The following is a 263,150-nucleotide window of genomic DNA, read 5'->3' on the forward strand; positions in this document are numbered from 1 at the left end:
TGCTAAACTGTAATGAGGATGGCTGTCCAGTCCAGCCATCTAGGATTCTCCAAACAAGCTCAAAGCCAGGTATAGGAAGATTTAGAGACAAATGTGGAGCTACAAAACTCTGAAGCACCCAGAATGATAGCAAAACATTCAAACTGTATTTAAAGCTACTGACTTAAAAACAGGTGCTCCATCTTCTAGTTGAGACTTCATTTAATTGTGGGCTCAATGAGAACAAAGCAGGAGTCTTATCATGGTGGTAACACAACAGCTTATACAATTACAAAGAAGAGAGAGAGAGAGAAAACAACAAACCAAAACCCAGCGAAACCTAAATAAATCATAATAAAAGCATCCTCATCAATCAATAATAAATAATAAAACGCACTTCCGAAAAAAGGAAGCAAACCTAAGAGCACAGACCAATCTCCATTCGAGCAGAAAAGGTGCTGTGTGAAGTGGAACTAATTAAATGTGATGTGGAGAGGAATGGGGATTCCTTCAGTTTCTCAGCATATATACAGTGTGCGGAAAAACACAGGGACTGCATTAGACATCATAGCTGGGGAAGAATTCATTACTCGCCCATATGTTTCATGCATTAGTCATTTGTACTAACAGCTTACCTATAGGTGGCTTTGCCCTTATCAAAGCTAATTCTGCTTGAGAAGAGTGCTTTACCTCTTCAATTATGAACCATGGCATCCACTAAACATTTACACTGTAAACTATTGACTGACAGGTCTGGAGGGGGATGGGGCAGCATGCCAATATGGTTTCCAGAGCTGTGTTGGGGATGCGCTCAGGAGCATACCCCTTCAGCAAGATTGCTTCTCTTGCTTGCTGTACATGTCCTGTATGGAAATACACTATAGTGGCAATATGATTGCGTTTTTAAAAAATGACCACTGAACAATCGAGGTTGAGATCTATTAGAGGATTTCCACCTAATAGAGCCAGTAGGTCCGCAAAGATATAGACTAGCTGTAGATCCCTGTGGATTTCTCTTTGGCAACTCATTGCTAACCGTGTTGTCTGATGCACAGGTGTATAGCAGCTCACTGCTAAAACACATTGAGGAATAATGTCTAGTTCTGTCCTACACCAAATATTTTGTTTTTATTTAACAGGAAGTGATTTTGTCTTTTATGGTCACTCCAAGATTGAAAGCATCACAGGACTCTTGTCTATTCATACTTTTTGATACCTAATATTAGTTGTCTTCTTCATTTAAACAGCTGCTTTTTTTTGCATGATTTCTTTTTGTAATGTTGTTAAATGTTTATAATTGTCTGTTTGTTTGCTACCTACTGTATGTCACCCAGGACCTTAATAGAAAGAAGATGAAGTTGTGAAGTGAAACTCTACTCGTGCCTCAGTGATTGTGTCAGGTTGTGAAGTGGCACCCTGCTCGTGCCTCAGTGATCGTGCCAGGTTGTGAAGTGGCACCCTGCTTGTGCCTCAGTGATTGTGCCAGGTTGTGAAGTGGCACCCTGCTCGTGCCTCAGTGATCATGCCAGGTTGTGAAGTGGCACCCTGCTCGTGCCTCAGTGATCGTGCCAGGTTGTGAAGTGGCACCCTGCTCGTGCCTCAGTGATCATGCCAGGTTGTGAAGTGGCACCCTGCTCGTGCCTCAGTGATCGTGCCAGGTTGTGAAGTGGCACCCTGCTCGTGCCTCAGTGATCATGCCAGCTTGTGAAGTGGCACCCTGCTCACACCTCAGTGATCGTGCCAGGTTGTGAAGTGGCACCCTGCTCATGCCTCAGTGATCGTGCCAGGTTGTGAAGTGGCACCCTGCTTGTGCTTCAGTGATCATGCCAGGTTGTGAAGTGGCACCCTGCTCGTGCCTCAGTGATTGTGCCAGGTTGTGAAGTGGCACCCTGCTCGTGCCTCAGTGATCGTGCCAGGTTGTGAAGTGGCACCCTGCTCGTGCCTCAGCGATCGTGCCAGGTTGTGAAGTGGCACCCTGCTCGTGCCTCATGATCATGCCAGCTTGTGAGCTATCCTCTGCCCCTTGGGAGTTTTAAAGGAACCACATCAGGTTCTTTTTTGACACAAAGACTCCGGTTGCTCATTAAACCTCTCACTTGTCATCAAAGGCTAGGTTTGCTTTGAATAATGTTGTTACCATAGAAGGTAAATTACATGGATGTTTATTTTTAGAACCAGGTAAATAAGTAGAAGAAAAAGAGAGTGAAGGAGAAAACTAAATTCAAGGTATAATGTACTATTAGTCAGCAATCTACTGTTAGTGCACTCGGCAGTTATCGAGATTTACTACACATTTGCTCCAGTGGTCCCCCCCCCCCCCCCCCTTCCCCCAAAATAAATCTTTCATTAAGTAACTCAGTGTATTAATCTAAGAACTCCTGCATTAATGTTAGTTGCTGGTTATGTGGCATTATTTTTCTTTGGTTTGGTTTTTCACAGTAAATGCTCAGTAAATTGCCCATTGTCATATCAATAGACTAGAACCACTGCGAACTCCAGGATAGCTACAGTACTGCTGCCCTAGAGTTCCAAAAGGTTGGGTCCTGTTTGTAGAGTCACAGTAGAGTCTATATGCATTATACAGGCTAGCTGATTAAAGTTAGTGACTGTTATTATTCTACCTGTTTTGGACTCTGCTGATTTTATCTACCAGTTTGCTTCCAAGCAGTCTTTGCAAAAATTGGATGTAATATATCATTCATGCTGCCGTTTTATTTTAGAGTGTCCTTTTTTGGCACATCATTGCCAGATGTATAAAAAACTAGGATGGTTCTCATTGACAAATCGCAGGCTTTATCACTGGTATTGCTTCGTTTTTAAAGTTATTAAAAGGTATGGTTCCTGATTATCTTAATACTTTGGTCAAAAAATTTCAATACTGGTTATAGTTTGCAATCTCATGATTCTGGTAGTTTGGTAGTCCCAAGGATACGGACGCGATTAGGAGAATTGGCTTTTTCTTATCGACTCCCAAAAACCTGGAACACTTTTTCACCTGGTTTAAGAATGGAATTTGATAGCCTCTCATGTTTTGGTTATAAAGAGCGTATCAGGGATTTGCTGAAAACTCCATGCCATTGCTTTTCTTTTAGTCCACATTGAAAATAAATTAAAATAAATACCCGCTGTGTTACTGCTCCTTTGTTTATTTGTTGTTACTGTCTAAGGCTGGGCCACACAAATATTAATTGTGTTGTTTTATGTATGATTGTGTCTGTGTATGACAGGACCCCCTTGTAAATGAGGCCTCGGCCTCAATGGGTTAATTTCCTGTATAAATAAATAAATACATAAAATAAAAATAAAAATGATCCTAATGAGACTAGATATTCTTGTTATACCCTTTTGGACATCACAAGATTAGCTCACTGGCCTGCGTTTGAGTTGAACTCTTTCCTATAATAAATAATGCTCTAGCTCAAGGGCTGCTAGTCATCAGGAATGTGAGTGAGCTTTGTTCAACTCCTCGAGAGTAATCTACTGTGCAAGTCATGAGTTTGTACCCTAAACAGTATACAGAATAATATGATATAACATTAATCTAATGCACACGTTTCATATAAAATGATCTATGCACGAATCTCAATGTAGTGTATGATAGTGTGCATGTTACCTGTATGCAACATGTTTTGGTTTTCACATGTCTGCGGATGTGAGACAGCCAGGCTGAGGAAAGCGCCCATTGGCAGAGATTCTAGGAGAGCCTTGGGCTCTGTGAGCAGCAGGTATACGCAAAGTCACCCTGTGCAGAGAGGAGCTGGGGCTTAGATGTGTGCTTGTCCTTTAAGAGGAACCCAGCATTAGCATTCACAGAAACAGGTGACAACGCCTGTGTTTGTAAATCCTTGTGTATCTCTCTGGCACAGTGGGCACTCAGTCAATAGCATCGCCAAGGGGAGTCATGTTTTAATACATTTTTCTGTCAGCTTTCTACCTTCCAAAGCTTCAGCTGTTCTTGGAAGATTAGAAGTAGCGTTTAATGTTTTCAGTGTTTTCTGTCTTTTTTTTTTTTAACTCACTATGTATATGTCATATGCACACAGTTTGCTAAAGGAGATTTTAGAAAATAAAGAAAGTTCTTGGATACCCAGATTTCTTTTTCAGGTCCTAGTTCATTTCACCTTGCACAGCATTCCACAAAACATGTTGGCCTTTTTAATCAAGATCCTTGTATGTACAATAAATACAGGTCAGAGGTAAAACTATAAGTCAAGACTGTAGTAAACAGACACCACGGTATCTACATGTCTATAACTTAACAGGACACAGCAGCTTTTAAATCTTAAATAAATCTTAGATAATGTTATCTAGTAATAATTGTGAAGATTGTCGCCTAAGAATCTAGTGTTCCTCAAAGACCATTGGTTAAACACAGATTTAACCAATGGTCACAAAAGCAGAGATTGAGAGAACAGAGCGGTTGATAGTAATGGCTTCAGTTCCCCTAGCGATACATCAGTACAGTATTGCTGTATTGCAGATTATGTCAATTACTATCGTGGGCACAACAGTCCGGTTTTGCGGGCACAAATTTGCGGGCACAGCCTTGAGAACCACAGATCTAGACAGAGAAGAACCAAGCTAGGGGCTCGTTGACTGTTTGCTTACAGTAAGGGACTGACTGATCCAAGAGGCCTGCAGGCAGCAGCAGGGTTTCCAGCTCACCAGCACCACCTGGAATCTCTTCATGTATAAAAGATGGGATTGCATTATTGCTGTGGGATTTGCAGCTGCATTAAACTCCCATTCCCTCAACACAGTGCTTCCTGTAATGTTCAATGTCAATAAGTTTGTTCTCATTGGAAACAGTCAGAAATAAACACAGCCCTCTTTAATGAACGATTCGGTGGAAGATCTATTTTCATGCAGGTTATTTTCTGAGAAAAACAAGCAGGGGAATAAAACGGTCAAGTCTCACACGGCACGCCTCGTGTTTTATTAAAACGCATGGGAACAGATTACAAACCCCCTTGGTATCCTGGTGTGTGGAAAACACATCACAGGTTCAGCAAACTCACTGGTTATTTAGGTCAGATCATTGAGTGGTTCAGTTTCTATTCATCACTTCCATGTTCAGTGTTGTTTATCTTGATAGGGTTTTGTTTTTTGGAAGTACGTATTGGTTCAATATACTGTATATGCACTGTAATGAAGAAACAACTAGTGGTAACTGCTGGTGTTCGGGTTTGTATGTAATTAATAATGTTGTATTCAAAAAACGAATATAAATAATTCTTCATCAAACCACTACAGAAGGGACTTGTTTAATGTGCTTAAAACCCATAGCAGCTAGAATGCAACAAACTGGTCCTGCAATTGCAGAAGGGCGGATATTGTATTGTGCAGTTTAACTGTACTGTGCTGCAGTTATAATGATGGATAATTCATTTGTTTTGTCTTGTGAGATGACAGCACCTTCAACAGCCACAGAGAATCATACTTGGAATACATAATACATAGTTAAAACCCATGAAATCTTTTTAAAATATAATAATCTTGTAGAACTATCTGAAGATATTTCCATCCAGGGTTAAGGTTGTAAAATGTCTAACCCATTCAGACTAATAATAATAATAATAATAATAATAATAATAATAATAATAATAATAATAATAATAATAATAATAATAAAAAGACAACACCACAGTTTGTTCTGTTTTGTATACATGAATTATCTTCATGGATAAAGCTAGCTGGAAGCAGGTACTATATTTGGTCTGATTCCTTATGAGGAGATCAGGCAAGTTCCCAGGCCACTAACCCCAAAGGCTGTTAATACATTATTTTGGTCATGTCTTCTGTCCTTGTGAAAGCCAGTCATGCAAAGAATAACTCTTCACTCCTGGAAGGTGTGTGAAGGTAGAAAATAACACATCTTAGACCTGCCTTGCAAACAGCAGGAAGATAGGTAATACGAAATGGATTTTTAAAACAAAAGCAGTTTGTTAGGTGACACCTGTCAGGAAAGTTGTTTGTATTACTAAAGGGCTGGTTTTTTCTTGTATATCGCTGTATATACCATCTGGTCCAGTGCAGCAGGGTTATTATAATCATACAGAGATGAACACACTGTACTCATCCTTATTGCAGGTAATACAGTTTAATTCTAGGAACTATACTATACTGTACTCTAAATATTTGCATGTGCATTATCAAGCTGCACAAGATTATTTTGGCAATTCATTAACCATATTAGTTATTTAATATTACATTAAAATCAAAGCAAGTATATTGATCAGTTATTATTATTGGGAACTACAAGGGCTAACTAAAAAAGGAAAGTAGAGGAAAATATTGAAAAAGGAGAAAACTAAAAAGTATTTATTGTAAGGCAGTTTGAGTGGGATGTTTAGTAAACATGTTGTAATTTAAACTTTGGAGTAAAAAGCTTTGAAAATAGAATGTGTACTGTAGCATACTACTGTTGCTATGTTTTTTGCTGTAGTGCCAAGGATATACACCAGAGGGCTCTCTCTTCCCTTTTCTTTGGCCTCCTCTGCTTGTATGTGGTGATGTGACACACAGTAGAGCGAATTACCCGGATTAGCGGAATTAAGTGCTTCACAGTTTGCTATGCAAATCTTCTTTACCAGAGCACCGATTCCTAATCTTTGTGAAACTGTTTCTTGTGACGGCAGCAGAGGAAGAAGGAGAGCCGACATTAAACCGTCAGCCTTTCCATCTTCCTTTGTCAGCGTCTGGACAACAATAACAGGTCAACCAGGATCAATTTAAAGAGACACTCACACGGGTTTTTTTTTTCACAAGCGTTTTCATGAGAAAAAAAGCATATGCTGCTTTTAAGTCCTTATTCTGTTTTCATCTCTCAAAATGCTGTATATTGCAGTATTTCTAAAATAGTCATATATGTAGTATGAAGCATGCCATTGCAGTCCAATGCAATGTCAGGTTTTCTTGTTAATATTGTGCATCCAACATACTGCAGAAATAGTTCATGTTGAAAAAGTACTGAAAGCTATTTTAAATGATCTGGGAAGATAGGAAACAACAGAGCAAAGTCCAACACATCTTACATGTATTGTTGCAACTGATATGGACATGGTACTCTTTAATGTTTGTTTTTAATGTGACGTTGAATATACAAAGCAGCATATGGAATACGCTGCACACATGTGCTTGCGTGTTCACCCAACGGAAACCAGTATTTGTTTGATCCCTCCCCACCCCTCCACTCCCTCTCTGGAGGACAGATTCAGATTACACTTCAATACGTCTTTGAAAAACACTTTAACTGCTGGGTATCAGAGAGGCACATCACAAACACAGCCTCACTCTGAAAAGGACATGAATTTTACCTGGAAATGAATATTACTCCCAGGGAAATATTGTGCATTCACTAACTGTACATTTAAATACAGTAAGAACTACAATTGATCTGAGGACAACTGAATATCTTGGAGAAGGGTGCCTAGTGAAAGAAAGGGCCCACAGTGCATCTTAGCAAGGTTCTGAGTGCAGCGGTACAAGATGTAATCAGAATTACTGGCACAACCCTAAGTACATAATGCTTGTCTTAGACGACGTACATCTGTTGGCATTAACGTCCGGTATGGGATACTGTGTAATTACTGCCTGGGATAGCTGGGCAATCTGGGATTAAAGAGATGGACTGTAATGACCTGAACACATGTTTCAACTTTAAATCTCCTTTTCTGCCCTTGCAGAGCACCAGGTCTTTAAGAAACTCAAGCAGGCTTGATATATGTTGACCCATTCACTTTTTGGTCTACTTTGACACTAGATCACAGCAGATCACATTGAGCAGATGGTTTAGTGCAGAGCATGTCTAGGGTGCCTGTTCTTCCAGGTGCTGCACGTTGTTTTTGTAGAGTTCATGCAGGCTCCGCAGGGGGTCCAGCCACCTGCTGGGAAGGATTTCTGCCAGATCTAGAGTGTTTACTTGGTTTACTTCTGGATCACTGAGGGAATTACAGTAGCGCATTTGAATCTTTAAACCAAGGGAAGCGACTTATTACTTTTATTTGAACAGTTACCTTGTCGTCTTTTTGTTTCTTTCTTTGTGTGAATTGTCGATCCTCCTTGGTACCCTTTCCTACCAGAGTAAGAGAGTGAGGCTGTTTGGTCATGGAACTATACCTTTGCAACAGGAAGTAATAGAAAAAGGAAGTGTAAACTGTGTTTAGCTTCACCCTGGTGCTTGAAAAATCTGAAGATACCCACAACAAACTGGCAGGGATTTAACTATATCTCTGCCACATTCATCACAGACAATACTATCCATACATGGAGCAAGTGGTCCACTATCCTGTAGGGGATTCTTTATCTTCCATGCCACAGTGTTCCTCTTAAGTTTTCAAGGGCACGTCTACCATTTTGGGCACAAATGTATTTTTTGAAACAGCATCAAAAAAGGCAGGGATGTGGGATCCAACTTCTGCAATTTCTAAGCAAAGATCAGAAAGACAGTTACCGGCAGTTATCTTGTCAGGTGCTGGATTTCTAACAAGCCCCTTACCCTGTTCATACATTAACTCATACCTGTGATAGGTGAGCTACACTCCATACAAGCAGTGTTAAATGATTAGCTGTCCTTGTGACGGATTGCCCGGCATGCATATCTCAGCTGTGGGTACAAGCAGCCACAGAATAATGACAGAGCAGGCAGGGGAAATGCTATTGATTTTTCCTTTGTGACAATTCATCTCATGGGGAAGGTGGGATGATGAATTCTCCAACACATGTCATGACGCTTCAGTGCACAACGGCACTCCCACCTCGCTTCTGAAAATCAGCCTTGCGGAGTCTTTTCAGAAGCATGTTTTCTGGATTGGCTAGTTAGCATGGCACATGGTGATCTAAAGAGAATCAACCATGGAGAATTATACAGAGCACTCATAATAGGGTACAAGACAGGTAAACATTAGGACATTAACAGAGCTAAGGAGGGTTGAGGTTGGTTATTGGATACTGCAGGAAGTACTGAAGTTTGTGATCCTCAGGACTCCCTTTGTGTTGGAACACAGTATGTTGTTTGGGAGCACTGTGTTCTTTAAAACAAAAAAACTTGCAGTAGAGCTTACATATTTTGTCCTAAACACATTCCTGTTGCTCTGGCTAATTTGAATTATAATGGCACATGTTTCGTACTCAAAAGCCCATTCATCCCAGGAAACAATCATGACGTTGCATCTCAGTGGAGGATCCATCCTCTATAAATATCTTCCAATGTTGTAAGAATAAAGAGCCTTGAGATGCATGAGCTGGGATTGGCTACAGCCTTTCGAGCAGCAGAATCTACAAGTGTTTTCAAGCTGGAGTCTGGAGCCCCTACACCAAGCTTTCATCTTCACATGAAAGGAAGTGTTGAGAAAAGAGCTCTAAACAAAACAAGGCTGGAGCCCTACTGGGGATTCACCATTGAAGGTTCATCATGCACTGGAGTTATGCTGGTGCTCTTCCGATTGTAGAAGCTACTGGTTTAATCCAATTCATCGAGAGCTGAGGCCTGAATGCCGCAGGTATAACATCTATGTTCTTCACAGCACTAGAATAGTCGTTTTTATTATTATAGTATCATGGCTACAATTCTTTCCCTCTTAATTATATATATATATATATATATATATATATATATATATATATATATATATATATATATATATATATATATGGATATATATATATATATATATAGATATATATATATATATATATAGATATATAGATATTGCTCCATACTTTTATGATCCTGAAAATTTTAACAAAACTACATCATAATTTCAAATGGCTGCATGCGACTCAATTTTAACAGAAATTCTGCATGACAAATATTTCTCAGATGGATAAGCAACTAGGATGTTGTGTTTGAATAAGTACATGCAATTTTTTTTTAGAGATTACCTGGATTTTACTCATTCACAATGTGGTCAAACATCACTTGAAAGCAAAGCAAACGATATTTAAGTTGTCTAAGCTTTATATAAAAGCACGACCAGTTTGTAGACATTTCATTCTATACAACAATATTTAGATACAGTGAAAGTGCATGAAGTTGCTCAGATTCCAAACACAGCAGTTAAAAAGATTGCCATCCTCTGTGATGGGCAACATTGACAGGCAATGATGCGAGAAAATGCACCAGAGAGCCTTTACAAGCCATTTAATAATGCTCCACAAATGATCGCCTTGTGCACTCAGTCACATTATTTACCGCATGTACTGCTTGCTTTGCAGTAAACGGATCCTGGAATCATGTCCGATTGCTCCAGGCAAGGTCCGGTGGAACTCAACGGAGCTGCTAAGGAACTGCCTTCTGAACATGGGGGGAGTCTGTCAGTTTCATTGTTTTAGCTCTCCTAATCATTTCAGATGACAATGACCACATGCAGAAGTGTAAATAGTATTTGTTTCAGCCATCAGATGATGAGGCGTTTAAAAAGCAGGGTAATTTAAGTGGGTGCATTTCCTGGTCTCATAACTGTTTTGAGCTTTTTAAAGTAAGGTTCAGTTAGAAGTAGAGTTTGAGATAGGGTTAGGGTTATAGATATTGGATTAGGGTTAGGGTTATAGATATTGGATTAGGGTTAGGTATTCAATTAGGGTAAGAATAAATAAAACCCTAGCAGCGTTTCACCTGTTACAGCACCCTTAATACCTGTGTAATCGACCAGCAGAAGCAGTCAAGCCCACTCACCTCACACGCAGCCTCCCACTCAGCCACCCCCTGCTCCTCTAGTCACAGAGAGCAGCAAGCCGGTGGAACTGCAGCAGATGTTCCCTCCATGGCAGTGCTATCACTGCAGAGCAGCCACCCCAGCATCTGTATGCCCTGGAGGAGCAGGAACATGACACTCAGCATTACAAGCAAGGTGGTGTGTAACTCCAAACAGTGTCTCAGAGTCCCCTGGTGCCTTGGCCGGATATCTTTAAAGGAACATTTAGCAGCTGAACCTAAAGAGCAGCTTCGTATGGCTGTGAAATGTCTTTATTCACGTATTACTGCTGATTAGATTCACAACTCCTGCTGGCTTCTGAAAACTTCGAAGTATAAAGAGCCCATGTAAAGTTTCGAAGTATAAAGGGCCCATGTGGCCTCAATAGAGTTTTCAGAATCATGTGTAGCTTCCAAGTGTATCTGGTACCCTGCGACCGAGCCAGCTTCCTCTTCTACACCCAGGAACTGGGGAGCAGGTGTCAGTGAGCTCACTGAGTGTCTGGCCGGTTAGAACCACCTGCCAATGTGTCTCTCCCTTCAGAATCCCCCCTGCGCACAGCCACAACCCATTTAAGGTTATTGAGAAAAAATGATCATATCTGAAAAACAAAAATGCTGTTGCATGACATCACGTTCTTGCATGGCTGATTGATTTGACTTGGAATAAAGAAAATATCTCATGACTACATGAAATCTGGCACTTCCTGGAATTCCATTTTTCCCAGGAACTCTCCTGTTTTTTTTTTTGTTTTCTTATTTTCATCTCTCATGGTAAAGATGTACAGCAGACATTTTATTAATACTGTTCAGATACATTGCATTAATCATACAAGTGTCAGAGCTACAGACATTCCCGTCTTGTTAACATCCTCCATTCCTGGTGTGTTTGTTATTCTGGGGTTCTACTGAATTATTGTGGGGAAGAGAAACATATACAAATGCCTGAAAGCAATACAAACAGCAAAGAACACAATCAATGGGGAAACCAGTGCTAATGTTTTTAGTGCTAATAAGAAAGTGCTTTTTTAACATCACTTGTCACTCTTTTAATACTGTGTGTAAAGCGTTTGTTTGTAAGACATCGTCTGATATGCAGCCAGGCTGCTATACCTTGCCCCAAGCTCCTATCAAATCACGTCTATTAAAATTGAAAACACACAAAATACTGCCTCCCAAGGGCAGCACTATAATGAGGGTGAAGTGTACATGGTATTTAGCAAAGCAATGTTCATTTTTCTCTTCCTATTATTCCAAATCGAGCGTCTTCTGCATCACATCTGCATATTTTTCTACAGTGTTTGTAGCTGAATCATCTTCTCTCACATGTTTTCAAGCTGCTACATTGTGGTTCAAATAGCCTTCTATTATAAAACACAAATGATTGGTTTTCTAAGGCAGTCACTAGCTTGGAATTGAAAAACAAAACAGATTAGGAAAAAGAACAGTGTGTGTGTGTGTGTGTGTGTGTGTGTGTGTGTGTGTGTGTGTGTGTGTGTGTGTGTGCTGGGAAGGGGAATTCATACATTTTTATGACCACACAGTGAAGGTCAGTTATGTGTCATGGTTACTAAGCAACATAGCGACCTTGCACTAGATGGAGCTGCGTGCTGGAGTCCAATTCGAGATGATTATCACAGCCACGCTCGTACATTTGTTAGCCCGGCAAAACCCTTTGGACCAAAGCCTTTGGGTGTTACTTTGAGCCCAGTGTCAGGCTGCCTTTGCTGGGTGCACAGGGTAGTGGCTAGGGGAACTCCAGCTTTAATGTATGTAATGTAACCCATACATTGATCTTTACTGTTTCTGTTCCTGTATGAAAAACAACTGCAATTTAGTTGGTATGCTGTTTGAGATCTCGCTTGGTCACTGATTCGCTGATTATTTTAGGGTATCACATGAGCTTTAGTTCCAAAAAATACAATATATATATATATATATATATATACACACATGTATGTATATATATATATATATATATATATATATATATATATATATATATATATATATATATATATATATATATATTTTAATACTGTGTGTATTTATTTTAATACTGTATCTGTAAAATGTGAAATAATGTATAATGTGATATCTTGTAACAATTGTAAGTCGCCCTGGATAAGGGCGTCTGCTAAGAAATAAATAATAATAATAATAATAATAATTTATTTAGATAGACACTCGGAAACCACAATCCTCCATGCATGAAACTATGCTCTGTAGGTCCTGGGGAAAGTGGTGCTCCAGGTGTCCATGCTGTGCGTGTGCCGTGAAGGAAGGTGCTCAAGGTTCCATGCTGGCTCTGTGGCTGCAGCTCCTGGGTCGCTCGCTCCTCCTCTGGAACTCAAACAAAACAAAAAAAAACACAGCACTCCGGCGCATCAGTATCGTCACCGTAAAGGACCGTACTCACACAGCTGCTTCCCCTTTATACCACCAAACTCCTCCCTGCAATCAGCCTGTTGCCATGGTTTATCCAATCACTGCCTGACCCGTATCTGATCGCAATGGAGTTGTTTAGAGTACTTCCCCAAGATGTCCGACTTCCGGTTTCCACCTACCGTCGAGTCTGCCAGTCGAGGGGAACACATACAACCACACATACTGTGGTTCTGAGCTCAGTCAATTACTGACCTCTGCTCTGTGTGCTGTCTTAAATTCAGAATGGCACTCCTGTATTGACAGTCTGGAAGCCAAAACTGAAATTGGAAGCTTTGCTCTCCATATGGTATTCAGTCATACAACACACCACCTAATATATATATAACAGCCCCCCCAATGTGACATAACCAGCTTTAGAGAAGATGAGAGGTCACACATGGGGATATAACTTTGGTTTCTCTTGACATGACCTTCTATATTTGGTGTCATTTTTCTTCACATAGATATTTTTCTGTGGTGCAAGTCACAATCTGATTCGTTAATATGTGTGGCCAGCAGTGGTCAAAAGGTCATTATTCGGAACATTCCAGCAGCATTTAGATTATGATCTGCATACACAGAAGCTGTTCTATAGAAAAAAAAGAATGATATCTACACGACAAGAGTGAAAAGACACTGAAACAAATGCAGTTTCTGAAGGCCTCAGGTTCAAATGATGCCTTACTATTTATTCTGTACCGTATTCAATTACAAATGATAAATTCAGAAATAATAAAGCAGTTTTAAACAGGTTCCCTTGTGAAGACAAGAACCCTTGAGGAGGAGGCAGTTGAAACATTTAGAAGTTTGTGCTGCAGCTCCAGGGACACCCCGCACTTTATATACAGTAATGCACCTTAAAGGACCACAGGGGATGTTCTTGTGCAAACCATGTATTTTCAAAGGCGCAGTAATCTTTTTAATGGACTCTGAATAATGTAACAGCAGTAAAAGATCTAAACACAATAATGAGTTCAGTGCTGTTGGTGTAATTAGCCTGGCCACTGAAAATTGACTACAAGATCGTAGATCACATACTGGCTGCTGCTAATCACTGGAGATGGGGTGGAGTGGATTGCAGAAGTATAACCTTGTGGGTCAGGATACGGGTAGCTTGACACTGCTGCTGGTGTAGAGAACTGCTTGTTTTAGCGAGACAACTTCAAATAACAATTGAACTGTTCCTTCCTGAAACCAGTTTTTTCTACTGATCAAGAGGACTGAAGATCAACTGGCAACCTCCATTCCTGCTGTCAAGGCAATCACCTCTTTCCACTCAACTTAAGCAAATCAAATAACTCAACCTTGGAGCCGAAGACCCGGCCTGGGAAATATTTGCTACGGGGCCCCTGATCTGCAAGGATCTCTAAACACCATGAGGTGAACTACCCTCCCTGACCACCTTGTGGATACTTTCCAATCATTTCATAACACGTGTTTTCACGAGTCGATTACTGCAGACATATTTTCAATTTCCTGAGCGGCAGCTAACCTAATTGCTATGGAAACCTACCCAGGCCCCAACTTTAGATAGAAAGACATGACCGTTAGTGGAGTCGCTGACAGGGTCTCCAGTAGAAGACTGCAGGGTTTCCTGGCTGAGAGATATTTATTCACTGAAGAGGTGAAAACAAGCGGAAGCATTGGAATGAAGCATCCCTTCACTCTATAAGAACTGAAAGCATTGTCCTAAAGGGTTGCCGTGGAATACCATGGTAAGAGCATGGCACAGTGTAGTAAAGCAGAGTAAAATCAGTAATCTGTAAATCACAGATCAGGAAGATGAGGCATGGTAAATGGATGGTGTAACAATGGGGAAGGCACGCCACATGGTAACATTGCCTAGAAAATGAATCACCTTGTTGCAGAATCACCTCTAACCTGCGGTTGCTTTATCTGATTCTCTTTAATACTGATTTCTATGAGGGCAGCAGTGTGGAGTAGTGATTAGGGCTCTGGACTCCTGACCGGAGGGTCGTGGGTTCAATCCCCAGTGGGGGACACTGCTGCTGTACCCTTGAGCAAGGTACTTTACCTAGATTGCTCCAGTAAAAAAAACCAACTGTATAAATGGGTAATTGTATGTAAAAATAATGTGATATATTGTAACAATTGTAAGTCGCCCTGGATAAGGGCGTCAGCTAAGAAATAAATAATAATAATAATAATATGAAGTAATGACAGTGACTGTGGGGGATGTTCAACATTTCTTTTGTTTTATTGGTAATGGGGGCTAGTGGTAGCCATTAAAAGTCACATGGATAAAACCTTATCAACGTTTTAGGGGGTTTGCAGATAACCAAGGGAGATCAATTACAGCATGCCTGCACATACTGTGTGTTCCTGCAGGAGTATAGAGTATACAGTATAGGTATATTTATGAAGGGTTTGTTGTCAGAATAAATTATCCAGCTTTTAAAAAGTGCTGAGTTTCTAGAATCACAGTACCATATTAACTGTACCAATTATTTCCCCCACAAAATAATAATAAAAAAGAATGTGCCCAGGGTTCTGTACAACTGCCCACTGACACGTTGATTCCTCCTGGAGGTTATAAAGAGGTTTCCTGAACAGCACTCTTATTAAGACCTGCTTTTTTAATGGCCCTGTTAATAATGTAAAAGGCTATAAAAAACAAAACACAGTATTGAATCCTGTTTTGCTCCTGTAATTATGGTGTCCACTCTTGATTTAGAACTAGAAGGGCTGAATCAAACCCTCCACCCTCTCAACCTTTGCTGACTGGGATCAGTGGGGACAATGAGGTTGGGAACAAACCAGCTCACAAGGTTTAGAGGTCTGATTCAGGGCCAGATAATGAGGTTTGGTCTGATTCAAAGCCTGATAACCTTCAAAATCTTGTACGGATTGGTGTTTACTGCTGATGTTGCATATGTGTGCTATGATAATAGCATATTGTTTTCATAATGTAGCTTCAAAAGTTAACATTTGCATACTGTATGTGACACTAGTTACATAAATACAATTGCTTTTATCCATATACAAGTAAGTGGGCAATCCTAGGATAGAATAATCCATGTCCAGGGTAACAGAAATAAACAGCACAAGTATTGGCTTTATTGTAAAAAAAAAAAACAGAAAGTGGGTTGCAGTGGTGAGGCAAAATTCGATTTGGGTGTTTCAAACAACCACAGTGCACATTGCTGGAGCAACACGAATACAAAATCTATGATAATCTTGCAGTCTCTTGTGTAAGTGTGGTGGCGCAAAACTCTTATGTTCACTTATCGGCCCTGAAATCCACGTCTCTGTTGTTTAATGTAATGCCTTAACACTGAGACCATTGGCTTGTCATTCAGTCTAAACCCACGGTAACCCCAGCTCAAAGTGTGGGTAGCTGCTGAACTGGCCTGCTCTGCTGCAGCAGGTTGACAAGTGCATGAAACACCGCACTTGGTTATATTTGGAATCTGGCGGACTGCTTGCCTCTCTCACCGCTATTGTTTAGCACAACAAAAGGTATCATTTTACCAGACGTGTGTCTTTTCTGTTCTGAGCAAACAGGCCGCATAGCTAGATGAAATCTGAGTGGAACATGATCCCAGGCAGCAGAGCCGCTCATCATCACACGACTGAGCAGATAAGATATTATCTCCCAATGTGCAGGTATTCCATCGCCTAGTGCAGGAAAAAAAAAACAAAAAAACATGGATTTACTGACAGAGCAGCAATGCAAATCGAGGCCACCCAAATGGGTACAGTAAAACCTGTGTGGACAGTACAGAACCCTTAACACCTTCTCTTACCAGTCAGCTAACACTTGAATGTACTTTGTTTTAATGGAAGAGAATGAGTGAGGCACATTGAATAAACAGCCTCATGTCTTAGGCAGACACAAATGCTCAGCTCCTTTGGGGACTAAATTAAAATGAAAGGCCAAATCAAGGCTTGAAATCAAGCTGTCAAGCTAGATATGAAATGCTTCAGTTCAGCCACAAAGCGTATCCAGCTTTAATGACCATTGCAGCAGGACCCAACTCCCACTGAAAAAAAAAAAACATATCGCAATTCAGGGTCAGTATTAATAAAAAAGGTGTGAATCCTACCGGTGACAGACATCCCATAGAATATTACTTTAGTTTATTTATGACAGCTGTTTTAAAAGATTAAGATGAACACTTTACATAGTGTCTCTGATTACTGTGTATTTACATGGTAGTTACTTCGCAAACTACAATGATACTATGCATAGTTACAATGTACTTAATGTGCAAATCATTTTGCACGATATATGTAAGTAGACAATTGTATCAGAATAGGGCTTGGGTTAGGGTTAGGCTTAGGGTTATATTGTGCAAAAAAACAATTACACATCAGGTACATTGTAACGTTGTAATGATGTGTAAGTACGCATGTATTTGCTAAGTAACTACTCTGTAAATACACAGTAATTAGAGATACTTCATGTAAAGTGTTACCAGATTAAGATAGTAATGTGTGAAAACGGATCTCAGTGGCTCAGTCAGCATTAGGTGTATTTCTGCTCATGTCCTGAAATCTAGGGCACTGGTTTGTACGAGATTGTACGTGTTGGTCTTATTTTTTTGAACACTGATCCTCTTATCGTGCTCAGTTGGAGAGGCAACAACACAATTCCCATCCTGGGATCTGTTCAGACAGTGGCAGAAGCAAATACCTTTGTCATTTAAATGATTAAAAATATGACACTACTGCTACTGAGAGAAGTTCACTACAGAGACTCTCATACACTGTTGGGTTTCCATAACCTTGGTGTTAGACTCTCATACACTGTTGGGTTTCCATAACCTTGGTGTTAGACTCTCATACACTGTTGGGTTTCCATAACCTTGGTGTTAGACTCTCATACACTGTTGGGTTTCCATAACCTTGGTGTTAGACTCACATACACTGTTGGGTTTCCATAACCTTGGTGTTAGACTCACATACACTGTTGGGTTTCCATAACCTTGGTGTTAGACTCTCATACACTGTTGGGTTTCCATAACCTTGGTGTAATGCAAACGCAAAGCTTCCTCACTGTACAGCTGCAAGCAGCACCGCATCTCATAATGTGCTGCAGCCCTGTGTTCCAAACTGACATTTCTGAACCTTGAGACCGCTGGGTATCTTTTCATTGTGCTGCATTCCATTCATACAGCAGCAGGCTTGCAGTGGCCTTGGGAAATGGTGTCTGATCTGTTTACTAAAACTAACTTACACTGGCTCAGTAAAGCAGAAACCACAAGCGCCATTCAATATGTGTGTAGTGTATCTGTTTCTGTACAGAAATACAGAGATACTGCATCGAAAAAGAGAGGGGAGAGAGAAAGCCTTACACGTTTAAAGCCCTACATGCTAATACACTACACATAACCATAATAGCAATATTATTGATATTTGGGTTTGCCTTTGAGGGCAAAATTAAAAATGACAGCCATGATTGCAATATTTGGCATACAGAACTTAGTCTAGTTGACTCTTAAAGATCCCAATGACGACATGGATAAACAATACCCCCTTTTATTAATTGCTTCAATAGAACTGGAAGATGGATGCAACAGATCAGACAGAGAGAATTATAAAAAATCTCAAACCCCTCGACTATTAATTTCACCAACTGAGAACCTGCATAGTAAATACAGCTGCTGTTACCTACATAACACAATCATGCCCTAGTCATTCTGTTAAACCAGGCAATGGATCAAAACAACTGCAAGCAGCTGGCTAAATGACTATATCCTCTTCAATCATGGCTTTTCATTGCTAGACATTTGAAAACAGTTTGTGTGAACTCTATGGAGGTTTAGAAGCTGCCCTGCCAAAACATAGATAGGAAACATAATAACCTGGTACAATTATACACACAGTGACTGAACCACGCAGAGGTCTGAATAGCACGAGTTACAGCAGGTCATGTAGACACGGAAAAAGGAAATCAACACAGTTTAAAGGTAAAAAAAATGGACATTAGAGAAAGAGAGACAAAATAGGAGACAGATATTTTCTAGCATAATGGTGTTTATTCCAAAAAGATATCTGTTATTTGCTCTGCTACCAATTGATTTCTTACTTTCTCGCACCATTTTGGTAGCATCTACATACACAGTAATGGTAAGAATCTCTCCTAATCACTCATTATGGAGTGAATGTGGAGTTGGTTAAACCTGACTTACCTGGTCACTACAATCTATCACCTGACAGGCTGTGGATTCATCCCATTTTGACTTTATCCATTATGGATTTATTCAGAGGGGATTTTGGAGAGAAATATGAGCCATGCGAGTGTTTCAGATATTTAAAAAACATCTTTGGAAATTTTAGGACATTTCTCTGACAAAGAGTCATTTCCATACTCTGTGTCTGAATGCAGCAGACAGACCTCTTCATTTCGGAGCGTCGGGGAAAAATCCATCTCGGTGGCATATGCCCCATAAATAACTGTGGAGTCGTAAAGGTGACAACTGTCAGAAAGAAATTACGGTTCCCCTTTAATACTGGGCCTGGGCTAGTATTTTACACAGTGCTGAAAAGTGCAGCATAAGCGTATTGATCGGCTGTGTGCATAATTATTACTGAGATTTAGATTCTGCTGTTATTAGTGCGTTGTGATTACATCATAACCTTCAGCTTATAAACTGTGGAGTAAAACACTAAAAGCACTATGATTGATGAACAGAGTTATTGATTTGAAGCTGAACACCTTTTTAATTTTTACTGGGCAGCTTGATTTAACCCAATGAAACTCAACCAGACATCTTTCTTAAGGAAATGCTGCCAAAACAAGGTCATTTTTCATCATCAGGGCTGTATACAGCTGGATTTACAAAGGGCAGGGCATTAACGAACTGGATAATATTTATATATATTAAACCAATCGATCCCACAGGATGTGTTTTTCCTACTTTTTAAACCAGGAGAAGACCAGTACAATGTCCTCTAGAACGTTGTTTTTTGGGAGGGACTGTGGCTGGCTAGGGGCTGGGAAGGGGTCACTAAAGCTGTGGTACAGTAAGAGTGAGATAATGGATATGGTGGCCGCCGGAGTGCTATTTGCTTGAGACACCACGTAATGATGCGGTGGACCGCTCCTCAAGGTGAGAAAATATTTCAGCAGGCCTGTAACTGACAACTTTACCAGGTTTATGACTTCGGACACTTTTATTACGAGCTTATCTGCGAGCTCAGTGCGCTCCTGATATGGGTTATTAAGTTTCTTTTGATTAAATGTGCGCTGCCCCCCCCCCCAGTGATAAATCTTATCGGAAGCATTTAAGCCAACAGCCTTTTATTTTCCGATGGGTATCAAAATAAATACTTGAGTGCTTTAACTGGTAAATTATGTCTGAGTAGAAACATATTCCCATTCGTTAACTTCAAATAGGAAGCATTAACAAGGTCACAAAGGCAATGCCAACTTAACAAGAAAGCATAGACAAAGATTGGGAACGCATAGAGGAAAACATAGTGAAAAACATGGTAAAGTGGGAACACATAGAGGAAAACATAGTGAAAAACATGGTAAAGTGGGAACACATAGAGGAAAACATAGTGAAAAACATGGTAAAGTGGGAACACATAGAGGAAAACATAGTGAAAAACATGGTAAAGTGGGAACGCATAGAGGAAAACATAGTGAAAAACATGGTAAAGTGGGAACGCATAGAGGAAAACATAGTGAAAAACATGGTCAAGTGGGAACACATAGAGGAAAACATAGTGAAAAACATGGTCAAGTGGGAACACATAGAGGAAAACATAGTGAAAAACATGGTAAAGTGGGAACACATAGAGGAAAACATAGTGAAAAACATGGTAAAGACCAGAGACTGTGGACAGAAAGTTCACCACTAGTGTCACATTAGAATGGTATGTGTGTGGTAGAGGCCAGGTACAATCATATACACACAGAAATTTTAGAAAGTATGATACAACCCCAAAATGTATATGTGCAGTTCACCCTGTCTCTTATGGTATAGTAATGTATTGTTATGAACACTCTGAGTGGGCAAAAGGACCACAAAAAGACATAGTTATATATATATATATATATATATATATATATAACTATGTATTTTTGTGGTCCTTATATATATATATATATATATATATATATATATATAATAAGAACCTGATACATAATAATTGCTGGTAATAATTCCTTTACATATGTATTCTGTTGGTTGACAACTGTGCACGAGAGTGTTTTCTGAGCCAGTTCAGATGAGAAAAAGATGTTACCATTCCTAAATATAACTGAAATATAGTATGTTTGCTGCTCTGGCACAAAGAAACCCCTCAGTGGACTAAAGTTCATTTACAAAACCCTTGTTTGCTCCTTGTGTGAATGACATTGGGGGGGGGGGGGGGGGGGTTGGGGGGGGGACCGCAGTGGAAGCCCAGCTGTTCCTTCAGTGTACTTTGATGAAGGCCTACCAAGCACTATTAAATCATTGCAAAATTATTATTGTTTCATTTCATATTCAAAGTCATATTAAAAATGTTCAAACCCAGTCTTCAAAGGCTCTTCTTCTTCTTCTTCTTCTTCTTCTTCTTCTTCTTCTTCTTCTTCTTCTTCTTCTTCTTCTTCTTCTTCTTCTTCCTGGTAGCAGTAGCAGTAGTAGTAGTAGTATTTCAATACGTGTGATATTTTTTTTCTGTTGGCTCATATTTGGCCATATTTACAAATTAAGTGCAAAAATCTTGACAAGAAAAATAAAACAAAACAAAAAAACTTTAAAATATGTCTGTACATTCCTCAGATTTTCAATAAGAGTTTCCTAGGATTGCACAGGTGCAACATCTGAATAACAAATGTTCTTATTTTGTAATGATTTTTCGAGTCCTGAAGACATTAAAAGAAAAACAATGTCCACATAATGAATAGGGTAACACTTTACATTAAGCGTCCAGTGTTTCCATGAATTCAAGGGGGACCCCAAAGGAACATCAGCCAATGCATTGGAATTCAGAGGGATTTGTGGCCATTATTTTGGAAGTGTAACCAAATTAACATTGTGGTCATTTGCATGCGTTAATCAAGTGACGCCTGGAAAACTGTATCATCAAATGACATCGACTTTGCATATGATCTTGTAACAGAAGGAAACCAACGACACTATAGCCCTCGCTATGAAATCCAGTCCCCTTTGAGTTCTCATTTCTGAAACTGCATTTCTTTCACAGACAGCTCTCAGAGCCTTTGGCTATACATTGCAATTCAGGCCCTAAGGCTTCTGTCTGCCATGCATAAAAAAAAGAGAGAGAGAGAAAAGGCAAAAAAGCAATTTCTTTGATCTCAACGTCTCATACTTTCTCAAGCTTTCTGTCTCATTCCCTTATTAAACATATCTATACTGAATATTATATTGAAGATTAATTCATACACTGTAACATTAACTTTCTGTCTCGTTCCCTTATTAAACACGTCTATACTCAATATTATATTGAAGATTAATTCATACACTGTAACATTAACTGTGTTTTGTGTGTGTGTGTTGAGGGGGGGGGGGGGGTAGTTTTAAATGTGCCTCAATTATCAATGCTATTCACGCATTTGAAGGTCATGGACCTGGAGCCGTATACTCGTCAGTTAGATTATGGAACCACAAATGGCAGAATTGTCCTATTTCTACAATATACAGTAGTAACATTGTAAATGTTTTGATAGAATTATGAACTAAAACAATTAGAAACATAACGACATGATACTTTTAGGCACCACTTTTCCCAAAAGAGTCTTCAGCTTCAAAGGCAATTTTATTTATTCATGTATTTACTGAGAACATAAATAACTCAAAATCTTACCAACCTAATGGGTGTCAATTTCCAGTACATACTGAATCGTTCCAAACTCAACCCAGTGCAGAGCCAATTGCTACACTGTGTGCGCCAGCCCAGCTTCTTAACAACCCTACAACAGAGCCACGCTTGTTTGAACAAGCAGTTACAGTCCTAGTATTGCCTTACATGCTCCTCATATACTCCACTGGGGTCCGTCTCGTCCCAAAAATGTCCTCACTTGCGGGAACAACCCAGACATGCTACAATATGTGTATATATATATATATATATATATATATATATATATATATATATATATATATATATATATATATATATATATATATATATATATATATAGGCACCCTCTCCTTAAATGGGCTACTGAACCTCCTACAGTATTTGGGAGTAACTCTTTACTTTGCTGTATCATGTGTTGTCTGTACCACAGGAATGTATTATTAAATATAATCCTGATTGTTTTGATATTTTCATTAATGCATCATGGATTTACAAATTTTACTCAGGAGCCTACAGGAGAGAAATAGTTTCTCTTCTGAGCACGGTAGTGTTTCCAGATGGTTCTCCCTCTTACAGAAATGCTGGTGCTCTGATTAAAATGGATGTGGTATTGAGGGAACCCATAATGAGCATTGTTGCAGGAGGGAGCGTCATCTGGATACACTGAGATTCTCATCGTAGAATTTCTCTTTCTCCTGGTGAAAGCTCCTGAGTAAAAGCTGGCAAATGCATTCCCAGGATGATTTATGACCCATGAGTTGAGACTAAAAATATCAAAACAATTGGGACTGTGCTGCAAAAGATATTGCTGCGATATGGACAACACAGACCAAAGCAAAGATAAAGTAATGCGTTTCTTGTAAAGACTGCAGGGTGTTCTATGACACTTTAAAACATACACTAGGAGCTGATATTAAGCAGCTTACAGTATGTGTTGATAAAAAAAATGTCCTCAAATTCTGTCACAGAGTTGATATAGCTAAATAAATACACAACAGCTACTGCATGAAGGCCAAGTTGCGCATGTATACAAAGTTCAAAGCTTTGGTTATTTTCAGAAATGTGTTTATTTCCAATATATTACAAGGACAAAACACAGCTGAGATGCACTGGCTTGTTTATAGTAAGGTCCTGGGAAAAGCACAACACTTAGTGACACGTCCTGTTGGGACAATGTGAGAGATTAATATGAAACAGGAGCATTGAAATGCTAAATAAACCACTGGTACTTCAGTGCACCGTAGCACAGAAAACAGAGCGATTTCGGGTGCAAGAGGAAATGCAATACCCCTAAAAAAACATGTTTCCACTGCCAGCCCGACCCTAAAACAACGTGTTTCCACTGCAGCCCGACCCTAAAACAACGTGTTTCCACTGCAGCCCGACCCTAAAACAACGTGTTTCCACTGCAGCCTGACCCTAAAACAACATGTTTCCACTGCAGCCCGACCCTAAAACAACATATTTCCACTGCCAGCCCAACCCTAAAACAACGTGTTTCCACTCCCAGCCCAACCCTAAAATAACATATTTCCACTGCCAGCCCAACCCTAAAACAACGTGTTTCCACTGCAGCCCGACCCTAAAACAACGTGTTTCCACTGCAGCCCGACCCTAAAACAACGTGTTTCCACTGCAGCCCGACCCTAAAACAACGTGTTTCCACTGCAGCCTGACCCTAAAAAAGAGTGTTTCCACTGCAGCCCGACCCTAAAAAATACCTGTTTCCACTACCGGCCCGACCCTAAAAAAGGGTGTTTACACTGCCGGCTATATCTGCGTGGGTCACATCGGCCCTGGTCGGCTGCAACAGCTTTTTCTGGCTTGGTGTGCTATATTGTACCCGGTGTGGCAAGACCTGGCCACAAAGGAATGATGTCATCACCAGGGATCCTAGGAATAGTTTGCTGCGGAATAACATGTAAAAACACAGATTATCTACGCTGTCTGAGAGTTTTTTGTTTTAAACTTGGTGCGGGGCAAAAAACATGCAAGGCTTTTTTTGTTTGTTTGATAACCAAATCAATACAGTTATCATGTATAATCATCAACACAGGCAAATTTGCTTTAAATTTACATAAACATACTTGTTCAATAAAACTGCTTCTGGTGTACAGAGGTCAAGGTTGAACGAGGCGCGCTGTCACATTCATGTTGTAGCTGCAGTTCACGTCAGTATCCAGTGCATTGTATTGGTAATGTTTAAAGTAAAATGGTACCTTCCTTAGAATTTAAAAGTGTACCAATAAATACTTCCTGTGTTAACTGTTATTCAATAGTACTGTTTGTGTATCTTACAATGTGACGGAAGGACTTCATTTTAGCCTTTTATTTTAATTGCGGAATAACGCAGATTTTTATTTCGTTTTTTTATTGCTGAAAATGTTGATCCCTGGCCACGTAGCAGGGAGGCCTGTGCTGGATAAGAAGCCGTCAGGGATAAACAGCTGCACATCTCAAGCTTGTTTCACTACTGCAATGGCTGTCGCTTTCAATTGCAGCATCCATTGCTCTGGCAGTTTGTTTATTTCTGAACGTAGTACTGCTACGGGATTTTTAAAGCACAGCACAATACTATCCACCAGTGACCTTATGACGCAGGACATGATCTTCTGAGGTTGGCCACGTTTGGAAAAAGCACTGAAGCGTGTTTTTCTTGGCCAAGACCGTTCGTGGCCCACAGTGGAAATGAGGCATGAGTGTCACAAGGGTCAAACCTGAATGAGAATGTTGTTGAATTTTGTGTAACTTTTATTTAGATATTAAATGTAATAAATAACGTTGCAATTGACAACTATTTGCTTAAAAAATGTAGAAACCACGTTTTCTGAGTTAAACTGTTACGCAACACAGGAAGTGAGTTAGTACCAGTGAAAGCTGCAGTGAAAACATTGCTTGTTAATGGTTAAAGCACAGTGTCCTATCCTGTCAGTTTCATAGCACGGAAAGCATTGTCAAAACTTGGAAGATTGTACTGTACAAGTTGTGCATTCATATGATCAATATATTTGCTGAAGTGGCCAACTTGCTAATGTGAAATATAAATAAAAACATATAAAAGCCCAGCATTGCGTTGCATAGCGTTTGGTGTGAATAGGTCCATAATTTATATGTCTGTGATAATTTAATAAGGCCACTTTGGAAAAAATGTTATCAACCAAGAGCACCCTTGAACTGGACTCCTATAATAACTAAATACATCAAATAAAATACAATAAAATTAAATAAACAGCCTTAGCATGACAAGAACCAGCAGCAACCCAAGTATTAATATGAGCACAGTGTGCCCAACACCCCCTTAGGAGATCTCCTGTTGCTGGTCAGATGTGTTCCTGCACTCCTGAAGTAGAGCAGGTTTATCCACTGGCCATTCCTTCCCAGGGAATGGGGTATCATAATCTCTTAATACTCCCCAGTGCTGTTTCTGTCTGCATTGGTAGCACACCATGGCACGGCACACTGAAAGATGTATTGTGCGATAGCATTCTGTTGTAACCCACAGATTCTGCTTAAGCAAATTCTTTGTCTTTGTTGTATAACACAGCCTGTCAGAATCATGTAACGTATTCCATATGCTTTGTAACATGTTAATAATAAAGAAAATAACTCACTAATATTAGCTCGTTCCTGTCTTAACTCGTTTTCCCCCCTTGCTCCTTTCTACACAAATTAGGGATCTGGGATTTGGCATTTATTAATGTAAATATGTTTTTGTTTTTTTGTTTAATGGCTTGTATTTAATTGTTTTAGTGTGTGTTTATTGCTCTGCTGAAGAAGTGGCACTGTGCAACACATCTCAATTCAGTTTAGATTAAATTAGATAATGTGCCTAATACACATATTAATAAATTTCCTTAATCAAACGCAAACGTTTTATTGTACGGTTTTAGATTTCTGTAGGGCTGAGGTATCAGGGCATTTATTACCTGTGAGTATTTTACATCATTTAATAGGGTTGTTCTGTACTACATGTCCAGCAGATGGCACTGGTGTATATACTTACGCTATCTGTAACTCAACTGGAGCACAGGTACAAACCCAAACAAAAACAGATGCAGTCTGCACTGGCAAAACAGATTACAAATAAACTATGCACTTAGCTTAAGAGTAAAAAATAAATAAAAAAATAAAAAAAGAGAACAACTACAACAAGTACCCAACCCCACACACCCATACATAAAGGCTAATTGATACAGCCAGCCTGAATCGCATGGGAATCAATAGAAGCAGACAGGGTCCCATATTGTGTGGTATTCTTCTATTCAATAGAGGGAAGCATTAACCACCGTGATAACCCTTGAACTGTGAAAAGCAAAAGCACACAGAAAAACAGGAGACAACATTACTTCAAATCCTGTAATTTCCATAACCAGGCACGGCCAAAACATAGGCAGGTTAAGATACTGAACTGTGATTCCCCGTAGGCATTTCTATACACCCCCCTTCCCTGAAATACAAGAACAAAGAATAAAATCATCTGTTTTTGCCAGTGGGGAGGCCAAGCTAGGTTGCAGTTTTCATTAATAAGGCCTCGGCCGAGCCCACAGAAAAAAAACTCTGAAAATATAAGAGCCAGTGCTAAGAGCAACAGAATTCATGACATGGTTGCTAATAATACTATTCGGAATGCTGCTGGGAGGGCTAGAGCTGCACTCACAGCAAACAGAGAACTGTACAGATAATCCACCCAAGCAACAAGGTGCCGGACAACAGACAAAAGAAAAAAAATGGACTGGCATTACTGCTTTATTATTTCAAGAATATAATACAATCCACATTTAAATGGAAATGTGCATAGAAATGCCTCCCACAGTAAGACCAGATCAGAGGCGTCAGGCAATCAGAGATGACAGCCCTTGTATTCTAAGTGGCTGCGAAGGCCTGACGTGGATGCTAAGCTTACTAGACAGGGCATGCATTTTGGACAAGAAGCTCCAGTTAAACCCACCACACGGAGACATTGGTGGTGCCCTAGTTACACCTGGGGCTGAACAAAAGCAACATTGAGAAGTATTCAAATAAGGCTGATGAATCCTTTTTTTATATAATATGCCTGTTTATATTACATTGTGAGACTTAAATAACAAGTGATAAAATTAACAGGGAAGTGTCTGTTTGGTGACACATTAACATAATGGCTCCAGTGGAATATCATAAGATACATTTTAGAGTCCCATCTATCCAGAAATACTAGCCAAAAACTTGGGCTCTATAAACCATCATTGTGTGACTACATGAGTCCCTGCATTCCTTTGCAGGAAACATATTGTTGCAACATATTCTGCCATTTAAGGTCACAGCAAAACCTGAAGTGGATGAAATGCTATGCAATAGCATTCCTTTGAGTTTGACATGTATGCTAATTAATTAGAGCACTCCTCCATCTGACTTTGCTGGAATGGAATATGTGTGCTGGTTTTAATCTGCACTGCCCCAATTCAGTTCGCTGATTGAGGATATATATTGGGAGCCACCTGTCATGTTTTGATGAAACTATTCCTGGACATTTGTTTTGAGATCCTGTTCTACATGCTGTTGATAGACCTAATTTCAGTATACAGTATATAACATACTGATCTTTATATGACACAGCCGCCTACTGAAATAGGCTTCGGGGTTGCCTTCTGATTTACCTATCAGTTACTCAGTTTAGGCTCTGTGCTATGTATCGTAGTGTTCTATTGCTTGGTCTCGGAACACAATGAACGTTCTTTTGAAATGCTTTGCAGTGACGGGAGTGTATTTATATTGGGGATATGAGTAAGGAGGATGTCAGAGGAAATTGGTTATTTTTAATTAAACTGAAGCGCAGTAGTGCCGTCAATGGGGCTGCATGTGTTCCGATGCCGGCAATGAAGAGACAATAATTAAGAAATGTGGATGCGCCATTATTCATTCAGTTCAGTTTCATTTGAATTGATTGTGCTGCAGTGGTAAGCCTACATTATAGCTATTATATTGATAGATAGATAGATAGATAGATAGATAGATAGATAGATAGATAGATAGATAGATAGAAAAACAATGAAGCTAAAATAGCAGGTTTTGAGTTTAACACGTCAGTTTATTCTTCATTGGTTATTTCTAGTGATTGATTATCCTGTTGGTCCTGGTTTGCTGCTGAGACAGAGAGTGCTGCTGAGACAGAGAGATGCTGAGACAGAGAGTGCTGCTGAGACAGAGAATGCTGCTGAGACAGAGAGTGCTGCTGAGACAGAGAGCGCTGCTGAGACAGAGAGTGCTGCTGAGGCAGAGAGTTGCTGAGACAGAGAGTATTGCTGAGACAGAGAGTATTGCTGAGACAGAGAGTATTGCTGAGACAGAGAGTATTGCTGAGACAGAGAGTGCTGCTGAGACAGAGAGTATTGCTGAGACAGAGAGTATTGCTGAGACAGAGAGTGCTGCTGAGGCAGAGAGTGCTGCTGAGGCAGAGAGTGTTGCTGAGACAAAGTGCTGCTGAGACAGAGAGCACTGCTGAGACAGAGAGTTGCTGAGACAGAGAGTATTGCTGAGACAGAGAGTTGCTGAGACAGAGAGTATTGCTGAGACAGAGTGCTGCTGAGACAGAGAGTGTTGCTGAGACAGAGAGTTGCTGAGACAGAGAGTATTGCTGAGACAGAGAGTTGCTGAGACAGAGAGTATTGCTGAGACAGAGAGTGCTGCTGAGACAGAGAGTGCTGCTGAGACAAAGTGCTGCTGAGACAGAGAGTTGCTGAGACAGAGAGTTGCTGAGTCAGAGAGTGTCATTTGCCTGTCCAGTGTAGAGTCCCGGCTTAATAAACTGTGAGTTTGAGAACCTGCAAATGCAGTGTGAGCCTCATTCATTTCCACACAATGCTACTCAGTATATCTATAAATACTGTATTCTACAAAAATCTTTGAACATAAAAATAAGTAGAATAGTATTTTTTAAATCGTTCACTATTAGACATCCTTTTAAAATAATAATAATAATAATAATAATAATAATAATAATAATAATAATAATATAAAGGCTTAATAATATTACTTGAAGAAAGAAATCAAAAAGTGCAACAATCTCGGCCTCTGCATGTACAGTACTGTATGTCATTTATCAAGGTTTAGGCATGCATGCTACAAATATATCTTTACATGTTAAATATGAAATTAACAAGATCGCTACTGGTACCAGTTTGCCTGAAACACGTTAACGTGACCTTGAATCAAGGTCATCGGTTCCTAACATTACAGTGACTCCACAACGATGCCATAACACGGGTTGATGTAAGTGTAAACCAGTGATATGTCCCACAAGAAAGTGAATATACCATAAAGCTTTTTATTAATTCTTACAATCTATTTAGAATATAACAATACTGAAACCACACAAATGTATGGATAGATATAACACTCCTTTATCCAAAAATAATCTCTCACTATATACATATTTATGTTTTAAAAATGTGTACAAGAAGGCATCTTTCATACTGCTGGCTGTACGCGGTGTGTTGTCCTTGCGCAGTCCTCCGGCGATGATGGCAATGCGAACGCGCGGCACCTTTGCTGTGAGCAGTTGAGGTGGTTGCAGAAGCCGATGAGAGGGTTATTCTGTAATGCTCTGAGGCAGAGAGGGTTAGCGCAGGGATCAATGCGACTAAAACAGCAGTGGGAAAATGTGTTTGCTTGCTGCCTGCTGGACGGAGGGAAGTGAGGAAGAGGGTTTGCGTTCAGAGTCTGATTATTACTGCAGTTCGACTGGGCTGGGTTGTTATTGCTAGTCTATATAATCTTTTTTAATATCATCAATAACCTTCGTCTGTTATTTCCTTATGCTTATGCTTATTATTATTATTAATATAATTTATTGATCAGTGGAAATGGTTATTTTATTTTAATTTGTATTATTATTATTTGCAATCATCATCATTTGGAAATTCATTTCACCTGTGTGTGCGTGTCCGTGTGGACCTGCCTCTTTGAAAACCAGCTTCCTGAGTCAGCAACACACCTGTGCTTTCCGGCAAGCAAGCCTCCTCCTCTCGTCTCTAAAGCATCTCTGTGAAGCGGGCAGGAGAAAAAACACGAGAGAGGAAGAGGGGAGAGAGAGAGAGATCAGGAGCGGAGCGGAGTTAGATCACAGCTCTACAGAACAAGACAATCACAGACGCACATACACATTCTCCAAGCGCGCGCACAGTGAGAAGGGGAGACAGGCAGAAATACAGAGAGAGAGAGAGAGAGAGAGAGAGAGAGAGGGGAGAGCGCAACCAGCAAAAGCTGGACTAATCTCCCGTAGCTTGCAGCCCTGTACCCTTCCAACTGACAAATTGAAGAAGGAAAAAAAAGAACAAGGAGAAAGTGTGCAGTGGAAGAAAAGAAGCATAGCTGGGAGGATAGAAAGGCGCAGGGCATGTGGATATTGGCTATCATATTTTTGCAGAGCATCTTGAATGGTAAGTTTTTTTTATTGTTTTTTTTTTATTAAATAACTTTTTTTTTTTTTAATTGATGTTTGCTAGGGGGTTGCTTTGTAATTGTGATGCTGCGCTGTAAGCGCACACAGCGAGCCAGCGAGCGAGGATGGAATTGCCCTGTAATCATTAAACTAGCTTACCTATTCACATCTCAAGGCGTAACTGCATATAATGTAGGGACATACATACTGTATGCCGGGTAAACAGATAGCGTATAGCCCTATCAACCTTTTTTTTGCGGAGGGGATAATCGACAACCAAATTATTATTTAAAAAAAAAAAATGTTTAAATTAAATTAATTAAAAAAAAATGTTCCCTGTTATTTTATTTGACGTACAGTGAAAAAAAAGTGCTACGTGTTAATGAATTTAAAAGTACTGGAATATTTGGTTTCATATGATGTCACTGTAATGTTTATGCCAAGATATCTTAAAAAATGACGTGCAGCATTGGTTGCCGTTTGTTTTTTAGTGAGCAATTTGTTTTCCATGCGAACGTAATTATAAAGTTGAAACGAATATCTACTAGAATCTTGTAATGAAACACATTTTTTACAATTAGGCCCTACTGTTATAACACGTTTTTTAAAATAAAATAACTTAAACTTTGTTTTATTTTATTTGTTTCTGGACCAACGGCCAAAACATAACAATTGTTGTAACCTGTAAATTAAAAATAAAATTAGTCTCTTTCTAAATTGCTTTTTTAATATATATATATTGCTACAAAACGGCTTTTCCCGCAGGCAGCTGTAACAGTTGACATGTGTAATCTGGGTGCAGTTTATCTGAGACCAATTGTGCAAAAATAAATATTATGTCTAATCTCGTTATGCGAACCTCAAAATAGATCAACTGCCCTGAAAACACACACACACACACACACACACACACACACATATATATATATATATATATATATATATATATATATATATATATATATATATATATAATTACATACATTTTATTGGTAGATAACATATTCACAAGACACTCTTGTAGTAAGACAGTTTAGGTGGCCCCAACAGGTTTCCACTACTACAATGCAGAGTGAACTGTAATGTATATTAAGAGTGTTTCTATTATAGGAAAGTGCATTTCTAGAAGGGGGATTTGTACAAGGGTAGAGGGAGGAGGGAATGGTACTGGCTGAGGGAGAGAGAGAGGGCGAGAGAGAGGCTGTTTGGGAGATGTTCCTGGAAGATAGAAATAAATGAGCTGAGAGCAGGGTGAGAAATGAGTGCTGGACATGCAGTACATTCACATCTGGTTAGCTGCACACGGGGAGATTGGAAGGGAAAAAAAACGCATTTGACAGACAACTACAGCCCAAAGTGAATGAAGAGAGAAGGGCAATGTCTCTGCTTCACAGTGCAGAGGGAGGAAGAGAGAGAGAGAAATAGGGGGGGAGAGAGAGAGGAAGGAAGAGAGGGAGAGAGAGGGGCAGGGAAGGAGGGAGAGAGAGAGAAAGAGGGGAGAGAGAGAGAGAGAAAGAGAAGGGGGAGGGAGGGAGGGAGGAAGAGATAGAGAGAGAGAGGCCGGGAAGGAGGGAGAGAGAGATGCCTTTCTTAACACCTTGAGGGACATTCATCAATTCTCATTATTCTTAGGGGGGGGGGGGGGGGGGGATTTTGTTATTCACAGATTTGCATAGAAATGAAAAAAAATGCCCTTGTTTTATAAGCTAATTGGTTATTTAACTAACCTTTAGACTTGATTTGTGCCTTTTTGGTACTAATATAAATGCTCATATGGTAACACCCCAACCCCCCCCCCCCCCTTCTTAAAGCACCTACTGTATCAATTGTGCACAGGCATGCACGTCATTATCTAGCGAGGTTACGGTTTCACTGAATTATAAGCCAATCTATGATTCAATGTCATCCACAAGCATCTATTGAGGGATGAATTTATAGACGAAACTAAGGTCTGTATTTGACCCAGCAATTTAATTTGTGTTATGTTAGAATGCTCTGCGTGTTAAACTTAAATACATTATATACTTCCAAAAATACAAATCCCTATAGGCATACACTTCATAAATAAAAAGAAGTGTACCGTACAGCTTTTATTATTAGATTAAGCTTTGAATGCAAGACTATAATCAGAAATTACCGGTGAACGTATTTGTTTTTGTGTGCAGTTTTATTTTTTATACACTCCTGGTTAGATATGGAACTGTTCTGTGCTGAATGACTCAATTCCAGAACAATCGTTCTCTTAGGATCTTGTGCAGCACATGCTCCATAGTACCGTTTCTATGGATACCCACGTAATGAGCAGGAACTGCACAACATGCAGGTAACCCGGAAGTGATATGCGTATCAACCTGAAAATGCTTTCCGTATTTAAGTGATCTTAGAAATGCAAACTGTACTGCATGCTTCTTTACTGGAACAGTAACTAGAGCCAGCATACTGCAGTGGTGTGAAGATTTGAATTGAATTGAGCTGTTTGCCATCTTTTTTTTTTTATATAAAGTGTACCTATGCAGGCCCTAAGGTTGAGAAACATTAATGTACAGGAAATTCAGGTTTAATTTTATGCCCTGAAAGGTGATAGGTATGGTTTATTCCACTTACTTAGCTCATAGAAGTACCAAAGTACAACCGAATACAGGTAGTGGACTGTTGCCAGTTTGCAGGAAACGCATGTGTAGTACTGTCCACTTCTGACATATTGTGAGTGGGGTATCAGGTAATTAATTTGATGCCACTATTCACAAAGACACGTCATTGTCCGCGAGGGAATAATGGAGGTAATGGAAAATAGACATCAGTAAGCACATACACCTACTGGACACTTAACACATTACAGCTAATGATTAAATAAATCTCCCCGGTGATGGACAATGAGCAATGGAATGAAGGTAGTTGGGTTAGGTGGGTTTATTGCTACCATGGTCTTTTAGTTTGTGCAATGGTATGTACAGAACAGTTCATGGCTGCTGTACTTCAGATGCAAGGTTATCACATGCAAAACAGAATGACAAGGTAGTAAAATTCTGTCTAACCTGGTGCTTCCTGGCTGCACTCTCAGCCGCTTGATTAGATCATTTTAATGGTGTTGCTCTAGAGAAATCTCTGCCTGCCCAAGAAAGAGCAGATAATCCCTTCAAACCTTGAGGCCGCTCGCAGTTTTAGCTCCATTGTTTGGTAGAGAGCCATGCCTTGATGTGGCTCCATCTATATGTACTGTTAGGTGCTTATTCTCCTGACTTTTAGACCAGCTATGTATAGTTCATCCTCCTTGTATAGGAGAAGTTGTGCAGTCCTGTCAAGAGGAGGCAGAGAAGCCTGACTCCCTAGGACTCATGGGGTACCTGGCAGAGCTTGATAGGTATGTCTGATATACACTGAATATTACCACCTGGAATCAGAGCCTAAGCCACCAGTAAGTGTCTCAGTCTAGTTGCCACACACGCAATTCCTTCAGTGAAGTCCCCCTCAACTAGGTGTGCCGCCTCTGAGGCACAAAAAAACATCTGAATGGAAGGGCAGCTGTTAAAAGTTTAAACTTTAGAAATCCTCTATTCATCCAATAGGAGACATTGATAACATCACTACTATAGCATTGACAGCCAATATTGTGCGTCTACCGCAGTAATATTGGGTCTTGATTTATCTAGCTTGTGCTCAATGTACAGGACTGGCATTGCAGTGTTGCTGTAGTCATCTGCGGTGATGAGGAAGCCATTCAGGAAACTGCTGCTCAAATTCAGATGATCAGAATTAATTTGGGGTCTCCAAATGAAGCCAAATGACCCATTTTGTTTTCTACTTTTGGCCAGTGCAAAAGCAGCTTTTGTCAATGTATTATCTGTTTCCTATGTGGAGTACGTCATGGATTTATATCAAATTAAAAAGAGGGACAAGTTATCTGGAATGTAATGAAACTGTACTGTGAAACTGAACTCTTTCAAAATTTACCGTTAAACGAGGCCTGGTTTAGATGTGCCTGTGTGCTTTGTTAACATTGATTTTCTTATGGTTGAGCAGAATTTTCTTTAATGTTCGCATCCTTTCTTAAAAAAATAAATAACTTAAAAAGATTACATTGGCCATCGCTTGTTTTAGTGGTTTAGAGGTAGGCCGTAATTTCTGTCATTTTAGCAAAGATATTTTTTATATATATATATATATATCAGCTGGAAATACATTTCTTTCACCTGAGCCCAACAACATTTTTAAAATGATTGCCTTTTGACTGACACTCTTGTTTGGGTCACTTTTGGGACACGAGCAAAACTGGAGCCGTGTGAGATGCTGTACCTTCCCTTCCTACACAGCTGTCAGTTTGCATCATAGACTCAACTGTGCAGCTTCTGTCGTGGTTTGACTGGAATGATGTTCAGGGCGAGTTAGCGACAACAGAACCCAAAGATAGAAAACATATAGTAATAAACTATATCTAAATGTGCATGGAATTATATTAAGATCGTAGTATTATTATAATAGCATAAAATAATTAATTGTTTGAAATTAATAATAATAATAATAATAATAATAATAATAATAATAATAATAATAATAATAATAATACAGTTCTTGCCCTTTTACAACGCTATAGTGGGGAGCCATAGTTGCAAGACCATGCTATTTGTGTTCTGCCTTATAACAAGTATAAAAGGGCTACTGTAATGGCATTATGGAGTGCATTATAACGGGTGAGCGCTATAATAATAATAATAATAATAATAATAATAATAATAATAATTATTATAATGACCACTTAAACAGCAACATGGGCTATTTGGGGTACTTGAAGACCAAGGTTGAAAAACCACTGCCCTATAATGGTAGATGGAGAAGTGAAGAGTGAATACATTGAACAGCAGATTCCATTGCATTTCTAACAGTATATTTTAAAAGCATGCAGGGCTCTTTTTGCTTGATCTAAGCAGCAGTGGGTCTAAATACTGCCTCTGAGGTCATTCAGATTGGTTGACCAAGGTCATGAAAACCGTCTGCATTTACATTTAAATTCTGTTAGAATAGGGATAGCCACAATTCACATTGTTCACAGTTCATGAACTGTTTTAGCTAAATCACGTTGGGGTATCTGTGTGCAACAGATTGCGTAAATACTGCATGTAGCAGTAATTATTTGATCAAATTAAGATTGTAACAATATTGTATCTGGTTATTGACTGAATATATATTTTCTCAGCTAAAGAGGAGTTATTAACATTGGAGCAATAAAAATAGGACTAGGTTATTTAATAACATTTTAGTTTGAGGGTCAGTTATACATTGTTATACACAATCTATAAACATGTTGTATGTTGTAGTGCCTTATAGATTAGGATGGCACTACACATTGTATTATAAGAATGTTAATATATTTATATTTTGTAATTCTTATAGATAAAAAAATACAGAAAATAAATCATTATGTGTTGTTTTCTGTATTTGTTTAAAAAAAAAAGAGAATTGTAAATATTAAAAAGAACGCTCTGGAGTAGTTGCTCTTATCTTCTATGTATTACTGTGTGTTCCAGTTAGTTTTCACAGAGCAGCTTTATTTAATTTTTTTTTGTATTTTAAATAGTTTCACTGTGCCCAAATGGGGATGGACGCAAAGCTGGGAGACTGAGGAGTATTATTTGTTTTTTTTGGCTGCCAGCACACACACACTGTGCATCGCTGATTCCCACCAGACCAAGCCTATCAGCTGGCGTGTGGCTGACGAAGGGCCTGGCTTAGCGTCAGTCAGGCCTAAATTCTACGAGCTTGAGAAAACGTGTCTCTGTTGATAACGAGCCCACAGAATCGGGTTTAGCACTGTTTAACGTGGAGCTCTGACTACTTGGAAGAATAAGCTTGCTTTGTATTTGTTTATTTAATTTTTTTGGTTAATAAGAGTTGTGTAACATTTTCTCTTGATTTTGTGGGCTGACTTTAAATTTGCACTTTAGACATCTCCAGACGAGCTATTTGACAAAACAGCTTATCAAATAGCAAATATGACTTTGCTTCAGAAAATGACAACTATAGAGATGCTTGAGTGAATGTATTAGGAATGTGCAAATGACTGTTTTACATGGACATGTAAAATAATAAGTATAGTATAGTTCTGTTAAGGGATAAGTGAGATATTAATGTATTTTAAAAGCATTCATTATTATTGTTGCTTCTATATAAGTAAGGCGACTGGACCTGGAAAAAATTCACCCATCGCATGTCTTGTTAGTAATTATTTTAGTGTAAATTTCCTTACTCTTTCCTATATGTAATGGGCAGTGTTGTGTGATACGTTGCTGTGACGGATTCTTTCCCCTGTCGGTGAGATGAGGTTAAAAGCTTGGTTCATGCCCAGCCTCCGCCCTGTTACACAAAAGCCCCTTTCACCCTGGCATGCTCTACCCGGGTCGGAACCTACCCGGGTCAGGACCCGGTGTCATGCGGGTCGGCTACGCGATTTCACACTGCTTTTTGACCTGGGTGACAGATGCAAGTACACAATGTGCGTATCCAATGCCCTGGGAGCAGCTTGTTAAGGACGCTTCCATCCAAACTTCTCTGGATTGAACCGTTGGCCCAAATGTTGATTAGAGCAAATGATTCTTCATCCATGCTACAATCTGGCTCATGGTGTGTCTCAAGCAACAGAACGATGGCTAAACAGAACACACAGAAACGTTCCTTGCGGAAGTGAAACCTTCACGCAGGTGTGGCTGTTTGTTATTTTGTTGTCATGCATTTTGTGCCACTTGCCGGGTAGCCCTGATGCTGACACCAGCCCTAGGTATCGGTAACCGTGGGAATATCAATAATGTGTAAATGTTCTTTTGACACAACTTATATTACAGTACCAGTTAAAATAGTTAGAGCTGTAATTTATAACTGCTTGGATAACCTAATATCTGTATTTCACCAGGGGAAGCTCTAATCATATTTAAACAAAATGGTAATAAAAAACAGACTTGAGATAAGGTAGTTCCTCTTTTCCATGTCTCTATAAACGTATTGATATCTGAAAATGAAAAGGGGAACAAAAACTGACTTATGGTTTGATATTTCCCCTTAAATGTGTGAGTAATTAATTTTACAGACCTACAAATATAACCCTGACATATTTTTGTTAGCTTCTGTAAATAGCTACGGTACAGTACATAAAACTGACAACCCTTTCCTCTAAACAATACTGTTTACTGTCAAAATGAAATGTCCTATAATTCTTCTACTCCTCTGTTATCCCCCATTAGGGGTTCCTCTCCCTGACCACAAGGATATATAGCCAGGGCACCCGTGAACATGTCACATTGAAGTCACAGTTATATATTTAAAGACCCACTAATCCAATTGTGATGCAATGTGCTCAGTTACTGAGAATCTGGGAATACAAAGAGATGACCGCCTGTCTTCACATGCTTATGTATGACACACTTTATTTGACTGATATACTGGTATAGTTGGGCTTCACTATAGTTTATTGTACCAATGGCTGAATTTATATAAAAACAAAAATAGAAAACTGTAGGTTGGTATTTATCAGACTTGCACTTAAATTCACCAAGGGGTATTGTCTGTGCTTACTTGAGAATAGTGTTGCCCATTTGTTTCCCACACAGTCTATTTGTGGCATTCAATCAGTGCAGCTTTTGTAAGAGACAGTAAGTGATTAATTTTGCTGTCAATACATTTGTCCCTTAATCAAAGCACTGAATAACGCAGTGGCACAGTACTGGGCTAAACAACAAGATCACATATTAACAAAATGGATCCTTTCTTGCTGCATCCATGCAAAGCCAGATACACATCACTCTGTCCTGCTACATTCAGTGTTCCAAACTGCTATTTTATTATGTCTATGAAACATTGAGAACCACAAAGGTTTATTTATTCAATATGCAAATAAAAGCCAGAAAGAATTTGAATAATGGGAAAGAGTGACCGCGAGATGAACAAGGCTGACTTGAATTCCCCTTAAAAGTTTATTTTTAAATGAAGTGTAAGATTTAAGATCTACGCTTTAGTCCGAGAGAGAGAGAGAGAGAGAGAGAGAGAGATCCATAACAAATGACTGGTGTCCAATAATTTGGAGAGCAGTACTAGGAAACTGGGCTGCATTACTGATGAGCTCATTTAGAATTCGATGGGAAGTTCTAGAAGGGGGCAGCAGTGTGGAGTAGTGGTTAGGGCTCTGGACTCTTGACCGGACAATTGTATGTAAAAAATAATGTGTAAAAAAATAATGTAATTGTATGTAAAAATAATGTGATATCTTGTAACAATTGTAAGTCGCCCTGGATAAGGGCGTCTGCTAAGAAATAAAAAATAATAATAATAATAATAATAATAAGAAGGGCACGGGGAACTGGCTGGATCAGAATTCTATTGCTTGGAGGAAAATGCAGCATATTAGTAGAGGTTATTGGGAATGAAACGTGAGTGCAAGTGTGTATGTGTGGCATTGGGAAAGGGGGAGGGGAGGCGGATTACTAACGCACTCGCAGGCAGGCATTGCTTTCATCAGAAGCATTTAGTCATCTTGAAAACACCATAGCCTGTTCTAATCGTTGCAATGGGTTAACTTGGGATATGCCACACCCTTTAGGGTATAATGCAATAAGAATGCCTTTGCACAACCATGGCAAAGTGTTGTAAAGTATAGTAAAAGCATGCATAGGAAAGCCCAGATAGTTATGGTAAAGCATACTAAAAATAACAATGGTAAACCATGATAATCTACAGTAAATGTCTAGTATAGCTGTCGGTTTACCTTGGTAACCCTTAATAGGGACATGCCCCTAGGTGGTTTCATTATGTAACCAGTTCCCTGGTTTGATAGCCTAATTAGCCCATGGTAATTCATATTTGTGTTTTCTTCTCACCAGCGACCCCTGCCAAGTTGTTCTCTTCCTATGGTTTATAGCCAGGGGCCAGACTGTTTGATATTCCAGAGCATAAAAGCGAGGCTTTGTCTTGATGGAGAATTGCAGTAGCTGCACCTGAGCATCCTTATCCTGCTCGCTGCTTTCTCTTGAACTCAACTGTATGTGCTTTGCATGTGTGTGGATCTGTAGTGGATGCGTCACAAATACTAATGGCACTCCTTACAATACTAGGTAAGTAGTATTGGTAGTGATTCAATTATAATACAGTATGCTACATTTTAAGCCTACATGTATTGAATCTGGTAATAACAGTAGTAACGGTAATGACCATGATTATGTTTATGAGCACGAAGCTTCAGATGTCATTTTCATGTGTTTTTCCCTTTACTGTTTTATGATGTTTGCAATCATTATGAACGGTTCTCGGGTCTGTTGCTCCAACATTGAATCTTCCAGATCTCCCTTACTGGGCTTGGAGCTTGCTTTGAGCTTCTCTGAAGAGAACCTGCACTGAACAGCCATTTTCATTGTAGTCAGTCATATGACACTATGACCATTCTAACCCAGCCCCACCTATTTGACATATATACAAACCAAACCAAAAAACTGAGGTATGTCTCCATGAAAGAGTGTCCAGTTGTAAAATAAAACTATATTTTGTTAGAGCACACATGTGTTTTATATTACAGAACATCTGAAGGGGTCCCATGTTAAAGGATGCTCAGTTTGCATGCTTTACTTTCAGTTGGTAGTCTTGCATTTCTAGTGTCATAATAAGTACAATAGTCTCCACACCTTCCTGTCTTTAACCTATCAGCTGTATTCCCCAATGTCTGATGCTTTGCAGAGTGTGACATGCTTTAACCCTGAATCCTGAGCTCTGGTGAAATGACCTAGGAAGTGAAACAAAACAGACTACCTGAAAGTAAGCCATACAAATATTGAACTCTCCTTAACAGTGATATATATATATATATATATATATATATATATATATATATATATATATATAATATGCAATATGCAAATGCATGTTTGCTATATAGCATGTGCTTCTTTCAAAACTGGACATATAGTATTAGATCTACATAGATGCTATCCAATTCTTTGAGATGAAACGGCAAAAATCAGGCAAGTTGTTATTTTCCCCAGTACCTGACACTGAAAGGGATAAATGCCCTATTAAGTTTAATTTAACTTCACATGATTTTTTTTTTTTTACCCACCATTTGATGCATTGATGTAGAATTACTAGAAACTCCAGATTAATACTGAAAGTCGACCAGAGTCCCGTAAAATATGTAACTTTTTTTTTTTATTTTTGTAAATGTCTCATTAAAGTGTTGGTTGCCTGAGGTGCAGTATGTGTTGGTTCCCATCTGTAGCAGCCCTTCCCCTGAAGTGATTATGCTAATTGGTGTTTGATCAGATGATTAAATTATAATTCGATTAATCCTGAGTACTAAACGCTCTGAATACATTTACGTCTGATTGGCTGCCTTGCTTTAAAGCTGCAGAGTCCTCCGTCACAACCCTCTTGTACAGGAAATGGGATGACTGGTGATTGAAAGAGAAACATATGCAGTGGTAAAAAAAAATCCTGCAGAACCTACAGTGGGATCATTTTCACTCCATTGGGAAACTAAATAGGATAACGCTTCCATAGCGTGTCATAAAGAAGCATTTCATTAATATGCATTGAACCAATTTGAAAATGTTCTTGTGAATGGAAGTCATGTGGATTAAATGCACATTATTTATATTGGTTTATATAATGCTACACACCAGACTTTATATGTCTTTATTTTGTTTTACTGGAGCAGGAAACTACCAATTCTCAAAAGGCATACTCAACATGCATATGAAATATGAGCTCCAATGACAGTCTAATGACAGATACACACATGCATGGCATGTCTATTGACTGTTTATTAACACGGAACTAAACTTCAGCAAATGGTTCATTGCATATTTACATACAGTGCCTTGCGAAAGTATTCGGCCCCCTTGAACTTTGCGACCTTTTGCCACATTTCAGGCTTCAAACATAAAGATATGAAACTGTAATTTTTTGTGAAGAATCAACAACAAGTGGGACACAATCATGAAGTGGAACGAAATTTATTGGATATTTCAAACTTTTTTAACAAATAAAAAACTGAAAAATTGGGCGTGCAAAATTATTCAGCCCCCTTAAGTTAATACTTTGTAGCGCCACCTTTTGCTGCGATTACAGCTGTAAGTCGCTTGGGGTATGTCTCTATCAGTTTTGCACATCGAGAGACTGACATTTTTGCCCATTCCTCCTTGCAAAACAGCTCGAGCTCAGTGAGGTTGGATGGAGAGCATTTGTGAACAGCAGTTTTCAGTTCTTTCCACAGATTCTCGATTGGATTCAGGTCTGGACTTTGACTTGGCCATTCTAACACCTGGATATGTTTATTTGTGAACCATTCCATTGTAGATTTTGCTTTATGTTTTGGATCATTGTCTTGTTGGAAGACAAATCTCCGTCCCAGTCTCAGGTCTTTTGCAGACTCCATCAGGTTTTCTTCCAGAATGGTCCTGTATTTGGCTCCATCCATCTTCCCATCAATTTTAACCATCTTCCCTGTCCCTGCTGAAGAAAAGCAGGCCCAAACCATGATGCTGCCACCACCATGTTTGACAGTGGGGATGGTGTGTTCAGGGTGATGAGCTGTGTTGCTTTTACGCCAAACATAACGTTTTGCATTGTTGCCAAAAAGTTCGATTTTGGTTTCATCTGACCAGAGCACCTTCTTCCACATGTTTGGTGTGTCTCCCAGGTGGCTTGTGGCAAACTGTAAACGACACTTTTTATGGATATCTTTAAGAAATGGCTTTCTTCTTGCCACTCTTCCATAAAGGCCAGATTTGTGCAGTATACGACTGATTGTTGTCCTATGGACAGAGTCTCCCACCTCAGCTGTAGATCTCTGCAGTTCATCCAGAGTGATCATGGGCCTCTTGGCTGCATCTCTGATCAGTCTTCTCCTTGTATGAGCTGAAAGTTTAGAGGGACGGCCAGGTCTTGGTAGATTTGCAGTGGTCTGATACTCCTTCCATTTCAATATTATCGCTTACACAGTGCTCCTTGGGATGTTTAAAGCTTGGGAAATCTTTTTGTATCCAAATCCGGCTTTAAACTTCTCCACAACAGTATCTCAGACCTGCCTGGTGTGTTCCTTGTTCTTCATGATGCTCTCTGCGCTTTAAACGGACCTCTGAGACTATCACAGTGCAGGTGCATTTATACAGAGACTTGATTACACACAGGTGGATTCTATTTATCATCATTAGTCATTTAGGTCAACATCGGATCATTCAGAGATCCTCACTGAACTTCTGGAGAGAGTTTGCTGCACTGAAAGTAAAGGGGCTGAATAATTTTGCACGCCCAATTTTTCAGTTTTTTATTTGTTAAAAAAGTTTGAAATATCCAATAAATTTTGTTCCACTTCATGATTGTGTCCCACTTGTTGTTGATTCTTCACAAAAAATTACAGTTTCATATCTTTATGTTTGAAGCCTGAAATGTGGCAAAAGGTTGCAAAGTTCAAGGGGGCCAAATACTTTCGCAAGGCACTGTACTTATCTACAAAACTCAAAGCGTTACCCAAAACAGTTCCAGATTGGTATATTAAACATGATGAACTAGAGCTCCGCACAGAACACACTCTACATGCCTGTATAGATTTACACTCAGCACGGCACTGATTGAAGACAATACAAGCATCAGAGACACCAGCCGAAAGCTTATTAAAGCAAACCTACAAGCTGTTTGCACGAGGATTTTGCGAATCAAAAGGCACGCACTTCTTACTCTGAAGTCAAGAGTTTTTTTTGGCTAAATCTTTTTTTTCCCTGCATTTGCACTAAATCTATATTTCTGTTTCCAGCTATTATAAGTACATGACTCATAAGGTTGTGTTATCAACTGAGAAAATACATGTTGACCTAAATGATGAGCAAGCCTACACTACTTTCACTGAGGACAATACAAACTTGCATACAGTCATGACTCAATTGTAGGAGGGCCTCACATTTCACAAGGGGATCGACTTTCTTATTCCCAATGCAGGGCAATGGTTTTACTGGGAAGGATTTAGTGATTGTGGGGGGAAAAAAACAAAACAATGGATCATGAACTTCACGACACTGAAATGACTGAATACAACAGATGCAATTGCTGTATGGTAATGTATTAGGTAATGTAAACTTTACGCGGCAACTGTATATTTATGTATTTTACATTTCAGCAAATCCATTTTTAGAATATGAGAAATCATATTGTACTGCAGGTTTGAATGTAGGTGGTTCTAGTTGCAGGAATCTCACAGATATCCAATGCAGGCTGCTTTGTGCTGTTGAGTTGTATGCATATGCAGCTCGTTGGTTTGGTCCCCTTGCATATACACTGGAATGAAGAAAAGCCTTCTTTGTTTACACTATATAGAGTTTTTTTGTTGGCTGTATTCGAGAACCCCAAAGCATTCCAAAGCCTCCAATGCAATGCATCAGGAGGAATATCCGATGCTCATTTGAAATGCATTTCCAATATCGTAAAACAAAGTGCAAGGTTTGGTAAATAAGCCAAACACAGCTGTTGCTCACGCAGGGGTTCATTTTCCTTAGAGCCAATAAAAACGCTCAGTCAATTAAAGTGGCTCAGGGCACTGCAGGCATACAGTCTTGGTTAGTGAGAAGCTTACATTTTGTTTAAAATCATATTACTGAGTAATATCTCGTCATTATTACTTTTAGACATGTCATATCTCTGAAACGATTTTTAATAATGTCTGACAAGCGCATCGTTTTAAACCCTCACTTCCTGCTGTTATATTACACAGGATGGTGTATTCAAAGCAGACCTGTACTGAACTAAACAGTTTACAGTGTGTGTCATTTTATTTTGCATTATTATTTTTTAAAACCCTATTTGTCCTGCTAACGAGCTGTAAAAGATTCAAACCTAAACGCGCTGACCAGCCAGTTTAAGGAAACTGAAATGATCCATATTAGGATTCATAACCTGTCGGATTCCAATTACTTTTTAGCAGCTTCCAGCGTTTGGTTTGTAATTATGTTGATTCAAACCGTGACGAAACATAGTACTCCACTCTCTCTCATTTCTAAAAAATTGTATATTTTCTAAGCAACATTCCCCAAGTGTTTTTTTCTCCCCGTGCTTCACGTTATATCGTGCAAAGGATATATATTTTTAGCTTGTACAATTTTACAGATGAACTGCCTTATCAGTTTCTTGCTGTAAAATAGAAAATGCATTTGATTTCAGAGATCTGTTTTTAAATTTGTTACTAAAAGAGGAAGGTAACACGGTGGATTGCTCATGTTAACCTCTTCCCTTGTCTTTAGTTATTTCTCAATTATAGCTGGTGGCAGTGGCAGGAATTCAAATAACTGATATGCATGGAATGGGATTGATGTGGTTTTGTGATCATTATTAACACAACTACCACGACAACGACTGCAAACACAAACAATATAAAACAATAGCATAAAAATATAAAAATGCAGTTCTTTCTCTTTATCACATTTCACATTTTTGGGGCTTTTAAAAGGTTTGCATCATCATAACCCAGGGGACAGAGAAAGTAGTGTACGAATAGACAGTTGCCAAAATCTCAAGATCTACCTTTTTAAAAAAAAAATTTCATAGTACACTTTGGGTAAATGCATAGTTTATAATTAACCATGATTTCGCTGCGTTTTACTACAATTTGCTGTGCTTTTGCTATGGTAAACATTTATAATGTCTAGTGCTTTTAATACAACTTATTGTAAATTTCTCAGTGTAGTTTGCCTGAGATCTGGGAGGATAGTTTGCCATGCAAGTACAGAACCCGTTAATGAGGTAATAGAAAGTGAGAATCTAGGTTTAGTCCTGTATTTGCTGATACTGATATATAGCAGTGTGTGTGTGTGTGTGTGTGTGTGTGTATATATATATATATATATATAGATATAGATATATATATATATATATATATATATATATATATATTTAATCTTATAACAACAAGAACATGAGGATGTGCATCTGACATGGCCATTATATGTAGGCCTATAATCAAAGTAACTTAGGAAATTCATCTGAAAATTATGCTGAAGCAGATCCTGACAAAAGAGAAAACACAAGATTAAGGTTAATGCGACTAGTATGAAAACAAGTAACAGTAAATACTAAATTACACAGATTTCAAAGATTACAGTTAAGGGTACGTAGGTGTATGGTGTTTTCTTTAATTGGCTTGTTTTTAATCACATACGCTTTTACAGCAGGTAATACAGGCAGATGTAAGTTACAGCAAACACTCAAAGCACACACACAGACACATACACACACACACACACATTTAAACATGGACCCGTATCTGCACTCTGGGAGAATGATGGAATACAACAGAATTGTAGGCATCACTTGCTGGGTCACCCTGGCCTATGCGACGTTCTACACACATCGCCTTTGCCAGTAGTACTACGGTCAGGTCTTCTGCAGGGTTTTGATTTTTGTGGGAGCGAGCAATATGCTGCAATTGCTGGCAGGGGAGAGTGTAGCGTGCACGGGGGTAGGCAGCAGCAGCGCTGGTAGGTGACGTAAGCACACACGAAGACATAAGCCCGATTATACTCTCCTTGCAAAGGAGCCGGCTACAGTGGAATCGCCGCTATGCTTTAGTGCAGGAGGTCCCGGGTTCGCGCCCGCCATCCACCTGTGTGTGGATTGCCTCGCCCTGTGTGGTGCGCCTGCCTGCATTAACCCGAGATTGCTACAATATATGAATGTGTGTACCGGTATAATAACGTGTTTATTTTTACAATATTGAGTCGCATCTTCATTCTTGCATTTGTACCATGCAAAGAGACCGGATCTCCTTTCCCTGGTCGTGGTAAATATTGATGAAAGCAAATTGCAAAACACTACTTTTTGAAAAGTGCTCTGCAACGTCGGTGCAAGGTTTAGCCGCAGGCAGCACGCACAGAAATGCTTCCTCAGACGGGGTTCTCAAACCACCCAGAGGCGCCCTGGGGAGTGACCACGGATTTCTGACAAGGGTTATCATTGCAGTCCCATCCAGGGCAGCAGCAGCTAAGCTCTCCGCGGTGAGTGACAGCGGTGGCAATGGACCGTGGTCATGTGACTCGCCATGCTGAATATAATATCAAAAATATTCTATTACAACCTTCACATGCAATACGTCTTTGGTAGTATTTTTACTCCTGTGAATTGTTTTTTTCATTCGGTTTAATTTCTTGAGATGTATTTGTGTAAAGTCAAGACAGTCTCTGAAGAGCTATGCATTATCACAAACTCTGTGTTAGGCGGTATTGATCACACAGTTTACTTCATTTAAACGCCTCGGTAATTCTGAAAGCATTCCTTACAGGTGGTTGTTGTGTGCGGACATTTGACAGGTTTTCTTGTGTTTGATTGACTAAGTGCTCATTTGGACTGAAGGACAGCAATTGTATTCAATAAAGCCGTGCAACTGGAATCGAAAGTCTTGGCAAAGAATGTGGCACCACTCTTGTAAACGGGTGACAGTATTGGGTTATTAATTAAGTAAAAATATATTTAAAAATAATATTTGTCAAAACCCAGACACAGACTCCTTTCCACTTAACTCTCTGGTTCAGCACTGGCACTGTCAAACAAGTAGATTCTGTATATACCAAGGTCAGAGCATCAAAAAAAAAATTGAAATTTCCACAAAAAAAAAAAATTGTTAGATTTTTTAATTACTTAATTGAACAGCCCATTGAATGCATGCCATTTATGATTGCGAAAGGTTAAAATTGAGAATTGATAGCTCTTCAATTCAATATAAACGGTTGCATTCCGATGAGCGCTGGACACCGGAATGCAGGAGGCTTGTCTGGAAAAGAATCAGTGTCAGGAGGTTGAAATGATTCCAGCTTAACAGTTTGCAGGCTCACCTGTGCCTTGAAATCCTGATTGTCCAATCAGCCGTAATCCAATAGATATCTATATACATCTTTTGAAAAATTCAGTACTTTTTGGTCATGATGTTGATGGGGGCTTCAGAGCACTGTTCTTTGATTTGCAGGTCAGGATCTCTTTTTAAAGTGCTTTAGCACAATATGGTTAATGCACACTGTAGAGCTGTGTGCAGAACCAAAGGACACGTTTATCAAGGTTTTTTTTTTTTTTGTGAAATGAAAATAAAAATGAAAAAAGTAGAATAACCCTCCCCATAACTATAATTAAGCTTTGTGGGTTTTTTTTGTAAAATTAAGGACCATTGTGGTGTACTGTGTACACAATATTACTTGAGTGTATTTTGGGAATTGTTCCCTGTTGTCGTGACTTTAAAACATTAAAAAATGCTTGGTCTTTGAATGGTTAAAAGGGCATTTAGATGCAAAATGTGTTTCAGAACAGCCATCTTTACCTTGCTTTCCTCGCCTAATCTCGTATACGTGGCCTGTCTGTGGAGTCTTGAATTATTAAATGAATGCCTGCGTGAAAGGCTTCACGTTGAGGGCCTGCTGTATTTACATGGTAATGGAGTACAGCCCTCAGTTCTGAGTGTCTTAGTTTCACATGGATATTAATGAGATTCTTCACTTGCGAAATCTTCCTTGGACACCTGGGGCCATATTCTTCAAAGTCTCCTGAAGAAAAAACGTAATAAAGTTCTTAAGAAGAAATTTAGGGCCATATTTTCAAAGCAACTGAGAAACAAACTAGGTGAGCGTGCTTGGGAGACATGGTGTTCTATATCCCAGCTGATTGGTTCTGACTTTGTCATATTAACAGGTGCTTTTCTCCATCCAAAACACAGGAGTTCATTAGAGACTGGAGTAAACAAGTGGAAAATATAAATCTTAAGATCATGAGAAACTATGGTGAGAGAACTGGTGGGGAACCAAAGCAACCACTCTGTGTTGTTGATTGTGGTGAACTCTTGTCATATAATTGGATGATGCCGTCACATTTTCAGTGATTAAACCTGCTGTAATGGGGCAGGTCTTGGTTTTACAACAGCCTTTTAAGATTGCACATAGTCAGTGGTACACCTGGTGGTCCCTGCTGGAAACACTGGTACTTGAGATGAAAAGGTTGAAAACCACGGTTCTAAAATGTCTTCTTAAGAACATTTAAAGAATACGACTCCTGGATAGCAACAGTACAGATCCCTGTTGTAAATCATATACCAAGAGATAGGATAGTGACTCTGATATACATTCAGACACAAATTACTGCAGCCTGATGCTAAGCAGTGTGTAACGTTCAGCAATTCAAACTTTGGTTGCCTGATATGAATCTGCCCATCTGTTGAACTGAGTAGATACAAGATCCCACTAGGACTGAAATGTTGCCTCTGGGCCAGGCTTTCGGGTTATTCATTTCAGTGACACTTTAGAGTAAGTGGCTCTTCAAGCTGTTTAAGGAAGCAGCTTTAACATGTTATGAGCTCATGCGTGCCTGCTGATTTCCACGGCAGTTCACATGAAATCGTATCTCAAGTCCCTAATTCACATGAAGAGGCACTTGCTGTGAAGTTCCACCGTCATTTCTAACACAAACAAATGAATGAATAATCACTTTATGAGGCATTAAAAAGGAACGCGTTACGGAAGAAACCCTTCGTGTTTCTTTGCGACTCTGAGTAGATGAGTTGAAAGTGACGAGTACTAGATGACAGGTCTGTTGTTTAGAGTGGAGTTATTTTTCCTTTGCTACTAGAGCAGTTTGCAGATTGGAGTATAGTTATCTTTCCTAGACTTGAATATACAGCTCTGCAATGTTAAATGACATCACTTCCCTTTTATGTCTGGTAAAAAGATTGTAAGTACATAACTAACTAACTAACTTAACTAAACAGTGATATTTAAAAGGGAGTCCGTCTTCATATGCTTCTTCACAGAGAGCAATGTTACCACCCAGCACACGGAAGTTGGTTTTAGGATATTTTCGTTCCTCCAGATTACACAATGCCAGACTGTGCCTTCTGTTAAACTGACCTCTCAATAGTACCATGTGGTGGCATGTGCCTGAAATGTGTGTTCCGCGGCAGGGAGTGGGAGAACATTACAGTCAGTAGCGAAGGGAATTAGGATGTACGAGAGAGGAATAAAACAGAAAGTGACGCAAAAAGTGTGCCATCCATTACTGACTGCTGATAAGGACAGCTTTAAAATCAAACAGCCCGGAGTCTCCTGGCTTTGCTGACAGAAAAAAAAGCCTGATTAATTATAGATTCGCCAAATACATTATTGAACAGTATCACTTATTTCTTCTTTCTGGTTTAACTCATGAAAAATTATTTCAATTAGAAATTTTCACTCGGGCCATTGAGCAAATGGGAGCGCGGTGAGGGTGCTCGAGTTTTGCCACCTTGCCCGTTTGAAGGTGGGGTTCACATTTAAAACTGGAAATCAGGATAAACATGTAAAACAGAAGCACAGGCTGTACAGATAAGCTGGTTAATATGAAGAAGCATTCTCAAAACGTTTGCTAAAACATTCAGGGAAACTCAGTGCTACAAATAAGAGTAGATTCAATCAAAGTATATAGCAACGCTTTGTAAAATACATGAATAATATTTACACTGCCTGGCCTGTTTTATTAGGGCCTGTCTACCCGATTGGTTTTGGCATGTTTGACATGTAGGTGTGTTCTTCTGATATATCCTGGGTCTCTTGATTACTCTGTAAGGCCAGCGTGGCTGTTGATCTAAGCATTGTTGTGGATCAAGTCCACAGAACAGTGCTGTTCTTGAACCTTGATACCGATGGCTGCTTTCAGGATGATAATGCACCGTTCCTCCAGAATTGTGCACTAATGCTTTGAGGAGCCTGACAGAGACAGGCATCTCCCATAGCCATTGATGTCCATTGAGCATGGTTGGGATGAACTTGACGTATTCATCATCATTATCCTCTGCCTGCCTGTGCACAAATTCCATGAAATATTAATATCTGCATAGATTAACACCTTGAGACACCTTCCAGCACCTTGTGGAGTCTATGCCATGTGTCAAGGCTGTGATCAGAGAAAACAGTGGCCCAATCTGATATTATCTATATCTATAATTAAAGTCTGGCTAAGAAGCTAATTCTATTGGTATTCAATATGGGTTTTCAAATCATTCTTCAAGATTCAAAACACACAGATAGTGTTTTTGATGTTTTGCCTACCGTACTGGCAGTAGGCCTGTATAACCTGAACTTCTGTGCCCACTCTCAGAAGTCTTTATTATAATTGAATAGAGCTTCTGATGAATTATGTTCACAAAGTCTGTGGGAGATGCGCAGAGGCACACCCACACAGGCACGCATTATCACTGTCTCCAAGAATGAACGAATCTGGAGGATAACCAAGTGCTGCATGTTGGCATACAATACAAACAGAATTTCTACTGCCTCTAATCACTTCACCTTTATGTTTTACCCTTGAAGAGATTTTCAGTGCTGCTGTAAAAGGGGCGGTGAAAATAACATTTCTGAACCGCCTTTCGTGAAGCTCCTAAAGTTCTGCACAAGCTGTAGCCAAGACTTGATATCCTGATTGGTATTGGGCTAAATATATTGAAAGAGAACAACATTTCGAGCTAATTCAATGATAGTGTAGGTGGTAGAGTTGAGATGCGACACACAATAAATTAGCCTAAACATCCACATGGTGATTAAAGCAGTGCAGCGTACAGGTGTTTAAACTTCACACACACTGAGCTTTGGGCATAGCCGTTTTCAAAGCAGTCATTTCCCAAAACATTGCACAAATAAGCAAGGTTTTTGAATTTTTTTAAGTGTTCAAATTGAGCACCAAGTTTGAATGGACTGAAGCCATTAAGAACATCCATCCATTATCCGTAACCGCTTAATCCTATAGGGGGTTGCGGTGAGCCAGAGCCTAACCCGGCAGACATAGGGGCGCAAGGCAGGACTACAGCCTGGACGGGACGCCAGTCCATCACAGGACAACTAAGGGACAATTTAGAGAGGCCAATCCACCTAGCCAGCATGTCTTTGGATTGTAGGAGGAAACCGGAGTGCTTGGAGAAAACCCACGCGAACACAGGGAGAACATGCAAAGAGAGACCCCTGAGGCTGGAATTGAACCCAGGACCCAGGACCTGTAAGGCAGCAGCACTAACCACCGTGCCACCAAGGCTTGCTTCCAAACTATGTGCTTGTTTTGTTATTTAGAAACTATTGTGTAGCATGGAACGTTTTCATTGGTGTCTTGAACGCTACCCGCTCAGTTACAGAACACCCTGCAAAGTTTACAAGAAACATGTCCTGTGTTGTCCATAGCAGAGCGTTATATTTCTAAACAGAGGTCATAAATCAACTGGGCAGTACATTTCTCAACATTGACTTACGAAAGATAGTCAGTTATCTATGTGTAATGCCCGCTGATATTACTAATAAATAGGTTGAACTATCCTAGTGTACCTTACCTACCATCCTAGCTAGACCAATAGTAAAACATGATTGGTTTACTAATGGCCTACTACCACTATCACAAGTACAACCATTTGTTTTTGCTAAAAAGAAATACAATAATTAAAAGGATAGGCCAACATCGATCAAACATCTCGTTAGGTGCTTACAGTGAAGGTGGTCAAGTGACACAAGGCTTATTTTTGAGCTGTAAACATCGCAGCAAACTTGCTCCCTGCACTGCTTCACAATGCGTAATGCAGATACCAGCGCTGCTGTGTGGCTGCAGTAACACGCAGACTATTCTGAGGTTATTACAGAGACAGTCGTTTCCTAATTATAGCTGCGGCAGCTACTCTGTAAAATAACTAAAACGCGCTTGGCTATTTTTTGCTCACAATATCACTGGAGGTTATATTGTGTCCTGTTCGCTTCTGAAATGCCGCTCCACCTGAAATGAATTATTTTGCTTGGGATCGCCTCCAAGAGCCCTAAGGCATCATAATGTATATTGCATCTTCCCCAGCTCTGGAGTAGAGGTAGAGGGCAGTGGGAAGCCTCTGTAACCTTTCCTCAATGTCGCATTGGGCCTGAGGTTCCACGGCAGGGCAAGAAATTTGAAGCTGTACGAGGATTCAGAAGCCAGGGTTAGAAAATATTTCCCATCTTTGATGCAGCTGGTGTCTTTTTCGTTGAAGACATTTCAAAGAAATCATGCAGCTCTGGGCAGTGTGTTCAATCATTTACCGGAAGCAAACTAAACCGGCTGCCAGGTTCCTAAATGCAGTGTAACAGGTAGTGTGTCAATAAGGCAAATGTTTAAACGTATTTATTTAAGTGATAAAAATATGAATATTTACCCTATTCTTTCAGTATTGGTTATTTTCACAGGGAACTACATTTTCAACGGCAATGGGTGCATTTCACGGAAATCGTGAAATCAGTGTTAACAGTGAAAAAAGTACAACCTTAGTAATCATCTATTTTTCCCCCATTGCACAGCAAAACCTTTTGGAATTGTTTCAGAAATGACCACAACAATAATTATGTATTTATTTCAAAACAAGCAAACTACTGGCATTGTGCTTTCGTAGAGTTTCCGATGATTTCTGTGTGCAGTTACAGAAAGAAAGAGAGAGGGAGACAGTAACAAAGCTTTTCTTTTCTCAATTAGTAAACATCACAGCTTCAATTTGAGACCAGGATTTGCACGGCTTGCTTATCTCCATGCAAATGAAAAGTAACAGCGACTTCCTGTTATAATCGCCATACTGTAGCTATTAGTAAAAAATGCAGTAAAGAGTATCCAGTTTAATTTATCCAACTGCGCTTACATTGCAACTGTAATTTTGAGTTTGCTGGATAAAATCATTCATACTGCAGGTGGAGGTAGGTGAAGGCAGCAAGGCGCAGCAGAAAGTAAGGAGAAAAGCTAAAAGCTTATCCCTCACTTCTCCTGGGGGATATTTTTCATAGTGTGCCTCATTGCATTGTTGTTAGCCATGTCGTTGAGTGCTTCTTTTTTTTCCATTTTTGATAACATTTTAAATATAGATGCTTTTATATTTTCATTGGCAAGGGTATTGTCATGCGTTCTAGTTTTATTGTCTTAAGATATCGACTACCCTAAAAGCGTGCTAAATATTTAATGACTTTGTGAAAAGCCTTCAGAAATATGGGCTGATAACGGCCACGTAAGTCTGTTAAGTCTTCTACAGGCTCATAGCAGAAGGCATTCTCTTACCACAAACTGTCAGGTATTTAGAGTAAAGGGAGACATCTTTGTCATCTTGCTAATTTATTGGCAAGCACATGATAATTTGAAGGTTTTCTGAGCTTGGTAGATTAAAATGAATACCACATGTCCCAGGAGGGCTTGGTTTTGATTCAAGTTATTGATTTAAACTCCAGCAATGGTTTTAAGGTTTTTGCCACAACAATGGTGTCTGTGGTGTTGTGCGGATAGAGTTGCTTCTGGGGAAGAATCAGAACATTTTATGACTTTTTTCTTTTAAGTGGTATACAAAAATATTTCAGGAGGGTCATGATTAGAGGCCATCCAAATCTGCGGGAAAATATGCAATAAACTGTGGAAAGTGTGCAGAGTGTTTGGCAGAGCTTCTTATGTGTTTAGGATTTGTATTAATCATGACTTATAAAAATGTAAATCAAGCAAACAGAATCATATCAAACAATTTATGGGTTAAGTGCTTCCAATTTAATACACACCAGGCAGAAGGATTTCTACATCATCAGATGGAAGGAAACGCAGATGGAGCACATTAGTTTACAGGTAAAGAAGCTATGTCTTAGTTGGTCCTGGCGAGAGTCCAATATCAGCATGAAGTTTTAACAACTACTCTCATGTAACGGAAATGATGAAGCATTTTTTTTAGTAAAATCTTTAGAAAGTTAAGACTTCATATTGGGCCACATTCTCAAAGCCTGAACTCCAGTCTTTAATGAACTCCTACTTTTTGAAGGAGACAAAACCATCTGTTAATTTAACAAAACTAGAACCGAACAACAAAGTTAAATATTTCAGGTCTCTTTAGCAGTCTGTTTATGATCATTTTATGATGACGATGTAGCTGCAGAATATGATGCATCAGTGGAAGACTGCGGAATGCACGGGAGGCTGCGGAATCCACGGGACCCTGCGAATTCCAAGATTTCCGAGGGATTCCATTATCCACAGATTTGGACTGCTTCTAGTCATGACATAAACACACTTCTAAATCTAGGGTCATCTTCAGCAAAACCAGTTTGTTCTGTACATTTAGTTTTTGCAGTTTTTTTGTCATGCCATTTACAGTGAGCAAACTATTCTGTATTAATTGAGCTTTTGAATTTTAAGTGGCCATTCAAAGTGGAAACAAGTACTTGGACAGAATTTTTCTGCAGCCTACATAATCATATTGGGATAAATCACTCCAGCTGTCACTTTGTCATGATGTAATTAGATATTGACATGGACTGGTATTTTGGTACTTGTGCCCACCAGTAATAACTCATGGCAATTGATCTCCATCTGCTCCATGCAGTTCTGTGTTTTGTTTTGTTTTTAATTAAGCTATTTTTCGGGTCATCGGGGGTAAAGGTGAGACCATTTCCCCATCTTTCAATCACACCTGCGCTTAGCAGCATTCAATGGCAATGAAACTGACAAATACATGATGGGCATATCTTACTTGCCATATACATTTTAGAAGCTCTTTTATTTATTTATTTTTTATTAAGGCTATATTTTTAATATTTTTTATTACGGCTTTGCCGTACCTGCTTTACAGTACCTCTGCTTTACTACACTTTTACTATGGGGACACTTTTTTATAGGGGTTGATTTGTACTTCATTTTTTAGAGGAATTAACCGGTTTTTGGAAACATATTTTGGTATAGGTCCTGTGGAACATATGTTTTGCTGAAAAATAAAATTACACATTTTGCACTGTTCGGCACATTGAATCAGCTTGATTGCTCTCAGACCAGCATAGCCCTTGGATTGTGTTGCAGGAATATATTTTTTTGGTCTGAGGCTGTGCCTTTTTTGTTAAGATATGTAGTTACAGGACAGTTGAACTGCAGTCTTAACTATACATTACTATTGTAGAAATGCACTGCACTTTCCCTCATGTGTGGCTGCAGTCCTGCATGCTGATAACCGCTTGTGACAGGATAGCCGCAGAGGGAAGACTTGGAGTCAGGAAAATGCAGTGAAACAAAATACTACTTGACCAAAACACAAAATAAAAAGGCACAAGGGCCAAACAAAAGGTACAAACACAAAACACCAGAGCAAATAAATCCAATTAAACAAGTACCTATATATATATACACTTTTACAGGTAACACTTACTCTCTGTGCCGTGCCGTGCCATGCCAAGCCAAAGGATTCCTTCTGGCTTTTATAGTCTGTGGCTGGAACCCAATTAATCTTCTGGGGTATTCATTTGTTAATATTCATGTGTTAGAATGTTGCTTACAGTTGCAACAAATGCATTTGTGTTTTGAGGTGCAGACTTTTTTTTTTTTTTTATAGAAACGTTTTATACTAACTTTTGTACTTGATAACATTAATTTAGAAGTCTAATTGATGCCTATGAATTATGATTAATACGTTTTTGTGACCTAATTTTAAGCTATTAATATGTTTTAAATTTTAACCAAATCATTATTAATCACATTGATTCATCTTGTTACATAACTGATTTATTAAACTATGGGGGTGTTGGAACTAGTGGTGCAGCAAGCATTTAGCTGCTGGTTATGTGTGTGAGATATTGAACCCCACAGTGTGTACATAGTTCAAAACCAGCCAGACAGATACAAGGAGTAGAAGTTTGATAATTGAAAAGGACCCATATCTTCTTACTGCAGTTTTACCGCAGAAAACGCACACCGGCTACAATTAGACACAGTGTAGGCTGACGTTATGGAGCTGGAAGATTTGTGTTTATTTAGTTACATATGAACCAATATGTTTTAATATGAATGTGCATTTAAAATGTTATTTCTGTTATTGATAAGCAGTTACTTAGCAGGGTATACAATAACAGCCATGTTCAGAAACAGCCTGCCCTTGAGTGCTGGTGATCTCCTAAGTGTGCTAAGTTAATGGTTTTTCATATGGAGAAAGCACACTTGAGGGCATTAACACCCCAGTGCTGTTTCTGAAAACACCCTCACCACACACTCTACACTCTACCTAAATAACACAATCAGCTCTCTTTGAAACCATGCGATTGCCATTCCCTTCATTCATAATTACCTTTCCAAAAAGTGATTATCAGGAATTATTTAGGGAGTGTGATATTGTATAGCTATAGATAATATATAAGGAAAACCTGGAATGGCTCAAACTGCTACACAATGGGGAGCTACACTTTGTATTACTGTGTCAGAGATACAGTGCAATCAGATGCCACTATATAGGTTTGAAGTCTATTTAAATGGTATTATTAATGGAATTTTAAAATGGTCTGTTATTGTATAGTCTACATACAGATTAAAGACACGCAGCTAACTGCTATCTTTACCGAGTGCACACCTTGAGCACACCTGTAAAGGCTGATTAGGGCTGCTCTGACACTTAACAGCTGGCCATGCACTTGTAGAATAATAAAAGTCATGCTTGATGAAAAATATTTACAAGATGCTTAGATATAGATGGGGATATCTACCAGAGTCCCAAAGCTAATAAGGGACTGCAGAGCATGGGCCTAACTGCACATCCGAGATGCCATGTGCGGGTGTACAGTATGTGGCATCCCTTTCTCTTAACGATACACACAGTATAGTTCTCTAGCATGCATCGGATCCTCCCCTGAGTAGCTCTTCCTTCTGAGGACTAAGAGGTACAGTGAGAGGCCAGGATCTCCTTAAAGCACATTATCGATTTTAAAGCTGGACAAACACTGGGCACGCACTTAGGAATGATAGCTTCCAGTTCTCCTGAGCATGCCTGCCTGCCTGCCTGCCTTACCAGGCTTGCCACATTTCACCGCAAATGAAACATTCTGGTTCTCACTCAGCACCGCTTAATTGCTACTTATTAAATATAATGAAGTACTTAGCCAGTCGTGGTTTCCCATTTAAGGTTTAATTAGAGGTTTTTTTTTTTCATTTTCGGGAACGTTTGAGTCTGCGTGTGTGTGTGCGTGCGTGCGTGTGTGTGTGTGTGCTTGTGTGTGCGCTTGTGTGTAAGTAAAAGCTGGTGGAGCTAGGAGAGAGGGTGGAAACTGCTGCGATTTGAAACCTTGTTAGAAATTTATGAAGTGCTAAAATGTTTTATCCCCAGGGGCGGGTTTGCCAGCTGTCACTGGTAAGCCATTTGCTGCCTGCCTGCGAGTCGGAGACAGCCTGAGATAGCAGGGGTAGGCAGTGGGCCACAGTCAACAACAAGGAAATGTACATCGTTTGGAAATTAAGCACTTGGCAATTAGTATGAACTGGAGTGAAACTAATGAATCCCCCCCCCCCCTCCTCCTCCTTTCTCCCAAACACACTCGCACACATACAGACACACAAACACAAGCACACACACACACAGACGCAACCAACCACACACAAGCACACACACTCAGACACACACAAGCACACATACACACACAAACCATACAAGCAGCCAATACATGTTTTCTAACAGAATTCCTGCGTGTTTGTTGTGTGAAATCTCAGCCAGATTTGAATGTAATGTAATTAAAGCTGAATGACTCTTGTTCAGTAGTTTTCTTGCGACAAGCACAGTGCTTCAGTAACCAATCTCGTATACCTAGCACTGGACTCACAGCTGTTTCCACGTGTGCAATGTGCCCGTCAGTGTAGAAATATAACACTGACGCCCTATTGGTTTTGTTTATTGGAGGTTTGATGAAGGTATAAGCAACATGGCTCTAGAGAATGAATTTTAAAAAATCGAGCCACCCTGTATATTAAACAGCATATATTAAAGACAGAATAAACCTCTTAATATTTTGCACTGAGAATATAACAACAAACCTAATGTAACATCAACTTTTTTTGGTCACAAATTGCATCTTTAATTACTGTGTATTTACACATAATTACAATGTTATTATGCATAGTTACAATTTACTTAATGTGTATACCTGTTTGCATGATATAACCCTAACACCAACCCTAACCCTTTTCTGATACAATTGTGTATTTACATGTATTGTGCAAAAAGATTTACACATTAAGTACCTTGTAACTATGGATAATAGCATTGTAATTATGTTTAAGTACACATTATTTATTAAGCAACTACTATATAAATACACAGTAATCAGAGACACACTGTGAAGTGTTACCCTTTTTTCTTTTATTCTGAACAGCCATGCTTGTAGATTAAACAGTGAACCAAGTAGGCTGTCTGTAGTGGATACATTTAGTTCTGATGAAATATAAGGGGTTGACAGCACTGCATAGCACAGCTCCCTGTCTGTCTGCAGGCTGTGAATCGCATGAGCCAGTTCACCACTGCTGGTTACCCCTAAATGCTCTGCTAGCGTGCCTCTGCGCTAACAAGGTGAGCACTCCCATGTAAAATATCACAAAGGCTTCCGAGTGCGCCGGCAGCAATTAGTCTCTCCTCGTTCGAGCACAGCTCTGCGGATCCGAGGACGCAGTCCTAGTATTTCACAGCGAGAGGAGGATTGCAGCGATGAGCAATTAAAACGGTTCTAGGCTATAAAGTGTAGAATACCCATTTGATTTTGATGCGTGTTGTTGTAACAAGGCTATTTTTATTGCCAGTAAGATCCGATATATTTGAAATTTGATGCTACCAGGTTCTAATGCCATACCTAGTGTTTACCTCACTATTCATGAAGTACTGGAGGCGTCATGATTCACCAGCACACATTTGCCATCAGCCTACTGGTTTCCATCTTCATCTACCTCTGTGGAATTAGTGACTGCCCGCTATATAAACATGGTTATGGGAGTGTGCTATCAGCTACATATTCCCTGTTCTGTATAAGGATTCATGTACATATTATTATACTGAAACCTACTGTAAATGTTTTGGAAGTGATCATTTCTCCAGTTCGAACTGGACACGTTCTGGGGTTAAAAATGGCCGTTTTTTTTTCTTTCATAATCTTTTGCAGTTATTATTTTGGAGTTATACTGTGTGTGTTTATACTTCTACAAGGAAAGCGTCCCAATAAAGTAATTCATGATGACTCTGCTGAATGGTGTGCTGCTTGTGCAGGAAGCTGTATTCCTGTATTGCTTTGTCATTGTGTCCCTGCCATGTTTCCAGTTACTGTGTTTCCTCAGCTGTTATCAGGAACCCTCACATACTTCTGGTTCCGACCCTTTAACTTCATACAGCCCGCAAAAAAATAAAAATCCATTGAATCTTATCCAATCTGTATTACCAGCACTCCGTACAAAACTAGAACCAAACAACAACATAATATACAGTATGTCAAGGTCTCTTTCAAGTTGTTTATTTCTCATTTTAACATTGTTGAAGGAGTTCTCTCCTTTTAAAATTTACTGCATTAAAAAACACAACAGCAAAAGCTTTGGGGGGAAAAAAAGGTCCAGAACAGAAAACATAACAGAAAAATGATGAATTAATTGGATTAAAAGTAAATGGGCCTAATAACATCATACACAAGAGAGTGAACTGTGTCCATAGCACTTACATTGTCGTTCAGTATCGAGGTCAGTAACCCTTAGATCATGTAACAGCACTCTGCACCACAGGGACTATCTGTCTAATGCATGATTTTCACATCAAATTGCTCAAAATATGCGATTTATGACTTGCCCTAAATCCAGTAACCTACCCTTAGATGAACTCCTGCGTTTTAACTATCAACAGCCTACAAATTATTAAGCCAGCCTTACATGAATTTAAATTGAGTTCTGAGTCATAAATGCTGTGTATTAAATAAACCTGCTCATGAATGTGTTGATTTCAAAACAAACACAGTAGAACCTGTTATTGCTTAATTTGAGTAACATCCACGTTATTTTTAGTAGTATTATTTCCAGCTGCATGTGCACGGACCCCACATTGGTTTTAAACCACAGGACCACTTGCGAAATCTTTAACAGTCCCGGTAACCTTCCCTGATTGTCAGGACTACATTTCCAGTTCCGATCTCATTACTACAGCTGTCACTGTTTAATCTGGGCACTCTAGTAGCGTTACAACTCCTTATACATTACCATATTACCTTTTCCTATCTATGTATCTATTTTGTAATGCATAAGTTTCGGCAGGGCAACTTCTCGAACTCTGTAGACTGTAACCACGTCTGGTTTTTCTCTTGGCGCTTTGTCAGACAATCTGTAAAGGGAGCCTCGCCTGAGCTGCTGCACCTAACCAACTAACGAACCCTATGAAAGGTTAATCCAGGCTTGCTAGAACAGAGAAAGCTTCATCCTTTACCACCCCACCCACATCACCCTCTTTCAGCCTGAGGACTAAGGGAGATTTAACTGGGTCATTAGGCAAGTACCAGCCTTAGGTGGCACCAAAAGTGTCATTTTTCCCCTCCCTCAAGATGTTACAGGGTTGTAAATGTGAGACATTGGTCTGTTAGTACAACAGGAGGAGCCACTGGCCGCCTCCTTTGTCAAGTAGTGGTATTGAGTATGTAGTGAGTGTGGTTACTGCGGACGCTGGTCTGCAGCGTTGGAACACTTATGGAAGATCCCTAGGGTAGCTGCTTTAGTCAGGTTTTATTGATGTCAATTATCCATGGATAAAGTTTATTGCCATTTTATAGCCATGGAAAAAAATAGGAGACATGGCTGTGTTAAGTGCTTATCATGGTGATGGGATGGCTACGCAGTGCAGACAGCTTAGGTAGTACTGCGCCATTTGCATGGTGGCGTCAAATGCTAACAGTTGATGACGTAACACTGTCAATTCTTGATACAGTAATGTGCACATTTATTAGAACAACGCCTTTCTTCTGCAGTTGTGATTTGTTACTGATTGTGTAATTTAACTGATGTCTTTAATAGGCCACATCTTCAATTAAAAGAGAATAGGAAAAGAGCCACAAATGGTAAAATGCATGAGACTTTTTTTTTTCCTAATTAAAGCACAACGTGGTCTTATATTTTCAAATACGAGTGCCTATTGTTTCTATATCACTGATTGCTGACCGAATTGAAATTCTCACACCCTGAGGTTTTCATGCAGGTAGGTATATAACAAATATAAATGACAAATCTTGAGGTGTTCTAATACTGTATGTACAGTATAAAAACATTATATATATATATATATATATATATATATAATACGGAAAACAATCAGATATTCTCATCAAAATATTTGAATTTCCGGTTTGATTTGAATGGAGTGTGGAACGTATGTTTAATTTGATGTTGTGTCGAAGGACATTTTATATTAGAATGTGTTTACTGTGCACTTGATTTGTGGACATTGTTATCACCATGGTGAATCTGAGATAGGAAATTGCTTTTAAAGCAGTCGGGCACATCTGCTCTTCAAGGGGATGACTTAAAGAGGTTAAAATGAACTGCCCTTGGGCCAGGTTTTCTAATGGCCCTTTCTCATGCGGTGGTCCCAGAACACAGAAGCACTGTGTCTCGGAGTGTTAGTCTCCTGCGCTGCGAATGGGAGCCTCAGCATGGAGGAAAACAATGTAAAGTAATACTGAATTATTACCAAGCGGGATGCGACAGTGTGATGAGACTTTGATAAAAGTGCCTGAGTGTGCTTGTTAAAAGGAAACGTCGTTATTGTGTGTTTATTGAGCTGCTATATATGGGAATTACACAGATGATGTTGTTTTTGTCTTGCAGTTTTCAGTGAAGATCTACGTTCCAGCTTATATTTTGTCAATGCATCTTTGCAAGAGGTAGTCTTCGCCAGCACCACAGGGGCGCTGGTGCCCTGTCCCGCGGCAGGGGTCCCCCCGGTGACGCTTCACTGGTACCTAGCAACGGGCGAGGAGATCTACGATGTTCCTGGGATCCGCCACGTCCACCCCAATGGCACTCTCCAAATCTTCCCCTTCCCTCCTTCAAGCTTTAGTAACTTAATCCACGACAACACATACTATTGCACAGCTGACAATCCTTCAGGGAAAATTAGAAGCCAGGATGTTCATATTAAGGCCGGTGAGTTTCTGTTTCGATTTATTTTTTGGTCCTGTACCTTTAATAAAAGTTACCAAAGTAAAAGTGTAGCAAAGAGTAATAATGCACAGTGAAAGCATGGTAAAGCATAGGCAAGTATAGTGAAGCACAGAGAGGTATGACAAAGCATATTACAAAACAAACCATGGTAAACTAACCGTTATAAAAGTTCCCCACAGTAAAAGCATAGCAAAGTGTAACACAGCATAGTGAAAGCATGGTAAAGCATAGGTAAGCATAATAAAGTGTAGAGAGGTATGGTAAAGCATATTAAAAACATGGTAAGCTTTGGTAAATGCATAGTTGAACCATGGAAAAACTACAAATTTAATGTAAAGTGTTACTGCATCAAATTTACATTTTATTGACTGCAATGAATGTTATCTGATTTAACGCTGTTTAATAATAATAATAATATAGTGTAATAAAGATAATATCAGTGTGCACAGCTGGTCTGGAACAGGGCTGTCTTTATGTGGAGACGCATTTCAGCTGAGCAGTTCTGCCACTTCCTTTACGAGCGATTAGATTCTCTTTTAATTGACCGAAGTGTCCTGAGAGGGGGAGCAGCAGCAGCAGCAGGCATGAAAATCAGATTACAAATGTCATACATTATAAGACACGAAACATCTTGGAGGGTGCAGTAAATACATAAACATCAAAACAAGCCCATGCAGAATGACACACTTAATTGGTGCTGGAGTAAAAGGTTACCATCTATCTCTTCATCTGCTTCTTATTGGGAAGATACTTCTGCACCATGCACTCGGCAAACTGTGATGGGAATTCGCCATTTACAATTTAGCAAGGTTCGCAAGGGCCAGGTTGGTCCCAACACAGCTGTATTCACATCAGGATGAGGCATGTGGAAACACCAGCTTGGACCTTCACTATTTTAACAGTGATAAAGGTGTGCAGTCAATGAAAATGAAGCGTGGATTATCTGAACCCAAATCAGTTTGCATGCTTTGGATCTCCTTTGCAGTATGGAAACACTGACAAGTCCTGAGGACAGTGTAGTGTAATTGTGTAAGTCAGTACCCCCTTGTCTCACCATTGGAGATGGACTGCATACTGCTAACACGAAGGTGTCCTAGACTACATGAATCCACCAATCTGAAATAGTGGCTGTGGGCAAGAGACAAATAAAACTGCGTGGCACAGAATCTCTGCTGGATATTTTAGTGTTGACAAGTCCCCGGAACAAAAAGACAAACAAACAAAAGGCAAATCTAGGACATAAACACTGATACAGAGCTACACTCTGTGGTTATTGATTTTTTGACCCCAGGATGATGGATCACTTAAGCTAGTGGGAAGGAGGGCTGCCCGCTTGTATGCATCAAAATGAACTGGTTTTAAATCTTTACCTTGCAGATTCAATAAACGAAATAAGAATCTAGGGATTAGGCTTGCTTTATATAAGATTAGGGATACTTTAGGGTTATTATATATTGGTTATCATTAGGAGTATGGTGTAAGTCACTTCTTGATCTACTGTATATATGTATTTTCAGTAATCTGTATTGGTCAAATAACTTTTTACAAACCAAGCAGATAAATCCACCTGCTTTAGTATTTTTAGCCTTTCTGCTATTGACAGCTCCTTTTTTCATAAAAAAACTCTATTGATTTCAATAAACAGTATCAGCTTTTATTGATCTACTGTAAGCCATGAAGAACAAGAAATTAGTAAAAACAAAACAAAAAAAATAAAATAATAATAATAATAATTGAAATTGGGGTAATTAAAATACAGGACAAATAAAATAAACATTTATTGAAAAATAAAATTTGCAAGGTAACGAATACATATCTCTGATGTATTGCCCTTTGTGTCAGCACTATGTAAATGGATGTATTACATCAGTAGGTTTGCTGATTAAGTTAGAGCTCATAAAAAGACGAGGCATTGACAGCTATGGAAACAGAGCCCCTGTTGTTTAGTGTCAGCCCATATACAGCTCCCAAGCCAAATGGCTCAGAGGTTCATTCTTTGCAGAAGTCTTTGTATTGAAAGGCTGTGGTTTCAAACCATGGCTGGGTTCAACGTAGCTTCTATTTTAAAGGTGTCCTTTGGGGCGTGCTGGTTATTTGTCCTAAAGGATAAATACAGATATGACAAACAAAGACTGCTGGTTTATGATTAAATTCAGTTTAAGAATAAGGTATTGGTTGCTGTAAGCCTGAGGATCTACAGTATGTGAGTGCTTGGAACGTTCCTGTACAATATAGATCACTGGTGCATTGCATATTGTTAACATTGATAACCACCAGATATAGCACACTTGAAAATGACATGGGTGTCCAATGAGAGCCTAGAATTGTTCTGTGTTTACATCATGTGTGTATTCTTGTGTAATACATTAAATTCCATTTAAAATAATTTACAAAGCTGGCTCACTCCCTATTTCCTGCTCAATCAAACCACTGTCTGCTAATAATAATTGACATGCTCAGCAGCAAGTCACTAAGATCCAACCCCCCCCCCCCCCACACACACACACATATGCTTTCACATCCTGATGGAATGAACCTCTGGAACTACAAGCAGAGATATGACTTAAATTATTTCATTAGCTTGTTATTGCTGATGTCTGGTTTCACAATCCTCGATCAGCAATAATCTCGGACCATAATAAAGGTCACATTAGGGAGTAGAAGATCGGTGCTGTATAGGGGTTTGTGAAATGAGTCTCATGATGGAGTCTCGCAAACCCTTTGGTTTTGTCACTGGGTTTTGTATCTGGGTTGTTTCTCTTGTTTTCCAGTTTTACGGGAGCCCTATACGGTCCGAGTGGAGGACCAGAAAGCCATGAGAGGCAATGTAGCGGTCTTCAAGTGCATTATCCCAGCCTCTGTGGAGGCCTACATCACTGTTGTGTCATGGGAGAAAGACACAGTTTCACTTGTCTCAGGTAGGACATGCTCTCTCTTCATTTTCCTGCTGGCTGAAGGTTGATGGAATCTGTCTCTTGCTCTGGACTGAGCTTTCCTGGTCGCCAAATGTAGAAAACCTGAAATGGAATTTAGAAAGTCAGACGAAACTAGGTTCAAGGCTGATTCACTGCTGAGTTTTGCAATGTAATTATTACGTTTATATTAAACCACACTGGGTGTCATTGTACACCAGGGGAACATGTTGGTTAACAGGGAGTTATTGGTTGTTAATTCCCAGACACCTGGGCTGTCAGATTGCCTTGAACATATATTTGTACATACACTTGCGATTTGTGCGGGAATAGTAAGCAAGCCCAGCAATTAACGATCAAAATATAGATGATATAAAGTCCCTTTTAATAGTGATTTGTAAGGATGGGTTTAAACTTGTAGGAACCAAAACAAAACGTAACGGTCCTGAGGAAATTAGCCAGGGATGTCCCTATCAGGGAGTCAACGACTTGTCTTGGGCAGTCTTTCCAGGCTCCTTCTGATGTACTGTCGGCTATGGACAGACCTATCGCTGTCCGAATCAATCGCCTCCCAACTGTTGACAATAGCGAGGCTCGCTCTGGTCAGCAGTGTGCAGCGAATGCAATGCACGCCAGTTCAGTCGTGTCTCTTCGGTGCACTATAGTGACCCAGGTGCTCCCCTGTTGAAGTGATTGTGTGCGTGGTTGATCATTTACATCAGTTAAATGGAATACTCTCCTCTCTAATACGTATTCCCCAGGGGGGAGTTCCATCTTACAGTGCACTGAACAAGCTAGCTAAACAGATAGATACATGTAGTATGGGTGGATGGAGCTCAAATGCTGATAGATTGTATCTGTTTATATCACATCTAGCTACGCGTAGCTGTATACTGTGTATTCCTATCTCTATGTATCTGTCTGGGATTGATTTGGCAATGTTAGAATCAAAATGCTGTTTGTGTTCTGTTTTGTCCACAAGCAGAATGCACAAATATGGGAAATATAGCCTCAAAACACTCTTGGTGGTTACTCAAAGTGCTGTTTTTTTTTCAGAATGAAAAAATGCAAACCAGTAAAGTCATCAAACCAGAAACAACTCATGCATTTAATAGAAGTAGTCTTCATTTGCCCATGAATTGTAATTGGTGGATGCATTCTTTTTTTTCAGAAGTTTCTTGTTTATCAGTCTCATGGTTTTCAATCCTCATGGTTTCTTACGGGGCTTCCCTTATCTTTTGTCACCATTAAAATGAAGCAGAAATATTATCACACAAGCATGGCACTCTGATTGGATGGGTCTGAGTGAGATAAACTTGCACATTCTCAGTGGTTATAAGCAAGGAGGTAGAACATGCTAACTAATCCTATCACCCTTGAGAAACACACGTCTTCATACACACCAGGGCGCTGACTATCCTAAAATCATAATCACATTTTCTCCACAAACTGAAACTCTAGTGATTTTTATTCAGCTTTCCATCCACAAACTGTACAGTATTGCATACATTTTTCATAGTATGCTTTCATTAGACGTACCCATTGGCAGAATTGTATTTGCCACCTGTATAACAACAGTATATCCTGGAAATGCCCAAGTTGTAACCCTTTCCTCAGTGATTTTTGTTTAACAGGCTCTGAGACATTAAACTTGAAACCAATCAATATATATCAAGATCTCTGATTGGGTGCCATACTGGGGTTGTCATGGAAACCTTTGATCTGCTGACAGAAGGATAGGGTACTACTGCATGTATGTCACACTGATGGGAAAAATAATCCTCATCTCATCCCCTTTCTCTTCCTTTTGTGAAGCACAACATAGTCTGTAGTGTTTTCTTTACTGGATGACAAAACCATGTTATAAATACGGACCATAGTGTCAGAAAAAAGCATGTCTATCTCTTTGATTTATGTATGTATATGTTTTGCACATAAGCCAAAACCTGAGCAACTTTAATTGTTATGGAGCCATTACCATATATGACTCATGAGTTTGTTACCTGAACAAGGAGCACACTAGATTTTCATTTGGATTTGCCCAACATTTTGAATGTGTTGAATTTCCATAAGAGAATGACCTTTTCTGTATGTAGCAGTAGCTTTTTATTTCTAGTATTTGCAAGTGCTCGATACTGTTGTTTTTAAATTATTTATGGTTAATGATGGGGCACTTGGTCCCAAAAGGCACAGGATAAAACTTAATCTTACTACTTCCATCAATTATTAATCTGTATAGCACATATATCACCATAAGCACACTTTCTAACCCCAGTAATCTTAACTGTGACCCACTTTGTGCCAAGTGAAGCAGTAGTAAAGAGCCTTCACTCTGAACCAGAAAGCTTGCTGTGTCCACCAAACCCAATTCAACGCAATACAAATACAAGTGGCTTGCGAAAAAGCAAGTCTGCAGTTTGAAGAGATGTGCAAATATTTACTGTATTTAAAACAACTGGTCCTTCCTTAAACAGTGATTAGAGGGAGGCTTTAAAGGTCATGTCTGTCATGAGTATTTATTTATCTATCTATTACATTTGGATGTCTATAAGAAAATACAAGGCTTGAAAAGTTGCCATTTTATATATGAATTGCTGTTTGTGTTCATGCTGCTAACCAACATTACTGCAAAACATTTCCTCCTATAGTTCTCAGTAGCCCCTTCCATTAAATATCATCAGAATGCTTGCCATACAGTAACTCACAATTCATAGCAGTGGCACTATTGTACAGCTACTGGGATGTCATGTATTTGAAATAAATTATTAAAAAATACATTTTTTATTGTTTAGCATGTTTCAGACATGTTTTCTGAAAGATCAATTGACTGGATAAAAGGCTATTTTAAACTGTTTGTTTTTATCAGATGTGGTACGCCTACAGACATTGTTTTTTTTTTTGGTATTTTTATTTATTTGTTTTAACCTGAAGCTCCTAAATCTTGATCCAGAGCAGCAGGCCTTTTAAAAGGAAGAAGAAGAAGAAGAAAAAAAAAACTCATTTTTTTGTATTGCTCCTGCCATGAAAGTGTGTATTGGGGATCAATTCCCTCATAATATGACTAAGAACTCAAAAGAGAATATTGATCAACCCCGGGCTCTCCTATTCCCAGTGCTAATGAATAGGATACAAAGAAATAACACTCTTATTGAGCTGTTTTTTTTCACCAACAGTCGATAGGGCTGGATTTTGGTGCAGTCACGCAACACAGGGTCACGTGCATTGGCATTTTCTCATCTGGAGCAGGGGGGTTCAGATAGGTTACTGTGGCTTAGCACCCTTCTTATTCCAGGCACAACCAAGGGGCACTGGGCTGGAGGAAAAGTCAAGAATAGCTTCTTTACATTTCCTGTCAGGCGTTGGCTGCTGCTTTCTTCAACGCAGCGAGCATGCAGGGATTATACGGAGGCTCAGTGTATGTGAATATGAACAGTAATCTTAGATGGAAAACAGAGAAACAGAAAATCCCCAGTGGTAATTGAATTTTCTGTGTTCGCACCATTTTTTTTCTTCAGTGTGACAAGCAATGTGTTTCTTAAAGTTCAGAATCCCTAGTGAAGGTTTAGTGTGTGTGTGTGTGTGTGTGTGTGTGTGTGTGGGCAGGTATTACTATCAATGTGCAAACTAAATTTGAGAAAATGTCCCCACAGATAGTAATTCCAGAAAAAACGACGTTGTGGGGACGTCCCTACGTTGTAAAAAAATAATAGAAGTGCCTAAATATTTAGTTTGTTGTCGACTTTCACCCTGTGAGGAGTTTTGTCTGACGAGTTAGAAATAGTGGGAGTCAATGAGAAGTCCCCACAAATATAGGCATGCAAACGTGTGTGTGTGTGTGCATAACCGACTTTGAGCCCTTTTATTTCAATCCTGTTTTGCTGGTCTTTTTTGTACGTGTCATGTGTTGCCCAGAGTTCATGATTAAGTGAAGACAACGAGTAGACCAGTGTGCTCTAAAATCAGAAGCTTCAATCAAAAAGATGAGTACACCTTAGAAGAAACTATGTCAATTAGGCAAACTACTGCCTTAGCACTGATCACTAGACCAAAAGGTTGTCTGGTTACTTAAGGGTTGATTTGATCAGCCCCACCAGATTAAGCCATGGTTGGATTGTTTTACAGCATTCAGGAATCTTCTTGGATTGCATTAACCACCTATCCATGAGTATCCTGGAATTACTCCTAAAATCAGTGGTTGATGCCAGCCAGGTGGATCCCCATGCACTGTAAAACTCTTATCTCGGCAAGATATAGGTTGATCAAATCAACCCCTTAGGTAAGTTTTACCTTAATTAAATCATCATTTCCCTTTAAAAATGAGCACGTCAGCTCAGATGGCTTCTTTATGAGCAACCATTCTCAGATTTTTGTATAGTTTTAACTTGCGTGAAATACAGGCATCATTTGTTGACATTTACAAACATTTGCCAACTCATTTAGCGCTGTGTATTCAGTTTCAAGCTAAACCTTGCAGCACATTGCTGTGCGAGGAAGTTCTCCTGTAACACAGTCGTTTAATTGTCCACATCTAACAACTGCCTGTCATAAAGTATACAAGTGGTTTGCCCTTTCATTTAAAATCCAGAGGCTGTTTTAATACTTTGTATGCTACAGTATGTAATATTCCTGCATATGTGTACAAGGTAAAAAAAAAAATCTCGCAGGAGACTAAACATAAAATACTCCATTGCATCTGTAGTTTTGATTTGTTGTGCATATGAAATCAAAACACTGTAATTAAAAAGCTTGCCAAAATAGGCAAATTAGTGATTGTCTAATTGAATTGATGACTTTAATAGGCAACACATGCAGTTAATTTAAAATAGGAACACGTAGCCACACATGGTAAAATGCATCTTTTTAGAAGTTGTTGAAGACGGCTAATTAAAACACAAAGTAGTCTAACATTTTCACAAAGGAGAGACTATTGTTTCTATATCACTGATTACTGACCGAAAATTAATTCTCACACCCTGTGGTTTTCATGCAGGTAGGTATAGAAAGGATATAAATGACAAATCTTAAGGTATTATAATAAATGTGAACAGCATTCCCAAGAATGGCATCTACCCTCTTCCATGGCGACCAAGCTTCCCGGCATTTAAGGAAGATGGCTTATGTAAAGTTCCTTTATGTGGAAAATGAGTTAGACAAGAGAGAGAAAGAGATAGAGAGAGAGAGAAAAAAAAAACCTGTTACTGCTGAGGAACAAAAAACTAGTTGTGGTCCTCTGGTGCAGGGAGATAGTGCTTTCTGATTAGAACAAACGCAGAGGCCATCTTTCAAAACCGAAGATTAAGCTGGTGCCGGTGGAAGTGTAGCTTTTCAGAAGCATTAAAGACAAATACTTAAAGTAAAGGAATACAAAAAAAAAATTGGAATGTCTGAATGTTTATTTATTTATTTTTGGATAGGTACCCAAATTGAGCTGCCTGGTGATGTAGAAAAAAGATATATACTATATTGAGGAGGCACATAAAGAGCAGGATGTTACAGAACAAGCATGTGATGTTCTACAGGCTCAAGAGCAGGCTTTTTTTATTTGCTACGTTTCTAATTATCAGAGAGTTTGTCAGTGTAGCAGCTGAAGATTATATTTTTTGTCCATGCAGCCATCTGAAATGTCTCTGTATCAGATAGTTGGTATCATAAATAGACTGCAGGTAAAAAATATTGATATTTAAAAAATTGCATGAATAGACCCCCCCCCCTCTCTCCTCTCTCTCTCTCTCTCTCTCTCTCTCTCTCTCTCTCTCTCTCTCTCTCTCTCTCTCTCTCTCTCTCTCTCTCTCTCTCTCTCTCTCTCTCTCTCTCTCTCTCTCTCTCTCTCTCTCTCTCTCTCTCTCTCTCTCTCTCTCTCTCTCTCTCTCTCTCTCTCTATATATATATATATATATATATATATATTATATATATATATAAATATATATATAAATAAATAAATAAATATTCCATGTATCTTGTATTGTGAGACTCTGGTCCCCTTCACCAAAGCGGTCCATCCTAAATATCTGATATGATATGTGAGCAAACGTTTAAGGGTTTAAGAAGACCTGCAAGACAGCACAGCTGGTTGGAAGCTGATAAGGAGCTTTATTTTGTACCTAGTTTGCCTGAAATTCCCATTCTTAGATGCTACCTGGCCTTTCTCAGCAGCACAAAGCATGCGTAGCACCCGCTTTGAATCTGGACAGGAAACTGGAAAAACTGTCTTCTAGTGCTTTCAGTCCTGTTGAGTGTTTTCTGACGTTTTCTATCTAGTGAGGACAGAAGACCTCAATTGTTACCCAAAACTGTATCTAAAAAGACTGTTGAGGCTGATTTAATAACTGGGGTTGAAACACGGTACAATTTCACCTCCCTTTCTGAAAACATCGATGTGAGACACTGCCTATTATTACACCATTTGGCCATTGCAGTGATTCTGAGTGGGGCTCCGCATGCTTGATTAACAGACTATATATTGGACTTTTTTCCTATTTTCTTTTTATTCTTACGAGACAGAAAGTGGGTGAGGCAATGTGTTTATCCCGTGCTGCACACAGGCAGATGCTCAGCCCAGCCACTGCGGTTCGTTCTGTTATTGTGCTCTCACTGTACTGTAGTGCTGCCTGGACCCTGTGAAGTGCTCACCGCATACCGCCGAGATTGCGCTCCCCCCTCCCCTTCACTGCAGAGAGGGGTCTTGCACTGAAGAGCAGCTAAAGCAGGACAGCGGGTTTGAACAAAACAAAAAGTAGGAAAATCAATAACTCCATGCATTAATCATGCAGCTGCCACATAGAATAATGGGAAGATGAAATGAAAGATGCAAGCGTACATTTTCAATTTTTTTTTTTTTTTTTTTTAACACACTTTATATCTGCTGCATGTGTTTTGAGATTTGACATTTAGGAAGAGGGCAGTTTTGCAGGAATTTGTTATGTGAAAAGGGAATGTGTACCTTATGTGGCTGTTATAGGGTTAGGTTGTTGTAGCGTGAAAAAGTAGTATTAATATTAATATTGATGTATGTATATGTTAATACTGTAGATGCAAGGTATTCCAGGCAGTTATGCTGGAAAATACAACCTTTATGCATTGTGCAAGATACTAAGGATAAACAAATTGGACAAATTAGTAATTCTGTGTAGTATATTAGCCTATTTCTGTGTACTATTTCATAGAGGTATGGACATAGCCTTCATAATAATCTTCATAATAATAATGATCATCATAATCATAAATTAATATTATTTTTAAGAACAAAAAGAAAAATAATGGATTTAATGTACCTGCTGTTGTGTAAAAACCTCATGGCCCCTGGCTGAACATCCCAGGTGAGCTGTGAGCCTCATCTTTGATTAAGCAGCGCTGCAGAATGCAATGAGGTGTGAACTCTGACCTCAAAGTGATGACACCTGGCTGTGCAAATGATTGCCTGACAGTGGAGGCAGCTTTCCCTGGATAGTGCCGGATCCAATCAATAGATGAATAATTACCCAGCCTGCTTGCAAAGTGCACGCTGTCTTTTGAGAGAAAAGGGGGAGGCTTCTTGGCGTTGGTGTGTTTGCTTGTATTCCTGTATCAGTCATTGCCATGACAGACCTTTTAATAATGGAAAGGATGACACAACGGTCCAGCAGTCTGAGGAATGGAACAGGTTATTTATTGAATAATAAACACAGAGTGCTCCATTGCATATTCCAATGTACCAGCACTGTGAATAGCAGGACTTCCCAGGATTTAGGGATTACGCTGGTGTGCTGGAGAAGGGCCAGGTCACTAATGGACCAAATCCAAGAGAACAGATTAGCAATAAGCACAGTGTGAGCTAATTATGAGTGGCTCACCCATTGCCATACATTTTCCAGAGTTCTCTATATAGGGTTTAATGCACTTTTATATCAATATACCGTATTCCTTCCAATTTAAGACGCCCTCGGCAGTCAGTCACGTTGCTGTTTGTGAACTCGGATAGTCGCCTCTTTCATTGGTGATTTTTAATACATGCATCACTATACTGTACTTGAATTTAAGAAGCAGTCTATTTTTGAGGTTGAACATGGTTAAAAAAGCACGTTTTAAATTTGAAGGAATACGGTATAGGGCTTAATGCACAACTGCAGAAAACCGACTGCATGCAGCCATGCATGTGTTGGTCCATTCCAATGTGTACATACACACTATCAACATTGTTAAAGCTAAAGAACCTACAGCAGTTAATGTCCTGCTGTTGCTCTTGGAGCGATGTTAGTCTTTTATGGAACACAAGTGTCTGCATATGTGTAATTGCTTTGAGAGGACCCCTTTCCAACTGCAAAACGTTATTTTATCACCCATTCTATAATTATTCTACATCATGTTTAAACAAATGTGTCTTACAGCTGTTTCTTGTACCTAATTGGTCAATATGAGGTCCTTAATCTCTGGTAAAGGACTTTTTTATTTTTTTTATCAGTGTTTGTCCATTGACTTATTCCTTTTCTAACATCTTATACCTTTTAAAATCTAACCTAATTCACTTGAATGACTGATTTCTCATGTGGTATAGCCTCTTTTATTTTACATTTTTTACCTTGGCAGTTTCTTTTGATAAGTTGGATAAAAGAAAAAGTTTTCTGTTATAGGGGGTGTGGGTGTACATTCAAAAGATGCTGCGTGGACTATGTTTGTAGTTTCATATGCTTTCACACGTCACCTCATCACTAGCCAGTTGTGTGCAGTATATACTGTAGGTGCAGGGTCAGCAACAAGACCTTGTGCCTTGTGTATCATTAAGCTTACTGTCCATTGCTAAACCTTTCTTGATCTACTGTTCCTATCCCAAGCCTATTGACTGTGTTGTGTGATAGTGAAGCCTGTGTGTAAGAGAATATGACATTATAGCACTAACACACTTTTAAATGTATTTGTGATGATTGGAGTATTTACATGCTACACATCGAGGAACCGTTTTTATTTGATGAGTAGGTCTCATAATTCAGGATATGCTGATCTGAGGAAGAGGATTAATAAACTAAGGAAGAGTCAGTTGCTCCATGATTTGGAGTTCAAAGGTAAGTTGCTTTTACTGCTACAGCAGACTAAACCAAATGTTTGCTTTGGTTCCTGTGCTTTCGTTTTTTGAAAACTGATCAGGCCCATCTTTAGTTTGTTTTTTCTGATAATAAAGTCACTGTAAAAGTAGAATAGCCAGTTCTACCTCTTTCAGTTAGTCTGTGTTTGCCTCGTATTCATCATTGGTGTTCTTTGCTTGGAAGTGTAGCTGTTGGAAATGCTAAGGGGTCTGGGGGGAATACTTCACAACCAAATTAGGTTCTGTTTCCTGCGGATTGCAGAATTTCTCTGAATTTAGACACACTTAGAGAAGGGGTTGGCATGCTGGCTCAGTGTGTTACTGCCTGTTGTTTGAGGGGAGGGAGCTGACCAGCTTGCACTCCCATAGATGCTGGAGATCTACTCCCTGGTGAAGGCGTTGATAACGTGGGGTTTGTCTTCTTGAAGGGGTAATGGAAAGCTTTTACTGTGTTTCCAAATGTTGGGGTATCATTATAGGCCAACGATCATGATTCTAACATTTTTTTTCATTAATAACAATCAATCTGGATGTGTGGTTTTTTTTTTTTTTTTTTTTTGGTGCTGTGTTCTCATTTATCTTCATCTTTTTCAAAACAATGTATGGCAAATTGGTGGATGGCCAAAGAAAAGCATTTCTCGTTAAGCAGTGTGCAAAATGATATAAACCCAGCGAGCTACTGTGTGCTTCAGGTTCCTCTCATTTTTAGTAATTTGTGACCTTTTGGGAATTTCCCATCAGCAGAGCTTCATTTATATCCTTCTCACGTGTTCTTTTGCCCTTTGTGTAATTTACTGCTTTAGGTGCAGAGCTGTGCCTCCTAACCCTTTACTTGTAAATAGCTGCAGAAGGGCACGCATCAATCTCTTAGATGATTTAGCCAGAACAGGAACCGCTTCATCAGATAACAAACATGAAGAGGGTTTCTCTTAAAGCTGTAAAAGCCTCAAGCTACATTACACAAAACGGAGGAGATGCTTCTGTCATTATACAGGAGGGGGAGGGGGGGGGGACGACAAGACGTGATGTCATGACAAGACGTGATGTCATGACATCAGATGGAACACCCATGCATTTTGTTCTTTCCAGAGGGAAGCTAGAATGTTTCCAGAGTTTGTGGACGATGGGTAGGCATATACATCATATGTATGATCAATTTGTTTTAATAATCTTCGATGCATACATTTTAATGTCATCCGCTTTCTATTGACTATTATCATAACATTTTATCCTTTACTTTGGAGGCATTCAGTTACACTTTCTTGAGGTATGGTATGCAACAGTTTAAATTATGGTCCTGTTGAATTTGCTAATTCAGGTAATAAAGCACTAGTTTTTGATGTAATCTACACTTTTGGCTATTTTTTCTGCATGAATCTGTTTACTTTTCTACATTTGTACTAAGAGCCCACCAGTTTTTATTAGCCTCAGCCCCAGCAGCAGCATTAGCAGGGCCAACCTTGAGTTCCGTTACCTTGCTGATAACCTTCAAAGACCTCCTTCTGTCTCCGTGCAAAAGTGCACTGTCACAGAGCTCTGAGGTGTGTGTGAATTGAGGGAAGGTTAGGGGAGCAGAGGGGGACTGTGTCATTAATAACAAAAAGCAAGCAGCTGTTGAAAAAAGCGAGAGTGGCAAGGAGGCCCCACTCCTGGGACTTGAGTGCCAGAAGGTGCATCCAAGCGCAGGCACCAACTTTCCTGCACTTTACAGTTTGTGGCAGGCTTACAAGGTGCTATTTTGAGTGGCGCATACTTTGTTTTTTTTAAATACGAGAAACTCAGGTTACAAAACAATTGCGTGTAGTTAAATATGGTTGTGTCTTTTCCCAATGTAAGAGCTTAAACCGAAACACAGGCCGATTTTTAAATGTAAATTAAATTGAAATGTAGTCAATTGCCACATAATTCATTAATAATAAGGGCTCACATGGTTTTATTAACTTATGTCCCTTTCATCCTGAGCTAATTTGCTTAAATTAGCTCAGGCATTGCATAGAAGGCATTGTATAGTAAGCCTTGCATAGAAGACAAAAGTGAATGGTAAATAATGTACATGATTCATTTTAAGTCATAGTAATTTGCCCATCCATCCATCTGCAGCCAGCTAACCATGATTGCAATACAAGTTTGTTACAATTACTCAAAGTGCTATAAGCATGGGGAGCCTTGAACTGTCTTTTACTGAACTACCAGAGCTTGAATAGAAGCTGCTTTGACATCAATATGTCTGCATAGATGTTGGTAAGAGAAGATCATTGTCACTGTACTAGTTTGCTTAATTCATACAAATATGCATTTTGCCAGCTTATGTTGCCAGCTTATCAACCAAAGTACACTGCTTCCTCACCAGTGTGTCATTGTAAAGGACGTTTACAGAATCACACGGGTCTTCCCTTCAGGTTTATGCGCAGATTAGTATTACTAGCACAGTCCGCTGTGGTTGTCGTTATTTGATTAGTTGCTGATTTGTTGCCTCGTTCAATGGATTGATCCTCGATTTTTAATCAAGTAATCAGAGTAATGGCCCTGGTCTAATGATAAGAACTTCTCTGCAGATAGGATGTGTTCACAGAGTCTGATGCAGCGGGTTAAACAAGAGGCAGAGTCACCCTGGTCACAGTCCCTGCCGCTAAAGCTCCATCCTCAAAGCCCTTGCACAAAAACCTCTCTCGTCTAAAGAGGAGGGTGTGCCAGTCACACACTTGATTTACTCCGCGGTAGTAACACAGGGAAGCAGGAGCTGACTGGCCCTCGTTTGCCCTCTTAATGCTGCCATAGGAATGCCATTTACTGATCCTGTACTAATCCTGTCATCTCTGCTCCATTCATGCACGTAGAGCAGTACATGAAGTCCACCCCAAGTTTCATAGACTAATGAACCACTGCCCACTCAAGTGCTACAAACCTGTAAAGTGCATCTAATAAAAGTGATTATTATTACTTATTACACTTCTGATAATGCAGGTCCATGATTCAAGCAAACTATCTTGAGATCACTAAGCAACTTAATGTGGTGTGCAGGATAGGATTCGGTAAATGGGGCAAAACCAGAAGGGGCTTGGCCAATCAGAAGTGGATGTTGCCACATCGAACGTGAGAAGATCCAAGTTCTGTTAAAACGTGTTCCCTACCAATAGCAAATTGTAACTGACACAATTACTTTATTATTATTATTTATTATTATTTATTTCTTAGCAGACGCCCTTATCCAGGGCGACTTACAATTGTTACAAGATATCACATTATTTTTTACATACAATTACCCATTTATACAGTTGGGTTTTTACTGGAGCAATCTAGGTAAAGTACCTTTCTCAAGGGTACAGCAGCAGTGTCCCCCACCTGGGATTGAACCCACAACCCTCCGGTCAAGAGTCCAGAGCCCTAACCACTACTCCTTCATGATCCTCACCCACTTTTAATGTTAACCTTCCCACTTCCTGTTGTCTCCACTCATTTCCTGTTCAGTAGTGTTGGTTCCCATCATCCACCACATCCCTATAACATAGTTTCTGCAAGCAGTATCTTCATGTTACTATACATTGTTTGGCCTCCATAAGATGTGTCTTAATAGCTGGCATTATGACAATCAAGTTTAAAAAAACAAAATCCAACAACTTTGATTTATGCAAATAGCACAAGTTGTTTTGCAAGTTTATTTCTTTATTTTTTTCAGCACCCTTGCCGGAGGAGTGAAGCCTGATCCCTCTCATCCGCTGTAGAATTCTGTATGACGGATTCGTTTTAGCTTCCACAGGCTTGTCATTGCCATCATTTAGAAAGGCATCTATATGACCCTTGTATGACTGGGGGAGATCGCAGATGGTGTAATCACTGAGGCCATAACAACTTTTTCTTCTGTTGCTTTTCAGACTTAATTTTCAATCTGACTGCACAATTTGCATCCATTTTCCTGTTGCAACACTATAAGTTCACTTCCTGTGTTACCCTTAACACGACTGCAGCTGAGCTTGGCTATTGTGTTCCGTACTGCGCATATGCAGAGTGTGCAAGTCAGGAGGGGTTCTTTTCCCTGAAGGACGTGAATAGGGTGAACACTGCTGGGTACAATCTTGAGTCATGTGAGGAAGCACACAAACACACACACATATACTGGGATCACTACTACTGCACAGGACTTAGAAACCCTTGTTAAATACGTAGATGAAATGATCAGCTACTCAAAAAAATTGTTTATTTCTCATTTCTTTTCACATTTCGTTTTCTGGCTTGCTTATCAAATGTTAAAGGAGCATGACCCTATTTTTTTGTTGCAGATACTGCAGAAATTTCAAATAATATTGTAGGTTACATTTGCTGTTGCTTCCCGGATCATAATCACTTCCACACAGTAGTTCAAACTAACTCATCTTGTTACTCCCAAAGGTAAAACAAACAATAAAAAAAGACAAGAAAAGTCCGAAAAGATTTTCAACAGAAGAAAAGGGGACCGGAGTCATGACTAGGTTGCTTATGTCAATAGGAGCAAGCACTGGTGATTACTCCTTTAACTTACTGTACATAAAGACAGGACCATATATCAAATAATCAACTGAAAGTATAAGAGTAATAGATGCAAAGTAGCCTATAGAGGTTAGCTAGGTTTTATATGATAAACAATAAAAGAAAACGATGTCAATGATACATAACAAGCTGACAGGTAGAATCACTTTAATGTAAGTACCTGGATATGCTTAATCATGGATAAACATGAGCGCTGCTATATTCAAGAGGATCTGGTTACAGAATGAGACACAATACTCTACAGTACAAGGAAGTAGGCAATTCAGTACAGCCAGAGCAGTCTGCTGCTGGGTTGTTGTGCATTATCAAACTACAAAGGGCAACCCAAAATAAATAACATGCAAACTGACATATTGAATTAGACTTGTAATGAATGAGAAATATGATTCCTTTTTTTTGGGGGGGGGTGGAGGGGGGGTTGGCAAATGGCATTTCCACATCTGCCATTCCCTGTTTATTGAGATGATAGGATTATTTATAGGGTTGCTTGTGGGCTGTGAAAATGTATGGTGTATTGGAACAGGGCATTCCAGAGGTGGATGGTTGCTTTGGTTGCGATGGTTGCTTTGAGGATTTTTTTTGTATTTCCAGACTGCTGGTTTGCAATCAGTGATGGATGTAATAATGAATTATGGTAAACTATGGTAAATGCACAGTATAACAGGTTAACAGGTCAGACCCGCAAACTGAAATTAAAACTCACAGACCCGCAAAATAAAACTTCTATGTAAGACCACTGTTTGGATGATGTTAAAAGCTGAAGTTATCAACATACTGTATGATTGTATGTACACTCCATTCATTGATAGGTTCTTAATTCACGTTGCAAATGATAGCATTTGAACCAATGTTTTCAGTTTCTTTTATTGATTTGAAATGTAATTGTAATAATCTAGGTCAGATTAATCATTCCCCACCCCCCTCATCCGCATCAGATAGTCTGGACCAGCATTCCAGTTGATGAAACTTCAGTCCTATTTATAACCATTGCAAACTTTTATAAGAGGAGCCGGGGACTCAAACAGCAGAAGCCCAGTTCCACCACTGAGGCCCACAACTAAAACTGGGAGCAGGTATCTGTGCTGCTGTTCTGAGCAGTGTTGGGAATTATTCTACCTAGATTTGGCAGGCAGCCAGGCAATATATATATTTTATTTTAGCGAGGAACACAGTAATGCATTTTAGTTTGCCCATGTCAAGTTGAGGACTTGAAGTACTAATGCGCTCACAGCTTGTTCGACATTGCTGCTGCTAATGGAGTCAGTGACAATAGCTTCTCTCTCTGTCTCTTTCTTTCTCTTGCTCTCTCTCTCTCTCTTTCTCTTTCTCTCTTTCTTTCTTTCTCTCTCTCGCTCTCTCTCTCCCTGTCTCTTTCTCTCTATACACCTGGGCCTGAGTTATTTAGTGAAAATGGAAAGAGGTCTGTGTAAATGGAAAATCAAGGATGACCTTTTTGTCCAGATACATAATGTAGACACTGAATGTAGATGTGTCAGGTGGCTGTGTATGATTCACTGGCGTTATGGATTCCGACTCTTTTCTGTGTGGTTAAGGAGCTTGTTTGGGTTTATGTGGTTGCCAGTTTGCATGCTGTTGTATAGAAATCATGATGTAAATTAAAGAAAGGAAGGAAAACAACTTTAAGTCTATTGGAGGAAAACACAATTAGGCGCAAGATGAAGTGAGTAATGTCTAATTTGCAAATGTATTGAATTATCTGGTTGGTTTAGAAGCACACTCCAATGGGGGAAAACAACACAACGGTCTATTGCAGGCAACACACATCTGAAAGGAAATCACTTGTGACAAATAGACATCGTGTTGTGGGGAGATAATACGATTTTAAAGTAGAAGTGAAGTAATTGATAACGCATCATCTTCCTTTTAGATGATACCAAAATATCAACACGCTTTATCAAGACTCATTTTGTTCCCGGAGCAAACACTAGATAAACACTGCAGAAGAAAAAGGCTTGCTAGCTGCCATAAAGCTCAAATAAATGTGGGCCATACTGTGGAAGAGATTGTGCACTTGTCTTTTAAAATGGAGATGTAATAGCACATATTTCATTGAAGGAGATTGAGGGGGCTGGTGCGCTGTCCCATTCAACGTTACTTTTCCTCCATTAAACCCTGTTATTGATTACTTTGACGTCACCAGGTGGCAATCCATAAGCGCGACCTTTGACTGCCTTTTAAATCAACCTGCAATTATGACTTCTGTGTGGGAGGATAAGCAGCCAATAAAAACAACTCCTGAAGGCGCTGCTGTGCCGTTATCAACTGTAACCAGCTGCTGTCCTTTCCGAGTGGGGGTCCGCTGCCGCAGTCGTGATGCTTTCAGCAGGCAGACCTGGATTTGTGTTTTGGGCACACTTTCATAAGAAGGGCTTGCCGTGGAACACTGGTGGGATTGGATTAGTGTTCCTGAGCCTTGTGAAATGAGTTGGAATAGCGCAGTGACTGCACAACACTTGCACAGCGTTTGCACACCTTCTGTCCAGTGTAGGCGTGTGCTGATGCTCACACTCGTAATTGCCTTTAAGAAGTATTTATCGGCAGGTATTAAATAAATCCATTCGTTCATGTGTCAATTTAAATGGTCAGGTGTGTTTCACAATGCGCTATCGTATTAAGACTCCTGTTTTGATTTTTTGTTGTTTTTGCTTTTTGAAGAGTTGAACTCCAGTTTGTTTTGCTTTCTTTTTTCATGACAAATAAACATATATATGTTTTTATTTTATTGGTAAAACATTCTTAACAGATTATCTCTTAGACAAACTACAAGACACTTTAAAGTGAGCATGAGCAGAGGAAAAACCCAGAGAGGAGGGAAAAAGAAGGCAAGAAGCTATAGTTAAGAGGGTTTATTTCCAAGTCAAAGATTGAGACGGAATGGCTATCTGGATGGGATTTGTGAAAGGGATCTTAGTGCTATTCAGGGTAAAACTTGGTATGTCAAAAGGGTGGAGGTGGTGGACAATAGTGCGTAACTGCAGACCCGGAGGCAGTCATCTCAGCCCTTCTGAGCAGCACCATTTGTCTCAGAACACCACCGTACCAATTAGCTGATGTGTTATAGAAGCCAGTCTCTCAAAATGGTAGAAATAATTTATTCCTTTTTAACAATGAAAGCAAGCCTGGTGAATGTGTATAAACAAAATATTATTTTTAATGCTTAAACGGAGGAATTTGTATTTTTAAATTTGTTTTCACTTATAAAGATTGCAGCGTGGTTAGTTTTTATACAAGTGTTAATTATTTTAAATGATCCATACCGCTGTTTGTGGAACTGTTTCTAAATGTTAATATGTATTACATACCGGTACATTTCCAAGTAATATTGTTTTTATTGTTATTTGAAAGTGAGAAGTGTTATATTATCCCCATACAATACATGTATTCTGACACCAAATCTGGCTCATTTGTGACAGTCCAGTCTACAGCAATGTCATTGTGACAGTCCAGTCTACAGCAATGTCATCTTATGTGGTATAGGTTAAAGATCAGGGATTCTTGCATTGCTTCATATGACCAAGAATCTAAACATCAAAATAAATGCAGCTTGTTTGTTGACAGTGATGGAGAGATAATTGGTAAGTAAGCATGTGTGTGTGTGTCAGCTTAACCTACAGCTATACAGATATTGCCTTGATGAGGTTAGCTTTTCTAACCAGGCAGGGTTCATTTCAATATATTTACAACAGTGACAAAAATAAGTAAAATGAAAAGCAAACATTTTTTTTTTTTACAACTGGCTGTTGAAAAAAAAAAAAAAATTGATTTTCCTGTTGCTTTTCAACCTTACCTTGCGTTGCCATGGATACCTGGCCAGGTTCCACAGACCTCCTAGGACCAGTGTAATTGTTATCAGTTTCTCAAAGCAGAATTCTACATTTGCAACAAGCTGCTAAGCGACTCACCTTCAAATTCAGCCATTCAGAAGCCTCTATTTGAGCTGGTTTAAAGCTCCATTTTTTGCTTTGTATGCCAGTACGGATTGCCAGTACGGATTGATGGGCCAGGAGCAGGGACTGACTGCAAAACACAAAGAGGTATCACGATTAGGGTGCAAAATGACAGAGGATCAGATTGGCACAGTTACACAGAGATGTACATGTGTAACAGGGCGGAGACGAGACGCCAACCTGGCGACCACACCCACTGCAAGCCAGAGCCTTAACCGCTATGCAAAAGTATCTTCTGCATGTGTGCTTATAGAGCGTGTAACCTTGTTCCATCTACAGTGTTTACAGTGCATTGCATATACTTAAGAAGGGCTAGATATATAATAGAGGATGCACAGCTTTGAAATACAGTAAATAGATATGGGAAATGAGGCAGTTCTTTCATAATTAGGCAAACAAACATGGCATTTAAAGTAGAGACTCTAGTCCCAATGTGGACTAAAACATGTGGGGAAACAGAAAAAACAGCTTCACAAATCAAGCGTCCAATCAGAAGTGGTAGACTCAGTTCAAAGGGTACTTGGGCCATCTGAAAAGCAAAGCGAACCTTGAAAGCAATATGGATAGCAGCTAATGCTAATGCTTAGGTAAATCAAATAAACATGCTTTACCCACGACGCCTACCATGACAATGCTGGGCAAGCATGCAGCGGCTCAATCCGCCCACATGAGACACACAGCGCTGGCCAATATTGGTATGCTACCGCATACCCACAATCCCAGCCCTAATCTTTAGTTAAAGTTGGCAGCACAGAAACCATTAATGGAGAAGTGGATTGTTTAAACTAAGATTGAAAGGTTTATGTTCAGAAACTAATAACTGGAGAAGCACTGTGCACTTACAATTCCTAGAGGAATAATTAGGTAAAATCGTTGGAAGTTGGCAAGTCAAGAGCAGGCTTAGTCAGCAATATGCTGGCATATTAAGTATTTCCCTATCAAGCCTGCTTGATAATAGTGTAAGCGCTGGTGCCCTGCAATTTGATAGTATGGTATTTGTTTACATTAATAAATCAAAGGCAAACATCACTACCCTATTGGGAATAAATGGTGGCCATATGGATTTGATCTGTTTTCATTTTTTTTTTTTTTTTTTTAATTGAGTTGTCTACTTGTAGCACTCTTCAATCCACACCATTTTTGCACCTGGGTCTGCTTTAACAGCTGAACAGCTGTGTAAATCACATTAATCAAATAACGCTGAAATTCGAGAAATCCTTAGAAATACATTAACATTGATTTAGTTGCACATGCATTGCATGACATTTCTGGTTCTAGGTTTGTGTTTAATGGAGATGCATGTTATTCTTTTTTATAAATAAGAAGAAATACCTTTTTTTCTCTTCAGACGGTGCAGGCCACGATCGTTTTAAATAACCCAAGTCAGTTTCCCTCGGGCAGTCTTAGCTTGGCTGATCATCGGGCGTTATAGAGCAGCAGTACGGTTGCTGTGTCTCCCCTACGTCCCTCTGCCGTCAGCCCTTTGAGCAGATGTCATAGCTTGCTTGGTCAAAGCTTGACATTTTGTAACCATCTCCATTACCTGCTGGGTCCTGTCGAGACCACTGTGGTTTTGGATCCTGTGTGTTTTGAGGTCATGCTTTTGTTTACAGTGACCCGTTTTTTCCCCACTGTTTATCTGTATGTTGTCTTGCTCACTTTCATTGGGCCGTGGCTTGTAAGCATTATTGTGCAGTGGACAAACAATACATGGCTTGGATGTATGCCAGTCTAGGGCATCATACCAAGCTAATCACTGGTGGTAGACAGCCTTCGTGATCTGGGGGAGAATCAAAGACTATTAAAGGACCTGTGGCCATTTCATGGTGTTAAGCATTCCATCTTTTTTCTTCTTCTCTTTCAAATATCTTTTTACCCACATATTTTATACTAATAACTATCGACTGACAGCAGCACTGCTTCCATTTCAGTCTGGTGTTTCTTAAATCAGGCAAGGTATTGTGGCTATTTAAATTAGCCAGGTGCTTTTTGTGCCCAAGCTTGGGTCAAGGCAGGACAGTTATTTTAATTGAAGCTGGCTTTTTTTTTTTTTTTTTTTTTTTTAAATATAAATTGAACATTGAAATATTTAAAACAGGGGGTGAACAATTGTATATGTTTCTGAGGGGGTAATTATGTCTAATTTAACCACAACAAAACAAAAACCAAAAAAAATAAATAAACAGTAAAACTGAAATAAACAGAGTGACAGTTTGCCAATAAGGAGCTCAGATTGTTCCATCTGTCTAGCAGCGAGTAAAATGTGCGTAATTACCGCTCATTTTTCTCCTAATTGCTGAGTTATTAGCTTAAAGCTCTCCCACACAACTGTCGATCGGTACTGGCATGCCAGCTTTAATCACAGCCTGTGCTTTAGCAGAGGTGGAGCGGGCAAATAGACACATTTTGGATGAGGCCTAATTGAAGCTTTGCGTGTTTTAACTCATTGCCTGGGAGAGAAAAAAATTAACATACCAACATATGAACAGCATGCTTTACACAAAGCTATTTGCCCTTTTTGTTCCACGTTCTCGCATTGTAAATACACCACCTCTATCTGTTCTGTGTTCAATACGGTATATGTATTGTTTGGAATATGAGTATAAAACAGGCATGCAGTCTCAATGCTTAGCATCATTTTTTTTATATAAAGAAAATAATAAACTGTCAATCTAACATAACTTATAATAAACAGCTTGGGCTTGATTTTTAAAGAATGTGCATTGAAGCCCAGCTCTGTTAATATCAAGCCCTCTGTGTATAGTTTACTAGTGCATGGGTACCTCTGCTGCATCCTGTCACCCGCAGGTGCTAATACATCATTAGTCATTATTCCTTGCACTCATCAAGGCTTGCACTCCTAGTAGCTGATTGATCCCAGAACACTGTAGTCTCTTAAAGGATCCCAATGACTCAGCAGAGATTCATGCAATCAGGAGTCTGTGTGTGCAAGGGTACAAGGATCCAATGACTCAGCAGAGATTCATGCAATCAGGAGTCTGTGTGTGCAGGGGTACAAGGATCCAATGACTCAGCAGAGATTCATGCAATCAGGAGTCTGTGTGTGCAGGGGTACAAGGATCCCAATGACTCAGCAGAGATTCATGCAATCAGGAGTCTGTGTGTGCAGGGGTACAAGGATCCCAATGACTCAGCAGAGATTCATGCAATCAGGAGTCTGTGTGTGCAGGGGTACAAGGATCCCAATGACTCAGCAGAGATTCATGCAATCAAGAGTCCGTGTGGGGAAGCCCTGTGTACTTCACCAAATCAAAGGGTCAAACGTGTAGTAAAAGAGGTTTCTGGATGCTTACTTTTGAAGTGAGTGCAAATAAGCAATTATCCTGGTGGTGGGCCCCCTACAGTACGAAAGAGCAGTTGTGTCCTTGGGGCAGCTGAGATGGTCACACCTGGCTGGCTATGATAGGAGCCATCGAAGCACACACATTATTGTGAACTGCACTTTACAGTGAAATTCTACCTTTATATAAAAGCTGTACTTCTGCTATCATTGTTCCTCAAGGCCCGAAGAAATATGAATGAATAAGAAATCCGGTCTTTACTTTTGATACACAGAGCCTGTACATTTACAGAAATACTGTATGAGTTGTAATGCAGTGTACTGTAGTGCTGACGCAGGTTACCCTCGCCATCTTCACACAGCCATTCAGACTGCAGTTAGCATTCAAAGCAAAGCACAATCCCGTGAGCTGCTTTTCTGTCCAACCCCCAATTTTACCTGCAGAACTGGGGAATTCAGTATTTTAGTTTATTATTTTAATTATTTTACAGACAGAAAATAACTGTCCTTGTTGATCCTGCATTTGTACTGTGCATGCAAGTATACTGTACTTTACCTGAACCTCTGTACACAAATCTGTTGTTTATGCCTGCCACTGCTGCTTATGCATGGAACTGCCTAGCATTGATGACACTGCATTGGTCTACTCTTGACTGTTTTTGTGTCTTTTTAAACCCCAGAAGCCTGGTTTCGGCCTGCGCGGCTGCTTTAAGAAGTGATGCTCAAAGACAAGAACAGAATGCTAAACAGAATGCTTGTTTCATTCTCTGAAGGTTTGTCATTTCTTTGAAAAGCAGTTCAAGGGTATTGCACATGCGATACAACAGTAACTATAGGTAGCCCGACCTAATGGAAAGCACTGTGAATAGTAATGAACCCCCCCAGTGCTAACTGGACTTGGGTAATAGAGTAAAAAGAAGTGATTGCTGGTCGAAAGCTCTTTCTGTATTATTTTTTTCCCCCACTTCTATTTGAATTCATTTTCACACTACAGTGCCAGGCATTACAGTTTTTCTGACCACTGGAATGCACCACACTGAGTCAAGGCTTTGTCTTTACAATAATTGTACTGTACTGTGCTTAGCAATATCTTTTAGATATCAATTAGAAAGCTACTGGTGTATTGATATATCATGTGAAAAAAAGATGTCCTTTGATGTGCTGAAATATGCAAGAAAAAAAAAATTCCATGAAGAACATAAAAAAAAAATACTATTGAAACAACAAGTAGAACTGGAATGTTTAAGCATCCATTGTACATGCCTGGCAGATACAGAGAGGGGTGCAGAAGCAGCAGTTCTTGTGAAGTGGTAAAATTATATTTGCTTGTGGAAGCTGCTTGCATAATCCTTTAGTTACACTTGCCAGCTGTGAGTGAAGATATGGCACCATGGGACTTTGCATAAATATAATGAAAGAAATGAAACTGATAAGCATACGTATGCAGTGTCCTTTGCATAATCCATGCTAATCCATAATCTGGATTCCTAAAAGAAAAGAAAAAATCCTATTCAAATATTTTAAGGAAGGGGGAAAAAAAATCATACATGAAGGAGCATGTGTTGGTAGATCGTCTTGCTTTTAAAATCCCAGCCTCCATTTTGATTGGCTTTGGGATTCTGCCAGTGACGAAGATGGAAGCTGCTGTGATGCACTGTACTGTGTTTTAGTTCAGTTTAATGTATCAGCCATAAACAAAAAAGCTTTCTGTTTGTTCTGTCCACTGGGCTCCCTGTAGTCAGAACATGGATTGTTTGCAAAACAACACCACAAACTCCCAAATTGTGCTTGGTTCCAGAATGCACCACAATTAAAATGGCCGTTACATCCTCCTTAGCGCTTTTCTTAACCTATGTAGTAATGTACTGTTCTACCCTTTGATGCAGTTTGGTGTCGTGACTAGCCAGAAGACCATGGATCCAAATACAGCTTGACCTTGATGATATTCAACTGCTTTAACTCATCCAAGACTAGCAGTACTTTAGGTTCACTGTGAAAAGTGTTTTCAGTACATGCTTGGTTACCTTGCAGCTACAGTGCCTTCAGTCCCACAGCATGCTGAAGAATGTAATGCTACAGCAGGACACTGACAGAATGCACTGCAGGTTTTCCTGACTATGAAAGATAAGAAATAAATGGCACTATGCAATACCGCCAAGCATACTAAACAGCAAGGTCAAGAAATACGAGCAAGCAAGGAATCAATGGCAATTAGTTAAAGATTCAAGAATGAAAGAAACAGTGATAATACAAGAGTGTGCCAGAAACAATAAACCTAAGTATGACAGTTATTGAATATTTAAACCAGACACAGGCTTTGCCCAGAGGAGCGCAGTTCACGAAGAGCTAACAGGTATTGTTGTTTGACCTAACGACCAAGGTTACACGATTGTAATATTGTTTGAAAACAAAATGCCGTCGGTACTATAAATAGTGGTGTTTGGTTTGATTGGGCATGTTAAAGTTCAAACTATAGCTAAATAAGGGCAGATTTGTAATGACAATTTGGGCCTAGACTAAATAGTACACATGCAAAATATGTATCATAAAAAATATGTTCAATGTCATTAATGTATGTGTGCAGTTTAAATTTAGCAGTTGTTTTAGCTAGGGCTAGCACAAATGTACAGGTCCTGTTATGTAAATGGGTGTCTGTTTAATAAGCTGTTAGCTGTTTAGGTGGGAGGGATTGTGATGCAACACCTTCCTGCCATGGCTACATCCATCAGATCCCTGCAGCAGTCCCCAATAGTCAAAAGCTTGTTCTACCAGAGAAGCGCATCAACATGAAAAATTGCAATAGAGATTGGAGCCGGACCTAGTGTATTATACAGAAAACAATGCGACATTTTGAACATTTAACACAGGAACATTTACAATCCCTGTCTAGATAGTATACGTTGCCATATACAGAGGCAGGTAAATTGCTGCAAAGGTTGAGTAGCCTGGTTACAAATCTGCCCATGCTATAGTGATCAGTCTACACATCCTGCAACAATGGCAGCACTGCAATTATCAGTAGCAAGGTTACTGGAGTTCATCCTGCACTCACTGCAGCTGTGGAGGGCCGAGCGGGCCCAGGGATCAGGGACACTCCTTCCTGTTAGTTCCTCTTGGAAATCTGATTGCTTCTCAAACGTGCTCTGGCGTTTGCTGCTGCCACCAAGCAATGCAAAATATGAACTTACCAGCCGTAACTCACATTCAGCTTCCGAACGAAAAATGGAAGCAATTAAAGAGACCACAACAATGGAAGTAGTATAGTATACTATAATACAGACTATGTACATATCTGCACAATATTAATTTCCGGACAATAATACAGAATGCAGATTTCTTTTTTTTTTTTTACTACTATGAATTTGTAGACATTTTAATGTGTTGAATTGCACCCTCTTCTATTTAGATGTCTAAAATTGGGCCACTTGCATTGTTCTAGGTTATGACAATCCACACATGTCTCTTTCGCAATCAGCCCCCCCCCCCCCCCCCCCCCCCCCCGATGCTTGCAGCATCTCTATACCCCAAATGAACCGCTGATCTGTGGCACTGCTATGATCAGTTTTCATCAGTGACGTTAACTCTTTGACTGACGCAGTCGTTGCACGTCACTTTGTTGTTGCTACAATGTTGTTTTGCATCCCTCGTTTGAAAAGCCCCCTGTGTTTCCCATGGTTCTCCGTGAACTGTTGTGTTAACTCGATTAGACGGCCAAGGGACCCTTCCTGCCGTCTGGGAGCAATCACCTTTGTGAATCACTCTGAGTTACAGCCCGAGTCTGCTGTGTTTGGCCATGGCAATCATGCCCACTCATCGCTCATATTGACTCCCTGCAACAGGGCACTCATTTATCGCCTGAAACCACAAACTGTCATCTGTGATGAACAGCCAGCAATGTGGCAGCTAGGGCCCCATTATCAGAAACTCCAGTCGCTTCTGTTCTATGGGGAGCTCTGGTGCAAATACACATTGTACAGTACCACTTCTGCCATCAGATCCACAGACCTGATCGCATCTCAATCTCAGGCAATGCAAACGTGAAGTCATTTAATACACCGGCACCAAAGTGCAAATTCACATCAGCACTCACCTTTTACATGAAGAGAAACCATAACTTTTAGAACATTTGCTCTGTACACAGCCCTTCCTGAAGGAGTTTGGCTATTAATACAGACACCATCCTTTCAGGGTTATTATCAATTATAAAAACCCAATCCGTGATAGTGGTGTCATGGAACTGTTGGAGATGAGGGAAAAAAAACCCTATCTACTGTAAATGGTTTAGTCCAAGAGTACTTACCTCTCTCTCATACCCAACATAGTCTCACCCATTATGTTTTCTTACAATTCTGTTCATTGTATTTTTATTTTTAATTGTGTTTTTCTTTTTCCAGGGCTTTTGAAATCAGTCTGAATTGCGGCTCTTAAAGACTTCAATTTAATAGTGTACCAGTTTACAGCAGATCACTCCCTGCTGCAGAGGGAGTCTATCTGCTCAAATGAAACACCAGCTCTTGATGTGTTACAAACCCTGCATAGAAACAGGAGCTGTGCAAGGGTGCATTATTGCCTTTTCCCTATATCTGCCTTGCTAAGCAAACATTTGAGATCAAATGTAATCTTTTATCTGATCTAATAAAGATGAGTAAAACGGTACATTCAGGATTCAGGATACTTACATTACAATATAATGGGTAAACAATGGATGCTCCTGCCTACTTCCTTTTTTATCTTCTGAAAATGGGAAGGCCACTGCTGGACTGTACCCATGAGTTCCTATTGCTGAAAAGCTTGCCTGTGCACATATAAACTGCTATTACTTAAGAAAACAAAATAATACATGCAGCGTTCTCCCATTAGAGTAAGCTGCACGTATTGTCAGCAGTGTAGTCAGGCTAGAATTCATAAAACAAGCAAGGGCAATTATGAGAAATAATCTACCTCTTAACTATAGGCACATTTGATCTCTAATATGTGGCCTACATCACTAAGTGGATTATTGTACCATGGAATTTCTTTCTGTTATGGGGGCCTGAATTTGCAATGTACACCTACAGACATAGCATAATACTAAAGCACACACAAAGAAAGCAAGGCATGGCTGAGTATCGACAGGTGAGGCTTTACACATTACAGCTGTTGCCTACCGGTACATTATACATCAGTTGTAATAGATTAAAATTAATCAGGACTCCAGTGTGAATCCCTAGTTTTGACTATGAAGTAGCCCCCCACCAATTACCGGTATTCCTCAATAGATTTAGCAGTGAAACCATGCTAATTCCTTGATCCGAAGACAAGGAGTTGTGCTGTGTCTTTAAATCTGACTAACATCGATAAAGGAGGGGTGAGAATTATAGGAAACACCCAGGCTGTATTCAAGGCCTTCTTTGTTACCGTTTCACAAATTCTGTTTAACAATAGTGTTCTCTAGCGAGGGAACAGACCACTGTAAAATATTAATGACAAGGAAATTAGATATTTTTTTTTATTGATTTACTTGTTTCTTGTTACACCTTAAATAATGTAGTTCACCTTTAGTAAACTAGCTATCTGTGGTAGTTGACAAAGGATTAGCCTTCTAATCTGGAATTCGCTAATCCAGTGTTAGATTTTCCTAGTGCAGTGTAACTGTGATTAAAATGTTATCCTGGATTGTTTGATGCCAGTTTAGCCATAAACCAGGATTATTTTATTCCTGGTTGCTCCGTCCTTAAACGGCAACAACCAGTATATTTCTAGGACCCGTTATAGAGATTAAATAATTTTAAAGTATTGCTGATTGCCTTTGATTCTAATGGGATTGTTTTTTTTTTTTTTTTTTTAACAATAGGCACCTGATTCCAGAGTTGGGTTTCTCAGCCAAGCTACTGCTTTTTGTTTCACAGTTTGCTCTTGTTTTAAAACAGATTTCCTCGTGTGTTCGTGAATAATGCAGTTTGTGTACGGCCATCTGAGGAACAAAGGAAACAAAAGTGGGAGTTTGTGCTTCAGCCCTCATTCTTAAAAAGTAAACCGTGCCTTATCTTAGTCTAAGTCGTGTGCTTGTAATGGTGCTCCCATTGTCAGACTCCAGGCCCCAACAAACATTGACAGGTGATCAGCTGCCGAGTGCAAATAGCTTTAATGGTCGTAATAATAGCTGTAGTCTCTACTTGTTTGCTCAGTGTTTAATGGTGTATGCCCTTGGCAGATGGACTCCCAGAGATACACCTCTGGAAAATATACTGTGGGGAGGCAGCTCTGTGGCTTTGGAACAATGCAGTCAAAGAATATATGGAGGCAGGCCAGCTGAACTCTTGCTGTACCCTGTGCCTTGACTGCGCACTGCCAGCGATCCTGGACGAGCAAGCTGGATGGCACAGATTAGTTAACTGTGACACGGGGTCATGTCCAAATGGGCAACTTCAGACTTTTGTTTTATCGCCATTCAGTTTAATTTAGTTGACTCGAATGGCAACAGAGCAAGCCCGTCAGTAAAACGAGACTGTGGTTAGTTCAATGGCGGTATGGATGAGATGGAAAGGGGGTGGGTAATTTGGAACAAAAGTGTTTCTTTCTATTACTGTATGGTAAAAAAAACAAGATACGAGCCATCTTTGCCATGGTAATAAATAACTTTGCTGCCATAGATACACTCATAACTGTACACAATTTACAAAGCCAGACTAAACTGTTTCAGAATGAGCAGTATATTTAAAGAGTTTGACCTTTTTCAGTCAGACAGTAAAATCCAGGGCTACATCACAGACTGTTTACTGTCTTCAGCATAACAGATGCAGGTACAGGTACCAGTATTGCTTTTCATGTAGGATAAACACACAACGTGATGGCTCTGCAGTGTTAGTATTGACAGTAAAAAAAAAAAAAAAAAAAAAAAAAAAAAAAGACTCGGTAATACCTCACCCAACTTGTGGTCTTGTCATTTAATTTTTGAGGTTTGTGTTAAGAGCTCTGCAGAAAGTTACTTGGTTACCAACTCCTTTGTGCACTGTAGGTTTGCAGTGTGAGCATTTGGGAGTCAACCAAGATTACTACTAACCAAACAGCAAAGGGTAGCATCTAAGTTGTGGTTTGGGTCTCCTGTGTTTGATTTGCATGTGTGGTGGGTTACCTGGATGTAAATTGCAAGTACAGAATAGAAGTACAGTGCACTTAAAGGACCATATCTTACCTAAATATGACAGGCAGATCAATCAGTTAAAACTGCTATCTTGCTAGCGTATACAACTGACTCCTCTGGGCAGCCACATGTCTAATCATGTTAAAGATTTCAGCAGAACATGAAGAGAAGAATCTGTTTTTATTGCTGAAGTATGAGTCCCACCTCGTTGCCAAACAAACAATAGACAATATTTATATAACCATTCAAGTACGACTTAGAAAATACAGGGAATAAGGAGAGTGTGCTTACACATGGTTAGAATAGTTTTGTGCTTTTAATACCGTACTATGAATCCCTTAATCGTACAGACACCAGAATAGTCCCTTTTATCCTTTCTGAAAAGCTCTTGTACTGAATGCTGTTGTGTTTTTATTTTTATCATGGGCGCCCTTTAATGGGAGCAATTAGTGCCCACCAGGAGAGCTGACCGCCTCAGGCTTTGACGACCCTTTTTTGGGCCACAGCTTGTCAGGGCTCATCAGATTTAACCCTCAGAAGGCTGCTGACATGTCATTGTGTTATAAGAATTCTGGGAGCGTACAAGAATATTTGTCCTGGAGGGGTCTCATTTTTCCCGGGCATGTTTCCATGGAAACTAGGTCAGAGTTGATTCAGGACTGCAGATAGATGCACTGTCCTTTTCAAGTTATGTTATTGGACCACTAAAACTGTCTGTTTTGTAACAGGTTCTCATCTATAACGACAATGGCACTGGAATCCCAGTTGTCCCTTTAAAACCAGTATAACCCCAAGATCATGCACACAAACCACTGTAGTGTTCAGAAGGGACATAACAAAGTCTGTTAGGCCATTAACCATGGATAAAAATTTACTTGAAACTACGTTTAAAAAAAGGCTGTACAGAAACCTGTTTTTCAGATTTAAAAATATACCACTGTACTGTAAGGAAATACTAAACTGGTCCTCTGTTTTCTTTGTAGGACATGGTCGTGATATATATTTTTAGGTGAAGTAATATAGTGAATTTCCTTTGATGTTATTTGTGCCCTTGCTGCAGCCAAACAGTTAACCTCCCCTGAAGGAGGTGAGTAAACAATAGACTTCTTTTTCGGGGGATATATGGCACACCTGCTTTGTGTTTTTATAAGCCAGCTGTCTTTGGTTGCAAAAGAATTCCTAATAGAAAACATTATAGTGGCTAAGGGTCCTGAGAAAAACAACGTGAATCTATTAATTGTCTTTGTTGTTGTTGTTAAGTAATTAATTACATTAAAATACTTGTATTAATACAATTTTTTATGCCTGTTTTTATAATATACCTTGGATAGCTGCAGAAGAGAGAGCCTGCTGTCCAATATTCACATCCTCAGAAAGAGGAATGGGAGAAGTGCATAACGAAATGAATCGGGTAAACAGATTATTCATCTAAGCAGTTTGCAGCTAAGTGGAGTGTACTTTCTAGAATAACAAGGGAAGGTTATCTAACACACCTTTCTCCTCTTTTTGTTTGAATATAAACAGTGGAATACCAAGATGTCTGAAGGCAGTATTGTTTAGTTTATCTTGAATCTATTTATAAGCCCATGATGTCTTTGTTTTTTTGTTATGTATATAGAGAATGATTTGTAGTGTACAGTACGTGGCAATATTTACTGCTGTTGAGCATTAATAAGCCCTGTTGTGTGTATGTATATAGGACATGTGTGTACAAGTGGCTCTATTGTGAGCCTGTTTATGCAGAGTTAAAATACTAAAGCATCTCGTTTTAATACCTCACAGTAGCACATGGGCTGTTACAGTCATGTACTGTATTAGCTTGCTGAGGAAGATTTCTCTAAACCCCTATCATTTGTTCTTGCAAATCTGAGGAGGCCTCGTGAATGTATTTCATGAAAACCCATGCTGGTCATGCTCGGTGGGGGCCTGGAGGGGGTGCTCTCAATCCCCTCTGCGGGCAGCTGTGGCCCCTGTCTGCAGAGCAGGTCAGAAATCGATTCCCAGGATTTAATCCAAAGCCGCGGAATGACAGCTATCCAAAGTAATTACCCCAGGCCTCATCCAGACAGAATTTACTAGCATGTGGTAATCCTCCTAGCATATGGAGCTGGAAGGAATTAGTACAGAGGAGCAAAATAAATAAATGAAACTGCCCGGGAGCTTTGGAACGAATACTAGGCCTGCGCTGCCTGTCTGCTGGGCTTTTAGCTGCTTCCTCCGCTTTCCTGCGTCATATTTTAAGCAAAGGAACGATTTTCAAGAAAACCTGTGTCCCAACAGATTCTTTCAGCTGAGCTGAGAACAGAGTGACAAGTAGCTGTAATTACTCTTTGTGGGTCCGTCATCCACCTGGGTATCTGTCCACCTATGCAATTCTGTCTGTCTGTCTGTTTGTTTTCCCTGCTTACCCTTGTGTCCCTGTCTGACTGGCAATTGCACTAAGCTACTTGTCTTAAGTTATCAAGTATCAGTAATTAAGAAGAAACTGCTTAATATGTTGTGTGCCCCATCAAGTGCCTATTGGATGTATTGGTTTCATTGATCGGATTGGGACTGGAGGTCACATGATACAAACGTAGTGCACCATAAACCATTGGTAGAATGCCACCAAAGGAGAAAGGAGTATTAAAAACTCGAAAGAATCTCCTATCCAACCTGAGACAATTTGGAGAATGTTGCGTAATTATACATGTGTTAGCATTGCTTGTGAAGTGACCAGAGATTTATGGAAGCATTACAATTCAGTGAGAGTGAGAAGCAGTGTCCGTGGTCACATGCAGCATTATAGCCAATGTGAATGGGGTGCTTGCTGTAGATCACTATTCACAAACCCTTATAAAGAATGTGTTTTAAAGTCTGCTTTGGTGGCACTAACAGTATCCAAACAGAATTTAAAGGAAAGCTTACCAGTTTTTTTGTTTGTTTTGTTTTACCTCTTATTAGCATTAGTTGAAGCTTCCTGGTACTGGAAATGTCTCCTCACTAATGATAATGCTAGTTGGAAATTAAAATGATGAATGCTCAATACAGTTGACGTCAAAGTTGTAAGTGAGCACATTTGTGAGAGAATATTTCTGTATCCCCCCAGTTTGGTTGGTTTGTTTTCAATGAGTTAAAGCTCTCGCAGGTGGGCAGTATTGCCTTATTAAGGGCATTGCAATCTCACAGCTACATCACAGAAGTAGTGATTGGTCAAGGCAGTCGTGCCAGTCTGTGTGTAACACAAACTTCATTCTAGCCTGACCTTGCCTTTCTATTAGTTTGAGTCTATTGAAATAAAAAACAGTGGTGCGTTTGTTTGTGCTCTTCGTAGGGCTCAGCTGGTATAATGGGAAGGTTAGCAAACCGCTGTTGATAGCTAAGTATGGTCAGAATCTGTAACGGCAGTGTATCACACAACACTGCCCGACACACGAGCACAGTGTTCCTGCACTGCGTGCCACAGTGTCAGCTGAGACAATCCTGCCCTGTTCTAAGCCACTTTGTAGGATATTTGCGATCATTCTGAGTTGTTCAGAGTTCTGTTGCACTGATATTGAGATCTTGTTTTTCTCTGTCCTACTATCACTGTTTACATCAATGTCACACTCCTTCTGCAGTAGCCTGGTAGGCTAAATCAGCAGCTAATTAGTGTCAGTTGAGGTCCTCTATTGTGTAATGACAAAAGCAAAGGGCTTTGTCTAGAAATACTGACATCATTTGTTTTTTTTTAGGCATTTTAATGAAATTATAGCATCCAGTTTTATTGCGGTCTGCATAAGAAATAAGAAAAAGTATGCTATATTTACTCTTGCATGCAAAATATACTGGGTTAGTTAAACTAACTTTAACTTGTGCACTAACTAGAGGTCAAGGTCTGTTATTCTTATTAGAGAGTGAGTAGCACCCTGCAGTATCAATCCTCCTGCCCCCTCCAAGACCCCCAAGAAGCCTCCCTATTACTTAATGAGGTTTCTATTTATTCTTGCTTCTAATTCCTTTGAGCAAGTTTTGCAGCAAAGCAGCTTTTTTCCAGCCCATTGTGGTGTTTGCCAGGGGAGGACGGGGGTCAGCCGATTGTCAGTCACTGATGATGGCTTTAGCCGGCGCTGACCTGCGCAACAATGGGAAGTCTGTGGGGGTTCGGAGCCTGTGCGCCACTGATAACGACGTTAGGCTGGCAGGGAGAAAGGCGTGATTAGTGAGCGGCAGTCCCCCTCGTCGCTGTAGCTAAGCTCGGAGGCTGAGCAGCGACACACTGCCCCCTCCCTTTCAGAACAGCACTTGCATTTTTCTGTTTGGCTAGCTTTCCAGAGCGAGGGCCTGATCACGTTACCTGTTGACTCGTGGAAATGAAAATGATTGTCTCAGGCTAACGAGGCTCCCTAGTCTGTGCTGCAGGCCTGGGTGACAGAGACTTGATGCTGTAGTTCTTTACAATGTGGTCCGGCGCTCTATTATAAACAAGTGAAGGGTTACTGGATTAAGCCTGCCCACCTTGGGGTGTTATAACCAGTATATTCAAGTTTGAATCAGATATGTGCGATAATGTTTGTAAAGAACATGGTGTGTCATTATAAGGATCAAACTACGAGAGAAAAAATTTAATGTTAATACTGTATCACAACGAATTGACAAAGTGACTTTGAACCACAGAACATATTTTCCCTGATTTCAGGTTGTAATGAACAATCAACCGGTTGAAGAAAGAGCTCATGCAGCCTTGAATGTGTTCTGTTACATAAAAAAAAAAACATGTTATTCAAAGATAATTGTGTTTCCACATTAGTAGGTAATATTTCTTGATTTGTGTGTGTGTGTGTGTGTGTGTGTGTTCTACGTTTCTTCAGGATAAAGGTCTCCACACACCAGACACGATGCGATTTGTTCTGCGATAAAATGGTACTTTTGCTGCAACACTACCTTTCACACTAGTGGCGAGAGGCGTGCGCGATGTGATAGGTGACTCGCCTGGAAAAAGTCACATGTACGATAGCTTAATAGCTTATTTCAGTATAGGTAAACGAATCATACACACCAGCTATATCCAGTTCCTTGGAAATGGCCTGCAGATGTTCTCCCTCATTGCCGTGGCTTTATAATTTTTGTGTCCTTCGTTGTACAGCTCTGGGTATTTTGATACTGTAAGAATTATTTTCTTCCGCCATTGTAGCTGTTCCTCATTGGTCAGTTCCCTAGCTGCCACGCGACACCAGTGCTATTTCTCGCTTCTTCAGTGTCGCTCGCCGCATTGCAGGCAGTGTGAACGGCTTGTATGAAACATACATGTTTTATTTATTTTTTTGTCGTGGTGCGTTGTGAGGTACGACACATTCGCTTGTCACATCGTGTCCTGTGTATAGAGGCCTTAACACCACGCAAAAAGAATAATCTTGGTAATGTATTATTTTTTTTTTTAACATATATATTGACATATATCTTGTAGCATTCTTTTGTCTACAGGGTTTTGACAAGTCGAAGAATATTGAGGTTTGGTAGGATGGGTTGAAAACACCTGTCTGACTAACAGCCATATGGACACTTCAAGCACTACAATGTGATAGGCTGTTGTGATGGCCTTGGTGATCAGATAAAATGCGCTGTGCAGAGACCCTGAGCTCCTCTTCTGTAGCTCCCTCTTATGGGAGCTTTTGGCATTGAACCTCCAGAGAATTGTTGCAGACAATTAAAATAATAAAAACACAACCCCACCACCCACCCAATAAAATTTTTTAGCATATCCAAGGTCTCAAAACCTGGTTGACAGGATTTCTGTGTGCTTTTTGAAGGAGTTTTAGAACAGCTATGGAACTGTCTATCACGTGGCGAAGCATCTTAACCACAATGCAAAAGAGCCAGGCTCGTCTGCATTCATGGTTTCAGAGCTTTTAACATTATCTTACCGACAGGGGACAGGACAGAATCTGTAATGGCTGTGTATCACACAACACTGCTGCCACACATGTCTCACCAAGCTACAATTGAAGGGGGTAGCTATCCTGTCCACTGTGTCTTAGTGTGTTGCACAACGTTTGAAGTTTCTATTGTGTGCTGATGTTGCCCCTGTAATGGGCAGTGTTGGTTGTGTACTGGCGTTACAGATTCGGCAGCGAATAAGGAGATTTCTCCAGGAGTATAGGTTTGTATTTTTTCCAGTTAGTTAATTTCCTGAGAAGAAAGAGATATTTATTTCATATTCCTGTCCCTGTCAGTATTCTAATATCCAAGGCAAATATTTCGAAACGAATAATTTAGGCCTGGCAAAAACAAAACCCTCCTTATGCGTCACACATTTTGGCAGGGTCTAAATGTAATGACTGAATTTAGAGTTCGTAATCTATGACTGGTATTAATGAGACAAAGTGTATTTCATGTCAGGCAAACCCATTGTGTTTCCTGGATGAAGTGTTGTATTTACTAACATTTCTAGCATTTTTGTGTTATATTTTGTGTATTTACTTATAATAAAAATAGAGGATGCATTTAATGCCACTCCTCTGCTACCATATTGGACCTATACTGGTTATGCTTTGTGTTTTTGTACAGGCTCTTCCTAATAGAGGCCCAGTATTGGGTTTGAAGCTCATGCATTAGGCATTCTACTGGTCCACAGTAGCTCTGACATGCTGCAAGTGGAATTGGGTTATCATCTTGTCACAGCGGCAGCAGAGAAAGTGATTTCTGCTGCAATCAAGTCTGTAAAAGCTTAGATTAAACACAGCCGGTCGAAGCTTAAGTATTCGGGTCCTGTTCATCAGAATACAGTTACTTGGTGGAGCAACAATCTCAATATTGTCGCATTGCCGTTTACATTAACTATGAAGCTTTGCATTACTCAGGGCTGGCCTTAGTCTGTGTGGGGCCCTAGGCGAGTGTGAAGAGTCTGAATCGGATTCATTTGCTTCCTGAAGCAGGTTTTTATTTGCCGGTTTGTCTCGATACGGCAGCAGAGCTCCTTGTTGCCGCTTGACTTGAATTTCTTTATATTTTTTATTTTCCTTTTACAATGGGCCGACATAATACTCGCGAGGCTGTTTCGACTCTGAAGATGTCATACAATTTGTGACGCGCGCGAGGCCCCTCTAGGTGTGGGGCCCTAGGCCGCCGCCTTGCCCTAAGGCTGGCCCAGGCATTACTGTAACTTTTCATCCCATCCATCATGGAGCTCATTGACATCTAGGAGCTGTAAGGCATTGTGTTGTGAAAGGCTATCTAGCCTAAAGAATCCATTAGATCAAACACTGACAGAATTTAAAAATGCTACCTTTGATCAGCTCTGAAAATGTACCAACTAGATCGTATTTAAAACAGTCTTTCTATATAGAGTTCACTTATTTGCACAATATTTACTGCCAGTTACCTGTCGGAGATTGAGAGCTGATTTAGAAAACAATGGAGTATAGTGCAGTATAATCAATATTATCTAATCACAGTGACATGACTTCCTATTCGCACTTCCTCAATAATGCAGGATCAGCATGTACTGAAAACATGCTTGCGAATGATGATCACATGGTTTCCGCGGCTGTTAATCACACATTATTTAGGTAGTGTGAGTAAAGCACTGGTTAACACTGAGACTGGGCTTGACAGATTCCTCAGACTGGGTTGATACAAGTCTGCTGCTGATGGAAACAAACCAGCTTGATTTTCAAAGTGTTTTTCAGCTCCTTGGTATTCAGTGGTCATCACTGATGTATAATAATAAGCCGTTTTGTATTGGTACTGTATGAGGTACATTGGGACCTGTACTGTATGCACATAGTACAGTATACAGTATGTACAGTACAGTGTGTATCCCAGTCCTAGAATTACTGTACATGGACTGATTCCCATGACTGGTAAGAGGTTTTGTCTCTAAATCCTCAGCTGATCTTCATAAAGTTTGTTGTCTTACAATTAAGTACAGATGGCTTGTTGCTGTAATGCCGATAAACAGCCGCGCTTTGTCCCTGCCTCAATTTCCGCCTGTAATCCACGTCTCTAGCAGTTAACCTGCTGGAAACCTGTTGGGGTTTGTATTTGCCTCCTTCTCTCCGTTATTAAAAGCTCCTTAAATTCATTTGAATATGCAGCTAGAACATAAGCAATGCATTACTATATCTGATAAGATATGAGATTATGATTGTAATCTTGTTTGAGATGTTAAGCGCCCCTGAAGAGGCTTATTGAAATCTCTGCCATCATTTCAAGCAGATATCTGTCTCTGTATCTATCTACTGTATACACCTATATCTCTAGAATAAGAACTCTGGACCGGTAGTTCCTCTATCCAGGTCTATCTCTATTTTCCCTGGTGCTTCTTAACCCTACACAGAACCTTGTAAGTTCTGTGCATCACCCAGCAGGTAGACTGAGACCTCCTGAACAAATGTCACCCAGGGGTCATTCCATGGAAAATCAACACCCTTTTTTTCCATGACCTCCTCTGATTTTGCTTCAAGCCTGGTGGTGTAGGCAAGCCGGCAGGCAGCGGAACGTCGTTCTAGTACTGTTGTCAATAGGCAGCATGTAGTGCCGTCGAGCTGGAGCTCACACAATAGGCATGCTAAGTCACATGACTTGCATGTCCCGCACAACTGTCTGATTCAGCCAGTAGTCCTCTTGATGCAATGCAAAGAGCATTAGGAACTAAGAAGGCTAAAAATGCTGATGAAGACATCACGACTGTGGACACAAACACAAACGAAGCTCTTCCATGTGGAATCCTCTCAGCTATGCCAAAACTTGCCACACAGACACGTAAAGTCAAGCATTCTGACAAGACAGAGAAAGAGTTTGTAGAAATACCTGTAGAAATTCAATGAAATGTTTGACCTATTATATGTGTTACTAGGTCAGTATACAAATAAAAAGTGAATATGTATAATAGTTCTTGTTTAAGAAATTCAGTATTTTAGTGCTGTTCTGGTACCTTCAGATTTAGGATTACGCCACTGTTCAAGCCGACATATACTGTAGATGGATACCACAGAGAAGCATACAATGTGGAAGCATACAGAATATCACTGTCTTAAGTGAGATACTACTTGAATGTAGCTTAATCAAAATGAGTTGAAGTAAATCACTTCTGATGAGCTATATCTCGAGAATGGGTCGTGCTTTGACTATGAAGAGTTGTCCATCTACTGTATATGGCTGCCTTGGAGATCATGTATAGAACTATGTTGATTTGACATGGCATGAACCCCAGGTTACCAGGTTTGAACCAAATCCGATATTTCATTCACCACTTAACCCATAGCCCCTAACCCAGTGGTGAGCCAGACTGTTGCTAAGTATAGTTTTTCTGCAGTCGTATTTACATTCCAGAGGGATCAAGTTTGGTAGTAATATAAAATCAGCTATGCACTGAGAACAAACATAGAGTTGGCCGAATATTAATCACTATGTTATCCCCCCACCCCCCTCAGTAATCCTTGCCGTACTCATTTCTTCAGCTCCCAATAGTGTGTGTCTGTGTGTCTTTTATTCCACGGGTGCGAGGAGCAGGGAGTGCTCCTTCCCTAGCGGCAGCTCTTTCTAAAGCCAGCAGTTTCAACCCTTTCCTTCTGCTTGAATCAAAGTCTGTTTGGCAGAGAGGATGTGCTTGTTAAGCGTTTATTCGTTTGTTTATTCAAAGATCCTAACCAAGGAAGCCCAGACCTTGTGGGATGCTGAGCGGCTCCTAGGAGAGAGCGATAATTAACTCTGAAAGTGGGTGGCAATGTTAAGCTAAGTGCTCATCGTTAACTAGTAATACACAGGCCGTGTAAAAAAAAAAAAAAACTGCTCTGCCCTGAAGCGGCTGTTGACATTGTGTTAAGAGCTGGCTCCGATGTACTGTTCATATATGTATATTCATATATATTTCCCATGCTAAATTGAAGGAAACTGTTACAAAGTCATCTGCATAAAACATATCCATTCTGCCTCGGGCTATGAGCAGATGAGAGCATTTATCAGAAGGTATCAAAGCCCCAGCACCCCACCCTGCCGCCTGCTCTGTTAACTTGTCACTTGTCATTGCCAGACTTCAAGGCACCATATGCCACCCCCTCCCCCTTGACAATAGCACGAAAGTCTCTGAGGTTTCTCAACAAGAGCTATTTTCCCTGTAAATGTAGATTGACGATGAAAGGCTGCCACATTTTATATTCCGAGTTTTGATATTCAGCTAAATGCATTACTAGCTACATCTTTGATTTGCAGCATGCAGGCAGCTACTGTATTTCACTTGGGAACCTGATCTGTTCTCTGTTTTGTTTTCCACATGTAAAGTATATCCAGTATCTATCTCAAAACATCTTGTGTAATTTCCATATGGTTTGGTCTTATCGATTTTAAAGTCATATTAATCTACATGTTGCTTAATGTCTTTAAGTTGACCCAATCCTCTCCAGTCTTTTGTCTTCTCATGTCAGATCAACCATATATAAAACAATCGGTGGTCTTCTGGTCCTGTGTTTTTTTTTTTTTCATAATTAGTAAATTGCATAAAAATGATCCTTGTTTTGTAATCATCTTAATTTTTTATTGCTTGTGTAACTGGATTACATTAATCCTGGTTGTAAATAATCTTTATGTTCAAAAAATGTGTTTTTTGAAGTAGGAGTTATTACTAATTTAATGTATATTATATTATGTACATTATTCTGACATTAACATAATTTAAATACTGAAAGAATAAGCATAGCAGACTAGAATTATATATTCAATGTGTATTTATTATTATTATTTATTTCTTAGCAGACGCCCTTATCCAGGGCGACTTGCAATCGTAAGCAAATACATTTCAAGTGTTACACTACAAGTAATACAATAAGAGCAAGAAATACAATAACTTTTGTTCAAGCAAAGTACAAGTGTGACAAACCACAATTCAATAATACAGCAGATAATAGTGATAGTTACATCAGGATATGATTAAATACAAAGTACTACAGGTTAAACACTTGGCAGATTACAGTATTCTGAAGTACAGGATTAAATGCAGTAAAATAGGGGGCAGATAAGAGCAAAATAAAGCACATTTACATGAAGGGTGATAGTGTCCCAGGATACAAACAGAGGAGTTCTACAGAAGACTCAAACTATGAACAGAAGGAATATGACTGGCATTGTCTAAGTAAATAAAATACTTTTGCTGAAAAAAAAAATGTTTTGTTTTATTTTGTTGTTATTTCTTCTTTTTTAAAAAAAATGTAAGTCCCTAATCTTTCAGTGATTTCCATTGCAGGATTATTTGGTGAAAATACCAGTGAAATGCTTTTACAATTGCTGCATCTGTAATATGAGTAGTGATCGATTTGAGTCAATAGTAACAGAAAGAGAAGCTTGATGCAGTTACATAAATTGATGAAGGTTTATTAGTGATATTAATCAAACGGGATTTTGCGTTTTACTGAAAGCAATGCAGAGAGACATGGAAAGAAATTGAAAAGGCTGTCTGTGTTCAGTGGGCACCAAGTAAATGGTCATCTGGAGCACTGTTAATAGATGATTTAGTTAATAATAATAATAATAATACTACGACTCGTACTAATGATAGTACTAATGACACTGATTGCAGATTAGGGGTGCATCAGTTTGGTAGTATTGTGGGGGTGCTTGACCCGGTTTTGCCTCAGAATTGTGGGTTATTTCAATGAAACAAAGTCGCTCACAGCAGCTGCCGTCTGATAAGTTTGTTCTTCATTAAAGCCTGATCAAGGCTTTATCCAACACGTAACAATCTGTGAACGCCTCAGCTGGTATTTCATGTTGTAGAACGGCACCATATGCCACTTCTGCACAGCTATGGGGGGTTCTGACCCTCCTCCCTCACTTACACTGTGCGCACTGTTTACCCGTCACCTGGCTCAGGGTTATATATATATATATATATATATATATATATATATATATATATATAACACTGGAGGTACTTATAGGCTTTTGATCCCTTATTTCTATTTAAATCTATTAATTTGTCTGATCTCATTTACTGCATAGTTAATGATGTAACGGTCTGCTACTCCTTTCTATTTAAACCTTCAGGCATCATGGTATTAAGTCTATTTATCCATTTTTTTTCCCATTATTCTTCTACATTTTACATTATCTAATTGAATGTCTTCTAAATCTACGAATTGTAAGTCATTCATGTTATGTTCATTTCCTTTGTATTTCTTATGTTTGATACAGTAGGTGATTCTGTATTCTTTTATGTAATCCCATGCCTTTCTCTCCTACATATTGAATTTTGTTACATTTATACACACACACACACACACACACACACACACACATGTGATCTGGAAGAGAATGTCAGTGTGTCAGACAGGTCACTCTCCCTCACGCTGTTGTTCCGGTTCTTTCTCTCTCTCTTCTCCTCACTGCCGAGCCTCTGCTGACACTAATTAGTCTTGAAAAGGACATTTTTAGCCAGAGCTTTCAAAATATGCTTTGTATTTCCCCAGACAGACAGTCAGTCAGTTTTTTTTTTGTAACTTACAATACTTGTTTACAGCTGTGCGTTTTGTCGGAGGTTATTCATTTTATTGTATGCTACAGCATTTGAATGCATTTTTCAATTCATTTTATCATTTTTAGGTAAGCAGCCTCCAAAGCAAGCCTTGCTCTAGTGCACACCTCCCTGCTGGTACTGCAGTAAGGTCATCCCCACTGCAGGGGGCGGCAGGCTCCATTTCAGCAGCTTATTGTTCTGTTTTTCATTCCCCTTCTGCTTTCCTGGAGGCATCTTTTCACGCTGTCCTTACAAAGGTAACACGAAATTCTCCTATCAGGACACTGCACTCTGATTGGCTATCATATTATTGTTAATAAAACAATGAATAATCCTCTCCCTACACCGAAACCCTAACCTTAAGGTCAGTATCCTATACTGCAGTAATTACACATCTAAAGTAGTTCATGTTTACCAGTGAATAAGCTTTTTTGAAAAAAAAGTGACCTGAGGTGCTGACTTCCTCAGTTGTCCTGACGGGAACATCTCATGGTACCTTTGTAAACACTGCTCTTTTCACCTCTTCTCAGGGTCAGGATGACTGAAGCTTGGCACAGCTCAAGATTGGAGTTTCCAATCCGAGCAGGGGTGTGCTGACTGTAATAGCAGCAGCTTGATATTGCTTGATGCGTCCATAAGGTGGATGAGATTTGAGAACACAGCGTTCCCTCGTTATTTTGCTATCTGACTTCCACATCAAAAAAAAAAAAAGTGAAATACTAAAAAGCAGCAAATTAGTAATGGGAACTTTTACAATGTACTGTCAACGTGGCCAGTCAGCAGTAAGTCAACCAAATGAGTGAATTATCGAATGGAGGAATATGGAGAGAGCACTCTACTATACTGCAGGACATCCCGTATTTCTGTTTATTATCCCCAGTGGACACAGTGACAGAGCTATTACACACACCTGTATATCATCACCCCAACCAGTAACAAGCCTAGCTCTCTCAAGAGCTAATGAATACCCCCTATAAAAAAGCATCACTATTTAAAACACTACATTGTGTCGCTAATTACTGTGCATTTACATAGTAGTTGCTTAGTAAGTACATGTTTACAATGTTATTATGCATAGTTACAATGTACTCAGTCATTTAGACAACCTACGAGAACTTGGAACAATGTGTGAAGATATTAAATGTCCAACGTTAATCTGATTATTATTACTCATTTATTATTTTGTCATTCAGCTTTTATGTTTTTATGTTTTCTGTTTTTTTGTTATAATGTTGGTGATTTAGAGGTGAATAATGCTTGCAATGTCATTAGACGAGATTTGGCAGAAGTAGTTTATTAGATACAGCTTTGTACTGTACTTGGTAGCCTTGTGATAATAGATTGACATGCAATGAAACAAAAGCACAGACGTTTTGTGTTAGAATTATTGAATTCTGGAGCTACAGCGATACGCTATGGAGCAATATGAGTGAACAATTTGTTACAATTCGAATTTATTGTGTTCATTTTTTGTAACATTTCTCTGTATTTTATGATGATGTCATTCATTATTTCTTTCTTTTGTTCTTTCTTTTTTTACAGCACACAGCACCACCCAATATTGTAATTGGGATCTTTATGATTGGGATCTTTGCTCAGCACACAGTGCCTCCTGCTGGTTAAATGTTTTTAATTGCAGAACGGAGACAACATCAATACTTGCTGCTGTGTGTATTGCTGTCGCCAATCACTACAGCACTGTTTGATACTTCTGTTCCTTATTATTTAGCCAAGACTTATTTTAAGCAAAACAGCAAATAGGTTTCATCCTTAAGCTGAGGGAACACAAAGCCACTTTTTTAGAAACAGTGGCTTGAAGGAGACTGGGGAGACCTAGTTTGAGGCAACTTTGCTGTACCAAACCCCAAGTCTCCCCTGGTGTGCCGTGCAGTCGCCTGAAACCGAGTCTCCTGAAACTAAGTTCCAAGCCACAAAGTGGCTTTGTGTTCCCTCAGCTTTAGCGTTCAGTTTGGAAACCTAGTCACCTACATACAGAATAATTCACAGTACAGTAGGTGTGGCTAAGCAATACAGAACTGCTCACCTGTCAGGGAAACTATCCAGCAAATAATAGCCTAATCAGGCTTGCACATTATAGGGTTACAGGATGTCAAACCTTTGTGAATAGCGGAATATCGGCCGATGTAACCCACACACGCATTGCAGTCCTATAATCTATTAAACACTGCTTTATTATTAATATACAAGTTAAAATCAAGCTATATCTGTTTTCTAATTATCACCAATGTTTATTTAGTGCATTGTCAGTTTCATTGAAAAGAGGGAACAGGTTGAGGTTGATGGCTGATGTACGCAGCCGATTGTGATGTCACCGTTTTGAATGGACTTTGCAGTTGAATGGAATTCCGAGAGGTGCCTCAGGTATGACTTATTTTTAAACCAGTTGATGTCTGATATGAAGAAAACATCAAGGTAAAAACTGAAAGTGGCACAGTTGATGTTTTCTCTGCGATGTGTCACAGAATACAGAAGGCGAGTCTGTAATGTTAGGTTAAATCACCTTGCTTACAAGCATGAATCAGATGCAGGATTGAATATGGCCAAAGGGGGGAAAAAAAATAAAATGTGAAAGAATAAAATCTGATCAAAATGTACAAAAACATAAAATAATGTACAGAGTATCTGCATACAAGTACTGTTCATAGACTGCATAGGTGAACTACAATGCAGTCGTGTCAAAAAAGATTCTTTAGTCTGTCTGGCGGTGACATTGTTTGTGCTAAACTGTGACAGTTTACATGAGGATTATTCATCTCCAGCATTGTGTAGTGTGATTCTTTTTTTTTTCTTCTGGGGGGAAAAAACGGTATTTCCCATCAAGCGCTCACCTGACATATTTTTTTTTTTATCTTGGTCTCCTTCAAGGTGATCTCTGTGTGTGTGTGTGTCGCTCTCTTTGGTTGTCAGAGTAACCATGTTGCCTTGGCTCTTTAGTCACACCTAATGAGAAGAGTATGTCAACTGAAGGAGAGATGGGCTGAGGAGAAAATACTGTTTTTTTTTTTTTCATTACTGAGGACTTTTAAAGAAGAAACAGCTGTCAACATGCCTTCGAGTTAATATCTGAGTGAATATGTGTGTATGAGAGGGAGAAAGAGAGGCAACATTCTTTTTTTTTATAGTAACCCATAAGTTGGTGTAGCTGTTGTGGAGTCAGAAAATGTGTGGATTATTATTGTCAAAAATACGATAACAGCATTTCTCATTATAGGGTTCATTACAGACGCCCTCCCCTCAACCCCCACTACACTATGACAGGTGGAACTGCATTATAGAGACTAGCTGTGAATTAGTGTTTTCACGAAGCTAGTGAATCTCTGCTTTGACATATAACTTCTGTCTTTCCTATTTTAAATAAATAAATAAATAAATAATAATAAACACATACAAAAATACAAATCATTGCAATCATGCCTTTCCCTCTGCACTCACTCCAAAATACTGCTATTCATTTTTTTAATCATTCCCCATCATCTATAGTAGTAACTCCTTTTCCCAAACCCTGTGCTCAGTTGTTATATAAAACAGCACACATGTAAATGGCACCGTCTGCAGAAGCCGTATGTCCAGTCCCAGGAGTGTCACTGTTAGACAGGTATCTCCGGAGTTTGGCTTTAGGGCACCACCTGCTGTCAAGTTCACAGTAGCAACAACATTAAAGTTTTTGTTTTAGTATTGAATAACTAGGGATGGGAATGGCTTATAACCCCTTTCGCCTGTGGCTTTCACAGTACTGTATACATACTGCTTTTGTTTTGAATGTTGGCATGGTTTGGGGTACACTGTTCTGGAATCTACTGAATGGCAGGCCTAATGTAAGATGGTAGGCCTGTATTTGAGGCCTACACTTTTTTCTGTGTAGGTGCACCTGTAAGCTCAATAACAATAAAAGCAGTTAAATTTGTATTGAAAGGCTGTAATGGCCCTTCCATTGGGTAGGTTGTTTATGCTGAGCAGTCTGAGTTGTACTGTACTTTATTTATTATTACTTTAAGACAACAGGGGTCTATTTTAATGGTCTAAACAGTGTCGAATCCTGATACCGCCAACCTGAAATGTATTACACTGAAATGGCATCTTCATACGAGTATCGTGCATTTGCACCGTCCGTATGTCCCCATATAATGACCAGAAGAGAGTTTCTTTATCTGTCCCCATATGGGGTCGGCATGCTTGAAAGGGATAAGGAGCCAGAGGTTGTCTGAAAAGGAAGGATCGTTACTGTATAACAATCCTAGACTGCATCATCTAGAACAGAGAACTGGCAGTTAATGCAGGATGAACTTACACCTCTTATAAAAATAGCCATGCAGTTGCAGTCTTTTGAAGTTCAAATCCCTTTTGGCTCTGAAGGGGTTAAGTCACAGTGTGTTTTACCAGCCTCCTGTCACAGTGGCTTTCTTACCTTCCTTGTAATGTCTTTAAGATGTTGGCATTCCCCACCTGACTCCCAGCACTCGGCTACAGTCACTAAAGCACGTTGCGCCTCGGGATCCAGATTAGTTCATGCACAGAGGAGCAGGGATATTGTACGGCTTATGCTTAAAGCCGTATGTGTTTCTGTCTCCTAGGTTTAAGTCAGGAGCAGGCTCAGGAACACTCTTCAACGAGAGACGGCGGAAAAAATATTGTGGGTTGAGTTTCTGATCCAGACCCAACCCGTTAACCAGCCTTGAGAGAGAATATACTGGAGGTTCATTTGCCCTTGCATTGCTCAAGTCTTTGTTGAATCAATCTACATTCATGTACATATGCTAGAAGTGCTAAAAGGCGTTCTACTGTAAGCTTAATTAGTAACACCTGACTCTAATTAGGCAGATCTGTAGAAGTCACACACATAAGTGTGTATCATTAAGCTCACAGTAAAGACGGGAGTTTGTCATTTCCATCTTTGCAGTAACACTGTACTGTTGAAAACAGAGTACATATACAGAAGACTGCAGGTATGGGGGTAGTATAGTGTACTTGAAAATAAAGCACCCAATACTGGAATAAAGAGCCTGGAATACTGGAATACAAAGCTGTGGCCAAACGTTTAGCATCACCCTATAGAATTAGCTAACTTTGCTTCATTAAGTCGAATGAAACCTGCTGAATAATGTCATGTTAACACATTTAATTGCATACCGCTTTAGTTTTCCATATACGTAACATAAAAATGACACAAATGTGACATTTCAAAATTTAACATGAAATACTGTACTACTATTATGGCTTCCAGTAGACTTTTGCAATGTCATTTTGTAGTTATATAGAGTATATATATATAATTTCAATTATGTCTCAATCCTAAGATTCTAGGTGATGCAAAACTTTTGTCCATAGCTGTAGAGTGCAACACAGTAACAATGAAATTACATTGGGACTTACATGTGGGACTTTCATAAACATCCAACTTGGATAACCTATTAGGAATTCTGTAAAAACATTAAACTCTTAAACTAAACTCTTCAAAAACTGACAGGATGTTTGTTTTGAATTACCGCTGCTGTTGAACATTAGTCACACTTCACCCTGAACAGACTTGAAATGTCTTTAAGTAAACAGATTTGTTTTGATCATTTCTCTTAAAAGAAGATTTTTTGTTACAAATGGTTGTTTATTAAGGATGTTTGGAGTTAAAAAAAAGATACTTTGGAAATTGTTTATAGAAGGGGTAAACAGCAGTTATTGTCTTCTTTATCTGAAGATTACAAATGCAGATTACAAATAGTCAGTGAGGCTTGTCAAATCTGAAAAATTTACGACTCAGCGAATTAACATCCCTCGCGACACCTTCCAGCACCTTGTGGTCTGTGCCATGTCATGTCAAGCCCAAACCGACCTTGGACGCAGGTCCTAATAGTGTCCAGGCAGTTTATATACCAGGCCTAAACAACTTTCATTGGCAGAAAGTAATAGTTCTTGACATTGTGAAATGTACAGCACAAGTTTGCGTGCTGTACATGTGAATACTTGTAGTAACATTTGCTTTATTTATTTATTTATTTTATTTATTTATTTATTTATTTATTTATTTATTTATGTATGTATGTATGTATGTATGTATGTATTGCCCTTTTCATGGAAATAGCCCGTTTACATCAACCTTTTTCTTAGACAGGCAGTAGAAAAGAAACTGTATTGGGTCAGTGATCTTCTGTCTCCACGGCAACATCAATTCGCATTCTGCAGGTACAGCAGCTGTCAGGCTGGCTGCCGCTGACTGAACGAGAGCTCCTGAAGGCCCTTTGTGCCGCAGTGCTTTGCCAAAAATAACTTCAGCAAGCTACAGTTCTGCGGATTTTAAATAGGAGGAGAGTGACCAAGCTGGGTGACTGCTTCACAGCTTCCCAGCCAGAGAAAAAATGGGGAACAGGAATAGATTGATGAGCAGTACACATTGTGCTAGATAATCAAAGCCATGTGCTCCAAATTGTTATCAGCACAATTTTATCAGAAAGGAAAAAACGCACACAATAAAATTAACAAACCAGAATCAAGCAACATTTCATTAAAGAGCTTGCAAGTGATCTCCAGCGTTATTTGTTTTAAAATAGCCAATGTTGCTTTTTTCCTTGCAAACAAAAAAAAGTGCTGACAACAATTTAGAGTAATTTGTTTTGAGAATCTAGCCCATACTGTACAATATAATTCATCATGCATTAAAGATAACAGATCTGTGTATCCTAGTACTGCATTCACAGTGTGTTAGTTTGAGGGTAAGGCCCAGAGGTAGGCTGTAATTCAGATAGCCTTTTGCTGTGGTTAGTGCTTAGGCTTAGAATTAATTCACATCATGCACAGTTGCAATCATCTTGGCCGTCCCAGATTGTTATCCAGCACAAACCCAGCGTGAGGTGGCTGAGTAATGAAAGTTATTGAACTCGGCCATAAAGATTCTTAATTGTAGCTGTAGTGAGCTCAGCACTGCTCTTCAAAGTTTATTGGACTGCCTGTCGTCACTCTCTGGTTCTGAGCAGAGGAGCTCTGGTTTAAGTATTTAAGCTAGCGGTCTAGAGAAGTGCCCAGGTGCTCCGAAGACTAGATAATAAAGCTTACACATTAAAGCCGGCCTTGTGATTATGCACAGAAAGGCTAAAAGACGACAAGGAGATTTCATTAGAAATGTTGCATATCACGGCTGCTGTGTTTGAGCAGGCCTGCGTGTGACCTTTATGGTGTGGACGTAAATCCTGTGAATATGGGTTCATTAGTCTAGCACCGTGAATTGCTATTTTATCTCTGGGATTACGGGGAAAATGTTTTGATGACATTGGTATCTTGTTATAAGCTTGTATGTTGGGTGTGGGCATCTCTTATTGTAGAAGTGCAGTTCTACAGGGCAGTCTGAACAAGAGGTTCCTGCTGCTCAAACAGTATGAAATGATGTCTCTACACACAAGTTATTAACTTATTATAAATCAAACAAATTTAACATTTTATTCCTCCCTAAATAATGTGTGTGGCCTACAGTGTTGTGGTGTCAACTTCATCAACATTTTAAGAAAGGACGTTAATAGGATTATCCATTTTACAAAAGGTACCAGGTACCAATGTGTGTTTTTTTTACATTGGAATTAGGCGTTTATGTTCTATGCACGGGACGATGTCTGTACACACGATAAGAGGTCCTGGAATTTTGACAAATACTTCACTGCCATTGGTTGATTTCTGATCAAGTGATTTAGAATTGCAAATCTGAGTTGGTTGCGGTGCTGAGTTTCAAAAGGTTACAGGAATCTCCGTGTGGCTAAATCACGCAGAAGTTCATAAAAAAACAACCTTAAGCTTTTGGAAAACTAGGATTTTTATTATGATGTTCAATAAAACAAAATAACATGAATTTAAGAAAAAATGACATTTTAACTTAAACCCTAGAGTCAACATTCCTATATTAACAGCAGTTCTGGAGCCCAAAGTTTTTTTTCCTCAGAGGAGGCAAGCCTCTGTTATAAACTCCTGCTATTTAACCACAGTACTAGCAGTAGCAGATCACATGATCTGAGCACAGGTTTTAATTGGAAGAGCCCAGAGAGTTTCTGTCTCAGAGGAGACAAGCTTCCATTGTAAATTCCTGTCTGTACAGTACAGTACTAGCAATGGCAGATGACGTGATCTGATCCCTGGTTTTAATTGGAGGAGCAACTCAAACCCTCCTACACCCCTGCTGAAGCCCTGCTTCTGAGTGTGCTCAATTATGAGTGAAGTGTTGAATAATTTAAATTGCATCATTCGGTTTCCCATTCAATTTTCAGAATATTTTAAAGTCTCCAGGAAAAAAAATCCTTCATAATGGTAGGACAAGTTTAAATAACTTGACAGGGAGTTGTAGTTTTTTTCTGCATTTCTGCTGATTTGGAATCCCCTTTCAGCATGTGCCAGATAAACTACTATTCCCAGAAGACACTGCGCGCTCACACGCCTATTGTATTGTGACACCGATGTCAGTAAAGAGTGATCTATTTTCAAAGTTTCATTTTATGATAACACTTCCTTTCTCTGAGACCAAATCTAGTTGTTTGGTGTTGTTTTGTTCTCTGTTAGTGTTTGTTGGAAGTCGTATTTATATTATTAATTTTTAGCCCTTCCCCAGCAGTTTGTTTATTTTTCCCAGCGCAGGTAAACTCTTTCACTTTCTTTTCACCTGTATGGTATTAATTATTTTGTTGGTCATTTATTTAGGTTTGGCAACTGAAATCTGTAATATAGGATGTGCTTGATTTTTGTCTGCCTTTCTCCTGCCGTAACAACTTTGTTTAGAAAATATTTTATGTAAAAAAAGTGACGTGGCCTTGAATATAAATGCTATGTCAACTTGTATACAGTGCATTTGTAAACATACGCTGGCAGTGTGTAACAGTTAAGTATATTAGAATAAACTATGATGGGCTATTTTTTTTTCTCTGTTGGCTCATGGAGAAAATGCGTTTAACAGCTAAATCGGGGTCCACCTGTTTAGACTACACTTGTAGAGCCATTGATCTACCCCTCCTGCTATGCACTGGAATTCCCTGACCTGCACCCCATTACTGGACCCTCAGTTAATGCACTGTCCTGCACTATTGCACTACTATGTCATTGTGGATATAACTTGTTGTAATCCTAACTTGTTGCATCCTATTTCATACTGTATTTTAGTAGTATTATTTGCACTTACTGTAAACTGTACTGTATTTAAATATTAATTTAGCTTTTTAACCCTGTACTTCACTGTAACACTTGTAAGTTGCCTTGGATAAAGGTTTCTGCCAAATAAATAAATAAATAATAAAAATAATAATAATATGGAAAGTGTTGTCAGTCCGAATACAATAATAAGATTATACTGCTGCTAACCCTAACCCTAACCCTAACCCTAACCCTCTGCCTCGTCATTTTGTTTGGTCACCCAACGCCACTGGTATCTATAGTATGTGGGCAGCAGTGTGGAGTAGCGGTTAGGGCTCTGGACTCTTGACCGGAGGGCCGTGGGTTCAATCCCAGATGGGGGACACTGCTGCTGTACCCTTGAGCAAGGTACTTTACCTAGATTGCTCCAGTAAAAAACCCAACTGTATAAATGGGTAATTGTATGTAAAAATAATGTGATATCTTGTAACAATTGTAAGTCACCCTGGATAAGGGTGTCTGCTAAGAAATATATAATAATAATAATATGTACAGTATACAGTAGCTCTAAATTCTTCCCTCTTGCCTCTCCATGCAGTCTTCACTGGAGACTTTATTAGTAGGATTTTTCTCCCCCTTTGTCTCTGGATAATTGTGAGGCGGATTGTGTACAGCATATGCAGATGAGCTGCCATTCTCCTTACCCGTTAGCTCTGAATTGATTCAGTTCATAACGTTGGATGATTTGGGAAATAAATGTAGGGGCTAGGTGGCACAGCGGGCTAATGCCCTATAGCCTGTCATGGTCCCCAGTGCAATACGTTGTGGTGGTTGGAGTTCAAGAGGATGGAATGATATTGCATAATTGTGCTGTAAAATACATGGTGATATCCACTGTGATCTTGAATGAGGTGAGGAGCAGCTTGTCTCTTGCACTGTACCCTGTGCTATGCATATCCCTTTGAAAGGATGCCTAACTGCATTATACAACAATGAAAAAAGACAACAAGCTGTTTTGTGGATGTACACATAAAAGGTTGTAGACGATGGCTGAGGAAGGAGGGGGCTGACTTACTCTGCAACGCACACAGTGGAAACACTCACTGCTAATTGAAAGAAAATGCATCCTAAATGCTGTGTTAAATTTTGTATTTGCTGCTCCGGCATGTGTAGCAAAAACATTATGTGAAGGGGGGGTGGGGGACAGGCTTGTGAGAAAATGAACATCTGCCTGCCTGCCCTGCCGCAGGGTGCTTCATGCTGGTGACAGCCGGCGGCACGCTCCCACTTTGTCAGGGCTTTATGTTAATCAGCCTCCTTTGGTGAAATGGAATGGCTGATGACAGGAACAACTTTCATTCAAGTTCCCAAGGTAAACTTTCATGGTCTACTCAGGATCCCTGGCAAAACGCTAGTGACAGACTGCACTACTCCTAGAATAATAATAATAATAATAATAGGAATGGCAGCATACAGACCGGGACCGTGGCCACAGCTAAATTGTAAATAGACTAAAAACAAGTATTATAGGAGTGTGTGTGTGTGTGTGTGTGTGTGTGTATATATATATATATATATATATATATATATATATATATATATATATATATATATATATATATATATATAATATCTCAGTATTTTTTTTTTCACTAATGAGCAGCATGTACTTGCGTGGATAACATAAGACACACCTGAGCTTGTTACCTACACACTGTGGATAATCAACCTAGCAATAAAGCCTGGAATGGCTGACACTGCTATGCAATAAGAGTCTTCTTTCCATCCCTATAACTAGTATTGGAACAGTATTTTTGGAGGGGGTGGTGTATGCAGTATTGAGGGTGGGTTAGAAAGGGAGTATGGATGAATCCGTCTGTAATATGCTTTCTGATGTTAATTAATTTACAGTGCTGAAGGAGATTTTTTTTGTAATTTTTATAATGATCTATAAAGTAGCTATGGTACTATACTGTATCTCTGGTGTGCGGAACATTTACTGTACATATAATAAAAGAATCCCTTTGATACACCAGCCACAATATTCTCTTTGTTTGCAAGTGATGCTTATTGAGAATTACACAGTTAACAGGGTCGGCATATCTACTGTAGCTTTATTAAAATCTGCTGTATGATATCTTTTTGTTTTGTTCTTGCTCGTGTGCACAACGAAACCCCGAAATATATTGCATTTCATTCTAAGAAACAATGTTCATTTCTGTTTAATCTGGGAAACACCAGGGCCCACAGCCCTACATCTTGAACAGCCTTGTTCTTAATATCCCTGGAGTTTGGGTGTCCTCTTTAATTCATGCTTGCTAAGCATAAACATGGCTCTTTTCGCAGAGTGGTTTCCATGAAAGATTAAAGAGCGTTAATTTGTTAGATAATCTCGCATTACAGGCTACAGCTCGCAGCCTTTAATGCAGGCATTTAGCAATGCAAAGTGGAGCAGTGTTTGCAGACTGCAGCGAGTCCACAGCAGGCAGCCAGCGCACAGTTCTTGATGCTCATACAATCCCAGAAGCAAGCTTCCTCCAGACCAGGTCCTGAATATTTAATGGGGGCGAATTACCTCCTCAACCATAATGAAGTAAAAAAAAAAAAAAAAAAAAGAGACGATTAAAACAGGAGTACCCAGTGTTTGATGATAGGACTCCTTCTCCCCTTTTTTATTCATGTCAAGGTACACAGAGGATTCTCCATGAATGTTTGTGATTGAGAGTGGCCGAATAACCTTTAAGTCTTCTAAGGAGACAAGTGAGCTGTTTACAGCCAGGGTTTTTGTTTTGTGAACAGAAATGTCCCGGATCTTATAATTAAGAAGAGGGATGGCATTTTTCTTTCTTGACCTAATGTACTGTCCTTGATTTACAGGAGCTTCCCGTATATGTTCTCATGTGCTTGTGGATCTGGGTTTCTTGTCTTATTGTTGGTGTCTGTAGCTGCATGCCCAGGTTTGAACAGTACTAGCGGCGGGCCTACTAATCTGATGAACAGGAGCAACGACTCTGCTGTTGTTAAGAGTGCTAGTTTTGTGACATTCTACCAGTTGCAGTGTAACATAAGAAGTCATTTTCTTACTCCTAGACGTTTCACTCTAAAAATATGTTTACAGAACACTTTGGCCATTCAATTCGTTTTTTACATGTTATGTATACATAGTTTTTTTTTTTTTTTTTTTTTTTTATACAAACCAAAAGAGAGGGTGGTGGTTTCATATGGTTCATCATTTGAAAACTGTTTCATGGCGTAAATGAACCCCTGTTTACGGCTATCCGCAGACACAGCAATCCACGTGCTTTTCATGGGGTTTTCTGTTGAAATAACAAGTACAATCTGTAGAAAAGTCAGTTTAAACCTAACTGGAACAGCTGAATTCAGGGAATTGCTTTCCTTAAATCAAGCTCTGCTGTTGCTTTGCAGCATCGTTTGAAACCGCGAGATTGTCCCACTCCGTCGCAGTGAATGCAAGAAACATTCCAGAATGAGGCTGGGCACGTCATTCACTCTGTAGTACTGAATACACTCATCTTATTAAACATTCGATCTTTGCACTTTGAAATGGTGGTTTAAAAAACAACCTCTCTTTTTTAAGGTGTTATTGTTTACCGTTGATTTACAGTAATTTGCCTTTTTTTTTACCTTATGCATAGTGTCACCTGGTGGTTATACAATCTATTGCTTTCCAAGTAGAAATGTAAAAGAAAATAAAAACACTGACGCAAAATAAAGAAAAGAAGTTCCAAATGAGTAAAATCCATTAGATATCACAGCATCTCTTTTGTTCCCCTCAGTGCTGTATTAGAGGAACACCTTGTACTAGTTTAATAATGTAAAAACTTGAATGTGAACTCGTGAGGCTCTCTGTAATTGGTGCTGCTAGCAATAACTCATTGCTAATGAGGAAAGCGGAAAGGAAAGGGCAGATGGTTCATGTTTTTACTCTCATTTTTATGAGCAAGCAAAATTCGATTAATGAACGTTTAGACGTCGCCCCCACCCACCTCCCCCGTGTTAATTTTCTTCTGATTATGCCGAGAAGGTACTGTAGCTTGAGTTTTTCTAACACACTCTATACAAACACAGCTTTAACCTTACCATTTAAATGTGTAAGATCAAAGGAAGGATTAAGAGGTATCTGGCTTTTAAAATTCCTGGGGGAACAGGTGGCCTGCATTTCTACCTTTCCCAGAAGAGAGATGTAACTGGGCATTAACCCGGTCCCTCACGTTCCCAAAAAGTCTTAACCGCTGTACAAAAGGGTCAGATCAATTTGAATGGGTAGTTAGAAGCTATCACATCTCCGTTATCCTTAACAAGAAGACTCTGCATTTTATGTGCAAGAAATGTACCACACACCTACACACATGCAGGGATGGAAATGAGACTCCCATTCCATAAAATTGATCTGTTCCTGGTTTTAATAAGACACACCTGAGCTTGTACCGAGACACTGTGGATAATCAGGCTCATAGCAAAACTTGGAATGGGTGAAACTGCTATGCAATAGGAGTCTTATTTCAATCCCTGACATACACACACACTTTCTCACAGACAGACGCGCAGACACACACACAGACAAGCACCCACATGCACACACCCATACTCATTCTATGTAGCATTCCAGCTGGGCTATCCCAGATTGCTATATTCTATTGCTATATGCTATATTTGTTATTGTTTTTTCCAATCTAAATGGGGTTAACAAAAAACTCATCATGCATGCCTGTCCCTGTGCTGTAAACTCATCATGCATGCCTCTCCCTGTGCTGTAAACTCACCATGCATGCCTGTCCCTGTGCTGTAAACTCATCATGCATGCCTGTCCCTGTGCTGTAAACTCATCATGCATGCATCTCCCTGTGCTGTAAACTCATCATGCATGCCTCTCCCTGTGCTGCAAACTCATCATGCATGCCTCTCCCTGTGCTGTAAAGTCTATGTGGATTGCTCAGATAAATTGAATTTGAAATCTGCTTGCCAGAAAAAGGCTGGTTTTGAAATCAGGTGGAGATTTTAAGGGTTGAACGTGCGTTTCGCTGATGAATATTCATATAGAATGCGCTGTGGGGCTTGGAGATAAGACATTTATGCCCTGTCTAGGAGGGGAGCCCCATACACCACCGTAGACATCAGTGGTTTAATGAGTTGAATCTAACACAGGCCAATTAAGCCTCATGCAATGTTCACCAGTGTGGGCGTCCATTCATTTCAGGGGAAATTGAGGTTGAAATTAGTCATGGCTCAGCCACGTGGTGTAGACCCCAGAATGGCTTCCAGCACTTCAGATATAATTTAAAGCTGGGTGCAGATGTAGGGATTTCTTTCCTTCATGCGCTAGGAGGCCGATACACGCTGTGTTTTATACAAGGTCCCTACAGGGCTTGCCAGTCGAGTGTACAATTCTCCTAGGGCACGTGGCACTCCTTTTTAAACAAAGCTCTGATCATTTCTTTTTTGATTTAGTTTTTTTTTTGTGGTTGGTTTTATTTGTGAAACCAAATTCTCCATGCATCGCCAGCTCAAACACCTGGACATGGGGGTAGTAATGTAGGTTAACTAAAGGAGCTCTGATCAAAGCACATAACCCCAGTAGTTCTGTACTGTATGATGTTTAGAAGGGTGAGTAGTGTATGGTAGTATGGTAAACAGCAATACATACAAATTACTCTGTAGGGATGGGTGACTGCCAACTGTGTGTGTGTGTTATTATGTAATTATAACATGTTATGCAGTATAAAGGACCACCTTATAACAAGGGAGCCATGTGTTATAACATTCTTATAACATTTTATAGCAATTTCAATTAATCTATAACTGTCACAAGGCAAGTGATGGAGGAAGTTAATATCAATAAAAAGGAATGGATGGCTAAGGGAAGTAAACTGGGCTGGGTTGGGTTGGGTGGGGTGGAGGGGAGTGGTGCTGGGACGCCAGCATCACTGTCGAGCCTTCCTGAGGTGTCGTGGGCTAGTCGATGAAACACTGAAGACAGGAGGGGTCCACCTGATTACCCCTGCAAAGTGCCCCACCCAGCCCATTCCAGATGGTTGCTATGCTAAGGCGCTAGGGAGGCCGCATTTTGGTTGATCCCTGGAGCCAGCATCACCGGCATTGTGTGTACCGACGCGCCAGGGAGGCCGCAAGTAGGCTGATCTCTGGAGCCAGCATTACACTTCAGCCAACAACACCGGGTCAATAGGAAATCCACGTTACCTAGCAGAGGAAAAGCACTGAAGGCTCATATATTACAGCGAAGCTACCTCTTGGTTGGTTCCCAGCACTACTATATAATTTTATCTTGGTGAAAGCCGAGCCCAATATCAGCATGAAGTAGATAGCAGCTAATCTCATGTAATGAAAATCAAATTAGCATTATTAATAACATGTATATACAGTAGTTTGTAATTAATCACTTGAAACACATCCTCAAACTAAAGTGTCACCTATTTTATTTAATGCTTTGCCGTGGGGTCACAAACTGGAATCACATTGTTATAACACATTGTTATAACAGTTTGCATCAGTGAAACTGTAATCTACATGCAAACAAATTGCTGCACTCTTTCACTGCAGATGTGCTGATATTGATATATCAATATGCTGGCTTAATAAAAACTTTGACACCGCTTCTGGCACGACTGTTTTGACGACAGGTTGTGGGCCTCTGTGCCTCGCCCTCCTTGGCTATCACCCAGCTCTGTGTGTCTGGTTTTTACAAGGTTTTAACAGGCAGCATGTAACGGCTGATGACATTATCTGTCTGGCACCATACACCAAGCGTCTGATATCAGCTATCACGTTCCCGTGATGAGGAGCAGCCTGGTGTTCATAGCCCCAATCGCACAGCCAGCCAATTAATACAGGGGTGGAAATAAGACTCCTATTGCAAAGCACTTCCACTCATTCCAGGTTTTACTACAAGCTTGATTAGCCACAGTGCATAGGTAATAAGATTAGGTGTGTCTGATTAAACTTGCAGTGAAAGTAGGAATAGATCAAACTGCTGTGCAATGGGAGTCTTATTTCCATCCCTCAAAATATAACTAGCTTTACCGTATCTCTCTGGGCTTTAAAAAGGTCTGCGTAATTCTGGAATGCATGTTTTGATTTTGTTAGGATACCAGTTCGCTCCAGCCCACTGTGGTGTTGGGTTAGTATCTGATTGAAATGCATAGCTGTTGTGGTTACACAGAAAACAAGCAGTGCGGATGCAGGCACGATCATTGATCTGTGTGCACTAATGGCGTTCAGAAGACTAATCCAGGTCCTCATGTAGAATGCTCCTGAGAGAAATTTGAGAAATGTTTTCATCACCACAGGACTATGTTGAAAAAAACGATCCATACAGTACAGCAGGTTAAGTAACACTTTTCTTAGGAATGCTACTGACGTCATAGCAACTCTGAAGTTGTGAAAGTAACAGCAAGCACATCCTAATAAATGACTCTGCTTGTTAATTTGCTGAGCACACTGATACAGTTTTGTACTTTAAAAAAAAAGTGAATACAACAGCAAAACTGGGATGATTTAACAATTGTACTGTTTCCAACCAGGGCAAGAAATGAAGGCTGAGATTCTGGACAATCCCAGTTTTCCTGGGATGTCTGGTAACTGTATTCATGTGACTGCTCCAGTTTTCCTGGGATGTCTGGTAACCCAAAGGTGTTCTGTAACCCTTTAACACTTTTCATCATAGTAATACTGTTTATATTTTACTCCGCATCTCCGAGTGCTCTACAAAGCAAATGACAGAGCAAAGTGTAGTAGGTGTACCAAAGTAGGCAAACATGGCAGCCATTTTGTTTTGTATTCTTGCAGCATCAATCAATGTGAATCTCTTGGTGGTGATTTTTTTTTTCAGGCCTGATTTGAACCAGGTCACAGTAGTTAAAGGCCTTTTAAAAATAACTTGGTGATGTTCCCTAAAGCTTTCTTATCACTGGGGTTTATCACAAAGGGCAGGCCTTAAGGGGTTAATCAATTCATCAATACCTTTTCTAACTGAAGGGAATTTCAGGCCGTGGTCGTAAGGTGAGAAACAAAAAAAAAAAAACATCATTTACAGGCTAGTGGTTGATTTTAAGTGATACCCAATCTAAACCTTTTAGCAGTGTCCTTAATTTCTCCTTTAAATGATCCCCCTAGGCTCCCATGCTGGGCATCGATGGACTAATGTGCGTGTGAGAAGCCAGCCTTAACCAATCCCTACAGGAGTCAATAGAAAGTGTCCATTTTGTGTTTTAAACTTTTGGGTTGGAAGGGGTTACGTTATTGAGCACCCTGTTACCTAAAGCTTGTCACTATATGTCCTCCCTAGACAGCACTTGGCCTTGTTTCTTGATTTCCTCATCAGCACACTGGCAATGTATACAGGCATGAAGGACTGTTGTCTGTTTTCTGTGTCAGAAAGAATGACTGAAAATATAGCCATTCTTATTGTGTATGACAGCTCTAGTAAGTCAACACTAAAGCATTCACTGGCCATGCTCTCTCATGTAAATCAACATACAGTATACCTTCAGCCTTGCTCATCATATAGGCAGTTTTTAAGAACAGCTTGTGCTTCCGATGAAGACCTGATTTGGACTGTGATACCAAACAGGAGCCTAACATTGATGTTTCCTTTTCCAGTAAGAAAAGCAGAAAACTGCATGTGTCTGCAAATTAAATTTGACGTGAAGTTCAACCGCCAGAATCGTCTCAGTGGACGAGACGAGAGACTGGGCACATTACAAGAAGGAGGCACAAGTTGGTGCATGCGACTCCTCTTCTTGTGATCAGCTGCGCAGAGTCGAGCACTTAACTGATATATGTCTGTAAAATGGGGGACAACAAAGATTTTTAAAGGGACCTTTTAAATGGGTCTCCCAGTCACTTGGATCATCTGTATCCCAGACTGCAACCACTGTGTAGCCAGAAGCTGCTAGAGACTGATAGGGAAAGAGGAGGACTAAAGAAGATAGTGACATTCAGAAAACATTTGTGCATAGGGCCGGAATGCAATTACTGGCATGTTAATGCGGTTAGCAATAGTGCCCACGGGCCCATATTTAACCTCAATTGTTCCAATCTAAAGCTCTGAAGCTGTACTTTTCATATGTGCAACAGACAATACAGAGCAGCCCTGCTGATTTTTTTTTTTTTTTTTTTCAGGTGCAATCCACATTGTGCTGTCTTTGCAACCCTACACCTTGACAGACATCTAATATTTAATAAGGGCTATGAGATTTGGTGTGTTCAGTTGCCAAGCTAGTATCTGCACTATTAAATATGTAAATTTTAAAATTTCTGTTTCCCTTTATAAAAACAAGACACCCTCTCCCCCCTCGTTTCTCTTTCTTCCAGGCGAGGTCATTTATTGTGCCTTTTCCTTCTCTTTTTCTTCTTCTTCTTGGTAGCTTAGTAAAGGCTCATTGGGGTTGCTGCAGTCAGACTGTCAATGTGACCTTTCCTTAATGTCACACGTCACAGGCTTTCATATCACCCTAAGACAACATGACATGACAGGAATCTTTCGCTTTTTTTATTTTTTCTTCCCTCCCCTGACAATATTAAGCATCATCAAAGACATACTGAAGCAGGCCTGAGACATTCATTATTCTTATCGGCCTCTGCTATGGAGTTTGTGTATCCAGCTGGAAAAGGCAGGGGGTGGGCACCTCGGGGTCTGTGAGAACCGGACAATTGGTATTGAAGACAGTGCATCACGTGATGTGACCTTTTATCTGCATTTCTAGGAGGATATTGCAGATCTCATTAGAAATATAATAATGCTTTAGTTTATTGACCCTCTGTATTGTATTGTTATGAACTGGAGTCCCATCTGGAGTAGTTTTAAACCTGCAAGGGAAAAGCAGCTGGTTTCTGTATATGACAATCACATTTTCAAGGCCCTGCTTTGAGTACATGGGTTGAGATGAACCACATATATAGGAGACACGTTTTGGTTATTATCTAAACCTTCCGTTGCTGGATGGGATTACTGTAATTGATTGGATATAAAGCGCACTGTTTTACACAGTTAAAGAGAATCTCTGCTTGCTATTTATAGGCTGTGTATTATATACATGCTGTGTAATATAGAATACTGTGTTGTTCTGATAGGGTAGTATAGATGAGATATGTGTTATACAAGGAAAGCAACACAAACTGTTCAATCATATGCAGTACACACAGGATGCATGTTATATTCTTATAAGTGGTGAAATTTTTTTTCAATGGGCGCATCCAGTTGATACTGGCCAGTTATTGCAGGAAACACAAGGTCATTAACACCAGCAACAGAGCGTGACTCCAGTGCAAGCAGTCAAACTGAAAGGAATTTCAACCATATCTCGCATAGTTGCTCACCAGAGAGTCTAAAAAATGCTGCATGGGGTAGGTTGTGATAAATGAGAATTGAATCGCTCCCATTAACTCCTCATCCTTCTCTTTCTTAAGACAAATTTTCACAGGATTGTGTTCTCTGCTCTCTTCAGATTCAAGTTAAAGGATGTTTACAGTAGTATTGGATAATGCTGTTGAACTTGTTTTTGCAAGGGTTGCATGGATCCCAATGGGAATACCACACAACTGAAGTACGATCACAGCCATGGGGATTACATCGCTACTTTCCTGTTCCCTGGTGCCCAACCACCCTCCCCTCCCAACTTCTCATCTGGTTGCCATAAGAACCTAAAGCTGTTCTACTTTTATGAGGGCTTGCAGCATCAGACTTTAACAGGATCACATAATATACAAATTAAACAATGAAGTGTTTTATTTTCCTCTTTTAATTTTAGTTTCAATATTTATATACCCCTATTCACAAAGTGTTAACTCTAATGAGGTATTTAAGCAATTTCTGCTTTGATGGACTTAATCATATGGAACGTTTCCAGACCCCAGCTGTCGTAAACAGCGTAGTGGATATCAAACCTTATTTAATCCAACAAAACAGACGCTCTTATATACAAAACCTGATGTGGTAGGGGATCCCCTCGTGGCTCGTCTGGTAAAAGCACAGTCGCATGGTGTGCAGAGTCATACAGTCGGGAGCGCAGGGGTCCCAGAGGTCTCCCCTGGTAAAGGCATGACTGTGTGGTGTGAAGGGTGAGTGATACAGTCAGGGGAGCGCAGGGGTCCCAGAGGTCTCCCCTGGTAAAGGCATGACTGTGTGGTGTGCAGGGTGAGTCACACAGTCAGGGTAGTGCAGGGGTTCCTGAGGTCTCCCCTGGTAAAGGCATGACTGTGTGGTGTGCGGGGTGAGTCATATAGTCAGAGGAGTGAGGGTTCGTGTCCTGGCCGTACAGAGTCGTAGGCTTCGCTGGGAATTCTGGAGGGAGTGTCGAACTGGCTCTCGCACTCCCGTGGGTTAGGGAGGCAAAACTGTCTGGGACTGTTTCTCCTCTTCACGTTACAGCAAACCCTACCGGCCAGGCACCTAGTGAGCTCAGGCGGACACCTTCAAGGCTGGCCTTTGTTCTCCAGAGGCAGGTAGCTCGCTGACATCGCTCTTGAGTTCCTGGGTGTAGAAGAGGAAGCTGGCTTAGGGTTGGGATTGGTGAACGTCACTGAACCTTCAGTTCTCCTGAGTTGTGTGGAGGATTTCCGTGGTGAGGGGGAAAAAAATCATTGGACATTCTAAATTGGGGAGAAATTCAGGGGTAAATATAACTGGGCACTAAATAAAAATAAATGAATAAATAAAGGGTATAAAGGGTGCTTCTGGGTAATTCCAAATGACTCATCCTTACAACATCAATGGAGCGTGGGCTCGGTTGTACATTCTCAACACAGGCGGCTGGAGCAACAGGCTGTACTGCTTTCATTACTTGGAGGTTTGAATCAATGGGCGACTATTGATATAACGCATATAAGCCGCTTTCATTAATGTGTCTGAGCTCCCCAAGGAGTAGGCACGAGCATATGTTGTTGATTAACTGATAATTAAATCAATGCAAACTGTAGCTCATTGATGTTTTAAAGCGACACAGCGTTAATTAAAGCTGGCCATGGATGCATCAGAGGTCTTGTGGTTATTAATGAAAGGGGCTTTTGAGTTTGTAAAAAAAACATTGGAGTCTCTGTTTATATTCAGAATAGATCAAGCACCAAGTCTGGTTAATTGTAATTTTATTGCATGCTATGAAAATTTTCTTTTTTACCTTAAAGATTCGCAGCGGGTTTGAGACAGATTATCTATCTGTATTTATATTAAAAAAATGTAGAACCGTGGTTTGATCTTCAGACCAGGGAGTTCAGGCTTATGAAACTGATGCACCAGGAGGAGCAGAAAACGATCCTGCAACCCTACACTCCCCAAGTGCCAAGTGTTTTAACCACTGTACAAATGAACCAGCCCCACCCCCCTTGCCACATCGTAGCCTTAGTATTTTACAGCCATCACCGGCACTGTTGTTATCAAGTTTGTGCGGCCGTCAGTATGTGCTTGACAAACTACCTGAGATGGGCATCCCAAACAGCCAGGAATCACTCCCCTGTTTCTCCACACCCTCCTGGGTCCAGGTGTGTCCACAGTTACAATCTATGCTACTTTGGATTTGTAACACGGAATCACAGGGGTTCTGTCTGCAGATTAAAGCTGGAGTATTAAAAGAAGTAATTGCACAGAATAGCTATCCAAGAATATCCCTCTATATATTTTAAATTGAAATTAAACAGCAGACAGCTGTCTAATGCCTTGATCAGAGTCACTGCTGTTTATTGAATAACACTGGAGGACTGACATAACTGAAGTACCTTTTCTATTCAAAAGACGGTTGTGCCAGAACTGATTCTCAGTGTGTAGCTTCTGTATTGTTAACAATGGCTGCACGCTTCTTCATGCCCCAGGTTGTGAAGCTTTAAATGGTTAAACGGTTCTTCAGCATGTAATTACCATGCAGCCAACGTTTTCCTAACAGCAGAGTTAACAAAATGTGTCATTAAGGGGCAAGAGGCGGGAGACCTTGGTTTAATAATAGCAAGTGTAACAGGCATAAGCACAAAAAAAAAAACACAAAACAATTCAGAAATGAATAAAGACAATGCCACTGAAAAATAAAGATATTTTCTGAAGATAATCAAAGGGAAGGAAGTGGATGTTTAAACGTCTTCTACTACAGCTTTAAGGAGCTTGTGCATAGGCTTAATGCCAGCAATTCCTTACAAAAGAAGTGAATGAAACAAATTATGCTTAATCATCAACTGTAGCCCTAAAGTTCTAAATTTTAATTAAGTTTTTATTTTTATTTTCATTTTAGCTTCATGATATACGACTCCTGTGGTTTTGTTATAGGGAGGCACAGATACTGTAGATGAAGTAATTTCTCTTACAGCTGATGTACAGGGCAGTGTTACGTGTTGCACTGCTTTTACAGATTCTGTCCCGTCAGTGAGATGAGGTAAAAGATCTATAACCACGAATGAGCTCGCCTCTCTTACACTGTCGTTAAGATGCTCTCTTGCGGTGTGTGAGGTCACCGGCCCTCGCCCAGCCTCTGCACCGTTACACTTCTGTTTGCAAAAATGAGCCCAACTACAGTATCTCGTTTTCTAGTGTGCTTTATAGATCGGTGCATTATATGACGCGTCAGATTCTTCATGATCCTGTAACAGAATTGCAATTCACACCATATGTTTGTGAAAAAAAACAACAACAACTGCTTATCTTACTGAACAAGTAACAAACACTCCCGAAAGTTAGTTTAAGGGCCCCATCTATGGTGTGCCTACGTTTCTGTTTTAAATACTGTACCTTGATAAATCTGGCCCAGGATCTTAGTTATAATCCTTGGGCTGCATTTCCACTCTTTGAAACAGGTGGGGCCAGGGCTGTGGTTAAAGATCTTAAACTCATAGCCGATCAGTGTTACATGCAATTTCCTTTTTGAAGAGGGTTCTAATTTAAAATTTGGTTTGCTCCTCTCTACATGTTTCTTTTCTCCTTATTGTGGCCTGGCAGAGGAAATGTAGTCTGGAATTATATATCAGTGTTGCAGAATATTTGAGTACGGGTTCTCCTTTTGATATTGACACTAATAGGTATAACTCAAAGGTATTGTTTAAATTAATTCATATTAATATACTGTATTTCACAATAAAAAATATATACCCCTGAAACGTATCTAGTGAGTCATTAAGTCAGCTCAGCAGTAGCTCCCCCACCTTGTTGTACCTCATTGACAAATCACATGCATGCAGAAAAAAGTGGAAGAGGGAAAATACTGCGTTGCCGTGACAACGGCAGGAGCTGTCAACACCTCTCCCTAATGGTGACAAATGGTACTTATTACATCAGCTTTAATTTAATCCGATCTCCTTCAGATGAAGATACTTAGCTCTTGCTGATCAGATTGCGTTGTCGTAATTACTGAGAACAGACCCGATTTAGAAGACAGTGTTTCTTATTCATTGCCTCTTCCTATATCCAGCACCATCGCTCATCTGCTTCTCCCATCTTTTGGTTTTTTGAAACAAGGGCTTTTTGTATTGTGGAAAGTGTAGGAGAGGCTTGAAGTCACCAGCTAGAGGCATTTAAAATATATTGATCTGAATAAATCAAGTGGCAGAGGGGTTTACTTTAACTCCAGGGAACACCTGAGAAAACAAGTTTAATAAAGTTTTATCGGTCAGCTTGAGTAAGGTAAGATTTCACTCCTCCCAGATATACTATACATACTTTAACACAGAGGTGCCCAACCCTCTTGACTTAAAGAAGCATATTGATGACCAGGGAGTTACTTAGTAACTACATGTGCGCTTACACATAATTACAATGTTATTAGGTCACCAAAGAATCAGACTTAACCACACATGGCCCAGGAGCCACCCGTTGGACTGCCCTGCCTTATCATATTCTCCTATGTCCAGTATATATTGATCATTTTGTTCATAGTTAACCCCCCATCAGTTTGAATAGTTCGATTTGCCATCCTGACATTTTTAGTTGAAAATGTTTCTCGTATTCTTATGGCTGTAGAGAATAATTGGGTCCTTGGAAAAAGTAGACAGATGTTATTGAGTCAGAGAGTAATGTGAAGGAAAAACCCTTCATTGTGTCCTCAAACTTACCAGTGAAAAAAGGCAGTTCTCTTTTAAGGAATACTGTGTTGGTTCATACATACTGCAAGGTGCGTATGCTGCATCTAGGTGTATAGACGCATGCAGATTGTAGTGTGTACACTCTGTGTGAGCGTGTGTATTCACGTGTGCATGTATGTGCAGGTGGTGCTGAATTTCCATCGTCAATTTGTGGGTAATTACTCATCATGATCGAGATTTTAAATATTAATGAATGGTTACACTCAATGAATTCAGAAACACTAGTTGTCATTATTAGAATTGAAATCATTTTGGAGCACGCAGAGATCTCTTTAATATTAAACATTCCATTTTATTACCAGGCTTGCAGAGAGAGGGGGTGCCTGGTGGTCGGAGAGCTTTTTCAGTATTAGCACACTGGCGTGTTTTTTTTTTTAACTCTTGATTACTGAGCTAAACCATTATTCCCCGTGTGATAGGTCAGCGGGACTTCGATAATCCGTTCTGGTGGTCTGGTGCTGGAGTACATGCTGAATGTGACACGTGGTTAGCATGTTAGCGCATTGCTGTCTTGCTGCTGCGTGTTTATCTGGTCTCTTTACAGTAACACATAGTAGGAGCTCAATCAAATGGAACAGGTACTAAATAGCAGCACACAACAAGTTCTGCTGCAAAGGCACTAACATTAAAGAGGAAGTGTCAGCTTGGCCAAAAGTCAAAGTCGATTGAAACCTGCTGAATAATAATCTCTTAAATAGCGCCTTTCACAGTGGACCACCATCACAAAGCGCTTTACAAGATACGAGGCTAGGGTGTGTGACCTATGCATCAGTTGCAGAGTCACTTACAACAACGTCTCACCCGAAAGACGGAGCACAAGGAGGTGAAGTGACTTGCTCAGGGTCACACAATGAGTCAGTGGCTGAGCAGGGATTTGAACCGGGGACCTCCTGGTTACAAGCCTGTTTCTTTAACCACTGGACCACACAGCCTCCTATGATGAATAATTTTATGTTAACATAGTGAATTACATACAGCTTTGTAGTCTTCCACATAACGAAAAACTGACAAATTGAGAAATGTGACATTTTGAAATCTAACATTAAATGCTGTTCTTACTATTATGGCTTCCGGTAGACTTGCGATTTGTCATTTTGTAGTTTCTTTAATTACGTGAAGTTCAATTAAAAAATGATGTTCATATAATTTTCTCTTTTACATTTTTTTTATGATGTCTCAATTCTAGGTGATGCAATACTTTTGGCCACAGCTGTAGGCTTTATAAGATCAAGTATGTTTGTAGTCTAATATAGAAATGAAAGCGCTGAATAGATAATCATCCACTCATCCAGTATATGCAAATGATTTTAATGAACAAGACCTCTGACATGATACCCCAGAATGTTATCCATTTCCCAGGACTGACAAACAGCTGTATTGCACATTGACCTGCACACAGGACCCTTGTTTACTAAATATATAGTGATACCGCTGAATAGATAATCAATCACCACATCTTCAACAGCACCAAACGACTTCATTAACCCAGACATGTACTAATGCAGTGAAGATGTACCGGCCCTGATTACTCCAACAGTATTGAAGATGCAGTTTCAAAATCATGTGAAATTATACAATATCATTCATTGGTGCCTGTTTGCTACAGTGTTAAAATAAATCTGTTTCTGTCCTTGACACAACCCGGCTTGCAACGAAGAGTCTTTGTATTGACGTAAATGATACAAGCGTTCCATTGCAATTTGACAAGCCTGCTATTCCATTTAAATGCATGGCCTCTGCAATATCAGGGGCCGTAATCAGCCCAGTCTTAACTCGATACGTGTCGAACTAATTGTCTTCCGCCAAAGCACTGGTCCCTGTTAACACTTCGTTGGCTATGTGAGAAGAATATAAAAGTATTAATTCACGGGCTCCCAAGTGGCATATCCAGTAAAGGCGCTCCGCGTGGAGTGCAGGATGCGCTCTAACAGCTTAAAACATGTCTGGGCAGAAAATCGTTTCTAGAATTGGATAGGAATAGAGCAGTTTGGGCCATTTTAAGGTTTTACTGTATCCTAAAGCTACACTTTGCACAGCAGTTACCATGTTTGTGTGTCTCATTAGGATCAAACTGTAGTAATCGTTACTATTACAATAGTTTTGCAATGTGATCGTCTGAATGTCAGTCTTCACTTTTCCATGTTTTACAGGACAATGTAAGAGGATGTGTGTAATATTACACACACATACACCTACACAGGCACATTTCATACACAGGAGAGAGATATTGAGGGGGTAAAGAAAATGCAACATATGTCGTTGCTTTATCTTGGTTTTTTTTTGCGATCAGACTAATGGCTCAGAAGTGGCGTTAGAAAAAGTGCTGATCATGTCTGATATCCTGAATTGATGGCTGATGACTTCTAAAGGGCAATGCACTAGAGAGATTTCAGGGAGCTTTTAATAATATTCAGGGCTTACACTCAATCACTTTATAAGTACCGCTATTGTTTTTTATAGGCACGCGGCTGCATTGAACAATTACGGAAACAAAGACACATAAATAAATAAAAAGACACACAAAAAAAACCAGTCCAAAGACATCTGTTGTAAAGGATCGCTCTGTTTTGCTGTGTGTTGGCAGCTATAATTCTTATTGTACGTCAGATGATCAGCCAAAAAGGTTTTATAAACTAGCATTAAAAAGCAATTGGGTAATGAATATAAAATGTTCAATTTGGGCTTTAATTCAGACCTTTCCCACATAGCAGCATATACTGAAGTCTTGTTTTGTAAGGTTAGGATGTAACACATGTTTGATCTGTCATTTGAACTGCTAAAATTCAGAATCAAATAATACAATCAGTGTAGTCTTTATAATCTGCAGTTACAAAAAGTCTCTGTTACGTTTCCAAACCAGCTATTGTACTATTTCTACCATTTCAAGGCCAGTATTTTCTCTTTTTTTTTTTTTTTTTTTTAGCTATGTCAATCAATCGTCCTTCATTTCTGTGATTTAAGTTTTTTTTTTATTCTGAAGATTCATTTTAGCAGATTAATCTTTTTACGTCTGCATTGACCTTCTTAGCACACCGTATCTCACTTCCTGCCAGGTCTTTTGATTGTAGTCTGCAATACGGCCTGCGTTCTACGCATGCCTTCATTTCTCAGAATGAACCTTCCAGCAGCACGGCCTCAGACAGCAATACACCACCACGAGTGCTCTCGTTGTAATTCAAGAACTTTGTAAACTAAGGAATCAACCTAAATGTGACAGATTGACCTTTTTATTTAAAAAAACCCTAAAATGCCAGCAAGACTTTAACTGGAAAACAGCAAACAAAAGATGTCTACGATTATTCCACCAATTAAAAATTAAACTGCGATTTTAAACTGAAATTCATTTTTAATCTCAAGATTAATCGAGATACCTTTTTTGTAATCGTTTGACAGCCCTACTCTTAATCCAAGGATTGCTGTCCAGTCCTGAGGCTAGGTTAGTGTGGGTCGTGCACCCCAGGATGAGGCCCCCGATAGGCTGAAGAGGGGGTGCACAGTAGGTGCCGATAACACTGGCTGGTTAGATTTGTACCCGCTAAACACTGAGCACAGAGCCTGCTGCACTCCTGTCTCCAGTCTCCCCCATTGACAACAGGTTGGCTGTTTTGTACACAGTGTAAGGGTTCAGGACCACTTCAGACATCCACAAAGAAAACTTTTGTATTCAATCTAATATGTGCGTGGGCTTGTGACCTTTTCAACAACTGTAAGCCGAGCAATAGAAGAGTCCAATCAAATGGCAAGGTTGGAGAGGGTGTGTGAGTGGAGTGCAAGAAGTAAAGGGAGGGGGGGGGCTTCTTCCATTACTGCTGTATGCATGCTTCCCTTCACAAGAAATGCATCATTAATATAGCGGGAATAATACAAAAACAAGGGAAGAAACTCTTTATTGAAAGAGGCTTGAGAGTATCACACAAAACACAAAAGGAGGGTGTGAGACACAAACAAGTAATTTCCTGCCACCCTCCAATACACACGTTTTTTGTAGGAAGGTATGACTTGAAAAGGAAGAAAAAGTAACGTTTATAATGTTCTCTCTGAAATGAAACCCTTAATAATGCGGCACAGCCCCCTTTTCGACAGCGGTTCATGTCTCCTCACAGCAGGGACCCACCTTCATGCAGCACAGACACACAAGCGAGGTGGAGAGATGGAGAGCACATCCAGCCTTTATCAATTATAGATGCAGGGACCTGCACATAAGGATCCGTCCCGCTGTTCATGCAGGCAGGGCTCGAGTCCCCAAGGTTACCCACAGAACACTAACCCCACTTTTATTTCATTCACTTTTTTAGCTGGGTTTGGTCTTTTTTTTTATGTTAATTTGCAAGTAATTTCAGAGGACAGGAACTGCCTGTCTCCCAGAGGTTTCCTTTTGTCTCCTCCAATGAGCAATTAACATTGACGTCAAGCAGCGGGCCAATGCTGACTGTACACACTCTCTATATCTGACACAGAGGAGAGGGGGTACTCTATGTCTAACACAAAGGAGAGGGGGCAGCTGCGGTCAGGGGTTGCTTGTAATATGAAGATTAACCAATTAAAAGGTTTAAAAGAATGTAAAAGTAACTTGACCCTTTTTTTTTTTTTTTTTACTGATTTAGTGTTTGTTGTTCCTTTGTTAATCTCCGAGCAATAGCTCTTGTTGTTAATTCATTTGACATACCTTCAATGAGCAAACCCTGTAGCCAGCCATGAGTATATAAACTGACAGCAATGTCCATTGTGAAAAAGCTGGCCACCTTTTTCCAATGCAAGGGGATGAGAAAAGCACCTTGAATATGCAGCCCTGTGTCCTAAGCAGCCATAAATGTTGAGTCACTTCAGGTTTGTTCATGTTTGACTGTTTATCGTAGCCTTGGCTTGTGTATTGTTTTCACTACTTCCCTCATACAGTACAGAATCTGTGATCTGTCATTCTAGAACCCGTCTGTTAGCTGGACCCTTACATGGCCTCAGTGGTCTTTTTTTTGTCGTTCGTGTATTTCAGAGGTTCGGAACTGTCGGTGTGCAGCGCGCTTTGAAAGCAGACGAGGAAAGGCATTAGTTTTCAGTCTTGCAGTGCATCCTTGTTACTTTCAGAGCAGGGTCAGTTATACCCCTTATTACTCCAGTTCCTTGAGGCTGTACTGTAGTATGTTGATGAAGTTAACATTTTTGATGTGGAGGAAAGGCAGGTTTTAGGGGTCACTGCAAGTCATGTGTGTTGAATCTGCATCGTCAGTGAGACAAGTGGGCGTGACAATCAAACATGATTAAAATACACATCAAAAAATGTAAACAGCCAACGATTGGCTGATTCGTGAAAACGGAATAGCTAAGGATCTGACATCCGGTCTATCGTCCGTTATCTGCATTACGCCAGGTTGTATAGCTTGTGTTACATTTTCGTAATCTAAAATGAATTTCATGTTTGAATGAAGTACATCTGTGTCTGTTTTGGGTGAGAGTTGAGGATCAGCCCTTCAGAATACTGTAACATACGTTTAATCGATGGCAGAAGAGAGCCTAGGATGCAAGCACCTTTTAAATCAATCGTGCGAGGCTCGATCTCCAATACTGCAGGCTATTAGGCAGGTGAGCGAAGGGCTCTATATATAAAAACTAGGTTACAATACAAGGTCTTTCAATAAAAAACGGGTTCTCAAAATCTCCTCAGAAATCCCATTACCTCGGATAAGCTGTGCGGTTTTCTGGGAAGACAAATGTTTGTAAACTTGAAAGTGTATACAGGCAGGGGAATTTCTCTGCATAATTTGAACACTGTATCGGCATTTATTTAGCATATCGTTTTTGTATTTTTTTCTTCTGCTGACTTGCCTATGATAAGCTAGCTACTAAATAGCTTAAATTGTATGTTGTCTCAAACAAAAACAGCAGCTTCCTCCTTTCCCCTTAGCAAAAAGAAGCCCATCTATTTAATTCATTCAAAAGCTGTCACTGTGGGCTGTTTAGTAAAGTAACAAATGGTGGCTGAATCTCAGGTTATAAAGTGGACCCAGCAGTCTGGATATATTGCTATGCATTAAAACACTACAAGTAAAGGCATAAAGGCTCAAGCAAGCTACTTATGTCAGTAATAACTAGCCGGGATTAATCAACGTGGACCTCTCTACAGTATATTATTGCATTTTGGTTTACAAGATAGTGTTATCATGAGAAAGCAAAACATCTTCAAGGAAGATTGAATTTAAATAATGTGTTCATTGGCAGCATTCAGTTAAACTTGTGTTTAATTATTAAGGTCTTCTAGAATTTGAACAAAAGTTTTAGATTATTTTCCTGATGCAGTGATGTGTTGCCATGTTGTCCTTCTGTGACACTGTGGTTGTATAGCCCTGTAAATGCCTGGTCAAAACAAGAGGACAGTCATTTTTTATCTTCTTTTTTTTTTCAGCTAAAATATTAACTCTTTTTACTAATAGTACCAACAAGGATGAACATAATTGCATAGCAGTTTCACCCATTCCAGGTTTTGCTACGAGCTTGATTAACCACAGTGTATAGGTAAGCTCAGGTGAGTCTTAAACTCAACGTATTTCCAGGAATGGATCAAACTGCTATGCAATGGGAGTCTTATTTCCATCGCTGACCAACATCAGTAACTAAAGGTTAAGTGTAGTCCCACTGTTTCATATTAACAACATCAAAAGGCTCTGGGCGTAACTGTAAAAAAATAAGCTTTGAAACTCAAAATAATTCTTTTTTTGATGTATTTTACTTTAAATTACTCTTTTTGTCATAAACAATATGTTTCTGCCAGTTATTAAAGATAGTAACTAAAACGGAAAGAAGGAAATGAATGAGGCTTGTATTTTAGAAAGATTAGCTGCAGCATGTGACGTTCATGACAGTCGACTAGTCTGGGAGTTTGGGGGGCGGTGCGTCCTGTGACGCGTTATCTTCCACAACCAAAGCGATTCATTATTGAGGCCCTTTTGTGCACACCTGTCAGTTTAACTAGGCGAGCTGTCCTCTGCAGGTTCAGTGTACTGGAACGGACACAATCGTTCTTATTGAGCGTGCGGTATGAAGACCTCGGCTCGGGTATGTGCTCAAGAGAAACACACTTAAGAGCACAGTATTGACTTACTGGCTGCATAGCTCTTGTTTTCTGTCTCCATTTAAACTCGCCTTCCCTACTTTCTGCTCTCCTTTGGGGGTTTGCAGTTTTCTCGTTTGTTGCATGCACTATCCTTTATTTGCACAGATTTATATTTGTTCATATACTGTTACCCTGTTTATTTTTATTTAATGGTGTTTTGTCTTTGCGGTGGGAGGTTATTGGATTAGTCCCTGGTCAGTGTTTGACGCAAGTCATAACTACATACTGTGAAGGACAGGAGTGCCCGTCTCTGGTCAGCGAGTCAGAAATCGAAAAAAAAACATTAACGGTAGCAGTTAAACACTGTGCCCCATAGCTTCAGCCTGGGAGATACGAGATAAACTTTGAGTTGCCACATGAAAGTGCACCACCTATAAGGTCTTGAAATGGCTACCCTAAAAAAAAAAATCCTAAGAACATAAAGACATAGGAACAAAAGCTTGGGAACAAGAGGCTGTCCTGCTCGTCAAGGCTGATTCCTTCCAAGAACAGCATCCATCCCTACAAAAAGGGTCTAATCAGGGCATTAAATATAAGCATTTTTGACAAATATGCCAAGGTACAGTAGCTTTGGGTATTTATTATATCTATACAATTGACTGAAAATCATAAACTAAACTAAATCACCAAATTCTAAATCGCACTAATACTGACAAAATAACAACAACAAAAACATAGTGAAGGAGGCTGTGAGATTATCCAAACAGCCACCACCCCTCCCATTCTCACTCTCCTTTGACAGTTACTTAATGGCGAGTCTTGAAGTGCAAAGTAGACATTCTGTGGTGCACTGAAATAAAAGCCTTTCGCATCAGATTTTTTTTTTTTTTTTTTTTGTTGAATTCAGTTGGGGATGCAGAAAGCTCACTAATCTTCTTGCCTGAGCAGATTTCTTTATTGTTTGAGTTTTAGTTGTATTTTTACAACCCAGCTTGGTGTTTTGATCTTTTCCCTTATTGCATTTTAAAACTGAATTGAGATCCAGTAAAATGTTAAAAACAAATTCATGGGAACAGAAAGTAAAAAGTAATAACCATTTATTGAAAGAGGTAACACCATGTGCCAACAGCTTGCTTCTGTCACTCCATGGGCAGCTTGTAATGTTAAAGGGTTGAATAATGATGTAATGTATGCAATATTTAACAGTGGGCTCTGTTTGTAATAAACCAGAACTGATTTATCATATATTATGATTTGGTGAATAGCCCCACATGGGCAGTTGCAGAACAGCATAGCATTTTTTTTTTTTTAAGTTATGGACAGTTTTGTGAGACTATTGCAGAACTTTTTTTGTATTATTTTATTCCAGTATTGCTATCCCAAGCCCTGTTCCTCATACAGATCTACTCTGCCCTCAGGCTGCAATTTGCTGGGGGCTGTTTGTGACATTTACACTGAAAATAACAGCTGGCATCTGTACACCCTGGAAGGCAGCAAGGTTGTCAATAGCATGTTTTGAACACTGCTAATGCAGATCTTGCTTAGAAACTGCACCGACCTGTCTCCCGCAAAGCTGTAACAACATACTTCAGTATTCAGTGTAGACAGCTACTGGCTTTGAAATTTAAAAAAGAAAAGAAAAAACAACTCGAATGCAGCAGCAGCACTTGTGTTGAAAGCGGAGAGACATGACAAACATCAGCTAACATGCTGTAACATCCACTGTTAATGTCTGCATGTAGGGCATCAGAAGAAAAAGGCTATCCAGGTGCATTATGGGCAGCTGCTAAGGGTCAGGAGAGCATCAACCCACAGCTGTCTCCTCCTGAATTATTAATGAGGGGGAAAAGAAGGAATCATGGAAGGAATGCTTGTCAGGTAGAGGATGAAAAAAAAAAAATATATATAAAACTAAAAGGAGACCAATTGAGACCAATTAAGCGTCTTTATTACTGAATCAGTTTTTTCATTAGTATTTAGGCTCAAGATGTCTTATTGCTCATAGTGCTTCAGAATCCAACTCATGTCTGAGAAACAATCTCTCGTTCCGTGGGCTGCAGTGGAAGTCTGGAGGGTCTGACAGCACTGTATGATATTCCCTACAGAAATGACAAGAGCTCTCTATTACAGGTTGCTGGACCCCAAAATGAACTGTATGGTGTAGGCAGTTCACTACCAGCAAATTATCTGAGTCCATTCACACATAAGAGGCAGGTCGAGGGAGATAGGAGAGTTTCTTTTTACCTCTGAAATCTCTGTATAATCAATAGCGCTCTGGAATCGTTTGACTGGAGGCTGAAGTGCTCGGGAGCATTCGAGAGCAGTTAGGTTTCTTTCGGGTTACGGTTTTAAACCTGTAGAGAGCGTTTCATCTCATGCTGTCTTTATGCACTTCTTGGTCAGGCCTTCTAGATGACTAGTAGGTTTTTCAATATTACTGTACTGTACCTATGTCGAATGATATTGTTATGGGGGCTTTGGGGTACTGCACAGGATGTTTTCCTATTAGCTATTGATGTCTGCTTCATCCTGAAAGCAAACTGATGCACCTTTGTAAGAAACAAGAGATGGCCTCTGCTCCTAAAAGTGCAGGGAATGACAGACCACAAACTGGCTCTCGTTTTTTCAGGTTGTCTAGCGACCCTCCGAAGAAAGGGGATGGAGCGCTTCTTCAAAAGGAAGCCCTTATTTAGCATGCTAAGTAGAAGAGTCGGGAGAAATTAGATTTGGCCCCAGCAAAGTGAGAGTGATTAAATTAAGTGTGCCTAGAGAACAGAGCACTCCCAGAGATCAGCGGGGCAATAAACGCACGTCACTCTCCATGCTGGCAAGTTCTAAACGCTTTTGAAGTGCACACGCGCTCGCTGCTTCGTCTTTGTCGTGGATGACAGGCTGTCTGTTTTAATGAAAGCGCTCCTCATTCAGGGGCCGACGGAACAAATATACATTTAGAATTTCTTTTAACTTTCGACGCTTAGCAGGGTGCCAGGCTGAGTTCAGGGGAGAGGATAAAAGAGGAATATTATTTAGTGTCGGGGAAAGAAGAGACAAAAGGAAGAGAGGGTGTGAATTTCTCTCTCTCTCTCTCTCTCTCTCTCTCTCTCTCTCTCTCTCTCTCTCTCTCTCTCGCCTTTAAAGACACAGGCTATTTTCTGGGAAAGCAGGTTATTGTTGCATGATTAGGGCTGCTTATGCTAAAGAAACCTGTGCATCTTTCTAGGGGTACTTACAGTAAAATCCAAAATAACATTACCCCATTGTACCCTATTCCTGGTGCGCTACTTTTGCTGGCCTATATGTTTACTCAGTATTGGGCTTGTGCAGTTGCTAGGTTTGAAACCCAGTATTTAATTTTTGACTGCACGTTGCTGATCAGGATTTTAATGATGTAGGACCTGAGTATAGAACCTTAAGTAGCTGTGCTTCAGGACATTTTAAAAGCACAGGTAATGGTATTGATGGTACTGTCTCAGAATAACATAAAGTTGCCTCCCCCACCCCTTTGAAATGAACAAGCATGGACCTACATGGCAGTAGGTTTCAGAAAATCTTCAATCCCCATCACACATCACAGTAGCAGGGCCACTATGCAAAGCATCTGGAAGTGTAACTCAGAGAGCTCTGCTTTGTAGAGTGATCTTCCTGTAAGTGATCTGAATGAGTCATCGTTAACAATGGGGTTTCCCCTTTCTGTTTCAGGATCTAGATTTCTCATTACATCCACTGGAGCCTTTTATATTGTGGATGTACAGAACGAAGACGGATTGTATAACTACCGCTGCATCACACGGCATCGCTACACGGGAGAGACCCGGCAAAGCAACAGCGCGCGACTCTTTGTGTCAGGTGAGATTATCTCCAAGAGCCTGAGCTCTTCCAACCCCCCTCTCTCTGTCTCCTACACCCACACAGGCTATCTACAACAAGTCACAACGGAGCACAGATGTCTTCGGCACACCTATCAAGTCCTCCTCCTTTAAACAAGATCTCAGTTGAGCAATATTTTCATTTGTTAAGAGAACAAACAAACAAAACGCAACCCCCTGCGTACGACTGCATTATTGTCTTCCTCATAAGATTTGGTTATTCATTCTTTCCGGTGCTCTTAAAGGTGCTGAACTGGCAGGCTTGTAGTCCTTTCTGTTTATCCATAGAGCATGGATTGCACAGGTAGTGCTAATGTGACCTTCTCATCATCTCCTCTCCAACATGCTTAAAGCTGCCTTGGAGGGATGAACCTTTTAGTGGTTGGGAAAACTGTTCTGTCTCCACGCCTCTGAAATCCTTCGCAGTTGCAACAATGTGAACTTCTGGCATTTCCCTGTGACCTAGATTTAAAACTGGTTTAGGACCCCATCCTCCAGAGGTGTACGAGACTAGTACATTAACACTCTTCTGTAAAAAATAAATCTTTTATTAATTGTATAAACAAATGCGAAAAAGAAAATCGCGTTAGGTGAGGACCGAAAGGTAACATCTTTCCTGTTGTTTCTTGTCGTCCAGACCCAACAAATTCGGCTCCTGTCATTCTTGATGGCTTTGAGCACCGGAAGGCCAAGTCCACCCAGCGGGTGGAGCTGCCCTGCAAAGCCTCTGGACACCCGGCTCCCAAGTACCGCTGGCTGAAGGACAACGTCCCTCTGGAGCCTGACAGCAGGTTCCGGCAGACCGTCACCGGGCTTCTGATCGAGAACGCCAGGGCGAGCGACTCCGGCAGCTACGCGTGCGAGGTGTGGAACAGCTACGGCAATGCCGAGGTCATCGGGCGTCTCCATGTGAAACGTGAGTCACCTCAGCAGGAGTGGCATGGATCGCGTCGGTGCCATCACTTACAGGGCCTAGATATCAGTAATGATGGTGACCCCTGTCATCAATGTTAATTGCTATTCGGGTAGAACTACTGTACTATTGATAACGTGATGAAGACATAAAGCCTTCAAATACCACATTTCTCCATCAATATTGTCCACAAGGTAATGTACTACAATGTTGGATCAGTTTTTTTTTATAGCCCGGAAGATAAGCTATTTTGTATGAGCTTCACCATTCTGTTTGCCATTTAAAACATGTTATATATTTGAAGGTTATGTAATGGCACAGACTTAAAGAATGGACCTGTTGAAATAGGGGCATTGTTGTCTTGTATGTAATTCACACTCTGATATTCACCTTCTGTAATCCTTCTGCATGGTTTGTGCTAGGATGTTGAAGTGGAGTATGTAATGAACCAAGGTGGAATGCAGCGATTCATCAGTGTTCAGTATAGACAGTCTACACTGGTGATCTCTGACATGCTGTACCTCTGTGCTTGTCGTTCAGAGCCTCTGCGTGCGGTTGTCAGCCCCCGTAAGGTGAAGGGCAGCGTGGGGAGCCAGGTGTCGCTGTCCTGCAGCGTGACGGGAACGGACGACTACGAGCTGTCCTGGTACCGGAACGGAGAGATCATCAACCCGGGGAACAGCGTGCGCATCACGGGCAACAACAGGGAGATCCTGGTGATGGACGGCATGGCCAAGAGCGACGGGGGGGCCTATCAGTGCTTCGCCAGGAAAGACAAGATGTCCGCCCAGGATTTCGTACAAGTCATCCTGGAAGGTGAGTGTCGGTCTCTGGAGGTCTGTTCAGTGGATCTCAATACTGCTGATGTTCAGATTATTCATATGCTCAATGGTAGGGTTCTTTTACATAAGATTCTGAAAGTCAAACATCTGACAGCGCATTTCAGCGCCATTCTACCTGTAAAAAATATTTCAGAAAACAGTTCCTGTTTAGAATCTATGAAGGCTTTATTTACGTAATAGAATTACATAAGAACTGTGAAAAGGGAAACACCAGGGTCCACCACCATGTTTTATTTTAAATGAAAATCTAACCTTTTTGGGAACTGTAAGCAACTTCAACGGTAATAAAAAAAAAAGCATTGTATTGAAGTTCATCTTTATATGACATAAACTATTTTGGTTCTAAACTTCAAACAATAAACAGCATTTGCGTGTGTGTTTTGAATTCTGATAGATTTGTTAAGTAGTGATCAGCTGGAGCCGTGATGTGTTACCAGGAAATGACTTTACAACTGGAGCCATCCACGTGGTTATTCATGCAAAAACAAAAGTGCTCATGCAAACGAATGCACGCACACAGACACACTCAGTAATACCCAAGCAGGTTGCACAAGCCACTCCACAAAGAGTTCTGCTTGTCATGGAAACACAGACGTGAGTACTTGTTAAGACACACACGTGCAGAGCAGCACACCTGTGCTGACACACACACACACACACACACACACACACACACACACACACTTTAACTTACACGCATGGGTGCACACTGTGGAATAGCCCTGGCTTATGCAGTCCCTGATGTCCTACCATCAGGCTTACAAAGCAAAAATGAACGCAAGAAAAAATCAGGGAATATGTATTGTGTGACTTTGCAGTGCCAAAGAAAGTGATCGATTCGTGTAGAACCTGTTTGCTAATGAGGCCTGCGGTGCAGTCACGGTGTGGCGACTGCTATTAGAACATCTAGAGAAGGCTGACATTGCCTACGTAGGCCCGGTTGCCGCAGCAACCGTCTCCCGTGGCCACCGAACTCTATAAAGAGCGTATTGATAATCTATAATGATGTAGAGAGAGTGCGGGTTATCAGAGAGCGACAGCAGGCGAGGTTTGAAAGATACTCGGGTCTCGCTGTGAAAATAATGTCGGCTTTCATCTCACAAAAAGCCTGTCACCAAAAGAAGGAAATAAAAAAAAAAGGCATGAGTGCGCTTGACGATTTATTTGTTGTGTGTCAGTTTTCATTCAGGATGAAAAGCCAGCAGCTTTTTGTCTTCAGAGCAATGGCAGCAGCAGTACAGGAAAAGGAAGTTGAAAGGGGTCGTCTCCTTTTATTTCATCCCCTTAATGCACTATAATTCTGCTAAAAGCAGTGAAGAAAAGGAGTGCTGTTAAAACCAACAGGTGTTCCAGGCATTAGCAAAGAGAAGCACATGCCAGCTGATCTGCAATATCGTTCCATGGCTCTTATTTGGGTTATGGCTAACAGTCTGCCTGCAGCGTATGGTATGAGGGAGATATAGAGGGAATTCAGTCACAATATTCCAGCTTTTATTTTTAAATTTGGATAATACATGACAGCCCTCAAAGCTTTTTCCTGTAATTTGGTGTTGCCGTGTTTCATTGCAGTGGCCAACTGGCTGTCAGATACCCCTATGCAGTGCATTACAACAGAGCGTACCATGACAAGCATCACAGCCTTCCATCCCTTATAAAAGTTTACCACAGTAAAATCATGGCAAAGCATAGTGAAGGCACGGTAAAGCATAGGTAAGCATTGCAAAGCACAGAGGTGTGGTAAAGCATTAAACCTGGCAAATTAGGATGAACTATGGTAAATGCATAGCATAATCACTGGAAAAACATGGTAAAACTGCAAAAATACCTTACAAAGATACCGTGGTAAACTTTTATAGGGGATTTTCCATATTTAAATTTTTTTGAAATTATTAAAACTGTTTATGTAAACTCTACGGGGTACGAGCATTTGCCCTGCTAAAACTAAAATTTTAAAGAGTACAGTAAGCATTATAAAATGTGGCATAACAGGGATGGAAATAAGACTCATAACAGTTTGATCCACTCCTAGTTTAAGAGGACACACCTGAGCTTGTTATCTATACACTGTGGCTAATCAAGCTCTATTAAAAACTGCTATGGATGAAACTGCTATGCAACAGGAGTCTTATTTCCATCCCAACATGGTACAAGCAAAGACCAAAGTGTATAAGAGACCGTCACTAATACGAGTGTCTCTTTCTCTTCACCTAAACCAGACGGGACTCCAAAGATCATGTCTGCCTTCAGCGAGAAAGTGGTGAGCCCCAACGAGCCGGTGTCCCTCATGTGCAATGTCAAGGGGACCCCGCTGCCCACCATCACCTGGATGCTGGATGACGAGCCCGCCGTGAAGGATAGTAGCCACCGCATCGGCCACTTCATCACCTCGGAGGGCAACGTGCTGAGCTACCTGAACATCTCCAACAGCCAGGTCCGCGACGGAGGGGTCTACCGCTGCGCCGGCAACAATTCAGCCGGAGTCGTCACCTACCAGGCTCGAATAAACGTAAGAGGTGCTTGTCAAATCAGCTCCTCCAAAACACACACATAACTCATTCTGGTTGTAAAGTTCATGCATGCTTGAAGTAGCCTTGGAAAGTGCCAAACTAACCTTACTTGAGCTCATTTCAGGATAGCATTGTGTTGTTTTTTTTTTCGTTAATCTGGATTCCAATCCTTCCAATCTGGCTGTCACTATTTTTGTGTGTCTTTATCAGCCTATCATATTCTACCCTTTTCTATCATTCTTTCTCAATCTGCTAGTTTGTCATCATGATTATATATATATATATATATATATATATATATATATATATATATATATATATATATATATATATATATATACATATATACACGTCCAGGGGTTAATTTGTAATCAGAAAGGTACCGGATCCTCTAATTATGGAAGAGGAATGGCATTTTTGTTTCTAGATCTAGTATACTGTCCTTGAATTACTGTAGCTTCTCATATATGCTTCGTGTTCTCAGCTGCTTGTGAATCAGAATTTCATGTCTTGTTGTTGGTATCTGTAGCTGCATGCCCACCTTTGCCTCGTCGTGTTTTAACATAATGCTCAGGTTTGAACCATAGCAGTGGCGGGCCAACTAATCTGATGAACAGGATCGACAAAACTGTTAAGAGCGCTCGTTTTTTAGCGTTTCGCTATTTGGCGTGTAAAAAACTTGGAATTTTTCTTACTCACACAGTAGACTTTGCATCCTAAAATTCATCCCTGCTTCCTAAATCACTACAGTACACTTTTGTCATTCAATTTATGGATCAGGAAAGCTTGTTTTATATTGTACATGCTATGTATACATGTGTGTTCTTTTTTACAACAACATTTTTTATCTATCTATCTATATGTCTATCTGTCTATCTATATGTCTATCATTGTAATGTTCATTAGTCAGTATGCCTTGTTGTCTGTTTATCGCTCTTCCTTCCCATTATGTCTCTCTGTAATCTTTCCTAGCTGCATGTTTATTGGCCTGTATGCATGTCAGTCTCAACTCTATATTTGTCTTTATTATATTGCTAGAGAACTAGCCTTTGTTGCCTGTGAAAGTAATTGTTTTATATCTGCCTGTTATGCCTAATCAAAAAGTTTAATTTCAGAAATCATTGCATTTTCATGTATGTGTGTGTGTGTGTGTGTGTGTGTGTGTGAATAGATATATTTTACCAGGTAAAACCTCTTGAGATCACACATCTTCTTTGCAAGGGTGACCTGGTTCTTATCCAATTCTCAGTAATATGTTTTCCATCCCAGTTTCTTCAATTGAATCTGAACGTCTGTGTTCTGGCCTGGTTTAATTACTGCTTACATTTTGTCAGCAATCATTTTTGAAATGCAATATTCCTTATCTAATGCCGGGTAATGGTTTTGTGTTGGAAAGCTATTAAAATAACAATTTTCCACACGGCTGAGAAGAAATATTACCCCCGGGCTCCTGCCTGCTAGTTTAGAAGAAGCAGAGAGAAACAGCGCTGAGGAGCCGACATTAACTCCCCTCCATGGGAAGTAAAGTGTTTCCACTGAAACGGATGGAAATGATAGCGTCCAATTTGTGAAACTACAACACCACCACTAGCATAGGTTGTAAGGCTTAATGTTACTTCTGGATGAATTATGCATCTGTGAGACTCCGCCCTTAAAAACACACAGGGGACCATACAAAGCGAGCATGGCAGAAGGATCTCATAGGAAGAACACTACTGTACACTGCTGGAGATGTTCTGCAAGGAACAGGGCTAGGCAGATCTGGGAAAGGAATTAGGTTCAGAGGTTAGGAGACATTCCAGATGAGGAAATAGAATAAACCTAGCCCTGACTTTAAAGAAAGCAGAGTTATCTAACCCTGATACTGTCCCCTTCCCTTTTTTATGATGTGTGCCATCATTCTGCGCGCTTCTTATAACAATGACATCCTGTGTTTCACTTTGCGTTAAAGTGCTTTCACCTGAGTTCAGGGTCTGCTCTTCACTTCAAGCCGCCTGCCCTAGATACATTAACATAGTACAACGTTTCTTAATAGCATTAAATACTAGCACCGTCTAGTAATCTGCCAGTTCGGATCAGGTTTCATTTTGTTTTTGGCAATACACTGCTGTGTACTAGATGGTGCTGGCTCTCACTAATAAGCCTACATTTAATAAGTCTTTAGGCAACTAGAACTGAATAGCAACTGCTAAACTGAAACACCTTAACACAGACTCATACAGCAATACAAAATACATTAAAAAAGCAATATTTGAGTAAATGGAACAAGAAACACTCATGGTTGTAAACAAAATAGGGTGAACGAACCAAAAGAAAAAAGAAAATGTAATTTTAGGCAACTTGCTCTTCACATATTGGTCTGATACATGGTATTCCATGTGGCTCGCGTGGGCCACAGCACAAGCAATGCATGCTTTCTTATAAGTTGAGAAGTGCTTTTATGGGTGCTCTCTGGGTTTTCAATAGATGGACAGACCCTGCACTTTCAACAAAGCACTAGATGTCCCGAGGCTATAGGAAGAGAAGAAGCTTACTCTAGGTAAAAAATGAACAGGGCGCTGTTAAAGACCATGCTTCTGTTCTTGTGCCTTTTTTCAGCTTAATAAATATATTATTATTGCATGAGATTGAATGCAATAAAACACAGGGCCCTATTTGAAGGCAGTGTAAATGGCTGTTTTCTGTGAGGAATTCATTAGTTGCAGTGGTATAAAACTAGACAAAAATGACTCTGAACAATAATACAGCTGCTCCAAATAGGCTGTATTTTGTTAGTTTTACACTGTTACCATTTTTTTTTTATTTGCATTTTTTTTTATTGTTAGATCCAAAATACTGCCCAGCAAGTTAATGGATACACTAAACAATTCAGCATGCACTACACTTTGAGACAATATAGTTTTTGAGTTCGGTTACCAGCTGAGCCTGTTTCTTAGCTCACCAACTTAATAAAAGTTATTGCCACACAGGGTCTTCTGGCTACAAAAATCCTATAAACTGAAATGCTGAAAGGGAGAATACCAGTAAATAAACACAACAAAATAAAAGCCTTTTTTATATTAAAGTGGTACTTGCAATTGTTTTCTAAATTAACTTCATGCAGTTCACTCCTATTGGCTTGTCCATTATCACTGTGAATGTGTGTGCAGTGTGCGTGTGTGTGTGCATGCGTGCATGCCTGAGTGTCTGTGTTTGTGTGCATGCCTGAGTGTCTGTGTGTGTGCGCGTGCACCACTTGTACCTCCCAGCTTGCACAGAGAGACCTGATTCACATCATTGGTCTTCACGTGAATCAGATCAATGCCTTAGTATGGAAAAGGAAGATCTTGCTGCAGTATAGAGTGGTTGGAGAGAAACTGGTTGTCAGACTGTGTCCAGAAAATGATTGTTTTTCAGTTGTCTTAAATTTAAATTCCTGCGTCTTGCATGGCAGTGGACTTTACGTGTGATTACAACCATGAAGTCAGGTGTGTGATAGAGGTATGACATTACAGGTGTGTGATAGAGGTATGACATTACAGGTGTGTGATAGAGGTATTACATTACAGGTGTGTGATAGAGGAATGACATTACAGGTGTGTGATAGAGGAATCACATTTACAGGTGTGTGATAGAGGTATTACATTACAGGTGTGTGATAGAGGTATTACATTACAGGTGTGTGATAGAAGTATTACATTATAGGTAAGTGATCGAGGTATTACATTACATGTGTTTGATACAGGCATTACATTACAGGTAAGTGCATACATTTTAACTGGCGACTGTAACAAGGTATTTCTGTTCTCTCTTTTCTGTGAATTATGTTTTGTATTAAGTCCTGTATGACTTCAGTCCTTAATGTATGATGACAGGTGTAATGCTTTTCACAGGCGTATGATGGTCTTGTGTTTATTTTTCAACTTTTCTTGGTAAGGAGTCATTAGGCATTTATCACTGATTAACCCCTGAAAATGTACAGATAAAACCTAAATTAACAACTTCAAGGTCACTGAGAGGTCAGTATGGCAGTCCAGCAAGCTGTAGTATAAAAACAATATCAAGGGCAAAATGACTGCACCTGTGGACATGAGAAAAAAATACACTTGTGTTTGTAGAGTGATACAGTGCCTAACGCATCACATGACCATGGCAGGCCAATGAGAGGTCGTCTAACAGGAGTTGAGGTGGAATACCCCCCCGAAATCATTCCCAGGGTACCTTGGTGATACACATCTAATATCACTAGCCTGCCATTTTTGTCTTTTTTTTTTTTTGCGCTACAGCTTTGATAAACCTACAGCCCACCGATAGACAACAGCTCAATTTATTAGAACATTTTACAGAACTGGGGAAGTCCCCTAGATTGTATCTACCAGTTATCCTGGGATTGTTCCTAAAACAAGAGGAGGATTCCCTGATACTGTAAAATGCTCTTTAATCAAAATCCATTAGTAGTTTATGGGGATATAGGTTAATCAAATCAACCAGCTTTTTTATCATGTAGTACAACTTTGTAATAAGCAAGCTGTCTTTGTGAAACATAACAATGTGGGTAACACTTTACATTAAGTGTCTCTAATTACTGTGTAGTTACATGGTAGTTACTTAGTAAATGGATGTGCACTTACACATAATTGCAATGTTATTATGCATAGTTACAATGTACTTAATTGTGTGCTTACATATATTGTGCAAACAAATATACACAAAGTACATTGGAACTATGCATAATAACATTGTAATTATGTGTAAGTACGCATTGGTTTACTAATAACTACTATGTAAATGCACAGTAATTAGAGACACTTCATGTAAATTGGTACCAGGATTTGTTTTGCAACTCCACTTTTTCTCCAACCAAAATATGATGCAGCAAAATATCATTTTGTTTTTTTATATAGAATTGTTGTAATTTTTCTTGATTAGCATATTTAAGAAGATCTAATTCATTACTGATACCCTTCAGAATGGAACATATGACAGTAAATTCAGAATTAATGTTTAGAAACAGATTTAAGTATGCTTGAAAAATGTGATCTAGCTATTATACATTTTCTGGTACATTCGAACATCTGGTCACCCCCATTTTATGGCACGAAAGAAGACAATCAACACTCCCATTTTTTTTTAAACCTCCTGATGGTCCAGCACAACAGTCAACAGAACCATAAAATATTGATGCCATTGTTACAAAAATGTACTTTTTCCCCCTCTAACATCAGTATAAGTATGTAATAATTATTTCAAAGAGTTTTTTTCTGTGTTTTTGAAGGTCCAGCAAGCATCCGGCCAATGAAAAACATTACAGCGATAGCGGGTCGGGACACCTACATTCACTGCCGTGTGATTGGCTACCCGTATTACTCCATCAAGTGGTACAAGAACTCCAACCTGCTGCCATTCAACCACCGCCAGCGTGCCTTCGAGAGCAACGGCACCCTCAAGGTGTCTGACGTGCAGAAGGATGTGGATGAAGGGGCATACACCTGCAACGTGCTGGTGCAGCCCCAACTCTCCACCAGCCAGAGCGTGTATGTCACTGTCAAGGGTACGTCTCGCACTCTTCGGGGGTCTTCGTTTCTCATTGTTTTGACCTGGCAGAGCTGGGCAGAGCTGGAATCCAGCAGGGGGCCGAGACAATATGGGCAAGGCTAGTTTCCATAAGAGGAAAGGATCTAGGGGGAGGGACGAGGGTGTGGTTTCAACTGAGGAGACTGTTGTGATACTTTTGCTCAGATTGAGGAATCTTTTTAAACTCCTTTGGTTTGGATGCTAATGACAATTTGAAGTAATGTAAATGGCTTTGGGCCATAATTCTCAAAGGGGGGAAAAAAAAACTTCAGTTGCAATTCATAAACAAAGTAGATGAAACACATTCCATTGAGCGTTGAGTTAGTTAATGTGCGTCGCTGATGCTTATAATACAGAAGCAGCTTGAAAGATCCTTGGTGTCCATTATCTCTACTTTGTTATGACTTAAATAAGTAGCGGAGACCATTTTCTCAATTTCGCAGTGAATTAAATAAATGTTAAAGTGTTGTTTATTTCAACGCTGCCTTTTTGCAGCTCTATTGAGTGACTCTCCTGGCTTTCTGCTTACGGTGCTGTAACAGAGCTGAGTGACCCAGCCTGGGGATGTGAGGGCCAGGGAAAGTTAGTTAGGATCAGTTCACTGTCCAAATACATGTCTGCTTTGTGCCCTGACACCTAACAGAGAACCAGGCCCCAGTTGACATTCTGTTCTTTGTGCTAATGATCCCTGACTTCACATTAGCATTAGCACTGAATTCCTGATATCTCACTGGAAGCAAAACCAACAAGTTGAGCCTAGTTTGAAGCCTCTTGGCTATTCAATTGTATTGCGAGCAATGCAATGGGCAATGTGATCCAAAGTAGCTAATCACTGACTCTTTGGCTGATCTAGTCTACATAATATATGCATTGCAGACAACTAGAACTGAAGAGTGGTTCTTAATGCAGGTAAAGCCCTGCAAAACAAACAGTATTTGAGCAATTCTCTGAATTATTATTAAAACATCATAAAAAAGCAAAATGTAACTGAAAACTACCTTTTCATTAATATACTATCATGCGCACTAACAGGGATGCAAATAAGACTCCTACATGGCAGTTTCACCCCTTTCCAGGTTTTAATACATGCTTGTTTAACCACAGTGTAGAGGTAACAAGTTCAGGTATGTCTAATTTAGACCCATAGTAAAGCCAGAAACGGGTCAAACTGCTATGCTAGGGCAGTCTTCCATCCTTGAATAATTCATGAGCCCCCACCCACCCTCTTTGTTTTGAAAGGGTTGAATGCTGGTTTGGTGCTGCTAAAATCTCTCTCTCTCTCTCTCTCTCTCATGCAGTCCCCCCATTTATCCAGCCCTTCGAGTTCCCGCGGTTCTCCATTGGCCAACGTGTCTTCATCCCGTGTGTGGTCGTCTCAGGGGATCTACCAATCGCCATCACCTGGCAGAAGGACGGCCGGCCAATCCCAGCCAGCCTGGGCGTCACCATTGACAACATTGACTTCACCAGCTCTCTGCGGATATCAAATCTCTCACTGATGCACAATGGGAATTATACCTGCATTGCAAGGAATGATGCAGCTGCCGTGGAACACCAAAGCCAATTAATCGTGAGGGGTAAGCAGCTGGTTAATTGGCACACAGGGGATACAGACTTTCCATAACAGGAGAGGAGAGGAGGAGAAACTGAACAATTACCATTGTTTTTGTTTGCTTGTGTTTTTTTTTTTTTTAAACCTTATTAAGCCCAGTGAGTAACAGAATGTTAGTCGAGCTATAAATAATTTCTGAGCCTCATTTAGCTATTTGAAACTCAACATAAGTATGAGAAGGAAGTCCATACATTGTCCCAGCACAGTAACATTTATTTCAGTTTTGTGTATTGTATTTTTGCTGATGTCACCCTGGGCTAATTAAACTTCGATATACACAAGCACTGTGTCAGGCAGAAGGGGGGAAAAGGAAGTACTCAATTATTTTACCCCAGATTTTCTCCCCAATTTAGAATGTCCAATTGTTTTTTCTCCTCACCGCAGCAATTCCCCACACAGCTCAGGAAAACTGAAGGTTCAGTGGGCGTCCTCCAATCCCAGTCTCCTCTTTTACACCCAGGAACTCGGTACCAGCCAGCCGTGCAGGTGTCCGTCTGAGCTCACTAAGCGCCTGGACAGTAGAGTCCGCTGTAGCGCGTTGAGGAGAAACAATCCCTGCTGGTTTTGCCTCCCAAACCAACGGGAGCGCCAGAGCCAGTGTGGCGCTCCCTCCAGAATACCCACCCTGGACTTGTTTTTACTCTTTTTTTTTATTATCTCAGTTCCTCCTAGGTTTGTGGTTCAGCCCAGTGACCAAGACGGTATATATGGGAAGGCTGTAATACTGAACTGCTCTGCAGAGGGGTACCCTGTCCCCACTATTGTATGGAAGTATTCAAAAGGTGGGTATTTCTTCTTTCATTCAGACATCTTAATAACAGTCTTTTTTTTAGGTTAGTATAAGTCGGTTTTATTAAAGGAATGCATCTTGCTCTATTGACCTGAACATACAGTAATTCTCTGTATATAACACACACCTTGTATGATGAAAGCAGAAGGATAAAGCAAAGGAAATGACTTTGTTGGATCAGATATTATCAATGTATCAATTAATCACGCATATACACATTCCGTCCATTTACAGACCTGGCCCACCATACTTCATTCACATGTTTCCTTTGATACCATGCTATATGAAAAGAGGATCTTAAATCGTTTCAATATGAATGTGCTGATCGCTCGCTGCTTCCATTTGCAATCCATTCACTTTCAAACTAGGCACGGTAGCAGATTTAACAGCAGGATTCAAACTTAGCCTTAGTGATGAAGCCAGAGTCCCAAGCAAGGACTATTCCACTATGCCAGCTGACCCTTTGAGGACTGATGGGGGGGGAGCAGGAGGGAGTGTCACCCCTCCAAGTTGAAGTGTCTGCTGACATAGCTACATAGTTCCTGAGCTGCGCCGTTCCAGCCAGTCATCACAGGAGCAGAGGGACTTGGTTGTTTTTTAAAGCTTCAGAAGGAATCAGGCCCCCGTTCAGATTAATGGTGGCTGACAGTTTTAGTTAGCCTTTTGATGACAGCGACTTTGCTGCACGCTCACCGGAGATGTACCTCCAATTTGTCTGCCAGTCGCACTGTACGGGGGTCTCCAGGTCTCTCTGTCTGATGAGAGTACAGCCAATTAAAACTGTGCAGGGGAGAAGAAAAAAAAAAAAGGTCAGTCAGGCATTAGCATAACAAGTAATTCTCTTCTTATTTTGCATAATGCTTGAACATTTTTTTTTTCTCTTCCAATGCAACAGAGTGTGACTACTGCCACCACTTGACCCCCAGCTAACCACAAGTAGTTGACTACATTTTGAATTAAGGACAAAAACCCACTGCCTGCTAAATGCTTCCTGTCTCTAGCTAACCTTACTGCAGAAGATTGATTGATATATTTTTTTCCAAGGGTGGCGGAGGGGTTAACTCTTTTCATTTTAATTATTTGCCAGTCACCAGTCCAAAGTATAACTGGGAGGACTGGAGCAGAGGTATGTCAAGTGACTAGTATTTCCAGAGTGGTGTAGGATGCTGGTGCTGTTTTGTCTTCATATCGCTCAATGTGTTCACAATACTGCATATCTGTGGTGCAGGTGTGTTAATGCCACAGCCTTTCATAATGTACGCATTCATTTGGAAAGATGCCAGGTAAAATGAGTTGGGCGTTCTCAACATGTCCACAGTGGGCAGGAGTGCCAGTCCACATTGCAAACCCAACCTGACCGCTGGCTCAATTCACTGTTTTGTTTCGAGAGACCCAGGACTGAATGGAGGGGAGAGGGGGCTGGATTTGAGTCTTCGAACTGGGCCCAGAGCACCCTTGGCACAGCACTGCTCACATGCTGCCTCCCTTGTCTGCATCCATTGCAAATGACCCGACACCTGCATTCACAGACACCATGCTAAAACAGAACTAGGACAACATTGTATGCTGTAACACAGGATATAGTTAAACAGAATTTGAGTGTCCTAATATCACTACCCAATCACTTGACTGCTGAATTTGACATTAATAAGTAGCATTTTCTTTTTACCTCTTAAATATATTTTACATTGGTGCATACTGTAGCACCAACTGGTGTTACACTGTAATGTTGTCATTGTTAGTTTGTTCTGCAGGCTTCTTAATGGGAAAAACAACATCTTTGCTTTCTGCACAGTCTTGAGTAGCGGTCAGGCAGATAGTGAAACATAGTGGTTGGACCATATATGTACATACAATCATATCCAACTCTATCTTACTATTATTGGACAAATCAGATGCATGAAAAAATGTGTACAAAGCATACTGTACACACACTGCCTGTACAGATTTATTTCAAGGTTATTTAGCCAGCAATAGGCAGATTGCTCACATGACTAAACTCGTGGTGGATTGTTCAGACAGCATATTCGGCAAGCTTTTAGTTTTTTCTCCATGAGTGAGAGATTCTATGAAAGCAAGCACAATGAAAGAATTCTTCATGGCCTAAAGGTTAAAGCATTAAAAAAAAACACGCCATTTTCGCTTGCTAGCCACACGACAAAGGCAGGGTTTTATAAAGCATACAAATAAACCTTTCGGCTCTGACTTTACATTCAAATTTCTTTTCTTAGTAGAAAAAAAACTACCAGTAAAAATATTGTCTGTGTTTCAAATCAGTGGGCATGGCAACAAAAACTCATTGTTTATCTGTCAGGTAAACAAATGCCATGCAAAACCACAGTAAACAGTTGTCCCCCCGCCTTTATAACACTAGTCAGGAGCCATAGTTTAGAGACCGTGCTGTTTGTGTTGCGTCTTTATAACAAGAATACTAGTGGTAGTGTAATGGCATTATGGGGCAAATGAGAGCCGTGACTGTACCGCCTTATAACCTGTTCCACAGTATAATGGGCCACCTTATAAAGGGGGAGCACTGAATGTTGTAATATCTTGCCCAGTGGAGAACATGCAATATCCGAATAATCTTTTTTTCACGAAATTAGCAAACCGTTTGAAATGTAATGACATTAATGCATAATCCTTTTGCCTTTAAAGACCTAGGATTGAATCTTGCTAATGTCTCATCTGAGTTAGATGTACTGGTCAAAACTTACATGGCAATCTTAGCATTTGGTCAATAATCCCTCACTGTCTGGGGAGGCTCAGAACTGAATCACGGGGTGGTTCTGGAACAGACTGGCAGTGGGGACAATGGAGGTTCACGCCCTGTTGCTTTACCAGCGGCTACTGGAATCATTTCTCTGGGAGGATTCACACGACTACAGCTCCGTACATACACTAGCATCTCTTTGAACTCCTCCCCAGAAATATCAGCAATGATGCAAGTCCTTCCCTATATAATGCAGCCGTGTCCTACAGTCATGTTCAGTTCTGCACCACAACATCATTCCTTGGGTGTCTATCCTGTACGGTCCCTGTTATTTGAGGTGCCTCTGCAGAAGGTGCTGTATCATCCTGTACGGTCCCTGTTATTTGAGGTGCCTCTGCAGGAGGTGCTGTATCATGCTGTACGGTCCCTGTTATTTGAGATGCCTCTGCAGAAGGTGCTGTATCATCCTGTACGGTCTCTGTTATTTGAGGTGCCTCTGCAGGAGGTGCTGTATCATGCTGTACGGTCTCTGTTATTTGACGTGCCTCTGCAGGAGGTGCTGTATTATCCTGTACGGTCCCTGTTATTTGAGATGCCTCTGCAGGAGAAGGTGCTGTATCATCCTGTACAGTCCCTGTTATTTGAGGTGCCTCTGCAGGAGGTGCTGTACGGTCCCTGTTATTCAGTGCTGTTTTCCTCCCCCCCTCCAGGTGCCGGTGTTCCCCAGTTCCAGCCCATCGCTCTGAACGGCAGGATTCAGCTCCTCATCAATGGCTCTCTGCTCATTAAGCACGTGGTGGAGGAAGACAGCGGCTATTACCTGTGCAAGGTCAGCAACGACGTGGGAGCTGACGTCAGCAAGTCCATGTACCTCACCGTCAAAAGTAAGAGGCAGATAGACAGCTCAGTTCATCTGGTACACCTGTTACTGATTTCCACAGGACAAGATGCACTTAAATCATGTAAGAATTCACACATTTCTGAGGCTGAATTGTAAGGGTTTGTTTCACATGCTCGGGAGTGTTGGCCAGGAGAAATAGAATCTCCTGTGAGCATCATAGTGTATCCAGTTCATGCTCCCTCCTGCAACAATGCTGGTGCTCTGATTGAAATGAATGGCAGATTGTGGGAGAACAACCAGGGAGCATGATCTGGAGAACAGAGAGTACAGACACAGCTCTGTATCCAAGGAGAATCAGGATCCAGCAAAATTCAGTCAGCATATAATGGTAAATTCTAATTTAACACAGTTATACTGCAGTTACAGTGCATCTAAAATGCAGCCCTTGTTGTAGCAGTTTACTCCAGCAGTTTATCTGCACTTGTTTCTCGTACGGGTGAAATCGCACACTGTAATCCTCAAGGCAGCCTGTTGTTACATGAGATAAAGCAGCCAATGTAGGGGAATAAATGAGCTGCGGGGAGATGAAAGCAGGCAGATTAAACGTGATTGAGCCGTGCAGGTCTAGATTTCAGCAGGCTGTTTGTATGGAACGCACATGCAAACGAGATGCTGCAAGTACTAAACTACTACTGTCCCTCATTTTGAGCATTGATTCTGTGTTTCACAAGGTCTTTCTCTTTCCCTGACATGAACAATGGGAGGGGTGAGGCGTATGTATCCGTATCTTACTGGGGTCTCCTGAGGCAGATGATCCTTTGGTTGGGCATTAAAACTGTACAACTATGGCTAAAAGTTTTGCATCACCTAGAATTTTAGGATTGCGACACAATTAAAAAAAATAAAAAAGAAACTACGTCAACACAATCTTTTAGTAGTACAGTATTTCATGTTATATTTCGAAATGTCACAGTTTTACATTTTTGTCAGTTTGTCGTTAAGTATATGGAAAACTACAAAGCGGTATGTAATTAAAAATGTTAACTGAACATTATTTAGCAGGTTTCATTCGAATTTATGAAACAAAATGAGTTCATTCTATAGGGTGCTGCAAAACTTTTGGCCATAGCTGTACATTTGCCTAGCATCTTCTATTGGGAGGAAGGACCGTTTTAATTATGAGTTATAATGAGGCATTGTGAGCTCAAATGTATGGAATGCCACTGGAGTACAAGCTAGCTGTATAGTAATAATGCAAGTGTGACTGATATTACTGCCCCAACCCAGTGACAGATATAATGGAGTCTATTACTTGACAATAAAATGTACACATACTATATATTGAGAGACTGTAGGTAGGACCAGCAAAGTTGAAAGGTCCCATTGAATAGCATGTTCAATGCCAGCAGGTTAGGACTGATGCAGTTGCAGAGAGAAATGATCAGAAGTCAATACTGTAAAATGTAAAGAATCAATTACAATGACATTGAAATCTTCTTCTTCCTCTTTAACATGCACTGCTGTCTGATAACATAGTGCCAAAAATGTTCTACTGTGAGATGGCTGCCTTTCTCACTTTCTCCAGTGCAAGGAGGTCAGGCTGCTCGATTCATTAAACACAGACACATTGAATTTGAAAATCTCCCTGGTTTGAACCGAGTAAGGAAATCACTGGGCTCTGTTTCTAAGTGCATCAGCCTCTAATGCACCCATCAGTGTGGTGACACTGAGATGCCAGACACCGTAGTTCTTTACAAAAATCATGGAATAGTGCTGCAAGTTCAAGACCTGCAAACACACACAGGCTTACTCACTTCTCATTGAAAGAGGGATAAGGTTAACTGCACCTTTGGATTGCTTCCAAATAGATGGACCAGATCAGTATTGGAGCAGTTATTGACAGACAGCACTTGTGGTGGAGCCTGTGCCATGCACCAGTTGTAACTGTGGTCTTTTTGAGAGGATTTTTTTGCATTGTGCACAGTGCCAGTCAGTGGCTTTTTGAGGCAATTGCAGGAAGAATCAAATGTGAATTTTCTGCACACTCATAATAGATAGATAGATAGACAGACAGATAAAAACCAGTGTTTTTGTTTGAAAGATAAAGCGGGTGAGTCGACACATCCCCTAATAAACAACATGATGATTAAACCTAATTTGGCATTGAAAGTATTAAAAATAAACCCCCCGGCAGTCTTATTATGTGCGCCCCTCGTACGTGGCCCCTTGGTTAGCTCAGGCTGCTCATCAGCTGAACCTGGTGACTGGATTCACCCCTCTGAAGAGAGCGATGGGAGTGCGGCTGCCACCTCTTCTTCCTGCAGAGTTTCTGTGCCTTTAAGTAATGAGCAGCCAAGACTTATCTCCCCTCCATTAAGCCCTGAACTCTTTATTCAAGCAGAGGATACCATGTGGAAAAGTGAGCTCCAAGCTACGAGAGACTGCAATCTCTCTCTCTCTCTCTCTCTCTCTCTCTCTCTCTCTCTCTCTCTCTCTCTCTCTCTCTCTCTCTTTCTTTCTCTCTCTCTCTCTCTCTCTCTCTCTCTCTCTCTCTCTCTCTCCCTCCCTCCTTCTGTCTCTGATTTGTGTTTACTATATAATGGGCTGCTCTTTCAAGCCTGGTTACTCATTTGCCACAGACATCCTAATCCCCCTAACAGCAGGTTCACTGGGATAAAAACCAAAAATAAAATCCACAAATGCAGAAAAAGACTTCATGTGTCTCATTTGCAACATATTTGACATCTACTTTTACAACAGCGACATATTCTTCTCTCTTAGTATCTTTATATCCCCGACTGGATAATAGTCCCAGTTTTAAATAAATAAAAAAAAATAAAAAGTGCAATTGTACCAATACCCCAACTATTACTACTGTATTTAGTACCAATGGCTAAATACTTCCGGGTGTCTACAGTGATGACTGCCAAAGCTGGTACAGCAGAGCTGGGTCGGGTACTACCAGCAACTGCAGCTGGAATAAAACTGAAACCCAGGAATGAAGAAGCTTCCCCGCCGCCTCGCCAACCCCGTCCTGTGCCACCCAACCCACCCCTCTGCACGGGATACCATCTCGTCCTGTGCCGCCCAACCCACCCCTCTGCACGGGATACCATCTCGTCCTGTGCCACTCAACCCACCCCTCTGCACGGGATACCATCTCGTCCTGTGCCGCCCAACCCACCCCTCTGCACGGGATACAGTCTCGTCCTGTGCCGCCCAACCCACCCCTCTGCACGGGATACAGTCTCGTCCTGTGCCACCCAACCCACCCCTCTGCACGGGATACAGTCTCGTCCTGTGCCACCCAACCCACTGCACAGGATACCGTCTCATTCTGTGTCTCCAGTTGATCCCCACCACCCCCCGCCCGTGCGATTTAAAGCATCTTATCAAGTCAGAGCAGGGGCCTCCCCGATGAGCCGCGTTCTGTTTGAGCCAAATGAAAACCCCTCTGGCTCCAAGACACATGGCACACACACACTGCGCCCCAGCATGGCATCTGTATACAGAGCGCTGAACATAAACACACATCGGGCCCTTACTGGAAACTCAGCCTTCATTTTGATCACAGATTGGCTAAACGAGAAGAAAAAGTTGCTGCGCGTTTCATTATCACACAATCATAGCTCCAAGGTGGACCCCATGAATTTACACTGAATACGCACTGGCAGGACTGTTTGCACCAATTGTACAGCTTATGATTTTTCTATTTCAAGTCTCATGTAAGGTTGGGCCCATTTTGTATTTATTCGGTTGCTTTTTTTTTTTCTCCCATATACATTTATAGCATAATATAGTGCCAATGGGTATCTGATATTATTATTATTATTATTATTATTATTATTATTATTATTATTATTATTATTATTATTATTATATTACTACTTCAATAGTCTCAACAGTAGTAGTACTGCAGTAGTGTTTTAATTATTATTTCAAGTTCTCATAATTACATTGTTATCGTGTTCTTGAATAGAAAACTGTTTTATGTTGTTGGGATCATTAGCTGCAATACTGAACTTTTATGTACAGCTATGGCCAAAAGTTTTGCATCACCTAGAATTTTCTGATTGAGACATAATTACAAAAATACACACACATATATATATATATATATATATATATATATATATATATATATATATATATATATATATATATAGATATAGATAGGTATAGCTATAGATAGATATAGATATAGATCTATCTATCTATCTATCTATCTCTCTATCTATCTATCTATCTATCTATCTATCTATCTATCTAATATATATGTGCATAATTTAGATATTTTATTTTATATCGCGTAATCAAAGAAACTACAAAATGACGTCACAAAAGTCTACCGCAAGCCATAATAGTAGTAAATGTCCAATTTTTCCATTTTTATTCAGTTTTTCATTATGTATGTGGAAAACTACAAAGCGGTATGTAATTCAGTATGTTAACGTAACATTATTCAGCAGGTTTCATTCGACTTTATGAAGCAAAATGAGCTAATTCTATAGGGTGATGCAAAACATTTGGCCAGAGCTGTAGGTTTTTTTTAGTGCATAAATTGTTAATGTTTTGTTTTTTTTTGTTTTTTTTTCTCACTTGGTGTCCAGCCTGCTACATATAAATGCATTTTGTACAGGTTTAGTTGGGGTTTTGTGTTGGTTTGACGAAACAGCACCTTAGCATTTTCTTCCAGGGAGTTAACTATTGACTGAATGACTTGGAAACAAATCTCAAAAGCACCCCCCCCCCCCCCAAAGAAACTATTCCAAAACACTGTTCATGGGGCGTGGCATAGGGGGCTCACGTTTCTCTTAACCCCGCCCCCGAAGCACTTGTTTGTATAACCCATCCCACCCACCTCAGTCTCTCTGGTTTTGTCCTAACGAGGTCCTCCCACTACGAGCGTGGAACAAGCTCACAGTGCTGCTAGCTGCCTCTTCAAACCATCAGCACAGGCTTTGATTTAAATGCTTGCACTTTAATCACCCATCATGTGTCATTACTACAACAGCCGGCTGCTGCCTGCAGGACACAGGGGCGCGAATACATTTTGCTGAAAGTTGCTGGAGCAATCCTTTGTTTATTTTCCTTTACAGCTATTCAACTGCAGTTCAGCCGTCATAACAACCACTGTGCCTGTGGCGCTGTGTTGAAATGAAAGCTGAGCGTGCTGGCTTATTATAGATCTGATCATGTCTGATCATGTAGACCCCCCCCCCCCCCCCCCCCCCAATACATCCTTACTTATAGTATATTGTTAATTGTACCATACAATAACACAATAAACCAATGGAGCGCTGGATCAGGAGTTGTTTCATCTTCAGTGGAGATGTATGCCAAAATGAAGGCATTTTAACAACGAGGCCAGTGGGACTGTGATGAAATTAAAAGTGATCTCTCTCTCATAGCTAGCAGGTTTAGCGTACTGTCGGCAACTGGCTTTGCTGAAACCCTGTTCCTTTTTTTAAAGTCGTACTGCACGGTCTCCACAGCTCAGTGCTGCAGGGTTGATGCTGCGGTCAGTATCATCCAGGACTCGTCCTGACCGCACACAAACTTACCAGCTAGCTAAAAAGACTCACGCTGGCCTTCCACAGCTAACCTTTAATCAAGCTATGGAGTGTCATCAAATAATACTCTTGCATGTCAACGCAGGGGGTTTGATGCTGTGAGTGATGGATATCACAAACCGAATGATATTGTGGGTAGCTTTTTTTCCAGTTTTCATAATAGGTTTTGTAAAATTGTTTTTTTTCTGCAAAATGAGAAACAAACAGATTGAGAATGCTTAAGAAACTTCATGACTTAGTTGTAAGGTTTATGTTTTTTCTCCAACAGGCGTTTTGTCTCCTTTAAAACAATTGGAGTTAATTTCATAAAAAGTTCTTGTCGTAGCTTGCTAAGTGATTAAATCATAGATTAAGGCTGTGTATGGAGTGGACCTCAGGCAACAGTATGATCCCATTGTCGGTATACAATTTACATTAAAGAGGATGTTCTGTGACCTGGATAGATGCAGTTTTTATGAGGTAATATGGAGTGAATATAAACGCTGTTGGGTTATAAACTGTTTTTCCTTTCTTTACTGAATACCGTATACAACAGTCAGAAGGCAATGTCCATACGTCATGTGCTGCAAAAGAGGATTGTTTATGTGCAGCGAGTACTAGCCATGCCCTATGAATGCTATGTACTTACACTGGCTGCTGCTTAATTATTAGTAGTATTATTATTTGTATTGTATTTGTTCTTCTAAGCACTTTCCTGGGCTGCTGCTGCAGCAGCGTGGTCTACATGTGAGCCGAGCCTGTGGTGCTGTGATGAAATGGAAGCTGAAGTGTATTATCCTCTTGTAGAGCCAGTTCACCCGGGTCAGCTGTCACTGCGACACAGAGCCCCTGGTGCTGCTCTCGAATTAAAGGCAGGCTGTGTCACAGGCTGCTGCACTGTGCCTCCTCGCAGCGAAGTCAAATTAGGGCTGGGGATATGAGCACTGGCCCTTTATTAGGCCTTGTTTGTTTGTTTGTTTGTTTGTTTGTTTGTTTGTTTCAGCACTTAGGGGCTGCGTGTGTACAGATTTTTGTAGCATGTGTTTAATTAGTACTGCTTTCTATGCAAGCCTTAAGCTGAGGGAACACAAACCCACTTTTTCAGGAACAGTGGCTTGAAACCTGGTTCCAGGAGAGTGGGAGAACTACAGTGGTTTGAGGTAACTGCGGTATCAAACCTCAAGTCTCCTCTGGTGTGCCGTGCAGTGGCCTGAAACCTAGTCTCCTGAAACCATGTTCTAAGCCACACAGTGGCTTTGTGTTGCCTCAGCTTTAAATTCATGTGTTAACCTAAATATTTCTGCCTGTTATCGCATTAAGCTGCTGCTCCATTAACAGTTTTAAAAAAAAACAAACATTTTTTTTACTGATTGTCTACGGGCCTGACTGGTGAGGCACACAGCAGTGTCCGACATGTCTCATTAAGTACCAGGAGTTGCAGGGTTAATAAAAAAACATGCTGATTAATGCTGTATCCCAGCAAAGAGCTGTAATTAGTTAACGAGAGAATGAGTTCTCCGCAGCATTGGCCTAATTAGGAGAGACACAGGACCAGGCTGAAGTAACTGCGTCTCTTTCGTCTGTTAGTCCACAGAATAATTAACAGGTTTTATGTTCAGCCTCTTTCTCCTCACTAATCACATTTAGGTTGTGTTTTTATATGTCCTAGTATTTTATTTCTCGCCTCCTTTTTTTTCACTAAAAAAAAAAAAAAGATAATTATGACACTAATAGCTCTTTTGAGAAAAAAACATGAATCCTAGTGAAATGTTTACTCATTAGTAGCCTTCCTTTACATTAAGGAGCTATGTACAAGGGATGCATTTTATTATTATGTCCAAAAGCTAGTTTATTATTATTATTATTATTATTATTATTATTATTATTATTACACATTTCATAATAAGTAGCTTTGAGGAGATTAAGCCTGTACTTCAGCATTGTTAATGAAGATCAGGTGCACTTCGCTCCAGCACAGAACAGGGGTACAACTCTGAAATTAAACCCCCTCACATTTTCATGTAATTATATCCTAGAGATCTTCTAGATGGGCTTACAGTAATAATTAAGAATCTGCCTCGCTGCCTTCTGCCTGTATTAAATCAAGCCATGTGTTGAGTAACACGGGTGTGAGCTCCTCACTCTGGGGGTATGGGTACCTCATTATGACACACTCCTGGAGTATCGTATTGCTATTATAAACAGTATACGTACATTTAAATGCAGTCCATGGCCAGATTCCAAGCCAGTAATGTGCTGCTTTTGGCCCCCAGGTAAATCACTGTAATTGAGAAGTACTACTACAAACATACTTCTACTGCTGCAACTTCAGCTACGGCCAAATGTTTTGCATCACCCTATAGAATTGTGCTTCATAAAGCCGAATGAAACTTGCTGAATAATGTTACGTTAACGTATTGAATCACATACCGCTTTGTAGTTTTCCATATAATGAAAAACTGACAAATTTTAAAATGTGACATTTCGAAATCTAACATGAAATACTGTGCTACTATTATGGCTTCCAGTAGACTTTTTTTGGTATAATTCGCTTCTTTGACTACATGATGTTAAATCTAAGTTATGTTCATATCATTTTTTTTTTTTAATTCTGTCTCAGTCCTCAAATTCTAGGTGAAGCTAAACTTTTGTCCAGAGCTGTATTTGTTAATTTAATTCATTTTACAATGAATTCCTGATCATGTTATTTAGAATTCATATAAGACATAGCGAGCTATGTTCACAAAAAAAATCCCCTTTGTGCTTGATTTGCACCTTTTGTAAAAACGAAAAACCAAACTGCTAATGCTGTAGAACTAATGTGCATGTAGGAACTCTGAGGTGAACTTCCTGAGTCGTTCGTGTGTTTTGTATTAAATGGGCTTTGGTCCTCATGTGCATGTTACCTCCATGGTTATTCATCATCATAGCTTCTGTTATAAAGGTTTGCTTGCAGAGGAAATCTATAGAAGGGTTTAAGCACAGTCAGATGCTGAGGGAATAGGCTTCAAAAATGAATAAATAAATAAAAGGGTTCATTTTCTGAGCTTTAACCAAGGTCACACACAAACCCAAACTGCGGTATGAAAAAGGCCTTGGGGTTGCTACGCTTTCTTGGAAGTTACCTCCACTTGTCAGCGTGCACATTGGGTAATGTAGTGTGATGGCAGGATGCTGCAACATTGAGGTACATTAAAACATGGCCATAGCCCGTGTCTGTTTCAATGCAGTGGGAAGGGATGGTGGGGGCTTTAATTCATGCTGATTTTAATGCTACCAGGTAACAGTGACCCTGATTTATTCCCCCATGAAATAGCTTGCTGGTTGCTGTTTTTGTAAGGCAGAGATGAACGTGCATGTTCTACTGATTTAGGCTTTTGCACTGAACTCGATTTGGTAAACAACTTTGCAGTAGTACTGTCCCTCCCCAAGGTAGAGCATTTGCGATGTTTAGCCTGACTATGAAAAAGAATAGGTGCAGTAAGAGGGTCCTGATAGAAAACAAAGTCCTATCCCTAAATGTGCTATAAACAGGCAGTAGAGCATTCAGCTATAAATCCCCGAAACTATGGAATGAACTGCTTAGATCTGGAAGGCAAGCACCAACAGTCTAGCTCAGTGGTACTCAACTCTGGCCCTCGAGATCTATTCCAGTCCTGGTCTTTATTCCAACCAGGTCCTAAATTAGTTAATTGCCTCTTAGCAGCTTCAATTAACTACATTAGAACCTGCTTAGAGTGAAAACCTGGACTGGATTGGATCTCGAAGGCCAGAGTACCACTGGTCTAGCTTTTACATCTTAAAATGATTTCTCTCTTTCTCACTGTTCTATTGTTTTAGTGTTCTCCTGTATTGCTTATTGCTACTTCTTTTCATATTTATCAATGTTTTTATCTGTGTGAAAGGCACTATATAAATAACAAAGATTGATTGATTGATTGCTACTGTAGGATCCATTTGAGTTTGTCTTGCCAGGCTAAATGAGTGGGCAGAACAGCAGTTTAATTCCACCATGACTCCACTTGTCATTCATCAGGAGATCGTATTTCATGCCTTTTTAGCTAAGAACTCTGTGCTTATAGACTCAAGATGCTTTGCTTAAAAGTATACTTATTCGCATGAACGGGCAGGGAATGAAAACCATTAGTGTCCCAGCATGCACTGCTATCTCCCTCTCTCTCTCTCTCTCTCTCTCTCTCCCTCCCTCCCTCTAGTTCCATGTGTATAGCTGGAGCTCTTCAGTGCACTTCTGCTTCATTTAAACCTGTCAATACTTAAATTGCAGCCTGCTTCCTGTCCCTCGGGGAGGGACTTGTGCACATGTTGTTCTCTGGGGCTTGCAGCTCTACGTTCTACCACAAAGTAGCATGTGTGTGCACTGGTAGCATCCAATTTAACACACAAGCAACCCACCGATTACTTGTCACTTATTTAAAAAGGGAGGTTTAACCCTTTTTAAAAAATGACATAAATGGGGCTTTGTCCCGCATTTAGTGATGTCACTTACTGCAGGTGACACCTCCCTTAACCTGCAATCACCTTTAAAGTGTCTGCTGTTTTGAAAAATGTGACAACTCCATGTGATGCACACCTACTAAGTAAATATGGAAGCAGAATTATTTTAAACTCTTTATCTGTGGTCAGGTGCATTTTGAGGTGACTTTAGACAACTCCCTAAGAAATATCTAAAGATAAACAGGGTTTCTTTATCCTGGCATTTAAGTGATCCTTGCTCTATTTAATACACAAATAGAAAAAGCTGCTTTTATCTTTTTATATATATGTGTGTGTGTGTGTGTGTGTGTGTGTATATATATATATATATATATATATATATATATATATAATATATATATATATATATATATATAATATATATATATATATATATAATATATATATATATAATATATATATATATATATATATATATATATATATATATATATATATATATATATATAGTGTATACAAGCAAATCATTACTCGCCCCACAGTATGTCTGTGCTTATATCTGACACTTCTGCTACAGTTTGGAGCCATGTCCTCCAAGTGTTGTGTGTGTCTGTGTAAAAGGCAGGGTTGTGTTTGCTCTTTTGCATAGTGGTTAACATGCTTGCTTGCGGTGTGCTGGGTTGCTGGTTCGCGACCAGCCTCCGCCTGCTACATCTGGAAGATTGACTGAAAAGCACCATGAAACAGGGAGATAAAGTGATAAAGCGGTGCTCCCCCTCCTTCTGTGACTTCACTTCATATCCGTCTAGTTGATCCACTGCTATTCCAATGATGTCCAACGCTATGACCTTTTGAAATGAATGACTTAAATACATCAGTAATCACACAGTGTGAGACCCTGGTCAAGGATGTCTCCGTCAGCCTTCTGAGCCACCCGGACTCCAGTCAATGTGATTACCGTCCCCCCTTGTCATGCAAAATAAATCACCCTCCTTTTCAGTAACACAGCTCGGATCTGCTTCACAGTGAATAAGATATGAACCATAAACTTTGGCAGTCCTTTGCCTGACACATTGAATCATATCAGAGGCCGGCCGAGCAGCCAGGCGCCCAAGACACTGCCAGTCTTCTCAGAGCGTTCCATCAAACAGCCCCACCGCGGCTGCGGGAACGGGGCGGGGTAGTGATGGGGGAGAAGGGGCTGTGTTTGATTAACACAGATTATCAAAGCGTTTTCATTATGCAACAGTAAAACATCTGCAGAGTGAGGGCGAGTGAGAGAGAGGGCACATTCAGCATGCAGTGTGATGAGGTGTTTTCAGCTGTTGGTTTGTAACAGGCTGTATGCTATGTGTGCCAGGGTCTCACCATGTGGCAGCCAGGTATAGTAGATAGTTATTGAGGAATACTTGTATTTATAGAGGCATGTCAGCAGCAATAGCGACTACATTTGATAAGGGGTCAAACACAGAATAAAAGCTGATGCCACTAAATTCACTACTGTCTTTGACCTGTGACCTGACATTCATTATTTTGCATGTTTGAAGAGCAAATTGAAACAAAGTTATGCATAGTGAATCTAACCCATTCATGCATGGTGAACTGATCTGGTACAGATAAACAAACTCTCTTGTAGTTTTTATATGGGGACAGATGGAAGATCCAGGATGGGCTCATAGGAGGATGCTATTCTCTTCCCCGTATAAAGCAATGGAAAACTATTGAAAAAAATGTTCAGTGAAAGATCTATTCATTATGTGTCCAAAACTACTTTTGTTCAGCTGTTTTCAATATTTCATGCTAAACAAAAAGAAGAAGAATGCAGTACCTGCTCTTTAATATCCCGCGAAAACACACAAAACCAACCATTATGAATGACATCACTGCTGTGTGTTAAGCGAAAAGCTAATTCTGCACTATTGAGTGTTTAACGGTTATGGATGTTGTTAAGCATACAGTATGAAATCTCCAGATACTCTAACGCTTTAAACATGAAGAATAATAATCGCAGCACAAACTACCGACACGTGGAGGGGTGTTAAACAGGAAAGCTGATGAGAATGAACTGTGCTCTCTATAAACCCTTCCTTTCACAGCTCTATAAAGACGATGGTTATGAATGGAAGCTGTTCCGGAGTGCAGCTCTTGTGCTGGAAGGACACAGGTTGATTTCCTGTCGTCTCGTTTCAGTCCCTGCCATGATCACCTCCTACCCCAACACCACGCTGGCGACACAGGGACAGAAGAAGGAGATGAGCTGCACAGCACACGGGGAGAAGCCCATTATAGTGCGCTGGGAGAAGGAAGACCGCATCATTAACCCCGAGATGTCACGCTACATTGTTTCCACCAAGGAAGTGGGGGATGAGGTCATCTCCACTCTCCAGGTGCAGTATGGGACGGGTGACTCCATTCTCGGGCGCCACTGTGAAAATCACCACTCTCGGGTAGATTTCCAGTACAGCTATGACCAAAAGTTTTGCATCTCCCTATAGAATTAACTAATAGTCGAATGAAACCTGCTGAATAATGTTACATTAACATATTGAATTGCATACCACTTTGTAGTTTTCCATATAATGAAAAACTGACAAGAATTTAAAAATTTGACATTTTGAAATCTAACATGAAATACTGTACTACATTGATGGTTTCCAGTAGACTTTTGCGATATCGTTTTGTTTCTTTGATTACATGATGTTAAATAATGTTCATATAGTTTTTGTTTTTGTTTTTGTTTGTTTTGTCTCAATCCTAAATTTCTAGTTGATGCAAAACATTTGGCCATAGCTGTATCTGTGTTTATAATTCGTATTTTCAAGTCTGGTAAATGAAATTATCCATGTTTCTTTTGTGCCTCAGATTTTGCCCACAGTCAGAGAAGACTCTGGATTTTTTTCCTGCCATGCCATCAATTCCTACGGGGAAGACAGAGGCATCATTCAGCTGACAGTGCAAGGTATGTTCCCTAGTCAGTGTAAACTCACTGTGTAGATACGCTAACATATCCTATGTCAAAGTAAGGACTTATCCAAGCTTTATAATGTATTTAGATGCTCTCAAGACCCCATCCCCAAGCAGTGTCCACGCCCGTATCCTGTGTGTCTTCCCACTCACTCTCTTGGTTGATATAGATTGCTCACTTCCTGCATTCTCAATCCTCCTTGCACCCCCATGCAACTCCTACCAAACTTGATTTCCTGGTTGCAGTCTTAGATATAGACAGTCTAATAGCCTGTGTTCCCACTATCATTCCCCTATGAAACTAATATTCTGTATTTGAACCTTTACCCGCGTTAGCCACTTCGTTTCCATGTTCCTGACACCGTTTCTTCATTGTCCCCCCTCAGAGCCTCCCGACCCCCCGGTGGTTGAAATCCGAGAGGTTCGAGACCGCAGCATCGCCCTGCGCTGGACCATGGGGTTTGATGGAAACAGCCCCATCACTGGCTATGACATTGAGTGCAAGAACAAATCAGGTAAACCCGCCCGCCTGCCCTGTTTGTGTATGTATTTTACGAGGGGAAAAAAAATTCCATTGAAGGTCTTATTTACAAGAGTGTCCTGAAATTACTAGAATGTAGTTTATCTGGCTTTAACATTAGCGCTTACAGCAACCCACAAGATCACTAGCGACACACAGACTGACTCATAGAATGAGCAGATCAGGCTTGGGGGGAAAAAACGTTTTCACGGCAGCTTCAGTTATCCTCTCAGGATAAGTGACTCAGTACTTTCATGATCTCTCTCTCTCTCTCTCTCTCTCTCTCTCTCTCTCTCTCTCTCTCTCTCTCTCTCTCTCTCTCTCTCTCTCTCTCTCTCTCTCTCCCTCCCTCCCCCCCCCAGACACCTGGGATTCAGTCCAGAGAACCAAAGATGTTTCCCCTCAGCTGAATCAGGCCACCATCATCGACCTCCACCCTTCCTCCACCTACAACATCCGCATGTACGCCAAAAACCGCATCGGCAAGAGCGAAGCCAGCAATGAGCTCACCATCACCACTGACGAAGCAGGTACGTGTCTCGCTAGCTCTTACACCGCACTGCACTGGCAAGGGTAACGGAGAGAGCATTGTCCCTCACATTTTCTGTTTAAAGTGTCTCCAGTGTCTCCATTTCACTGAGAGGTGAGTAGAACTCTGTTACAGCCATGTAAGATGGCTGGCTACACTACAGCACCTGTGCTTACCTGTGGGGAGGGATCAGGTCACTCCGCAGGAATTGGAATACATGGCATTTACAGCACCGGAACTGTGTAACAGCATGATTGTTTTTCAGAAAAACAATCAGATAAACTAGTATACTAGGTGCTCATGTTTTATTGTTTCCTGTTACTTTACTGTAAAGTGTCCTTTAATATGACAGCAGGACAGACACACCCTGGTCTCCCACCCAGTAAAAAAAAAAAAGAAAAACATGTAAATGTCTGTCCGTATTCAATAAACTGTGTCCCACATTCAGGCTGATTGACCTGTCTAAAGAGCAATCCAATCAGACAGCAGGACCCCCTCCACAAAACTCCTTTCTGTGTCTTGATTCATCCACACATGAATCATGACTGTTTACTGTTCTGTGTGTCTGTCTACTTATTGGTCTGTCTAAAGTTACACTACAATCCTAATCAATGTGTAAGTGTATCATATTGTTTTCATTTCTATCTATCCATCTATCTGTCTTTTTTTGTCTGTTTTCCTGCTGTGTGTCTTGTTTCGACTCTGTAGTATATTTGAGAGTATATTGTTTGTGCGTGTCTGTCTGTGAGCACTTGAATTGCGTGTATTCCTTGCCTCTGTATATATCTAGGTAGGGACTGCATGTAGAGACACCCATCTATCTATATGGTCCAGTCCTGTCTGTTGGCCTGCCTGTCTAATGTGTACACTGCCCTGATTAGCATTGGTGTTCCCTGATAATCAATTTAGGCAATAGTATATTGGTGTGTGTTCAGGGGTGTTTTCCGTTTAACAGAAGTGTCTCTGAATTGAAATTCTGTCCCAAAGGGCAGTTTCAGTCCAAGGTCAACTACTTGAGACCAATCTATTGAAGAGTCCATAGACAGGACTAATTTACGTTAGTCTGTGACCCACACAACTGCCTGGCAAAACAGTCATTCACCATCACCATTTGAAATGGTCGGTCTTTTTTTTACAGATTTGCCAGAGATGCAGACACTTTAAGTAGCCTATCAATCTGAAAGTGCTGGGACCCACAGTACAGCACACGCCTGCTCTTGCAATAGGAAAGTGGGAAAAACTGTGCGATTGTTTGAAATGTACTACTGTAAGACACATCACCCTGGGGCCCTACACAATACCACTGGAACCGTGCATTGTAATATCTGAGTACATGCAGTCTGATAATTGTGATGGGCAGTCAGGTGAGCATGCAGTCAGAGAAAAGAAAAGAAAGAAAGCTCTCCTTCACTGTCCAGTATGTCCTCCTTGAATCCACCAGATGGTGCTGTTCTGCTGGTTGGTCAGTATGCGCGTGTGCTTCCCAGACCCTGCTCAGAGGGTTTCATATTCAAACATTGCTGTTTCTTTTTTCCAGCCCCCGATGGCCCCCCTCAGGATGTCCAGCTAGAGCCTGTGACCTCGCAAAGTATTAAAGTGACCTGGAAGGTACTGTTAACTACCAAGACCTGACTCGACTGGCTGGGTCACTGCTCATATTGTGTGTGTGTGTGTGTGCAAGAGGATTGTTACCAGATCAGGGGTCAGATCAGATCTTTTTGTGCAGAGGGTACTGTAGATGATTTTCATACCTTCATTAAAGATGTTTCTCATTGTGGTGGGTGACACAAGTCGTGATGGAAATAACACTCCTGCTGCATAGCATTGTCACCCATTCCAGGTTTTAATACAAGCTTGATTAGCCACAGTAGCCAGGGAACAAGCTCAGGTGTGTCTAATAAAACCAGGAATGGCTCAAACTGCTATGCAACGGGAGTCTTATTTCCGTCCCTGCTGTTTGGATGTTTGATTTTCATAACTTGCATTACTATTTTAAAAGACGCTGGTATGTTCGGTAGATCAGCTGGCAATCAGGTCGATTGATTATCCCCCCCATGGCCGTGTCCCTCCCTCAGGCCCCTAAGAAGCACCTCCAGAACGGGATGATCCGCGGCTACCAGATCGGCTACCGCGAGTACAGCACCGGAGGCAACTACCAGTTCAACATCATCAACCTGGAGACGACCGGGGACAGCGAGCTCCACACCCTGGACAACCTGAAGAAGTTCACGCAGTACGGCGTGGTGGTGCAGGCCTGCAACCGAGCCGGGACCGGGCCCTCCTCACAGGAGATCATCACCACCACACTGGAGGACGGTGAGTCAGCCCCCTTCACATTCCCTCTCCCTTAACGACGGGAAAACAGCAGTGCACAGAGGCGCGGGGTTCGGAAACACCCAACGCGTGGAGCTCAGGTGCAGGGAGCTGCCAGGGTTAGGATGGTGGCTAGGAGTGTAACGATACAATAGTACAACACAACACGATGTGTATCACGATAGGCAGGTCGCGATACGAGATCTATCACGATGCATGTGATGGACCAGATTGGTTGCTTGCATGATGCATAATCAGATCAAATAATCATTTAATGAGGGACTATTTTGTTAAAAGGCAAACATTCAATGAGACAGGGAGAGTATGTATCCATACCAGCTATAAAACACACTTAATCTTCATTCAAGAACCACTTGGCGATCTACAGTGAGCTCTGCTGTGCTTTTGGTCTTGTATCACGACACAAACGATGCGTTTACAATATTGTAACTTCATTTACAATACGATATGTCACGTAAAGAAAGCATCGCGATTCATCAATACACCCCTGTTGGTGACCCGCGGTGAATGGAAGACCACTCCAGTTTGGGAACGAGGCGAGGCTGTTATGCCCATCAAGGCTCGTCCCCTCTTAGGGCGCTATTTTCCCCCACGACGGGGTTCTGATTGAAAATCCCATTTAACAGGTTTACAGATACCACATCCACTTCTAACTTGGTTGTTTCACACATTTCTATTCCACACTGTTTGGATTGATTCCCAGGTTAAATTAATCAGCTCCCAGTGACGTAATTTATGTGTGTTCTAAGTTTAACATTTTTTGTATTTGTACGAAGATTATTTCACTCCCAAGTTGCCCCTCCAAGGACACATTTGATTCCATGTTCAGTGATGGTTGAACAAACAGCACAAGCCGCGGTGTTGTTTAAAAGTACACACAGTCCCTGCTGTGCAGGTGTCACGGGCAGTGTTGTGTGATACACTGCCGTTACAGATTCTGTCAGTGAGAAGAGATGAGGTTAAACGCTCACTTGCGGTGCGTGGGGGAGCCGGTTCGCATCCAGCCTCCACTCTGTTACACAAGGATCCCAGTTCTGTCCCATTTCATATTTTCTGTGGTTTTGACTCGTTCTCCGTATACACACAAAATGGCTGCCGGACACAACGGTTTGTTTGTTTTGGTTTCAACTGTGACTTTCTGTATTTTATAGCAACAGTTTCTAAAAGTTTCAGGCATTGTGTACCAGATTTTTAAGTCATAGCAGTTAAAATCATCAAATGGCGAACACCACAGTAGCGTCTGGAGAGCCAATCAATTGTGCCCTAATTATTTCCACCTCTGTAAACTCGTAGTGTCTGCAGTCTAATAGTTGTACCAGGGAGCCCCCTGCTGGAATTCCAGAGTATTACCTCAATGTAAGACATTTAAATGAGCCTTCCTCAGAATAGCTGAAAAAGGTGTAGATTTTATTAAAACACGCAGATACTCAATAAATACTGCATGTGCCTCAAAGCCGCTGACACCAATTCAGAAACCTGATTTCTCTTCTGCAGACACTCATAGTTATGCTGTTAAAACTTTAGAAAATCTAAATAAGCCTGTATATGCGTGCCATCCACAGTGGAGTAGTGCAGAGAGAGAACATGCCCAGAATGCAAACAATCCGGCTTCCAATTCTGTTTTCCACGAGACACTGTCTAGCAGAGAAATCAATAGTGCAGTCATTTGTGGATGCCTGACGTCAAGGTGGTGTCCTAATAATATTTTTTCCAGAGAGACGAAGTGGCTCTCGCTGAGCAGCCTGTGAATTCAGCACACAAGAGAAAGACATTTACTTCAAATAAGCAGGAAAAGGTCATCTGCTGCAAACACACAAAACAAGATCGTAGGGAACAAAGAAAGCGTTAAATGCAACCAGGAATGTAATGCAAGAAATTGTATGAACTGTATGCTAACTATCATTATCTATAAGCTATAGTAATAAGCCTTACAATAATCCTTATAATTATTTTCCAATAATCCAGTAATAATCCATCAGTACTGTCTTTGTGGTTTATGTAATTATGTTTCTATTTCGGTGTTTATTTATTTATTTATTTATTTTATTATTGTCATCATTTTTGGTTATTTTGGAATATGGCTTCCTAGAGGCTGGAGTATAGTGCCACTACGAGAGTCCCACAATGCACCAGGTGTTGTATGTATTTCTTACATGGTTTTTCTTATAAGGTGCATATGTGTATTTCTTATGTGGTGAAGAGCAAAATAACATTTTTCCCTTGACATTTAACCACAAAATATTCTATTAAAAATCTCTTTAAAATCGATATTTATCAAATGGCACAAAAGTGGCGATTCAAAACACAGAGCGTGCTGGATTGTAATGACTTTGTTCCTCTGCTGCTGCCTCAGATTAGATAATTTGGCATCGTTGGCTCTTTTGTCGCCACCAGTTCCCCAACATAAAATTAACCAGAGATAGTTTCAATACGATAGTTTCAATATAAAAAGAACACTTATCCCGAGGCAGGATACAAACACAGCACAATAAATAAACTGTGCACCAGGGTCTGAACTGCACCCCCCATCTGTACGTCTGTATAAATATCTGATCTGTGACACTTGGCTTCTGGTATTTGTACTCATGTGCAGATCAGATAATATTGTTCTGTCAAATACTGAGTTCTGGATTAGTTCAGCACTATTCAGCACCTTCCACAAACTTACTATAGAAAACAAATTAACTACAACAATCTGTATGCAAAAGAAGAGACTCTGCCGTAACAGAAACTGTGTCACCAGTGCCCCCTTGTGTCCAGTTGTAAAACAGCACCAGAAATCAGATCTGTGAAAGACTGGTTATAATACAGTGTGTAGAATGGGAAGGGAATAGAATGAGCCTTGTAATACACAACATTCTAATCGCTTGCCCTTTGTACAGCAGAAATAGCATGTGTATCTTACCTGTGGGTGTGAGAATAACACGTCGGTCAGTAATCCGTGACATAGGCACTCGTGTGTGAAAATGTTAGACCACTCTGTGCTTTAATTAGGCATCTTAAACAACTTCTAAAAAGTCTCCTGCATTTTACCATGTGTGGCCATGTGTTCCTTTTCTCTTACTATTTGAAATGAGCCGCATGTGTGCCTATTAAAGTCAGCAATTCAATTAGACAAAAATGGTTTGATTTCATATGCACAACAAATCAAAACTACAGGGGTGTAAACACTACTATATAGATAGATAGATACAGTACAGTATATATATCTATACAGTATATCTGTATCTATACAGTATATCTGTATCTATATCTCAATTCCTGTTGTTTTTTTTCAGTGCCGAGTCGCTCCCCAGAGAACATGCAGGCCTCGGCCTCCTCCCCTGAAATCATCTCTCTGTCCTGGTCCATGCCACCCAAAGAGGCTCTCAACGGCATTCTGCAGGGATTCCGGGTCATTTACTGGGCAAACCTGCCCGATGGAGGTACAGTGAGCTTCATTCACAGCCACCTGGGTCAGCCGGTCACTGGTGTGTGCAGTATGACTGTACCATGTTCTTTATTCTATGCTTTATATAATGCACATGTATGTTTCAAGATGAGGACATCTAAACAGGTCATATAAACAATGTTATCAATCTAAAAAGGCAATTGTAGTGCAATTAATTGCAAGTGAATACAAGTACCCTACTATAAAGATTGTTGGTGAATAGTTTGTTCTGGTAATCCTCTAGAACAATGCTGTTCAACCCCATCAATAAATATATCCTCTCACATTCTCCTGTGGTCTAGCAGCGCTCTTCAGGACATGTACTGTACTTACTTCTCTGAACTGCTTAACCCTGTACTGGCTAGGAGTCAGCAGAGATCACCCAGTGCTGGTAAACATATACCTGGGGTTCGATTGATTGATTGATTGATTGATTGATTGATTGATTTATTTTGCTTTTGTGTTTTATTTACGGAATTCAACTGACGTCCAGTTGAAGTATTTTGATTTCCGAGGAGGAAGAAAAACAAATTAAAATTCAAGAAAATGCTGCAGCATTGAAACCCCTTTGAGAGAAACCAGATAACTAGAGAAATTCATCATATCGTTTAAAACTAATTAGAACAAATAAAGTTCACCCTACTGCACATAAAATCTCAGGGATGGTGACATTGGTCTGGCAGGTGTGTGACTTTGATCTCACATAAACCCTGAAAGGAATTATAGCCTTATTACTTTATATACAGTCGGGTGTACATGATTATATTATTAATAATAATAATAATAATAATAATAATAATAATAATAATAATAATAATAATAATAATGCATTTCTATTTATGTTAAGATTGTGAATCTCTTTGTGATGGCCCTTCACATTCTTACTTTTGTAATGCCCTAATTAGATGATGATGATGATGATGATGATGAATTGGTGAATTCTGTCCATCCCTCTCCCTCACTTTTTATTAAAATATCTGACTGATTTTCCTCCTGGGAATATACGTCACCAATGCATTTAACATTATTCCAGCATTGTCTGTGATTAGACAACACTGGCTTTTCATCATCATCGTCATCATCAGTTCTGACGGATAATCGAACCCTCATTACAATAAGTCTGTGTTTGTCTGAACAGTTATTTATTTATAATGAAGACCACTTGACACTGCAGTTAATCCTCTATTATCTTGCTGTTCGGTTACTCCTCCCTCTTCCCACACTCTGCCTTAGTTCTCGCTCAGCCCTTTGCCACTGAAGCCTCTCAATCCTCCAGAGCACAAACTGTTAATTCTGCTCAGCCACGACATGCATAGGAAACGTCAGAATGATTGTTTCTGACAACGCCGCTACCTTTAACCCCAGACCTGTCAAGTCGTATTGGATTTAAACCCTGTTCTGCTTGAATCAGGCATATACTGTAATAGAATGACAGGCAAATCAAGCACACATAATACCAGGAGGTACCGTGGAATTGTAATAATTTGCTGTCTGTGCTTTTTTAAAATTTCTTTCTTTTATATATCAGAACTTGGAACAAGCGTAATATAGACTGATGAGACACAAGGTTGTCTAATGAATCTCATATTACAAAACCTGATTTTTTTTTTTATAAATATAGTTGTCGCCAATTATTTTTTTGCCCCAGTTTTCTCCCCAATTTGGAATTTTGGAATTAATTTTATCCCGGCTCACTGCTGCCACTCCCGCGCCGAATCGGGAAACGGCGACAGACACACTCTTCCTCCTCCGACATGTGTCCTGCCAAGCCGTCTTTTTTCGCAGGTCTACAGCGAAGCCACTAGACCCATAGTGCCGGAGGACAATGTGGATCTGAGTGGCTTCTACAGCAGACCCGCAGGCGCCCTGTCGGCCACAGGAGTCGCTGATGCGCGGTGAACCGTGGATTACCCTCCACACCCGGGGAGAGGTCCGCCAATTGTGCCCTGACCCCTGGGAACTCTCGGCCATGATCGGCAATGGCATAACCTGGACTCGAACCAGCGATCTCCAGGCTATAGGGCGCATCCTGCACTCCACGCGGAGCGCCTTTACTGGATGCACTACTCAGGAGCCCCGAGTTTATAGATCTTATGTCGAGGGAACTGTCTTAAAGAATGATCAGGACTGCTTTTGTAAAAACAAGTAATAGTTGCTTCTTTTTAATAAGCATGCTAAATAACAGTATACTAAGACGTAAAGACTCTATTGTTTTACTTGTTAAGCATATGATAAACAGGACCTGATTTTACCAGATTTCACCTTTCCCTGTCTGAAACAGAGCTCTATTAACCCTGCTTTTTATCCAGAAAACTATGAAACAAAACAAACAAAAAAAACCCAATAATAATAATTAGAATAGCAAAAAAGCAGAAACCTTGGGATATCTCTTTAAGACTGTGATCGCTCATGTGCAGTACCAATAAGAATCCACCAGAGGGAGCCATGGTACTTTTATCTGATTGAAACCCCAGCAGCAGAGTCATCTCTTTGATTAAATTTGCAGGTTGCCATCTCCAGCTAGGGGTAGGCATGGAAACGGAAATATAATTAGCGCATGAAGTTTTCGGTTTTTATTTTCCAAACTCTACCTCCCTTTTAAATGTTAATTAGTAGTTATTAAGCAGTCTCTGCATCCTAATAAAGATATAACTATTAATTAAAGACTGGTTTGAAGATTAATTTTTTTCTTTGCTACAAATCAAGGAAGTTTGAAATGATGGACTTGCTGTTTATTAGTGTTCACTTCGTACTGGGTATGCTGAAAGAGAATCTGTCAGGACAGCTCTGTTAAACCTGTGAAAATGACAGAAGCACAGCGATAAACTCGACGACTGCAAGAATGAAATGCAATTAGGATCAGCGATGAGCAATTAACGTAATTTGTCACGTCTGTTTGAAATAAAAAAAAAGCGAAACAGAATCGGGCTCAGTCAAGATATGATGGTAAAAACTAGTGACATTGTTTTGTAATTAACAGCTTTTTCTGAGTTTAACGAAGCAACAGAATCGGCTCCAAATAAGTTTAAAGGGATGTCATGTGATTAAAAAAAAAAAAAATTTTAAACAAAACTTAAAGCCATATTTATAATACAGTACATTGTTTCAGGCAGAAATAATGAAACATTTGAAACAACTTCTGTGACTCGTGTCTAATCCTTTTTCATGGTTTGCTGCGATATTTCTGATAGTTCTATACAGCAGCACACGTTCTTAAGCCTATATACAGTAATAAATCTATTTTTCTGTGTGTAGGCATGCTGAAGGTCAAATGTGTACACTGCAGGCCATGCCTATTCCAATGATGAGATGGAGGTCTAGTAACTGTACAGCCCCCTCCAAAAAGTACAAAAGCTAAGCCTTTCATGCATTTGCCTCTGAAGAACTCCATTCTCCGCTCATGTCACAATTAAATCTAATGAAACCATAGCCAGTCCCCCAGTCCCAGCTTGAGGGAGTGTGCCTGGAGCTGGGCTTCCTCACAGAGCTGTGAGGAGGAGCACCGTGCCTGACCAGAACAACCCAACAATTGCTTTAGCAAGGCCCCCCTCCCTAACTGTGAATCTGCGGGGAATCTCCAGTTGGCTGTGGATGCCTTCGTGATCCAGGCCCAAACATTGCCCATTGCATTGTAACACTGAGAAACAGGAGAAACCCCACAAAGTGTACAGGTTGTGATGCGTTTAGTTTTGTTCTCCCTCCCCCAGAGCTTGGAGAGATCAGGAACGTCACAGCCACGCAGCCCTCCCTGGAGCTGGACGGCCTGGAGAAGTACACCAACTACAGTATCCAGGTGCTGGCCTTCACACGGGCAGGGGACGGGGTGCGCAGCGAGCAGATCTTCATTCGCACCAAGGAGGACGGTGAGAGCACAACTTACAAAAAAAGGACTAATATAACGTAACGCCTTGGTTTGAATCAGTTCCTCTAATAAAGATGGTCTTACTGTAAGTGGGATTCTCTGTATTTTCCAAAATGAGGACCATAGTGAAAAATGTCCCATGTTCTATCAACCACCACTAGGGGTCACTCTATTCCTTTATAGATGTCTGCTCATTTAAGAGTCAAGGCACAGCAGTTAATTAACTAAGTTAGGGAATTAAAGAAAAGAAAAAAAAACTGATGACAGCCAGACTAAACAAAGTCGCTGCCTGACTAGTTTAGAGACTGAAGCTTGCACAGCACATAGTGACATGGGTAGGATTTGTATGTACTGTGTGTGATAACATTTCCATTTGCTTCGGTTTAGTTTGAAAAGTCTCAACACAATTGGGCAGCCCCTATCTCATGTTGAGCTGAATCTGTTAGAAACAGTCCTGGTCCCTCAAAGCGTGCTCTATTCAAAAGGTAAAGCTGAGTACACGTAGCAGTTTCAATGTAGGAAACTGGATAGAAATCCTTTGGCACCCCTTGTAATGAAATTGGTTATACATACAGGGAGTGTGCTATACTGTACTGTGTAAGGATCCTTGGCTAATTCACAATGACAAGAGAGCACTGCACTGTACTGCACATTGCATTTACATTTGAAAAGAATATATGAAGAAATGAAAGACAATGACATAAAAAGCAGCAATGTGCACTGCATGTCATCACAGTAGTTTGCAGGTGTGTGTGTCCCTGGGGATCAGTGCAGTTTGCAGGTGTGTGTGTGTTTCTGTGTGTGTGTGTGTCCCTGGGGATCAGTGCAGTTTGCAGGTGTGTGTGTGTCCCTGGGGATCACAGCAGTTTGCAGGTGTGTGTCCCTGGGGATCAGTGCAGTTTGCAGGTGTGTGTGTGCGTCTCTGGGGATCAGAGCGTTTTGCAGGTGTGTGTGCTCTGGGGATTACAGCAGTTTGCAGGTGTGTGTGACCTGGTCCCTGTCGCTCTTGTTATGTTTAGTGCCGGGGGCCCCGGGGGGAGTGAAGGCCGCCGCGTCCTCTGGCTCAGTAGTGTTCGTCTCTTGGCTGCCTCCCCTCAAGCTGAACGGCATCATCAGGAAATACACCGTCTTCTGCTCCAACCCCTACCCCACGGTAAGCAGCGGCAGCGCCACTTCATCACGGTGTAATCTGCAAAGCGAGATCATCTTTCATCATTGATCCATTGTGATTACATCAGGAGAAGAATGAGTTACAGCCTGCATAAATCTCCCTCGTCCCTCCCGTGATGTCTTCATCTGTTTAAAGAAATGTTGAAACATGGAGTTTTTGCATCAGACAGAGATTGAAGATGTATAGGAGAGATACAGCGGAGTCAGATTGAAGATGTATAGGAGAGATACTGCGGAGTCAGATTGAAGATGTATAGGAGAGATACTGCGGAGTCAGATTGAAGATGTATAGGAGAGATACTGCGGAGTCAGATTGAAGATGTATAGGAGAGATACAGCGGAGTCAGATTGAAGATGTATAGGAGAGATACAGCGGAGTCAGATTGAAGATGTATAGGAGAGATACAGCGGAGTCAGATTGAAGATGTATAGGAGAGATACTGCGGAGTCAGATTGAAGATGTATAGGAGAGATACTGCAGAGTCAGATTGAAGATGTATAGGAGAGATACAGCAGAGTCAGATTGAAGATGTATAGGAGAGATACTGCAGAGTCAGATTGAAGATGTATAGGAGAGATACTGCAGAGTCAGATTGAAGATGTATAGGAGAGATACAGCGGAGTCAGATTGAAGATGTATAGGAGAGATACTGCGGAGTCAGATTGAAGATGTATAGGAGAGATACTGCGGAGTCAGATTGAAGATGTATAGGAGAGATACTGCGGAGTCAGATTGAAGATGTATAGGAGAGATACTGCGGAGTCAGATTGAAGATGTATAGGAGAGATACTGCGGAGTCAGATTGAAGATGTATAGGAGAGATACTGCGGAGTCAGATTGAAGATGTATAGGAGAGATACTGGAGTCAGATTGAAGATGTATAGGAGAGATACTGCAGAGTCAGATTGAAGATGTATAGGAGAGATACTGCGGAGTCAGATTGAAGATGTATAGGAGAGATACTGCAGAGTCAGATTGAAGATGTATAGGAGAGATACTGGAGTCAGATTGAAGATGTATAGGAGAGATACAGCAGAGTCAGATTGAAGATGTATAGGAGAGATACAGCAGAGTCAGATTGAAGATGTATAGGAGAGATACAGCGGAGTCAGATTGAAGATGTATAGGAGAGATACTGCGGAGTCAGATTGAAGATGTATAGGAGAGATACTGCGGAGTCAGATTGAAGATGTATAGGAGAGATACTGGAGTCAGATTGAAGATGTATAGGAGAGATACTGCGGAGTCAGATTGAAGATGTATAGGAGAGATACAGCAGAGTCAGATTGAAGATGTATAGGAGAGATACAGCGGAGTCAGATTGAAGATGTATAGGAGAGATACTGCAGAGTCAGATTGAAGATGTATAGGAGAGATACAGGAGTCAGATTGAAGATGTATAGGAGAGATACTGCAGAGTCAGATTGAAGATGTATAGGAGAGATACAGCGGCTTCAGATTGCCAGAAATGTCTTTAAATTTGCTAGGTGGGCATTAGCCAGGACTGATGTTTTTTTTTAATACAGTTTTTTCTGTAGTGGAATTATGCCAGTTAAGCAGGCAGTTTAGTTTAGCTTAGCTTAGTTTAGTTTAGTTTAGTTTATTCACTTTGTGCCCTCAGTGTCAACACGGGTACATTTCAATAGTGCAAGCACTAATACAAAGAGCACAACCTAACAGCAGCGCCTCTTGACACCTCAAGGCTGGGTTGGATGACTTCTTTGGAGGGGAGAGTCATCTCTGTCGGAGCCTCAAACCCCACTTCATGCAGCCCCTGGTGGTCCCTGAATCTGAAGAACTGGGATCCACGGTGTTGTTGCTAGTGGTTAGGGATAAAGCCGATTAATGATAAGGGCAGTGTGTTGGAGTCTCTGTAGAGCCTCTTTTCTCTCTTTTCTTCGCAGGTAATCAGTGAATTCGAAGCCTCCCCCGATGTGTTTTCTTACCAGATCCCCAATCTGAGCCGCAACCGACAGTACAGCATCTGGGTGGTGGCAGTGACGGCCGCGGGGAGGGGAAACGCCAGTGACATCATCACTGTGGAGCCTCTCACGAAAGGTACACTGTCTTCCATTCAGCTTGGGTGTAGTCTCTGGTTCTGATAAGCAGGGTTTTGTTTTTGTTTCTTAAATTTCGAAAGCTGTATTGGGTCCAATCCAATGTTCCATTGGTATATATGCACCTTCAATCCAGGTCTAGACTTTTAGAGCTTGATATTTTTGCCAATGATCAGGGTCAGAATAATTTGTGCCATAGAACAGAGAAATAATGATTGTCTGAAAGTTCCAGATTGTTCATCATTTTGCACAATTTGGGGCCTAAAGGGATACGTCACATCATCCGCATTTCCTGTATATTCTAATTCTAATCTATTATGTTTTCTTCTGTATGCTTCTCTATTGCTGCCTATGCTTTATTATTTGCCTTGCCTGCTAACTATTCCCACAAAAACTGCTTCTGAAAAGACTCCTGATTTTCGGGAAGTAAGGTTTGGGAAGCACCTTAGCGTTGCGCACTAAAGCCTACAGATGAAACTGAAGCCAGTGCAACACATTGTTACCCAACAAGAACCTGGAAGGATCCAGATTTTTTTTAGTTTTTTTTCTTTATTTATTGGCAGTTGAGTTCGCTTTCAAAATGTTAGTGCTGGCATTATGAACCTGGGGAGTCTACCAGCCCCTGTGCCTCTTTCCTCGCTAGATCATTTAAACTTTTCAGAAGCTCCAAGACACAAATCCCCTATGTATATATCACCCCCCCCCCCCCCCCCCCCCCGGCCTCTATTTGTGCAGCTTCTCGTCTTGTTGACCCAAAGCCCTTTGCTTAAAAGGCTGTTTAATATTTAAACTCACACGTTTTCTCCCCCAGCTCCTGCCAGGATCCTGACGTTCAGTGGTACCGTGACAACCCCCTGGATGAGGGATATTGTCTTGCCCTGCAAGGCGGTAGGAGATCCATCGCCCACCGTGAAATGGCTGAAGGAGAGGTAAACGCAATCCCAATACCACATACACAGACCGGTTCATTTCATCATGTCCATCAAGACCAATTGAAAGTGCTAATTAGCTGCTGGAGCCTTGGGGTGCTGTGTGTCTGGTGTGCTCCGGACTGGACTGCAGGTCTTATCTTCTGTAGGCCACAGGCACATTAAAGGAATATACACTGTGGGGTGCAAATGTATCAGAGCACTTCAAGATGTGTCTATCCTTTATATACCCAGCAGCATGAAAACCTCTGGGGGTGAGAATTCCAATTTCCACTCAGTAATCAGTGGAGTAGAAACAATAGGCAGTCATGTGTGAAAATGTTAGTGCTTTAATTAGACATCTTAAACAACTTCTAAAAAGTCTCGGGCATTTTACCATTTGTGGCTATTTGTTCTTTTTCTCTTACTATTTTAAATGAATTGCATGTTTGGCCTATTAGTCATCAGTTAAATTAGTCAATCACTCATTTGCCTATTTTGACAGAGTTCTGTGATTTTCACACAGACTGATCAGGATAGCACATGTACCTCAGCTCCTCCCCATACTAGTTCTGTGCCTCCTCATATTCTCCATCAATACAAACAAAATGAATAGACCTGGACACCCTCTGCAGGTGAAAGAGGAATTCAACAAGCAAGATTAAACTGACCTACAAAACAGCGTAGCTTATCTAAAGAGGAACAAAGTGCACTGCGGAACATACAAAGAGGAGATGGTCTTGTAATGAAACCTGCCGACAAGGGAGGAGCCGTGGTTGTGTGGAGTAAAGATCTCTGTATAACAGAAGCCCATCTGCAACTTTCCCATACTAACGTCTACGTTAAGAATCGCACTGATCTCACTTGGCATGGACAGGTCACTGTCATTTCCACTAGCAACGATGCATCTCAAACAATCTGTTACCAGCAATCTTCACGTCACCTAATTGTAGAAAACCCTCATTGCAGTCGTTTCTATTTACTTTCTACAATCCACAAACCCAACAATCCAGACCGTCCCTTTGTGTCAGCCCGCTCCTGCCCCACTGAATTCATCTCAAACCCAACAATCCAGACCGTCCCGTTGTGTCAGCCTGCTCCTGCCCCACTGAATTCATCTCAAACCCAACAATCCAGACCGTCCCGTTGTGTCAGCCTGCTCCTGCCCCACTGAATTCATCTCAAACCCAACAATCCAGACCGTCCCTTTGTGTCAGCCCGCTCCTGCCCCACTGAATTCATCTCAAACCCAACAATCCAGACCGTCCCGTTGTGTCAGCCTGCTCCTGCCCCACTGAATTAATCTCAAACCCAACAATCCAGACCGTCCCGTTGTGTCAGCCTGCTCCTGCCCCACTGAATTGATCCCCACGTCTTGACGATATCTTTAAAACCCTTGCAGAATCACTGCCCTCATGTCAAAGACTTACACATTTTCCCCAAAACATTGGTAATTTCAAAGAACAGCACCATTGTGACAATCCTGTTCTTTTTACGATTCACTTGTGGTTTTCCAGACAAGATCATCACTAAAGCTAAATTTTGCATTTCTAATATAAACAGAAAGGCTGCTTTATATAATAATAGTAAACAACATGCAGATGACAGAATTCCTCTGGTCCTCGCTATATATATATATTTATTACATGCGATGCTAAGTTGCAGTGCTGTGGTTCCTGCCTTGCTGTCTTTTCCACTGCGTAGTTTTCTGGGTGAATACCCATCGCTTGGGTTCACAGTGTTCCCCAGGGCAACTTTTTGCATGGAAAAAAAGTATTTATTTACGTGTTCATTCCTTAAGAAACCCATTGAGATTTAACACCTCTTTTACAGAGATGTCCGGAGAGGCTGAAGGGGCCAGCGGTAGCAGCAGAAGCACAGCACTGCTGCCATTACATAAAATCACATACAGCGTTCACATCAATTACATTCAAGTTATACACAGAGAGCACTCAATAACTAAACCATTTTGTTATGAACTGTTGATGAGTTACGGGCTTTGGACAAAGACACAGCTTTTTTGAGCTTCCCTTCATTTACAAACACCTTCTCTTCCGTTATCCGAGAACAGGACACGCTTTCCTTCTTATTTCTCGGTTTGATAATTCACGAATTTGGTTAATTCACAACTAGGCCGTGTTGATTACAAATATGACATAAACTGTGACAATACATTGTATTTTTATCTTGCTCTTAATTGTATTATTACTTGTACTGTGATTCTTGAAATGTATTTTTGTTTACGACTGTAAGTCGCCCTGGATAAGGGCGTCTTCTAAGAAATAAATAATAATCAAAGCAATAACCCAAAGTATATTTTAAACCTATCTGTTAAATGGGAGTTTTAGGCTACTTTTTATTTCTTTATTTTTTCAGTAACTTTGTTAAGTGTGAGCTAGAGGATCTTCAGCTACCATTATAGTAACCAGCTGTGTTTGGGGCTGGTTTTGAAAAACAAAGTAATGCTCAACACATTGACGAGCCTAATGTTAAAATTCTGGTGTTATTAAACATGAAACTGATTGTTGTAGTTAACCATGCATTCGATGCACTGTGATTTAGTACTGGGAGCCCTTCTCCGGTGATGATTGACGGACGGCGCAGTATCTACGGCAACGGGAGCTTTGTCATCCGAACTGTAAAAGCTGAGGATTCTGGGTACTACAGCTGTGTTGCCAGTAACAACTGGGGTTCCGATGAGATTGTTCTCAATCTTCAGGTGCAAGGTAAGAACCCCATCTCTCTTGTGCTTTTAAATCGGGCCCTTCTTGTCATCTGATCTAAACAGCTGCCAGCAAATCCACTCAGCACGTCTATATGATGTGCTGTTTTCTTGAATTGTGTGTTTTTTTAATTGAAGTGAATTGAAATTAGCAGGCTACTACCTGGAACTGTTGTGAAACTCGCCCCAGGGTTGTTACTGTATGATTAAAAATGGAAAGTAGTTTTTTTTTTTTTAAGCATACCTTTTTTTTTTTTGGTACCTTTTTGTCCATTAATGATCCTGTACCACTATTTTAAAGAGCGTTTCTGTTGACCACTATGTTCTTGTTAAATAACATTCCAATTGACTGCAAAAACTAAATGTAATTCATTAATTCATGTATTTATTTATGTGTTTGATCATTGTGCCTAATCCTCAGAAACAGAGGATCCTCAGCCTCTCTGAAATATGAACCCTAAATGTGGTATGTGTAATAAAAAGTTTATTGACTGCCAACAACAGTTTACAACTGTTTCATAAAAATGTATTTTATTCATCAAAATAACTTAAAGCTTTGTGAGTAGGGGCCCATGTTGATTCTTCGCAGATCTGTGGCTATCATATAACAAGCTGTACAGTACAACCTCATCTCTAAAACTGCAGTTTCTTTATGTTAAGCCTGTTCCTCTGTTTGCAGTCCCTCCTGACCAGCCCAGGCTCACTGTGTCTAAAACGACCTCCTCTTCAATCACACTGTCCTGGATACCTGGAGACAACGGGGGGAGTTCAATCAGGGGTGAGCACAAATAGCAGCTGTTACCTACAGGCTTCGATAAAGGAGTGGCAAAGGGATGGGAGCTTCTGCTGAAATCCTCTTCAAGGGGTGACCTTTTATTATCCTGTGATGAAATATAGCTGCCAGAATCAAAGATGGTTTTAAGTGAAATTTATGTACAGTAATGTGAAATTATAGAATAATCCTAGTGTGTGTGTGTGTGTGTGTGAGTCTCTACATATTCTTTGGCTTGACTCCCGCTGTGGTTTAAGTTTTAAATGGATGTGAACGTTGCTAATACAAATTGAACTTTTAATTACTAACACCTTCATAGTGAAGAGTGTGTTTGAATTGGTGGTGCTTCAACGATTACAAAGGTTAGGAATCTAGATTAGAAATGGAATAATGAAGTGTTCATTTTATTACGGTATATTACACAGCATCTATGTGAGTCTGATAAATATTCATTGCAGAGTTTATGTTCAGTTTATAGTCTCAGAAATCCTACCATGTGGCCATTTTGTCTCATCATTTATTTAACTTCCACCATCCATGTTTTAAATCTGGCTTTGAAATATTGGTTAAGAGCAGCTTGACACAAGAAAAAAAAAGCATGGTTTAATTGCCTTTGTGTTTCTCAATACCCTGCCTGCCTCCTCCTCCAAGGTTACATCCTGCAGTACTCTGAGGACAACAGTGAGCAGTGGGGCAGCTTTCCCATCAGCCCTAGTGAGCGAGCTTACCGACTGGAGAACCTGAAATGTGGAACGTGGTACAAGTTCACACTGACTGCCCAAAATGGAGTGGGGCCGGGGCGCATCAGTGAAATCATTGAGGCCAAGACTCATGGGAAAGGTACGGGACGGGCTGTCATATTTAAAACTGTATCACTGGGAGAATAAAGAATTGTTAAATGACAATCACAGGATGTGTGCTTAGTACATGTAGGAAATATTAGTGCATGTACAGTAGTTAATGTACCTGTATTGTGAAATGTATCCTTATTTATTAAAACCACCTTTACTACAGGTCTAGTCTCTTATTGTTACAAAACAAAGCCAGGCACAGAGCAGAGATTAAACTAACAAGCAGTGCTGCAGGGTCTAACCACAGTAAAACTCACGTTAAAAAATGCTTTTAAATATAGACATAACAATTTGAAGAAAACTGAATCCTGCACATTTTAAAAAGTAGCTTATATTAATTACTAGGCCGGTAGTGTAGGTTAAATTAGGATGTAACCATTCTACATGTCCAGAGTTTTCAAAGTACCTGACTTTCCTTGTTCTGTCCGCTCAGAGCCCCAGTTTTCTAAGGAGCAGGAACTCTTTGCCAGCATCAACACCACTCGAGTCAAGCTGAACCTGATTGGCTGGAACGATGGCGGTTGCCTCATCACCTCCTTCACATTGGAGTATCGCCCCTTCAGCACGGCGGTATGGACCACTGCCCAGCGGGCCTCACTCTCCAAGAGCTATATACTGTACGACCTGAAGGAGGCGACGTGGTACGAGCTGCAGATGAGGGTGTGCAACAGCGCGGGGTGCGCAGAGAAACAGGCCAAGTTCGCTACACTCAGCTATGATGGCAGTGAGTATGTTTTCGGTTCAGTATGTGACACAGGGCTGCTGCAGTCCTGCTTTGTAACATTTTCATGACCTTTCAACTGACACCGTTGACCAATTTAGAGTCTGCTATTGGAGCAACAGAACACCAACAGAATGTTGAAGGATCGCAAAAGGAAGCATTCAGGAATTTGCACAACCCTGCTGCTGAAAATCACCAATGTCCGTGCCTATGGGAAGCTCCAAAACGCATGCATGATATGTCTTGCTGCCTCGTAGCTACTTTGTTCTTTTACTCAGCTGGCAATGCAATCAAGATAAGAAGGCTCACCCCTTGTGGGTGGGTAGAGTGCGCATTTTAACATTCCGTACCATTCTCAGCACTTATCGATGAGGAGACCTGTTTCTTTGTGTGAGTTACAGAGGTCATCACTTGCGCACTATATTTCAAAGACTTTGAATGTGCTGAACAAGGCAATACCTGAAAAGAGGTCTGTGTCAGCATTATAAAGCCAGTTTGCTATGCTGTACTGTATAACCAGCACATAAATGGAAACCTTGGTGAATTTTTGCTTATTCTTGCTTGCTGATTAATTGCTCCCTCGTTCCAGCTTTTGCATCTACGAAATGAGACCTGATGTTTGATATACTGCTGAAATCCAATATTAACCTTGCTGCCGAATTACTCTGATTTCAAAACTCTTTTTAAAACCATGCTTATTAACATCAGAAAAGCACGAGGAGAGATGGGGTGCTGCTGTTCTGCAGTTATCAGTTCTGTTGGCTTAAGGACGTATGATGAACTCTGAAAGCGAGGGAAGGGATATTCATTTGAACAACCTGCTGTCACTTCATCAGGGCTGCGATCATAGATGTGTTTTTTTTTTTTTCCTCTTCTGAATTATAAAGGAGGCCTGGTTGGGATCATTACTCTGTCATACAAATTTGTGGGTTCTATGATGAATAGGCTGTAAATTCTAATTTAATTTGATGCTGTCGTCAGGTACTGCAGCTGGGATGTCTGTATTTTTATGACACTTCTATTACGGGCGTATTGATTGCAGTTGTGTGAATTAAATACTGCGATTGAGAAGGGAGCTGGAATCATTTACTCTCGAGCAGTTCTATGTAAATGCTAGATGTCTACGTGCAGAGTGTGCTGATTTTTTTTATAAAAACGATCTCAAACAGTGCTAACTTAGCAGTGTTGTGCTTTATTTAACCAGCTGTTCCAGTGCAATTAACAACGGCATGTTTTGGTCAATACACAGGCAGTAGCTATTGCTCCCTTGCACTAATGACAACATGGTCAAGGGGAATCACTCATTAATATTGGTCCCAAAGCAGAGATACACTGTTGGATACTGACATTAGTGTGAGTTAAATAAGAGGAGCTTTCACAGTACCTATTATCTGGTCATTTACCAAACGATATTCCATTTCAGTGCAGTGGCACTGCAATGTACCGCTGGACAATTACACAAGGGCAGTTGCAATGGTGGCCCAATGGTAACACTTTCATATACCACCACAATGGTGTGAACCCAACACACAGTGTGTATTGGCGTCATACCAGTACCTGTGTGTTGCTCAATCTAATCGGTGTAATATTTGTAACAATCACTGTGTTGCTATTACTGGTTAGTCCTTCATTTCTCTGGTTGTTTTGCTAGGTTTTCTTCATGACAGTAGCCTGGTATTATAATGGGATTACCAGTGGTGTTTTTTTACAGTACAATGCTTTGTTAATTAAATGTTGCCTAATCCATTTGGGAACTGAAATTCGAATCTGGTAGATAGTAGAGACCTGCGGACTTCAACCCTTGACAAATATAGTCTTAAGATTTTTTAATTTTATATGAACAGACTTGTATTATGTATTTACATCATTTTTAAGGCACGATCCCACCCCTCATTAAATCAGTGGTGCAGGACACAGAAGGCCTGCCGACCAATGAGGGTCTGAAGATGATGGTGACCATTTCCTGTATCCTGGTGGGCGTCCTGCTGCTGTTTGTGCTGCTGCTCGTCGTGAGGAGGAGGAGGAAGGAGCAACGGCTCAAGAGACTCAGGGGTGAGTGAAACATTCAGGATCTTCTGACTCTCCACACACCACATACTGTGCACAGTGTTAACAAGGCCATCTCACTCTCCACACACCACATACTGTGCACAGCGTTAACAAGGCCATCTCACTCTCCACACACTACATACTGTGCACAGCGTTAACAAGGCCATCTCACTCTCCACACACCACATACTGTGCAGTGTTAACAAGAAGAGGCCTGCATGTTCACTGTCCAGTAACTGACAAGTGGCCAGAATTAAGTCATGAATTCTCTTTTTACAACCCTAATTGACAGACTAGCGCGTTTGTGAAGTGTGGACAGCAATACCTGTAGGGCTGGTAATTCCAATGAATTTACCTGTACATATGAACTAACGTCCTTTATAAAAGTTTACCACAGTATTACCTTATGTAGTTTTACAAAATCAGATTATGTTGTTACAGTGGTTTTTGTATGTCCTTGTTCTTCCACATTATTGAAATGTAATGCAATAGTAAGTAAGTATTTTAATGAGACAGTGGTAGTGATGAATACAATAGAACCAGTAGTGAAGCTCCTAGGTAAAACCTTGATATAATTGAATGTCCATTACACCCCAACATTCTGCTTTCTCTCAGCTCATGTTTGTCTCGGTAGCTTATTACTGTCCAGGGTCATTGGATCAGATGAGCTTGCATTGAAAACACCTGTGTGAAATTCAAATAGTGCCACTCAAATAAAGACAGCATGACTATATTATGAATGTTCATGAATACCATTTTCTCCTATTGTAAAATGGTTAAATTGAACCCCTTAGGCTAGCATGTTCTTTCGCATATGGAATTCAAATGAAATTCCATAGATCAAAACATATAAAAACATACAATCCCAAAGCACACATACAACAGATTATAAACCGCCTCCCCAATGGAACCTATTAACAGCAACCAGATGTATGCTTTTGCTGAGCGTGTAGATCTCACACAGTTTAAACCACAGCAGCTTCAACGCGTTAATATCAACTTTCCGTCTGTTCTTCATTTAAATCGAATGCCTTATAATATGTTTACGTGTTCAGTGGCTAACTCTAATCAAGTTGAGTGTACTGAAATATGCTCTCAACTTGATTAGAGATAGACAATATACAGCAGAGTCTCAGTCTGGAATCTTGTGTGGAAGCCCATACAGAACTTTATTTAACAGTACTGTACTTGACAATAGTCCTTTAGTGCAACACTATAGATGTCTTATTTGTAAAAATAAGTTTGTTTGTTTCACATCATGTTACCCATCCATGTCCTGGCCTAGTCAAATGAAATAATAATAATAATAATAATAATAATAATAATAATAATAATAATAATAATAATAATAATAATAATAAAGGAAGGTGGTTTTCAGAGATTATGAATCTTGCCATGCACTTCAAAGCTGTTCTCATTTCATGTGAATGTGCCACTGGAGGGCTGATGAACCCTGTATTGACAGCAGGATATACTGGTGCTGCTATTGCGTTTTATTGGAAGTTCTGAATGTCGGTGCCTGTCACAGCATGACTCACTGACTTGGGGAAATGGATTGGTTGGTATTTACTGAAAGCACATAAACCACAGTGTGCACAGCAATGAGATCTATAGCTCTGACATTACCCTGGGACACCTCCAGCTGTAGTTGGGATAAAGAGTATAACCCAGACCTATATATTATTTATGTTTTCTGTTTAGATATGTTATTGTAGTTGGCACAGGTTAAGCATAGTACAGGCAGCAGTAGTGTAAGCATATTTCGGCTAGTTTCACAGACCACGATTAGCTCCAGCCTTGGATTACTTTACCTAAATTAACATTGCATGGTCTGTGATTTAGTGAAACTAGCCTACTGTCAGCATTGGATTGTAGCTTGGGAGGTTTAAAGCCGGGGTGTTTTTAGTGTGGTGTTATACAGCTGGTTTCACAGGCCCTGATTAGCACTGACCTTGGACTACCTTATGTTACTTTAGGTAAGGAAGACTAGTGCTAATCTGGGCATGTGAAACCAGCCGGTAGGGTTCAAAGATATTTTAAAATTCACATTTCAAAAGAGAAATGTAATTACACATTTTTTTTAATTTTTTTATTACAGATGCAAAAAGCTTGGCTGAGATGCTAATGAGGTAATTATCCTATGTAATGTTAAACAGCAGTGCATGGATTAGATTTACTTGTATTCTATTTAGTTAACAATAGATTATAAAGTGACTTGGGTGAACAGAGCTGATTGGTTTCCAGCAGTTCCGTAGTGCTTGTTCCATTGTGGAATGCTGTACGTTTCTGCGGAGTTGTACTGTTATAAAAAGGATTCTATTCAAAGAGCTTTTTGTATGTCTACAACACTCACGTTTTTCTTCTGCAATCAGCCATTTTAAAATTGCAATTCCGAATCATATATGACAAATCTCTGTTAAGGATCTTATCTTGTGTATTGATGTCGTCCTGTGCATAGAACCCATTGTATGGTATGAGTACATCAGCTGTGATTTTATAATAAGTGAATGCATTGCGTGTTACAACAGAAATCATTTCGCTCAGCTCAAACTGCACAAGATGACATCACTTACAACAAAAAGAGAGTCCCCGCACACGGCATCCTAACTTATACTTACACTTTGTTGTGATATGACCTCTCAGTTTATAAAGCGTGTGTACAATGTGTCGGCATAAAGAATATCTTAATCACTCTCAGACAGTCAATGAAAGAAAAGCTTTATTTTTATACAACAAATACTATAACAGTAAACAACTTTTCTATTTACTGTAAAGCAAGTCTTTGCTACTCTTAGTAGTTTAATTGGATAGACTGTATTTACACAGTCTACACTGTATGGGAGTTAATGTAAAATGTGTGTGTGTGTGAGAGAGAGTGAGTGTGTACCATATGTGTGACTATCCGTTCATTTTTGTTAGATTTTAAAATTTTCACAGGTGTCTCTGCCCTTTCTCTTCCAGCAAAAACACCCGGACTTCGGACACCCTGAACAAGCAGCAGCAGACACTGAGAATGCACATCGACATCCCCAGAGCCCAGCTCCTCATCGAGGAGAGGGACACCATGGAGACAATCGGTACGGCAGCGCCTGCCCAAATCCAAGCGAGCCCGTCTGCTGCCTGCGCCAGGTCTCACTGTGGTGAATGGCTGCTCCACACCAGGAATACAAACCGCTTCATTGCAACCCTCTGCACGTTTCTTCGTTTGTTTGTTTGTCTCTGCTTTTCTCTTAGTATTTTTTACTGAATATACAGGGTGCCCCGTATGTCAAGCATCATAGGCAGTATGGTATATTACACCCATTAGGATCTGTTAAATACAGCTGGGCGGCCACACCCCGATGACTATCTGCACCAAACATCAAAGTGATCTGAATTCTTTCCTCTTTCTCCTCTGAGAAAATGAATGCCCATGACTTCCAACTTCTGGGACATCCTGTATCCTGACATCCAGCCGTATCATGCTTATTATCCACCGCTGAGCCACATATTATGGGACTCCCTGTCGACTTCCGCTCGCCGTATTTGAAATATAATATATATCTAAAGAGCTGCTTATCCAGCCACTTCTAAGAGTTGTGTGTCCTCTTTGTCTTCACAGATGACCGATCCACAGTGCTGCTGACGGATGCAGATTTTGGAGAGACATCGAAACAGAAGTCATCCACCGTCACTCACACGGTGCACTACCAGTCTCTCTCACAGGCCACAGGGCCGCTGGTCGACGTGTCTGATGCCCGTCCAGGAACTAGTAAGTTCCACTGACTATGACAGAGTTTAGCAAAAGAAAACTACAGTTCAGTTCAGCACAAACCCCCAAGACACAGAATTTAAGAACAGGGATATTTTTTGATGATTATGGAATATGATACGGATGAGGTTTGAGGGCCCACCGCTGAGGCCTGCTAGATGAAGCAATAGACCCCCTCCCCCCCCCCCCCCCCCCCCAACCACCATTCTCTCTTCTCAATGATTTAACCAAGGGGCAAATACAGAAATAAAAGGAGGTGGCAATTGGGGGAGGTGGAGAGATGTTAATCAGGTGTACATATATAGAACAAATTAAACTGATGCACGGTTACAGGAGGCTGTGTGGTCCAGTGGTTAAAGAAACGGGCTTGTGACCAAGAGGTCCCCAGTTCAAATCCCACCTCAGCCACTGACTCATTGTGTGACCATGAGCAAGTCATTTGATCTCCTTGTGCTCCGTCTTTTTCGGGTGAGACGTAATTGTAAGTGACTCTGCAGCTGATGCATAGTTCACACACCCTAGTCTCTGTAAGTCGCCTTGGATAAAGGTGTCTGCTAAATAAACAAATAATAATAATGATAAAGGTAGCACAGCAATATTGCAAAGTCACATTTCACACTGCACGCAAGAACAGGGTTATTAGGGAAATCAGTGTGTAACAGACTTAGCAGTAGTCATTAAAGTAGCTACTGTAAAAAGAAAGTATTACTAATCAGCTCTTACATCTGTAGAACAACCACAGTGCTTTTTGCAAGGAAACAGCAGAACAGGCAGCAACGTTGTTTTACCTCGTTAGAATGTGTGTCTGCACCGCAGAGGGCCTGAGACAATTAACAATTTAATTCACTGTTGCAAAACCGTGGGTACTGCCTAATTAACATTTCTCAAGTAGCCTAATGATCCCTGACACATTGGCTGCGTCAGTTAAAGTCAATGGGGAAGACAATTGCTTTAAAAAGTCCTTGCAGGACTTGCATAGATGTATATCTTCGGGGCAGCTCAATATATATTGAGCAAACGGGCAGTAATAAAAATCAAAGTGGTAGTCTAACATTTAGCCAACCCCTGTGTATTTCATTATTTTTAGCACACAGTGGGCTTTGCCGTCACATTCCACACAGGGCTGCACAGGTTCCCTCTAAGGATGAGTGGATATAATCTATAATTATGGGAACTGAGAATGAAATATGTATGTTACTGTCTTATACACTCACTTTAACCCTTTCACGCATGAAAGGTCAGTGCAATTGGGTAAAAAAAGTAATGAGCATTTTCAATGACCGGAACGGTTTATACAATATTTATACAGATCAATGAAAAGAACGAAGCACTAAGCCCTCCATACACAGAGGTTGTACAGCACAGTATCTACAAGGTCAGAGTAAGAACGTGAACCAGAGTGTGTGCCACTGAGTCACAGCACTTTTTACAATTAGTTATTTTGTGCACTTTAGCCTTAAGGGATAAACCTCTCGAGACTCAAGCCATTAAGTTTTTTAAATGGGTTCCTTTCGTTAAAATCTGTACCACAACCATCATTAATTAATTTGTGCTGTATCCTTCTTACAATAACTAGATTGAAAGCATTCTGTGACATCAGTCTTTAATCTAAATTTCGATTCATCCTGAAAACTTAAAAAACAAACAAGCCATGGCAGTGTTTTCTTATTATCTTTTTATGTGTATATTATTTACCCAGTAAAAAGGTATTGTGAAGAGGCTGCTTTTATGTTCAAAGACAGTGAGTTCTGAAGATGAGATGCTTGATATACAGGGTTTAAAGCTACACTGAAAAGGAGTAAAGTCACTGGAGCGGATGAGAGCAGTGTTAATTCTTGTGTTTTGTACTTTCATAGACCCTACAGCCCGCAGAAATGCCAAAACAGGCCCCACAGCACGGAACAGGTACGCCAGCCAGTGGACACTGAACAGACCCCACCCGACGATATCGTCTCATACCCTCACCACAGACTGGAGGCTGCCCACGCCACGGCCCACGGGCTCCGTCGACAAGGAGAGCGACAGCTACAGCGTCAGCCCTTCCCAGGACACAGGTACCGTCACCGTGGCAGCATTCCTGCATCCAGACTGGGAGGCGCTGCAGGGGGGCGGACTTTCAAAGCATTCACTCCAGTCTCTTGAATTTTTAAAAGGAAAAAAAAAAATCCATACTAGTTTTTAAAGGGGAAGTTGTTGTTCTGTTGCTCTAGTTCTAAAGACGATTCCATTGATTTACTAAGAATTGCTCAAATGAGATACACCCTACTTCCCCGAAGGCTTCGGCATTGGTCAATCATGTTTCTCATATTTATAAAGGGCAGCATTTCCATTGTTCGTTCTCATTACCTTGCAAGGACACCCTTTGAGCTAGAAAAACAATCTTCTTTATTTGAAAAGCAGTAGCTTGGAGAATGCCTAGGGTGTACCCTTTGCAGGGCTCAGACACACAGGACAGCTTGGACCAGTGGTGTGAATAATACTGTAAAAACAGAACCCTAGTCTGAGTGATTGAAGATCAGTTGTATTTGCAGCCCCGGATGAGAAATAGTTGTAGAAGCATCCATCAGCACAGAAATACATTACAAAAATCCCTGGAGAGCTGATGTGTAGCTTGCTAGCAGTGGCCTATCATACTTACTAGAGAGTTAGTGAGTTTTTTTTGTTTTTTTGTCACATTCTTTCAATCTCCCTGTTTATCTCCCTCTCAGGGAATGGCTGCAATGTGACATTCCCCTGTGATGGATGTATGCAGTGGTGGAATTGCCTGGGTTTGTATTACTCTGATGACAGGCACAAGCTTGTAGATCAAGGGCGAGGCACAGTACCTAGTGACTTCCAACCTAACATTAAACCCACTGCAAAAATGAGCCAGGCCCTCTTGCATAAGCAGTTGCAAGGTCTGGTCAAACAGAAAAGGTAATAGCGTCAGGATAGTCACATTATAACAGCTTTGAGACGCAGATCCCTCTTGTGAACGTAGCAGGGCAGGGACAATGTACAAACCTGTAGGTGTTTTGTTCTAGAGACTTTAACCTCATTTCACTGTCCGGGGTCAGAATCCGTAATGATGCAGTGCATCACACAACATTGCTAATTACACGTGGCTATTGCAAGCAGGCCCGTGTCTCATCCACGCTTTGCTTCTATCCCTGTAGACCGAGCACGGAGCAGCATGGTGTCCACGGAGAGCGCCTCGTCCACGTACGAGGAACTGGCGCGGGCTTACGAGCACGCCAAGATGGAGGAGCAGCTGAGACACGCCAAGTTCACCATCACAGAGTGCTTCATCTCGGACACGTCGTCGGAGCAGCTGACAGCAGGGACCAATGAGTACACAGACAGCCTCACCTCGAGCACCCCCTCTGAATCAGGGATCTGCAGGTTCACAGCCTCGCCCCCAAAACCTCAGGACGCAGGGAGGGTCATGAACATGGCTGTCCCTAAGGCGCACAAACCAGGTAAGAGCAGCGAGGAGGAGGCAGATAGGAGTTAGGGGTAAGACTGTTTGGAGCTGGATGGTTTTTATCTACAGGATGAAAATGTCATCCAGCTTCTGCACGTGCCTCAGACTAGAGATTAAGACCTTGTGCAATTAAGAAACACAACAGCTTTGAGTCATTCTAGCTTTTGGTCTAAGCTTAGACACGCCTTGTGTACAATAAAGACACACAGGAAAACCTGGAATGGAAACCCTCTGCATCTGCGTTGAGGATTATTCTCTTAGTTGCTTTTTTTTTATTTTGTGAGGGATCAAGGTGCTCTGTGTTGCACCATGCAAACAATGCATTACATTAAAGATATTCCGACTCGACAGCAATGCACGGTGCTGACCTTCATTTCAATTCCACTGCCAGTGAGTGCACACAGTTGGGTGCCGTATTTGTCCAATTTCACGGAGCAAGATTATCATTACTGCACTCGCTCTCATCCTGAATCTTCAGAAGTCTCTAAGCTCTTCTAAGCCGTGCTTTCTAATAACATGAAATATCCCCCTGCTTTGCACTGCCTGCTGGATTTCAGGACACCAGAATTTGTTACCTTGTTTATATTTGTCTGATTTTATTTCTAGCGAAGCCCTCGAGTCTGTTGGATATGCTTTTCCCTTTCATGAAGGACCATCACCTGCCCTCTTCTCTCACCCAGTCATTCACCACCACCAACAATAAAGCTGCATCAAGTGCAAGTCACACTAGAAGTGGGTTTCAGGTTTCCCACATTGTGTAATGAGCACCTGCGTAAACATTTCAGTTCTGGAGCTTGTTCTGTTGACAGTCTGAACCGCTGCAATCAGCTTTCTAAACGCTCCAGTGCTTCAGCTCATGCTTTATTGATGATGTTTACAAGTGCCAGATAATGTAACTTATCAGCCCCTTCTTGCCAGTGGCCCAACACACAAAGTTATCTGCTGATTAATCTATGCAAGAATCCTTTGTATGTACAAAACTGTAAGACTCCTCGGTAGCATGTGTCTCTGCATACCATTCCATTCCAGTTCTTCCTGCTTTTGCAAAGACTGTATTATGCTGAAGTGCCCTCCTGCATCTTGATAGGCTTAATCGGTGTTATTGTCATTTTCTTTGAGGATTTTTCACCTTCTCCGCTCCCTTATTGAAGAATCCACAGTATTCTGTTCACGTGCATCGACAGAATAGTGCTCCGTAAATGCATGTTCTGGAGCAGACAGACACTGAATGAATGTGTGCAGTGCAGTAAGTAAGGGGTATGATGGACTGAAGGGTGACGAACAAACAAAAAGAACGTTGTAAAACTTCCAGAAATGAAAACATCTTCACGCAGAAACAGAAAAAGCCCCATTCATACTGTTATTTCCTCAGACAGAATTGAGGACGGATACTATGTATTCTAGCTTTGCCAGTGTTCTCCTCATAAGTCCCCTCAAAAGTACTTCCTGTTCACAGATTTTTTTTATTATTTATTTATTTTTTTAAATATATTAATAGCAGACGACTTCTGTTTCCATTAATAAACCGTGAAAAGATAGCTCAGGCAGAGTTTTTGAATGACGGAAATCTTTCGATCTATGATGTCACCTAAACCCCTTGCTGTTTTACCAGTTTATAATGGACATTATTATTGATGTCATATAAGCTAATAGATTGTGAGAAGGGGGTTTCGTATTGTTATCAGAGATGTCGACTGGTGCAGTTTGTGCCAGAGGACCGCGAAGCGAATCCGAGTGGTTCGGCCTGCTCAAACTGTGTGAAATGATTTCAGTTATAAAAGGCACCCTGCATACCACGTACTGTATGAAGTTTTACACAAAGGAAGACTCAACAACTGCTATTAAACATAACTGTTGTTTTTTAATTCCAAAGCCGTGTTCTAAACTCAATGTGCTGGGATGTTGACAGATCCTTACCAGCTGATTTCTCATGCGTGATTTATAATTATTATTCTATAACTCAACCAGTAAACGTACAGGATAAATGCCTCTTTTGCTCATCTAGATATGCACTAGCCAGCTGGAAACTAGAGGTAATAGAAAGCAATTAGTTCTGCAGGGTTAAACAGCCGTGTCATCACTGATACCCACTGAGAGTGTCACCGGTGGTGTCCTGCAGTGTAACATCAGATGGTGGGAGATAGCTGTCTTGCATCACTGTTAAAAGATACGTGAAAGGGGGTGGCAGGAGGTCCTACAGAGGAATCAAAAGGTGTGCGTCTCAACCCGTTGCATTATTCATCCTTCATTACTTATTCAGGCTTTTTCCAAGTTGGAGGTTTTTAAAGTGCAGATTGGTTTACATCGACTGCAGGTCCTGTTGAGATGTCGTAATGATACCTGCACCCCTGATCCGCGCTCCACACGGTGTTCGTCCAGATTCAGATTGACAGGTTTTAAAGATGCCCTCTATCTTTTACATGAGAGTGATGGATAGATCTGCTTGTTTTGTCAGGATTTTTAAGTTGCAAACCTGCCGGTATGTAGCGCACTTCCTGGTGTCAATTTGATTTATCTAAAATCCTTTAAGTAACTAACTCTGGCAAGTAACATTTCACCAACAAAATCAAAGCAGTAAAGAGTAAGAGTGTAACGAATCGCTGTGTATCGATGAATCGTGATACTTGCTTTACATGATGTATTGCATCGTACTAAAGGTATGTATCGTTTGTATCGCGGTACAAGAACAAAAGCACAAGAGCTTATTGTACAGTAGATCACCAAGTGGTTCTTGAATGAAGGATGCATGTGTTTTTTAATTGGTATAAATGCATAACCTCCCTGTCTCATCTCATTTTTTTTGGTTTTGATTTATACCCCGTTTCCTCTAGACACGCTTTGGTGCACCTATATTTATAAGGCTGACAATAGTGTGGATAACGAAAATGAAAACGGCAACAAGACTTCTTTCAACCTCCATGTTCACAAACGATCTGTTGTTTCTGAAAAGCCATAGAATCCCAGCGTGCTGTGTGTCACAGAATGCCGTCTGACCTCTGATGTAGCGCAAATACTTCCAAGGTTCGCTGTACCTGAGGTTCACTTTACTGCTTGTAGCCTGATATCTATGGGATAATGTATTCATCCTAAGGAAATTCAATTAAAACTGCCGGCCATTCATCTCCTTGACAAGTTTAACAACGCAAATTAAAAACTTTTAAATTACTTTTGAGCCCTGAATAGATCAATGGCCAAGGTCAAAGGAGAAGCGCTCAAAGCTTTCACAGCAGCCCAGTCACACAGCACGGTATGTGGAGCTCAGAACTAGCAAGCAAATGATTTGGGGCAATTAAAACAATATCTTTTTGGGGCACAATAGGTTTCATATCTCCATGATCAGCTAAGCTTACTGCAGGTCTAACCTCAAGTGACATCAAATAATAGAGAACTGGGACTGCATGCCGGAAGAATGCTGAAGTTTAGAGACTCCTTCATGCTCTCTGAACTGGAATAATATTTAGATGTGTCGGATATGTACTTATCATTTGTGACTTGTTGTGCACTCATTGGTATTTGGCGTGTTAGTAAAAGCATATTTTACCTTTAGAGCTGTCTCTGAGCGAGGTGGAATTTCTGTAATGAGGCCGTTGTAAATCTTTTAACAAATGTCTCAGGGGGACACCTTTATACCCCCAGTGGATAACTTTATACTGACCACATTACAGAAACTCCACCTTGCTCAGGCTTGCTCGGAGACAACCCCAAAGGTGAAATATATAATATTTATTAAACCTGCAAAATATCCACGAGTGCAGAGCATATAAGAGGGTACTGTATAGAGCATCCCTTTGACTCCATTCTGCATTTGTATAGCTAAGTTTTGAGTAAGACAGTATGAGGCTTCCCCATGGCTGGTTTTACCCTTGGGCACAGAGATATTTTCCCTGCTGCTGCTGCTGCATTAAGATAAGAGCCCATCAAAGGAGGTCCATCTTGATGCATGGGCCACTATAATTGTCCTTCGTAAAGCAGAACAGCCAGTGTTGACAATAAAAGCAGCCGATCGATTTAATTGTTGCATCTCCTGGAAAGGAATTTAATTCCCACCACTGCTAGTAGATGCATGCTTTACATTCAAATCAAACCCTTCTTGCAATAGCTCCCGCTCCATAGGGCCCTGAATCCATACTTGATGGATCATGTGATTGATTCAGCAGTTAACTCTAGTACAGAGATGTGTCATCCCAGGTGCTTGGATCATGTTTAAACGATGCTGCACCATGTTAATCAAGGTTTCTCCATCAGCAATTAACATCGTCGACTTAATTTGGCCCCTATTTGCTGTGGTTAGCCATAGCCATAGCCATAGCGATGATGGTTAACAATGGTACCAGGCCACCATGTGGTTATACAGCTTTTAACCTCATCTCCTCGACAGGGCAGAGAAACCGTAACAGCAGGGCATCACACAACACCGCCTGCTTCACGTGCTACATGGGGATCTAGGTTTTTTTTCTTCATATTTATCTGCTATTACCTTTAACCCATTAAGTACCAAATTACATTTTCTTTGAAAAAAATCAGAACACAAGCTGTATTTATGTAATTTGATACATTACCTTCAGACTTAAATTAGACTAAATTATCATAACAATATAGTTTAAGGAGAACAGGAAGATGATGCCAGTTAAAAATACTACAAAGAAGCCTGTCCTCAAATGAGGACAAGGGCACTTAACGGGTTAATAACAGGCTTCTTTTTTCTGTCCCTTATTCCAGCAGGCGAACTCGTGCATCTCCCTCCCTATCTCAGAATGGACTTTCTATTAAACCGGGGTATTGCAGGCCCCAGCAGAGACCTGGGCCTCGGGCAGGCCTGCCTGGAACCTCAGAAAAGCCGCACCCTGAAACGCCCGGCCATCCTTGAGCCCACGCCCATGGAGGCCCCCACCAGTAGGGAAGTCCAGCAGTGGCAGCCGGGCACAGCGTCCACATTACCTCAGCGGGAGGGAGCGGACCTGGGACAGGTGGGCAAAATGAGCAGCTCCCAGGAATCATTGCTGGACTCGCGAGGCCATTTAAAACAAGGAAGCAACCCCTACGCAAAATCCTACACCTTGGTATAACAAAGAGCATGGGCCGGACTACAAAAGAAATATATTTAAAACAACAGCAGCAAAGCAAATCGATTAAAAAAGGTTGTAAATAACATTTCCAAATTCCAAAAAAAAAGAGCAAATTGAAAAAAGGTACCGTTTTTTTTTTTTTTTCCTTTTCTTTTTTTTTTTTTATTCATAATTTTAAATGACACCAGATGAAGATTGCCAAAATAATTTATTTCAAATGAGAGAAATATTATTATTGATACTATTATTATTATTATTATTATTATGATTATAATTATTATACAAGAAGAGGAGGAGGAGGGATCTTCAGACAGCACCTCGATACTTGATTGCTTTCTTATGTCTGAGTGGGAGCCACCTGCGGACTTGGATGCCTGTCAGTTTTTCTATCAAAAAACAAACAAAACACATGCAAAAAAAATAATTACAAAAAATAAAAACTGAAAGAAAATGAAAAACAGCAGCAACCTGTTTGACCGTCCAATCTTCACAGATTGTTATGTTTTTAATAATTTCCTATGAATGCATGGGATCCAATTGAAAAAACAAACAAACAAAGACTGGAAATCTGACTTGAGAATTTGTGTCACACAATGAAACTGAATACAATGTGAAGAAGAGTTATTATTATTATTATTATTATTATTATTATTATACAAGAGAAAAAAAATAAGAAATCACTTTTATTTGTGGATATTACAGGGAAATTGATTTGGTAATAAAGTCTTTAGTCATGTTTGCACACATTATTTGTATTTATTTGTTTTAATCAGGAAATGGGTCCTCAATTGATCGTGTTGATTTAAACAGAGTGCTGTCAGTGATGGGCAAGTTCATTTATAAACAAGACGTTTCCAAAGCACTTTCTCCAAGGGCTCAGTGGGCCAGCAGAGGTTATCTTTGGTAATTTACACTGACGGAAGCTGCAACAAATAGCTCACCTGTGCAGTAAATGCCACTTAGGGGTTTATTACTGAAGACTGCTTGTTGAAGTCTATGATATCATGATGCCCAAATACCCCAAAGAGCTCTGTGTTCTCGAGTCCTGACATCACTGAAAGTGTCACTCAAGTTGAGGTTCCAAAAGGGGGACTTACCAATATATACTTTGCTTCAGAACTGTGCTGTCTTCAAGCTTGTCCAGTCAGGGAGGTGTGGTGTGTGTGTGCATTATATATTTACATTTGGAAATAGAAGTTACAAACAGAATGATGGCACAGCAATAGGCTCAAAATTAGGTATGCATTTTGCAAGCACGTATATATGAGCAAATGGGAGGAAATGTTATTGAGTAAATTAGACAAACCATTAGAATACATCAGATATGTGGATTTGAATTAAATTAAATTAGCAAATGATATCCACCCTAACATTTTGGTCGATTTAAGGTGGACAAAATCTGAAATTGAATTCTTAGACACCTTGGTTAAACTTGACCAAGGATCTTTTAAAACAGATCTTTACTCAAAACCTACTGACATGCATCAGTACCTACATATGTCATCTGCACGTCGTATCTATACTAAAAGAGCAATTCCTAAAGGACTGGGTATAACGATAAAAAGAATATACAAGGATAGCAACCTTGTATATGGTATATTTTGCATAAAATGTTGTAAAATAAGTAGGAGAGACAGGTACATCATTATATAAAAGAATACAGAATCACCTATCAAATATAAGAAATAAAAACAGGAAATGAACCAATAGTTCACCACTTTACAAGGAACAGGCACACCATGGAGGACCTAAAGTTTGTGGTTTTAGAACAAATTTAATTAGATCATGTACAATATAGAAGAACAAATGAGAAGAATTTGATAAATAGACTAGATACCATGATGCCTGAAGGTTGAAATGGAAAGGAACAGTAGATAGTTACATCATTAGCTACATAGTGAATGACATCACAAAGACATTAGATTTAAAGAGAAATAAATGTGTGGTTACCATGGCATCAAAAAACCTATAAATACCTCCAATGTTTGTTTTCAAACGCACTTTCCCTTGACAAAGGTATGTTAAACATACTACTCACTCACTCACTCAGTCACTCACTCACTCACTCACTCACTCACTCACTCACTCTCCTTTCTTTTAAACAGTTTTTACCTCCTTCTGACCACAGCCTCACACACACCCCATGATGGTGAACCAAGGAGAGCTTATATACAGCTGGCAAACCCAGTAATGATCCATTTACTGCAGTGTAGAAAATTGAAGGGATATGAAAGAAAAGGTTTTTAAAAAATGTACACAAGGTTTTATTTTCAGGACATTTGGGGCAAAAGCCCTTCTGCAGCTTTTCTTTTTAAACCCGAAACGTCCTGATATATATATACTGTGTGTGTTTAGTGGCTGGATTTTGGTTCAAAGTGGAAGTAGTTCATTATTTTACATAATGTTTCTTACTGTTGACTCCACTTCTTCATGCAGAAGTATAAAAGCAGGTGGTGTTCTACGAAGCACTTCAGAATAATAGCAAACCGTAAATAACAAGGGAGGGTCAAATAAAAAAAAAAAACATTTGAATGGGATTCCAGTTCATATAAATAAGGGAGGGGTCAAATAAAAAACCATTCGAATGGGATTCAAGTTCATGTAATAAGGGAGGGGTCAAATAAAAAAACCTTCGAATGCTATTCCAGTTCATGGAGGTGTTTTAAAATTTCTGTCGTGAAAAAAACTGAAGTCCTCCCTGTCAACCACAGGTATGTAATAAAGCAGTCCTTTTCGGGTTATTGCAGCAGTTCCAGCATTCTGCTATCAGGTAGCGTACGCGATCTTCAGATGAGACGTAAAACCGAGGAGCATCTACTAAATGACTAAATAATAGAATCCATGCAATGAAACCAGTAACTAGATGTATCCACCAGATGGTGCTATGTGATAATTGAAAATTGTAATAAGATATTACAATAATAATAAATACATAGAATTATGTAGTGATTTTGTGTGTGAGGGGGGGTGGGTGGGTGTATATATATGTACAAAATCACTATACAATTATAATTCTATATAAGATCTTGCAGAGTTAAGGGTTTGAAGATGCTTCCTGTTCTGAAAGAAGAGGTCATACCCTTAAACTAAAGCACTTGATATTTCCTTTCTGGCTATAGCTCGCCCACAAAACTATTACTGATTTGCTTCCCAACTTGAATACGTTTTCTCCTTGGCTCGGGCACCGGCCTTCTACTGTTTATAAAAAACTCAACACAATGTTAATTTTGTCTTGTAGTCCATTTCAGGAACAGAAATACTATTCCTATTGCGTAGCGGTTTTCCTGCATTCCAGGTTTTAAAACAAGCCTGCTTAGCCACAGTGTACAGGTAACAAGCTCAGGTGTGTCTGTATTAAACTCAAAGTGAAAACCAGGAATGGATCAAACTGCTATGCAGTGGGAGAGTCTGGGTTTATTGTAATTCAATTTCTACTTGTGTCTGGCAAGATAACACTGAAGGTATTTTCTGAAACGTTTGTCCAGCTTGAGCTGAAAGCACTACGTACTGTACTGCTGCACGAGCTATGGGTTACATCTGCTGCATTCCTATCTGTCAGCAGGTGGCGCTATAAGACTGCTGTCTGGAGGGTACGAGAAATATGAAATATTACATTAAAGCTGGAGGCTAAGATTACATCTTCAAGCTGTTTCAAGAAAAATTTTAAAATTAGGGGAGGTTATTTTAGCTAAAAATATTTTACATGATTAAATGTTTGCTGTTTAAAACACACTTTTTTTTTTTTTTTAAAGAAGTCTATTTTGATGGATATATTAAAGCTCCCTACCTGGGAACATGTTCTAGACTGCAATCTAGAACAGATCTGTGAATCTCAAACAAATATGAGGTAAAATTTGGGCACATGACTCGATTACACAACTGGATCACAAAATTGCATGCTTCTTTAATATGGGACTCTGAGTTTAAAACAGCATTGAGAAACCAAAAGGGCATGTTAAGCTGTTTTTTTTTTAATGTGTGTCTAAAAAATAAATAAAGAAGCCTTTTCCCTGCTTCAATAATAGAGAAAACAAGCCCTGGAATGGGCATGACTGGTGAACACAGTGGAGGGGGTGCTGAATAGGATATTCTACATAGGATATTCTGCACACGCCCAGTTAAAGTTTTAACACAATCACAAGCATGACTTGTAATATAAAATGCTATCTTCTTTCAATTTTTTTTACAGCGATTCTTATAAAAAAATAAATGTTAAAAGAAGTGGTTAAGTAAATAAAACAACAGTGGGATTGGACATGCATGAAATGAGGGATAGGGATTGGGTAATGAGTGTCATGTCATGGAAAATGTTTAAAGCTGCCAAGAAAAATTACTTAAAAGTACTGTGGGAACCCCCCTGGTACGGTATAGCCGGGAGCTAAACATGGAGACAGAAATGTGAAATGTGCATTACTGTAGAATTGACTGGAGAAACAGGGTTAAACCAGGCCGCTGGGGTAAACAGGGCAATAAGATGGATTTTATCCTGAACAGGAGGTGTCTGCAACGAGCAGACTGAGCTGAAGGGCAGTGTTGCATGCTGGGTTTCTGCAGCATGAGCAGACTGGGCTGAAGGGCAGTGTTGCATGCTGGGTTTCTGCAGCATGAGCAGAGTGGGCTGAAGGGCAGTGTTGCATGCTGGGTTTCTGCAGCATGAGCAGAGTGGGCTGAAGGGCAGTGTTGCATGCTGGGTTTCTGCAGCATGTATAGAGTTTCTGATGTAATACATGGGGTAATGCAAACTTTATTAGTAAAGCAACTAAACTCAAATGGTAGGGTATAATACACTTCATCCCAATCATAACGGTAGGGTATAACACAAAACATTTTCAGAAAGCCATCGTCATATTAAATATTATTTTCTTCTTTTGAATACATCTAGAATTATTGTTGTGGGAGATAGCAACAGTGTGGGGAATGGAGGGAGAAATGTGAGGTGCGTGTTTTTATACTCTACCTGATGTCATGGATTAGGACTGATGTATGTGCCCATAAAGATTTGCACTCTGAGTTTGCCAAAATGAATGAACAGTTTTGTTCAGTATTCTGTTCTAATGAAAATGAAAAGTTGAAAACACTTCTTGCAATGTGCAGTTGCACATTATTATTATTATTATTATTATTATTATTATTATTATTATTATTATTATTATTATTATTATTTAATGATTTAATGATTTAATGATGTAGACTTGCTCAGGAGCCCCAAATGTAATCCTGTCCAGCAGTGAGTACTACAGAATGATTACCTATAAACATATTTATTCTCGATTTTTAAATTTATTTTATGTTAAAGTCTTTAACAACACAGTTTGGTGGTTATTACACTATTCATCGTGAAGCTTAGAGCCGCAGCAAAGAGTTACTGCTCATGCAGGCTGTGTCTACTGATGTGGGCAGCAGGGATGGGTCTCTGAGTCATTATTCCACAATGCTGCATAAATATTCCTCTTTAATTTCACTTTCCTTGTGATGTATGTAGAAAATTAAACAGGTCTTGGGAGATTTAAACACTGTCTTCTCTCCGTTCCTATTAAATGTGATCATAAATAACCGACAGGCAGGGATGATTTCTGTCAAGAAAATATGCCTGCACAGATTGTTACAGACGTTGGGGTTTATCCAGGGGACCTGGCTCAGGCAATGAGGCCTCTCCTGTTTGTTATTAATTAATTCAAATGAATGAATACAAGTCCATAAAGAAACTGCAACACAGTAAGGCGTGCTTGTGGGACTAGCAATACAGTGAATGTCATTTGATATACCCGAAGGTGTAGTGTAACACATAAAACACATTTGATGCTTCAGGGATATTAAAAGCAGCTGTGCAAGGTAATATGTTTGGTCCAGTGCGTTCTGCTTGGGTTCCTGCTCGTTTTTTTTAACTTTAATGATGGACAACATGACTGTGTATTGAATTGCTGGAATGGGAGGAGGTTTTCTGTACAAAGCTGCATATCCCTTCTTAGCTATATCTTGTGAGCGCTGCAAGTTCCTGAGAGCATCATAGTCATAGCGACCGTCTTTTGCAATGTCAGGACCCTGGTTGGTTGGAGGTTATATTACATGTTTACAACGACACTTACAGATTAAATTAAACATGGCCTTTATCCTTGTTGTTTTTTTTTTTGTTTTGTTTTGTTTTGTTTTTCATTTATTTGAAATCTAGTTATTGGTGCTGTTTGATGATTGTCTGAAGACAGGTGGTGTTTGAAAACCCCAGAGCTGCTGTTATTGAATTTCGAGAACGAATCCACTAGAATTAATGAGATCCTTTCTTTTGATGTGGTGAGTGTGTTTACTGATTTTTTAACACTGTGTACTTCTGCATTCTGCTGATCCAGCTTATCATCAGGATGCCAGTAACCCATCACTGTTCTTTTATTGATAAGATCATTGCGTCATTTGTATCTGGAAGAGCAGACTTCCTGGCCTAACATTGCAAACACATGGTGGGGGAGCATGGGGCATTCTCAAAAAAACAGGTACAATGTGCTACATTTCAGCCTGCGGGTTCATTGTTTCTGTGGAATTAAAGAAATGATACAGAGGTACACACAGTGTAACACAATGGCTGTTCTTATGACAGGGACATCATCAAGCTAATGTGCACCCCTGCTGACCTAACAAATTGATTTCATGTGCATGGTGACATCCATTTAGAGACTGCTGTCCTGCAGTGCCCTTTTTTTCTCTTCTTTTCTCAGTCATTGGTCTAAACATGAAGGACACGCCTTTGAACTAGAATCAGGTCATTTCTGTTTTTGCCTGACGCTGAGAAATTGATTCACGTAGAGTGGCTTACTGTAATGCCTTACTTGTTGAATTCATCACAAGTCCTTTAGGCTGAAGCTGGTTCAAAAATACCTGTTCCCATTAGCATTGTTCAGTTCTGATCTACTATATCAGGACTCCTGGGTTCAGGCACCTACCTACATTTTCAGCCTGCAATGCTTTTACCTTATAAGATTTTCTGACCAGGGTTTGTCCATGCCACAAACTTGGATGCTCACCCTGGGGATACAGTTGCTATGACCCTAGATCTAGACCACGTTGGCACACTGTGAGGTATGCTGTCACTTTATCTTAATAGCTATTTGTTTGATTTAGCTTGATTTCATGTTTGAGGTGTTAGAGGAACAGTAACATTTCGGACTGGAAGGCAGTGAAAAGCACTATGCAAGTGTAATTTTGTTATGTTATCTGGACTGCTGCAGCATCTTGTGCTTTTTCTATATTATTCACCTAACAAAAAATATTCTGTACTACTGGTAACCCTTACAGCTAAGTGCAGCACTCAGCTTCTGCTGACAGCTATGTTCTTGTCATGTTGAAGGCCACTTTAGATGCATGGAATTGCCTCATCCCTCATATTAATAACTTTTGTTTGCAAATGGAATTTGCTTTTATATAGTGCTCTTCATGAGAGCCTCCCAGGGCACTTTACAGTAACAAACGCCATCAGCCAATCAATCCAGTTCAAAGATAAGCTAATGAAAACAAATATGTTCTTAAAACTGATTTAAAAGATTCAGCTGTGCCAGCATTCCTGATAGAAACTGGGACAGAGTTCCAGAGGCACGGGGCAGAACAACTAAAAGCCCCTCCTGATTTGAAGCGACTTCTGGGAACCACTAATTGTTCAGCATTTACTGATCGCAAACTGCGACGAGGAGCACAGGGCACCAACAGTTCCTGCAAATATTGAGGGCCAAGGCCGTGTAGTGCCTTATAAGTAGTGAGCAGGATTTTAAAATCAGTCCTAAATTTAATAGGAAGCCAGTGCAGTGCTTTAAGAATGGGAGTGATATGTTGTGTGTAAGCATTCGAGCTGCAGCATTTTGAATTAGTTGGAGCCGACTTAGTTTAGAATCAGGGAGGCCAGCAAACAGAGCATTACAATAATCCAGCCGAGAAAGAACAAGATCATGAACCTACATCTCAGCATCTTTGTCAGATAAAATGGGTCTCAGTTTAGCAATGTTCATCAAATGATAAAATGAGGCCTTGGTAACAGAGCTAATGTGGGTATCCAAACACAGTTCCGAATCCATAGTGATTCCCAAGTTTCTCACAGTATTACATTGAGTCAGAAGATAAACCATTAAATGAGACTTTGATACTAGGTGATTTAGCTAGACTGTTGTTTTTGGAGCCCACTAATAATACCTCTGTTTTAATAGGATTTATTTTCAAGACGTTTTCAGCCATCCATAATTGAACTTCAAAGCAGACACATGCACTGTCAGGTCACATGACATGGGAATGTGACGTCATGACGTACGGTAAGCCACTGTAGTCATCATTTAATCTGCGCTGGGTTTTTCTGTGCATCCTATTTGCCAGAAAGGCCAGGCTCTCGGTGTGTTTCATTAAGTGAGTTTGTGGTCTATTTGCACTTGTCCTCTGGATCCTGAAGGACTTCCCCATGGTGTGCCCTTGAAGCTGTGGACCAATGACTATAGTCCTTTAAATTGTAATCCAGTGAACCACAGTCAACAGCCAGCCCAGGGAGACGTAATAGAAGACACTGAAGACCAGCTCGGCACTGTACAAGGGTCTGTGTGCACAAACACAGCATTACACAATCTAGCGGTTCTGAAGAACTGCTTTTTGATCTGCTCCTGTGTTTTGTAGCATTGCTTTTTTATAAATGTGTGTCTATGTCCGCAGCTATTCAACATGATAAAAAAGCAGCTAGTCATGTAGCTATTTTATTGTTAAATCCTTTTTCCTTTTGTCTGAGCTTTCAAAAGGCAAAAGCGTGTCGAACTTAAATCCATGCAGACTTGCTTATCTTTCTTCCAAAAAAACAATCCGAATTTAACGCTGTCACTGGCTTGTGACAACAACATAACACTTTCATTTTGGTCCAAGGCAATGCATTATTATAATTTATCAAAATAATGCAAACATACTGTTAGAATGCTTACCTGTTTTCTTTTTGAGGGATTTAAAGGGTGCCTAATCTTTTGATAATTATTGGCACATTAAATCTGTGTAAATTATGTGAATGCTTTTTGATATCTCTATAATCATTCTGCTTGGCATCGTTTTATAATTTGATTCTTTTTTGGAGGAGATCTGAACAAATAATTTCATAGCTAAAAGACATAGCATTTCAGAAACAGATTTCAGATTACAGGATCATTTTATTATTATTATTTTTTTTTGCAGTGAGCAATATCAATAGAAATCTTTGCTTTGCTTTGAGCAACCTCGTGTTTTTTTTTTTTTCATGGTTGTCTTTGGCATTATTACAGCACCAGTACTTTAAATACATGATGGACAGCATTAAAATGTTGCCTACAGTCTAATGAGTTATCAACCAACCACTTTATGGTTGTACAGTTACTGTGGAAAAACCATTATGCTGTTGCTAATTGTTATGAGGCTTTACCCATTCAGCTTCGCATTTGCATAGGAAAGACCCACCAAAGCGCCTCACGGTCTCTTTCATGGCAGATTTTATTTTATACTCTTTAATTATTTTTTCATCCTTGGGAATTTTACATGGGGCCTGTGTTAAAAATTCAAAGGATGCCAAACCATAGAGTGAGTGGTTTGATGAAATGGCAATGACAGATATAAAGCCTCTTGCTGACACATTTCTTGTTATTTAACTGGGGGGGGGGGGGGGGGTATTTGAGGGAACTAAACACTTGAAATAAAGTGAATTAAGTCTATTACGCACTAAAATGGCCCGCTGAACAGTTTTCAAATGTTGGCAAGTATGTGGTGGGCGGATCTGATAAAACTACATTAGGTGAGAAATACATGTGGGGGTATTTAAAAAACAGCATGTACGAAGGGTGTTTCATTGAGGAAATCAAGGACTTACAAAAGTGCACTAGCAGTAAGCAGCTGAGGCACACTGCTGTGGGGTTAAAAAGCTTGATTGGTGTGAAGTGCCTTTTGTGCAATCTTGTAACCTCAGACACCTCTGCTGTAAGCTGCTATTACCGTGTGTGGAAGCAGCCTATGGTCCTTTTCGCAGATGATATGTTGAATCTCAGTAGGTTTTTGGTAAGCAGCTTGGAAACATTTGCTTTTGCATCACTCCCGACAAGCTGGTCGATTCTGGTTTTCTTTGACAGCATATTACCTAGAGAGTTGAGGGACTGAAGGGCAGCACTTTTAGTCCGTTCATTAATTGCACTCCACAAGCATGCCTGTTCAAACTCCCCCCATCCCCCTCGCTGGTATATAGAAATCTCTCATCCATGCTCTTTATAATGTCAGTTCTCTAATACAGTAAGTGGGTATTAACCAAACTGCCTTGGTCCCGGTTCACGCACCAACACAGGACAGAGCATCTTTGAAAAGCATGCGAGCCTGCTACTGACAAACAGAACAATAAAATTGCATATCGTGTCATGTTAAATCAGCGTGGTTTAGTCGTAGTATTCGCGTGCACCTGTCACTTATTACCTAGCTTTACAGTGTTCTGCCAATTTTGTGTAAAACAGAAAAAATCTGTGAAAAAATAAAAACCTTCAGTGAGCTGGAAATTGCCGTTTCACCACGTAAAGGACCAGCCTCATGGCTTATGATGCCTCTTTAAATACCATTTGCTAGGAGTCCCGTACTAACCGAGGAAAGGTTTTGGGCCAAAGCTCAATGTTGTATCCCTGGTTTTGTACGTTTAAGCTTCCACTTCATAATGGGATTGTTTCTAGTTTTCTGTTTACCACATAGACACACTCTTCAAGGGTGAACACGAGGGCTCTCACTGGAATACAATACCAGGGAAGTGGCATCCAACGAAGTGCTCCGCCAAGCTCTGTAAATGTGTTTGGCTGCATTGTTGATTAATGACCTGGAACCTGTGAATAAAAATTCAAAAAGATATTGCAGGATTACCAGCAGCAATATCTCAGCGGCAGTAAATAATGTGCCTGTTCTGAATTCTAAATACATTATTAAGAATTGCTTTTAACATACAGTAGAGAGTCAATTATCCGATCTTTGATCAACCGTACTGTCTAATCAACCGAACGCGCCTGTAATCATGTGATGAATTACGCGTGGTGTATTACACACACAGCTTCTGCTGATAAAACGGCTACGACATTTAGCTGCCATAAAAAGGACCAGCGGACTGAGGTTAATGAAAGTTACAGAAATATTCAGACCACCAAAACCTTAGAGGGAACATTGTGTGCTTTTAAATTGTGGCAATTAAGCAAATTAAAATACTTTGTTTTTGATGTTTCTTCTATTTTGTCAGTAAGGGCTAGAGATCCTGTCTATGTTATTGAGCAGCTAAGAACTTTTATTTTATTAATTTCAATTGCACGTTATTACAATGCCTTAATAGCATTAAAGTATTAAGGTATAGAAACATTTCGCTGAATTTTTTAAGTTTAATGATTCCTAAAGTTCTGTAATGTCAAAGTTGTACTGAATTGTATTCTTTGATGATTTGGTATATGGTACATTTAATTACAGTATTTCATTACCTTAACTGCAGGTGTTAAAGTTTTACTGAATTGCATTCATTTAATGATTTGTAAAGCTTTGTAATTTAGTATTCTTAATGTGATAGAATATGTTACTAGCTGGTGTACTTGTGTGCTAAGTACTTGTGTATGTTATCTTTATTCTATACATTATTAAAGGTACGGTAATTGTTATTAATATCTGTTCGATTATCCATACAATGACGTTTATGCAAACTATTATCTGTCCCAATTAGTTTGGATAATTGAGTTTGTGATGCTGGTGATGCAAATAAACGCAATGTTTATTATTAGTATTAGTAGTAGTTGTAATTGTAGTAGTATTAAGCAGTACAATTCACATGCTATTGTAAGAGTCTCACCTACAAGGGACAGGACAGGATCGGTAATGGCAGTGTATCACACAGCACTGCCCGTTACACTACACAACAATTTGAAAGCTGCAGAATACAGTTGTGTAGTGATGAGTCCGATTGTGATTATTATTCAACAATGGGCCATCAGACGTCAGTGAATCTGTCCGAATAAACTGACGTCTGATGGTTCCTAGTTTTCTGTCTGTCATCACATCCTGCTGACTTTTGAAGTATTGTGTAATTATATACAGCAGTGTGGAGTAGTGGTTAGGGCTCTGGACTCTTGACCGGAGGGTCGTGGGTTCAAATCCCGGTGGGGACACTGCTGCTGTACCCTTGAGCAAGGTACTTTACCTAGATTGCTCCAGTAAAAACCCAACTGTATAAATGGGTAATTGTATGTAAAAATAATATGATATCTTGTAACAATTGTAAGTCGCCCTGGATAAGGGCGTCAGCTAAGAAATAAATAATAATAATAAATAATATATAGTGCAAAGAGTGAAGACAAATATTATGCAGTGTTCTTGAGTAGAAACATTTACAAACACAAACACCACATTATCATTGTCTCCAAAGAAAAGCTGAAGAGAAGGGGCAGGCATAGGCAAGAAGAGAAGACTAAAGACACAGCACCTGGTTTACTTGGAGGATAAACGTGACTCTGAGGCTACTGAGGCCACACAGAGGTGCTTTCGACTTTTTAAACATCACCAGGAGGTGATGACTGACAGAATAGAACTAATCAGTTTGTGGTTTACAGGTTACATTACATTATAATCCCTAATACCACTGTGTGTATGGTATTGACAGCTTGTACTGTATGAGATTAAAATCACAGGAATCAATACGAAAAGGTCACACAAAGTTTATGAAGGCTGTCTGTGCAAGAAAAGGTGCACACAAAAAAGAAAGATTAAAGCTGCCAGAATGTTTCTTCTATCTGTGGTGCAGACATGTGTTGTGATTTGTTAAGGCTGCTGTATTATTCTGACGAGTGGAATGGAATGGACTCTATGGGAGCCTGGTTTATAAGTCTACACTAGGTGAGTGCCCCGCGTCTGTGATGCAGCTGGATATGAAAATGCACAGTTCAGCTTTGATGGGATTAATCACGCTTCATAATTAGTGGGATTCAGAATAGCATTTCCATATCAATGTAAACCGCCTGGTTCCCTTTTGCAAATGTGATGTGTCTAGGGTGACCAGCTTTTCAAAATGCAAAAACGGGACACCTGTCATTTCTTATGCTGGGGTATATTTACATATTTTCTTAACTTCTTTTTTACTGTTTCCCCCAAAGAGCTGGGGGGGGGGGGTAATGATTAGTTGTAGTGATAGTGAGAGTAAAATGATTAGAAATGGAACCAGCATACAATATTTGAGAGCTAGTTTTTCCTTTAAGTCTGTATTTCAAATAGGTTTGTTTGTAGCTTTTATTGTTGTGGATTCTTTGGCTGTCACTGTAGTTGCTGTTCTGTCTCAGTGGCGAGCGAGTGTAAGGCATTGCAAAATAATGTGTCAGGGGCGGTGCTATGATGCGCTATAAACAGATATGCTATGGTTTGACTGTGGAGCTAAACTGTAAGATTGCATGCACTGTGTCTATTAATTCGGGACAAATGCCGTCCCAGAGGCATTAAGCCCGGGACTGGGACTTGATCTTTACATTTCTGGACTGTCCCGCCCAATTAGGGACGGGTGGTCACCCTACATGTGTCCCTTTGTAATTAGGAATAAGGGTGAAAGCTTCAACAGTGTCCAGACTTCCATGTTTGCTTCCACTGCGGCGAATCCCTGACTAATGAAGGAGAGTGCTTCTGTGTGTCTGGAACTGCACACAAATGGATCTGTTTAATACAATAAACCGAAATGATTGAGTATAAGTGTTTGCAGGGACAATTTGACCCGTTATAACAAGATGTTTGCTATATAGACATGTAGGTACCAGTTTGCACAAATAGGCCTGATTCTTAATGCTGATTACTTCAAATTGTTATTTTAAAGAAATAAATAAATACTAAAATAACACCAAGAACAAAAAAAAACAAGAATGAGAAAAAAAAGATGTTTGTCATTAATTTTAAAATTGTATTTATTATTATTATTTGTTCTGACAAGGAAAGTAAATAGCTTTGACAATACAGCTTGAGAGGTTTCTGGCTTGGTAACTTAATTGGGTACATTTTTCCTTTCTGTAAAAATTCTGAATATACATTCTGTGCCCCATATAAATTATATTGCCATCGGTACTGTATATGCAAGTTGCTAGTTATTGCAGCAGGAAAATTAAGCAATTTTACTGTCAATTGTATGTCAGTTGTGTTTAACCTAGGCTGAGGGACAGGGGGTGAAGAATCAGACACCCAAAATCCTGCAGCATATGATTTAAAAAAAAACTTGCATCTTAAAAAACAACATTTTTCTTATGCATATTCAGCACCATTTAGACTAACCCTCTTTTCACATGCGGTTAATGAGGTGTGTTTTACATTCCTGTAGCAATTAGCAATGCTTCGATGAGTCTGGTGCTGCAGTTTATTGATCTCTCATAATAGTGTACATGGGTGTTCTCATGTGGGAAATGGCATGTCCTCAGATAAAATGTGGTGCTCTGAATACTTTCTGGATGTTCACCTCTGAACATGACATGGAGACTGCAATTCTTGTATATGTAGGGTAGAAATATGACCCCATCAGCCTGGGGTTCATCTTGAATAATACCACTACAATGTAGGGTACCCTAACACCCCAAACTGTTGGGCTCCAATTTCTGCTTGGGATCCTAAAATGCATGTATACAGTGAGCTAATTCACAAAGCTGGAATTATTATTAGTTATTTGACCTTGATGCAATGACACAGAAAGGTGAAATAGTAACAGAGTCCTTGAATGTAAGGCAAGCAAACTAAGATTTTTTTTAACCTTGTATAGTACCATATATATATATATATATATATATATATATATGACGTGCTTGCTATAACATGTGTTTCTTTCAAAACTTCTCATGTGAGACCTGTATAGCGTAAGTAGGTGCACGACAGGTACATTGCAGAATTCATATGTACAGCTGGTGATAATGTGATAAGATGCAAATAAAGGACGTCACCCTCATCCTTATTGCAAAATTCATAATGGTACATAATTTGTATTGAATGTAAGCAGATGTCGACAGGGTTGAAAGGTCACGGTGACACATGATTGCTCTAGAATCAGAAAACACAGGCACATGGCCAAGCATATGCAGAAGAAGTTAGAGCCACAGCTTGAGACTGTTCTTTGTAAGGTGCTTTTTATTTCTATCAACAGGAGACACACATAAATCTGGAAAGGTGTCAAGATGCATCTATAGTCAATACAGCTTGTTATAATAAATGATGACCTTCCCTAAGATTCCATTTAAATGTATAGCGTACCAAAAAACAGGACAGCATAGCAGCGTCATAATGATACAATACAAACATTAAATATATCATTCATTTTCATAGTGCTGATTGTTAGACTTTGCTGACCAACATGAACCCCAGCAGACAGGAGTAGGGTTAATAAGACAGAGAGAGGCCCACTGTACAGACATTGATGAACAGACAGCAACAGCAGTCTGATCCAGAACAGTAAGGGCCAACATTCCAGTTTGAAGGCGAACATCAGAAATATGTTTCAGTATTTGTTTTTTTCTTTAAACTTTGGATTAATGACAGTCACTGCATGCCCTTTTACAACCTGTGTGTCTTAGCTGCTATTTGCTGTCATTTACTTGAGTTGAAGCTGTGATAAAAAAAGGCATTACGGTCCACTTTCTAGCTAGCAGCTGGGAATCACAGGTTTGTCCCACACTCCTCAGGGGGTGTAGGAGTCACGGGCATAATTGAGATGTCACATCTGTCATTTATTTAAAGGACATCTCAGGCTGCTGTCATGGATGTCAATGCTAAAGCACGAGAGGCTTTGATTTAGCTTTGCAGAAATGTCCTGAGCACACTGTGCGAGGCGCTCCTGTACAGTACAGTATACAGCCTGGGAAACCAAAGTAGACCTCATCCTCAGGGATATGTAGCTCCAGTGCAAAGTTTTCTCTGTTCATTTGTTTTCTTAATGGAATAAAACGTTATTTTATTTTTTCAAAAGGTTTAGGGTATTGCTGTGTGATTGCTGGTTAACTTACCAGGGCTCTGATTAGGGAATTATTTATGTTAGTAACTGTTTGAAGGCCTTTAAACAGTAGCTATTTAAAACGTGTATATCTTTTAAATTACCTTTAATGTTGTTTTTCTTTTTTTCAATTTCTTTTTTTTTTAAGTTAGATATTCTATCTGAATGTCCCATGGTAATCTAACCCGAGATAAGCTTGCTAACGGAGCTCCGTGATTGGTGGATGGAAGTTCCGAGGCTTTACTAACATATTAACAAATGCTGTTCACTTTTTGTCGATGACATAATTGAAATTGAGTTCAGCTTAAACAGATGAGGTCAGGTTTTACATGATTCTACCTTTTTTATTAGTTTATCAATATTTTATCTAACTATAAACAGAAACTAACTATTTGTCAGAAAGCTCATTGATGAAAGATAATAAACTGAAAAAGTACTCCTCAAAATAAAGCGTGACCAAAAACAAAGATCCTGCCAAGCACACGAGGCATGTACCTGACTCCAAATCAGACATGCTCTGAGGCCAGAAGCTGTGGAAATGAACCCTTCTGGAGTGTCACTCTACTGGCAAGTACTCTGCATCTATGGGGGTGATTGGGAGAGGGCAAGTACTCTCTCTATCTATGGGGATGATTGGAAAGGGGCAAGTACTCTATCTATGGGGATGATTGGAAGGGGGCAAGTACTCTCTGCATCTATGGCGGTGATTGGGAGGGGGCAAGTACTCTCTCTATCTATGGGGGTGATTGGGAGAGGGCAAGTACTCTCTCCATCTATGGGGGTGATTGGGAGGGGGTATTTAGTATACACAGCCTTTTCTTCAATTTTTTTTATAGCATGCATGTGTTTGATACTTTGTGGTTCTGTGGCTGCGAACCGTTTTTTTCCGCACAACGGTGTTTGATCTCAGAGGACCCAGATTTACAAGCAGCCAAGGATGACTGAAAGTCATTTCTTTCCCTTCACTCCAAGATTGATTGGATTGCGCATAAAAAGCTTGTGCACAAGAAAATACAAGGAGTCCCCATGAAGAGAGAAATCTCATTATGCATAGTCCTGTAAGATTTCCCAGGAAAAGAAGATGTGTTATTTTTAATAGTACCAGATCATAATATTGTCTGCGAAAGACAGCATTCATTAGTAAGGATGGCAATAATTTATCATGGTTTGTTGAAGTTGAAATATCCAGAGCAAATCGGTCTTTTGTAAAAGACATACAGGATTAAAGACAGGTCTCTTGTGATTATTCTAGGGACCTTAAAATATTCCTGGGTCATACTGTATTAAAAAATTGCATAACGCTTTTAACCAGTTTGCTTAAAACAGGCCGTCAAATAAGAGATAAATGCTGTAACAATATTGATCACTACATGTACAATTTTGTCTTCAGATGGTAGCTTATAGGTGTCTTGAACACGGCAAGTTAAAGTGGAACTGTCTTAAAAACATGTTTTATTATTAGAACATCTGTGTCTGTACCCAACGTCCACTCAGCTAACTATGACAGGCTCCACTGACTATGACAGGCTTCATTGACTATGTACATGGGCAGCAGTGTGGAGTAGTGGTTAGGGCTCTGGACTCTTGACCAGAGGGTCGAGGGTTCAATCCCAGGTGGGGGACACTGCTGCTGTACCCTTGAGCAAGGTACTTTACCTAGATTGCTCCAGTAAAAACCCAACTGTATAAAATGGGTAATTATATGTAAAAAATAATGTGTAAAAAAATAATGGGTGTGTGTCCTGTCTGTAGGATCATTACACTCGGGGGTCAGAGAATCAGAAAATATAGCACTGAAACTACAGAGGTGTCAGGAGTTTAGACAGGAAATCAATGCAATAAGGTTGTCAGGTCCCAATTACAAAACTGAACTGTCAGGCACCAGTCAGTCTCTATGTTCAAATTGTCAAAAGTATCAGCTTTGGGATAACTCAAACATTCCTACCTGGAGCAAGACAGAGTACAGTAGCAATGTTAATAGCCTCTCTCTGTTCCACCTTCTGAGCCAGGGAGAAAAGTGGGCTTCGACCCAGATACATTAACAAGCTCAAAACTGCACATCAAAATGAGGACTTTAACTACCTTCACTGTGACTGAATGAAAAGGAGGCACAAAGGCAGTAGGGACGGCAGTATCTAGACGCTGGATTTTCAGAAACGTTGCATTGAATATGGATTGGCTGCACAGTATGTAGGGTATGAGGTTTGTTTGGATCATTTTGGGATAGTCAGTGAATAAACTGGTTCCAAAACATGCAATACATCTCATGCCTCTTGTATGTTTATGAGACTTGGAGTTTGGTGGAGCTGAGCGAATGGTTTCGCTCAGCATTTAATAAAACAGCACAGAAAATAAAAGGTTTGAAACCAAACAGAACACAAAACAGGACACGGCACTGGTAGCCAAAATAAATAGACAAACAAAACGTACTAAACACTTAACAAACGGTGCACGGAGAGACAAACAAACACGGTGAGTACAAACACTTATAGATTATCATTTTCCTTTACTTTACGTTCTCCTCTCTCTCACCCGTTCTCCACTCTCGAACACCCAACCCCGACTGAGTGCTACGTGTCTCTATATATACTGTTGTGCTGGGATTCAATTACTAATTCATTATTCACTTGAATCCCAGCACGTGAATTCATTACGTGCAACCCCGTGCTCACATATTACATTTAACCAGCACGTGAAGTGATTTGTGCCCTCCTCGTGCCTAAATACAAATCTACACTTTTTAAATACACGTGAAACACAGACCCGTTTATATCCCGTGTACCAATGACTATACACCAACATTAACACACGCACGCAACATACAACATATAACACACACATGTACACAGGGGCGGGGCACATTGCCACACACAGTTACCTTTCCCCGGTTTTATCAGACCATAATCCTCCCACCAGGGAAACTTCGCATCGAGTGAATAGTTTGACTTTGGATTCTAGGACAGATTGTCAAGTGCAGGGGGAAAAAAAATCTCTCTGTGAGCTGTTATTTGTAAATGACTGGTTTGAAGGCGAGTACGTATTTAGGACATTCTGTGCATCTGCTCATTTTATTCCTGGATCCTCATTAAACTTTCGATGCTGTGCCACCGTCCCTCTGGCTCTATCCCCCTAACGTCATCATACTGGTCTAGAGGAGTGACCGGAATAAACAGGTACGCGAGTCCCCATGGGTTTAATCACCTGAATGGTTTTGAAAGTCATTAGCCTATTAAACTCAATTCCCACTGTTTCTCATATTCAGCAGGCTTCTTAGCAACAGGTATTGCTGAACCGATTTGTTTTTGAATGTGTGCATTTAATAAGACGATTGTGCTGCCCTGGGGAAATCTCTGCTTCAGATTCCTGTTTTGCTACCTGAGATGTAACAGAACTGTAAGAGTGAACAGGAAAAAAACCCCACTTAGGCTCACTATTAAGAAAGTGCCCAAGCTGTCTTTCATTGCTTTACAGAATGTAAGGCACGTTGAGTTCTCTTGTTAGTGGCGCATTAAGAGATACTGTAAAACGACGAGGGATCTGGTCATGGGCACTGTAAATACTAACTGAAGCACAGTGCATGGTTTGCCGAGTTCAGTGTCTCAAAGCTGTTCATACTCCAATAAAAAAACATTAAAAAAGAAGGAATGCTTCAGTGAATATCTGGATGTGACAAAACGGAGTTCAGAGAACATGGGCATTCTTCGAGTGGAGGAAACAACCATTTATAAACAACGCGGCAAGTAAGCTTACTTTTCAAATCGTTTAGTAGCGTGTCTTTACCTCCTGGTATTGAAAAATCACAAGCTATGTCTTCGGCACCATTGCACTTTGACACTATAAACATTTAGCATGCTTCTGCCTATAGGTAACATCTCCTGGGATGGTGTACTGTATGTATCACATTGAACCCATTATCTTGAAGTGCAGGATTAATAGTATTTAGAGCACAATTCTTCCCACCCATTTAAGAAGAAATGACTTTTGCTTGCTGTGTTTCAGTGTGCTTATCCTGCTGCTGGAGTTGGCCCCATTTTTTTGGCAGTAAGATACATTGAACAGAGTGGAAAAAACTCTCCTTGGTCATTATTTCTTCTAACCATGTATAATTTACACCCCCTCCCCCAGACTACCAATTTAGAATTGAGTCTAGACTTTGTCAAACCCAGTAGAGGATTAACAGTACAGAGCCTCGTAATGTAAAAGAAACACTGCTGATTTCAATTTGGTTCTTACTTTGCCAAACAATGCACAGCTCACATATCTCAGGAGTTAAGAGGTCTTTCTTAACCCGAGCCACCTGCACACTGATGAAACGGGGCATGCAGATTCATTATTCCTGGATCAAAAGGGCATCACGCCAATCCTGTTTAAAAGAGATCCAAGATCCGGAAAGACAATTGCCCATAACAGGGGAACATGCTAATCCGTATATTACTGTATTACTAAAAGAGGTTTATACAACCCATTTATCTATTTAGGTCATCTCATTTCCTTGCAGATACTGTTTGCAATGTACAGCTATGGCCATATGTTTTGCATCACCTTTTACATCACGATTTTAGGATTGAGGCATAATTTTATATATATATATATATATATATATATATATATATATATATATATATATATATATATATATATATATATATATATATATAATGAAAATAATTTAGATGTTTTATTTAACATAACACATCTAAATTATCAAAGAAGCAACAAAATGTTATCGCAAAAGTCTACAAAACAGTAGGTATGAAATTCAGTATGTTAAGGTAACATTATTCAGCAGGGTTCATTGGACCTTATGAAGCACAATGAGTTCATTCTATATAGAGGGTGATGATGCAAAACGTTTGGCCATAGCTGTACAGTCACTGCTTGTATATTCTAGATTGAAAATATTGAATGTTGAAAACAGCATGCAAACTGTTTAATCTTTATATATAACAAAACACATTTACTCTGAAGAGCTCACATTTTATGAACCACTTGAAACTTCGCATGCATTGGTTCATGACCATGGTTATGTTTTCGGTACCAGTTCTGGTTCAGCTGTCTGCCATGTTAATCGTGAATTGATTTGCAATACCCAGGAAAAATGACAAATAGAAAAACTGAAGTGCACTATTCAATTCTGTACTGCCTCTGCTGCACTGCTGCATGTGAGCAAACCAATGACGTTGGAGCAAGGAAACTGTGAACTCATTCAGTGCCCCCTCCAATTTAAATAGCGATTCCTGTTTCCAATGTATTGAATTTGTTTCAGTGTCCTTCATCTCCCTCATCACTGTGCCAAATCTCTCTACTCCATACTCGGCCAAACTGAACTCTTGTCAGGAGCCTCAGCAAGGAAAGCAGATACTGGTGTAGACTACAGCCAGAAATCCCAGCTAAATATGTTCTGTTCCTTCCTTATAAATCTGCTGACTCTGATATTCAGGTTTATCTGTTTAATGAAAACATTATTCTCATCTTAATAGCTCTGTGTATCTTTTGATTACTGCTTGGAGTATTAAAAGGCAATACGGTATATAATGCCAGTGACAAGCGTTTGTCGATGGTGAACGGAAATGAAATGTAGGATGTATGATGCAAAGCACCTTTCAGCTCAGAGCATGCAAAGGAGACACATTATTTCATACAGGCACACTGGACCATTAAAAAGTATTTTTATTAAAGCCAAAAAAGTTATGTGCTCTTACGAAGACTGGAACATAAAAAAGACAAACACAAGTTATTTTATTAAATCCAAAGTTTTTTTTGGTTTTTTTTTTGTTTTCTTTTATACCAAAGTCTTTCTGGAAACGATCACGCCTCAAAGAAAGAGAAGCTCTTCGGTACAAAAGACCAAATATCGGATTTGAAGAAATAACGTAACACAAGTATGATATGCTGTTTTATACAACCATAACAGAAGCACAATCGAGGTGACTGAAAAAATCTCAACATGCTACAGAACTTGACCCATTTCATTTACAAGTCTGCATGCACTGTTTGAATGACAAACACATCACCATGTAAATAAATACATTGAAAATAAATAAATATAAGAAACCGAATGATAATTTATAACTTTATAATTTATTGATACAGCAATCAAATCATAGGCTACATATAGATATTTCACAGACACGTCATTGCTTGAAAGGTTAATGCATTGCTTTCTTATCCCCCTAAAGTCCGTATGGTGTAATTTCTTAAACATGCACCACCAAGCTGCTACGGCATTCTCCAGCTCCAGGAAGCTGTGCTGGAGAGCGGCTACTAGGACTTGTCATCCTGCTTCTTCTTCTGGAACTTCCTGAACTGGGATTGGATGGCGACAGCGGCCTTCTCAGTCTCTGGCGCGCCCATGTCGATGTCAAAATCCTCTGGGACATCCTTCTTGGAATCATCTGCCAGGTAAACAAAACCAAAAACAAATCAAATGATGCAGTACAGGCCTGGACTACAAGTTATTCTTAAAGGCTTCTATGGATTTAGTGGAATTATCATTTCATTCAGCCCTCATCTAAAAACATAGAAAGGAAATAAAACATTTTGATGAAACTTGGTAAAGCGTTTATAAAATGTCCCATAAGGTCTTAAAGGTGTCATCTCAAGACTCATTAATCTCATACAGCTGACCGACAACTTCGACAAAACTGCAGAAACAAGCCAGTAAGGTTAACCACTGTAAAATACCCAAGCTGTTATGTGCACAGCATTTCCAGCTTGAAAGACCCATACTGTAAAAGGTTGAGGGTGTGATAATATTGCTGTCTTGACATTTACAGTAACTACCTGCTTATTCTAAAATGTAAAGGAAAATTGTTAAAATACAGACTTATCAAATGGCACAAAATGGGAGATTGAGATTAGCAGATTGTAATGCCTTTAGCTCCTCTACTAGCGTATCGGTATTGCAGTATTCAATATCACGGTACATCAATTGGAGCAATGGTCTTGCGGTTCCTCACCATGTTATACTGGTGAGAAAATACATCCTTACTTGATAAACGCCACTTTCCTGGTCTTGGGTAATGCCTCACAGTGTGGAGATGTTCCACTAAGCCTGTAACTGGCATTCATGCCCTTACTCCAATTGAACGCTAATTTCCAAACATGTGTTTGATAAGCCCAGTGTCTGTTTCAGATCCTTAAGTATGATAATACAGTCTGTGGCAAATCCCTCAATAATTATTCATATGGTGTTTGTAAAGTGCTTCCCGTAATCTTACACAGTCTTTCACGGTTCTGAATCTTCGATGCTTTCAGCAGTGCTACTCAGCCTTGCCTTAATCTTGGGATATAGAGATGTCTGTTTGCGTACGTACCTATATGTACATATGTCAAACAGTACTGTTTGTATAGTGGATGTAGGTCATGGTGATTTTATATTTCCACATACTGACAGAACTCATATTGTAATTACAGCTGACATGGCATTCATGTTACTGACATACGTACATGGGGCCACTCTCGGTCATTTCTATTGAATGAATAATTGAGTTCTGTTGATCTTAAATTATGATTTTATTGGATACAAGTAAAACCGCAGCAGGTGTCATTGTTGAAGAATTGGATGGAGTAGGTATGCATGTTACACATGGTGAGACAGCTATTAACCTTGTGATATCCATCTTCATTTTCTACAGCGAGCTCCCCTGAGTGTTTGCAGTGCAGTCCTGCTTCTGATGGCAGTGAATGGCTCAATTAAGTCATTCCAACTCCAGTTGGGAACTACTTTAAATTGCAGCCCTCAGAAGTTACAAGTTCTATTGATTTAACTTGTTTAGCAAATGCATCGTTGAAAACCTAAGCATCTATTCTGTTTTGCTGTCGCTTTTCCTCCAGTGTGTAGTGCTATGCATTTGCGGGTTTGACAGTGCTGAAGAAGACTGCTACAGCAGAGTACTGTATGTCTACATGTATAATCAAGTAATGGGCAATCATGATGACTTTCATAAATGAGTACCCACATTTGTAGCTCGTTTTCTATTTTGCTTTGCAAATGCATATACAACATAATCATTAATAATTACAGAAAACAGGTAAATGATTAGCGATACACATAAACAGGACTTTTGAAACAGCACTTGAAATTTGTTGAAACGATATCCCCTGGCAGGATGCAGTAGACAGTGTATTTGAGCTAAAATCCATCCTTTATTTTCTATGAATTCCCAAGAAGCCGGTATATGATTTCACATGCTCCTTCTACCAAATCATCTAAATGCAAGACACTACTGGCTAGTTCCAGTTTATAGTGCTGAATCTACTCTTACAAGGCTTGTAAACACATTTCTACTGGCAAAAATATAAAACCCCTCTGACAAGGTGCTTTATTTGATAAGACATTTCTTCCCAAGTTAGATATAGCTTTAGAAATCCGTACAGGGAACATGTTTCGCACAAGCCGAGCTACTGTTAATATTCAGAGGTTTCAAGAGTATAAGCCAAGATAAGGAGAAGCTTTTCCTTCAAGAAATCTGTTGAGAAATAATAACTTAAGGGGCTGTCTAATTTAAAAAAAAAATTATTGATTCAGTCAAGCAAACACATGCAAATTAAAGAGAGTCAAACAGGATTCCAACTTTTTTTCTGCAAGGTCTACTTGGGAGATAATGTGTAAAAAAATAAATAAATAAAAAGTCACTTCAGAAAGTAGGTTCCGATTCTGAAAATAACCTTTAAACAAACAACTCTAGCATGACATGTGGGAGACTTCAGCAAATGAAGCAAAGCGGGGGTTCAGGCAGGGAACTCACTTTTAATCAGTCAGTCAAATCAAGCTTATCAAGCATCAACAACCAGACATTGTCAATAGAAACAGCAGTACCTTATCGCTAACAACGTCATTACTTAAAAGGATTTAAATATTACCTGATCCATTACCTCCCTGCTGTGTGTTTGAGTCCGCCTCCTCCCCGGCCTCCACCTGTTTTTTGGCTTCGAAGGGGAAGCTATCCTGCCCCCTACCCATGGCTTTCCTACAGTCAGCCTCTCCACTTCTCAGCGGGAACATTTATGGGCAGGGGTTCCCCGAGGTGAGGCCAAAGGCCAAAGATGTGTTATATGTTTAAATGTGTTATGCAAGAACGTATAATATGCATCAATGTGTTATCGTGTTTAATCTGTAATACATTTTCTATCTATTGCATGAGCTCCCTGACTGAACTAAGAGTGGCTGTGTGTGTCAACGCCAAGAGAATGCATCCCATTCTGCACCAATGTAGTTCTAATGTAACAACAAACAAAACATGACAGTTGGATGTTCAGCTTTAACAAGGGCACAGCCTGTGAATGCTGGATTCCTCTGTGAATGCTGGATTCCTCTGTGAATGCTGGATTCCTCTGTGAATGCTTGTTCTACCTGGTATTGTAATTCAGTGAAGTTTAGCACTCCAATAACTGGGCTGGGAGGCTGTCAAATTAAAAATGTAGCAATTTGACCCACTCAGTTTTTGGAATTGCTCAGTTTTTTACCAATGCAATTCCAATTAAAAAAAAAAAAAAGATCTTAGAACAAGCCTACCAGATGATTAAAGACTGTTAACCAAAACAAGAAAATTGCTTTTAAAAAAAAAAAAAAAAAAAAAAAGCTTTGAGGTGCATTATTAATCTTTCCTTGCTAATAAAGTTAGAGAATGATGGGAAAATATTACAGCAGTGTGGAGTAGTGGTTAGGGCTCTGGACTCTTGACTGGAGAGTTGTGGGTTCAATCCCCAGTGGGGGACACTGCTGTTGTACCCTTGAGCAAGGTACTTTTACCTAGATTGCTCCAGTAAAAACCCAACTGTATAAATGGGTAATTGTATGTAAAAATAATGTGATATCTGTATAATGTGAAATAATGTATAATGTGATATCTTGTAACAATTGTAAGTCGCCCTGGATAAGGGCGTCTGCTAAGAAATAAATAATAATAATAAACTCAGTATAATAAAATGTACCTGATGTGATGGTGCGACAGACCACAACAGTGCAGTGGCCCATTAGATTATTATAATAATAACACAAAAAACATCATGTTTAAGGGTAAGGGATACATTTCATGTAAATCTGTCCCTCACTCTTTTCTATTAGTATTATGTAAAGAAATGATACAATTCTGCTAATTATAAATTATTCTAACTGGGTCACCTTATTTCCATGAACAGGCTATTTTTAGGGTATGACAAGTCAAGTTCAGACAAGGTGCCTTCAACACAGATATTCTTTTTTAGCCAGAGAAGCCAACCCTGGTCCCCCAGGAGCACCGACATTCAAGATTCGTGTCTCTGACTGGGTCCTAAATATTAATTTCAAACCGACATTCCTTTACACTGCATGTGGAAAGCATGGGCAAGCCACAATTATGGTACAGCTTGGTATAGCATTGTAAATGCATAGCATAAACATGGTATACATGAAATGCACAGGGTACCTTTTTCATGGGGAGGCAGAGTGAATCATGTTGTTGTTGTTGTTGTTGTTATTAATCTCAACCTGTAGCAAATTTAAAAGTCATACCACATCCTAAAATGTGGCCTCATAATTAATAATAATGAAAAAGGAAATTCTCTTTGTCAAAAGAAGAATTATCTCGAAACATAATAAGAAATAACTCTTTCCTTTTAAGCACAAATGCAAGCAATATATATTTTGACCACTTTTTTTTTTTAAATTACAAAAAGACGGGTCCTATTTTGCAAGGTATTGCCAAGAATCTGAACAAGTCAATAGCAGACCTCAGTGGGAATTCTCCTTTCTGCAATCCGAGGGCTGTCTAATGAGTGAGGACTGACAATGCTGGGAAGACAATTTCCCCACTGCATTTGAAGCAGTCGAGAATAATGACCAAGGTCAGACAGAAAAGGCGTGCAAAGCAGATTGAAAGAGAGGAACAGAGAGAGTGGGGGGGGGGGGTTCTCTTTTGAGTGTTTTATCCTTTATGTTTTTCAGGATGAAACTGGGTTGGGTATAGACAGCACAAGATGAATGAGGCTGGTGGCTGTTTAGAGGTTGTGAGGTTGTGATGGGGAGGTGAAGAGGGTATTCCAGTGGGTTTCTGGTTGCCGGGGAATAGAAAGAGTCTTGCTTTATGTAATAATGGAAAATGCTGCCAAGTTCATCTCTACGCAGCTCAAATGTTCTGAAGGTGGAACATCACTAAAAGGTAAAGTAACAAGGGCTGGAAATAGGACTCCCATCGCACATCAGTTGAAGCCGTTTCAGATTTTGACTTTAGTTTTAATTAGCTTGTTCTCTCTGCGGTTTTCCTACATACGCTCCCAGTAAACCGTGCCTGGTGGCAGCTGCTGTGTAATGGAAGTCTCATTCCCATCGCTTAATGTAAGAGGAGTACCCGAATCGACGACAGCTGAAGAATATAGAGAGTGACGCTGTCCAGGAATAAAACAATTTGAACGGTATAATAAGAATAATTCAAGTTGGGTGCCTGAAAGAACTCCAGATGGACAGCCAACAGTAATGACATGTAAGGCAGCTTGTTGGTAAAAGTATTTACACGAATTATAAAACAACTATCTGCTAAATGGGTGCAGGATGAAGAAAAACCAGAAGAGAAATGGGCCGTAATGCAGCCTTGTCAACAAATGATCAACTGCATTTGGCTTTTGTGAACTAAATAATGTAATTAACTGGTAAATAAGCAGACTATGAAGCGGTCAGCTCATTAACTGTACTCTGATCCGCTAACAGTACAAGCCTGCTAAATATTTCATGTAATGTATGAGAATCCTGAAAGCTTTCAAAGTCAAACGGCAGATCATTTCAAATTATACAGAGGACAGTGTTGGTATCCACCTCCCGTCCATAAGTGAAGCATGGCCACCCTTGTAATCAAGTCCGTTCTTGTACGCATGCAAGCACAGGTCAAAGAGCATGTCCTGCATCAGCAGCCCCTGGGTGTGGGGAGAGTGCATTGTGTATCCCACTGGCGATTAGCATGATTTAGATGACTTCCTACCACTACACTGTTTGGATGTCGAAGCAGGAAAGCATTAAGTATGTGTTGAGGCACCGCACTGTAGATTCCAGCTCAGACACTATTAATACCTCCAGCCGTAGCTTGAATATACTGCATATTTATCTTTAATCCAAACACTGTACACTGGTCCTATACCGGAACTACCTCTGGGACCCATCACAGAATGTAAATGATAAAATCAGGCGGGTTCAGATGTGGTTCAAGATGAGAGAAACAAGCTCTCTTCTGGGGTTTCTTTAATGAAAGTTTTACATTTTCAACATGTCATCTTTCTGTGTTTGATTATTTACAGCGCTTCTTTCGACCTGGAACATTACTTACAAAGAGCATTTCATAAATATATATTTTATAATGTGCCATTCTGTAACAGCTGGGAATGGTTCCGGAATAAATGGAACATCCTGCTGCTGAAGAGAATTGTCCTTGAGCAGCTAGCATTGGTAGCTGTGGGGCCAACCTCCCCCCAACCACACAAATACAACATAATCTATCTAAAGGTATTGTAGTTGAGCCAGTGTTTGTCTTGACATGGAAGGTTTTGAAGAGTGAGACATTAAACCTGTAATGGTTAACAGAAGATGCATGCGTGGGCTGTGTGCATTTAACCCCGCAATTGAGATGCTTGCATTCTTGCTCCAGCTGTGTGGAATATTTGCTTGCATGGCTGTTCTTTAATGTATAAATCTATCAAACCAGTTTAAAAAAAAAAAGAATTGCAACGGATATGTTTTTGTTTAAATGCCTTGGGTCATTAATCAATGACTCTGTCGACTATGATAGTGTGGAAACGTGCTCAGAAAAATGTACATTATAACCTATCGACACTATCTAATAACATAACCACGTGATTGCTACTCACTTCATTAACAATCACATTATCAGCACATTTCACATTGGGTTCAAAGCATGTTACTGGCTGCAAAGCATGCCAATCATTAGGGCAAAGCAGCTCTTTGGGTAATGCCAAGAAAGAAGGTGGTGAAGGGTTGGGACAATTTCACTCTCCAGGTAATGCTTCTTTTACCTAGTATAGTACTATATGAAGCAGCAGTTGGGAATTCTGGCCTGTGATTGGTTAAAACCTCATCATAGGAGCAAAAATAGATTGAACTATTGCCCTGACAGCCTTGCACCACCGGGCAATAGTCTCCATCTGTCATGTGATTGGTTCACATCACTGTGAGTTCCACCCTTTTTCAAAGGAACATTTTTCATGTCCACTGCTCACAACAAGAGAAAATGGCTGAACACCAATTCTGTGACTTAACAGAAAATGAATTACAAAACATACTACAAAAGAAAGATGCTCCAAACACTAAAATGTAGTTAAATGAACATGTTTTCTAGAAACATGTGTGGCCTATCTAGCGAATGGAAGTCCAGGTAAGATTTATCATGTTATTTTGGTTGGCTACAACCACTTTAAGCTCACATTAAGCCCTGAAATGAAATCAGGTTTTTACCTTGTCCTGCGGATGTTTTGTTGTTACCGCCAGTAGCTCCGGTTCCTTTTCTCTGGAAAAAAACAAAACAAAAACAAAAACAAATGAATGACCATACATTGTTACATTTGATGCTAACATGCATAAAGAAAAAAAGTTATAAATAAAATGCCTAAACATACAAAATGTTTTCTAACTGTCAAGGCATTCAGTAAAATCATTGACCTTATCCCTACGACAGATACCAAAGAAACGACTGTAATTCTGAGAGAAAGATTACATTTACACAGCCGTGGCTTAGCTGTCAGTTACAGGAAACCTGTATAATTTCTGATATTACAATTTCTGCATAACGTTATGCAAATATATGCCTAAATGTTAAACTGTTGTCATGAATGTGCCTGTCACATAATACAGATGCTAGCCTTAGTGTTTATACAGTAGGGCGTGTACAGTGTAGATAATTTGTTTCCAAATGAATATTTATTCAAAGGCTTTTCCATAGGCAGTACACATGAATGATGCGCACATGTACTTGAATCTTGTGTACATAAATACTGTAAGCATTTATTGACCTCTTTCCCTTATTGACACAACTAAAAACAATATAAAAGTGAAAACAGGGCAATGATAGAGCAGGCTTGTGAGTTCTAGGGTGGCGGTATTAAGATTCAATGCAGTTTATATGATTCAAACAGACTCATCAGCAGCATACTGTGCTTACACACCGGCTCGGGAATCTGCCTAACAACTAGTCATTGGCACCACAATTGTGAATACATAACCCCAATTTAAACTGTTCCCTTAACTTTTTATGATCTGTTTTATGACCATTCTTTGTGGTTCTTATCATAATACCTGAAATGCTGTGTTTTTTTCTATTTCTGATAAATCAGTAGTATGATCAAACATCATCTACTGATTCTTTTAACAGACATTTCCCAGTACTGTATTTATTCTCTCATAGTAAATCTGGGTATTACTGGGTTTAAGCAGATAGAAAAGCCACATTCCCCATTTCACCAAGATCACAGAATCAAGAGAAGAGAGAGAATGAAGGAAACCTGCTGTGAATTAAATCATCTGTAACCATTTTTAAAAAAAATGATGTCACAATCCTAAAATTCTAGGTGATGCAAAACTTTTGGCCATAGCTGTATATAGACAGTTGTTTGTACATTACCAAGGATACCCATTGACGCAGACCATTTTAATGGGGACCAGGGGGATCAATGTAGGTTTTATTTAAAGAAACAGGTTGGGAGTTGTATGGGGAGTACAAATAGAGTGTCAGATAACAGGGGACAGGCTAGTTCCATTCAATCTGGGTCACTAATCTCACATTTCCAGTAAGTAAACAGCTACCAAGTCCAGGGTAGAGCTAGGTGCCACCCCCAAGGCTACCATTACACAGATATCTTTGTATGAATTATTAAGTACAAAACACAAAATTGTGAAATAGCTAATACTGGGTCACACAAACAGTAACATGCAAGTCAATAAAAAGCAATAGACACAGACTGAGAGAACAAGTGTTCAAGAGACATTTTGAACAGCAGAAATCTATCAGCACATACCCAGCCTGCATTTAATGATGTTTACTGAAAGGGATTACGTTGTTATCAACATAGAGGAAATTGCCAATGCTAGTTCAGAATATGAAACCGCTGTACAGGAAAACTCATTGTGTTAGTCGTTAGGGTTCGAGTTAGGATTAGGATTAGAGTTAGAGTTAGGGTTGGCGTTGGGGTTGGGGTTGGGGTTGGGGTTAGAATTAGAGTGAGGGTTAGTAGTGATGGTAGGGTTAGTATTAGGGTTATATAAATCACCAAAATTGAACTTCCAATCATCATTAGCACAGTTTCTTTCTGAAAGGACCAAACCCCAATTACAATTAAAAAACGATTAAGAAATAACAAAAAGAGTACTCGGATTAAGCCCTAGATTAAATGACAGAGTAGTTTATTTCTAGTTTATTGGATGTGTTCCTTTCCTTTCCTCGCCCACAGTCTAGTTTTGGTGCCAAACTGAGTAGCACTTTATTAACTGTAAATTTTGTCTAATTATCAGTCATGTGAATTCTATTCATGTTTACCTGAAAAAAAAGCCTGGATATCTCATTGATCTCTATGGTCCTATGACTTTCCAATAATTCTGTATTGACCTATTTCACTATGGACTGCAAATGTACTGAAGTATGACATTATTGCAAAGATCCTTTTGAAGCGCGTTGGACAGAAGGACCCATCAAACTGTAAGAAAGGGTTTTTACAAGAAAATGTTCTGCAATGCAACCCAAGGGACTAAAAGCCCCTCACAAGAGAACCATTAAATGAACTCCAGCTTCCTGTGCCAGTTCCACATGGACAGGCATCTACAGAGAGACCAGCGCTGCTTGACACCAGGTAATGCAATCTGATGACAGAATCGACCTGTTAGACGAAAGACACAATGCAGCCAGGGAACCTAAGTTAAATAAGTGTGTACACTCCACACGATATAATCAAATTAATATTAGATTTATTTCATATATCATTTTATAGTAACTGGGTACAAACTGTTGTGTCTGAGGCAGTAAGAAATGTACAGCTATGGACAAAAGTTTTGCATCACCAAGAATTTTAGCAATGAGACATAATAAAGCAAAATGAGTTCTATAGGGTGACGCAAAACCTTTGGCCATAGCTGTAGTAGAGCTCAGGTTTAAGAGTGTGCAGGTGGTTTGATGGTTTAAGATTGCACATAATAAAATACTGGCGTTTCTCTGTTCTGAAAGGAAGAACACATACCCAAAGGGTTTAAATTACTGTTACGGCCAGTGGTTAAGAAATGCAATGTTGGTTAAGAACAGTGGCTTTTGGGGTCTGGTTGCAGCCTACACCTGGCAGCAATGCAACTGCACGGCTATAGCCAGTGATGCTCTCAACAGATCCAAGAGGGATTTTATCACAGGACGGATAGAGACAGAATCCCAGCAGGCTTGGGCTGAGCCTAATTACAATCCATTGACAAGGAAGAAAGTGACGTTCACCACTGTTTCATTAGACGGTCTTTGCTGTTTACACACAAGCAGTCACACACACACACACACGCACACACATACTTACAGCCTCCTCCCTTGCAGCAAAGCAAAGTCAATGTTAAAGCAAGTCTAAAGGAGCCACTTATGTTGCTGTTAATGGATATCCACAATTAAAATGTGTCCTTTTGCATGAATTGGGATACATTTTAAATAAATTAAAGGTTCTTTGATGCTGAATTTTCTACATTTGAAAAATTGGATCCTTCCGTATCTGGTAGTCACAACCTCCATTTTAAACCCAGCAGGTTTGAATTTCATTTTTGTTTCTACCTGCAGCTGTCTTCAAATTTCTGAGTTTGTTTTGCAAATGTGACGGCAGGTCAGTATTTGGTTATATAAAGTATACTGCACATCACAGTGCGCATCTGTCTCAGCCCATTTAATAGCACAATAAACATGTGGTTCGTCGCCCCTGCTGCATTAAAAATGTAATCTGGAGGTCATCCAAAGCCATCAGAACCACCTGATGTATAAAAAAGGCATTCATAATGTTGTAGCAAAGTGGGTAGTCACGTCACCCCAAAGAATGTTCAATGCACAATCATGTCAAAGTCCATTACAGATGTTGTGTAACCACATTTCACCTTATTAGGTACAGTGCATAATATCATCAAAGATAATCACACATTTTCTCAAACGCCTCACCTCACTTTGCACTGTTATCTTAATCATGATATTCCCAATCATTCACCTTGTGGGTTCAAGGCGTATGTAAACCGAGAGTGAAATGGTACGCTGTACCCATACTAAGTGCTGGATCAGACTGGGTTACAGTACGCTGTGTACTGCTTGTGATCAAGTTGCATATCATTAGGCACTTCAAGTAACTAATTGCTGATTGTAATCATGCCCCAGCTCATTATGTGCACACTATACATTCACCTCATTACTCGCATTGGGATCAGCCTCTGATATGGACTCACTGTGATTCCATCACACTCTTCAGGGTCTCCACAAGGTCTCCTATCATATACCAGCAGATCAAACCCCATTAACACAGTGAGTACTCTTACATCCCACATCTGTAGATGCTGTTCAAGACCAGGGAGGTGGGGAATTCATGCTTCAGCAGAATTGCAGTGTTGGGATATGAAACTTAATGAAAACCTTGACAGAGTTTCATCATTTCAGGTAAAGTGAAAGCAAGCACACTTAATTTAAATGTCATTAACGATGTGTCCTCTCCATCCCATTTCAAATTAATCAAGCAGGACTACGATATGGCATTTAAAATCCTGTTTATTTGAGCAGCCTAATGGAGTAAAAAAGAAAGATACTGTATATATGATACACAGCATAGAGGACTAGGTATATACATTTATATAAAAAAATTACTCTTTGAAGTTGTATAATGTTATTACTGAAAGAAATACACTAAATATGTTTATACTTGCACTGTTAAAGGTGTTAGTTTAAGCGTCATTTTTGTAGGGATTTCAGTATGGCTGTATTAAGCAACTTTTTATATAAAAATAGTCTAAAACTGTGGCCATATGATCCAGAAACCAGCAGAAAGTAATGCAGTTACAGCACTGTAAACACAGTACCTGAGAGGGCTGTTTGATGCAGGAGAAGAGCATGGTGTTTCAGATAATCACATGTTTACAGTACATACAGAAGTCAAAACTGTTTTCATTCATTTGTGTTGCTGTTCTTGTTGATTTAAATCATGATTGCTCTTTTAGATGTTTCAAGATCTTAGACAGCAGGCCCTTCACCAAGGAAGATGGCTTCACTCTTAATTATCTTCCAGGTCAACATGATCTATAATATTGGGTTTAAAGTCTGTTTTCATAAGGCATGGACATGCCAGTTAATACATCACACTGGAATGCAATTACCAGCATAACGCTTTGTGAATCCTTCCCCAAGCCCTTTTGTCAGGGACAATGAATAACATAAAAATATTCATTGAATGCCAGCACTAAAAATGTCCTTGCAAAATATTGTACAACTGTGCCCGGGGTATTTCTCCCTCAAGGAAAGACGGATAATTAAAGGAACTCGTTTTGAATAAATTCAGGGCGGTCTTAAAGGTTAAACTGGATTTTCTGACACTAAACCATCACCTGAAAATAAAACTGTCAGCTATGTGCATCGTCGCTGTCTGTGCACTTGACTGAACAAATGGAGACCCTGCATCGCTTTCATTTTTAATATTGCAGTATTTCAGCACTCGCCCAACTTAGCAGGAATCACTTTGTTATTGCTTTTAGTCTCTGGACATCCTCACATGAATACAGGGATGATTGTTACAGATTTCAATGCTAATTCCCACCATACATAGACATGTCAACAAGCACGGAGAGAGAGTCTCCAACAGCCAATCCCATCTGGATGTGTGTTGTTTTTTTTTAATGATATCTTGTTTACAGTTCAGCTTTAAGTGTTTTAATTTATTTTTTAAAAACCTTCATTTGTTATGCTACAGAGCTCAATGAGCCTTGAAATTGGTTGGATTGCACTGTAGATATTTATTTCATTAGGTCTGGCTTCAGGGTTCAGCACTTGGTGATACATGCAAACATCAGTTCTCCAACACTTTATATCCTTCAAGCTCCTCTAATATACAGGAAACGGTTGTATGGTTATACAAGAGAGTCGTAAAGAAGCTAATTGAAACATGGACCGTACATGGTCTCAAAACGGATTGGTTACATGCATCAGATCAATAGATGCAGTGCATACAACAAACACAGTCAGGCTCACTACAAGCACAGTAACCAAGAACAAAAGGGAATGTCTTCAAGTCACTATTTAACATTGACCGCAAATTGATCTTTCACAATTACAGCGGTATAGAATTCCAGGAGACGAGTGCATCGCAGCTGGAACCCCAGCATCACTGAAGTCTGAAGCTGGTGTTGCAGGAAACAGCACCAAAAGAACACAGTCAAAGAGCAGCGCACTGCACCTGTGATGCTCAGATGTTGCTAAGATCCCACCAAGCTGTAAATAATACATACTGTCCAGGTGCTTTAGTCGGCATGTTCAATGTTTCTTTTTTTAAAGGACCCCTTACCCTTTTTATGTTGTTTTTCATCCAATCAATCGAAACAGTTCTGTGTTCTATTTATTCAGTATTATGTATTCCTCTTATTCACTCCACCGCCTACACAGTGTCCGAGAAGGCTTGGGACAGAATAGGTTACCTTATAATAGCTTATAAGGTAACTTATAATGGAATGCAGATACAAGCACATGAACTCCTGATCTCACGCATTGCTGTACCCCCTCCACACTTATTCCAACATCCTTAAACATTCCCTGGAATTGAAATAGGAAAATTCACTGGATCCCCCAAAAATTGGGATTGGAATTTCCTTCCAATGCAAGCGATCAACACAAGAGCTAACTAGTTCACAATAGCTGAGGAAGGGACAATAGCAGATTCCTTGTAGCTTTCTGTATAGTGTGCCTTTTAAAATAATCATGTACAACAATGGTCCAGTGTCTTAGTTGAAACCTGACTGTGTGATGCTGCAGATGATTTATACATACATACCCGTAAATTGTACAAAAACTCGAACAAAATGGTACCTTTCCTCGCTCTTCCATTACCGTAACAGGATTTTGTTTTCAAATTGGTAACCATGATTAATACAACAGTCAATAGAACACAAATTACTTTCTCGTGGTTTTTATAATGGGCCTTTTATAATGAGCATTCTAAATTAGCCGCTTAATTAGTAAACACTGGGGGGAAATCATTTTCAGCGTAAGTGAGAAATAAACGCTCACTTCATACCGAGGTTAGCGATATGTAACACACACTTTTGCTCTGCCCCTCACACGACTGATTTCTTTGTTTGGCACATGGCACTTCAAATATCCGGATATATAAAAGGCACACCCCTCCTTGTTGGATGTCATTTTCAGTCACAAAGACTAAACCAGCACATTGGTATTGAGTGTTCTGGTTTCTGTGCACCACTGATATCCTCGTCATATCAGGATCAATACATGCCTTGCACCTGACAGAATAGAGTATATGCACAGTGCCACCTATTGACTGAAATGCACTGTGCAGTTTTATGTCGTAATGTATGACCCCACATGGATTGTATTAATTAGTGGCGAGAGAACCAACTAACACAAGCAAAGGGGCATTCAATTCCATCAACTCAAATGATCCCATGGATGTCAAATTTAAAAAAGCTGGAGAACGGAAAAATTCAAAAAACATAAAAACAAAGCCAGTCTTATTCCTAAAACAAAATGGCCATGTTCGTGCTTGCAGCAAAAAGGAAATATTATACATAATATAATATAACTATGAAACAAATCATACAATATAATGCAGTGGAGTGGGTATTTATTTTGTTGAGTTTAAGTTGTATTAAATACAAGTTTAAATATACTATATATATATCCCACTTAATGAAGCACTATCAATCCCAAACAATATCGCTGATGAATTTGCTCTAAACTAAACACAGCTGAACTTGACGTTATAGTTCCAAAGCAAGATGAAAGATGAGCTCCTGTCTCAGTGCCAGAAAAAAAAGGAAAACTGCAAACAAAATACTCCTATTAGCTGGATGCGTATCTGAGAAACAAAACAAAAAGCACTTGGATTCTGAATTCCAGCCCCGTTGCCAAAACTATTTTAAAACCCAAGCAAATAAAAATAAAATAAAATAACCAGCCTTCATTTTTCAAAGCTTTCAACACAATTCTGTAATGGGAATGCTTGTTAGTCCTGTTCACTTAGCAGGACACTTACCTATTCCATTCAAAGACTCGCTTTCCTTTGAAGCTTATGATTGATCAAAGAGGCTCCACATCCCTAGCCTTAATTCGAGCCTCAGCAATATATTTCTGACCTTTCTGGCTATATTGATGCCATGTTGTTTGATTCCCTTTCCAGTCTCCACATGCATCACTACAAGAGACACTTTTCTAGCAACGCTTGCAACGGCGAGCATATCAACGAAGCCTTTGACCGATAGTCAATATGAAACTAATAATACAATCTGCACACTTAGATGTCCCCACGGCAAATTAACCCCGACACAGGGTAGGATTCATTAGAAAACAGATGCGTTGAAAGCAGAAAATCAAGCTGATGTGTTAAACGGCATAATGGCACGAGGAGTGTCAGTCTCTATGAGGGGTCGGCTTCTGCATGCAATATGACTTAGAGACAAGACTGAATAAAAGGCAAACATGCATTCTGATTGAGTCTTTAATGGTCATCACAGCTGCACAAGCTATAGCCGTGCAGGGAATGCAAATGCAATATAGTATAAATAAAAAATAAGGAAAAATACCAAGAAAAAAGAAAAAAACACTGAAAATATATATATACTTGGAATTAAAAACAATCATTTTCACAACTGTTTCAGATAAATAACTGCATTTTTTTTCTCTAAAATTAAGAATCAATTACCTTTACTTAATACTTAATACAGGGGTTATTAATACACACTTTTGCTTAAGAGGGCTGTAGAACAAATAAAAGTGACTATTCCCTGTAACAAGATATAGAGGCCTGATAGTAGGAGCTTGGTTGGCAGGTACTTATGCGAGGGCTCCACTCCGGGGTAGAGACATTGCTGTCGCACCCCCACATCTTCTCTGAACAAATTACAGGAGGAAATCATGGATGAACAGATCTTCAGAACAATTTAAAACGCCAAAGCAGACTCATCATATCGAATCAGTGTCATCGTGAGCGCTAATAGAGGTCTTAAACCCTACTGACACTTTGTCAGAGCCTCTATGCTGCAGCTACAGTGACAGGCATGAAACATGCTTTTAGCATGCAGGCACAGAAATGGGAGTGGTAATGCAAATTGACAACAACTGGGGAAAGATATCAAGCTGGATCACCGCTGATGCACAAAGGAACTATTGATTCCTGTTGACTTGAAAAGCTCATCAGCTCATTGCTTAAACAAGCTGCTTAAAAACGAAGAGGTGAACATTTCCAAATGTGTTTTTATTCACTGGAAAAGCAGGATTTGAATCTGGACACAGTTTTGTTGCTTTAAAAAAATGTAAAATGCATGCATTGCAATGCATCTGAGTTGCAGATATTTCAAAATGAAAGCAGCAAAGGGACTGGTTAGAGCACTGCTGTGTGTGTGTGTGTGTGTGTGTGTGTGTGTGTGTGTGTGTGTGTGTGTGTGTGTGTGTGTGTGTGTGTGTGTGTGTGTGTGTGTGTGTGTGTGTGTGTGTGTGTGTGCATGAGTGAGGATCCCAATTTGATTTCAGTCTCCATTACAGGGGAAATTAGTCTGGAGGAGGTCTCAGTTCATTCCCTAGTGGATCGTTTTCCAATTCAAAAACCCATCACGTAAACTGATGTAATGACTTTGCTTTCGCTTGGAGGAGGCGCTGCACTGAATAAGGAAGAGGCTTTCCCTGACATACAGATAACCCTCAATCCCTCCCCCCTGTACCCTTACCAGCCCTGGAGTGCTAGTCTCCCTGACGCAGTCCCAAGGTTAACGAGTGCAACAAAACCCTGCTGTGCGCATACTGTACAGCAGCAAGATCGTATCTGGACCAGAATCAAAAGCGAGCCTGTTGCTTAGGAGAACACACGCAGTGTTGAGTTTCCCTCAGGTAACCATTCAGACCGTGGCTTCTGAACCTGGAACTTAAGTGAACCCTTCTTAAATACCCCAGGAGGTAAATGAAGTTAGGTGGTCACAAAATAACAGCTGAAGTCAAGTCGAACATTCCGGCTAATGCCTTCTTCAGTGTATGAATTAAACACTGTATCTGGTGCTATTGGTTTATGTCAGGGCTAATTAAACACTGTATCTGGTGCTATTGGTATATGTCAGGGCTAATTAAACACTGTATCTGGTGCTATTGGTATATGTCAGGGCTAAATAAACACTGTATCTGGTGCTATTGGTATATGCCAGGGCTAATTAAACACTGTATCTAGTGCTATTGGTATATGCCAGGGCTAATTAAACACTGTATCTGGTGCTATTGGTATATGTCAGGGCTAATTAAACACTGTATCTGGTGCTATTGGTATGGTCAGGAAGGGGTAGCCCGCTGTAAGAGCTGCATATAAATGAATATTCTATTTATGGGTGATTGGCTGACCAAGTTGAGTAGTAACTAAGTGTCTATCTGGCTCAGTTAACTAGTTAAACCCAGGTTTAATCGCCAGTCACTACCACTTCATATTACATTAAGAATGATGGCACACCATGCCAGCAGTTTCTTACAGCAGCGTCAAACAGGCCTCTGAAGCCCGTACTAGAATGTCGGCGTATGTTTGTATAACTGTGTTCTCTGTGTAATGACCTACACAGAATATAGAAGTATCTTCACCACCTGACTGCTTTACCATTCTTTCACTATGCTTTATTACACTTGGCTATGTTTTTTCCTATGGGAAACATTTGTAAGAGGACCTTTCTAGCAATTCATACAGTATAGATCCAGGTCTACTACAGAGGTTACAGAGGTTGTAATATTTCAGTCGAACTAGGGAGTTCGACTGAAATATTAGTTCGACTGAAATAAATTTATATAGGATAAACGTCAGTAAAACCACTCTCTATTTTTTTCTTACCAAAAATAATAATTTAAGAAATCAATCTGTCCCGTCTCCGTTTCGCTCTGAATGGCTGGGGGTCGCTGTCAGTCAAATCAGTGATTCCTTAATAGGCTAGTGTAGTTTTAACGTCAGTCATTTCATCCTGTCCTGACAGATCTCGTTGGCTGAAGCAGCACTAGAATGCTCTCATTCGTTTAAATGACTGTCAATCATCAAGACATGCACCGACAGTGCACTTTCATTTGCCAGCTACAGCGCCTGTCATTCAAAGCACCTACTTTGAAATTAGCAGGTTGGTAAGCTTTTGCTATTACAGATATACTGTGACAGTTACTAGTTTGATTTGAAAATGGGGCGCAAGAAGAAAACACTTAATGAGTATTGTGCACAATACCCTGATCGACAGCTGAAGTCTCCGCTGCAGGACGAAGCGGGCCAGTCTGTCTTGCCTCCAGTGAGTCCAGCTGTGCTTAGGAGAGGGGCGGAGCTCGGAATAAGTGCAAGTTACAGTTCTGTTCAACTCTCATGTTTTGTTCTGTCTGTGCATATTGTTTTTACTTCTAAATGTATGCTATAAAAGTCTGCGTAATACACTTTATATGCTGCGTTTTCTACGGTTTATTTGAGACATTGTTTTAATTTGTGTAGGATCTATATCTATACAAGGTATACTAGCTTCACTGTGACCAAACGTTATTTTAATTGGAATGTTGGTAACCATGGTTTTGTTGCATGTCGAATATGATAAAGGGGTTTCTCTAAATGAGACGCTTTTCAATGGTATAAAAAGTCTGGGTTTGTTTTTTAAGTATGAAGGTCGATTTCAGCCATGCTCTGCTTGAATTGAAAAATAAAGATCGAAAAGAACGGTAAATTCTTTCAAAAATAAACGTCGATATTAATCGTCAATTTGGAAAGAAAATAAAAATCAAATAGTAGCAAGTATACATAACACACCGTATTAAAATTAAAATACTCAAATATTGTTTCTATAATTAATCAGTATTATTAGAACACAATTGTTTTCAAAAGATTACTGAATATACTATATTTTCCCACCTATCATGAACTAGTTGTTCAGAAATAATATTTCCTGGCTCTTTTTTAACAGCTACACTTATTTTCAATTGTCTAGTAAAGGCACTGGTTCTCTAGCAGTAATACTGCATAAAACATTTTTTATATAACCTTTAATCCTTTCAGAAAGATCCTGAATCTGATTTGTCCAGTAGCTACTTTAAAGCAAGAACTAATGTCTGCATCACACATTGCCACTGCATTTGGTCTGTGGACCTGTACCAAAAATGAGAAGCAATTTCTAGCAGTAATGTGTCACTCTGTTGACCAGAAGTGGAATTTGATTTTGTAATGTGTGCTGTTAGTGACAGTGGTGCCAATGCTGTAGGTGCTGCCAGCTTCTTAAATTGAAACGGCACCTTGTTTAGCTCATACATTGCACCTCTGTCTGCAGGAGATGATCTTTCCCAGGCAAGGAAAGCAAGTGTTACTGGAGGAAATATCTGCAGCGAGTGAGATGTCGATCCATAGCCACCCTTTTTAAAAGCTGACCTAGTACTGGGAATGCCTATTCAAAAGTGTGCCTGGCTGAACCTGGATCTGAACCAGTGCAGATTCAGAGAGACTGGATTACATGATGGAGCTCAAGCTTGCAGTGATTGAAAAGGTGATCCAACAAGCGGAGCAGTTAGCCATTGCAGCCTTGAAATTGAAGAGACCAGCACTAAACATTGCTGCTGTGGAGAAGATGCTTCTGAAAGAAGTGAGATGCTGAAGCCATTTCAGGAAGCAGCCACCTCTTTCTGGGGCAAAGTATCCTACAGCATCTCTCATTGTGCCCACAGTGGCTGGAATTCGCAGAGCACTTGGCAAGACTGAAGTGAAGTCTGAACCTGGATCGAAGATGAATGACTACCTTTTGAGTCAGATCTCAACAAGGTTATCAAGCTACGAGAACGAGCTTCATTTTCAGATATCAACATTCCTGGATCCACGGTTTAAAAGCCATCCCTTCAACAGTCAGCAAAAAGAAGCTTTTATAAAAAGTTTGTTTGTTGCATGTGAACCTCCTGAAAGGGATCCAGTTCCAGCCCAGACAGCACATCCATGTGGCAGTAAGAGCATCTACCAGCTAATCAAGCTCTATAAGCATGCAAAGCAAGGCTTTTATATTATATTCAGCTCTTAACAGTTTGAGATGCCAAGTTAGAACAAAAGCTTGAAACCTAAAAGTTGTTTATAATTAAAAGGAGCGGCTCTGGAGCTGGAGCAGAGGCTGCTGGAGCCAGCCTGGAGCTGGAGCAAGAGGTCTCTGTCAGCTCTGGAGCTGGAGCGGGGGGTCTCTGTCAGCTCTGGAGCCAGCCTGGAGCTGGAGCTGAACCACTGGAGCCACTGTGGAGCTGGAGCCAGCAAACCTGCAGCACTGCCAACCCTACTATGAACTGATCAGATGAAACAAAGCTTTGTTTTGCCTGGGACCTATTCACAAAGCTTCACAAGCTATTTAAAGACTGTTTTTAGAATCTGTTTTGATGGATTGAGTTTTGTATGCATGCCTGTTGTTAAAGAAAGCAAAGACAGTTTAGATCAGTTTCATGAACACCAGCCTGTATTTAATTAATCAAAAACAGCTCACGAGTTACAGAGATTTGAATAGTGGGCACTTATTAATCCGTTTCATTGCAGATCTGATATAAATGCAACACGGCAGGCAAGACTGTAAAGAAAGACTAAAAGCTGTCTGGAAGAAACCTTATCTTGCAAACAAGGACAGAGACCACAAGTTCATTTTAATAGGATGTTCTGTTTAAAAGTGCATGGCCAATCGTGTAGGGTTATTATTATTATTTTCTTTTTTGTTGTTGTTGCAAGTTTGCATTTTATTTAGAGCCTCTATAAAATCTGTATTTGGAGTTAAGCCAGTTTAACCCTACTGCCACTGCTCACTGAAAGGAAGATATTCTGAAATGTACAGTCTCCTTGTTGACAGAGTTTGGCGTATGATGTCTGGTTGTGGAGCATCTAAACCCATGATATTTGCTAAATCCTTGGCCATGTTTCTGTTTAAGTAAATCCATCTAACAGTGTTCTGCGTGCTATACAGTAAGCTCTGGATGGCAAATGACTATTACCTGCTCTTTATTACAATAAGGCCCATTATGAGATGTCTGTCATTTTTATTATATGCAGTCATGTTAATAAATGGGTCTATTAATCACCTTGGGGGTGAACCTCAACTGGATAAATATTGAAGAGCAGCAGTATTTGGATCATTTTAATTGCTGGTGGAAATCATTAAGACAGAGTAAGTCCTGCATCAGAAGTATATTTGATGCTTAATGTTCATTGAGCTCCAATTTCTTTTTCCATATGGGAAGCAATTGCAGGGCATAACTGTGGACAGTCCAAAAGGAGACCTGGACACCCCACGATTTCAGATTCACTGAGTATTGGCTGATAGTGTCATCAAACTAGATCTTCTGGAAACATTAACACAAAGATGTGTCGGGTTTCAGTTTCAGAATATTCCCTTCGATTGATAACATGAAGCAAGCATATAGGCTATCTAAAGCAAATGTGGGTTGTTAGGTTTTTCCAGGACTGCTCACCAATTTAAATCTTCAAGTGCATTCAGTCTGAGTCATCCCAGGTTTTCTGTAAGGGGTGTGATCTAGTTTCACTCACAGCGTGAACTACTCTGCAGCAGGCTTTCATAAATCACTCCTGAATTAATCATTAGAAAATATAATCATCAGGAATAAAAACGACACTCTACACAGACTGAAGCACGATCCAAAGCCACTAGAAATAAAATTACACCCATAGCAAAGTCAACTAAATTAAAATGAACATGTACATTTATTTTTCATCCAGAACGATAAAACGGTATATGAATACTAAATGAAACTAGTAAAAAATACATTATTATTATTATTATTATTATTATTATTATTATTATTATTATACATGTGTCGTTCGTTCTAAGAGTTCCTGTTGTAACCTGCTTTGTATCAATGCTTTCCAATGTACATGCATGACAGACGGTAATATATGCATACTGTCGTTTCATTTGTACCATCTTGTGCACAAATGCTTCGTGATCACAAAACGAATGCATTTGATTGCTCTAGTTTAGCTATAATTCGTTTCGTTTGTTTTCCCCAGCAACTTCAATGAGGTATAATTAGCTGCAAGTGCACAGGGTGACCACAATTGGTTTTATCTGTATTACTGTGCTGTACATCAGGCAATGAAAAGTTATTGTAGGGTTAGCTGTAGTTTGGGGTGTTGTTATAACGCAGCATTTACTCCCTCTGTCGGCTCACATGCATTGCTGTTACAGAACGGAGAGGTGCCTTCGACAACACTCAGTCGAGATTAAAGGTTCGTAGGAGAGATGCTGCGGAAATGATAAACTGTACAATAGAGTTGAGTTGTGTCAGGTAGGTCAGCCGTGGAAATATGCATGCTAAACTTCAAGTTACGATGATGCGTCAGATACCGTACACAAACGCTCATTAATAACGGTCAAATCTTAAACACTGTTAAAAAGTTACTGCAACTTAATAACACATCGTGTTAGGAGCTCGTACTCAGAAATAACAAAACACACACGAAAACCGTTGAAATCGGTCACGGCATCAATCAAACACAACTGCAATATGAAATAAATGTGTGCTTGTTCTTTTTTGCAAGTGTACTTCCTTATCCCTTAAAATAAATCATAATTTTTACCCCTGACGCTGTGTGCTTCATCATATAAACCATCCATAAAAAAGATCTTAACTCTTATTGTAAAAGCAACCACCTACCTCGCTCATGGCTCTAAAGTGTAATCTCTGAGATGGGTTCCAGTACTATCGGCTGTCAGGATTAACAGATTTCTTTTTCACAGTGGCTGGCTGCTTGAGGGGGGAGCTTTTTTTAAAGTATACGAGTAACTCCTCAGTGTCATCACGTTACCACCAAACCAATGAGAATGCTGTCGGCAAATGTGATCATCCCCCAACTCTCTCCAGTCGCCACCCAGCGTTCTAAAGTATTCATGCGCTCTGTAAACCTCTTTGAATTTGCTGTGCACGGTACAGTAAGAAAAAAAAAACGACCTTAGCCTCGGGAAAAAAGAAAAAAAAGGCATTAATTATTCCAAAGGGTATGAAATTATTTCCCTTTGAAAATAAATTACTAGGAAGCTCTGTTTTTTTTTTTTGTTTTTTTTGTTTTTTTGCTTTAATTCCGCAAATACAATGATTATTGCGAGGTGTTCGTAGGACCCTCTGAAGTCCGAGGATAAGACTAGCATATTAATTGCTATTATCCCCCTGTGGCCCGGTTAGATACCTTTCCTTTCAGGAAACACCAAATATGAATAATTATTTGTGTGTATAATGAGTAAGGAAAAAAAAAAACATGATCCCTTTCATTTGAAGAGTTGTTTTAGTAATGTTTTAGCCGCGGTGTCTAATTACTATCTCCTTTGCATTTTGTTCCAGTCTGCAAACAGACCGAAAAGCCCTGGAGATCTAATCATGAAGGGCTGTATTCCATTGCATAGGAAACCAGTGACGTGTGTAAATGAACCCCCCAAAGAACATTATATTGCATTAGCTTGATAACACTTAACAGAAGGAACCATTTTATAATGTAATATGAATAGGCCCACTATGGGTATCAATATGCAATTTTGCATTCCAGTTATTAATGCAGTTTGTACGTGGTCCCTAAATACTACTACTACTACTACTAATAATAATAATAATAATAATAACCTACTAGCTTGCTGTAAGTTAGGGTGAGGGCATCCCCAGTCCTGATAAAGCATTCACATCCAGGTTTAATAGGTGTAATTAAACGATTATAACTTGATGGCCTGGACAGAGGTTTAATCCCTGTATAATTACATCAGAGGGAAGACAATAAAGTTGCCTACCCTTGCTATTGGATTACAGATGCAGTGTACAGCTTATAATAGTTATCATCCTGCAAAAGACTAGAAAAGCATAATAAGCATGTATGTTTTGACTAGAGGCCGTGTACAGCACAGCGGTTTGGGAAAGCATGCCAGGACACAGCCTCATGCAGCGTTACATGCATTTCTCAAGGTATGAGGAACGCAGTGCCAGCAAAGTCCCAGCAGTTCAATGGCAGATGGCAGGCAGACTGAATGAAGATTTGAGGTTCGCTTTGGCGTTCAGGAGCTCAGCGTTGACAACAAATCATCTCCTTTAACGTTCTTGACACGAGATCACTCAGCTCTGATGTTCTGCACTGACATTGAGAAGTCACGAAATGTTAAAATTGTCCAAAGCAAAAAAAAAAAAAAAAAAATAGAAAAAAAGAATGTTTTCAAAGTATTCCTACTGCAACTTGTTTTTAACAGTAGAGCTCCTCGTCATAAATGATTGACTGAGGGTGAGAAGGCGGTTTCCTGGTGCAGTACAGTCTCAATGCTCGTTCAGGCTGAGTGCGCGTGTGTGGGCGTGAGTCGTAGAGCAAGTGAGAGGGAGAGAAAGAGAAAGTTTACTTTATGTGTTATTTCAGTGGAAAATGTACAGGGTCAGGACAAAAAATAGAAACACTGTAAATGGGCCATTCTTCCCTTATTACATGACAACTATGACATGTATTTATTAATTTATAAGAGCTGAATCTCCCAGGCTGTTGCGAGTCAACTGTTGGCAAGACAGATCAAACGCATATTGAGGGAAACGGATTTCATTGCAGATATCGTCCCGACTTCTCTGAAGGCTGAAAGGAAAGGTTACATGCCCCTCCAATTTAAACACCTTGAGCCATATGCATAAAGCATTTACCACCATGCTTGTTTGCAACCCCATTTTTTTTAATAAAACAAAAAGGCGACTGCAAATGTTATAGAATTAGCAAGAAACAACTCAGGAGCTCTCAAATTACCCCCCTGAGTTATTTATTTGAAGCTTTTTAGCATCAATGTTTTGATTTTTGTTTTGTGCATTTCCCTTGTAGCAAATCGGGGCCCATATGGTTGCCCGTAGTTTCCAAAGACCCTGTTGACAATGGTATGGCAGGTGTTATAGACATTCATGCAAATGTAGTAGTAGTAGTAGTAGTTTTGATACACTATGTAATTCCTTGCAACTAATTGATACATTCTTTAAGTAGTTTATTCATTCATTTTTACAGAAACTCAATTTAACCAATTAAACGGTGTGCAGCAGTCTATTGGTTTTACTCTGAAAGGGGCTTGTAAACATACTGACTATTTTTAAAACAGTCTCACCATTCCTTCAACCAGCATGACCAGCTAAACACACACACAACAACCAGACCTGGAATTTCCTATCAGGGAAATTTTGATTATCTTTGAACCTCCTGAGAGGAGGAAATCGCTTTAATAAATACCTTCCAAATGTAATTGGCTTTTTCCCTCCTGTTTAGTTAGAGCAGACTTAACCAGGTTTAAATGTACTGGCATTTACCGGAGAAGCTCCCCAAAGGAATGCACGTTAAATAAGTCAAGTATATTACTAATATAATGCAAATTGAAATAGTGCTAAGCTGGGTCTGTGTTGCCATGGGAATTTGGCAGCTTAAGTAATGGCTTTCTCTTTATATGGAGCAAAATGTTTCTTAGGGTCACTGCCTTTGTCTCTGTAAAGGTGTCCAGGAAGGAGTAATCATGTTTCAGTTCATTTCTATTAGCAGCTAATGTTAGTTTTCTTAATTATATAGTATTCTTGTTTAGTCTTCACTTCTATAAAAACAATTTCTCTAAAAAAAACATCTTTGAAACATCATAAGTAAGTCAATCTGATCCATAGACTTCCCTACAGTATGTTAGGTTTTAGATACTCAGTGAATGTAAGTGGCCTAACCTGGTGTGATCAAATACAAAGCCACCTAACATTGGTCCACTTACAGCTGTGCTGTTTACAACTGCTTTACCTCAAATAGGATGTTTTGAAGCTGGTGAACTCAACCTCAGTCGAACTGACGGCTCAATGGAAAGTGTTTTATCTACATTGCCTGTGTAAGTGGTCACTACAGGCAGGTGTCCCCCTATACAAGTGGTCTTTAATTAAGCATTGAGGCACAACAGGAGTGTGTGTGTTGTGCTGGATATACAGTAGTCATGCCTCGGTGCTTTGTGAGGCACAAGATGCAGCTGATTCACAGTATAAAGCAGGTTTCACTGGAACTATTTCACTGTAAATCTGCAATTCTTTTCACAGGACAACAGTAATCACGGTCTCTGAAACTGGCAAGATCGGTTGGATAATAATGATGTGTACATCGCCAGATTAAAATAGTAGCAAAATAAAAAAGACATACAATAAATGATTAGATAGCATAGACAAACAAGTATGGAAAGCAAAGAGCAATGGTGGTATGTTGCACTCGGCTTTATATGATTTATGCTATACAAAAAAGGGATTTATATTATGCCTGACTCGACAGCGACAACAACAAAAAAAATATCTGACGAGCAATTTGGTCTTGGAAATGTCAGATTAAGCGTGGGACCCACTTACAGAATCTGAACAAGCCTGCCTGCATGAAGAATGTAGGGGAAAGGCCTGAGGCTATTCCAGACTTGCAACACACAATGATTTACAAAAATGTTACCCGGTTTAGTACACGGAAGCTGATGCATAATAGAATGAAATGCGGACAGGTTTTTCAGGTTGTTAGTGGAAAGACATTTGCTTCTCCCAAACAGCATGCAGAACATTTTATCTTAAGAAACTCATAAAAGTGTGACAACATGCACAAAAAAAGGTTTTTCTTTCCATTTGACTAAAGGAAACACCACATGAATTCTAAAGATACCCACACTCCCACAGTTCAGGAATAAGCGTTATTAGTTTACATACCGCGTGCCGATATGCTACTTTGCTTATTCCCAAGATCCACAGTAACATTCAGCAAAAAGCAACACATTAGCAAGTGGAGTCAGAGCGCCTGCCAGTTATATTAGAGGCATCCTTGCTTGTAAAGAGCAGACTTTCCCAGGAGACTCTTTAAAAATAGACTGTCTGCTTTTCTGTGTCATAACTGGAATAGTAAAAGCTAACAGGTATTGTCAAATTACATTGTTCCAGACACTGCATAGCAGTCTTAAACTAAGAAAGGTTTTGATGCGACTGAAATAAGGATGTGCGCAGCCAATGCTGTCAGTCTGAGAGACTCTCTCTCTCTCTATGTGTGTATATACAGTATACTTCAATCATAAAACCTTCATTGAACAAAACTTTGTAGTCATTGAAGAAAACACATTATGGAAATCATGCGTCTGCTGGACTAAAAACCTTTCTGCATTTTTAATCAGAAACAAATATTATGGCAAATATTTATTCCCCTTTAACATTGTTTATCCATTGTTGGCCAAGGATTGAAAACACAGCTGGATTTTAACTCAAGAAAACTGGGTCTGCTTTGCGTTCCAATCGGCATCTCAAACACAGTCTTCAGTGTATCTTTGTCTATAAGCGTATCTCAAACACCGGGGTGTTTTTTGTCTATTTTAATGATCTAAACAGCAGGGGAACTCTATACCGCCACTTGTAACCATGTGGGCAGTTTAGGGAGCAGGTGCAAGATCGCATCCCCACCTTCAATCAGCTTGCTATTTAAACCCCAGTTCAAGCACCTCTGTCAAAAGAGTCAGCAATATTTATCACTTAACCCTGTGTGTAACAAGTGGAGACGTATACACGATATTTTCAATTTGAACACCAATACAAATGTATATATAATAAATAAACCATGCATACTGAGTAGGGTTACCAGACGTCCTGGAAAAGCTGAGGTTGTCCCAGTTTACAGCCTTCATTCTGTGTCCCAGTCAGAAACACTACAGCTTTTAAATCATCCTGGTTTTGCTGTTTTGTACAAAACTTTTAGCAGTGTGCTCAGCAAGTTGACAGCACAGTCATTTATTATACACAAATAAAGAAACTTATCGATTGCAGTACTTGTTTAATAGTTCTGATTATGCGTTTAATAATTAATGTTTTGTTTAACTCCCTGGACCATGTCTAGTTTTGTTTTTCTTTCTTCTCTTGCAGCCAAGCCTTTCTGTGTTTTGATTAACCCAACCGTTTGTATAACTGATTTAATATATATATATACATATATCTGCCATCTTATGTATCTGATACTCATGATGTGATCAAGTTGCTCTCCCAATATGCATTTCCCCAGAAGCATGTTTAGTTTCTTTCGATGTGGAAAGTCTGTAACCTAACATACCACATGAGGGTGGTTAAGAAGCACTGTCATTTTATTTTGAAGCAAAACGATCTAGCCATGGATTTCCTCTTGGAATTAAAAAGCATGCTTTTTTCAGGCAGTGTGCAATCTACAAACACTACACCTTAGCAGCACGCCTGACTGATAAGAGCAGAGTAAACTGACCCTCGGTATCATCTCTCATCCAGTGGTGTCTCTCTACACACATATGCATTGACTTCAACAGGACTGCGCTGCTTCTCAGAGCGTGCAGTTTATGGTATAGGGCTGTTAGCAGTGCCTTTAAGAATGCATTAGACTGGCTATCTGAATTAGTATTAAAGGAGTGCTAACCAATACCTTAGAATCAGCTTTCTTGCTTTTTCTTAGCTTCTTATGATTGCTACAGACAACCCCTTTATGCAAATATTTCAACACTATAAATAAGCCACTGCTGCATCCTGTTACGTTTGCAGTGGGCCACGTGGTCTGATTGCAGTTTGCATTATAAAATCTTGACTTGTTATTTTTGGATATCCAATGCTAACATGCTCTGAGCTGACTTCAAGGCCAGATATTTTGTTGTAAGCTCTAACTGCCTTTCTCATTCATTTAATACAGACATACAACGATGGCTTGATCACCGAATGTGTCTGCAGATTGGGGCTCTTTACTTTTTGGCGCTGGCCACTCTTCAGACCCTTATAAAAGCATGGCAAAGTGTAATAAAGCATACTGAAAGAATGGTAAAGTATTGTAAATTCCAGAGAAAGGTATTTTTAAAAGCATGGCAAACCATGGTAAGCTGTGGTAAATGCACAGCAATACTATTCAAATTGACTATGGTCAACTTTTCTAAGAGAAACCTTTGCGTCTGCTCCTCCAGCTATCTTTTACTATGAAACGTTTATAGGAGGCTAGGACAAATGGCTGGTGAAGATTGGTGCAAAGTGAAGGCAGTTATCGTGTTTGCCTAGTGTAGTGTGACGGACGGACAGACAGACAGGCGGACGGATACAATCAGCGTGAATGAGGACCGATACACAAGAGGTGACCGTACCCTTTGATGAAACCAGGCTCTCTAAAAAACTTTCCTTAAAAAAAAGGGGGGGGGGGGGGGGTGAGAAAATAAAAGGTCCTTAGCATCTACTAAAAAAACCCTTGTAATTATTCATTGCAGAGCCTAGATTCAATTTATCATTCTCTTGCATGTACGAGATCGATATCAATTGTATTACAAGTGGACCTGTGCCAATCCCACTGTCAGCTGTTATATGGATGGATTGTGACATATAGGAATATTGGCATGCAGCTACAAGCAATGCATTCTCCCTACCTGCTGCTGATGAGTGCAATGCAGCCCTCCTGAGGGTACTGGGGAGCTGAAAGTGACCCGCACAAGGAGGCAAAGAAAGAGACATTCCAGTCAATGCACAAAAGAAGAATTCTTCCCCTGACCGCGACGTCTCAAGTGTTCTGGATCTTCTTTCGTGCATTTTGTATTTTGACTTGTACTTATACTCAGCAGTGTATTATTTACAATGAATGTACTCATGTGACTTCTGGTTGAGTCACTATCTCGGATTCAGTATATGAAGATGCACTTTACTTGACTAAGCTGTTGCTGTGAAATATAAATACTGATTTAACGAGTAAAATTCCTTTGAAATCTTTACGATAGAACTGAATTCCAGGATGTACCAAATGTGTTGATTAGACAAAATTATAGGTTACATAGGAACTTCCTAATATTGAACAGTATAACTAAAAAGTATAACTATAATAAATGTATTATATTATAATGATGTAATGTTCCAATACCAGTAATGAAACTAATACAAGGAGGGCAATGCCCCATATAAAGGTTTGCCACAGTAAAAGCATTGCATTGGTAAAGCATAGGTAAGCATTGTAAAGGCTACCGAGGTATGGTACAGCATATTAATAAACATGGCAAACCATGGTAAACTATTAGAAATGTACATTATAACCATGGGTAATGTTTATAGGAGCAGTATATTTCAGGAATGTTTTATTTATGGTTAAGTAAAGCAATGTCTAGTTCACTACAGAGCAGTGATGATCTGGTTTACACATCACAGAACACATTACATAAAAAAAAATGAGAATCAGTGAAGATATTTATGCAGTAAATTAAAATACATGTACAAATTGATGGCAACAAATCTGTGAATTATCAAATCGTGAAACAATGAGGGAGCGCTGTGCCAAAAATACAAAAAAAATCTGCCTTTGAATCAGTATGAAAAGAACTCAATGAAATAGCATTCGTCCTCAAGGTTACACAGCCTGGGTTTGTATATCAGTGGGGAAAATGAGACGCAAAAAAACCCAAACATTTTCAGGCTATCTGGTTGATAGACATCTTTAATGCAAATGATCTTGTTGCTTGCAATTTGCATCGGATGTTTTATGTAAATAAGAGGCAAATAAGCCGACAGCGAGAGTGGAATGGTAGTAAGCTCATAGGATACCTAACTAATGTAAAAACAGCATTTGAATGTTTCCAAAATGGAATCCTCAGACATGACACTGTATTACCCCCGTCTGAATTATTCAGAATAAAAAACATTTGTGTGTATGAAAAACTAAATTTAAAAGGATGTCAAATGGATTGTATTATCATTCAATGCCCAAAGGGAAGCAGAATATGCATGAATCCAAAGCAACTGCATTCATAACAAAGCTTTGACGCACAAAAGTACCTCTGAGGTACGAAAAAAACAGACCTCCGAACGGAAGGGCGGTTGTTAAAAGTGTAAACTCACTTTAGAAATCCTCTTTTCATGCATTACTACTGTAGTATTGACAACCAATTCATACAGTGCATATGCAGTAATATAGTATATTGATTCATCTAACCTGTGCCCAGTTTATGGTACTGACATTTAGTGTCCTGGGAAGGCATATTGAATTCCCAGGACACCTTCCTCAAAACTGGGACGATCCAGGGAAAACAGGGACAGGTGGCGCTCCTATGTACACATCAAAATACAGGTACATTAATTACACAGTAGTTACATCTCAAATCAGACTGCCTTTTTCTTAAAAGTGACAAACCTGACAATAAACCTGCAGAACTCTACCCGCACACCAAGCATGACTCAACTGGTACCAAGACGCTTTTTAAAACATAATATTTGGAAGCAGTACGAAGACAGCTTTGTTTAGCAGAATGTTTAATATGTCTTGAAAAAGCATGACATTCTGCTTTACTGTACATCACTGTACATCACATGAACTGGTTTATTTAAATTTCCATTTATCAACAAAATTATTTACTGATGATGATTATTTTTTATATGTATATTGAATGCATATCAAGTAAACATCCATTTGACCAATCCTGTGAGAACTGTTAAGCTTGGGCTAGCCCACTAAGTGTTTGCGCGGAATGTCGGTTCCTCCTGTAGTAAATGGTCTGGGAACATCATCTCTGTGAAGAGAATCTGTTGGACAGAGAACTGTACTGGAAGGCAATTCTGCAACCGCTTTTGACTTTATTGCTAGGATTAAGGTAAAGGTCTGGAAAAAAATAAAAATATGAAGTACTTCCCCTTCACTGCTTGTACTCCCTGGGGTCATTCAGGTGTAATGTTCTGGATTCACTGATCAGGAGCCGTCCCTTCAGGCCCTTCAACACAAGCTGCACTGCAAATCCATTTGAGCTTGGTTCATAGTGGGGGTACAGTTGACCCCAGGAGAGAAACTTTAAAAAATGTTGGAGACAATTGTTTGCATGGATCAGTTATGTTGAGTTTGATGTTGAGTCTGGATAGGAAAGGGCAACACGAAAGGCCCTTTAATGGGAAATCACTGACTGCTGAGGAGGCCACTAAGAAGATTAGCAGCAGCAATTTGGGTTATGCTCAGAATAAACGCAAAGGAAAGGACAGTGAGATGAGGAGTTCAGTTATTGTATTTGTTTTCTCTGTTACTGCCAAGAAGATGCCAAAAAAACTTCTGGAAATCTCTCAACAGTGTAATATTAAACCCAATAGGGTGTTTTTTGACTGATTTTCCAGCAATTTGATTTTTGGTTAACATGGAGGTTTTCTGAGCTCTCCGAACACCTTCATGGAAAAAATGACACCAGTTGTATTTTCCAAGTCAGCACTGTTAGATCAAAAGAGAGTGGGTCAATGTTTAATTATTGCACAGTCTGAAGACCTTGAGTTCTTACGTGTAGCCAATTACATTATTGAAGACTCTTTTTGAAGATTACTGCAAGCTGTTTTTTATGGCTTGTGTATTTGCTGAGTGAAGCAGAGATGCTAACAGTACTTTAAAAACTCCACAGAGGAGGAGATGACATTACTAATGGTCTATCCATAACCATTAGCAAACCCCCATTAATTATTTCTGATTCCCTCCTTCATGATAATTACCTCTGGTGGAAAGACACAAAAATATATTCACCAGGGGGTCGAGAGGAGGTTGCCTATATAGATTCCATCAACAATGTCTGTTCAGGGTATGATACATTTAAAATGATCTATATTAGTAATTAGTGCAGAACACACTAAATAAATAAATAAATAAATACATTTTAAAAACCTGTTGACAAACGTTGTGCGTGAAGACATTTGCCGCTCGATTTATTTCAAAGCAGCGCAGTGAGGCTCAAAACTAATAAAACCAAAGTGACTTCCACTCCCAGGCATTGTCATCAAGGCCTTCATTTCTCCTCAGGAGTTCTGTATTGAATTGCTGGGAGTTTTTCAGAACGGGTACTGAGTTAAGCAGAAGTGGTGTCAATGTGTACCAGAGAAGAAAGCGTTACACTTGAGTCCCTTTAATTCATGCAAGCTGAGCATTTCATTATCTGAAGGCAATATACAGTATGAGTGTAAATATGTTGATCCTGTACGGCTTACATTTCCTTGAATTAATCTAATCCAATCAAATCAAACATTTTAACTGGGTAAAAAAAAAAAAACACATGAAATGCACTTAAAACACAAAGAGGTACTATAGTACTATATCGATTTCAAACACATGATACAATATGAAGTTACATTGAAAATAGACACTCTGTTACCAAATAAGCAGTTTAAATTACTGTTAACGTGGAATTCACATTGCAGTTATTTTAGCTACTGTAGCTGGAGCCATGTTAGTACCTATTGCTTTGATGTGGTACCCCTCAATACATGTCAATATTAATTAGAGGAAGTGTTAATGTCCTGCCTGCTGGGGGACTGGATAGGAATTGTACACTCTGTGCGAGTGACCGTAAGGTTAGGGTTTGGGTTATGTGTTGATGCTCTTGGATCGTGGCCGTTCTTGGATCATTTGGCCGAGTTCGAATCAGCTTTCAATCATTTATGGAATTGCAAGCATCAACTTGACTGCATCTGCTTCTTGCTCCCCAGGCAGCTAATGGTGTAATTGAACTTAAAAAAAGAAACAGAGAAAAGATAAGTATATTGGAAACTGGGACAGCTGTGGTGATTCATCATTGTGTTTTTTTTTTTCTACCGACTGAATTTCTGTAGCCTAGAAGAAAGAAGTAATTAGGAGAGACTTGATTGAAGCCTTTAATCTTTCAAGCACTTGGCAAAGTTTTTAGATCAACCAGCTAGTAGGAAATGGACGTTGGACGAGCATTGTTGGGGGACGGAGGGTGGGGGGGGTGGGGATGCAGGTAACTGGGTCATAGTGAAGGTAGACGTACTGAGGACAGGACATGCAGCAGCAAGCGAAAGACAGAGACTTTGGAAGATACGTGTGGCCCGACAAAAAAGCTAGAGGTTACTATGGGTTAGTTGCCAGTTCAAAGTTTGTAATAAGGAAGCAAGCTTGATTTGACACCAGTGGTCTATTGGTAAAAACTAAACAATAGCCACAGCGATTGAACCAAACAAGGACCATCAAGGATTGGGAAAGGAGTATATCCGTCTAGCAAAGAGCATGTTCTGTAAGGGCGATATCTGTGCTAAAATACCAAAAAGGCTGCGTTCTCTTTCATTATAAAAACTCAAGGAAAACTCTGCAACCTTTCATTGTTTCTTGCTACAGTTTTATCTGAAAAGATTGCAGAACAGAAAATACAATATTGAATATTGTTCAATGGCTAAAAAAGCAGGAGGATGCAATACAAATAACCTACAGTGCGGAACAGAAACAAACAGTACAGCTGTGTTTTGGAGATTGTTTTCAGAGTATTTAATTGCATTCCATAACAAAACAGGGGTACACTTCAAACTACAGCTACAGTACCTACAGCTGTGGCCAAAAGTTCGCATCACCTAGAATTTTAGGATTGAGACATAATTTTAAAAACTATATAAACATAATTTAGATGTTTTATTCAACCTCATGTACTTAAAGAAACTACAAAATGATATCGCAAAAGTCTGCCAGTAGCTATAAAAGTAGTACAGTATTTAATTTTAGATTTCGAAATGTTAACGTAATTTCAATATGTTAACGTAACTTTATTCAGCAGGTTTCATTCGACTTTATGAAGCAAATTAATTAGTTCATTCTATACAGTGATGCAAAACGTTTGGCCGGAGCTGTGCAGTAGCTACTGTGTAGTTAATGTACCTGTATTTTGAAGTGCTTCCCAAACCTGGAGTGAAGAAGTTTAGCTCAAAGCTAAAGAGCACTTTATTTCTATTGAATATGTTTTCTGGACACTTCTGGAGTAGTTTGGCCGCTGTACTGTTTTTGCATTCTGGGGCAGGTCTCCACTGTTCAGTGGCTCTGTTCAAGCAATCTTCCAGCAGTATCAGGACGTGCCCCAAACACTGCTTTGGCAAAATAGTCAAAGACCCAGAATTTAAAACACAGTTACAAATCTCTTCTAAAAAGCTTGATTGAAAGACCCCAGATGCATTTTATTTTCCACCTACTGTTGAGCATTAAACAAGTCTGAACATACCACAGCCAATTTACATGTGGATTCTGTTGCTGTATTCATTAGATCTACTTTAATGTAACACAAGACACTGCCAAAGGATATTGGGTTTCTAGTGACAAAATGGGCTAAACATGTATGAAATGGATTGGCCAAAGCAATCGCCCCAGTAGAATTGTGATGTCAGTGAAGACAATGGAAGCCTGATACTCCCCTATGAAATCCTCCTCTTTCCAGTGCTCAGGGGGGAAGGATGCTGCGTGACTCCAGAGGCAGTTCAGCACACTTGACTCCTGGCTTGAAGGTTACAGGATTGTATGCAGCCTTAAAATAGCCTTTGCTGTCCCAGCACTCCATCGAACCAATACCAAGCTGACCAGGAGTCAGATCAAATAAGATGAGATGAGTCAGGTGAGATGTAAAATAAGGGCATTGGCTTTGCAAGGATTAAAGATTTTTGTCTTGTCAGGGAAGATCAGGGGAATTTAGCTTATTGTGTATTCTGTGAAAGTCACACGGGCGATCTGCTCCACAAGAAAAGGCAAAGGTGTGTTTTCTGTGACAGTCGGGTCAATGTATTTTTGAGGTTATAAATGAATTAAGCACAGTAACGAATTAATAAATGCAATGAAAATGGTAATCACAAGCATGCAGCAGACTTTTATCTTAGCAGCCCTTAACCTCTTTAGACAATTATGTCTAACCCAAATGGAACACTGGACAGTCCCTGAGCCAAGAGGCAGTATTTCAGGGCATTCTCTGCCAGTCAATGCCTTCTCCTGGAAACTCATGCATTGGTCCTCCACATTAATATGTATATCGTCCAACCATTCCTGCAGGTCATTACATCTTTTAGTTAAGGACCTCAATCTTGGACCTTAATGTTGAAATAGAACTACATTTATTTTTTTAATCCCAGCATGTGGACACAGATGGTTTTTTTTTGGTTTTTTTTGTTTTTTTACAAATAATTTTTAAAAGTATAACTCTGCTTTATTTTTGTATTTGAATGTATGTTTATCAGATGAGATTTAAATAACGTAAATTACCAAGCTATTAAAATAGCTTCCATAGGGAGTCGGGACTAAGCTTGGCCATTCTAAAAAGCAGGGTTCTTTATGTGCCCTTTGTTTTAATGGGGAGGGAATACATATTGGCAGAACTGTCAGTGTGTTACACAAAGGTGTGGCTCCAACGGTGAAGCCTAAACTGCGTGGCTAGTACAATGTCGTAACGTAAGTTAATATGACAGACAGGCAGGCCATGCCCTGCCAGCTTAGCTCTGCTGGGTTTGTAAAGGCACACCTCTGTGTGAGAGAGCTGCTGGTTTTAAATAGCCCTTTCTGAATTGAATACTTGGCCTGTGACGTG

General features: G+C 40.0%; 2 protein-coding genes across 3 annotated transcripts; one reads left to right on the plus strand and one right to left on the minus strand.

Moving 5' to 3' along the window:
* The first annotated feature begins 30,320 nt into the window (after positions 1 to 30,320).
* On the plus strand, positions 30,321 to 205,121 carry LOC117405878 (cell adhesion molecule DSCAM). 2 transcript variants are annotated; one of them, XM_059030798.1, is made up of 33 exons: positions 30,335 to 31,296; positions 62,919 to 63,236; positions 66,026 to 66,172; positions 141,552 to 141,698; positions 142,356 to 142,634; positions 143,172 to 143,447; positions 145,690 to 145,986; positions 151,235 to 151,510; positions 152,832 to 153,110; positions 153,808 to 153,927; positions 157,356 to 157,529; positions 169,684 to 169,880; positions 170,356 to 170,452; positions 170,844 to 170,972; positions 171,340 to 171,507; positions 173,044 to 173,114; positions 173,582 to 173,822; positions 177,119 to 177,265; positions 180,978 to 181,133; positions 182,152 to 182,285; positions 184,208 to 184,361; positions 185,172 to 185,289; positions 187,831 to 187,994; positions 188,670 to 188,768; positions 189,414 to 189,602; positions 190,047 to 190,337; positions 192,210 to 192,386; positions 194,482 to 194,512; positions 195,345 to 195,460; positions 195,985 to 196,134; positions 197,991 to 198,188; positions 199,290 to 199,592; positions 204,317 to 205,121. In XM_059030798.1, the coding sequence occupies exons 1-33, from the start codon at positions 31,254 to 31,256 to the stop codon at positions 204,661 to 204,663; spliced, it is 6,033 nt and encodes a 2,010-aa protein (XP_058886781.1). In that variant the 5' UTR covers positions 30,335 to 31,253; the 3' UTR covers positions 204,664 to 205,121. The 2 variants fall into 2 exon arrangements, with proteins under 2 accessions (XP_058886783.1, XP_058886781.1); XM_059030800.1 differs by lacking the exons at positions 152,832 to 153,110; positions 153,808 to 153,927; positions 157,356 to 157,529; ... (20 more) ...; positions 199,290 to 199,592; positions 204,317 to 205,121 and having other exon boundaries at positions 30,321 to 31,296; positions 145,690 to 145,979; positions 151,235 to 151,386.
* A 21,168-nt stretch (positions 205,122 to 226,289) lies between these two features.
* Positions 226,290 to 249,652, minus strand: LOC117405396 (calmodulin regulator protein PCP4-like). Its single transcript, XM_034008420.3, has 3 exons — positions 249,496 to 249,652; positions 234,075 to 234,126; positions 226,290 to 227,031 (listed from the first exon to the last, which is right to left on the minus strand). The coding sequence occupies exons 1-3, from the start codon at positions 249,502 to 249,504 to the stop codon at positions 226,901 to 226,903; spliced, it is 192 nt and encodes a 63-aa protein (XP_033864311.1). The 5' UTR covers positions 249,505 to 249,652; the 3' UTR covers positions 226,290 to 226,900.
* Between the last annotated feature and the right edge of the window lie 13,498 nt (positions 249,653 to 263,150).

Source organism: Acipenser ruthenus, chromosome 9 (assembly GCF_902713425.1).
Source record: "Acipenser ruthenus chromosome 9, fAciRut3.2 maternal haplotype, whole genome shotgun sequence".
In the NCBI taxonomy this organism is placed as follows: domain Eukaryota; kingdom Metazoa; phylum Chordata; class Actinopteri; order Acipenseriformes; family Acipenseridae; genus Acipenser; species Acipenser ruthenus.

Excerpts from the sequence above, each read along its gene's own strand:
- LOC117405878 (XM_059030798.1), top strand. The coding sequence starts at position 31,254 with ATGTGGATATTGGCTATCATATTTTTGCAGAGCATCTTGAATG. Across the intron at positions 143,448-145,689 it reads CGTACAAGTCATCCTGGAAG|ACGGGACTCCAAAGATCATG; the intron begins GTGAGTGTCGGT and ends CACCTAAACCAG. Across the intron at positions 181,134-182,151 it reads CATTCGCACCAAGGAGGACG|TGCCGGGGGCCCCGGGGGGA; the intron begins GTGAGAGCACAA and ends TGTTATGTTTAG.
- LOC117405396 (XM_034008420.3), bottom strand. Across the intron at positions 227,032-234,074 it reads CAAAACATCCGCAGGACAAG|ATGATTCCAAGAAGGATGTC; the intron begins GTAAAAACCTGA and ends TTTACCTGGCAG.